Source organism: Poeciliopsis prolifica, unplaced genomic scaffold (assembly GCF_027474105.1).
Source record: "Poeciliopsis prolifica strain line A6 unplaced genomic scaffold, Auburn_PproV2 SCAFFOLD003, whole genome shotgun sequence".
Lineage (NCBI taxonomy): Eukaryota > Metazoa > Chordata > Actinopteri > Cyprinodontiformes > Poeciliidae > Poeciliopsis > Poeciliopsis prolifica.
Window position 1 is genome coordinate 19354190 of NW_026562378.1, and position 249976 is coordinate 19604165.

At 36.3% G+C, this 249976-nt stretch overlaps 5 protein-coding genes and 1 long non-coding RNA gene across 9 annotated transcripts; 4 read left to right on the plus strand and 2 right to left on the minus strand.

The window, feature by feature from the left end:
- The first annotated feature begins 23171 nt into the window (after positions 1–23171).
- Positions 23172–38128, plus strand: cttnbp2nla (CTTNBP2 N-terminal like a). Its single transcript, XM_055027673.1, has 7 exons — positions 23172–23261; positions 26738–26842; positions 33817–34050; positions 35721–35828; positions 35975–36163; positions 36235–36405; positions 36493–38128. The coding sequence occupies exons 1-7, from the start codon at positions 23223–23225 to the stop codon at positions 37402–37404; spliced, it is 1758 nt and encodes a 585-aa protein (XP_054883648.1). The 5' UTR covers positions 23172–23222; the 3' UTR covers positions 37405–38128.
- Positions 38129–42892: 4764 nt separating this feature from the next.
- Positions 42893–53241, plus strand: LOC129358549 (protein Wnt-2b-A-like). The gene is made up of 5 exons (XM_055027679.1): positions 42893–43426; positions 46787–47007; positions 47774–48051; positions 49675–49939; positions 51618–53241. Exons 1-5 carry the CDS (start codon positions 43266–43268, stop codon positions 51845–51847), a joined length of 1155 nt encoding a protein of 384 aa, XP_054883654.1. The 5' UTR covers positions 42893–43265; the 3' UTR covers positions 51848–53241.
- Positions 45297–69129, minus strand: st7l (suppression of tumorigenicity 7 like). Of its 2 annotated transcripts, none has more exons than XM_055027677.1 (15): positions 68955–69129; positions 68472–68554; positions 67303–67462; positions 67164–67218; positions 66898–67013; positions 66703–66781; positions 66196–66284; positions 65734–65834; positions 65362–65476; positions 65182–65254; positions 64984–65086; positions 58853–59003; positions 58615–58707; positions 58348–58487; positions 45297–45512 (listed from the first exon to the last, which is right to left on the minus strand). In XM_055027677.1, exons 1-15 carry the CDS (start codon positions 69121–69123, stop codon positions 45375–45377), a joined length of 1665 nt encoding a protein of 554 aa, XP_054883652.1. In that variant the 5' UTR covers positions 69124–69129; the 3' UTR covers positions 45297–45374. The 2 variants fall into 2 exon arrangements, with proteins under 2 accessions (XP_054883652.1, XP_054883653.1); XM_055027678.1 differs by lacking the exon at positions 45297–45512 and adding an exon at positions 55192–56493.
- A 17338-nt stretch (positions 69130–86467) lies between these two features.
- Positions 86468–203581, plus strand: tox2 (TOX high mobility group box family member 2). Of its 3 annotated transcripts, none has more exons than XM_055027675.1 (10): positions 86468–86550; positions 137446–137538; positions 155100–155159; positions 169136–169423; positions 188710–188976; positions 190746–190976; positions 196649–196729; positions 199559–199966; positions 200062–200210; positions 201604–203581. In XM_055027675.1, exons 2-10 carry the CDS (start codon positions 137497–137499, stop codon positions 201644–201646), a joined length of 1569 nt encoding a protein of 522 aa, XP_054883650.1. In that variant the 5' UTR covers positions 86468–86550; positions 137446–137496; the 3' UTR covers positions 201647–203581. The 3 variants fall into 3 exon arrangements, with proteins under 3 accessions (XP_054883650.1, XP_054883649.1, XP_054883651.1); XM_055027674.1 differs by lacking the exon at positions 86468–86550 and adding an exon at positions 102537–103090; XM_055027676.1 differs by lacking the exons at positions 86468–86550; positions 188710–188976 and adding an exon at positions 102537–103090.
- Positions 203582–215347: 11766 nt separating this feature from the next.
- Positions 215348–247656, minus strand: snta1 (syntrophin, alpha 1). Its single transcript, XM_055027479.1, has 8 exons — positions 247352–247656; positions 239499–239684; positions 220859–221054; positions 220389–220578; positions 218895–219025; positions 217775–217971; positions 217049–217236; positions 215348–216515 (listed from the first exon to the last, which is right to left on the minus strand). Exons 1-8 carry the CDS (start codon positions 247632–247634, stop codon positions 216423–216425), a joined length of 1464 nt encoding a protein of 487 aa, XP_054883454.1. The 5' UTR covers positions 247635–247656; the 3' UTR covers positions 215348–216422.
- On the plus strand, positions 223856–245874 carry LOC129358429 (uncharacterized). Its single transcript, XR_008605803.1, has 6 exons — positions 223856–223956; positions 229469–229534; positions 230335–230416; positions 235455–235616; positions 243243–243357; positions 245766–245874. It is a non-coding gene; the product is annotated as an uncharacterized LOC129358429 (long non-coding RNA).
- Positions 247657–249976: the final 2320 nt, after the last annotated feature.

The window sequence follows — 249976 nt, forward strand, 5'->3', positions numbered from 1 at the left end:
TTTTTCTTCATTCCTTTTTTTGACTGTATAACTCTAAAAAATAAATATTAATATAAGTGATTAATGTTGAAGCTCTATGCAAGTATCTTGTCTTTCCCAAGTTTAATATCTGCATTTTTTCCTGTACATCTACAAACACTGAAATACTTGAAAATGCTATGGATTCATTTATTTCCTTTTGCTTTGATGTTGTTTATCTGAAAAGTCAGAGGGGTTCTTGAGAGGTCTGTGAGATGATAGTTAACACTGGAAATCCTCTGCCACATCTGATCTGTGAGACTCACTTCAGGCAACACTTTGCAACCAGGAGTAAACAGGACCCTGGAAACAGATCGCTGTTTTATTCAGCTAGTTTAAATAATACATATGTATTTATAAAATATATATTTGTTTATAATTATTTGAGTACGTGTTTTTCATAATAAGTGGGATTCTCCTGCCAAGATGGAAGAGAATGACAAAGAGAATTTGTGGCATTCCAAATTCAAAAGGACAAAATGGTAATGGAAATCCAACCAAACATTGTGATCATTGATAAGCAGCAGAAGACAGCTGTTATGATCAATGTGGCCAATCCAAGAGATGGAAACATCAGGAGAAAGGCACATGAGACACTATAAAAATACCATGTAGTCAGATAAAGCCTAGAATGAACCTGGCAGGTAAAATCCACTGTAGTCCCAGAAAAGTGACAAGAGCAAGCTTACTTTAGTTTTTTCTTCTAGAAGTGCCTTTCAAAGCACTAAAGGCACTGTACAAATCAAGCAACCTAACAAAAAAGGCTAATTAATAATGGTAAGCATTAATAATAGCAAATGTATGTAGTTACAGTGAGTAAGCAATCTTAAAAAGATTGACTGGTTGGAACAGAGGTAGAGAATCAGTATAGCAAATGTTTGGAGGGAAAGAATTTGAAAGTTTGGGAACAAAGTGGAAAAGTTCTGCATCCCACAATACTAAGACAAACAGAAGCAATAGTGAAATGAAGAAAGGAGGAAGATCTAAGTCTGTGGGAGGAGGTAGAAATATGAAGAAGATCAGAAACGTAGGGAGGAGCAAGGTTACGAATAATCTTGGATGTAGAATTTGGAATTGTATTCTGAATTTGACAGGTAGCCAGTGGAGCTAGAGTAAGATTGGGGTGATGTGGTGAAAAGATGGTGTTTCAGTAATAATGCAAGCAGCTGAATTCTGTACCACCTGAAGCTTATGGAGGGATTTTTGAGGAAGACCAAAGAAAAGAGGGTTACTGTAGTTGATGCAGGAGGTGACAAGGTCATGGACAAGAAGACTGGATGTGGAGTGTGAGGAAAAGGGAAGGACGCAGAGCATTAATAATGCAGAGATAGAAAAAAGCAGAACGGCTAGTATTGTTGTGCGAGGTGAACAGTAGAGTGTTGTTGAGGATGACACATGATCTCCTAACCTCAGGTGCGGGAGAGAGTGTAGAGCCATCAAGTGAAAGAGAAACACCTTCAGCTTAGTTAATGCAGATTTGATTTCTACAAAGAGGATCTCAGTTTTGGTGTTACTCAATTAAAAGAAGTTGGAGGAAAACCCAGATTGTATTTCAGATACAATCTGAACACTTATCTAAGAAGAAAGGAAAGAAGGTGAGTGTGGGGAATTTGGTTTAAAAGAATGATACTGAAAAAGAATACTAGAAAATTTTTCCTAGAGGAAGAAGTTAAATTACAAAGAATAAGTTTCCAAGGACAGAGCCATGGGGCACTCTGGTTGCAACATGAGAAGAACGGGAACTAAAGAAGTTGAGATGAACAAACCAGCAATGTAAGAATGAAACCAGTCAAGGAGAGTATGAGTGATTCAAGCACAGATGATCAGTGGAAAAGGATGCAGTAAGACATTGCATCAAAGATGATTTTAATAATTTTTCTGAGGCCATTTTCAGTACTGGGGCAGTGGATGAAAACCAGACTAGAATTGTTCATCTGGTTATTGTGTGTTAAATTGGCATAAACTTAACAGGCAATTATCTTTTGAGTACTTTGAAGAGAAAAGGTAGATTAAATATAGTGCAAAGACTATTGTAATTGTTGAGATCTGAGTCAGGATTTTTCTAAATAGGAGTGATCAAAGCTTTTTTCTTTTTAAATAAAACTAGCTGCTAAATAACAATAGTACAAGCTAAATGCTATTAAACACAGAAAAAAGGATTTCTATATGTATTTTTTTTATACTTGGTACACAAATAATAAGTTTAGCTCTTCCTTTTGTTTCAGTCTATCTCTATTGTGAATGTAAAATTAAACTTCTTAATTTACTGTAAATTCAGTATTTGTACATTCAAATAGATAAAATAATAAGGAACACTTGAATACTACTGCTCTTCAAAATCTTTTTTTTTTTTTTTGATAGCTGCTCCTACAAAGGTAACATCAGCAGCCATGATGCAAGCTAATTACAAATTATGCTAATGTCAACAGGTATGTTACACACTTTCTAGAGTAGCTTAGGAATTGTTGACATGTTGGTATGGAAAATATGAAAATATGCTTTGGGTCCCAAAAAGATTTGAACTGGCACTGGGAGTGACATTATTTAAGAGTGGGAGTGGTTCCAGAAGTGAACAAAGAGTGAATGATGGCTCTTATGTAAAGATGAATAGCGTGAAAGCAGATTTTGACCAGGGCTGTTGGGATTGGATCAGGTATACAAGTGGAAGATTTATTATTATGAATGACGTCAGAGATATTAGAGACGCTTGGAAGCTGAACACTGGAAAATGGCTGACAAAGAGGGAAGATATCAAAGAAAAGCAAGGTGACATTTTAGGAAAATAAAATTATTAAATCTTGTGACTTTACTTATTAAAAGCCTGTATTTTAGTAATATAGGGATTTGTTGAAAAGTGCAGGATAAAGGCAACCTGAGAATGGAAAATATTGAACTCTGGAACAGAGGTCAGAATGTTAGTTAGGCAATCATTTTATTGAGATTAACCTTCAACCTGAGTGGCAGAAAATGTGGAATCAGAGAATTTAAGAAGAGATGATCCATATTGAAATCCTTAATTTTCTGAAATGACATATGTTGTGGAAACTTTATTAAGGCAAAACAAAGGAAATTTTTGAAGGAGATGAGGAAATTATCAATTATCTGAAGATCATCAGACGAATAGTTGCAGGGGGCGAGATCAGAGGAATAAATTAAATCCTGTGTATGACCTTTGATGGATGTGGGAAAGTCAGTGAATTGACCAAATCCAAAGGTTTCCAGACATGATAGGAACTCTCTGGTGAGAGGAAAGTTATTATTTTCCAGATGTAAATTGAAATCCCCCACGAGTATTGGTGTGAGAGAGAAAAGGTGAATATAAATAAATTCCAGAAACCCAACCATGCCATAAGTAACCTTGGGATATAAATGCTATGGTGGGATTTTAGAGGATGAAACTGAACCAACAAATGTGGATAACAGCATTTTATATGATTTTCCCCATAGGGCCCACTTGGACCTAAAAATTAAATTATAATTTAAAAACATATTTTTTTGTGTTTACTCAAGCTGTCTTTATGTGGCATTAAAATCCACATCTTTTAAAGTAATTTGAAACATTTTATTGTGACAATTAAACAAAAACAACAAAGCTTTGGCAGGCAAACACTATTTTACAGCATCATTCCCAATAGGATATAATTTTCTTTGATGTTTGTGTGCAAACCTACAGAGAGGAGCACATAAGTTTTGATTCCCTTCATTCTAGTTGTTGAAACTGTACAGTCCTACATGATATCAAATTAAATCTGGAGCATCAGAAGAAAATACATACAGAAAAAGAAGTGGAATGTCCTCGACTTACAATGAACTAAAACTGCATTTTTAAGGGAATGTTACTGTAGTTATTTGATCAATTCTATGAACCACAACCTTTTGGGTCATTAAATCGTAACTAAATAAACAGGAATATCTGTAGTATTTCTAGTTAGTTTTTTTTAAAAAGGAAATAGCATTGCAAACGATTTTAGATAAAAGAAAAAAATTGCACACACACCCAGGCGCACATAAAATTATATAAAATAATTATATAATATAAAATAAAAAAATATAAATTTTAATGGCCATTAATTTAAACAGTATTTTCAAGTGAGGCAAATTTTGTTCTGTGACTCTCTTCTCTCCAGGAAATGTCATGGAAGCAGCTTTTCTAAATGTCACACTCAAAGCTACATGTTTGTTTACTTTTTTGTGCACATGCTGGAGAAACACAAATTTGTATAAACAGGGACAATTATCAATACTTTAAAGTGATTGATGTTCCTGATAAAAGTTTGTTAAAAAAAAAAAAACTTTATGAAAAGTAATGTTTTACAGTTATAAAACAATCTGACATTGAAATATTTAAAAAGAAAGTCCACCTTTAATTAAGTTGGTTTATGCTTTATTTCTCATGTTAATAAAGATTTTTTTTTCTTTTACAAACACCTGTATGGCACAATTTGTAGCACACCTCAAATGTCCTATCGAGTTAATGTAACTCATCTCTTTTAGAAATTCAAAGAACTTTTAATTATTGACTCATGCTTGTGTGAATCATTGTGAAGTGATATGATATGTCCATTGTAACAACTTCTCGGCAAAATGTGCAGAGACTGTGCAAGGAAGATGTTTATTAGTTTTATTAAGGAATTGGAACAAACAAGGCCAAATGAGGAGCTCATTTGTAAGTGCAGGGCAAAAAAAATAAACGGCCTTCCTGGGAAAGAACTGGAACATACAGGAGAATCCTGGGGACAAATCATCGATAGCAGTAATAATTTATTACTGATATATATTTAGATTTAAATATTCATTTATATTTACAGAAATGTTGCTTGCATATATTTTTTTTTTAATGTACTAAGTTAATTCACTTTGCTTTCCATTGGATGTTGATTACCAGCAGCGTTTTTTTTTTACTACCAGTGCTTGTTGGATTATTTTTAATCACTAATCCTGTTTCATAGCATAATATTTTAACACAATCCCTGGAACAGCCATGAACACAGACTCATTCCCTGCAGATCACAACCATGAAAGGACAGCTGTTCCTGTTTGTGCACATTGCTTTGGCCGTGGCATGAGTTTTCTGCTAGACTTACTTCTAATTATGCCAGCTTCATGTAGGTGTCACTTAAAATGTGCTTAGACAATGCTGACAGATTTCAAGTACATAATTTGTTTTACAGCTGTTAATACAATCCCTCCCAGTTATTACTGACTTAAAAAATAGTTTCTCTAACTGCAGATTTTTTAAAATGTAAACAGCAAAACTGTTGCAATATTGTAAAAAAGAAGAAATGTAGTTGACACAACAGTTGTAAAAGAAATACATAGCTAGAATTTATCAAAAGGATTTGTTGACAGGGCAACCATTCGTCATGCATTCAAATCTCCTCTTCATATTAGAAGAGTGGCGAGACTAAAGTCTATACAAAAAGACAACCATAAAAAATCCTGTGCAGTTTGATACAAGTCATGTAGGGGACACAGCAAATTTGTGTTCTGTTCAACTAAAAGGAAACAAAAATCTAACAAATGCTATTTCTGGTGGAAAGTGAACACTACACACCACCTTAAAAATTCTAGCATCAAACAGCATTATGTGGCAGTATTATGCTGTGGGGAGGCAGGGAAGAAAAAGCTGGCAAGAGTTGATGTATGAGTGAATTTCACATTCAAATTCAGACCTAAATCTGGATATTTTGCCACATTTTTCAGGTTTTTATTTGTAAAAAACTAAAAATAAGACCATGCTTTCATTTTGGCATCACATTATTAAACTAATTTGTGTTAGCTTAGTTTATATAATACAATCCAGATAAAATAGACTCAATTTTAAGGTCAGCATAATAAAATGTGGAAGAAGTTCAAGGAATATAATTACCTTTACATAGTTCTGTAACAGAAAGAAGTTCAAATTAAGCTGTACCAGCTGTGAAGCATCAAAGTCTTTCTCTTCTTCGCAGTGCTGTGTGACCCCAAGGCATTGCAGTGCTTAGTGGTCATTTTATAAACTGATGAGAGATCTGGCTGAAAATATCTGACATTCTAAAGTTTCTTTTAAGCAGTTGCTGAAGCACGGCAGGGGTCCAAATGCAGTTTTTAACTTTTTTCCCTTTATAAGAAAAAAGCATAAGCTTTAACCAGAATTTAATATTCAATTCCTCATATAATTTCTAAAACAGGCCTTCATCGTGAGTCTTTGAACCAAGAGGAGAGTAGGAATCAAAGGAAACCCTGTAGAGCCCAGTCAGTAGCAAGGAAGATGCAATGAGCCTTCTTCAATCTCACACTTCAATCCCAGCCATGTCAGTGTATACAGAGGCACCTCAGGGGACCACTGTGGCTGGATGAGGAGGGTCTTTGAATGGAGGGCCTTGTGTGTGGCCAGCAGACGTGGGAGAAATAAAAGGGGAGATAAAGCGAGGCTGTGTGCCTTCAGTGTGCACACAGGCAAGGTATTGATGGACTTCAGTACATTCTAATGTTTGGATAAAGTTTTGGAACATTTTAATAAAATATGAATCAAATAAGTCTTTATTTAGGTTCTCCTTTCGCTAACTTTTTGTTTTTATTTTTGTACATGAAATCATTTCACGAAGTAGTTGAAAATTGTTAGGTATATTTCCCCCCTTTAAATCTGAGTCTTCTCTGCAGTGCAACGATTTGTTCTTTCATGAAAGAAGAAGTGTTTGTCGGTTGATGCATAAACCCACTCTGACACAATTTCATTAAAGCAGCAGTCATGACTCACAAATTCACACTTCCCCAACATTTATTCTTACATCACTGCCTGCCCTCCTTTCCATTGACACAAAGACAACGACAATTAGTGGATGCAGCCAAAAGCACGCTGAAACAACGAAGCGTGAAATTTTCATACTGTCGTCACCGGCTGCAACAGAACAACTCTTCTATGCTGTGATTTTTTTAAGCACTTCACCACAAAATGCTATAACTTTCTGTGTGTTACAGATATTTTTATACAGCTTTTGTGACAGAAAGGTTTCCAAACATTCAAAAGTGCATTACATTTTGAAAACTGAAACACTCTTGATGGAGAGGAATGAGAAGGTGAAAGTTATTTTATATGCATTTTTTTCCTTCATTTTTTAAACAACAAAGACAATAAAACAAAACCTCAATTCAGCTGAGAAAAAGATTTGAAAAGAAAACAAAAGGGGAAGAGGCAGAATATTCATACAAAATGAATTATTGATAAGCTCATGCACATATAAAATGTTACTTGATACAATTCTATACTAACATTTAAATAGGTGGAAGTATTTTCCCAGCTAGTCCATCATGTCCATCACTGAGTCAGAAATTTGGAAAATATATCCAGAGAAGACATCAGTTTTTATCTAATTTGTCAGACTTATTGATTGAAACAGTGGATCTTGTCATGAAAGCTGAGCGCTCATGAGCCACCTCAATGATATGGGACACCAGGAGAAAATAAAAAACTTACATAATTACTATGTTCATTTTCATAAATTAATACATTGGAATTTTTTTTTTTTATTATTTTTTTTGTCTTGCTTTGTTGTTTATCGCCTCAATTTATTCTGGTTTACTGAGAACTTAGCAAAAACAGAACAATTTTCAAAAGCTGTCAATTTTAGATGATGCAAACAGGTAATTCATTACCTGTTTAGACTTTAAACTGTACCCAAAGTTTTTAATACATTTTTCCAAGGATCTTTTTTATATTTTCTTCATAATATTAAACAATGTCAGGTTTCTGGAAAAAAAATCTAGCATATGAAAACAGAATGGACAAGCCTTTGAACACAACTGACATTTAATCCTTCAAAACAAACCACATTAGCAGATATGTGAACAGGAAAGCTGACAATTGTTTGATAAATTATGGCAGATGCAAATAATTCAATTGCATTCATAATTCACTCATGCAGACCCAGAAGGCTTTTTAGTCTTGGGAAATTAAATCTTATTTGCGTCAAGTCATATTGGGTTTAAAAGAAGCTTTATTTGGCATGACAAAATATGTACAGAAATCTGTTTCCAGATACTTTTTGAAAGAAAAGAATAACATAGATATCAAATTAGGTTACATAAACTTTCTTAAAATTATTTATCATCTGCAGCACTGAGTCAAAATGTGAGGGACTGTGGTGACATGCAGTTGGATTTTTTTTTCTCAAAGATCATTTATAGTCCTAAATCATTAAAACACAATCTTTGAAATATCAGTTATAGGAAAAAAATCACTTTAGAACAAGATACTACAAAACTTCACTTAGTATAAAAACATTCTATAAAAGGAGGCTGAAGAACTTGCATGAATTAAACTAATCAATCAGTAGCATCCATCTGTCCAAGTTAAAAATTTAATTTGGCATGAATTTAAATATTCTTATATTTGTGTGTCCTGTTACTGTTTGGCAAGTGGATGACACTTATTGTTTTACAGAAATCTATAAGAATATAAAATAACTTTCTATCACTGCACATCTGAAATTCAAAGTAATTAATTTTCTTTCCACTAGAATGTTTTAGATGATGAAGTTTGATTAGTGTATCAAAAACTTTCAGGGTTATTTCTTTGTCACCATCCCATATGTTTTCCATGGCTTTGTGAAGCAAAACTTTGTTCTCTACATTTCAATTACAGCATGAGGTCCTCTGAGAAAACAGAATATTTTCAAGGTTTTAAAGCAGAGAAGCCAGTTCATTATTAATGTGCAGCACAAAGAAGGTACAAGAGAAGCATAACTTCAACTGCTTTATCTGCAACTTAAACAATGACAAATTTATTTGACATGAATGAGCTTTTACTGCTTAATGTCATTCAGTGAGGGTCATTCAATTTTGTTTGTTCAGAATTTTAATTAATTTCTTGTAATTAAACCAGATATTTTTATGGTAGATTTTGAACCTGCCACAATGGAGAAAATATGTGCACTGAAGTCACTGAATACAACACACCATTTTACACAGATTAATTTAAAATACAATCTAGCCTGTTCCCAAAAACCCACCTGTTTATCATTAAAGGTATTAGGAATAAAAATTGTAGGCTTTTACAAGTTTCAGGTAAAATTTTCAGAAGAATGAATGGGCCATGATTATCTGCTCATATAGCTACAGTTTATGTAAATATAAACAGCATGTAGAAGCCCAGACATGACACCATTCAGAAAAGAACTTGGTTCTGTACTTCACCCATGAAAGTTTTTTTGGTGTTAGATGTGTGTATCATTACACATGGAGGAAAAAGCTTAAAGCCTAAAAATGTCATCCCAACTGTAAAATTCAAGCATGGATGCATTATGTTTTATGGGTGGTTTGCTGCAGGAGGAACTAATCCACTTCATAAAACAGATGGATATTTAAAGTGGCAGTAGGAAGTTCTGAGATAACCGTGGACTTACTCTGAAAATTTGAACACACACTTCTTTCAGGTCACCCTCCCTCTCTCTCCACAACTCCTTCTGCCTGCCATGATCATGAAAAGTTGGTGGTTTTCCTGTAAAATTAGGCTGTCTCTCTGCCATTAGTAGTTTAGTAGTAGTAATCTTGGGTTTGAATGATGGTGCATGCTGTGAGAAAGGAGGGATGTAAACACTATGTAGACTGGCAAGATTGACACTGCTAAGACACTCCTCCTGACTGGCGGTTTGACGAGAAGCGGTGCATTTCTCCAGATGGCAGTCGAACCACTGGGAATGTACAGGGGACCCCAAACCTAGTTCTCTAACTCCCACCACAAATGTTTACACAAAGACAGAGCGAAACAGCAATGAGTCAGTTAGCCAGCCAGGGGGAGGAGGCCTCAGCTCTGTAGGCGAGCGTCTAATGCAGGGCTTTCTTGAGTCCTGATTGGTTCCTTTCAAACACATTCTGTGGAGAAATAAAAACCAAAAGGGAAGGGAAAGAAAAACGCAAACAGTTTTTTTCTGCTATGACAACATATGAATGCTAAAAGTACTTCTTGATTAATTTAAAATTTGCAAGTTTTGCTTATGTGAGTCTTCATTACAACCTGGTCCATGACATTTAACAAGTTATATAATAATCCAAAAATAACGTATGTCTATGCAAAGACAGCACTTTTATATCATCCGTTTCTTTCGATTTGAGGAGAAAAAATATTAAACTTATCAAAGTGTGTGCTTTGAACTTAATCAATGTGATCTGAAGCAGAACTCAAAATAAACATCGTCTGACTTTTCAGGTGAGACAGGTAATTCTGGCTGTCATGTGAAATGGCAGGCTGTGACTACACATGTAGTGCAGTGTTTACCAGCTGTTTTGTGATTATCGCTGACCAGACATAGTGGTTCAACAGCACAATCAGACCAGTTCAAGTGGATTGTTTTTTATGTCTGCTTGGCATTAGGTGTTTTGGTAAAATGGCCGTTTTTAATCTTAGGAACAGACCACTGTTTTTCTGTTCAATGGATTTTGCTGGCCATTTCATGAAACTTTTTTTGAAAATACATCACAACTGATTCTGTGAAATGTTCGAAAACTTAAGAAAAGTTTTCCAAGCAGATTTGTTTCAAACACATATAAGTGTCCTATAATACCAGTGGGCCGTAAAAGAAATAAAAATGTCCGTAAGCATTCAGTTAACACATTTTACTCATATCATCACATTGCAAGCCTGGGAGAAAATTGGACTCGGCCAACAATGAATCCAGTCATTGAAATTTTTTTGTACTTAATCGTATTTCACACAAATCTAATTTAATTGGAAATTAAAGCTCCAGAATAAGGTTAGTGTCAGTGTTTTATGAAATAAAGTATATTAAAGGCCAGGAATAATGGAACGATTAACCCTGTGTAATGGTGCTGTGTAATATTAAAGGTGAAATGCATCTGAAAAAAGAGTTGTTCTGTAAGCAATACATAAATATATGAATTATATTCAAGATGTGTGATTAATTATTACATGTAAGATAAAACCTACCAGCATCAGATTTTTTTTCTTCATCTTATAGAAGTAAAGAGATTAAAACATATTTTGTGGAAGCAAATTTTCATGGTCTCACTTTTCCAGGGATGAGGAAACATAATTTGAAAAGATGTATTATTTCTTTAGTCTGTCTCTTCTTCTGTACCAGGAGATCTCCTTACACAACAAATAAACATTAGCTTTGAAAAAAAAAAACAGTCTGGCCCTATGGAGGGCATAAATTTTGTTTGCATTAGTTTTAAAAAGGGCTGCAATCGGGGCGCAGTTGGTAGCAGTCTTAAGTTACAGCAGGAAGATCTTAGGTTCAAACCCTGACCTGGAGTCTTTTTGCATGTTCTCCCTGTGCATGCATGGGTTTTTTCCGATTATTCTGGCTTCCTCTCACAGTCCAAAAACACGACGTTTGGGTTAATTGGTCTCTCTAAAGCCTCATTAGGTGTGAGTCTTTGTGTGCATGATTGTTTGTCCTGTTTGTCTCTGTGTTGCCCTGCAATTGACTGGCTGTTGACCACTGAAAATAGGCACCAACACCCCTTACACTCCTGTTGGATAATAAATGGATGTATAGTCAACAACAACAACAACAATAAAACAAAAACAATCAACATTCCAGCCCAACAACACTGTTTCTTTTCGTCAGAGCAATTGTCCTTCAATCAATTTTGGAGATTCAAGAGAAACTCATCTCCAGTTTTGCCAATGATAAAAGGTAACAATCAGTCTTGTCGGCACAACCCTATCAGAGTTGTGTCTTGAAAATGGAAACGCAGAAAATTCTAAAAATAACATAAGCTAAATCAGTAAGACAGAGTCTCATGCATGCTTGTAATATAGTTGTAAGCTCAGTATTGCATCATCCAAAGTCTTCAATAACAAAGACAAAGAGAAAGTAATAGAACAAAAACAAAATGAGAGTGTACATGTTAAAGCTAACTGAGATAGCTACATTCAAACAGAGAAAAAGGGCATAATTAATTTCCCCCCACCAAACATGTCTCACCACTTTAAAACTAAGATGAGCCACAGAAAGTTTTAGGGTTTTATTTTTGAGATCGCAAATCTACTGAAACTTCAAATCACTTAAACTTGATCTCTCAGTTGGACTAGAGTGACAATGTTCTTAGAGTCCATCAGGTTCAGAGAATGTAGGCAGCTATAAAGGTGAAATTAATTTTGTCTGTGAAAATATCACCTAAATGTCATCAAACCATAGCAAACCTCAAATCTCTTTGTGAGTGACACTGCCACTGACCCATGACTGACTGGCCACAGAAACAGAGTTCATGCTTTACCTTGTGTGTCCAGTTACTTTGATTTAGCATTCTTTTGTTTTCCTGCCTCTTCATTAGCTTTCCACTCAACTTTTTGGCATTCCAGTCATTCCATCAATAAGGTTGTCTTCTGATGAAAAGGTTAGAGTTAGTATGTTTTTTCTGTATAACTTTTCAGCCGTTTTGATTGCTTTTTGATAACTCAGGAATTATCACTGTAATCTGACCTAAAATATATTAAAAACATTCAAAAGAAATAACAGTACCTTTTTTTAAGTAGTTGTCCTTTTGAAATGAAGATTGTCTTGAAAAGCCTTGTGTTTTAAACAGCTGATTTTCCATGTTGCACCAACTTAATGTTGCCTCTATCACATAAAATCTGATGTCCTGTCATTGTGCCTCTGCACGTTTTTCTGTGTCAGATTATTATCTTTTTATATATACAAAACAATGTGTTTTTATGTCTGTGCATTTTCACAAAGGTATGCAGCACAGATTTACAAAGAGCCTGTTTGTAAGTGCTTGGTGAGGTGGCTTTGAGGTATGTCTGCTTGGGCAGACATACCCAAGCAGACATCACACAAGAACAAACACCATAAACATGCAATAATTTGTTTTTGGTGCATGAATGGATATTGGCAGTATTTAAAGCTCCCTTGATAAAATTTCAAAGTGAAGCAATAATTTAAAATGGCTGGTTTTGTGGCTTCTGTGAACAGCATTGAAGCATAATTTTAGAAATGCCTCATCTTCTGTTTTGTTTGTCTTGGAATTTTCAATGTAACTACAGAAAAACTGTGTGAGAAATATTTCAATTTCACCTTCTGCCCAAGGTCTATTGCTCACAATGCCACACATTTTCTCCTCTATTTTCAGACAGGAAAATACTTGTTTGTTTCTTTTGAATGTTGGCATTCAGGAAACATTGAAGTTCAGATACATAGATTTATTTTTGCTTTACGGACAAACATATTGTTGTCCTTATGACAGGACAAATTCTGTACTTAAAATAATTTCAAATATCTATGGTCACCATCAACAAATAATATTGACAGAGCTACTTTGGAGTGCATTAACATTACAGCTTTAATGTATAATTGCTTGCTTTCTGTTTCATACACCTGCGCTCTGGGGGTCCATTTAGAGTTCAAAAATTAGTTTTAAAGAAATTTGTTTTAAAGCCAAGTACAACTTTGTCTATGATAATTTCTTATTCCCTTGAATTCATTTAAATGTGTTCATCTGTGCTACTATGAGTTTCACACAGTAATTAATGTGTTGTGTGTAAATGTGTGTGTGTTCATGTTAATTTATTTGCTTTGCTATTTAAAGCCTGAGAGGTTCAAAATGATCTCTGTAAGTGCCTGGCTTTAACAAGTAGCTAGCTGCGCAACAAACAGTGTAATGATGTTAATATGCAGTAGACCCATTTTATTTCTCCTTTTTTAAAAAAAAATAAAAAATTATTCGTTCACAATAGTTTGGATTCATATGTTATTCTGTTTGTGTTTTGGATAATGAAAGCTGGGCATCTATCGTTTGTATATGTCTATGAAAGACCACTACTGAAGCGCAATCAATACTACAGGCTTTTATGTGAACTCATCAATGTGCTCCCACACTGTTTGTTTGGCTTTGTAGTTTGACACAGAATGATCTAAGCTACTTTCTGCCGTCAGGCTTCACTGTCAGCCATTTTACGTTATGAAGTCGCACACTGCACATAAATAACTTTCTATGATATTGTGCCTCTTAGAAACTATGCATCTCTACTGATGTATGTTCTGTTGTCTTTCGAAACTCACATGTTGTAAGTAGCAGGAAAATGAGTGATGGAATGTCAAAGTTTTTCCTTAGTAAAAATATTTCTGTTGGACCTACCAACATTAAAAATTCACCCCTGACATCAGTGACAACCAATGTTTCTGCACATACAAAGAAACCGCTCATGTGTGGTGCATGGATGACAGACAGAATGAGTATTTGCCACACAAAATGCATTAACTATTTAAGCATCTTCAAATCTTGAAGGTGCTGGGGAAGTCTTCTGTTCATGCTGATGTTTACATTTTTCAAGAATTTTTTCAGTTGGATTCCAGTCAGGCATGTGGGATGAGTTATTTTAGCAGCTTTATTTTTTTCCTCTGGAAATAAAAGAAAATTCCCATGGCTGTACGTTTGGTATCATTTATCTTAAAGCAAAGTCTTCTTTCACTTCATCTTTAGATTCTTAACACAAATTCTACATTCCTCTAGTCATCCTTCCTTTGGTTATAAGAAATTTGCCAAAGGCATATGTTGAAAAACAGCCCCACACCACAACGATAGTGTTTCTTTTTTATTATTCTCCAAAAAACAGCAACAATGTTTTAAGGTCATGTCTAATATGTATAAATATTTACTTTGACTTGTAAGCCTGCAATGACTGGGAAAAATAATGTACAGTGTAGGTGAAACCTTGTGTGTACCCAGAAAGAGATGTTTTTTTTTTTTATGAATTTGTGTTCTGTCACTCATGGACATGGTGTGTCATTGATAAGAATAAATGTAATTGATTTTAAAACTCTGTTTGGGAATGAAATTAATGAATTTATTTTGTAAGACAACAATGATTGTAAGACTGTGCTATTTCAAAAAACTTAATCAGATTGAATTCAATGTTTTTGTTCTAAAGCATGTGAAACTGTATTTGGATAAGCTGCTTCTCACTTTAAGAACACAAAAACCAAGGGATCTCCCTAGATAATTTTCTCATCATATTCTTGAGTTTCATTAAATTGTCACTGTTAACAAGTGGGAGCAACTATAAATCAGTTGTTTTCTTGAAGAGGAGGTGGCAAAGATATAAACATACATAGTTGTTCACCTGGACCAACATCTGGACTGTGAAAACCCACTGTGGTTCTTATGTAGAAACAAATAACTCATTATTCAGCTGCTCAGTCAGAAGCATAATTTTCCTTACAAACACAATTTTGGGAATAAAAAAAATGTTGGCTCTATAAGATCTACATAGAAACCTCTATTGTCAAAGGAGAATACTGGACAAGCTGAAGGGCAGTTTTCTTGTACTTGTTTACTTTGAGCTGCAAATTCCTTTCCATTTTGGTTTACAAAATAATTTTTCACTTTAATCTAATTTAACTATTCACTAAAAGCTCCTAACCTTTGCAAGGTTTTCTTAGCGTGCAATGGCAATTTTACACATCCAATTGTGCTCTACTAAACAGAATTACAAAGAATTTAAATCATCCCCCTGTTGCTGCTGTAAATTGCATATCTGCTTTTGCAAGAATAGAAGACTGACAGGCAGAACAGCAGTGATTAAGGGGGCTGAGCTTAGCAAATTGTCAATTACTGAGTTTTACAAGGAGGCTGAAGGAAAGCACATGAAGGTCAGTTTCGTAGAGGAGCATGTAACAAGTTTAAATTTAATGCCGGGCTCTGGCTTTCTATCATTCATAGTCCATCAATGAAAGCTTATGACTGTGACAAACATATTAACAATGTCCTAAACCTTCAGTGCTCCACCTACATTCAATGCACATTTTGTGTTTTACAGTTATATGAATCTGCTAATACAATCTTTAAATGTGAGAGTTGTTTTCATCTGTGTTTATATTGGTTCAAACACGTCAAGAGGTTTCATGTTTTTAATAAACAACTGCTCAGTGCCTCACAGCAACAAGGTGGGCTAAGGTCTTTCTGCCTGAGTTTGCATGTTTCCAGCACATCTATGGATTTAATTTCAAGGTTCTACAGCTTGTTTCACAGCACAGCAACATGTGAGTTAGCTTCAACTAACAATTTCAGATAAGCTTCATGTGTGAAGGCTCTTTTTAAGGACGGCTAAACCTTCCAGACTCTACAACTACAAATCATCTTGGGGAATAAACATGAGTCTGTGCAGGATTGAGCAAATGACTGAATTTGTGTTTATTTTTGTCCACTAAGGTGTGTAAAAACAATATATTCCAAGTTTGTTGTCGTACAGTCACTTTCAAAGCTTCCGGCTTTTTTCTTTAATAAATATCATTATATCTTTTTGACTATCTTGTTAGGTTCAGCAGATACACTTCAATAATCTGTGGGTGCAGAATGGCATAAAGGACCACTATTGATATCCAATAATTTTCCTATTATAAACACTAAGTAGATAATCAAATTCTTTCACTTAACAATGTTCATTAAAGTTGTGCAAATCCATGCTCTTTCGCCTTTTAATTATTATATTGAATCTGTTGAATATCATTTTCCACCAGTCATAAACACAGTTGTCTTAACTGGAACAAAACAATTGCACTGAAGCCCCCTTCATTAAAATTCATCCAGCATCCTTGTTAGAGAGGAGCAGACACAAGAAATTAGACTTTTGGAGAGCGTAAAAGCCATTATATGATTAAATTACCATTCATAATTTGGCTATCTGGTGTGTTTGGCCTGGATGGCTGCCTACATAAACACCCAGCATCTTCCAGCACAGAGATGCACAAGGCTTATGTTGATTTAAATATGGTTCTTGAGTATTAGTTGATATTCGGAATGAAACACATTTGTGGACTGCTACGGTAACTTACTCTATTTATGCTTTATATTTATGTTGTTGAAATGAGTGATTTAGCTGCCAGGATATTTTCAGCTGAAGAAATATTGTAAATATTTTCTGTTTTTGGTTGAGTGCATGCATTTTCAGAAGAAATATTTAAAATTAGAAAATAGATCATGTTTCCATGTTTATGAGTTGCTTGGTTGGAGGAGTAGTCATAAAACAGAGGAATGATTTATTTTTGTTTAAAAAAGAATAAACAAACCTTTAGCAACAAGCTAAGGTGTATATATCTCTGATTGGAAAATGATTCCTGCCCTGTGATTATTTAGTTTATTTTTAAGTCTTGATTTAAAAAATACACACTTTGTGGACATCAACATTAATGACACTGATTTGCCTAGAGAGAAACTATCCTGGTTTTGTCTGGTCCAAATGACTCAGGATGCTTGTAAATCACACCTACCATGATCGACTTGTTATTCCCTCTTCTTCTCAGGTAAGCCTGTTATTTGTGGCAGTTTTTTTTTTTTTTTTTGTCAGTTCTTTCACAAGAAGAAAGAAAAATCCTGACAAAGACATGGAATCATAGCTCGAGGGAAAATACTCAAGATATGATGCAAAATGTCTTCCTTTAAAAATGAGACTATTTTGCCCCCACACAATTATTCCAGGGGCGAAAAAGTTCAAGTTAAGAAATAATATGAACTTAGCCAACTGTGATGAAGGGGTACAGAATGAGCTTTGCAATAATCACTCCTCCAACAATCACACAATTTGAAATATGCAAATGATGACATGTTGCTTTCAGGTGTCTCTGAGCTGCAACATCTAGTTTATTGAATGGGAAACATGGCACCAACAAGATGACTTTCAGCTGAAATAAAGAAGTGTTTAGGATGTTTAGGATGGTGTAGTAACAATGAAGCATAGTCAATTTAAAAACAGAATGTTTTCTTCTGCCATTCTAAAAACAATGACCAGAGATGAGAATTGAATTTTAGATATTAAAAAACTCAGCTTACACCAAGCACAGCAAAGACCTGAAAGCCTGATTATATGAAAATTTAAACTATTTTCCAAAAGCTTCTGCTGATAAAAGACCCTGGGAGAATGAATGTGTTAATTACTTCTGTAGTACATGCACAGCTGGACGTTAAAAATGTAGGACACTTTTCCCATTAAAACAAAACAGATGACAAATTGACACAACATTCCCAGGATACTGTCTTTGTCTCAGATCAACTGACTTTTCACTTTATTGGGAAGAAAATAGAAAACAAATCTATGTGTTTTGAGTGATTATCTTGGAAATCTGACAAATAAAGAATATTGTTCTTATTACTTAATTTTATAGCTCAGTGAATTGAGGCTAAACGAGTACAAAGATTTACACATTTGATTTTGTCTAGAGTTCAGGTTTGTTCTCATAATTTATTCCTTTCATATACTTCCATATACGTTATCTCCAATATTTTGAACCCTTTAATTTATTTTAGAGATGTTTTTTTGGAGTACAGTTATAGTCTCACTGGCCATATTATTAGATACACATTAATAGTACCAGTTAGGACTTGTGTTTTGCCTCTCAACTGTTTCATTCCTCCACGTCATAGATTCAACAACATGCTAGAAATAATTATTATTAATATAAAAATATTAATAAGGAGTAAAAAGGACTGTATTCTTTTTACTGCACATCTACAATGTGGAAATGTGAGACTCATCTTCTGCTGCTGTATCCAATCTACTTTAAGGTTCAGTGTTCTGAGTTTTCAGAGATAGATGTATCTAATAAAGTTGCCAACACAATGTTTAACAGATCAAATATAGCATTTTGTAATATCTGTTTCTATTATGTATGAAACAACACATAACACATAAACTGTGATTGATTTAGTTTATTTTTCTCTCTCCAAGAGCTGGTTCAGGGACAGTGTTCTTGAAAAGCTGAGAGTATTTAAAGTTAATAAACAACATAAATGATAAAGCAATGTTGGGACAATAAACGTTCCATTCACCTGCTCCCACATGATAAAAAAAAACCTTTATAGGTAAAACTAGACAAATTTATCATGCTTCAGGACACAGAAACCCACTGGTCAGATGAAAATGATTAAACTTCAAGGTCAGACGCAAGTAATTTACATTTACTATTTTCCACAAATTGGCATAACTAATCAATGTTCAAACCTTTAATCTTTTCATGGAATCAGATCTGCTGAGCAAAGAAGACAAGTGTAACAGTGACTGACTGACTGACTCACTTAGGGGGTTTTGAGAGGCTACATCTACCCACACTTTTGAATACATCTTCTGTATGGGGAATCGCACGCAAAAAAAACTTGACAGATATGGAGCAATAGATGAATAACTAAACCTCCACTGAACTGGGTGCCAGGCAACAGATGCTGATAACTGCCTCAGATTAGGTTTGAGATTGTCGCCGGCTCCTGCCAGGACTCTGATGCTATATTTACAGCTCCCTCTTTCCATTCTTCTGTGTGATCGTGTCTGTGCCACAAAGGTGTGTCACATCCACACTTTGTGCCAGGTGAGAAATAGAGATGAAATATTCATTTGGCACACCACTTAAACAGGGAATAATACCGCACAAGTAAGACAGATTGAAGTTTTGTAGTTGACATCTGAGACTAGGGTCCCAGATGTTTGTGGTTAACTGAGATTGTTTGGGGTTTGGGAGAACTTTTTTTTTTATGTGTGTGCTCATGATGGAACCTGGAACTATCAGAGCTGATGAAATAATATCCCACAGGAAAGATTTTCTTTATGATTTAAGCCATGCTTTTTTTCCAACCTTAAATATCCTTTTATAGAATTCCCTGATGTGCTGAGCTTGGTGTGGCAATGTACTGATATTCTCTTTTGAACCGGATTCAGACACTCTCTGAAACCCAGGACAGCTTTGTGAAAAAGAAAAGCTGTGGCCTTCACAGTGAGAGATAACATTAAAAGAGATGAAGAAGACGTTTTGAGTGAACAAAAGTAATAGAAAACCTTAAGACAAACCATAGTAGAAAACAGTCTATAGATTTTTCTTCCCTGGAGGATTTGTAGATCTGTAGGAGTTTATGTGGGTCTTATGAATTGCTGTGAAAAATGTTTCCCCCTTACAAATTTCCTTGTTTTTTTTCTTTGTTGTCCTAAATGTTTCAGTTAATCAAAAAATACTGTAACTCTCACAAAGTTCAAGACTTTTATTTATCTTTTACAAGTTTGTGTGTTTAACTTTATGGTTGTTAAATAAGACAGAAATAACAAAACAACAACATTTGAGGGTTTGTATTTTAATACATAGATGTTTGTAAAAACTGATGTTTGTGCTACTTTTGCCAACAGTTTTTGATAAATGAACAAATAACTTTTTTTAAATTATGAAAGTCAGAAATGTTAGAAACTTTATCTTGCATGTAAACAAGGCAGACATAAATTTTGGGCATAATGAGCTGTCAATCTGCTTTGCTCAGACGGATTATGACTTTCTGCTCTATAGAAGCCACAACAACATTAGAAAATGTTGGGATGAAATTCAATTCCAAAGAAAGAAAAAAAATTACAATGTTTTCTTTTAAATTAGATTTTAGACTTTATATTTTTTGCGCACTTGTTGGTGAAGTCTGGGCATCTTAGTTGGATGAAGGACAATTGAGCTCAATGAAAAGAAAAGCTCTTTGATCTGCTCTCAGCTTTCTTGCTCATTTGCTTCACCTCAAACTCATGGTCAACAGATATGTATTATGGACAAAGGCTTTCTGAATTCATTCTTCTGGGAGAAGACATTGGCGCTGACCTTTGAACTCACTTATACTTCATATTCCCATTTGACCGAGAACACCTTGGGATCAGTAAGAGTGGATTTTATTAGATTTTTAATCTCAATTGAGTTTTCCTGCAGATATAAAGGTTAATAAATAAAGTGAGCTGGAGGACACGTGCAAAGGGATGCCTGGGTTTTCCCACTGAACGTGTTACCTTTGCATCAGATCAGCAGAAGAAAATGAATGGATGAGGTTTCATAATCAAACATAAGCTAGAATCACCATTTCAACACAGCTATCACCTGCTATCTTTCTAACTGCAGGAAGTTAGAAAAGTCCAGTTTAAAACTAGCACAAGTGTGACTCAAAAGGTGTGACTAGTAATCATTCCTTATCCAGCTGTTACAATCTGCCTATTCAAAAGCTAATTAAAAGGTATTCCACATACTACAATGTTCAAGTAATCAGATCTCCAATTCAAAAATCTGTTGGTTGCCTTATGACAAACCGGTGTTTTCATGATTGTAGAAGCAGAATTCAAGCACATTTCAAAGAGGGACACCAAAACTGCAATATTGAAGCAAATTACACTTTCATATCACTTCTTACAAAACCAATATTCAATTCTAAGAGATAGCCCTGCCATTTCCATTTTCCACACAGCCTTCCCAGCTCAATTATAAAGTCCAAATGAAGAAAAATTATTCTTGGTTCACATTTAAGCCACAAGATTTAACAATTATTTCAAACTGAACAAAACGGAAAACCTTGTTCAAACAGGTTCACAGTGGAACCTGTTTGAAAGGGAGACAAGGACATGTGACAGTGAATGTAAGGACACTGATTCTCCACAGCAGCCAGTCAGTAGGCTGAGCAGAGCTGCTTAATTGAGGAGCCTGAAATAGAGACTCTTATTAGTGCTGAAGAAGCGGCAAGCAGCAGCAGCCAATCAGGAGGGACAATGCTCTGACTTTGCTCTCTGCACACCCTCAAGATGAAAGAGAGGGTGTAAAAGGAGGACAAAATAATCAAAAAGCACAGAGGCCTCTTTGTGTAAAGGTCCAATATCCTGATAAAATGGCAAAGCTAAAATGCAACTGAGATTTCCTCTTACATCATTGTGCCTTGCTATTAAATCGTGCTTTAAAAAGTGGGTTTGTGGTCCAGGAAGACATTTGGACAGCAGTGGATGGATCCAGCTTTTGTCCCTCACTATCACTATATTTATTGTGTGTGTGCTGACAAAATAACTGTCAGCTATTGTACCAGCTAACTTATGTGAGCATTGCACTCTACTGGTTGTTGTTATGTATTGCAGAAAGAATACTGTGGGCAATTGACACAATACAGTGTATTTTTAAAGATAAAACACCTAGTGTGTTGTCCTTGGTAACTGCTTATGTTCCTACTCAGATATTATATGAAATATATATAATACATCTATAATAGATATATAAAATGTCTTTGAAAAAATGTGTTTTACAGAAATGAGGACTAATTTCTTTCTTTCTTTTAGATTCTTTAAGTCAGAAGAAAGGAGTGTATTTACAGGTTTGTTACATTCCTAACACTTTGTTGACATTATAAAACATTTCCAACACAATCTCTTAAACTTTATTGGCTGCTGCTAGAACTTCTGATAGTTTCAACTGGAGTGACATGCAATAATGTACAACCAAAATTCCAGTAATGCTTGAATGGGAAAAAAAAGCATTTTACAGTATTGTATTGCCATAAACAGTTAGTTAATTAACAACAATTGGTTTTTTGGGGTAATAGGAACATGATCAAGTAAGGTACTAACTTAATTTTCATATCTAAGCTTGAACTTCAGAGAAAAGTGAAAGCAGCATATTTTCTATGAGTTTAGCTGGAATGAGTCCTCAAATGAAAATCTTCCCTGGGCTTCATACACCCTTGGTCCACTCCTGGCTCAAATCATAAAAATCGGAGTTTATATTTTTCTTAAATGATGCCTTTATAATGAACAAGGTTTTTTGTGTTGCTCAGCACATTTGGTTGTCTAATTTTGCAGATACGCCCCAGAATCACACCCAATGTTGATTAGATTAGTAGGGAAAATCTTTCTTTCTCATCTTTTTAGGATGATCTAAAAAGATCAGTTTCATTTTTTTTTCATATAATGCTATGCTTCTACAGATTTTGGTATAATCTTTACAACTTTTTACTCCTTACACTGAGAGTACATTTGTGTTAAAACTGTTTTGCGCAAGCAAAATAAAACAACCAAATAACTACTGACATTAGTGAACACAGACATGAGACCGAGGCAACGATGTTATCTGTCACTTCAACATTTACCATTAATTGCGGGACCTAAAGTTTCTACTCTATAACATTCTGGCTCCCCAGTAAAACTTTTCTTCAGTCTTTAAAGCTATTTGCGAGTCTCTGGGAGACCCTTTTAGAGGCTGGCACTGCAACCTAAGAAAATCCAAACAAAGAAATTAGACCAAAACTCAAACAGGCGGAATTTATCTCGCTCCTCCTATATTCCCATCACCACATTTTTCATTGGCCAGATCTCGAGGCCGCTGCTTTCCTATTGGTTGGTTAAGCTGCTCTTCTGGAAGTCACTTGGCCTTCTAGTGTTCCGCTGCGTCGGGATCGGGGGACGCAAATCAAGGGAAACAAACCGTCTGGCAGAAGAAAAGTTCATGCTGGAGTTTAGAAACGTCTTTGAAAGACACATGAAGGTAAGAAGTGAAAATGACAAGTGGTTTCCGTGAGTACGTGAAGAAAACCTTCGACTTTTGATCGCGCTGGTTGTTTCACATGAGAGTAGAAAGACAAGAAGAAAAGATTCACTCGAGCCTACTGGCCAAATCGTTTGACAAAAAAGTATTCATTCGTTTTTCTTTGATTTTTTTCCCCCTTATGAGATGAGTTTTTATCTCATCAGTAAGATCGGCTGTTGATCTCCGTGGATGCGCTCAAAGATTTTACTTTGCAGCGACTTCAGTTGTTAAATAATCCTTAATTAACTGAGAAGCATCCACATTTACTTTGTTTGTCGTTTTTATTTTACGAGTAAAGCTGCGTTGAATTGGGTAGAAAGCGGAGTAAGGCAAGTCTGTGGCCTGTATAAAAATTGGGTTGGCAAATAAATCCAATTTAGTATCCAGACATGCTGCATCTGCTGGTGAGGGAAAAGGAAACGCAGCAGACCTCTCCTGCTCTGTTTCCCCTCAGCTGACCCCCCCATCTCACGGCTGCATGCTCTGAGGTATTTGTGCAAATGCTGTTTTTTTCTTCTTCTTCTGTCTGTTTCTTTTCAGAAAAGTCACTTGAAAAATAAGAAGAAAAATTTTTTGTGCACAAATGAACACTGTTAACCACTTTGCTATCTTGACTATTCTTAAAGAAAAAAATTGAGTGCATTCCAGATTGCTTAATGTATTGGCAGGAAGGCTTTTCCTGCCATTCAGCCTGAGCTTAAGAGCTTATAACCTCTTCTGAGACTAAAAAGGGGAATAGTTAATGGACTTTGATTAGATTAGGAGAAAGGATTTTCTTTCTTTGCCCTTATATTTTACAATCAGCAGCAGCTACACTCAAACCCAGAGTCTGCTTGGTCTTCATATATTTCACAGTGAAAGCTGCTTCATGTTTTACAAAGATATTTACTGCTTTACAGGTATCGCAAATGGGCTGTTGTCGTCCGGCGTGAAGCTTTGGAGGACATGTAGAAGTATTTGTATTTCCCATGCCATCATCTTTGTATATGTCATGGTTAACTGCTCCTCTCTCAGGGAAATAGTTGCGATGTGTTTAATAGTGACGCCAAGCACGATGGCGCATGCAGGCCTTGGCAAGCCCAGACACTTCTCACAAAACGTGCACAGCACAGACTTCTCTCAGTGATTATGGTGGCCTGTGAAATTAGCAAGCAGGCCTGTAAAGCAAAAACTAAAGGAGGGCATGTATATGCTGGAGTTTAATTAGCGTTTTACACTGGTGGTCTAGCCACAGAGTGCTGCTACAAAGGAGGACTAAAAACTTCTCGAGCATATGCTGCTTGTGGTTTTTCTTCTTCTAGCTTCTGCACACTGCTTTGCAGAAAAATGAGCTGGATACAGTTAGTTAAGGCATCTTGCAAAAGTATTCATAACGTATAGACCAATCTTATTGTATTTTTTGATGATGTTGTGGAGTAGAAAGCACGCATTTGGATATATTTTTCATGTACAAGGAAAAGGACACATTTGTTTCTTTGTAGTCAACTCTTATCTTTTTGAGTGCTACCCATAAATGAAACAAGACCTATGGTAACCCCAAAGGTGCTGCAGGGATCCACTGCTCAGGTGGACAACAATTATAGAAGAAAAACTAAATCCACCTCTTAAAGAAAGTTATGAGAAATTCATTTTGGAACTGATCACAATCCATAATGGGAAAACACCAAACGTAGAAGGATGCGCTCTGGTGGGAACACCATGGATTATTTGTCTTGTATTTAAAGTCATACCATCCCAGTATGGGAATGGTATGATTTTACTTTTCTTAAAAAAGACTCATTGGGAACAGATAATGTGCAGAGTTGATGGGACAATGGACAAAGCTAAATTAAGGGTGATCCTGTACGAAAACCTGTTGGAGGCTACCAAAGACTTGATACTAGTTTATAGGTTCATCTTCAAGAAGAACAACAACTCTAAGCAAAGAGTCAGAGCTGGAATGGAATGCTTTGAATGTACATTCATGTGTTTATAATGAGCCAGTTAATTTCCAGACCTAAATGCTGATGCAAATCTGTTACAGGACCTTCAAACTTAATGTTCACAGAAAGTCCCCATTCAATTTGGCTACACTCTATTTTACAGAGCACTAGGCAAACAAAGCTGGGACTAATTTACTCCAAACCTTCACTTGTTAAACCAAAAGGTGGTTCTGTATAGTATTGATTTAGTTAGGCTACAAACAAAAACACATCATGAATTTTATTCTGTCATTCTCCCTCCACTTGATCCTGATGTACTATTTTCTGTTGGTTTACCATATAAATGCAAGTAAAATATGCTTTTTGGTTGTAATGTGTCAAAAGGTGAAAATCTTCACAGAGTATAAATCCTTTGTAAGGGATTATGCTAAGAGGAGATCATTTTGAATGTATTTTGACTTTAAGTTCATCATGACTTCTTTTCTCATAAACCTGTGTTAAAACTCATCAACCTCTCCTTTTAGACTCCATAAAACTCAGTTATGGTTACCACAGATTGCTTTAAGCAGAATCCTAATCCATTCATGGATCACAGCCTTTAAGGAAACTAGGAGATTTTTCAGATGCTTCAGCCACTTAAATGGTATTTCTGTGATTCAAATAGCAGTGGATGTGTGTTATTACGTAGTCAGTCAGTCAGTGGGGTGGAGATCTAACCCATATGACGAGTCTCATAAGAAAATGATGTTTAGTGTAGTAACATGGACAGCTTTGATCTCGTTTCAAAGTGAGGCCCGCATGTTTTTACTTGGGCAGAGTGCGGCTGGATGCTGGAGATGTAGACACCGCGGGGCTTGTCAACAGAACCAACACAGCTGGGAGATTAAAGCACACAGACACTACAAAGGGGCTACTTCTCATTTCCAACTCTAAAATAACTGTCACAGCACCCATTAGGGTTTGAACTCTTGGAAAAACAAAAAGATATTTTAAAGTTTTGTGACTTCATCAGTTCGATGACTTTTGGACCTGAATGGGTAAATGAAAGTGGAAAAGTTTGAATATGATTTTTCTGCAGCCAGTACCGGTTGCAGACAGATCAGATTCCACTGGTGGTGTTTTAATTTGGCAGAGCTTAATTTAAGTCTTCTTTTAAACTAAACCCAAGATATTAAGGTTTTACTTCTCATTTATTAAATAAAATCTTCCTTGCTCTACTTTGGAAAAATACTTCATTCGAAGATAATAACCACATGTCCACTGAAGGCTCATAAATAAGTGGAAGAGATTAGATGTCTGCCTCAATGTCTGATTTATGGGAAGAGGAAAGTGACTTAATATAAAGAAAAAAAAACTGCATAACTGAAAAATTGTTGTAAAGTCACAATGAGAAAACTGATGAGAAAGGATTATGGGCTTTTCTGTGTTTCCTGTTTTAGACTTGTTTAATACTTTGCTCAACTAAAGAAATGCCTGATGTAGATCATTTTGTTCTGTCTTTTGTCTCAACAGACCAAAGTGAACATGGAGAGCCTGAGCAAGGCGGAGTTGCTGATGCTCTTTAGCATCCTGGAAGGAGAGCTGCAGGCTCGGGATGTTGTCATTGAAGCTCTAAAGGTAACAATAATCAAATAGTAAAATTCTTCACAGCTCATAATGGCTTTTTTCTTTAAATCGTTTCTCATAATGACAATCTCACCTAATTAGGTGCCCTGGATGGGAGAACTTAACATATTGACTAAGCATTCTTTGGATTTTTTTTGATAAGCTTTTTCAGAATACACAGAGCAGAGTGAGGTTTCCTCAACCATGACAGAGAGTAAAAAGACATTTTGGCAAAGTGAAATCTTGAAAGCTTGTGTCCTGCAGTGAGGAGATTCAGCGGCTCTGTAAAAGCCCTGGGGTAGCTTTTTACTTGTGGTGGTTTGACTCAAGTTTTCCTCTTTGAGGGAAGGAATCTGTAAATTACCATGACTGATCACATCCACCTGCTAGTTACCACCATATTCAACATGATAGCAGCTTCATTGCCCATGTCTGTAGTCCTCCTTGTCAGTTGCGGACAGAGGAGGTGATTGAATGATTAGCTGGGAGTGAAAGTCATTGTTCCACCGAGGAGGATTTGGACAACCATTAAGGAGTGTCAAATTGTCAAAAAGTTATTATCTGAAAAACTGAAAACCAGAATCTTGGCTTGTATTTGCCACAACAGAAAAGTGACAGAAAGTGCTATCATTTCCTGAAACGGGTTAAAAATGTAACTTTCATAACCGTCAAGATAAACTGTTGCATATCTTGATTATGCCTGGAGTCTTAGTTCTCATCATTAACATCCAGGTTTTGCAGCCATTAGAGCAGAGAAAGAGCTGCCGAATTTTTTGTATGTTTGTGTCTGCACCACAGTCCTTCTCCTATCTATATATATATATATATATATATATATATATATATATATATATATATATATATATATATATAGTTGCAGATGTTTTTATCAGCTTAAACTTATGGATGGAGTCTGACCTTGTATTAAAGGTAGGGCATGTAGGGGAAGGAATTTACTTTGGGTTATATTTGGTTTTATTTTAACACAAAAAAAGATAATTATCAGTTAAACATTGTCCAGTGACACAAATGTTCTCTGAAATGACTAAGCACTGAACCTTGTAGGTAGTGCGTGTTTTAATAATCACTTACTTGAGAAACTATAGATGCATTTTTATCAAGTGTAGATATACTATCGCTTCAGATGTGTGTTATTAATTTATCATATTATATAAAATTTTGAAAACTCCTGAATTTGTATGTTTCCAATTTCAAACTAAAAACCCAGTATGGGTACCATCAGCTGCAATCAGCCTTTGACTCTGTGGACAGAATAACAGCCTTCAGCTTGTCTTCAATGTGTGCTCTTGTGTCCCTTATCTTCCTGTTTTCTAACTTTATTGATCCTCAGTTTTTTTGGCCAGTGTCCTAGTGGAAAATGAATTCAGATCCATAAAGCATGTGAAACATGAATTTCTCTGCAATTTGCTGGTACTTGGCTGCTCAGACTTTGGTCTTGGTGAAACACAGATGATTAACACCAGCAGATTACATGGATACTCAAATCATTACTGACTGTGGAACATTCACTCTGAAATTCAAGTAACCTTGCTTATCTAATCTTTCTCCAAACTATGAGACTTTTATTTCCCATTGTAAAGCAAAATGTATAGTAAATGAAGGAAGAAACAGCTGATCCTGAGGCTGCAGGCCTTTTGAGAATTATCACAATGTTTTCTAATCAGAGGCTCTCACTGTTATTTGCGCACCATCTGTTCACCAAACTCTGCAATGATTTTCTTTGATGTAGCACTCTGTGAACAACCAACTTCTTACCTGTGTGGCTCACTCTACTAATGAAGCATATCAGTGACTGTCTGCTTCATGGCAAAGTCAGCGATGTTTCACATGACTGTTAGTCCATAACATGGTATTTCTATACATGTTTTTTAAATTGTCTTATGTCATATTCAAATTTTTTTATCATACTGAATTTTTGGATTGCATTAGCTTCAATCCATAAGTCATCATAATTAACATAATTAAAGGCAGGAAGTACATCCCTCAGAAATATATCCAGGGTGGGAGAACAAAACATATTTCTATTCTATTATATTCACAGAAAGTATCAATGATTTTGATAATCATTTCTGGTTTGAGCAAAATTCTCAGGTTCAAATTATAGTTTGTATATTAAATGATAATTGAAAATAAAATAAAATATTGAAAAGCATTACATTTAACTTCTTGTAGACTTATCAAAAGACAAACAACTGTATGAGAAGTTGGTCTAGGCATGCTTATCTGAGTCACTGTGGATGTGTCATATCCTTGTCAGTATCATATGAGAAATATTTAAAATAAACATAAATCACTATGGTAATAACACAGTGTAGGATAGATGTATTTTAGTGAACTTGTCATCAAACTTTTTTTTGCACATGTTTTCATTTACAGCCCTTTTCTATTTCTGGCTAAAAAATAAAACCTTTAAGTTTTTATCCACACATTGTTATCAGTGCTTTTCCCCATGGTGAAGTCTAGGATATGAGATATGAACCAATATGAGTTTTTCCTTTCTGCTTTTTTTTGTAGCTTTTTTTTTCTTTTTACGGATCTCTAAATTTAATTGTGCATAGCTATCAATGGCATTCGAACTAACTGCTGCATTTTTTCCTCCCCTTGTGACTCACTTCTACAGCTGCTTTACAAAGTGTGGCTTTCAAGAGGAAGGAAGTGCTTGGCAATGCTTATATTTGGCACTCAAAACTCTGTGGCGATCCAGCAGTCACTTTGGTTTTGGGAAAAAAATAACTCTTTAGGTCCAAATGGGACTCAAAAATGAAAATGAGCCTTTAATTAACCGTCAAATTCTCATGGTGTGGTTGACTGGAGTTTCCAAGCAGAGCTACTTCAAATGACTTTACCGTCTGCTTTGCTGAAAAGCCAGTGTTGAAGTAGAAAAATGAATTGTGTGTTTAGGTCTGAGATTCATCAGCTGATTAGATTGAGTGTCATCAATGAGAAATTAATTGCCTTTTTATCTAGAGTTGCTACTAGATAGCAGTTTGGCCTTTCTCCTGCAGAGAATACAAAATACAAACACTGTCACATGGAGCTTGAAAAAACAGCTACTGCAATATCTTGGACTGTAGACTAAAAATGCATCTCAGCCTCTCTTTTTGTTTTACACATCTTGTTCCCACCGTTGCACATCTGAAGGATTCCAGGCATGTGTCAGCAAAAGATAAGCTGGAAACGGTACAGCTGTGGCTTGCCATTCAGACATGCCGATGCTGCCAAGAATTGAAGCCAACAAACAAAGCATGAATAATGAGGCTAGACTGTGATGCGGAACTGAACGCGTATGGGTGTTTTACTGTGATGTAATAAAATTATAATCATGAGTGCTAAGTGTTAGGTGGCATTGGGGAAAGTTTCCCAAAACCAATGTTTTGTTTTTTTTTTCTTTTTTTTTTTTTTTTTGTGCCTGAGCACCACTTTCTGAAAGTGGAGCGTTTGTGTGAAGAAAATTCAGCATTTCTTTGTGTTGTTTAGCTGCACAGCTATCTTTGCACTAAAGGAGAACTGAGAAGGGTGACAAGGAGAAGCACAGTAGCGGGGTGCAAAGATATTTAAAAAATAGTTAGCTCTAACTGTGAAGTTACACATCAGACAGTCACTTCTGAGAACAGGGAGTAGCCTGTTGCCAGGTTACTTGACTTAAGGAATAACAATCCTGTATTAAACTTTCATCAGTGACATTGAACCATTTTTAGCCGATTTTTTTGTCTAAATTAACATTTTCATTTTAACATCTAGGAGTCCTGCGCTGAATAGGACATAATCCAGTTACTGAGGTTCTGAGTGGTCATGTGACTTTCTTTAATGCTCACATGTGAGAGGCATTTTTGAATACTCCTGGGTGCAGTGTGTTTTCCTGCTTCATCCCTCTCTGCCGTTTGATCCGCCTTCACACCATCCTTGACAGGCCAGTTCAAAAAACGGCAGCAAAGCCTCTGGGCTGTGCCCTGCTCTTCCTGTGCTGAATGAGCCAATACTGATGATGTAGGAAAAGACAAGCCTGAACCTTCTGATCTGTCTTGAACTTTGGTTCTATATCAGCGCTAATTCATCATCCCTCCTTGCACTTCCCATTAATCAGTAGAGCTCACATAGCTTCACTGAGTTTCTCGTTGTTCATTTTAATCTGATTTGACTGGACCTTTTAAGTTTCAAAGCAACAGTCAAAAAGCAGGGTTTTGGCTCAATTTTACATCTCATTTGATTTACGGAGCAGCAGCACCATACAGGGTTGTATGCTTGCTTTCACCAAAAGCTGCAGTCTCCAAGTTGAACCTCTGAATCTTCTCTGCTAAGCTCCTCCAGACTAGCGACAGCAGCAATTAGCAAACACCTGGTAGAACTGGCATCTGGTGAGCTTATTATACAAAGCACCTCTCAGTCACAATGCACACTCTAAATTTTTTTATAATTTAATGAAGGCACTGATACTAGTGGGTTTTGTTCTATAATGACACATTCACATTAAGTATAATTACTTTTTAGTGTCATTTTAATTCCTCGTCAAGTCCTGTCATAATTGTGCTTTCAGCTAATGAATTGCAGTGGAGTCTAGAGGATTGTGTAGATTGAGTCCACTGTAAACAATCCTTTATTGAAGAGAGAAAAAGTAGGTTGGTGGGTAAAAAAAACAAAACAAAAAACATTCAGTTAAAGAACTGAAAGGGTAAATATTTCCACGCAGAGATGTATCTAAATTCTTCTTGAACCCAGGTTAATTTCTAAGGTCAGCCTGGTATCATTCTTTTGGAACGTTGCAATTCCCTCTGCCAAGCAAGATATAGTGCTTTCTCTAATCTTCTGATCCTGCTTTGCTGAAATCTCACCAATATATAGCTCTTCTATTGGCCTAAACCATCTTTCTCTCCTCACTCACATACCAACCCCCCTCCCCCTTTTTTACAGTGGGCCTAAAGGCATCTGCTGAACTTGAAAAGTCTCGCCGCCATTATCTCTTTTTTTGTCATGAGTTAAACAGACAGCAGGTCTGCCTTGGACAAAGGCCAGTGCGGAGCAGCTGTCCTGCTAAAGATAGACAGACACACACCATCTGTTGCTCCTTCCTCCACTCAGCACCATTTCTCTTGTGTTTTTGAAGTGTTTCCTCTCTCTGTTCCTCCTCCATTATCTGCTGCTTTAGATCATGCTGTGCCGAATGCATAATTTCATTTCCTGCAACATACAAGCAAAGCAACAGCAGATTCTGCTAACTTCAAGTAATAACTGGATTTTTTTATTGTCAAATAAAATTCACTTGGAAGAGGTTAATAGGTATGTCATGCAATTTTTCAGTCTGAAGATTTAGATTTAACTGGCAACTACAAATTCATTTAGTAGCTTCTCAGACACTTTCAGTGTGATACATAATGTCAGCACTGAACAGATTCAGAAAGTTTGTGAATTCTTAGTCTAAAACAATTCTTATCAAAACAATCTGTTTTGATAAAACTGCTGAACACAGATTAGATATCAGTCACAGAAATTGCTAAAACTCAGTCTGAGATGAGGTAATTGAGACTTCCCAACTCTGAAAACAACCTGATTAAGCTATTTGCAGGTAATAAATGCATTAACAAGTTTTAATACATTCTCATGCTAAATGCAAATGCAGATTTGATTCTGACATAGCACAACTAATAAGTACTTGGCATCTGTCTGTGCTGACATATTTTGACAACATTGAAGTTATTAATTTTGCATGAAAAAGTCAGCTATGCATATTAGTATAGTTTACAGCAAAAAAAAAAAACATATCATAAACACTATTAGAAATTATTGAGCTATTTGTGTTATGGAGGCTGTATGAAAAATACATCATCAGATGAAACCCTTCATTAGATGTAACGGGGGAAAAAACTGCCATGCTGGTTGAATTTTGGAAAAAGCAAAGAGGTTTTACACAAGGAAGAATTTTCTCCCAGCAGCTATCAGACTTTCTATCACAGAACCTAATAAGTTGCTAAAATACCTGCATTATACTCTTGTAAATATTATGTTATTGCATCAAACACAATATGCCTGTTGTATTCTTTGTAATTATATTTTTCATGTGTACATTTCTTAGAATCTACATGTGATGTTTTCCCTGACTATAATTTTGATTTTTATCATATCACAGTTTGTCTTTGTGATTCATAATCTATTCAGGGAGGTGCTAATTTCTATTTTAATGAAATGTCTAAATTGTACTTAAAAATCATGCAGATGCTTTTTAAAATGCAGAATAAAACTTTAGAATTATACACAGACAACACCAGCAACTTGAACCAACTCTACTTGCCAACTACTCGCATAAACAACATACAAGTTTTTTTTTTTCTAATTTGGATTTAACTGCAGGCTGGTTTAATATTCTTGTAAAATACCATGTAATTATTTTACACTCACATGCACCACAATTATAATGACTCACTTAAAATGGTTAATTGTTCCACCATTTCTTTCTTTCTTTCTTTTTTATTTTGTACAATTATCAGCATCACGTTTGAACGTAGAAAAGTCATTCTGATGTGATTCCACCTGACAGATGTTCTTAAAAGTTTTGGAGGAACCTTCTACATGACCTGCAATTCTCTGTTACTTTAAACAAAGAAATCGTAAAACAGTTTTCCAATGAGTGTGGCTGAAGAGATGACAGCATTGACCTGACACAGAAATGGGTGCACATTACTCCCATTTCCTCAACTATAAAGGGATTTTTTTGTCTGTAAATATTTAGTGCCATCTGCTTTGTGAATCAAGTGCAGAGATTAAGTAAAGTGCGAGCAAAACATCTGCTAAAAAGGAAGAGATTGGAACGCTTTGTGAATTCCCTCCAGCATGTGTTTAAAAGTTTACATACAGTTTAACTCTTCCTTCTGGGTCTTGATTCACAAGAGCCTCAGAGTAGAATCAGACAGCATGACCGAGTTACTAAATCTATGCAAATAAAAGTCTGACTTCTCATTTTGTTTTTTCCTCAGGCCCAATGTAAAGAGCTGTTTATCCAGGAACGCTATGGTAGGTACAACCTCGGTGACCCCTTCCACGCCTTGCAGAGAGACAGTGAAATTGTTGGGGGCCCAAATAAGGAACCTGGTCGCTCTTCCCCCACCTCCAACCCTCTGGTGGTTCTCAAACTGGTGGTGAGCCACTGCAGGAAGATGCAAGAGAAGATGCTGGCCCAGCTGGCTGCAGCTGAGAGCAGGCACAGGAAGGTGAACCCCAATACTTGTACTTTAAGAGATTCAAACCAAATAACTGATGTGAAAACAAATAGATCACTGGTGCTTATTTTTATTTCAAACAAAAATCTGTGTGGAAGCACTGTGGTGCTTATGTGTGATGTGATGTGAAAAAGATTGATAAACCTGTTCATTTAGCTGCAATATTTTCACATTTATCAAATTAAGTCTCACTCCCATCACAGTCTGTTGGGTTTTTAGGAACATGATTAAATATACATTTATGTTTTCAGCGCACACACACATTCAAAAGATATTCGCTGAATGAAACAGAATAAAATATTCATTTTGGATTCAAAACCTAACTTGAATAAATGGCAGATATTTTTATTCAGTATCTCGGGCACTTGCACTTCATAATGTATACAGTGTTTTGAAACAAGATCAATTTTACCTTTTGATGCAGTCAACCAAACTCACTGGCAGGCATGGGCTAAAATGCTAAAACTTTCTGTCAAATCTTTGCTTTTAACCTTTTACTGCCTGAATTTATTTACAGTGGTATACAAAACATTATTTGTCTTTTTAACACCAAACTCATAAATTAAGCAGAGATTGTTAATGTGTACATTATACACGTTAACAATTCCTTCTCATTTTAAGTAGGAAAATGAGTTAAATTAAGTTTAATTGTGTATAACGCCAATCATTAGATGGCAGCACAGGGTTTCCAATCCACTCCTGGGTTCATATCTGTTAATATGAGACATATTAACAGATATGTTTGTGGGCTGTTTGTGGGGAATTTGTGACACTAATGTACCAGGTATTAATGAGAGACACAGATGGAGTGACCAGGAATATCTCAGGCTATGTGGAGCATGTCGGAGAGATGTGTCCCTACATGTCGCTGTGAACTTCCTGCCAGCCAGTTGACAAATTCAGACGTAAATGTTTCCAGCTGCAAAAAATAAAAGGAACTATGAAGCATTCCTCTTAAAGTTCTGCATTCTCTATAAGTTCTGCTATTTCAAGTTTACTGGTTTACTGACATGTCTGTTAAGCAGCAGACTGCAGGCTTGCTACCTCAGGAGATAGCCCAACTAATTAACCAGTGAAATTTAACTGAAGGTTTATAATTTTGTGTAATAAAACTTTCTCAGACGTCTTATTTTGGCAAATATTTACTCTCAGTTTAAAGTAATCCCTGGTGTCCAAATAAAAAATTATTTATAGCTTGATTAATAAATGGGTTAATTAGCAGTTGTAAAAATAATTGTACTCTTCCATACTTTATTTTTTGAAGTATGGAACAACAACAGGTATTGAGAAACAGGTATCATACCTTCATAATATTAAATTGCCCTATAACAGGGATCTATAACCTTTACAGTCCAGCTTCGTAAAACTCGTTTCGAGCCACAAATGTTACCTGACCTTTGAAGAAAGACAACTCATAATTTCTGATGTGTTTCTACAGTAGAACATTTCTGTCACTATTACTCAGTTATTATATAATAAAACAAAATTTAAAAAATCTGTAAAAAACTTGCATTTCTTATATCCCTATTTAAAAACATTAGTCCATAATATATCAATTTTATCCAAAGTTATTAAGAGCCGTTGTGACTGCAACTCTGGAGCCACAAGATGTAGATGCCTGGTTCAGGATGACCTTTTGTTCTATTTTGTGTTTGCTTTAGGTTATTGCAGACCTGGAGGAGGAAAAGAGGAGGCATGCTGAAGACACAGCAGAGGGAGATGATGTCACCTACATTCTAGAAAAGGAGAGGGAGCGCTTACAACAACAGGTGCTTTGTTTCAAAGATACTTGCCTCGGCCAGAAACTAAATGACTGACTCAATGTTTTACAATATGAACTGGGTTATAGACAGGAAACATAATGTCTTCCAACTAATGACAGTTTCTTGATGGCATGTCTTGTCTTTGCTTGCAGCTGGAATTTGAGCGGAGTCAGGTCCGCCGTCTGGAAAAGGAGCAGAGACGGATTACTGAGCAGCTCGAAGAAGAACGGGCTCAGCACAAGCAGCTCTCCTGTGCTCTGGCCAAAGAGTGCAAGTGGGCGAGTGCCAGGGCTCTGGAGGAGGGTCACCGCCTGACAGAACTGAACCGCAAACTTGACAAGGTCCTAACATTTTGAATCCAAGTTCCTCATCCTTTTGTTTCTATTATAAACAGTTGGCTTTATATAATTAGGAAAAAGATGCCTGTCAGACTCTGCGAAAGGAGCTGGAGGAAGAAAGGATGCGAGCCCTGAGGATGGAGGCGAGGGTGGAGGAGCAGCTTGCTGAGTTTGACACAGAACGAGAACAGCTTCGCTCGCGGCTGAAGAAGGAAGAAGCTCATTGCTCCGATCTCCAACAACAGGTGTGAACACTTTGACAAACTGCATCATGTGGTGGTGCCTTTTATTATATTACTTCATTTCATGCAATGAATTTCATTTATGATAAGGTGGAAGATCTGAAGAGGAAGCTGAAAGAAGTGCAAGAAGTCTTTGCCTCTTCAAATGAGGCAACAGGAAGAGATCGGGTTAGAAAAGTTCCTGCAGGGAGCTTATCAGTGGACAGTATTAAGGTCGAGGACATTGAAGAAGACCATGCATCTCGATCTTACTGTCCAGGGGAGGCCAATGGGTTTCATGTGTCAAGCATACATTCAGAGAAAACGTCCTATCAGAATGGAAATGAGACGCAAACATCGCTTTCTCACTCCAGTGCAGCGTTTCCGTCTCAGTCTCATTCCTCGCCTTGCACTTCGCCTGTTCTTGCCAAACGCACCACAGGCAGTGTGAGCCAGGGAGGATACCAGTCTCCATATCAGGCTGGGATCAACCAGCGTTTCCATGCTGCCTGGCACAAGTTCCAGAGTTCCTTTGAGCCAGATTCACAGATCCAACCTGCTCAACCTGTCCCCTTGCTCTCACCAAAAGAGCTCTCCCCTGTGACCAGCAGCTCGTCTCCTGAGCCCAGCCCAGTCAAGCAGATGGCCCGGAGCACAGTCACTCAGGTTCTGTCCCGGTTTACCTCCGTCCAGCAGAGCGGGTCAATGAAACAGGGCACACCAAATAACTCCCCATTTGGTACAGACTACCGTAGCCTTGCAGCACCCCTGTCTCCTGCCACTGGGAGGGCCACAGGGGCCGTTCCACAGGGGGTCCGATCACCAACCATCTCCAGGGTGGAAAGGGGAAACCCCCCGCCTATTCCTCCGAAGAAACCCGGTCTGGCCCAGGCTCCTCTTTCTCCAGCAGCCGTTCCAAAATCTGGCAATCATTTCTCAGAGAGCCCCCTGTCGGGTAGCTGTGGCCTCAGCTCAACCCAGGAGGGCGTCAAAGAACTCGACATGGTGGTCTCATCAAATTAACACATTGTTCAGCCTTCAGATACTTAATCAATCAGTCAATCAAATTTTATTTGTATAGCACATTTCAGCAGCAAGGCATTTCAAAGTGCTTTACATCATAACAAACACAAAAATTATAACTGAGATTTACACAAGTCAGGATTTAAAGCAGTTCTTTAACAAAAATCCCCCTCATGATGTTATATGTATTTATTAAATGTATTTTAAACATCAATAGAGGCACTATTTTAGGTGTCAATAAAGAACTTAAGTCTAACCTATTAAAAAAAGGACATTCACACTAATGAGCTCTTATTTGATCCCCATATGAGTCTGAAGTGTTTTGCTGGTTAATGTATAAAAAAAAAATCATCATTGAATACTACAAGTTTTACAGATGTTTATGTGCTACCAAGTCTTATTTTATTGTACAGTCTTAGTCTTAAAAGTTATGAATGTTTCAGAGTCTGTTAATCACACATTACATCTACATTGATTCTTTGATATTCTCTTTGTATAGTCATGTTTATCAAAGAGAATGATTACATGCAGTTACTGTTGGAAGAGATTTTAAAGTTGAATGTTATGCCTTTGTCATTAGCGGAATCCTGCATTACTTAACTATAAACCTTTGCTATAATTAGTATCAGGGTTCTTCTGCCATGTTGATTATTTCTGCCTTTATCACATGCTTTACATGCTGGTTGAAAAGTGACATATTTAATAAACTACTCTCAAAGTTAAAGTGTCTTTGTTTTAATTGACAACCTTATAAGGTTTGTGTATATTTCATAAAACAACAACAGTGATGTGGTAAACCATTATGGCCTCTTTTGTGTAGCGTTTATAAGTACTTTAATTCTTTACCTGGGCATTAGAGTTGTGATGGACTGATCATTGGTCCACTGAGTCTGTCTCTTGGGGAAGTTAGGAAACATTGAACAGGACAAAATGGGCAATAAAAATAAATTAACATGTTTATGTTAATTTACATGTTAAAGTGGAACAAGTTGGTTATCTGTTTAATGATTAATAACAATAGTTGTGCTGTCCTTGAAATTCCGCCAGAGGTCACTGTTTCATATGTTTTTGTTCGGTTGACTTTTTTTTATCATAATGCAACGCTACTCCTTTAGTTTTCTTAGAATTACATTTTACTTATATTTGACATATTTACATGACGTGTTATTTTACAAAGAATTCAGTATGTATACTGTCTTGATTCAATGAGTTTTATGCTTAACATAAGCTGGAGAATAATACATATTTGAGTTCAGTTGAATGTTTTAGTTTGTTTCAGCATGGCATGGTCAGCTGCCCATGAAGTAGTTTTTCCTGTTTGAAATGCTTCTTTTAGTGCAAACATCAAAAGCAGCTTTTTGTTTGCATGGAACAGTTGTGAAAATTTACGTGGACAGAAATGTTATTTTGTTTTATACCCGATGTTGCTTCAATCAGTAAACAGTGCTTGTGTGGTACGCTGTGAGAAGTGAAGCTACTTAAGAAAAGAAAATTAAGAGAAGATTAGTCAGCAATGTCAGACCACATATTGTTTCTGTGTCTCCTTCACACACACACACACACACATAGGCACTTGCTGACTTGGCTTTTCCGACACATTGAACCCCCCCTCCTGGCTCTTGGGGAAAAGGGTTAGCTGGTTAACGGAACGGGTCACCTCTCTTTCATTCAGCTCACCTAATTAACATTCCAGTGTAGGACAGAAAAGCTACATCCTAAATCCAGAACAGGCACGCCTCATCCTTATGTAAAGCCTCATCTTCTCAGCTTCTCTGGCCTCTCTAAACACAAGCTCACACTGATGAGGTGTAAGAACTGCTCTTTGAACATCTCAGAAAATATCTTTCACATGAAGTCTATTTGCATACAACAGCAAATGGACATTCATAAATGTTCGTTTACATATTTGTTAGGGTGCAATATCAGAGCACAAGTAGAGGCTTTTGTTCACAAAAGTAAAACACTGCAGACACGTGACACCCAATAGCAAGAATCCACAAGAAAATAATAAATAAAGAGGAGATATTCTGTGGTTAGTTTGAACATTCTAGAGTCAAAATATAATTAAAAGATACAAGCTTGTGATAAAACACTTTACAGTGAAGTCCAATAAAAGTTCGACAGAACTTAATGTTTAAGGTTTTCTCACATAACAACCTCAATATATTTAATAAAGATTTTATGACAGAGTAGCTGTCATATGATTTAAAATAGAGGAAAGGTAATAAATATTGATTCAAAATGTGAAAAATTTATCAGACCATCTACTTTGATACCGCTATATGATAATACTATATAACATATAGTGTAATTGCCTTCAAAAGTCCTATACTTATTAAATATTGTCCACCTGTGTGTAATTTTAGAGACCTTGACTGAACAAACAGCAGACAGACCAGAAGTCAAATTGTGAAGAAATTAAAAGCAGGTTTAGATTGTAAAGCAATGTTGTAAGCTTCACATGGAGCACTGCTTCAGCCGTCATTCAAAAATGGAATCCAAAGCAACCAATGAATCCAGTTCTGGAAGAACTCCAGTTATGAGCTACAAACACAAAGTCAGAAAATTCTGTTTACAAATATGACAAAGTGCAAGACATCTATATGAAAGGACATGTACGTGTAAATGAAATTGAAAAAGAAAACATTCATAAAGTATGATTTACTCTATGTCTCTCACATAAAATCCTAATAAAATACTTTGAGGTTTATGGTTATAACAGGAGAAAATATGACAAATTGAGGGGGCATGAATGAGTAGATCCATAAGTAAATGAAGTTGAACTTGAAAATGACTGCTGCAGACACATATTTGTTTAGTGTAGATTTCCCAAGTGCTGATTTGCTCTACAACATCAAGCTGACCACATATCTGCAGTTCCATGTTGTGAAAATGTGATTGTGAAACTGAGGTCAAGGAGGGAGCACATAACCTGTCAGGAGTTGAACCATAAATTTACAGCCTTCTTTTTAAAGACTTGCCTCAAGCAAGAACAGAATACCCTACAAATGTTTTCTCTATGAACTTGATGCTGTCGCTTCTCTTGACTTGTAGGAAAAGATAACTATTTGTCATCAATTTTCTTTCTTTTGTCTGTTTCAATCTAAATTTATCTCCAGGCATTTAATGGGCCCAGAATAGGAGCAAGGACCCCACACACGGCCCCTTAAAGACCACAGCTGGAGCTGGCTCAAAGCGAGTCACCAATAGAGTGAGCTGGATGATGAGTGGTATGACCACCATCACCTGCTGCCTGTAAAGCAATTTGTTATAGAGTTGTCACTGTAAAATCCATAGCTCGTCTCAGAGTAAAGAAAGCAGGGGTCAGATGTAATGAGGATCTCTTTTTGGCTCCAAATCTAGATCTGACTACCAAAGAAGGACAAACAGCTGGGCAACAGAGAGCATGCTTGGTGAGTGCGCTGCAAAGAATGCACGATGGGCCTTTGTTTTAAAATAAAGGAATTTTGGATCATATGGTAACATATTTCATAACTACATCCAAGCTTACAGATCAGCCTTATTGAAGTGGCTGTCTGAGCTGAAGTATTTTTAGGCAACTGCATTGTTATTGACCTTTACCTAGATCCAGCACTAACACCCGTGGATTTGCACTGATTAAAATGACCTCTCACACTTCGTCTGCACACACCAGGAACATCGTATCTCTTCTCTGGGCCTATCTCTACCTGTCACATATACTTAAGTGACTCACTGAAATTTCAGGGACATGAGCTGAAAATGTCCTTGAGATTGGTCAGATGTTTCCAGACAAACCTGTCTCTGGACTGAGACTGTTGATATGAGCTGAACTACAAACATGCACTCCGGTGGCATTACAAGAGAGGTTCAAGTGCTTGGAAATGAGGGGAGGATATTTTACTCCCCTCTCCCTGCAGCACATGGCATGGAGGCATCTTCATTGACTTATTAATCATTTTCTAACAGAGAGAGGCTATTATGGGCATAGGACCAAACATGGGAAAAACTGAACAAGATGAGAAAGGACAGAGATAAAGTGTGCCAAAAGACACCAAAAATGCCACATTTATGTTTTCGAACTGTCCATTTAAATAACCAATTTAGGTTTGACTTAAGTGAAAGATTCAAATTTTTATTTCTGTCAATTCTGCTCACTTGTAAAGTTTTTCTGTGGAAGGGCCAGAAAATTCTTAATTTTGGTTTAAGTATCCTTTCCTCTCGCTTCAGGAAAATATATTTAGGAGCTTTTAATTTTGTGAAAGAAATTAGCTTAAAATTAAGGCTTGGCACAAAGTCTGAGCAGTTATGCCATTAATGCAAAGAAATACTTCCATATGGGTGCAGTAGTATGAAACACAAGTTTTTAAGCAAAGTGATTGTTATAAATCAACTCCTGTGGAATTGCAGTCATGGTGAAAACAAAACATATCCTTTCTGAAATAACCTAAATTTAGTCTCACATGCACCAGGCAGATTCCCCAACACCACTATCTATGAAGGAAGGATTACACAGAATTGATCAGCTTGTAAAAAAACAGCAACCTCAAAACCCTAGATAAATATAAAACAGCTAAAGCTTTTTTGTTTTAATGATAATGGGTTATCTTATTTTCAGTTTCATTAGATCTTTAATTAATCATCTAAACATTAATTAGATGAAGAGGAACAGGTTTTGCCTCAAAACCCTTCAGTGTCTGCTGGAACAGTGAAGGTAAAGACATATTTCTTTCCTTGGATCAAAGTGGATCTAACATAGTATTGTTGTCACATGTACAACAAAGCCAGTACTTGGCAGAAAGTCCTGCAACTCCATTATTGTTGTCGGTATCTTTAGTGGCTGATCCACTAAAGAGCAACTGTCTCTTTGTTCATTTTGGAGAAACTTCTGGTTTGTTTTGTCCTATATTTCCTTATATAACTGATAACTGCTTTAGCTGTGCAGCATTATGCATAGGGCTGTATATTATTTTGACACTGTTTTCCTGATAAACACATTTGTACAATACAATGAGATGAATAATTCACAACAGCTTTTCATTGCCTGATTCTGATAATACAGATGTAGCCCAAAAGACAAAAAGTTAGGAAGGTGAAAAAACAAAACAGAACAAAACAAACAAACAAACAAAAACGAGGAGAAAAGAAAAGACAAAAAATATGCTTCATTCGTCAGTATTATGTTTCAGTTTTGGTCTTTTTTTTTTCAAAAAATGTATGTGTTTGCATTGTTGATGAAACGGCATATTTTAAATAATATTAAAAGTCTGGGAACAATTCAACCTCTGGAAGGATGCGTTAAAGTTTGTGTTGAAAACAGAATTTTGTTTGCAAAAGTTCCTCAAACTTTAAAGTGATTTTCAGCTCAAATCAAATTTACAACCGCTGTTTGTAATTTGTGAAGCAGAGCAAAGTGAGGGAAGAAGTGAGGGGTGGCGCACAGCTGACGCTCCAAAGCAGAACGCTGCGCCTCTCTGTGCGCATCTTCTTTCCAGACTGCTGGTGGAAAGGCGAGCACTGGATCTGTCCCAGTTTCAGATATTCCTCCCACTGGACTGTGTTATTAGTTGAGTCTGTCGATTTTGAGTCCCTCCAACTTTGCTGAACTTCATTTTGAGGCGCAACAGAGAAACTCAACCTAACGTTATCCCATATGCTGGCGACGGTGCGCTTAAATATCACACATTACGACCAATTTCCAGTGCCAATGAAGGTGGTAACAGATGTGCTGATCCGAACTTCGCTCTGATTATAGTCTTTGGAAAGCTAATGGAGACTGAAGCGTCTTTTTCCTCTTTGTGAAGTTCTTTTCATCCGCCGATGATGGACGGCGGACAGACGCCGGGGACTTTCACATCTGATTGTACGTCTTTTACCAACACATGAGAAGAAGAAATATGATTTCCCCGATGAACACCAGGAGCTTATCAGACAACAGCCGCGCGATGGCGATTAGAAATGGGTCAAAGAGGCAACATCATGCCAAGCCCATTTTTATTCTGCTCCTGCTCATTTTCACACCCAGAGTTGATTCATCGTGGTGGTGAGTGAGATCTTGAAGCATTATTTTTGAACTAATGGAACTGGACATGTAACATGCAGATTTAATGGAGCTGCAGCAAAAATATATCTGTTTTTACAAGTTAATTTACATTTTTATTGTAAATTAAAGTAAATATGAATGAGTTATTTTATTTTATTTTTTTCTAATTCAATTTCAAATTAAAACTCTCATGGCACACATATTTTAAATGTTTATTTACATGATCATGGCCTGCAGCTAATAAAAACCTAAAATTCAGTTTATCAAAAAAATAAATAAATATTGAATAAGGACAACAAAGGTCAAAGAAAATGTCTGGTCAATCAAGCACAGTGACACTGTGGTCATTACACCAGGAGTTGGAATGTTAGGCAGGATAAGGTGCCAAGTCCAAGTATTATCAAATATCCTTGTAGAGAGCTGCTCAGTGACAAGGTTCTGCTAGGACAAGCATGTATAGACTTAGATTTCCGAATGAAATGCAAAACAATCTTCAATAAGAAAATTGTTTTGTGACCATGGAACAGCAGCGTTGTCCTTTTTCTCCTCAGTTCATATATGGTGCTTTGGATGTTGTTTCAGTTCACGAATGACCTAACATGAGTGATACAGTTGTAGCCTACATCCTAACTCCTGAAGCCAGATTTCAGCTTTATCCTACACCTTGTGAATCTCTCTTGTGGTCTGGGATGGTTTTGTTTCACAATCCTCCAAAAGGTTTCTGTTACCCCAGTTGCTCATGCCATTCTCTATTATACAGTTTTTCTTCCACACAACTTTCCATCCATGTGCTTGGACACAGCCCTCTGTTAACAGTCAGCTTCTTCAGCAATGACCTTTTGAAGCTTACTCTCCTTGTGGACTGTCTTCTGGATAACTGTCAAGTCATCAGTCTTCCCCATGATTATATGGGTTGTATTATGGACAACCTCTATCTCCATGATACATATGTCCATTATGTCCATGTTAGAAAAAAATATGTATAAATGTTTTTTCTAACATACAATTGTGTCAGAAACATTTGTATGGTTTTATGTAAAAGCCAAATAACCTATAATATTATCAAATAAATACTTAATATATGTATATAACTTTGTTTGTGAAATTCCATTGATTAGCTATTAAAACTATTCCCGTTCATCTACATATATGCACTCTCCCATGTCTTTAAAAGATTATTGCCTTTGTATAGGAATGTCTTGATTGTGTTTATGTTATTCTTCTGCATGTCACTGCACACTGAGATATTCCCTGCAGCAGCATTCTAAAGATTAATGGTGTGAAGACAGGTTCCCCTATCCGCCGCTCATGCTCAGAGTATAGGTGGCAGGTGCAGGCAGTGGTGCATGAGTGAATGCCCCTTGAAGATTTCTCTTATGGATTTTAAATGCCCTCAAAAGAAGAAAAAAAAAAACCTGGAGAATAACCAGCACCTTTAATCCAATCTAACCTGAAGTCACACCTGCAAGAAGATGGAATTTGATGAGATTTTAGTTTTCCTGATCTCTTTTCTGTTATTTTAGTGATACTTCGAGATTCCTTTTTTGAATAGTGTTATTGCTAAAAATGCTGAATGATAATGTACAGGTACAAGAAACTGATCTGTTCTCAGTTTCATGCAAACAAACCAAAAGTATCTAGCATTTTTAGTCAGGTTTCTTTGCCAGGATCTGCTTTCTGTTGTTTTAACAACTATAGTAATTAAGACAATTACTTGCTATAGTTTCCCTATAGAAATAGCTCCTCATTTTCTTGTTCTCTATGTCCTCTTGGAAACATTCGGGGCTCTTTCTGTACATAACACAATATAAACACAATAAGCATAAGTCATGCCTCTGTTTCGTTTTATTGCTCTGGCAGATGGAAAAATACAGCCATAACAGGAGTGGAAACAGCCCGCTCGGTTTGTTTCTGTTTCAGTGGCCCGGCGACACAAATGGGGCTGCGATTAAGCATCAGGATGATATCCGGAAGGAGAACAGAGCTTAAAGGGGCCAAAACATGAAGAGAGAGGAGAAGGATGCCTAGTGTGGTCATATGGTTGAGCCGAGCTCTCACTTGCACTGGAGGTGGCTGCCCTCTTGTCCTGTTGATAAAAGAAGCCCACCAACAATGCCAATGCCATACACGTATGGGCAGCTGAAAATCTCAGGGATAATAAACAGAAAGCAAATTAATTAATAGGAAGTCAAACATTTTATGTAAATTTGTTTTTGGCTTTTTTTTTGCTGCTCTTCTTCAGTTGGAGTCTCTCATAGCTGCCTGAACATCTAATCATATCAAACAACAAACAAACTTAAACAATGAACATTTTTACTTTTTTTTTTTTATCTTGACACTCAAATTTGAATGTTCATAATTCAGTTTAAACTTTTGCTGAAATAAAATATAGCTGTATAAAGTCTAAAACTTTATGTAGCAAAGTGAATTGAGAACATAATTGGTGAAAAAATCTATTTTTTTCTTCTTCCAAACTTACTTCATCCTGTGAAGTGCATTATCTACATGCACAAATACAGTAAAATGTACACAAAAGCTAAAAATTGCTATAATAGAGACTCTGTAATCCTTGGATATAATTCTTCATTGTTCATCACGGCTTGAGTTGCTTTAAATATTTTAATAAAGAGATTAGAAAATTTAGGCTTGCTTCTTGTAGTCATTTCCAGATTTATATACATATATTTTCCTTGCTTGGTATATTTTCTAACCTTTCCCATTTTAAGTGTTGCTAAAACAAGTGAGACATCAATTCCTGGAATCAAATGATGAAAAACTTATTCTGACACCAGTGATTTTGTTTGAACAATTATTTCACAATGTTGGAATAATTTTCTCTATTAAATGAATGCATTTAAAGGTAATGTTTTTTGTTCTTTCAGTGTAAGATTACTCCAATGCAATGAAATATGAATTTATTATTATGTCTTTTATGTAGCTTTCCCAGGATTTCCAAAAATGTGGCAGGTGTTGTATTACATAAGACTACAAGCTTTATTGCTGGAAATTAAACCTGTTTGCTGAAGTTTGAAAACATTTGACCTGATCAAATTTATTCATAATGAGACTTCTGTGTTTTTACTTGGGATAGAAAACTTTGATATAAACAATAAATATTTCTGAAATATGAGCAATGTGTCCACCCACCCATCAGACATTTAAGTGACTCATAAGTTTGTTAGGTAGATTGCTTGCCATTTCAATTTTACATCATATAAAATATATGAATTGTTTTGTAACCCAACATCCAAACATTGTTGTCTTAGCCAAGTCAAAAAATGAAAAGGAGAAAGCAAAAGTTTATCTGCAGCAACAATCGCAACACTGCTCGCTTGTCATGTGCGGTGTCTGTGTCCGCAGGTACATCGGAGCACTAGGAGCTCGGGTGATCTGTGACAACATTCCCGGCCTGGTGAACAAGCAGCGGCAGCTCTGCCAGCGGCACCCGGACCTGATGCAGTCTATTAGCGAGGGGGCCAACGAGTGGATCAAAGAGTGCCAGCACCAGTTCAGATACCACCGCTGGAACTGCAGCACGCTGGACCGCGATCATACTGTGTTTGGCAGGGTGATGTTGCGAAGTGAGTCTGAGATTTTTCTCTTCCTGCTGTGTGTCAGCGATTGCTTATGTAGATGACGCTTGAGTTCCTTTTCCTCAGAAAAGCCGCATGAGTAAAGAATAAACTTTACATCAACTTTATCTTGGAATACAAACAGAAGGACAAAGTGTTGTGGGGCTATTTTACCATCTCTGGAATGAAGGAAGATTGGGAAAGTGAATGTTCTCTGAAAACAAGAAGCAGATTGAGAGATCCACACTGGTGATGTATAAACAGTAATAGAAGATGTAAATATTTGGGTAGATGTATCTGGCAGCCAGACAAAGCTTCACTCCCTGACGTATCGCCTGCGCTTTGCCTCATTGCGTGAGCAGGAATGAGAACAGGAGGAGGGCGGAACAGCCAGACCAAATAACCCCCAGAATCTCCTCTTGTCTGAAATGAAAACACAGTTCAGAGACCCAGAAAGCCCCCCTCTGTTCATATTGGAAAAAACAAAACAAAAAGAAAACAGAAAAAAAGTAAAAGAACAATTGTTTGGCATAACACGGTAGCCACAACTTTGTCTGGTCCATCTAGAACAAATGGACTGATAATGGCACTCCTACTTAAAATATACAGGGGAAAGGTTCCAGTATTTCAAAACTAAATACTAAGTAATTCAAATTCTAAAATAGAACAAAATGACTAAAGGTGACTTAGGGTAGTAAAAAGAACATTTAAAAGACAAGCAAATAAAATTAAAGTGCTGTTTTTCTCTAACGCTGACATTTGTTTCTCCATGCAGGCAGCAGAGAAGCAGCATTTGTTTACGCCATTTCTTCAGCTGGAGTGGTCTATGCCATTACAAGGGCCTGCAGTCAGGGCGAGCTTAAAATCTGCGACTGTGACAGTCTCAAGCGGGGCCAAGCAAGTGACGACAAGGGCTACTTTGACTGGGGGGGCTGTAGCGATAACATCAACTATGGCATCAAATTTGCCAAGGCCTTCGTGGATGCTAGAGAAAAGATGATGAAGGACGCACGAGCGCTGATGAACCTCCACAACAACCGATGCGGTCGGATGGTGAGCAGCAGCAGTTCTAACTTTAGAATTACAACTTTTGATGCAAGTCAAAAAAGAAATTATGCTTCCTAAGTGTGTTTAGAGACAAGTCAAAAACTTAAATTTTTTTTATAGGCTTCAGGTAAGACAAGTTTGTTCGTCAATCAAGCAAAATAACAACCTGTTCATTAAACCACTGCCAAAGGTACCATACCTCATCAGTGGGTGCAGGTGCCAAGTCTTTCTGGAAAATTTAATTAGCATCTCCATAAAGCTTGTCATCCAAAAGAAAACATGAAGCGCAATAAAATATGCAAGTAGATAGCTGTGTTAACTGTGGACTTCAAAGACAATGGACCAAAACCAGATGATAAAAGAATGGCAAATCATCAGTGTCTGTGGAAACTTTACACTGAACAGCAACGTGGATTCTCCAGACTCAGGGACCTTGATTTCAAAATGAAATTCACCTACATTTATCTGAAAAGAGGTCTTTCAACCACTTAGCAAATGTTCACTTCTTTTTCTCTTCAGTTCAGCTAGTATGAGGTGTCTGATTTATTCTCCAGTTGAGGAGCGGCTTGACATGAGAAATGAGACATCTGTTGCCCATGTCTGTTACCCAGAATGCATAAGGCCTGAATGTGCTGACTCCAGCCTCAATCCATTCCTTGTGAAGCTCTGTCTGCAATTATCTTTATTGCTGATGCACCTTTTTCTTCATAGCTTTGTGAACATCCAGTTTCTTTAGCAATTATTTTTTGTGTGGCTTATTCTCCTTGTTGAAGGTGTCAATGACTGTCTCCTGACAGGTTAGCAGTCTTCCCCATGACTGTATAACTTACTGACCTAGAAAGAGATCATTTAGGATTTTGTTGCTTTGAGTTTAACCTAATCAGCTAATTATTACCTAATTATTAGCTGATTAGGTTGTACCACCATGAATGTCAAATACTGGACTTTTCCACAATATTCAAATTATATGAGACTCCAAATTCTGAGTTTTCATGATATACAAGCCACAACAAACAAAAATACAATAAATAAAAGTTTGAAAATGTCCACGTAATGTGTGATGGATATATAAATTACCCTATTCACTTTAGAAAATTAGCATAAAAAACTGGACATGTACTTGTATATAAAAATAAAAATACGTGAAAGGAACAAAATAGTTCCTATTTAAAAGTTAGAGTTGTCAATGGTTTATTTTGTTTAATAGTTGCAAAATTCCTTCACATACTCTGTAGTCATTTTTCATAACACATTCCTGATTATGATTGACTATTAACATAAGTAACAATTTTGTCACATGGCTTGATTAAAATAGTTGAAATTATGTCCAAAATTACAAATATTCCTTAATCTAACTTCCATAATGAGAATGTAGGAAACACTGTGTGTATATATATATATATATATATATATATATATATATATATATATATATATATATATATATGTACGACAGCAGACTAAGAGGAAGATACAAAGTTTGTTGATCTTTTAAGATCCTAAATGTGATGTTAAAAGATCACATTTAGAATATAAATTCAATTCTAAATAGAGTTAACAGCAGAGCTGATTGCACCAGCCGGCAACATCAGCAGCTTAACACCCTGTCACCTCTGACCCATGCTCTAGGCAGTGAAGCGCTTTATGAAGCTGGAGTGCAAGTGTCACGGGGTCAGTGGTTCCTGTTCTCTGAGAACCTGTTGGCTGGCTATGTCTGACTTCAGGCGAACCGGGGACTACCTTCGGAAGAAGTACAACACGGCCATCGAAGTGACGATGAACCAGGATGGGACTGGCTTTATGGTGGCTGACAGGGACTTCCAGGGAACCACCAAGAATGAACTGGTGTATGTGGAGAACTCCCCAGATTACTGTGTCAGGGACCGAATGGCAGGTAAGTGAATGAGTTACAATTTATTGGAATTTGTTTTTGATGCACAGTTTTTGAAAAGGTTGGTTCAAAATGGCCAAATTGATTTAAAACAACTGTATTCTGTGATATTAAAGTCTCATACTTTGGGGATCATAAATTTATTTAAGAAATTCAATTAAAAAACTGAAACCCATATATTAATCAGAGTGATATATAAAATTGTCATTTTATATATCACTACATATATGGCTTGCAGCTTATGAAAACTAAAAAGCTTCACATGACTGTGGAGAATTTCTCAGAAAATCTGAATATTACAAAAAGCCAAGAAGAAAAATATGACTTTTTTGGAAATGTCTAGCCTACTGAAACATATATCCATTTATTGTGCAGTTTATGCATTGCAAAATGAAATGGAACATCCATTTGCAAAGAGGATGTTGAGGCTTGCAACAGTCTGGTTTCTTTTCTTCTTAGCCCAGAACACCTGTGAAGTGTCCTTACTCCAAGGAATGTGACATCCATTGCTCATATTCTAGTTATGTCTATTTATGCATATTATAAAAGCACCAACAATCTGAAAAGCCCTAAAAAAAGATTTCCCTGGACCTTTCATGTTTCTTAAAACATTGGGAAAGAAACAAAATCTAGATTTTGAAACACTGTTTTGAAAAATGACAAAGATATGGTGTATCATGCATTACTTAAAAAAAAAATGGGTATAAATCCATCCTCTCAAGTCTTGAATTCCTCCACAGTTTAAAGTTCAATAATTTGACCTCTCACATCTCCTTTAATTCCTGATGTTTGCTTTGCCTGGTTGTCAGGTCCATCCCCTTCACCAGACTGTGACGGAGTTCACTGTTCGCAGATTAGATGAGGTTAGCATGTGCAGGGGACATGATGGCACTGATCTCACAAATTCCTCCGCTCCTTCCAGCATTTAGCTTGGTTCCACTTTGACTCAAAGGGACAGGTGGTCTTACCTTGTAACAAAAAGTTAGCTTAATAGTGGTCTTTGACTTACCTTACCTATCTCATGCTAAGATTTTCCACTTTAGTATATGACCTCCATCTGAAACTATTCTGCTTGGAAGACTGAACCGTCTGCAATAATAAGGGCAAAGTGGTATTTTGGTTTGGCCAACTGGCAGGATTACTTGTTAAGTAGTTTTTAACATTTTATTTTGTGGAATGGCAACAATTCCATGATAAATAAATGGTGAAATCTATGCTGAGATATGTTACATTTAGTCATGGTTTTTGATGCGGTGATGTATGGATGGTAGCATTAGCTGAGTAGCCCAAGCACAGGTCTGTCAGTTGTGCCCTGACCAAATTAATATTGAATTAATTAAATTAATTTTGAGCATGTCCAGTCAAAAGGAAATTGTTGCAGAATGAACGCTTTGCAAAAAAATTTTGAAATGTGAACTCATGTATTTTCCTCAGACATAAGGAACAATCGAGTTTTCTTCAAATGGGGTTATAGTTATCTGTTCAATATCTCATATGCAGTTCTCAGCGGTCAGAAAGATCCCACTTTGAAGAGAATTGGAATACTATTGAGTGCTTTCTTCTGCAGAAAAACTAATGATCAGTGGAAACTATTTAATGTAACCTCTTTAAGTTTAATGTTTCTAAATTATTTGGTCATTATTCTAAATGAGGCATTTATTCTCTTCTCTTCACTTGACAGGCTCTTTGGGGACAGCTGGCAGAGTGTGCAACAAGTCCTCTCGAGGCACAGATGGCTGTGAGGTCATGTGCTGTGGACGAGGCTACGACACCATGCGCGTCAAACGTGTTACCAAGTGTGAGTGCAAGTTCAAGTGGTGCTGCGCAGTGGAATGCAAAGACTGTGAGGACGTAGTGGACATTCACACCTGCAAACCACACAAGAGGCCCGATTGGTTGGACATAACTTAGCAAAAACGGCAAGGCCAAAAACAGCCGCAGTAGGCTCAAGAACTTGCTCTAAAGATTTTCTATAAGTGGGATCTTGTGACTGCAAAGGCTTTGTCGTTTGATGCTTTGATCCTTCTTCATGCAAGAACTTCTTAAACCTTGAGAGGAGGAAAGAAACTGGAAAAGAAGTCCTATGAATAGTTTACAACAAAACCATTTATGAGACACTTTTTTTATTAAATGGTTGAATATATTACAAAACTTATATTTAGATCTTTGACACAATGCATTCTTATCTGAAGGTGGGACACATAGCCATAATGACAGAAATACCAGATCTAAAGTAAAAGAAAAAAAGTGCTGCTGACAATGACTCATTTATAATTGATGATAGACATGCATATTGTTTTTATTCTAGATACCTGAGAATTGGAAATGCATTGGTTGCCAAAATGCCTTACACGGGGGCAGTAATTTTATCTTAAAATAAGACTCATGGTTAGACAGTATTGCCTTTCAGAGACATTGTAATTAATTAACAATTCAGGCTCATATGTTGCCACAGCCTTATTCAATCCTGAGTAAGTAGTGGGAAGATGATTTTAGCGAGTGGCCAAAAAGTTTTTAGTTTTTTTTGTGGGAATTTCTTGTTAACAATTATCAGGGATGTTTAAGACAAGAGACTCTGAAAGACTATGCTTTTGGCAGAAAATAAAATTTCTTTTTTTTTTTCATCCAATTATTAAGACTCATTTGAGAGAACAATGGTGATCCCATCTTAGATGGTTTGTGACAAGCCTTATGAACTCACTACTTTACAAAGAATGGATTTGTCATCAGTGACTATTGCAGTTCCAAAGCTGAGAAAGTTTAAACAGTAGAGAATTTGGTGTCATGCATTTCAGACTGCCTTAAATGATGTCACAAAAATGTGAAACAATAGATTCTGGGATTAATAACTGCTGTTCAGGACAGTAGAATAGACTGAAAACAGGTCCGTTTTCACAACTGGAAAATACTTATAGTATTATTAGCAATTATATAACTGCTTACCATTAAACATTTTTGCAAGTAGCTCCCAACCAACTCAAATTGATCTGATACAGGCAAATTATAAGGGTACTACTGATATAATGTAGCACAAACCTTTCATGTTACCTCTTATGTAAACAGAATTCTGAAATAAATAAATTATAATATTTTTATCCATCCAACCATTGTCTTGTCTGAAATTGGGTTGCAGACGTAACAGATCAGAAGATGCATATCTCTCCATACCCTTCATCTTCTGATATGAGGCCACAATGTTACTCCCATGAGTGAAGGATCACATTTGTCCTCAGATGCAGGTACTGCTTTGGGAGTCTCCTTCAAGAGAAAAATGAACTGAAAACTTCAAAAAGGAGGTGCCCAGGAAGCTTTGCACTGAGACATCTGAATGACTTCTTTTCAAGTGAAGTAACAACCAACTGGTTTTCTTCCAGGATTGTTGTGCATTTAGTACCGTCCACCCTCAGCTTCCCTGGCATGCATGATCCTGCCAGCTTTACTGGTCTTTATGATACTGTTAGTTTTGTAATTTTAACAAAACTCTCACAATTGTATTTATACTGAGATAAAATGACACATGGGGGTATTCTATTTACTAATTAGCTAACTTCTGAAAGACAGTTTCACAGAAATTAGAGACGTCAGATTAAATTGAGCTCAATAGCTCAATTGAGCTAGTAAGCCAGACTTTTCAGATCTTTCAAGTTGTTGCAAATGAAACTTTTCAGGCTCACTATAATCTTGTGTATGCAACTGTGCTTTTAGCCCAGTGTACAAGCACTTAGTCTCAAACTGCTCCTTGACAACTTACAACTTTCAGGAAATGAGCCAAAACATTACAAAAACCATTGTAATGGCTCAAGATCTTAAATATGACAGCCTGACATCTGGTAAAGCAGCAGTGTTAGGCCTTCTCAGAGACAAGCCTTTAGAAGGGTTTATGGACCTAAATGAAGTTGACAACAAGCTACAAACATTAAAAATGAAGAAATTGTTTCAAGACCACGCAATGCGAACAACAGCCAAGAGAAAGTGCTTTAAACAAAGCCAAATGATACACCAAGTCAAAAGTCAATTACAAGTAAGAGAGTCTGTTTTCCATTTCTTTAGTAGTCTGAGGTGGGTTTGTTTTTCTTAAAGATTAGAAAGGTGAAAGTTGTAAGCAATAACTTCTGACTGATTAAAAACGCTCCTGGGTTTGCACTGATCTGTATTAAAAGTTCAGCTTTTCAATATCTTAATGAAGACATTTAGATATTTTGTCATTCAGCAAAATTAATTTTATCTGATGATGAAATTGTTCAGGTTGGACTGAGGCCAGATTCTTTTGTCCAAGTGAAGCTTTGGGCCAGGAGGAAATAGGGGAAAGGTCTTGAAGTATACCGGACAAGTCTGTATACTTCGTCTGGGTCTCTGTGAGTAGTGTAGCTGTCTTGTGATCAGAAGGTTGTAGATTCAATTCCAGCTTCCTACTGCCACATGTTAACATAGTACTGGGCAAGGCACTTAATCCCAAATTGCTGCATATCGGTGTATAAATGTGACTCCAGTGTAAACGCCTTAAGTGGTCACAGTGACTGGAAAATGCTATTTAAGTTCAGTCTGATTATCATTTTATATGCAATTTACATTTGTAAAGCTCATCCAAAAATATCTGACTGATTTTGTACTAAGTCACACTTATTTTATTACCAATAAAGACCTCATGGTATCCTTAAAGAAACAAAGCTCCTTTGATACTTTAGCTTTGTGACTGTGGCATTCAGAGGACAACATTAATTACATTCAATGCTTTGATTTATTGTTTAAATAGTTAAATCTTGCCAACAAAGAAACAATACTAAACTATTACTCATACTTAAAACAATTTGTGTGGTGCTTTGTCCTCCACATGTGATCCCAGTTGAAGTCTGTACATATAACAGGAGTGGCATCAAAGGAATTCTCCGCCAACAAAGTTATATCAAATCAGCATCTCAGTTTAACATCACAGAGCTAAAACTGTCCCAGGGGCACAGAGATTTATGTGGACTGTTTACTGTCAGAAGAAAGAATTGTCATTCATCCTGAAAAACCTTTACAACTCAACAATGTTTTCACTGAACCCCGTGCACTCAACATACAAATGTCCTCCTTGCTTGAGCTATTCTTGTTATTCAAATTAGGAATTAACTAGAAAAGACTTCGGTCTGAACAGATCATCTGTAAAGTGACATATTGAGGGGAAACATCATGTGGTAGGAGTTTTTCCATCAACAAGGATAGGGGAGCTGATTCCACTTCAGTATATATAGAAAAAAAAGAAACATCACACATGAGAGGGAAGAGACATTTATTGTAGGGTTTTGCTGTCAAACCCATTGAAAGGTAATTACAGTTGTGAACACATTCTCCTGTCCTCAGCATGCCTTGCTTTATTTCAGTAGTACAATACAGATATTTTATCAACTTTTAAAATGAAACATAGTCATCGGTTACCATACATTTGATCAATTTGTGTTCAGGGTTTACCTCACCAATGACCATTGGTAATAGGCCCCAGATCCTCACAACTCTTCACACATAAACTGGTGTAGCTAAAGGATGGACAATCAATTTGGAAAGGGCATACAAAGGATTAGTAAGCCATTCCAAAGTTCATCAGTTCATTAAACCCTTCAGCAACAGAATAATTTTTAGTTGTGTTTATATGTTTAAGGAATCATTTGTAATCAAACTAGATGTGTTCAGTGGCATAAAATACTAACAAAGGCACTTTCTTTCAGTAATGGTTCTTATGGAAATGCTCTCAAAGTGAAGATTTGTCAGTATAATTTACAACTGGACAAATTAGTTCTGACAATGTAATAATTACAATCTGAAAACAAATTCAATTTTTATTTTAAATGAAATTTAATTTAAAAGCCTTTGTGGATGAATAAGTCTTAGATTTCACCTCTCAGTAATTTAGAGTTGTATTTTCAGGAATACGTCTGTTTTTACATCAGTTACTGACTGCTTGACATGTATATTTTTAGCTTAAACAGGGAAAGTGACTTATCACTTTCCCTGTATGGCACATCTAAGAAGATGCATCATATTAGAAAGTACATAGTTTCCTTTATGACCTTTTATAAACACAAACTTAATGATTAATAGGCATTAGACATGCAGATGTCAATCATTTAATTTAACAGTAGCTTTCTGATGAAAACTAAAAATCCCTGAATTTACTAATACAAACAACATGACAGAATAATTAGTTGTAAGGGGTATTCACCAAATTAGTTCTTGGAAAACCTCTGTTAGCTGGAAGCATGTTGGAGAGCATCTTAGAAGTGTTTTTGCTGTGTTGATACAACCCTGGCCAATATAATCAGTAACAATGCAGCAAGTGGACAGTAATGCTGAAGACAGGAGAGCAAACACTTTTTGTCCAAGAATTTTGAGTGAGATTGGTGTTTATGTGTTTCCATTAAGTGTGTGTGTGTGTGTGTGCGTGTGTGTGTATATGTGAATGACTGAGTGAGACATAGATGAGGTCAAATCCGAGTCAGCTGGTGCCAAAAACTGGACGGCATGAAGTTTTCCATTTTGTCTGCAAAGAAGCCCAGCGGTGCAAAGAGTGTGCTGAAGAACTGAAAGTAAAGGAACAGCAACACCAAGCCTTAATTCATTGCGCCAAAAACTCCTCGGATTTTATGTCAAGGAATACCAAAATATACTGAAAATATTATGCATAGACAATCAGGCAAGAATTAGGCAAAAACAGCTCTATTTGTAATGACACTAATGGTCAGACTTCAGAACAGATGAAGTGACAACTACATCTTTATCAACCATTTAAATTTGTGCTTCCTGTTCTGTACTTTTTAATAAATAAGTAACAGAACCTAAGTGTTCTATAAATTTTTTAGTTCTGAAAAAAAGGCTGAATATGAACAGTTAAGGTTTAAGGTCCACTTTTTTTAATTAAAGGCAATAAAATACAAAAAAAAAAAAAAAAAAGAATCAAACATGTGGGGAGCATGTTTCATAATTCAGACCAGAAAAGGCAAGAAAGAAGACCTATATATCATGTTTTAATATCTTTCCTGAGGTATTGTTTTGACTCATTCATGCATGTTTGAAGAATCCTTGAATCTCCCGTGGCATCCATTTAGAGGTTCTTAAACACCTGCTCACACAATGTGCTACCTATTTCCACAGAACTACACCTTGGAGCTTCAGTCAGCAGCTGAGCTTCCACCACACAGAGCACCCCTCCCCAGCATCTCACCCAATGACTAGTGGCATCAGCAATTAGCAGACACCTGGTGAAACTGTGCGTCTGCTGATCTGAGAACGCTTGCAAAAGGTATTGTGGAAAAGCATTGTTGTGATCACGTGTTGAAGGTAGAGTGTCGGAATGCTCTTAAAGAGACAATTTCAAGGCTTCGGATACACCTATGTTGTGAAGTCAAATTTCTAATCATTTTCATAGCAGTTGAAGGTAACATATTTGCATGATCGTGCTAAAGAATGGAACTATGTGTATGGAAAATACATAATAATCCCCTTTAATTCAAAATCCATTCATACTTGTAAAGGGGATCTCTTTATATAAAAGCTGTTTTAGGTATAAAAATGAAAAAAAAAAGAGAAAAATAAAACCAAATCCATAAAAGGCTCTGGAAAAGCACTGAACATTTTCTCATAAAATTGCAGTATCTTGAAGAGTTGCTGATGGACATTGCATTCTTGATTAAGCTACCTAAGCAGATTAATCACATAAATTATTTATGTGTTTAACACATAAATAATTTAAATAAAACAGTAAATCACCTGGTAAAGCCAATCCAATTTAATAATATGAAATAATTCAACTTATTATGCATGACAGACACCCATAAATAATAAAACCTGCAGACTGTAAATACAACTCTGCAGTCATAGCAGCAGCTTTACTGAAATCTGTTTCTCCTCAGAAGGCAGAGCTAACCTCTGAATTCCTCAGTTTAACAGTTTCAGGCTTTCTAAAAGAACATTACTCAAACCAGGCACCCTGGGTGTTGAGTAAAACTCTGCCCTCGAGTTTTAACAAAACAAAGCAAAGAGCACGTCATGTTCTCTATGGCCTTGTTTCTGTGATGAAAGAAGGCCCGATGAGTCTCTGTAGTCAGACGCAATAAACAAGTCAACCATAAACAAAAGATTACCCCAGAGCACAGAGTGTGGTTAAACACAGTTAACATTTCTGTAACAAATAACTGTAATAGGAATCTATTCACTCATTTATAGCCTTTAAAGGTTAGGCTGCCGTGAAGCTTCTGATACTGGCAGACATTGAAAACAGAAGCTGAAAGTCATGTATTTTCCACAAAAAGCCCACAAATTATCAAAAGTGACTAACTTATAAAGTTAGTCACTTTAGTATAACTAATTTAAAACATTTAAAATCAGTATCAATAGCTGTTCATAATATGACAGAGTTATGCAGTGACAATACTTACTGCTTTGGCAAAAACACCCATGAGCTCAGGAAACTGATGCGTGAGCATGGCCAGCATGGCAGTGAAAGAGCAAAGACCTGCTGTGAAGAGTATGAAGAAGGGAAGCTCTTTCTTTGGGTATACAGACACCTCATGAAAAGCTGGAAGAAAAATAAGAGAAAAAGACACCCAGAAAATTGTTATGAAGGGAAAATAATAAATTGCCATAAATTGCTCGAAAAGGGAATATAAACCCTTCTCGTGTAGGTTGAAGCTGCTGAAACATACAGGGGAGCAGTTCTCTATCTGCTGTTTCTGTGCATCCTGGATAGGGGTAAAATAGGTGACCCTTTTCCAAGGGATATGGAATTATCCGGAAGGCTGAAATGAAATACAGTGGTTATAACAAACATTTATCCAAGACATTAAGAAAATATATTAAAAAAAAACACGTGACAAAGAAAAAAAGGACACATTTCATGGAATTAGATAGTAGTAAAGCAAGAATACAAAAAGTGATACTTACTGCCCTCCCAGGTGCAGTGTAACAGGTTTAAGGCTCCTTCTGCTCTCTTCCAGTGTTGCAGGTGGAAGAAAGCGTATGCTACTGCCTCACTGTCACCCCTCTTCAAGATGTGCTCTGGAGGCAGAATCAGGCTCTTCATCTCTAACAAGTACTATAAATGGGGAAATAAAAAAATGATGATAATGTTAAATGTTTATCTTGCATTGTCTCCAATTCATTTTGGTGTCTGAGCACAAGTCAGAGTCATATGGTGCTTTGCAAAAAGACAATACGTCTTGAACACTGTCACGTTTTGTCCAAAGCACCAATGTACCTTATTTGTATTTTATGACCAACAAAAAGTAATGTGAAGTGGAAGGAAAATTATACATAATTTTCAGACGTTTTACAAGTAAGGAGCTGAAAAGTGTGGCATATATACTTCTATTTAGCATTTTGTTTTGAGTGTTTCTAGGGAATATCTCTACAAAATTTTAACATGTTAAGACTTAAAACTTAATATGTACACATATTAAGACTTAATATGTCTTAATATGAATATGTAAGACTTACACTGTAAGTCTTACATATTAAGACTAACAATGTATACATTTTGAGAACTTTGTTTTGGTAAAACAGCTTAAAGTCAGTCAGATTGGATACATAATGTCTGTAAATATAAATTTTTAAGAATTGTGACAGATTCATAATTGGATTTAGATTTGTACTTTAACTAGGCTGTCTAAGCAAAAGAATATGCTTTGATCTATCAATAATATTGTAACTCTGGCCATACCTTTGATACAGCCTTACATTTTTTGCAGCTAACAAAAGATGTATTTTTTTTACCCATATGTCTATTTGCCAAATCCATCTTCTCACTAACTCTACCCATTTTTCCAGAGAAAAAGCCTTCCAACATAATGCCATAATCACCATACATAAAAAATAGACATTTGTTTCAAGAAAACAAAACTGATATAAAAAGGCAGGAGAAAGATAAAGCAGATGGGAACATTACCTACGTATTTTATGTGAACACAGGATGTGCATATTTCAACCCAATTGTAAATTAAAGTTGTACAATCTTGTTTTTAAATTGATGCATTAATTTATTTAATGTGGTGTAATGTTGTATATATTTAAAAAGTTCAAACATTTTATAAAACTGAAACACTTTTATGTAGTTTCAATAGTTTACTTTTATTCCACTAAGTTTCTCAGTCAGTACTTGACTGAATCAAATTGTGCAACTCGTCCTGCTAAACTCCCTGCAAACTGAAAATATATTTTCATCATGTGAGGTATTTTTGAGAGCCTTGTTTTGCAATTGTAGAAAGGGGGAGGGATGGGGTGTTCCTAAGCTTTCTGTTGTTATTGTTACAGTTCATTTTATGAAAATGTAACATGCCCAGATCAGCCTTCTACTCTTTACCAACTGTAAGTTTGTTCAGTGAATTAGTTTTGACCACTGAGTTGACAACAGCTGACTAAACAGGCACTCTGCCTGAAATAACAGATGACAAGCTTCTTGAAATACAACTAAAGATGTTTTATGTTTTTATGTATTTATTTATTAGTTGAATTATGCAACGTTAGGGAAATCACTATTAGCTGCATGATGATGAACCTGCCACTCTATAATTTACCTCTGTGGTGCCAAGTGTAGCAAGGGAGTCTGCAGAACAAAACCCCTGTGCAAGGCTGGGGGCCCCCTGGGCTGGATTCCCAGGCGGGCAGCATCACAGAGCTCTGGATCTCAGAATGACACTTTGGGAAGGTTGGCCCAGAGTTAATCCCGTCTAATCCCCTCCATGGTCAGAGGCTCAGCCAACCAGCCTGACCATGCTGCTTCACCCCTCGCCCCCTCAATCGCAGCCTGCCCAGCCAGACCAGGCTCATCCTCCTCTTTCTACAACTTCTCTTTTCAGTTCTCTCAGTTTGACAGTCACACAAGTTATACAGCCTCTCATGTTCTCTATGTTGTCTTAATATTTCACATGGATGTGAAAGAATCAATAAGAATGTGTAGCATGCACATAAGACAGTTTTCAAATATTGCTATGAAAAGTATTTTTTGCTGTCTCCGTTAAAGCACCGGAAACAAAGATGCTCTCCCTCTATTGTACATCTGTTTTGTGTTTAAATGGTAAAAAACATGGCTTTAAGTAATAATGTTCAAGCATTGCTTAGCATTTGACATGGCAAGCATACACAATTTGAATTACAGCAAAGCCAGACTGCCAAAAAACTATTTGGACTTGCCAAAATATTCCATGACATCAGCATAGAAACTATGCTAATGTCATAAATATCATACATGCCATAAAATCCCATAAATATCATTCATACAATGAGGGGGAAAAAATTACCCAAGTACCAAAATTTCACATTTTCCCCATTTATGACAAGACCTCATCCTATATGAATCTTGTGCAGGCATTCAGTCTGCACTGACTGTGCATGTTTCTCTGCATGCTGAACCCTTAAAGTAATGTCAACCTGGTTTACATTTTGATTAAATTAACTGATTGATCCTTTCTTCTAGATAATCAGCTGATCATTAAATATGAAAAAACTAAATCAACAAAAATAATCCCTTAAAAAGAAGCATACTTCTGGCAGTAGTGCAGTTTCCATCCCAGCATACAAGAACTATACAATCTTCAGTGGGAAGAAAGAGGTCTTACAATCCAAAAGGTGAGTTGTTTGTGTGGGTTTGTAAGTAGGATTGGGTGAATCTGGCTTAAATGTAAAGCACTTTGATCAACATGAACAGAAAAGTGTTGCCTACATTAAATCCATGTCATTTACAAACATAATACACATACTTAAAATATGAGAGACCCCATATAAGTCTTTTAATTTTCTGAAACTTTGACCCAAATAGCATGTTGTTTTAATTCATCAACAAACATGGTATGACAGCAAATTGTGTTTCAGCAGCTTTTGAAATCTTTTCAATGTGAGGAGTTGTCTTTCATAAAAATCCCCCATCATTAATGGAGGCTGCATTCATCCATTGACAAAAGGTCAAAAAGCATAAAGAAAAATTCATTTAAAAATAACAGATGAGTTACTAATAACTCATCTAAAAATCTATTTTGCATATTTGTTTCTTAAATAACCACTACAAAATACATTTTGAAACCCACAGATGGAAACAACTCTTTAGAGAAAGGAAGGAGAGGTCAGCAAATGCAAAATCTTTCTGTAACATAATCTACTTGAAAAAGTGAAGTAGCTTTTTTTCCCCCCAGCGTTACTTCTGTCTTTAACCATACTAAAGTGTTGTTGAAAACAAGCTGAGAGTAAACAGCAGACACACCGGCCTGCCTCTTCTGTGTTTTAAGATTAACCATTTAAAGAGCCGCTCAGCTGTTCTTCCTCACATACCATGGCATTAGACTTGGTGACACCTTAGTCACACACCCCACCACCACCACCCTGTTCTGAGGTCTGGCTCTTTACTCCTAGCCGCCTCTTTGATGAAGAGATTGAGTTTCATGTGTTCTCCTTTTATCCTGGGGCACTCATAAGCCCAGAACATAACCCATAAGCCTCCGTCTGATTTTCTTCTGTGGCTCTTTTTGCCTCTGACATACAAGCAACAATGACATCAGCTTTGTAGTTGCTGTATGATTGATGGGCATGCACTTTTGAAACTTGAAATTAAAAAAAAAAATAATAAAAATAAATAAAACCTAAAACTCATTAGTATACAGCTTTAGCCAATTTTACTACAGAAAGGGGAAATACAAGAAACCTTGCAGCATTGAGGTAAATCTGAAACGACATGGCAATTTCTATAGCTGCTCCATTTTTGCTGTGAAAATCAAACCTCATGCATCTTTTTTTCAAACTAACTTAATCCTGTTTCTGTCTCAATTTACAAACTGAATAGCCTATTTTGGTGGTAACATGAAAAGTCCATATTTCAAGCTCTGACAAGCAATCTAGATCAGAGAACATTGACCAAAATATGGTGTGATGAAAAACTGCTGTTGAAGTAAACTAGCAAAAAGAAAAAAAAAAAGGGTGGGGAATTGGATCACTCTGCAAGCTTAAAAATGAATGTGGATTGCCAAACAGGGTAGTAAATGTAAATGTAAAGGAGATCAAGGTAGAAGGGAATGTAGTTGGCTCTGCAACCATTTAGAAAACTATAGAGTTTCCAAAATACCAGTTCTTACATTGGCTAAATAGAATAGGCAGACAAATGGAAAAAAAAAAATGAAGATCAAAAGAAAACGACAAGAAGAGGAGGAGCACAAAATAAAAAAACGACGGAGACCTTGAGACAAGATAGAAAACCTGGGAAGAAAAAGTGAAAGCAGCTGTGCACAAGGACAATAGTGTTTAGCCACACACCAGATTGTGTGTGGCTAAAGATTATGTGTGTGGACTTTTTACTGGCTTTGAAAAGATAAAGAAAAGCCCCTCTAATTTGATTGCTTTATTTCACTGCAGCTCTGATATTTAAACCAGAACAAGTTATTAAGTCACCTGTGATGCATCCTAAAGCTTTGTAAGCAGTGTTTTCATGCAAATCTGATCTGAACAGTAACAGTCACACACAAATACACTTTGATCATAATAACAAATAATAAACTGAAATCATATAAGGCTTTTCTGCTCATGCAGTACACTTACTTTACATTAGGACCAGATTCATCTATTCACAAAGCAAATTATTTGACAACTTTGAGTTAAGTGTCTTGCACAGGGACACATCCAAACATCTGAATTCAAACCCATAATTTTCAGCTTGTGAGATGACTACCATCCCCTCTGAGCCACAGTTGCCACAACAAAAGGACCCAGTCTTTGGGAGATTAGGACTTTACTCCTACTGTCAATATCCATTTAGTTGTTAATATAGTTGTGTTAAGTCTAATATAAATATTTTTGGTGCATTATTTTACACAACAAATGTAATTATGGCAAAACAAATTTATTTACATTTTCGCATGAGTTTTTCAAGACTCATTGATGTTTAAACCCATTTCAAATTAGTTTTCTAGAAGTGACTAAAGTGTGATCAGAGTGTTTTGGATCAGAAGCTGAGAGGGGACTACACATCAGACAGAATAGTCACAAGGCATCTTTTGTAGCTCAAGAAATGAGAACATTTCTACAAAAGGCAGTTATGGGTGCACAAATTCATCGGATTCCAGCTCCAAACAACACCTTGTCCTCACTTTCAGTGTTTGCATTTTCATACCATATACTCTGATATGAGAGAAAGGGGGCATGTAGCAAAAATCCGGGTCAAAAAGTACATTTTGAACGCTTAAATATGTCATGATGAAAAGTGTGCTCAGTTTTGGATAAAGATGAGATAAGGGAAGATAGGAAAGCAAAACGAGGGTATGTGTTGAGGTTCCCACCATCTCTCCTCATCTTCCTTCCCAGGACTCTCACTTTAAAATGAAAATGATGTGGAACACAGGAAGAGTAGCCATTGTTACAAATAAACACAAAGCATGGATCCAAATGATCATTGTTGTCACTATTCATATGAACTAACTCGCTCTCTTCTCTTTAGAATACGAGGATGTGTGACTGTGTATATTTCTGTGATATTCAATCACAGACATATAACTGATGTAAGATTTAAAAGAGGCATTCAGGTACAATTTTGTGATCTTCGGTTCAATATAAAACCAGCAAAATTACTCTCTTCTGTTATGCTATGATATTTTTTAAACAGAACACTTAAAAGAAGAAAACCATGCATAGTTTCAAAGGACTGTTAAGCAAGCATGAAATAAAAAAAAAACATTAAGAACAGATATGTCAAAGAGTTCAACGAGGCTTGTCTGAACTGAGAATATGCTGAGATTTTAGGTACAATGACCCACACTGACATCTGCTGGTGAGTCAACAGTATGTCAACACTGGTGTCTGCAAACAGTGTTATTGATTGCTTCACTTATTGTTCCATCTGATGTAAAAAAAATAAATAAATATTATTATTAAAAATGTTTCAGGTATTTCAAAATATAAAATTGTCAGGGGGTACTTATTTTTATTTAGGGTTTATAAGTAGGATGAGTTACTAAATTATTATGTCCACCCCATTATTTTATAATTTTATATCGCATTTTACATTGATGTAAAGCTTTCATGAGCTTATACTTATTACTGACCTTTGGCACATGTGGATTGAACTCAACAGCTCTGTGTATCGCCTCCACAGCATTCATCTCTGCTGTACTCAGCCCTCGTCTAGATGCTGCTTCTGGAGAAAACCTGAAAAAAAGTCACAGAAAGTAAGTTTAAATGATATGGACAGTATATGATTTACAAGATTAGCAACTACTTAGTTCAGACAAACAGGGACATACTTATCTGAAACTGCCCGTGCTTTCAGCAGTGCAGATGTGTAGCAGATAGTGGCAGATTTTGGCAAACTAATATCTAAAATAAAAGCAGAAATACTTTTATGTATGTCTTACAATTATTGCAACATCTGAGCTGCTTTCTACGACTAATTGCAAAATTTTCAACATTCCGATTAGTCTTACCATCATATTTTGCAAGAACTGCTTGGACATCAGCGTACGCCTGAAGCTCCAATAGTGCCTCCAGGAGATTTTCATGTATATTTAGCATTCCCAACAACGGGAACTCTTTCATTAACTGAAATTAGATTTTAAATCACATTAACACTAAATATTCTGAAATTTATTTTGTAAATATATATATATATATGTGTGTGTGTATAGATGGATGGATGGATGGATGGATAGATAGGATAGATGATAGATGGATAGATAGATGATGATAGATGATAGATGATGATAGATGATAGATGATAGATGATAGATGGATGGATGGATGGATGGATGGATGGATAGATAGATAGATAGATATGTGTTTCTTTGAGAGAAACTCACATCTCTCATCATTTTTACAGCTTCTTTAATCCGTCCCAGTTTACGTGCACACATCGCCAGTCTGCGTTTAATGTAAACCAGTAGATTGATATCTTTCCCAGCTGTAGGTTGCAAAGAAGATATATGTAGTTTTAACGAAGTGTTATAAAATGTGATACATTTTTTCACACTTTGTAGGATTAAAATATGCATCAAGTAAACGGAACGAATATAGAACAAGCCGCTAATTAGCAGAGGTCTAAGTTACCGCAATATATCATGTCACAGCTCTTTACAGAAATAAAGAACCAACTGCAGACTAGAGTAAATCTGGTGTTGTAAAAGAGCATGCAGAATTTTACATTACACTTGACTACATCCATTACCATGAACAATTAATTTGCTGAGCATCTTCACCAACTTTGTGGACTTTCATTTTAATTTATCAGCTTTTAGATTTCAGGAATTTGTGCCCGTCCTTACCAAAACTCAGTGCTTTTCTAAAGAGGCGTTCAGCTTCTGTGATGGTTGTGGCTTCCTCTTCTGCTAGTAGCACGTATGCAGCAGCACATCTGCACATGCAAACATGCACAAAAATGAACAAAAAACACCTGAAATATCTCTTTTGAATTTAACATCTAGAGACTACTGTTTTTTGCAGATGTAATCAATGTAAAATGGCATAATTTATAAGAAGGGGGGAAAAAAAACAACATATATTCAAGACAATTCATCAGAGATGCAAACAAGCTCCTATGAGCACATCTGTGTGTCTTACAACAACCTTGTACTGTTATTAGTGACAGGTTATCACCAATCAAGTAATTAAAATGTACACATTTTCTCTTCAATAGCTTTGACAGGTGATTCACAGGTCAAATACTAATGTACATTCCTAAAAACTATGGATTTATGTTGTGATTTTTTTAAGTTTCAGTAGTATGGTCTGGGACATAAATGACAGCTGTGAAAAAGTAAAGCTGAACTTACTCATGGTTCATTTCTATGGCCTGGTAAGCAGCTCTGATCCTGGCCTGAGGATTTCTCTCTCTCCATGCCTTCTGCATCACTATGGGGATATAATGAGCTAAGGTTTATTCTCATGGCCCTGAGACCTGCTTTAGAATTATTATTCTTTATAATTTCAGCAGAGAGAGTCATTTAACAATGTAACATCGAACACACCTGCATCCTCTGGCCTTAACTGTTGAGTATCTCCTGTAAAAAAGGTCTGATGATCTTGAGCAGAAAGGTTCATATCATAGTAGGTCAAAGGTTCCTTCCCTGTCACCCAGGTGTACCTGTAGTATGTATATATTTCACCAGAAACTTAGCCAAAATAAGAACAAATTCTCACTCATAAATAATATATTTCATAAAGTGTTGTTTCTGTCATGAATTATGATGTTTTAGAAAAATTTAAAACAGCAGCTTGTTATTGTCATACATACCTGTTGTATTCTGCTCCTCTGAAAAGGTTTAAAGGATTCCTCCAGACCTTGCAATCTATCAAAAGAAGGACAATTTATCAGCACACGGAGTATTAAGATTTCTATTGCTTTTAAATACATGAGGTTCATATTTACTTACCAGAAACACTGGGTCTGGAATCTGCCTCTCCATTAACTGATGAGAAGAGACCAGTTGACGAGCTGCTCTCCACTCCACCCAGCAGAGGACGCAGGTGGCTCACAGACACTTGCTCAATAAATGACGTGCCATATTTGCGAAAATACCACCACTCAAAAATCTGTTTCAAGTAAAAAAAAACATTGATGTGAAACAATTACAAAGCAACAATTATATTTTTATGCCATTTGAACACTAACATTAGAGAGCATGTCAATAATTCTAAACCTTAATGTAAAACAATCAATTAAAAAAATACTTATGTTTAAATAAATTTAAAAAGACACAAATAGAAAATGGTATATGAAGGATTAAAGAGAAATAGCAATGTACCAATTTATGTGAAAAGAAATTGAACATTTGTGAGCCATTATGTTGAGCCAAAAACAAAACTTTTTCCCAAACTTCATTTTTGGCTTTTCTTAAATAGAGCTTTTAAAACAATTAGAAGATTGTTTAAAAAATATTGACAAGTGTTTAAAGAGTTAAATTCAGACAGAATGAAACACTTTTATAATTGTTTTGACTAGTTGAAACTATCATTAAGGGATCATGTTTTGAAATTGGAATTCCATTACAGACATGAAACCACAGTAGTTATTAAAAGTCTTGGTCAAATTACAAAAAGTCATAAAAATGTAAATGTGGTTCTGTAGATGTGCACACACTGGATATTTGGCTTTGTTCATAATTAACTATCACATTCAACACCTGTCAGGATGCACAAATTTACCATCATTCAAAGTGCTTATGGTCAACCCTAAATAAAATTCACCTACTCGGTTTGGCTTTTCTTGATATTTTCTTAAGTTGCATTTTAAAGTCAAAGTCAAGGTCCACTGGCAGCTCCCAAAGCACCACCAGAGTCAATTTGCCAAAAGGTGCCATTGATAAGATATGAACAAAATTATTTTCAAGCCATTAGCACTTTTCACCTGACAAAGGAAGGTAGGAAGACAGTGTGTTCCAGAAAAAAAATAAAATAAAAAGTCTTAATCTCTTTAAGAGGGTTGTTTCTTTTTATATTCACTAAAGATGTGCAGAACAAAAGCCTTTTGGATGGCGATGGTGAAAAGTTAGTACCGGGATAGCATAAATAAAAAGCTTTAATAATCGAGTTGGAAACTTACAAGGATAAGTCCAGAGATAAGGGAAGAAGTTCCGGTGAGAGCCACGTAGAATTTAGGAGTGAGAGTGTTCAGAAACACTGAAGCTGAAAAACAAACATATAGTAGAGCAGTGAGATTTGTGCAACCTAAAGCGCATAAATGTGTTGTTCCGTGCCGTTTCTCAATATGACAATCAATAAAAGTTCAAACAGAACTACTTTTTTGCATTTATATGACAATAAAATATTCGCTGTCGCTATTTGGCTAATTTAACCGACTAATGTAAAGAGCATAATTCTAAAATAATTAAATATCCATTAAGAATGGGAAACATGTCAAATATCACATGATATAATGTGACTAAAAAGACAAATTCCGCACAAAAGACCATCTTTGTTCGTGTACCCACCACACAAACAACGAGCTGTCAAAATAACGGCTGCTGAGATAAAAGCTACAAACCCGAAGGCTAACAGCAGCTAGCATCAAACTGCAATAATTTACCTGAAGTAAGAGTTTCCTGCAGTTTCAGCGGACTCCACACGACATATACCATAATCAACACCATGCCGAACCAAACGAAGCATACGTAAGTCCATGACCAGGAGAGCCAAGACTTCAATTTCTCTAAAAATCCGAGAGATGGGGGATTACTGCCAATGGTGTCCTCCATGTTTCTCCGGATGTCTATAAACAGTGGCGTCACGTGACCATCGAAGCCAAACTGCTTTTATTTTGTAGTTGCAAAGTCAATTTCCGGAAATAAAATCAAATTCTGTAAAACATTTTCAAATCAATGCCTCCTGTTGTGTGACGAATTTAATTGAAGAAGTTAAAGGCCGTCCACAATTTCGATGCACTTCTGGACGTAACATCCATGACTATCATGAATATAACATGCATGATCGCCATGCATGTTATATTCTTTTGGGGGGTTCTTTGTGTTTCTTTATTTTTTAAATGAGTTGGAATGATTTTAGAACAACCAACTTAAACAAATTCTAAAAAATAAGAAATTTGTGACAAAAGTTGGAAATTACTGTTGATTTTCTTTAATCCACATAATTAAATAACCCCTCTAATATCTGGATAAACTGCAGAGGAATCAATGCCTCTGTAGCCATCAACACAATTCTGGAATAATTCTGGATTGATATTTTACCAAGCCAGAATTAGGGCAGAATTTGAACGTTTTTTCTGTAATTTACTGATAGACAGTGAACCAAATGTTAATGAGTTTGATTGTATAATTTTACCCTTAGAGAAAACCAACTGCAATGTCTAATTGTCCTCACAATTCTTTATTTAGTTCATTGACATTGGTTATTGCATGATCATACCAACTCAAACAAGAGGATTTTTTTATTAAATGATTAATATACAAAAAAATAAAAATAAACTAGAAATGTTATCAAAACTATGGTTGGTTTCACAGATGACATTTACGTCATTAGCATAGTGTTTTTAGATAACTTTTTTTAACAACATGACGCAAAATAATATAACTAAAACAGTACCTTCTTTTAAACAACCATATACCACCTTTGGTAAAGCATGAATATATATTTATAGAAATTTATTTATATTAAACAGAGGAAGGAGTTTAGTTTTATTTTATAGAATAGTCTCATTTAAAAGCAGTTACTTTTTTTATAATAACTGACTTACAGTGTATATTAACATACAGTTTGATTTGTAATTCAACCTTATATCAATGCAATATTTAATCATTACACTTTAATGACTGTTTAAAAGCCAGAAGTTTTAAGAGTAATACTCAAACCTGACATTTGCTGGTTTGAGCAGGCCCCTAATACTTGTTGACATTCGTTCATTGTGACTTGCTATACAACTAAAGTCCACAAAGGGGAGCAATTGGACTGTGATACGTTTAACTGTGGCGTCTTCAACTGCCTGCAGGTGGAGACAATTCAGTGTTGAATCAATGTTGTTTTTATGCAAGTACTTTAGAAAATAATGTCTGCATAGGTGAAAGCTGATTTGTTAATTTTCTAAAATATCTAGAATGCAATTTGTAAGTTAGTCACAGAAAAAAGTTTACTGGAAACGCAGTCCTCATAAATTGATCTTTATTATAAGTCTGAAGCAGCTGTATTTTCTAGTTGCAGATTTTACATAATCAAACATGCATACATTCTTCAGACAAATTGCTACTCTCATTCAGAGATGTGTTTGTCAACATCACATAGTAGCAGTTCTCAACTTAAAGATAGATTTACTCACATCACCGAAACATTCAGGAATAAATGTGATTTGTAGGAGTGCATTCTAGTTGGAGGTTACAGTCAGTGAATGACAGAGAACCAGATTTGGTCCTGCTCACTCGTGCCCTTGGGTGTTTTCTGCCTGATGCTGATGGACAAGAACATGCGGGGTTAAAGGCCTGTCATATAAATCAGGTACAATCACTTTAGAGGTGAAAACATGCATGATGCTACTGACAGGGAAGGAATAGTGGGGCAGGAAAAAAAGACGATTCAGAGAGGAAAGGAAAAGGGAGCAAGACATGACTGCAAAAGTTATAGATTGCAATCTCTCAGTGAAAGTATTTTTATGTGAAATCATATTCCTAAATGACTTCTGCTTTGTAACCCAGTCCAGAAATGTAGCTTCAAATTGCATTATATTTTCAGATTTGCACTGCATCACTCATATTGATAAATATCAACACAGGTCCATTACCAGCACCATTTAGATGAATGCACATTGAGTTACAAAATTCCTCCCTGTAATTTGATCATACTGTACATAACCCTTGAAAAATGTTTATCCATAACCCTTTGTCAAATAGGCAGTTTAATTTATTTAACTATTAAATAAATAAAACTGCAAAAGTAATGCATAGTTAACATTGTTATAAACCTGCATACAAGAGCTCCTACCTTAGTATATACTGTGGTAGACCCTGTGCACAGTCAGCTAGTGTCCAGCCATGCAGAAGCAATATCCCTCATCATTCTGCACTCACCTGTATACTTAAGGTTCATTTACAATTTCACATCTGGTATCCATCCAGCCATTCTGGACTTCATGTTCTGTTTATGTAGTTTCTTTCTCTTCACTCTCAAAGCTTTTAAGAGTCCTCTAATCATTCATAATTAAACAGGGTTTTCACTTAAATGCACTGCATTTCTTTCTCTCATTATAACTTGAGAGGATGTTTTTTTCAAGACTTGAAAATATATGCTTTTCTCTGAATAAGACTGGCCACAAAAATATGTGTTTATGGAGATAGTGCTTATTTTTCAAACCAGGTTGGAGCAAAAATGTAGTTTAAAGTATTTAGGAATACTGGCAGTGCTTCACATTAGTTCTGCTAAATATCAGTGAAGTATTTTAATGTAACCTGAACAGAAATGTGGAAACAGTGTGGTTTAAGTGACTTGTAAAGTTCAGTTTGAGTTATCTGGTGCACTGAACAAGTGCATGATTTTTGACTGGCTGTTTGTCAACTGTGCATTTGGTGGTCTCTGCTGATGGAAAAAGTCAAACTTTATGAAACTGCTCCCTGTCTCCCACACTACTTTCTCTCGCTGGGTTTATATTACTTGTCTCCATTAAGGGACTCTCCCTCCACAAGTCATTTATCTCAAAACACTTCATTTTCAGAAAAGGCGTGTTCTTTTTTTGCATGCTGTTTGACCACATCAGAAAGCAAGCATGCCGCAGAAAAATGACTTCCTCTTTGACAGACTCGGAGGCCAATAAGTAGCAATTCAGCATTTTTCTTAATAAATCTTTGAGGACAAGCAGATCTCCAGCACGAAAACAGAAACTTAAAAATCACCAGGTATTACATGAAACCTCTTCTGCTTTGCTAAAGCATAAAGACTTTAAGGCATTTAGTAAAAAATGTAATATATTTCAGGCAAGACAATGTGGCAGATACCAAACACTGCACATCATCAGAAACACACTTTTCTGAACTTTCGACTTTTGCAGTATCCTGCTGTGAGGATGCTTCTCGCCAACAGCCCCTGGAAGGCTTATAAGGCAGGAAGGTCAAATGAATCCAGCAAAATATAGGTTTGACTATTACTACAGTATGCACAGCAGTTGTGAAGGCATAGAGTTCCAAACAGATCTGACTTAAATCTTATAATTTTTTTTCTTGGTTAAATTTTGTTTGGGGTCTAGATTAGTCATAACTGGAATCAAAGACTAGGATGTCTGACAAGTGATTTTTTTTGTAGCATTGTCAAAAAGGTCAAGGTACAAGGAAGTAAACTGAATTTAGCATTTTCTAAACCATAAAGACCAATGCACATTTCCAGAGAAAGTCAATTTTTATTTCTTCACTGGCTACAATGACTTTTAAATGATGCATTGAGTTGTGGTTCTCCTCTAATAGGATACATTTCTTTGTGAAGTTATAAACCTCACAACAGCCACACTAATTCCTGAATGTAGTGGTGTAGTGATGTGGTAACCCTCACTTTAAAACTACCAATATCTTAGTGAATGTATATTTCACAAAGTTTATTAAACTAAAAGGTGAAAGAAATCATTCAACACGACTGACTACAGATAGTGCCGTTGAGAATCACTCAACCTTTATGGGATGGTTTCAAAGATGTGTCACAATCAAACTAATTTTAGAGAGTGTGGAGCTCAAGCTCAACACTGATTATGACACGTGAGAAAAGGTGACACAAAAAAGCAGAGTCAACTGCTGTGCACAGTGATTGTCGGATGTTCAGTTTACATGGAAGAAAGAATAACCTTAAATTTAAATGCAAGTTGTGAAAATTTGGAAACTGTGACATGATTTGAACTATTGAGTTTTCATTGAATTTAAGACATGCAATTACTAAATGGTGTAAACTAAAATTAAAACCACTCTTTAAGAAGTGTTTATAACCACTCCAGACCACTCAGAAACCATGAGTGGTCTGGAGAGGGGGCACAACAACAATAGGTCTATAATCTATTATTTAGCTTCTCAAAATTCCGCCACGACATTATCCTTTAATCCTAGAAATGTTCTTCAGACAATAGATTGCGTTTATGTGTCTTTGAAGGTTCACTATATTATATTTCCTTAGGTCCAAATTGCTTCAGTTTATTTCCATGCAGGTTTTCTTCAAGCACCACTGTTTTCTTCTAAGCATCTGTTCAGTGTTTGGTTGAGTTCATAGTCACATGGTAACAATGTAGCTCTGTCTATCATCTGTGCCGCTATGGTTGCTAATTATAATATATATTATAACCTGAGCTTACGGTAACATGTAGATATTAAATAGAAGACTTCTTTCAGCTCTGATGAGAAGTTACCTATTGAAACAAAAACGTCCTTGTTCTCTAGGTAAGAATACAACCAGTTAAATATTGGACTAGACAGTCTGAGCCAGCTCCCCAGTCACTTCAATAATATGCCTTGGTCATCCATGTAAAATGCCCGAAGTAGGTGATAATGGATTTCTCCTTGATATTATCAGCACTCTGGATACAATATAAGACTGCTGCTTGATGCAGCTACAAAATAAAACATCACACTGGACCCAGCTAGTTTCACTGGTGAATTTGTGACCTTTAACAACAAAATGAAACTTGTTAATGTCACCTGAAGAAAACCCTGTTGATGAACATGACTGCTCCCCAGATCCTGACATCACTTTAAATCAACATTCGCTGGCCATTGGTATTTGTACTGGTCAAAAACTGAATCAGATTTTAGAGAGAAAAACACAAATTCAAATTGACTGCAGGAGTGAGGGAGAATAGTGCTCATAATTGTGGGAGTCTTCAAACATGAAACTAAAATCTGGGGCAACCCAAAGATCACGCTCTTCAAGACTTGAGATAAAATCTATGTGAAGAGACTCTGAGCTAATCGAGTTTTCCTTTGCTTGCTCTATTGAAATATTATTGCTATCTTTTCAAAGCCTCTTGCAAGATGATTTAAAATGTGAGCAGCATTTTGAAAAGTATCCCATTAAATGAGACTGCTTAGGATTTAATATAAATAACATTTTGTGTAAGAACTGCATATATAAATTTATATATACATGCACGACAACCACAACCCATCTTAGCAATAAAACATATGTTTTCTTCAAGCACCAAAACAGAGGCTATGCAAGGCTTTGCCAGTCATCTGTGCAGTAATGCATATCTTCCTCAAGCTGACCTTCCAAAAATCTAAAGATAATAAACAGCATGACTGTTCTGGAAGGCTTCAGGAACATGAAAACATATCATGAAACTGTGACCATGTGGTTTAAAGATTAATAACAATAATGATCTGCCCCATTTAAGCTGCACAAAGCTGTAGCCCATTAAAAAAGTGTTAGAGAGCAGAGCAGAGCATGAAAAAAAAAAAAAAACAGTAAAGAATATAAAGTCTTTGAAGTGGCTTTTTTTTCTTCTCCTGTGCACATTTTGAGAATCATAGTGGCTGCGCATTTCCAAATTCCTTGCCATCTGTGTAAATGTGATACCTCTTCTAAGTACAATGAACTGAAAATGGAAACTGTGTTTCATATAATCCCCAAATCCATCCAACTCTCACATCCTATCATGCAAATTTGGTGCAGTTTGAAGAGAATCCAGTCTCCCAACCATATGCCTGAGCCATGTAAAAGATACAACTATTTATTATGCATGCATTGCAGCAAGCTTATGGTAATGAGGTATTAAATTAGTGCTGGACATTATTGCTGTTCTATATCATTTTTGCTGAAAGAAATTTTGTACAAGTTACAAAAACTGAAAAGGGATCAGAATGTTTTCAATGATTTGTGGGTGAGCCGTACCTGTATTTCTCTTTGATTAGAATAACTTGCTTCTGCTATGGGATCTTTGTGTCACTAGTAGATTTGCAAATAGACTAGGAAATGTTCAAAAACAGTTATTTGCCACATTTTCCCAAAATTGTGGAAAAAAGACTCTCAACAACAGACTTCTAGAAGATCTGCAGTATTTTGGTGAAGGACCTAAGCTTCAACAAGATGTACAGCCTGTTTGTCCCTTCATGTATATGGCTTAGCTGTTGAGTCTCCAGTCCGATCTCTTGTCCAAGTGAACACCGAGGCATATTTGTGTTGCTCAAGCACTGCAGCTTCTTTTCCTGTGATGAAAATAGGTTTTGTCCTAACCCTGTTTCTTTTGAAATCTGCAATCATCTTGTTTATGTTGTTCATATTCAAGATAAGATGATTAATAACAACATCACAAAACAACACATTTGGGCTGAAGAAAGAAACATTTCTAGATTACACTTTTTTTATAAAGTAAGGCTTTTGAACCCAATACTTAGGCTAGGTATTATGTCAGAACAAAGAAGATACTTCTAGTGGTAGTATCTAATGTTTACATATTTACTTGACCTCCAAATGACTCGGCAGGCTCAGCAGGTAGAAAATAACATTAGAACAATGGATCTTGAATACAAACAAGAAATCTCTAACATAAATTGTAAGCTCAGCCTGTTTTGTACAGTTGTGGTTAACATGTGCCTGCTCTTCTACTCTAAACAAGTAAAAGCATTACTTCAAAATAACATTGATCAAGCAGAAGTAAAAAATCCAATGCAACTATTCTTGAAAGTATGTTTTAAAAATATATACTATATATACTCAAATGAATGTCAGTGGCTGACTTTAGCTACCTTCTACCCATATTTGGTAACTGAATATGAATTTGTCCATATAATTGGAAAGTGCTTGATTGATTTCTATTAACTGTTTAAATTTGTCTTGAAAGGTATTTTGATATTTTTGTTGTGAAATGGTTTTATACAATGAAACAAAATTATGCTGAGTAAAATAATAATGTGTTGTATAGAATTTTCTCCCTGGAAAGTTTTCTTACAATGTTGTGAATGGTTTAGTTTTCTTTCATTTCCTTCATTTCAACACTCACCAGACTTTTGTTTGAAAACCAGTTTGGTTGAAAATGAATCAGTCTGCTTTTCCACAAGCCTACAAAATCTAAACTTGAAATGTTTAGATTGAACAATGGAAGCCAGCAGAAAAGCAGACAATTTTTGGGCAGCTTTATGGTGTCGAACTGGGACTTTACATGTGTCGCAGTACAGTGGACATTTTAGAAGTCAGGCCTCAGGACAACATCCTCATACAGTTAGGGCCAGAAATATTTGGACAGTGACACAGGTTTTGTTATTTTAGCTGTTGACAAAAATATGTTCACAAATACAATTTATATATAATATGGGCTGAAAGTGCACACTCCCAGCTGCAATATGAGAGTTTCCACATCCAAATCGGAGAAAGGGTTTAGGAATCATAGCTCTGTAATGCAGAGCCTCCTCTTTTTCAAGGACCAAAAGTAATTGGACAATGGACTCCAAAGGCTGCAAGTAACTCAAAAGGCCTTTCCCTCGTTAACCTGTAATCAAGTAAGTAGTTAAAAGGTCTGGGGTTGTTTCCAGCTGTGTGGTTTTGCATTTGGAAGCTGTTGCTGTGACCAAACAACATGCGGTCAAAGGAGCTCTCAATTGAGGTGAAGCAGAACATCCTGAGGCTGAAAAAAAAGAAAAAATCTATCAGAGAGATAGCAGACATGTTTGGAGTAGCAAAATCAACAGTCGGGTACATTCTGAGGAAAAAGGAATTGACTGGTGAGCTTGGGAACTCAAAAAGGCCTGGGCGTCCACTGAAGACAACAGTGGGGATGATCACCGCATACTTTCTTTGGTGAAGAAGTACCAGTTCACAACATCAACTGAGGTCCAGAACACTCTCAGAGAAGTAGTGTATCTGTCTCTAAGTCAACAGTAAAGAGAAGACTCCATGAAAGCAAATACAAAAGGTTCACATGTAGATGCAAACCATTCATCAATTCCAAAAATAGACAGGCCAGAGTTAAATTTGCCCAAAAACACCTCAAGAAGCCAGCCCAGTTCTGGAAAAGTATTCTATGGACAGATGAGACAAAGATCAACCTGTACCAGAATGATGGGAAGAAAAAAGTTTGGAGAAGAAAGGGAACGGCACATGATCCAAGGCACACCACATCCTCTGTAAAACATGGGAGGCAACGTGATGGCATGGGCATGCAGGCTTTCAATGGCACTGGGTCACTTGTGTTTATTGATGACATAACAGCAGACAAGAGTAGCCGGATGAATTCTGAAGTGTACCGGGATATACTGTCAGCCCAGATTCAGCCAAATGCTGCAAAGTTGATTGGACGGCGCTTCACAGTACAGATGGATAATGACCCCAAGCATACAGCCAAAGCTACCCAGGAGTTCATGAGAGCAAAAAGGTGGAATATTCTGCAATGGCCAAGTCAATCACCAGATCTTAACCCAATTGAGCATGCATTTCACTTGCTCAAATCCAGACTTCAGACGGAAAGACCCACTAACAAGCAAGACCTGAAGGCTGCGGCTGTAAAGGCCTGGGAAAGCATTAAGAAGGAGGAAACCCAGCGTTTGGTGATGTCCATGGGTTCCAGACTTAAGGCAGTGATTGCCTCCAAAGGATTCGCAACAAAATATTGAGAAAAAAACTTTTTTGTTTGGGTTATGTTTATATGTCCAATTACTTTTGAGCTCCTAAAATGTGGAGTGTTTGTAAACAAATGTGGTACAATTCCTACATTTTCTATCAGATATTTTTGTTCAACCCTTTAAATTAAACGTTACAATCTGCACTTGAATTCTGTTGTAGAGGTTTCATTTCAAATCCAATGCGGTGGCATGCAGAGCCCAACTCACAAATATTGTGTTACTGTCCAAATATTTCTGGCCCTAACTGTATATTAGAACAAATGGCCTTCGATGTACAAAGAAAATAGTGTGAAACAATGGTCTGGTTTTTTACTAGGCGGGCAGTATCCATAAAGAAGCAAAAATCATACCTTTTCAAACTACAATACTCTAACAGGAAACATTTTTTTAATGCTTATGGAAGGCAGCATTTCTGTCTCACACTACCGTGAACATGCAAACCAATTTTCTTCTAAATATGCTTGTAGTGCATTTTCCTATATAGTAGGGGAAGCAGTAACAAACAGATCAACATATAAGAACAGTTTATGGGTAAAAACCACCAAACTTTTCTATCACAAAATCTGTTACCTTGTTAGACTGTTATGTGAAAAAAAAAACACTGACGTGTGATTTCTGCAAGTTTCATATTTCACCTCCACTTTTTTATGAGACATGCATGCCAAGGGTGTGTTCCTTGGAACAAAGCAAAAAAATGTTAGCTCTTTATTTTGTCAATAAGGAAATTGATAACAAAAATCTAAAGTTTTATTCTTGCCAAAATAAGATATTTAATTTGCAATGCTTTCATCTGCACTCACCTTTTTTGTGGCTAATTATTTAGCCAGATTTTGCTCAGTATGAGGCCACTCCTAGTGTTATTTTATTGCATGATTCTACAAAATGTGAGAAAACACCCACATGCTCTTTAGTGCCTGTAACACACTGCCCCCCCCCCCCTTATTTTTATCACCAGTGCAATCAACTACCTTGAAAGATGCAGTTTCCCACAAGGCTCACACAATGCAAATCAGAGCAAGGCATTGTTTTAATTACTAGTGCAATGCAGCAGAAGTATAAATGCTGTCACAGCTAATGCACTATAAGATTCTGGTGCAGATATTGTTGATGTTGTTTTGTTATTTCAAATTGTGGAAAGTATCATTTGAAGGCATTCATTTGTATATTTATATATGATTTGTGTGATTTTAGCTCATTAATAAGGAAAATAATATAAGGGTTACAGCTGCATTTGTGAGGAAGAATGATAAGGAAGGGTGTTTTCTAACTGTAATGTACAACGGTGTAAGCGGATATGACACAATGTAAGTGGTGACAGTCATTACTCCCTCCGCAGCCAAGATGATTAGGAATGCTACACATAACTAATTTGTCCCAGTGATCTCATTGTATTCTGTTAGATTAAATTGGAGACTAATAAACATTTTTATGACTAATTAATCGCTAACACCTCGCTAACTCCTCTTTTTCTGATTCTAATTGGTCAAAATAATCATGCAAAAGCTAATTAGCATAGTTAGATGTGCTGTAAAGCCACCACGGGCCTGTGACAAGATTCAAAAAGCTTTTGTTTTTGATTCAAACACAAAATTAGTCAAGGGGTGGTGAGCGCGAGATGCTGAAGCAAAGTGAAACACAATGCAAAGGAGTGTGTTCTTTTGTTATGGTATTTACAAGACTGACAGCCATATTCATTCAAAAAGCAAATGTGCACCGCAAGTGTATGAATGTAGTTGACTGTGGCTGCCAGACAGATTGGTGCAATGTCCTGAAGATATAAAGTAAAAATGCCATCCACCAACACCCAGAAAGATAATGGCACATGGAAAAACTTCTAAAGCAAATCTAGTTTTAGATTTACACAGACATACTGTATATTGTTTGAGATTTTCTCTTTGGATGCTTTTTGGTCAAGGTGAAAAATAAAAGTAACTTTTTTTTAGAAGTGTTATAAAAAATTATGAACATTTTTTCAGATGCCAATAGTAGTTCAGAAAGGAGGTGGAAAATATCAGTCTTTTCACAGATTGTGTCATAACATACACAACATGGTGACAGTTTCAACAAATGTAAAAGAAAAGGATATTTCATATAAAAGTTCTGTTCTCCATCTTTAAGAATCTTTATATTCTCACAAAAATATACTAACTAGATATTAAATTGCTTTAAAATTTTTAAGACAAAATTATGAGTTTCCATTTTTTTATCTAATCTCCAGAATTTTTCCTCACATAGTTCTTATCAAATCTGCTATTATCACCTAAGTAAGAAAGAAAAATATAATAATTCAGCAGATGTGTCAGCAAAAAAATTGGCTAATTTCGCTTCACAAGTTCAAGCTACAGATAACATAATTACAGTGAGTGGAACATCACCCTAATAATTTACTGAGTTTTCTACTATTGCTCATTTCAATGGCCACCTCTTGGGTCATGATCTCTAGGACTGACTTGTTTTTGGTTAGGCCCCTGATGTCTTGATTCTTTATGGGCTTTTGCGTGTCAGTGCAACAGCACTGGAGAGACCTGTTAGAAGGAAATGAAGCAACCACAAAGACGTGTAAGAGCGGATTGAAAACACTAACACTGTGGTTCGCTGACCTCAGAGGACGGAAAGTGACAAAGAGACCGAGTGGTAGATGCAGAAGCAAAGACAAAGAAAGAAAGTGACTGTTTTGTAGGTGGTCAAAGGGTCTAAATGTCAAAGGGTGGCAGTTTGGAGCATGAATGTCAAACTGGAGCTGAGAATGTAGTTTCTTGCACAAATACAGTTGTGTCTCTCATGCATGCCCAAAGTGCAACACTGAATGAGAAAACATTATAAAAACACTTGAAAACAGGTAAAATAATGTTAGACGGCTATGTGATGTGAGTCTAAACCTAACAGTATAAATCTAACAGCTGCTGCCAAAACATTTGATTCTAAGCAAATCAGATTAGTAGCTTTAAAACAGTTTTGGTAAATGGAGCTTTATCTGTGAGTCAGGGCCATTAGCAGCCCTAGTTTGAGTTGCCTTGGGCTCTGTAATTAACTTCGCTCAAGCGCAGCTAAACATTTTTGACATTTTTTCTTGTCCAGAATTAACTGTCACAGCAGAGGGAGAAAGTAACCATCTTGTCACATTGCGTTTGTTGGTGGGTTGTGGAACATCGTCCTCCTCAGTTTTGTTCTCTTTCTCATGCTCGCTGCTTTTCTGTCCCAGTAACACAAATGCAAACTCTCTCACAGCCTGGATCTTGTTTCAAGTAACATTTCATGACGAAGAAGATGATGGAAAATTTGAGTGTACATGTCAACAGCATTTTTTGGGTTTTGCCTTTCTGTATGCCATGAGGTCACAGCAGCGTATTTAATCTACAAATTGATAAAATCCGACCTTCATTATAAAACTACTTTTTTTTATTACTGGTGAAATACTCAATATAATCTGCAAAAGATTTTGTGTTAATTAAAAGATAAGTTATAGTTTCAAAATATAAAGTTACCTTTTTGAAGACATTTGGTGTTGGGGAATGGCATCATGATCTGTTTTATTTTGTAATGTTCTGCAAGTTCTATATAGACTTGAACTTGACATTGTTCAAAGTTCTTTGACTTGAATAATTGAAGGATATTCAATTCAAGTCATTGAGAGCTTTTGTTTCAACGTTTTAGTGTATCCGGTCTGCAGGACATCAGCGTCAATTGACTGCATTTCTATCAGGCTTATAGCAATTAGGGAATCGCATATGAGAGAATTAAGCCATTTGGTGCAGGTGTTTTTGGAGATGGGAAAGCGACTCTCAAATGTTGAACTTGGGTAACCCTGCTCTTAATTTTTCTTGCCCCCGTTTTTGTCCTCAGTGCCCATCGATATTTTGCCCCAGTTTGCTTAGTGTTGCTTCTATCCTGGTTGCATCCTTGCAGTATCCTCTACAAGCAAAAAACACATACAGTATATATGTATATATTCATTCAAAAAGTAGTGCAAACACACCTACAAACTTAAGTTTTACAAAGCAGCATATTTTTCTTTTTGTTTTAGCGAGAAAACTGAGAAATGAAAGGCTCAGGCTATGGTAAATATGTTGCCTGCAAAGTGTCAGCGTCCATGCCATCCAGAATTTGACTAGTTTACCTCAAACAATTATTTTTGCATCTGCATAAACACACACTTGCTATTTAATGTGCAATATGTCATGAAGAAGTAACTGCAGTTTCAAAATAAATTAGGCAGACGATTCCAAGAAAAAAATGTTAGAATGTGTACATTTATGGGCGGTAAACATAACAATAACATGAAGTGATAAGTTTTAACCCCAATAACAACCCATAGCCCATGTTTTAAAAATAAAAGATCAAAATATAAATCAAAATGAAGACTATATTAATTTTAACATGCATTGTGATTATCTTTATGATTTATGTGTGCTATCAGTTGTGATTCTATAAATTAGTTTTCCTTCATTAAAATTGTAGCTTGTGATATAGAGCATACATTTCTGAGAATGACAGTTAGCAATGTTACTTGCACATCTCTCTTGTTGAGTCTTTAAAGTCTGAAGTAGGACACAATAGAAAAAAAAAAATCTGTCACATCTCTTGTCAAGCAGATGGTGAAATGAAAGCAGCCAACAAACTGCAAAGGAAAAAGCAGTTTCTATTTAACCGGCTCAATTGTATAAGAAGGTTTCCAGACTGTTCATAAGCCCTTTAATGATGGCAGAGTTGAACTTAGACATCGCCCACACAAATTACTCATAATTGACTATTTCTGCTAAGTTTCATTTATTGGGAAGACCAGGTTTTCAGTCATTTCACTTTGTTGGATGGTCATAATGAGTCGGGAGGTTATGAAAACCACACAACTTAATGTCTGACAAGCACAACTGACATACCATCCAAGGAAAGTCACGTGTCGATAAAGTGCAAAATCCCCCATGATGAACATGTATCAAACCCATCTTCACATGTTAGCATTTCAGTCCTTCACAGGCCATTACTCGACTGCTGTAATTACACCATATATTCCATATATAACTTTTAATGAAAGAACGCCAATTATAGTCTTTCACTCTGCCTTTCTCTGTGTTAGCTGATGCCTTCATAAAAGTCTGTGATTAAATTAGTCAGGGGAAAGTGCTTAGATTTTATATGACAACGCCTGATGCATCGCTCAGCAACAAATTCCCCGACCAGCAGTAAATCTTCTAACAGGCTCTGACTGTGGATATGTGTGTCTAAATGGCTAAGAAAGACAGGAAGACAAGTCCAGTTCTAAAATGTATGCTCTAACACTTTGTCCATTCCTATTGATACAGAGCATTCTTCTCTCCACTCTCTGAAAGAGGCTTTAGGATGGTCTTTACTTTTTTTTTTTTTTTACATTTTTCTCTTTATTTTAAGTTGTCAAGTTTAAAGAAAAGCAAGACTTGACATGCTGAAACATAACTCCATCTTAATTTATGCCTGCAAAGCTTGCATTGCACATGAACACATCAGATTTGACATTTCATCTTATCTTTTTTCCTTTGTTTTCCAACAAAATATCTTTGCCAAAGCCTTTGTCAAGTCAATGTAACTTATTACTTCAAGATATGAAGGATTTTATTACCTTTTCATCTGTTTGTGTGGCCAATTTCTTCCACTTTTACAAAACTTTGTAAAAGGAGGAGAAAGCAACTCACAAAACGCAGAGAAAAGGCTCAATGCAATGTTAAAATGAATACAAAATTTCAATAAAAACATAAACATCATAATACCACATAACTCAAGCACACAGTTTAAAATGTGTTAAAATTATCATAAATCAAATTGTTAATCCTTAAATTTACACTTTGTTGACTTAAAATTTAATAAAGTACTGCTTGAAAAAGTGTGGGAATTGTCCTCAACAGTCACCAGGAGAAGGTCTAAATTTGCTACCTAGTGAAGCGTCACTTACAAGCCCTGATATCCCATCTGCACTGGAAAATTTGTCCAAATCCAGGGACTTCACAACTGGCATGAGGTGGGTTCCACTCAATTCTGTGCTCGTGCATGCTGCCTGCTGCCACACCAGTATTTCCCTCCTCTTTCCTCTCTCTTTCTGCTGCTTGGCTACTTATAAGTCCCTACACCACACCTGCCTATTAGCAGCTGATTGTTCCATCCACCCTGTGACTCTGTAACCAAATCAATTGCATTCAAAAACATCTTGGTATCCTACAGAGGGAAACAAAAACTAAAGAATTTCAAAATATGGTATAAACAAATTATGCAAAATAAAAGGATCAAGTACATAACATTCCAAGTGTAACATATACTCTACTTTGCTAAAATGTATTTTCTTTTAGAAATTCAGGAAATTTTGAAATAACCAAGTACTTGCATTAGGTCCCTGATGGGGGGCAGTGCAGCAATAGGAAGACAACCCCGCTTTGAACATCGCAGCATCAGTGCTATTATTTTGTACTTTATTTATCAGAAACTAAGCAGTTATACAGTGAACTTTAAGTACATATGTTCTGCACACAGAGTACATACCAAATTTTCTAATTCACTACTCCAGTTCCTGATGTGGAATCTGACCATAAAAAATAAAAACGGTATAACATTAGGAAAATTTTAGCAGTAAAGGACCAATATCACGTGAATAATTCAATGCACACCAGTGCATTTGTGTGAGCATGAAAAATCTGACTCCATTAAAAGAGGCATAAATGTAAAGGTGGGTAAAATCTTGCTTAATTATAGCCAATGCTTTAGAGGTAAAAGTTTCATGGTCTCTAATGAGTTTTAATTCTCTAGGCATATTTTGAATAATATGCCCAGTTCCTATGAGGGAGAATGTCGACTGTTTAAATGCAGTTTTGCAGTGGAATATTTTCTAGATTAAGTATTTAAAGAACAAAATAAACAGAAATCAGTTAACCTTTCAAAATTCAATTATATTATTTTCAGTCATGAAAAGGTCTTGGATAAATTGACTTCTTAACCACAATTTGAAAGACCTTGATCACACAATGGATACATATTTTATTTGAAAAGCATGTGCCCATACTGTTGGAAGAAATTAGATATGACTAAAAATTATAGAGATTTTATAAAGTGAAGCTGTTGTTGGAGGACGTAAATTCCTCTAACAACAAGTTACAGTTGAGGTTTATACATTTTTTTAACATTGTATAAACATTGTATTTAAATGTAAGTTCTGTCACTAGAAAAATTCCCAGAGTGTTTGTACAAATTTTAATATATGCTAACTTTTTTCATTGATGCTTACTAGCTTTCTTATTTCAAAATCATGTGGAGAAAGCCTTTTTAGAATTTGGAAACACGATGTGAAAGAGCCACGCTTACATATAACCCAGAAATGCAGACGGGGCAACATCAGCCCTCTTCAGTGTCTCAGTAACTGACAGATTGCAGATGAGCAGTTTCATGTCTGGCCAATAATGAAAAAATGAGGAACAAACAAACCACGTTTTGACGATTTTGAAATGTCTATATCATGTTTTAATTAGGTATGTAATAAGTAGATACGTATATATACACTTACATTGGTAGACAGAACATGTAGTTCTCTAATATGGAAATTAGGCATAAATTACTTAATTAAGAACTTCAAAGATGTTAATTTGGAAAAAAAGTTAGACAGAATCGAATCTGAAATAGCAGGCGTTCTTTTATAAAGGTAATAATGAAGACAGTTGCATCCAGAATACCACAAGGACAGGCCAGATGTTTTATGGTAAATGCTTAATAAATGTTAATTTGAAGTACAAAGATGTTTGTTTTGGTTTTATTTGAAATAGAGATGGCAAAACAGAAAGGAATATCATACAAAGTTCAAATTGACTTTTGAAGGATTGTTTAACTGATTTAATTATTAAGTTGTTAAAATAATTGGTATTTGAACCTTCATTAAATGTTGCTCAATCTGACTTCAAAACAAAGTGCTGTGCATGTGACTGTAGGGGCTCTCCAAAGAAAATCATAACTGAACAGAGCTGGTTCAAACTTTTTGTTTGAAGTAGTTTTGATACTCACCACCAGTATTCATTCTGTGCTGAATACAGTTAAAGGCTTAAAATAAATGTACAGTAAGCACACACTCTTGCATGTCTTACTAAGGCTGAAAATTCCCTCATTTAAGCTGAGTAACTGCTACAGACTGCACTGATGCAGACTGGACATGTTCTCGATGAAATAAGCCTTTTCAAGGCACAGAAATAGCAAAGTAAGAGCATAATACATTACTGATAGTTTATTTAGAAAATTTCTTCCACTTTTCATGAACAATAGACATTTTAGACAGCCGGTGTGAATTGTTGGGCTCTCGAAGTTTTACTTGTATTTCACAGCAGAAGGAATTCAGAAGTTGTTCAAGTCACGCTACAGTGTGAATGGTGAGTTCTGGGAAGAAAACGGTGAGACAGAAAGAGAGGTCCTTCTGACAAGGGTGGAAACCTTCACTTGTCAATCATGGCACTTCTCTTTCAATAACTGTTTAATCCTGTGCTGAAAGCTGCTAGACGCTGGATCCAGAAGTAGACGGGAGGCTAAAGGTTAGGTGAATGAAGAGACCTCCTCCTTGCTCCTAAAGACTTTTTCCATTACTGGTGCATATCAGGCTGAAAGGTAAGGTTTCTAATCATCTCATTGTTTTTTATGAAACCAGACATCTGAGCTTTTAATATCAAAGCTGTAGCTCAGCAAGTCACAGTGATACAGATGAAAGTGATACCGAAGGGGAAATGCAGACGACTGTTATCAACTTTTGCAGATGGCATAAAATGTCTCTGCCAGAGAGCAGATCCTTAATACCTTGCTAACCATTTTGAAAACAATACAATGCTTTCTGCAGTGCATGTCAGAAAAAGACAGGCAAAAAATCAATTTACGTTTAAACTATGTGGGTATAAACATGAAATTATGAAATGAGCACAAAGAAGACAATACACTTGTTTTGTACATAAAAAGATTTGAGCTTATGTAAGCCATCTCCATGACAACAGCTTTACTGGTAACATGGAGACAAGTTATTTGTGTACAGCCGCGACAGGATCTTCCAATTGAATTAGGCTGCACCTGTGCACATTATGGATAGGAATAATAGACTGAAAGCAACTGTTACAGTGAGCCTTTTGAAGGCGAGATATGAGCATGAGTTGGATTTTGAGTTGCTTTGTTCACCACTGAGAAAATGCTTTTGCTCATGAGAAGTGATTTTGGAATGTTTTGGGAGTGAAACTTTTATTTTATAAGCTATTTTTATATTGTTTATAAAGCTTTAGGGACCTAGACATTTGTTATAGTCACAGTTTAAAACTTTAAGTTATATACACTGGATGAAAAGGCATGGTCTGATATTAAATTAAACCAATCATGACCTATTTTAGGTCAAACAGGATTGACCGAAAATAGAAAATACTTAGCTCAAACTAAATTCAATAATGAAAAACTGAGTTATTACAAAAAACTGTTTTCAAATAATAATTTACTGATTAAGGGGAAAAAAGCTATTAAACTGTTTTGACCCTCTGAGAAAAGCAATTGCAATTATTATGGTTTGAGTTGTGCATGTCAATCCAAGAACACAGACAAAAGACAATTATGCCAATGGACTGAAATGCCTCTTAATTCTGGCTGAAACAGCAAAATTAAAATGTAAATTTATGACCCAATAATCACTTTACGGCAATATTAAGGATGCTTTGACTATCATGATGTCTCTATAAATAATCTCATGAGATTTTTCTGCTGTTTGTGGTTTGTTCAAGAGTGATTTAGTCATCTCAAATGAACGTTGGGCTCATTATGTATATCAGGGATTTTAAGCATGTGGGGACAGTGTTCCCCGAGGAGAAACAAGCACACAGTCTGTTCAATGTGATGACAATCAGAAAGTGAGGTTATGGAAAAACGGAGGGGAATCAAAAACACAGAAGAAAAAACAACGGCACTGGCCGTTGGGACAAACTATCACCATTGCTTCTTCCTCATCGGTCATGTTCATTTATTCTGAACTCATGTTTCATTATAAGATTTATTTGTTGACATCTGAATTGTTTTTGAGAGGAATCTGTTCACTCAGAAGCAAAGTGAAAATATAAGTTAAGTAAAATAATTCAGTCCTGAGAAGTGGGCCAAAAACTCCAAGAAAGTATTTCAAGAAGTTTGTGACACAACTCATACAGATTAAAAGGTAATTTTATCAAACAGTATGAAAACAAATGTAAAATTGTGCATTAAAAGTATTTTAAAAAAAACAAATAAATCTGTTTTTCATTCTAGTAATTATCTAGTCTGAATTATTTTGAAATCCTAAAGTATGCAAAGTATTAAAACTTTATATTAACATTTAGTTTTAACTGTTTGTCTGCTTATATTGTTTCCCAATCAGGAATATTTACACCACTTTACAAAAACTAGGCAAGGTCACAAGATTGCAAAACCTAAGACTTCAAAAACTTTCAAATTTCCATATGTGGGTTTTAAACGTAACCAAGGTCATTTAACATAAAATTATCAGAAGTTTTCAAAGTGAAATTCTAGTCTTTTCTTGTCCTATCCACCCACCCTTGTACTTCCCCTACAGCAAACAATGTGGTATCACAACACTTTCAAAACCAAATGCGATACTGACACAAACAGAACACCATCTATTGATTTCTCTCCAGAGACAGTTTTGTTATTTTTGGGTGGGGTGTCTATAAAAAAGGTGTTTGGTGAAACTGTCACAACAAAATGTTCTTGACACATTAAGCAAAAAAAAAAAAAAGAAAAAGTCAGACTTTGGAGATCAGAGAGATGTGGCAGTAAAAACACCACACCATAACTGAAAGGCTAAGGAGCGAAGCAAAAATCTGCTTCCAAACTGTTTTGTTTTAAAGTAGTTTATTTGAGACCATCTTGAGTTACCTTGTGTTTCTCATACCAGTCAGTCTTGTGAAATTTAAAGTAAGCAATCAACCTAAGAGTGACGCTTTTGGACTATGGGAGGAATTCAGGAAACTCAGGAGGAACTCATACGTGCACGGGAAGAAACTCCAAGCAAACTTCATGCATAAAGACTGAAACCCTGGATTTGAACCCAAGACTTTCTTGCTGCGTGGTGACAGTGCTACCACGCAGCAAGAAAATGTGCTGTTGATTTGATTCTGTTGTCTTTGGTTTCACTTTTCCATTATCTTTGATGAAAAAATTAAATGTCAGATACTGCACAGCAATACAAATGAAAATGAGGTTAAAACAAATTAGACATGCTTGTAAATACTGTAACAATAAAGGCGGACAAAACACTTTTGATTGTGAAGATGAGAAAAACATTTCCTTTTTGTAGATGCCAATCATGCTGAAGGAGGGAAATGAGATCCATGAATTTATGTGACTGAACTGAGTAAGATAAGAGCAAAACCATGTAATGCACGCTGGCAAAAGGCTCACATCAGGCCAGGGAAAAGAAATGGTAAAATTGTGCATCTAATAAAAAAAAGCCATGTTTTTTTGTCAAATATTAATGAGTCTATGAAAGGGTTTACTCAAAGCAGGCGCTACTCGGAATTTATAAGGGGCCGCAGTACCATAGAACTGTGATAAATAACTTCTGCCTCTCACAACCACACCCTCTGTAACCCTCTGTTTTTAATAGAAGGGAACACACCAAAAGCAGTGATGTCTGTGTCCCTCTTTTTTGCTCAGGGCATTGTATGTACGTGTCCCAATGCACATGCAAGCCTTGTGTTGGTGCAGCTCTGACTTATTTTTCACTTTTCCCTTTAACTTCCTGTGAGTCACCAGGGGTAAAGGGGAGTACTTTACAGCTGTACCTTTATTTTTATGTGAAAACACTGCTTAATGCACACAGAAAACAAAAGCAGGAATTTGGTACAATGTTTTGCTTCACTTGTAAATTCCTGTGCTCGTACCTAACTTGCTTTGCAACTCAATTGTAAAGTGCAGTTATAGAGCTGTTACATAACTTTGCTTATTTAAGTATGTCATGAGCCTAGAGTGGCTTATGTAACTTTACAAGATGGTATAAATCTGTGGATCCTCTCCGCTTTCCACTTATCTAAAATCCAAGATACATCTTATGTGCTGTTGGGAACTGCTTTCAGAAAATCAGTGAGAAAGTGCCCTTGATTATACTGCATGAGATTAGTATTGCTAAGGCGCTGGTTTCTCCACAATTAAAGTGATGTGCTGCAGTTGCAAATGCTTCCTGTCACAAGTGAGATACAGAGAGATGAAAATTAAGATTATTCAGGTTCTTCAAATGTTCATAATTAATGTTTTCAATTCCATAAAGGCAGCAAAAAAAGTATTTTAACTATAGAGAATCATTTTTGACTAATGGAACCGGAAGATGAGATTTAATGAACAGAACAAAAGTAACTTGTAAATGTGTCAAAAAACACATTAAAATTAAACTTCTGTATAACTCTTCCTCATAAAATTGACATTGGAGGGCTTGAGAAACGTTGATTGGAATGTGTGTGAATTCAATTTTTTCACAACTGGACTCATGTAAAAACTATTTTTGGATACTGGAGCAAATGTGGCTCAAGGTGTAGCATTAGATTTAATTTTACTCGTTGTACCACATAACATAGAAACAGCAAATACAATTTCTTCAAATTTCTTTGAGATTGTACTGTCATTAGAACAGACACAACTTCTCAAAAGTACCCCTTTCTTGTAAGGTTTAAATGTAATTCTCCAGTAATGGGAGTGATAGAGGAACACTTAATTTAGAATTGACACTTCTACTCCATCTCTGTGTCTTTTGTTTTATCCATAATTTAAACACATTATTTTGTGACAATTTTTCCCTTTCAAACTGTGTCTAATTTTTTACTTCCAAGAAGCTTTCAAATGCTGTTCGTCAAATCAGGACGCAGTACGCTATTTTAAATATCATGTTATATCAAACTGGCTCACTGCCTGAGTCACAGGTCGGCTAGGCAACAAATCTAAACTCTCCAGATGGCTGATTCATTTCTGAGCATGAGCTAACAAACCTTTCTGATTATCACTGAATACCAAATTAATTATCATTTGTAAAGTGTGTCTATTCTTTCTCCTACCCAGATCTTTCTTATCTTTTCAAATTCTTGGCAAAATTACATTTGAATCAAAGTCTGACAAATTAAAAATGGTAGACAATTGGATTATTTGCTTGTTGTAGAGAATTATAGAATCACACTACCTGCCCCAGAACATGATTTGTCCTTGACATATGAATATACCTCTAAAAAGCAATCATATCTGAAAGTTTTTATAACTCAAAGATGTTAGAAAATATGTAACACTGTTATATTGCGAAACCCACTTGAAACCAGTTGGTGGTTTAGTGATTAAATGTTGCTTAGCAAGTTTTGATGATGTGCAGGTGATTTATGTTAAAATAGTAACTATACTGTCATGAGAACAGACACAAAAAAGCACTTTTGCATCACCTAACTTCTGAAAAGTAGGCATTTGCTTTGAAAATCAGCTTTAACAGTATGAGCTGCTACTCATTAGCAACAATTTATAGTTTGTTATGTGAAGGATTTGACTGTTATTTATATTTTTGGGAAGCATTAGAACTTCTTGAAACGTTCTAACTATTTGCAAATATTCAAAAATAAGCTGCAAAATATTAATCTCTGCACTGACAAAAAATATCTAAATGCAGTCAATTTAACATTTGTAAAAAAAATATTTTCATTTACAGTGTAAGTTTAATCTGACCTTCAGTAACTGGGTCACAGCAGAAGGGGTTCCACAGAGTAACTGAAATGCTTTGATCTATTTTTGGAGCTATGCATTTATCATTTCCTTTCAGTAGACCATGCTCAGTATTTACAGCACCTTGCAAAATATTCACACACCATTACATTTTCACATTTTCTCAAAACGTATTATTTATTTTATCACATAAAACGTGTTGTAACTGTAAAATGAAAAGAACAAAATACATGATCTCAAAAGGTGAATAAAAGATTTTAATGTGTGGTAGGTAGGCATTTGCATTCTCTGATTCTATACTTTATCAAGCCACCTTGTATTTTGCAAAGCATTGTATGGTTGAGAACCTTTCCACATGAAATTAGCTGAAGTGTTATTCTGTGCCAATATATTGCGTCAATAATATTACCCATTTTATTACATTCAAAATGTACTATTCATTTGAAGTGATGGACATAAACCATAAGTCATGCTAAATTGCACAACTGACAGCATGCCTGTATTTACCCCAGAGTGTAAAGTGCATTTTTACTTTTCTCTCCCTCATTTGAACAAATTTTCTGGATTTGGATCGGAGCCCTTGTAGTGAAACCAGTGTTTATAAAACAGATGCTAAATCTAAATTAAGAAAAACTTAACTTGACTGATTTTACATCTAAATATAAATTTACTATGTGCTATCCATTTTAAATACTACATTGATGTAGTATTTACATTGATGAGGACACAGATGTCTCCCTCTTGTAAATGACTTTAATTCTGAGTGAAAAGGCATCTACAATCATAAAAAGGTGATAATTTTGTTTTGTTTTTTTACTGCTTGCATTCCAACATTGAATGAAGGGATTGGCAGTTAAATAGCCGACTCTCTTTTCAGAGGACGTGAATTATATGACAGAGCGTTAATTACAGTGAAAGGAAATCATTTTTATGGCCATTATTGCAGAGGTTGCATTTTACGGTTAACAAATAACCACAAATTATATTAAATTACAATATTTCTGACTCCAAAAGTGGAACAGATGTTAGCACAGGCATGCAAGAAGAGTGGGGGATTATTAAGGGTTTATGAAAATAGCCAGTCGACTGAACTGCAGTGTGGAGTGCAGATCTCAAATTCAAGAGCAGACAAGAAACATTGCTCAAGTGTGTTTCTCTGACTCCTGTTTTTGCCTTTTTCTCTTCACATTCAAATGACCTCTGAAGGAGACCATTGGGATTTGCCTGGTAGATATTACAGTATTTTGTCTGTGTCTGCTCAGTGCAAGACTCCACTGCTACCCTCCCCCACAATCTGAGCTGACCTTTCATATTTAATATACCGTGTTGAGGAAAGGTCACTACTGTTTTGGCTTCTCTCCGCTGGTTTTGTTTTGTGACTGGAAAACGCTCACAGGCTCAACGATATCTAAATATTTTCATGCTGCTGTCAGAAACCTGTAAAAAGGGCAAGTAATCACACTACATTTTCAGTGAGAAAATCCAGAGAATTTTGTCCTCACCAGGCTGATCAGGTTGCAACTGAATGTGCACAACTCTATAATTTTAGGTGACTGTGAACTCCCATGAATTTCCATGAATTCTGTTTCACTGCCATCATCTTTCTGTTCCTCCCACCTCGAGTTATAAGTAGGAAAAGCTTGAAATTGGCATAGGTCAAAAGGAAAATGTAATACTTTTTTCTTATCAGGAAGTGCATCACCTCTTCAAAGCATTAAATTGTCAAGTTATGAATATGAACAGAAGTGCTAAGATGGTAGATTTTCTTACATTTAATTTTTAAATCCAGTAATTTCATAAATGCCATGAGAGGAGCAGAAACACGTACAGCATTTTTGTGAAACCATATGCATCATTTGCCACAATGAATGAGTTATTTAATCACAAAAAAGGCATGTTGTATGGTGGTTCAAACATTACACTCTTCCTCTATGTTGAGAGTACTCTTGTGGCAATTTTCACCTTAAACATTTTTTACTCAACCACTAGAATTTTAGACTTTATTTCATCACTCTGTCTTTCATTCTGTCATCGTCTGTCTTTGCGCTGGTTCTGTTTTAAGTCTTTAGATTGTGAAAGGCTCCAGTTAAGTCGCCTTCCCCTCCCCTCCATTTTACAATGAGATGGAAACATTAATCAATTAGGTTGGCCCTTAAAGGATCTGAAGGAGATGAAGCTCCACTCTCTCTGAAAATGAAATGCCACAGACTTTTTAAATCCAGTCAAAGGGCATTTTTCCCCAATCTTGCTCTCTTCTCTTTTTCCCCTCCAACTCCCTTTCATTCCCCACTCTCTGTTTCATTCATCTTCAGTCCCATCCCCCCTCTTATTTCTCATGTGCAACATAAGTAGAAGGTCGGGGAATGAGAGGATGATAAAGAGGAGGGTTTATTCAAGAGAGGTATAGAAAAAAATGAAGGCATAATGGATTTGAAAATCATGAGTTAAAATTACCATTTCTGTAATTAAAAGTACTCTAAAACAGGAGAAGCTGGATTGTTTTGTAACAATAAAACAGAAAATGTCCACTACTTTATATATGGTTGTGTTAGACTGTTAGATTCAAATTACAAAGAGTGGGAATTTGTTGAAATACATGTCATTTAAGTAAAGTTACTCCATAAAACACGTTTATATTTAACAAGATTATTTATCATTGGCAACATATACTTTATGTTGCCAATGATAAGATGTAAAGCACTTTGAAATGCCATGCTACTGAAATGTTCTATACAAATACATTTTGATTTGATTTTTGAATTAGGAAAAATACATTGAAAATCCACAATAAATAATGAATTTAGTTGGTTTTCATTTAGGGAAAATTAACTTCAGCTCATCACAAATATGGAAAAGGGTCATGCAGAGGGTGGAACACAGTCCATGAATGACATTTGTTTCAATGGACGATTGTCCAAAGGAACAAGAGACAACATAGTCTCATTATTGAATGTCAGTTGCCAGAAAAGGTTAGCAAAGGTTCAACAGTAAAAAGCCCTTTGTGGTGTGCCTGCCACAGCCCCACAAACTCTTTCACACACAATTTATTCACACAAGGTTTGATACAAAACTAAACTGGGCTTTAATGAACAGAACTGCAAATTCTGCAAAGTGTTTTTAGCTACATAATTGTTGTTATTTTGGAACAACCGTACAGTTTATTTTTGCACCTGTCTGGTAACTCTCTTACTGTTAAGAAAGAGTTACTCATACAGTTCATAACAAAAGCATGCATACATCGAACTATCAACAGTACTGTCCTATTACATTTTGTTCCTGTCAGTGTAGACTATTGAAGCAACATGAAGTTCAAACAGTTTTTTTATGACTAATACAGGGCATAAGTTTGAATTTTGCTATAGATTTTCCCAAATCCCTCCACCCCCCAAAAGTTGCCCCTTAGATATCTGCTTTTGTAGCAAAATTTTTAGCCAGAGTTTGTTTAAATTAGTTTATTTTCTGGAAAGGATTCAGCTTTACCCATAGTCTATTCATTTTCAAAACTGTTTTGTGTCCTTGGGTTGTATCACTTCCAGTCATGCAGTAGATTTGAAGTGAAAGTGAAACTGAATCATGATCAGGAAGAGTTAGGTGTGTCCTTCACTGTTCCATCCACTTGTACAATAAATCCACCTCCGCCACTGACTCCCAAACAAACTCTCACCAGGATGCTACCACCACCTTGCGTGACAGCTAGTACAGTGTTCATAGATATAAAGCCTTTCCTTAAAACTGAAGTATATAACTTTTACAGAAAATATGTTTTTTACATTTTGTTTAAAACTGTTGACATGTTGAGACAATATGGCATGTGCCGGATAATCTGTTAAAAAAAGAAAAATATCAAGCTCCTTTGTTTCCTCTCTGTGGTCCTACTGTCGTCTGTCATTCTGTTTGGTCAGAACCAATTAGAGGAGGGTCTTAGCACTGTTGTTCATGCTTGTGTACACACTGTTCACACAGTACATATTTCAGACAAGCATCAAGAATGATTTTGAAGCAGTTTTTTTTTCTTGGTCAATACTAAAACTGCTTCACTGTTGACTGTGGTACTGCTGTTTCAGGATCTTGAAGACTATGACAGACTTGAGCCTTACAAGGTTGTTACTGCACACGGTTGTATATTCCAGCAACACAATGATTCCAAATCCACATCAAAGCTAGTTATGGAAGGTTTCATTAAAGCCACTCTGAGAGCCTTAACCTCAACCTCAAGAAAAAATGTGAATGATGGTCAAAGGCCAGATCTCTGCTTGGAAACCAACAAATAAACTCCACACATTCTAACAAGAAAATAGGCCATGTGTTCATTTAGAAGTGTGTGGTCAAGTTACAACTTTCTCAGCAACATTTATTTAAATGTTGAGGTAGTAGGATGTACATGTCTAAGCATATACAATTAATTTTGCTCATGTGTGGATTATACAAATTCATAATAAATGTTGTAATTGTTACTTCTGGAAGCAATCTATCAATAAACCCTGTGAAAAGAACCATTTTGATCCATTACTAGTAGACCCAATTTAATTCCTATCAATAATGAAAGCATGAACACATCTGACCAGAACTCAAACTGACTTTTGAAATGAAAATACATACATGTCACTTTGCACAACAGTCATTTAGTTTTATCGACGATGAAAAGCAAGAAAGATTGAAACAACACAAATGTATTGAGACGTAGGTGGTTGGATCTGGAGCAATAACACTATCTCACTAACCCCTCATGTCATCATTTGTGTTGTTTGTCTTGACAGTTGTGGCCTATTTAAATAATTTTTGCCATCCTTTGTTTATGATCGTACCTGCGTAGTTTGGAAAAGATAAACAGACATCATTTTACGTACATGGTTATGGAGAAAAAAAGCCAAATTACCGACCTGGATGGGCTTATATTCATGTTGCCGGAGCTGAGTGGAAATGTGAAAGTGGAAAATTAATCATCTCTGCACCACTCTGATGCAGCCTAAATTGGCATAAAGTGAAATTCATTGTATGAGAGGCAAAGTCAAAGACAAAGTCATCCATAGAGGCATTTAAAAAGCCTGTTCACAGGCTTCTCTTTAACAAAGTGATCCACCGAACACAAATGACAAATCAAAACAGGGTGAATCTTATTTTAGCATAAACTGTTTCCGAGTGCTTTATTATTGTTATTATTTTTCCTTCTAACAGGCTTCTTCTGTGTAACATGGAAAACACAGTGTGCTTTTTTTGTTTAAATTCAGGTCATTAATGACTCATCTCTCTGCTCAAGTGGACCTATTGAACTATTTCCTGTTTACCATCAGTTTTATGTTTGCAGTGCTCAGGACAGCCTTATATGGAATAACTATCTGTGGATCAAGGCAATGCAGTTGCATTACCAAAGAGAATGCTAAACAAAATAAAGGAATACGGCTTAAAATTTATATTCCAAAAGGTATTAAACAAGAATAGACAATACTGACCTTGTTTGAAAAGAGAGAAGTTGATTCATGAAAGTCCTGGTGGGATTTTCTAAAACTGAGCGCTTTGAGTTTTTTAAACATTAATATTTTATTTAAAGTGCTCAACAACAAACATCTTGTACTTTTGACAAAACCACACCTTGACAGCTTCACTCCCCATAACTACCAGGGAACTGATGCTCTTATTATAGTGACATTAAATAGCACTTGCATAACTCATTTGTTGCTTATTTGTTACAGATGAGAGAGTAACCTAATGTGCTTCTTCATACAGAGGAGGGCGAAATCAAAACCTCTGAAGTATGGATGAATTCATTTTATAGTAGAAAGCTTCACTGACATGGACGCATCTCTTTTTCTTTTTTGTATTTTTGATCATTTTGAAGAAGATTTTTTTTTCCTCTTTTCCGAAAGACTTCGAGTTACCAACTGTCCTAGCTGGTATGGATGCTGCACAGATGGTTCATCCAATCACCTGCCAAGAATTTTTCTAAAAATCTTTTCATTTTTTTAAGCTGTTTCTGTAGATGACTTCCCAGATGGTTTGGTGAGTCAAACGATCTGGTTTTTCAGGTTAGTTGCAATCCCAAAAACAGCACAACTATCAGAATGAGAGTATGTGGGCTAATGGCTCCACAGTACACTGAACCTGAACATTTGACTTTGCTTCCTGTTTTAAACAGATTGTAACTTTGTTTCCTTTTCGATTATTGTTCCAGTCCGTTTCCTGCAATTTTATTACTGGTGACAAATAGGTCCCCCTTTCCCTGTTAATGACTACTCCCAGACTAAGGTCTATTTGTTCCCTGAGATATTGTAGATCATAAATTAACCAAGGTTCTTTATGTTTGTAATTTTACTGAGTTTATATGGAAAATCAGTCATCACTGAGGTACGTGTTGCTGCATTAAAGGATGAGTGGTAATTTTGGGGGCTTTGTTGAAAATAAAAATTCAGATACATAGAAATAACTTAGTGAGTGAGACCAGAAAGGAGAGCTTGTTGGGTACTTTCATATTTTGCAAAGTCCCAACTTTAAACTTCAATGTAACTTATTGGGATATACTAATATTAATTTATTCTTACAAATAAAACCCTAAAATATCCAATGGATCTGACTCAGCTCCATGAGTCAATCCTTTGTAGAAGCTGCTTTAGTTGCCATTTAACCTGAAAGACTTTTTGGATGTCTTGTCCAGCTTTGCACATCTGGAGACAGAAATTCCCACGTCAGATTCTTATTTAGATTAAGTTCTGGATTTTAACAGGGGGATATATGAACATTTTTTTAACTTCCAAGTGGCCTTTATTGAGCAGTAATTGGACAGATACCAGTGAGGAGAGCGAAAGGGAAGACAAGTAGCATATGGCCCACGATCGGAATCAAGCCCTGGACAACAACTCAAGCACTGCAGCCTCTGTACATGATGCACACACTCGAGCCAACCAGCGCCTCATCTAACCTATTCTAACATATGCTGTAACTTAAGGGTCATTATTCTGTAGGAGAATTTCTCATTACATGGTTCCATATCTCTTTCTATTCCACTATCTACAGAAGAAACATATAGCATCTACCTAGCATGATGTAGCATGCTAGGTAGATGGTGATCATGTTTTTCAGTGGATTTTTTTAAATTTTTCACCACAGAATTTCTCATGTGAGCAGAAAACTTTGCAGTGTTCTCTCTATGGTTTGTGCCAAACTGTGAACATCACTTCTTGACACTTGACACTCATTCAATATTTTTCCTAATTTTTTTGCTACTCTTCCACACAGCTGCCAGATTTAGTATGGCCTCTTGGCTGCTTTTCTGATTATTGCTTCCAATCCCCATTTTAGATGGAGGCCATGGCTTGTTAGCTTTGCAATACTCTATTCATTTTTGGAATATGGATTAAGTAACATTCCCTGAGAAGTTCAAAGCTTGGGATCATTTTATGACCTAAATCTGCTTTGAACTTTGCCTCTGGCCCGTCTGTCTGATGTGTTTCTTGATCTTCGTAATACTTTTTGTTTCCTAATGTTTTCCAACAAATTGTTTGGGCATTCACAGAACCACCTAAATTACACAGTCGGACTCAATTTACTGATCGGCTAACTGGCAATTGTGGATTTTATTTAGAGGAATCAGAATAAAGGGGAATACCAATGCCACTTCTTTTCACTTCACAGTAATGCTAAACTTTGTGTTGTTTTATTCCAAAGAACCGAGCATTTGTGGTTGCATTAAGATGAAAAATGAAAACGTTCAAAGAAATATTTGAAAATAGATGCATGCCTTTGTATATTGATGATACCTTTCAAACTTAAATGTCAGGAGCTCCTCAAAGGCAATTCTGTGAAAATGGAAACAATCAAAAAACTCTGGTCAGAAGGATTTGTTTGCTCTAGTGCCAAATGGGATATTTCAAATAAAAACTTATAACTGAATATATATAGTTTAACAAGAAAGTTTTTTTTTTAAATAATCAAGTTGTTCAAGTTTTTATTGCTTTATTATCTGTGACAGATTTCTATTTCATATCCTTTTTACAACATACTTTCTGGCTTAAAAAAATAAGTCTGTGAGGGGAATATTTACACATTTGTGCTGTAATGACAGAACAGGAAGCAGATAAGCTTGTACTTGGTGTATGAGTAAGTGTAAATTTTGTTGAAGACACATTCTTGAACTCAAAGAGTGTGGCTTTTAAAAAAATAATTTGCTTTTGTAAAAATAAGTATGCTTTTATCTATTCTTACTCTGTGTGCAATTCCCCCAAAAATATAATTTCTCCATACATATGGAAATCATATTTTTAGGGCGAAAATAATATAAAGTTTCTTGTAAAGTCAGCTCTTGCTGGCATCATCAAATTAGTGGCAGGGTAATAACAGTTAACAGGAAATAATGCAGCATATTTTCCATTTCTTTTCTAATGACATAGCAGGGACGCTTTCCATAACAATGAAAACAGTTTTTCCTCTAATAACTTTGTACAAATGACAGTATTCATTGAGAGAACTCTAAATAACATAACTTGCATAAGACCATGGGAAATTTTCTATAGACTTACATGACCTTTCCTCTGCCAGTGTTATTCCTTCTATAGTCACGATAACTGCACTGTTGTCTAATAAGTCATTGCATCTGTGTATCATTTTCTTGCTGCTGATGGTGTCTTTTTCCCTGTAACTAAGGCTCTTTTCTTTGCAAGTTTTTGATCCACAATTTTCTTTCGACATGGCACAATTTCTTCTGTCACTGGCCACTGTTCAAAACTCCACAAAACTAAACACATTCCTTTCCAATGAAGCAACAAGTCTACATGTGCCAAATACCCCTGTGTACTGTATCTTCTGTAGTAACACAGAACGAGAAAGTGGAAAAGAGGGAGGTTGGTTGGGCAAGTGACACTGTGACAGAAAGTGACAGACAGGAGAGAATCACTCAAACAGCAAATCATAGACAAAGAAAGAGATAAGAAATCAGTGTCCTTGTGACGATTAACCTTATGAGCTTTGAGGTACGACAGCCTGAACTGGCAGCTGATGGTGGACCACAACAGCAAGCCCATGGTGCAACCCATCTGTGCTTTGCATTAAAGCAGGCTCACATCCCAAGGCCAAAGCCACCATGCCGTGTAATAGCAACATCCACCGAGGCTGAGTCCTGAGGGGGCCAACGAGTCGCCCACTGGGATGACAATGGCAGTTTGGTTAACACATACAGACTATCACACAAAACCAAAGCATGGACCAAAAGCAGAGGAAGGGAAAAACACACACACACAAGCACGCACGCACACGCCCACACATGCGCACACTCACACACACACCCATATTTTGTCAGGAGTGTGTAACTAACATGTAGCTCTGCTGTGCAAAAACACTTTAAAGACAAAAATGACTGAGTAAATAACACCAGCCTATTCTTAAACCCAGTGTGAGACACTTTTCTCTGGGAGTGAGGTTATATTTTTCCTTTCAATACCTTTCTGCAACTCTGGTTGGACATTGTTCTGTGTGCACTTCCTGTTGTGCTGGTCGCTGTGTGAGTGTGTTTTGTAATCATCCAGGTGTGTAAATGTGATTGTGTGCGCAAGGGTCAAAATTGAAGCAGAGTTGCAAAGCATATTATCTAAGATACCACGTCTCTTCTCAGCATGCATTCTGCTGCCTGCTGTCATACATACATACAACAAAAGAATAAGCATAAGGAACATTTACAAAATAGCTGTAAGGCAAAAATGTTTTAAACAATGTATCAAACAGCGCTTTGCAAAAGCCTTGTGTTCTCTATTTGTGGTACACAAATTTGAACATGTAACGTAATAGGAGATTTTGTTATGACTGCATAATACATTTTAATATTTTTGTTTGAAATTATACATAATGTTTTTCTATTGAGAAGACTTTTTCTATATTTAGGGTCATGCTTTTAATAAATATGTAATTTTATTATTATGAATGTCTATTTAAGCTTACCTCAGAAATATATATATATATATATATATATATATATATATATATATATATATTATATATATATATTATATATATATATATATAATATATATATATATATATATATATATATATATATATATATATATATATATATATATATATATATATATATATATATGCAAAAAACACATGATTGGGTCTTTTTGATTAATTTATATCATTATAAATTCTTGGCCTACAGCAAAAGACTGTCTTTTGCTGTAAACTAACACTGAACTTAATTCATCACACATCAGTATGGTGAAACATGGTAGTGGCAGTGGCATGGGAGGTGGGTACTTTTCTTCAGCAGGGAACATGGCCACAGATGATAGCAAAATTAGTTTCATGTAATGCAGAACTCTATGTTGGTATATTGCATAAGAACCTAATAAAATACACTGACGATTGGGTTTAAAAAGTCAGAGTGCAAAAGGGATGTGAATTCTTTTGCATGGCAAAAGAAAAACCAAGTAAAGCTATTGTAAGATTGTAATTTTTAAACTGCTGGATACTGGAAACACGTTAAAGTAGAAATACTCAGCTTCATAACATTAGCTTCATTTAAGCACATTTCCATTGTTTGCCTTTTAGATTTAAGTAATTATTGGAGTACAGGTGATAAAGACATTTTAGAGTCAATTATTCAGCATAAAAGAAGCTGAGTAAAAGTCTTTAAATCAGTCTGTTTAGACTGAGACCAGCTATAAATTAAATTAAGATAGCTTTTTCCAGGACTTAGCAAACATTGTCCCATCCTGGAAATTGCGAGCCAATTTTTTGTCCATCCTAAACATTCAATTAATACGCTCATGCTGATTATGTTTCTTCCCCTTTCTGACCGGTAGAGGTCGCAGCCGAGTAGCAGTTGAGTGGACGGGAACGCATGGATGCGTAAAGAGCTTTAGAGCGCTCCCACATGACGAAGCTTCAGAGCGTCTGGAAAGCTGGAAGGGAGAACGGGCGCTTTGGGAGCGACCGCTGACAATTTCATTCTTGCATCTTTACCTGCTGCACAGCCCGGCTCGGTTCGGCTCCAACAACTTCACTAACTGTTCTGGTTTTTAGTTTCTGAGACCACTGTGACGGCGACGCTCCCATCAATTCCTCCATCTCCCTGAGTGAACTTTATAGGGATGTTTGATATCGTGCAGCATCATTGTGCTGAATGTTCATATAGTGCTGAAGTAGGCTATCTGTAGAACGGATATAGAAACTGAACGTCTGGAGAGAATCCTTTTTCTTCCACTTGTCGTACTTTTTGTCCGGTTTGACACACAACACAGAAGGGTGAGAGACCGTTTGTGTGTGCGTGTGTGTGAGAGTGTGCAGGAGAGAGAGAGACATTGCACAGTTTTTTTTTCCTTTGGAGCTCCGCTTTCATGCCGTCAGTTTTGCGCTCTTTGAGATGGACGTAAGGTTTTATCCAGCTCCCCCTTCCAGCGTGGGTTCATGTACGTTACCAACTGACTCCGGGCTGGACTACTATCATTCCAACAAGGTAAACAATTCACTCTATTAAAGTCGACTGAGATGTGTCAGTTTCAAGTGCAAGCGCGCAAACGTGCATTGGTTACACATGGCTGTGTAATAAGGCACTGGGCATTGAGGTTGGGCATGCGCTGCACTTTTGTTTCCCTGGGGATAAACATGGCATGAATCCGCAGGCTGCAGCAAGCTTTTATTAAACTTTTTTTCCCCCCCCCATTTTGTATTTGCTGACATTGACACCTGCTCTGAGATCGAGCTCATGCATTTTTCTTCATCTGCAGTTTGTTTTAATGTCGTCTTTAGTATATCACTGTTGTGGAAGCAGAGTTGGAGCGCACCTCTCTCTTTCAGGCACCGTTTCTCTGATTAAACTGAACAAACCATTGGATGTGTGTGCGATTACGCTTTAACGGATATTATTCAGCTTGCAAACTTCCCTGAATGATTATAACTTATCTCATTCAGTTGCGTAAATTATACTCATATCTGTCACGAACGAGTTCGCAGATGGCAATGATTTGCGCACAGTAATAAACAGTTACCAACATTTCGAAACGTGGTATGTTTTGCATCTGAGCCGTATGAAAAAAAGTTACAGTTGTACAGCTTTTTAAAGCTGAAATCTGTTAGCACATTCTTGCATATGCTTATTAGAACTTTAGCAGAAAAACAAAAACAAACGCACAGTGGTTAATTTTTTAAAAGAAACGATCCAATTTAAGCGGCCAATACTGACATTTTTATATCAACATTTTCCTTTTAAATCAAGCGTCTGTATTTATATTGTCAATAAAATAAACAGGTTTTACACAAGATATTCAACTTAAGCTCAAGAATTATGATTTTTTCTTCTATAAAAGAGTTACATTAATTTTTCCTACATTCTTTTCTGATTGTATAGTTTGTGAAACTAAATAATTTGCTTAGTATTATCCATACAAAAAACGAAACATAGATGCACATCAAACCCAGAAGTAAAAGTCACTTTAAGGCTCCTTCAGTTTTGTGGTCAAGGTAAAACTTGTGTAAACAGCTATAAAAAGGTATTCTGGGGAGAGATATCCACAGCCATTCATAAGAATTTGCTTGCCTTAGGACCTGGGTGGAAGTCAGCAGGCCATTAACATTTGCTGATGACAAGGTGATACATGTGAAACATTATAGCATTGTGTAATATTTGGATTGTTAATCTCCCCTGTTCATACGCGGGGTCACCTGCCTGGATACATACAGTTGCATTCTATCATCCACACACAAACACTCATAGTGAAGAGGTTTTTGATTGCTTTACAAACTTTTGTGATTGGATTATTGACACTTCCTTACCATCTATAATGCCAACCCCAGTCATTAAACCCCTTCACCGTGATAAAACATCAAAAAAATAATTTTAATATGTCAAATGTTCACCTGAATGAACATTTGACTTATTTTTTTAATTTCAACATTCAGCCAGGTTTATCCGAGTAAGTGAGGAAGACAAGCTCTTAAAGTGGTCATACACAGTCTAGCAGTAGATATATAGTGTCTTGCAAAGTGTCAATACTTGGGGAACTTTTCTAGTTGCTATGTTTTGTGACATAGCAATTAGAAAAGTGTATTTTATTGGAATTGTATGTGATAGACCACCATATTATAGTCTACACTGGTGAGGGAATGAAAATCACATGTATAATTTTCTGTTTTTTATCAAAACCTCTGAAAAGTGTGGCCTGTTTTTTGTATTTACTTGGTGAAAATTAGTCTTCAAGCTTTGGCATAAATTCTGTTTTAGATTTGGATCTAGGCCAGGCTATTGAGGGACTGACCGCATGTTTAAGGTCATGGTCTTGCTCAAAGATAAAACTATGACCCACTCACAGGAAAACCTATATCAAATGACAGGTTTTCCTCCTGGATTGACTTTTACTTGGCTTTATTTACCTTTCCATCAACTCTCACTAGCTTTCTTGACCCTGCTGGAGAAAAGCACTGCAAAGTGTAATGCTGTCATCCAACTTTGTTAAGGGTGATATTCCATATATGTTGATCTTCAAAAACTGAGTTTTCCATATAAATAGAAAGTTTTTTGCTATATACAAATTCATTTGTATATAGCAGATTATTATTATTATTATTATTATTATTATTATTATTATTATTATTATTATTATTATTATTATTATTGTTGTTGTTGTTGTTGTTGTTTTTAGAAAATGCTTTGTTGGATACATTACATTTATCAAATTACAGAAGTGAAAAAGTTTGACTTCCATAATGGCTGAATTTGATAGATAATTGACCTGTGAACAAATTCTCCTTTCTGAGCTTCTTGGTCTCTCCAACTCCTCCTGAGTCACCATTGTCTGATTTTTGCTCTCCTTGCACTGCCTGCCAGTATAGGTTGTGATCTATGCTTTGATAGGTTTCAGCTATGTTTTACTCATTCCCTGTTTTGGTTTTGTAATTTTTAGAAGATCAAATCTTGGAATATTGTTTTATAATCCAAATGTCATTTCTATTTCCTGACATTTCTTATATGTCCACAAAATTTGGAAAACAATTTCCTTTCCAGTTTTTGGTCTAATGCAACAAAATCTTACTACAAAATACACTAAAGTTGTGTTTATAACTTGTGTAAAGTTATTAATAGGTGTTCATCATTTTACCAGATACTGTATTTATGTTTTCAGTGAAGCCTGGTGCTATGTAACAAGATTTGTGCTTTTAACATAGTGAACTGTCCTGGTTGTTTAATACAGCAAGAACAGAGCCCACAGAAAGACATATAGCACTGTCATGACTAAGTCAACACCTGTGACTAAGATGTAAAGTAGCACATTATTGCAACTGTATTCTTGTTCTTACACACAACTAGTAAAATGATGCAGGAACCTTTTCTTCACTTATGTGGTGAATTTATTTTTAGAGCTGTTCTCTTGTTAAGCATACCTCAGCACAAGCAGGCTTGTGATGGTTATAAAAATGTGCTTTTATTATATGTTTTTTTGCTACTTTACAACTATATGTTCAATGTAAAATCATATTTTACATCTTCATGGAAGGTGTGAAGACAAGTACTAGACCAGTATGGCAAGGCACAAATCAGGAAGTGTGCATTGTACTAACTGAAATAATCAGTGTATCAAAAGTCACTTCCTGTTTCTTTCTGTATAAAATCCTTTTGTGAAAGACTCGAGTTGTTTGCTAGATATAAATATATACATACATTAATGTACTGTTTTTGAGTGTTGAAGGAGTTAATAGGAAACTAATGTAAAGAAAGCTGAAACCAGTTTGAGCTGATTGGCCACATTCAAGCTGATGGTTGATTGATGTGTGCCAGGAGTATGGATCACTCTGACATAATGATTGAGCACCACAAATGCAAAATGTGCAGTGAATTTTGAATGAGGCTCTGCTCACAATTGGACATTAAACAACCACAAAAATGAAACCTACCATTAAAAAACACAACCATGCAATAAATTTTACTTCCATCAAAGGTATTATTTTGAGTCGCAATAAGTGGATTGTTCTTTCAGTTTGTTTCTTCAAATAAATAAGGATGGAGAAAATAGGAAACTATATTTTGTGGTAAAAATATTGAAACAGCAGATGGTTTTTAAGGATTTTTTGGCTGAGTTGCTTACAATATTAATAATAATATAAGAACTACAGCATAGAAAATAGAAAAAATGGTGCAGTTCCCTCACAGAGGTAGTAATTTTGAATTCAATAGAAAATTAAGGAATGCAATATGTTCCTCATTTATCCATCAAATTATTTATGTACCTAATCTTTATGCTCGTGGTTGATGTCATGCCATCAGGTGGTGACAGTTCTTTGCTTTGTTACCATTCAAATTAGTAAAATAGAACTTTTTAATGTTTCTTTATTAAGAAAAAAATGGCTTGTTTCACCTTTGTGCAATTAATTGGTGTATCTCTGATGTCAGTTAATTTTCTATTGGAAATTGTTGTAGGGAAATAATGTAATACTTTGTCAATATACAAGTATTTATATAAAAATAATATCATCATGGAGAGATCATGTCTTTTCTTTTCTCATACAAACAACCTATGCATTCATTGTTCAAAGCAATGCAAGGAAAGACACATGAGAAGAGCATCGATTTGTGTATGGTGAAGAGCCCAACGGCTCTGTTGCTCTTCTCAACTCTATCCTGCTCGCATTGTCCTGCACTTGCACAATCAACCATGAGTCATCTTTACTTTTCACCCAAGATTTCTCCTAATCTTTTTGAAGCCTCTCTGTATCTTTTCCCTCACTGAGTGGGAGGCTTGTTTGCTCAGCGCACACTCAGCTGTGTATACCAGCGCTGAAGGCCACTTCTTCGCAAATGCCTGTTTTTAGCGGGGGACTATTTGTCAAATGCATTATGACTTGTGCATACCCTCAGGCAGGATCACTCTGGTGAAATGAAGTTAGATAGATTGCTGTAGATGTTCCACTTTCTCCTCATCCCTCTCCACTCTAATTGCACAGTGCCCAAGAGAGAGCCTCTCATGTAATTACACTGTAGTTATTCTGTAGGTTTATAATCCAATGGGTTGCAGATGTTTTTTCTTTGCATAGCAGCCATCTGTTCCAACTTACTTTATGTTATTTATATACCTTTGCTTGAGTTTTTATTTGAAGGACCACATCAGTATGTTTATTTTCAGCACTGTACATCATTGCCGAAATGCAACAAATGAGTTTTAACTCTCATCTATAGATGTGACATTTTGCTTTTTCATCATAACAGAAACAATCTGCTGATGTGTGTCCATTCAAAAGCAGCGCACGTAAAACCCCTTCCAAAGTGGTTTGTTCCATTTCAAATGCTGTCCAAATCACTGTATTAGTCATGGGATACTTCAAAGTATGGTCAGGAAAAAAATAAGAAAAAAATCTTTGTTAAATTCTGAGAATGTGATTTTTTTTCTCTCTCTCAGAAACATGATCGTAATAGACACTGAAAAAAAAAGTTATTTCTGTAGTACCTCATTCTGTACACAGAGAGGAGTTAATTACATGGAGGCAAGCATTCTTGGGTCGACAGCATGGACTTTGGTTTTTTTTTCATTGTGCCCATTCATAACATTCTGCTGACTGGCCGGTCCGAGCTGCAGTATCCCTGCTGTTCTCACTCTGGAAATGTTAACCCATGCATGCCTCCACTGCACACCAAATGCAACCCAAGTGGCTGGAACTGGGGACTCTCTGAGTTTATTGTTCTTATCCAGTTCCAGACAGTTAACTCAGAACAAATAACCTGGAGTGGAGACATGAAATAGACATTTTCTCTTCATAAAAATAACTATACCAGTGTAACAATCATCTTATTTTTGTTCTCTTTCTGATTTTCTGTCATAACACTTTCTGGCACAACTCATAACCAAGTCTCCTCACTTCATCCCCTCTTAGTGTCTGACTTCTTTCTCTCATTTACCTTCCCAGCAGCAATGTCAAAAGGTTATGCAGGGAAGCTGGATCGCCCAGGGCTGATTGTGTCTCTGAGTTAATGATAAGTAGCTACAGTGCTGTTCTCTGGTGCAATGGGGCTTGTGGGGGTTTTGTTACAAACCATTACAGTAAAAGGAGAAGCGATAAAATTTTTTTTGTTGAAATTTATTTATAAATACATAATGAAGTTAAATATGTCAGAGATCATTGACTGAAATCATGCAAAACATATCTTTTAGCTTATATTTCTTAAACTACATTGTTACATGTAGAAATAATTCCAAATGTTGCCACATCTGTTTTCATTTTGCAGCTGCAACAAAGGGTAGGCCAGTTAGTAGTACATTAAAGTTTTTAAAAGTTGCAGTTTCATTATTGCTAAACTCTTCTGACATTCTTCCTTTATCATCGAGTCCTTCTAATGAGATTCTAGAGAAAGTGGAAGTTTTCTTTGGATGGATGGAACAGAGTGATTCAGACTTGTCCCTCCCCCACTTCTTGCTGCATACTGCTGGACAGCTGGCTAAAAAAGAGGCTAATAATACTCAGATTAATTTGCTGATTTTTCTGTGAAACTCCAAATTATTCATGGAAAATTTCATTATAAAGAGATTTGTTTTACCATTTACATAAAATGTTGCTTTGGAAGCTAAAATACGTTGGTACAGTGCTACCTGACACATTATTAGCTGGTGTTGCAAAAGAACCAACCCAGGAGTGCCACTTATCTTCCTCTGTGGTGAGTGGCTGTATGGCCAAGAGCGGAAATAAGGAGGATTGTTTGTATTTGCTTTACAGTAGTAGTAATATTAAGTTTTATTTGGTCTGTGAAATACCCTTATATATTAAAATTGGCAGTGATAATAATTTTTAGAGGTGGTCTCAAGGTTTCAACTATTTGCTGAAAACAATGTTCATAAATGCTTGTTAATACTTGCGTATAAATATAGACCAAATGTTGCTATTTCCATCTGAAGCTGTGACATTTTGCTGACAAATATCAGCTTAGAGAAAAAGTAGTGATTCACTATGCCATTAATTTTTGTTTATAACAAAAATTAATGGCAGTGAACTTGAGTTTACCAAGTGAAAGTAACAAGCTATGTTCTGCTGCAGTCCCATCACTTTGCGCTGCGCCTTACTATCGAGATCAGACACTCAGAGCTGGTAAAGGTGTTAGGAGGGTCATAAGTCACAAAATGACTCAAAATAGATTCTATTGGTTTGCAAGGAGGGTCTCTAAAGTCAGAGACAGTCTATTTTTGTTGATGTCTTGTTAAATGAGATACTAAGAATTAAATAATGATAATATATTTTAAACTGTTTCTAGCAAAGAGGGTGTGATGTATTGCAGCTGTGACAGTCATCTCTGTCATAACACTGTAATCTGTCACGTGACTGGTATTTACCAGAAATTGTCAGTCTTTTTTTAGACTGAAAATTATTGCAGGTTTCCAGGCTTTACAGAGAGCACAACAAACTGTAAGCCACTGTGGAATATCACTACATCACAAGGTGTCAGAGTAATTCCAAATTTGACGTTGATCAAGAGTTGAAGCAGTCCAACCTCGGCCCGGCTCGCACCCCTCATTAAATCACATTAACCCTAATTTTCATCACAGCTACTTGAAGCCCAAATGTTACTATCGGGTTTTGGCTCCTGGCTGCTCAGCTGGATGTTGGGTGTGTGTTTCACACACTTGTGATTTGTGTGAGGTCAAGTCCAGCGAGCCAAGGCTGTTTAAACTGTCCTCACCTCAGGAGGCCAGTGGTTCCTCAACAGCATTTGCCTTGACTTGCCGTCTTGTCTCTCCTGTCTGTCTGCCTTCTCCTCTACCACCTCCCTCATGCAGCCCAGTTTCCTTGTGCTGTTTTATATTCACTTCTTGATTGGTTGGGGGATGGGCGGGGGGAATAGTGTTTGAGAGGTTAGTTGGTTAGAGCTGAGAGGGGGAAGTAGATCTGGTGTGTGCATTAAGATAGCGAGAAAAAAAAGGCAAAGGGGGAGATGCCAGAGGGAAACTAAAAAAAAATAAAAAATTTAGGGGTACTTTATTTTTCATTCTGCCATTGAGTCTGTAATGTCATACAGCAATGTGGAAACCAAAATGAGCATTGCCACCAGATGTGTTCCAGTCCAGATAGCAACTTGAAAGACAGGCGTTTATTGTTTTAGTGCATTTGGTGTGGTTCAAACCCAAACTGCATGAAATGCTGATTGATGGATTTCACTGAAGAATGTGTGCGTATGTGTATGAGAGCAAAGGAGAGAAAAAAAGTGAGAGAGCAAGAGACGGAGAGAGAGAAATATCTGCTTTATCTGATTTATTTAACCATTTTTCTGCACTGCTCTGCACTGTGTCTGCTGATGAAAAGGGAATACTGACTGTATTTTTCTCACTGCTACAGTAGCTTTTCAGAGCAGATTCATATGCTTTCCATCACTACTGAAATATGAAAAAATACAAGCGTTGATTCACTTCTTGCCGACCTGATAGCTTGTCAGATAAACTAATATTTTGCTATGCACAGAGGGTTAATATTATTATTTCTACCAAGCATGTAAACAAAATAAAATAGTTCAGCATGCTTCTTATAAAATGAGCATGTTCAACGTGCAAATTATTGGTAATTGTCTCAGTTTTCACAAGGAGTCAATGTTGTTATTAATATTCAAACTACTTTTATGTTGTGCAGCGTTATGTATTGTTCTAGCTGACATTTAGCTGCATCCACATGCATGTGGTTTAGTCTGTAGGTCAGGAAGTGAGCACTTCACTCTTTTTGCAACAGTTTTAGAAGCCTAACTGTTAACTGTATGTTCCTAATCATCATCCAGTAACATTTTGTTGCTGCTGTTATTTTATAATTAAGTTATCAGCATGCCAACATGGAGGCAGCAAAGACAAACCATTTTCAGCTGCAGGTTCCCAAGCAAGAAAGAAAACTGATCTTCATCAGAATAATTGCTTGGTGTCATTCATAAACAAGTAGACCACAAAGAGATTGTGCTTGATGCTGGAGATTATGAATGCTGTTATTGGCCTTGGTAGATCTGTGTGTAAAGCCAGTTTTGCTACATAAATTAACAGAACCAGTGCATGAGAAAACTAAATTAACATTTCAAATAAGCTCAGATGGAGCTTATCTTTTTACATTTCAATAGTTTGTATTTGTGCAAAGAGGAAACACTTTATCCAACTTTTTTCTTTGGCTCATCTCCTTGAGAAATATACGAGTGATGTTTTATGTGTCTGTTTGTTATTTTTTAGTTTGTTATTTTTTGAGTAAAAGTTCAATCTAGAACAAGCTTTGGTGAAGAAAAGAATCAGAGTGGATGAGAGGAGTTTCTAAAAGGATTTTTGAAAATCTTGACAGGTCAGGTTGTTGACAGGTTGCGCTCTTGGGAAATTAGCTTTTGTAGGCATGTAAGAGAGGATTTGTGAGAACATAAGCAAGGTCTGGTTAAAGACTCAAATGTTTTGAAAATGACTTATAAATAATGATATACAAACAAACAATAGAACTGTAGAGTATACTCTCATTGCCTTAAAATGAGAGTATATTAATTTTTAATACACTTGGACCTTTTTTTGCCACAAACCTCCATGTATTTATTTAGGATTTTGCTCAATTTGACTGAATTAAAGATAAATAAGCAATAATTTAACACTTATCACAGAATCTAAAGTCTGAACTGAGTGGCATTTTTTTCTTATAAGACATTGTGAATTTGTTTTCACACAGTATATCCATATAGGTCAAAAGGCTTAAATTTATTTAATCTTCTGATCTTTGTAATTGTTACATTACAGCAAGTAGTGTCTTTGTTCAAATCCCACTTATTGATATTTCAGCTTGGAGTTTGCATCACTTGCATCACATCATCTGCACTTTACCGTAATTGAACCTGCTGCTTCTTCTTTGGTGTGGTTGAGTGCCTTTAGTTAATTTTAGTTGTATATATTATTATTATTGTGTGTTTGTTTATTTAATATTGTATATATTTGACTTTTTGCACGGGAGTTGCAATATAAATTTTGTTGAATCCTGTTCAATGACAATAAATGCTATTCTATTCTATTCTATCAGTGATATCTTTCCATGTAGTCTGCCTTACCTCCACAGTCCAAACACAACGTTATCTTCAGTTTGTGTCTGCGTAAGTTTGTCCAGCGACTCTCTATGTGACATGTCTAGCCTGCACCCCACCTGTTACCCGTTGACCACTGAAACCAGGCAGCAATATAGAAGGATTAAATGGGAGTAGAAAATTGATGGGTGATTGCACCGGATTTTATTTAGGGGTAAATGAGTAAAAAGGATTAACTCCATATACATGACAGTCTTTCAACACTTTTTGTCATGAACAAATGTGTCAACATTGTAGCTCTTTTCAGTTTGCAATTTTACATTCCCTTGTATTGGTCAATGAGCAAAAGTCCCCAAGAATGGGTCAAAGTTTGCGGTTGTAAAGTGACAACATGTGAAAAAACAGAGATATAGATACTTCTGCAAAGCAGTACTAGAGCTGCAACATTGCAACCTGTTAATTTGTGAGCACATTAATCCTTCTGTTAGGCATGCCGAAAAAGCTGTAATTTAAAACAGGTTGCAGAGGAAACATGTACAAAAGCAATGTTAAAGATTGCAGCTGTTGAGTGTATTATGAAAGGCCCACAAGCCAGGGCAAACATGAGCAGTTGTCTTAACTTCCTGAGGCATGTCCTGTGCAAACAGCACTAGAGACGGCTGGTTCAGATCCACATTCAAAGACTGCAGGACCACTGAGTTCATACTCTCCAATGCACATGCTCCCTCGCAGGTAGACACACACACCGTTTTGCATGCAGATGCAAACATGCCTGCACTACTTTACCATAAATAAACACAAGTGCACATGTGAGCACACAAACCGCAGAAATGTTATCATGTTGTGCACCAGCAACAGCACAGCCCACAGATTACTGTACCTTAAAGCATGATGTTCAGTAATTACCCTTTCATCGAAAGTGTAATTGATTAATTCTGAATCACTTTTGGGCTTAAAGGTTTTGTCAGACTGCTTTTAAGAAAAGAGAGCAGCTTTCTTCCGATTTATCTCCATTTTATGTTTTTTTTTTCTTTTTTGTGTAAGCTCTGCTTTTTCTCCACAGTTTTTTTTTCTTTTTTTTGTAAATATGCCATGACTGAGTTAGTTCAAGGTTGTAGTTTGCTGGTTGGGTCACCACGGATTGGTCCTCTGTTGTTTGTTTCTGTGCCCTTAGCAAAGTGCATGTTCACGTGTGTGTGTAAGTGTGTATGTAAGACTCCCTTTCCTATCACTACAAACCCACAGTCCCCTTAGGCCCCTCTTTGCCTCAGTCTTGTAAACTACCTCTAGCACAATTGGGCTTTGTTCGCAATATCCTCACTGTAGTTGAGTTTTACTTTCCAAGAATTTTTTTCCAATGCAAGTGATGACAAGAAGAGGTGCCTCTCAATATATGTGCATTTAACTGCACTTTGCTCTTTTTAATTTTTTTTACATTTATTTTTTTGCATATTATTGATATGCAAATATTCATACCACAGTAGCTGTCTTTCTAGACCTTTGGTATGTTGACTGGTATGTGATATGTGGGTGCAGCTGAATTTGAGCGGCTTCGCTGTACAAACACAGCATTGCTGGCACTCCTGGTTTCACTTAATCTTCCACACAAAGGCATTGGCATGTGGCACAGCTCTCAGACTGTTTCAGTGACAGTGAAGGAAAGCAGAGCTGAGCAGCAGACTGTGTAAGAGCATATGAACAGAGATAGATATTTACGTTTTAAGGCATTCTACATTTGTTATCTCCTAAACTGGATGTTGATTTGCCTTTTTAAAATTTTCTTCAGGCTTTGGAACATCAAAGATATTTATTAGTCCTCTGTGAGGCAAACATAAGATAATATAATAGATCTGAACTTTTGCTTGGAATTTTTGTTATGTCAGAACTTTCATTTTGGGCTGAACTGTAAACAGACATCCAAACATACTGCCAGTCATGGATAGGTAATTTATTTTCCCATCCATACCATAATTACCCAAGGGGTAAATGGGAGGACTCCTCTGAGATTACAAACTGTTTTTGCCTCAAAAAAAGAAAAAAGGTTGTAGAAAGCATCTTTTTATGTTTCATTTTGAACTGGGATAAACTGCATTTTGAAAAAATATTCAATAAAAATTTTAAATAGAATTATTTATGACTGTTTTTTTTTAATTAAATATTATGTGGAGTTATGTTTTCTTGGTAAATTTGAACCTTTTTTGTACCACAAACTTCTTTGCAAGGCTTCATATCTTTCAAGTGCAGATGCATTGCAGTTTGTTTGTGGTGAATTAATTAGTTTTTCTTTGCAGAAGGAAGAATGAATTTGAAGAATAAAGTGGTGACCTTTCAAACAGTTTTGCTCATTTTAGTGGTAGCTAATCAGTGTTGTTTGTTTTTTTTCAGAGAAAACTTGCCTTTCCAGGTACACATCATCTAATAATATTTTAATTGACTTTAGAGAAACTGAATCAAGATACGCTGATGAAGTTACAAACTGCCTTAAGCCTCTAACTCTGATTGCCAGATCTCCTTGTTCCTTTTTTTTGTTTTTGTACTTTCTGCTGCTCTGCATAATGACAAGGGTGGAAGAGTGGAAGATTCCAATTACTCAGAGAAAGTCAAGGGGGGCTGTTGAAGTTTGAGAAATACAAGAGGAGCTGGTTGCTGTGCGAAGATTGCGTACCCATTTGGAATGTAATTAAATTGCTTTGGCTGCTTGCCAGTTAAAAAAAGCATTTTTTCCCCCCCTCTCATCTCAAATGAAAATGTATAGTGTTTTGCTAAAAAATACCTGCGGGGAATAGTAGACTGTTGAATATTTGTAATACAGCTTGCATTGTGCAGCTGAAATGAGTTTTGAGATGAGTTATACGCTGTGGTTTCCCCTCTGACATTTCAAAGATATGTAGCTTTTGAACCATGGATTTACTGTAATCTATTTTTTCTATTATCGATGTGTGGTTGAGTTATAAACTGTAGATTGGCTTCTCTGTCATTTTGCTGGATTTGCCATATCACAAACTAAGAGACTGTGTAGGTGATGCTGACTGTATAATAATATTTATATGCAGTCACATCTAAACCTCCAGTTGTTCAACCCTTTTCGTGTATTAAAGTGCAGCAGGAGTTAGAGTCATCTTACAGAGTATATCTTTTTAAAACCTGCTTCGTTACATCTCACAGTAACCAGTTTATACGGGTAAAAAGAAAACATGTACCCAAGTATTGTCACCAAATTACATTCAACAAAAATTACAACCGAGGTTTAAATGAAACACACCAGATTAATTTAAGAATACTATTTGTTTTTCAACAAGGAATTTTATACCAATACAAACTTTTGACTAGTACTAATACTGCAAAAATATTTTTTCTTTACTTTGGTAAAACTCCTCTTAGTTATGTGGCTGTATGTGTTGGCAAATTGAAGAAAACGTGGATGTCTTAACACTAGAAAACTTGTTTTTTAGGTCACTGTTTTAAATAGTTTAAATGTATTGGAATAAATAATGTGAAATTTGTGCGTGGATTGTAGATGTTACTTTTGACTTACATTTTTTTTTCTGACATTCTAAGACTCAAATGGCGATGAAAGTTCAGCATTTCATAGGTGTCGCCAAGCAGTCAGACAATTATGAGCACATTTTTTCCAGAAAGTTGGTTATGCAGTTTGTCTCTTGTCTAGTTTGAAGTATCCGCTTTTTGAGGTGAGCAAGTCTTCGTCAGCACAAGCAGAGGATTTACATAGTGTTATATGAGGTTGAGTAATGGTATAGATGGGTTACTATTGCATCCAATCAGTTGTTGCATTGATTCCTTGGCAGATGAATGCATGCTGTATGAGATTTTTGGATATATGAAGAATATTCAAGAGCCTGGTTTATCTTTTGAAGGTTTCAAACAAAAGTCTTTTAGAACTTCTTAAAACTTAAAAAAAAAAAAACAGCCTGAAAAATCAAAGTATTTTGTTTAAGTTTCCACTTTTGTGGGTTTTGCCTAACTTATGTAAGTGAGTCTCAAACATAAAATAACAAGAGAGACCAAGGAATTGACAGATCTATAAAGCACCATAAATGTTACGTTTGTTTTGTGTTTCCTGGGTGGTATTAGACCAATCCAGCTGCCTCTATTCTATCATTCCTGGACCTTTAAATGGATCGAGCTGTCCAGCGGCACCATGCTTACTACAGTTAACCGGTGTTTTCTAGTGTCATAATAGGTTTTTCTTGTACGTGTCCTGTCAAATCAACTCTTATGGGGCTGTTTTAGGGGTACTCAGGCAATCGATATAAGAAACGGCAAATTTTGTGTTTCACCACTCTTCCTCCTAAGACTCAGTTGAAATATGCCTGCAAGTCCAGTCTCATAATGTTTGACTGTGTTATGACTCTTTAGGAAATCTTTGAAACCAGATTCATGAGGCGAGGCAGAGAGGTGCTGAGATGATGATGAGCTAATTAGTTGGGTCTTCAACTGCCATGCTAATGACTGTTTGTGGGTTTGCGGTCATTCCAGCATGCATGTGTGTTCTCATGTACAGATGACTGGTAGAGGCTTAATCCAGCATGCACATGACAAAGCCTGCTAAGTGAATGAAAAATTTATGAGCATAAACAAGTCTTCTTATTGGGCCTACATTGACAGAAGCAAGGATCACATAAATGTGCAGTGACACCGTAAGTTAATTAGTAAATGCAAATAAACATTCAATTTATAATGTCTTTAAATGTTGTTTTCCAGTTCACCATTTAGGTGTTAATCCATACTCAGGAGATTCATGGTTAAGCTTTCAAACAATGTGTGTTTTCAGTTGCAGCTCTGTTATGGTGCAAACAGCTACAAAAATGCAAGGGTGTCAAAAGGGAAGAGGAGGTGAAAAGATAGCGTGATAAATCTTTGTCAGAAAGAAAGACAGAAAGATAGAAATTGAGCAATTCTGCAAACCTTAAAGCAGAGATAAAAGCGTGGAATAAAGTTGATGTATACCACAATTTGCACATGTGGATAAACACCCTTCACAAGCATGCACGTGCTGTCATGATACCAGCTCTCACTTTCATTTGTAATCATGCACCTGCTGACAATTACTGTTACTGTCACTAGATTAAAGGGAACATTGTCCCGAAGTGACACCAAAGTTTATTTCTTGATCACACAATAAATAACATATTTCTTTTTGTCAAGATAGATCATTATGAAGCTCTTAGTCATCTAAGCTGGTTATGCAGTTAGGTGTATGCTATTGTCATTAAGAGATCTGCAACTGAAATAGTTTGTGTGCTTTACTGAATGCTCATATTAACAACCAGGCTGAAGTTTGGAGAAAGGAGGGAGGTCACCCGTGATTTATGCCTAAAAATAAAAGTCTTATATAACTACAGGGGGAACTAAACTAAAGATAGACACCAAAATAACTGGGTGGTAGCAAGAGGGAAGAGAAAGGTTGGATGATCACCAACAGTTTATAAACCAGAGTCAAATCACTGGACTCCAGCTAATTAATCAATAAAACTTGTGTTGTCATCAATTAAGACAAATTATTAAAAGTTTTCTACTCATGACAAACAATATTTGAAGGTAATATGTTTATTTCATTAAGCATTTCATATATAAAGTTTTTCTTGTTTCATATAGTCTTAATTGTTAAATGTATCAAAATTATCTGTTTATGAATAAGAAAAGGGTAAGAAACGTACGTTTAATTTCTTCATCATATCACCCTGTACAATATCATCATAACTACATTATTTTCTACAAATAAATGCGTTACAAAGATACTTTATAGAAGAGTAGCAAGAAGAAAGTTATTATGGAGGAATAAAAGGACAAAGTCTCATTTGTGAAGTAGAAACCAAAAGTGTAGAAGAAACGGCTCGGGACAGATGAGGCCAAAATGAAAACTTGTGTCCAACAGAATGTTAGGGGGACATCAACACTGCTCATCTTTAAATGCACTGCCCCCATGAAACCTGTTATTACAGCACCATGCTATGGGGAGGCTTATATTCAGTAGAGAGAAGTTGGGGTCAATGTGAGGACTGATGGAGCTAAATAAATGGCAAATATGTTCTCGGCAGTGAGACTTGAGTCTTGGGTGAAGAGACACCTTTCTGTTGAACATCTGCCCTAAGGAAACAGTCAGAGTCACAACTCTCTGCTTTGGCCCAGGAGATATCCATTTGTTGGAATGGGAGAGTAAAAGTTCAGGCGTATGTAATAAAATTTGTTTGCTGTTCACAGATACTTGCAATCCTGTCTGACTAAATTTGAGCTATTCTGCAACTATCATTGCCCAAAGCAAGTTGGTTTCTATATATGCAAAACTGGTAGAGGTATAAAGCACTTAAGCAAGACTTGGAGCTGCGTTTGTAGCCAACAATGTTTAACAAACTATTGACTCAAAACACATCTATCACTATACTTTTCTGATTTTAAAAAACAACTAAAAATAGCATTAAGTTGTTTATTATTTCATTGATTACATGTCAGTGTGTGTTGATACATTCAAGGTTTTGGTTGTAACATGAATTGTGAATGGTTTTGAAAGGAACTGTTCCTGTGAGAAACTCTGTGTATTTGACCTGATCAGTGGATAAAATCAGCAGCATCAAGCTCTGGCATGCAGTGGAGATCATTATAATTTACAGTTACACGTTGTTACATGCTTAATGTATACTGCACTCTGTTAAATGACCTAAAAATAGTCGATGTTTTGGATGACTCAGGATCGTCTTTATTAAAAGAGTGGTGTGGTTAAAATGTAGACTGGAGAACATAAACAGTAAACCATCGCTCTGCCCCATTTTAAAACATGTCCAGTTTTCCACACTTTATAGTTGTTGTTTTTTCCTTTCGTTTCGCTTTCTCTTACAGACTCCACTTCTTTCTGCTCTGGTTTACCACTTTATAAACTGAGTTTAAAATGTGGAGATGTTTGCACTTTAATTGCATTTTGCTGTACTTATTCTTGTTTCTTGAAATCCTGTATAATTAAATGAGATTTTCTGTAGTTACTCAGACTTGTTTTGTGTCCCTGACAACAGCCATCGCTAAGCTGTACAAACAAAGCAGAGCAACAAAGCAACACAAGGGGTAAGCAGGTCTCATGTATGACAGAGGTGATGGATGAGCTAATTGGGGATTAACTGTTATTAGCTGGAAGAGGGGAGACAAGTGCCAACCCCCCCCCCTCTTTCTCTGCCAAACATGGTGCAGTTATGTCTTCCTTCCTGCATCAGCTAAGCCATGTTTTTCACCTGGCATGCTTTTGTTTCCATCTCCATGGGTTCTCCTCCTCTCTGACTCGCTTTCCTTCTTTCCTCCCTTTCTCTGACACTTTTGCTCTCTCATTGTGATTCTCATCAGCTTGTATTAGTCGCAAATGCAGAACTAAGTAGCTGTGACAACATTCTCAGATGCTCCAGCTGCCTCAGATTTATTGAGTTATTAAAGTAATGTACTGTGATTAAAAATGCTAATTTTCCCTAAATCACATGCCAGCTTGCATTGTGTTTTTTCAATAGCTGATTTAATTACATGGAAAATGAAACAAGGGCTGATGATTCAATCTTTGCTGCCAAAAGCCTCTTGATACGAGAATGAATTACCTCCAGATACAGAATTATTGTTTGAGCTGCAAAAAGTCTTTCAGTATTGTGCAAGCTGTAGTGAATACAAAGGCTTAAATTTAGCCATCGTTTTTTTCATATCTGATTTCAGGTCACACATTCACAGATTGTGTGTTGGTGCATGCTCACGTGCGAGCTTGAAATGTCCTAAACAGAACAGGCAGGCAGATTTGCTTTTAAATTACTTCTGGCCATGATATAAAAGCAAGGCTTTGAGTTTAAAATCCCCATTTTCCCATTAAAGCATGCTTTCTTGGTGTAGAGTTGTTATGATTTTGCAGTCAAAGCAAGGATTTTATATTATAAAAAAAGGGAAAAAAAGTTTTTGTTCCAAATATTATTATGAGTTGTGTCCTCGTCTACTCTAAATAATTTCCTCTCCCTTGAGGGATTTGCTCAGTGTGTTTTGCTTGGCTCATTTTGGCCTCTGATTATGCATTCATTTATTCCTCATACAGTGTGCAAACCTGCAGCTACATTGGACACATCTCTAAGTCGCTTTTGACACCATCGTGCACAATATATAGCATTTCTTCTTTTATTTTGGTTTTTCTTCTTTTTCCTCAAGCAGTTGGTTTTTCCTACTTCAGTTATTTTGCCAAACATGCAGACTCTCCTTTTGAACATTGCAAGGCATGATTGTTTTTTGCAGCTACTTAGAAAGAAATTGTTCTTTAAACAATGAGATGAAACAATTTAATCTCAATAAAAATATCTTGCTACACATTTTGCTGCTGAGCTGATTCCTATCCTTTAAATTCTGCTCAAGATGACCAGAAGAGCTTTAGATATTGCTTGGATCATTTCCAAATTACTCACCGTGCACTGTAACAGATCCTCAGCAATATCAGTGCAACTTTACAGCCCTTTCCTCTAAATAGGATTTATAGGTGAGTGTGCGAAACATCCATGACCATGTCAGGTACTTTTTTCCTCCTCTCTGGATTTCAGCAGGCTGAGCTTCACTGGCCTTCCAGATGTCCTGGGCATAACGGTTGCATGTCAGCTCTATAGCTGGGCTCTAAATGGGTCACTCTACTCAATATCACACAGCTACTTCACAATGACACCACTGTTCTCTCGATATTATGGCACACCAGGTGGCTCACTATGAAAGTCCTAGTCCTGGCAAATATGGATTGCCTGTCATTGTGGGTACTGAACAAAAGCAAATAAACATTGGTCTGTTCTTTCAGATTTCTTGTTTGCCTCCAGTAAAAACATTGATCTGAAAATTACAAAAAAAAGGAAATTAAAAAAAAAGAAAAAATCTAATGAACTCCTGAATATTAAATGTTTCAATATTAATATTTATCCAGTAGGTAAATTGGTGCGACATCAGATCATGAAATGAGACAATACATAATATTGTCATCCCCAAAATGAAACAACTCAAAATTTTATGAAAGTGATTAAATGTTTCATGAATTATTATGTGTTTTAATCTGTAATTGGTGTGAGATATTCTAATCCAGGTGTGTCTAATAAACATTTTTTAGGTTTGACTCTTTGCTTTTTGTGAATTTGATTTAAATAAAATCCAAAGAAATACATCTAAATAAGTTGTTAGCTTATTTTGCTAACTGAGTTACTGTATATGGCTTTTAACATATCCCACTGGTTTTCTTACCAGCTACAAGAACATGTTTAAGTTGAGTATGATGCTATTTCCTGATCTATTTTTTAAATTTAAACATAGATATTCACTAACACTTTTTGGTTCCCTGTTATCTGCTTCAATTTAAACTTAGTCTTAAAATACTCTCCAATCATTTTTGAGTAGTTCCTGTTTAAAGTTAAACTCCTGTTTTGCTTAAGTTAATCCTTTGGCTTGTTTATGACATAGGCTTGTTGATCCTGTATCACAGTTATATATATATTTTTTCACTTGCCATGTACTTATTTAACATCAAATTTCTTCAAACTGTGTGTCAAAGCAATCCGAGTGTCAACAATTATAGTTTTTCCACAGTTTGAGAACCTTGTGTCTATAGAAATCTGTGTTGATGCGTCATGAAGGCTATTAGGGATAGTAAGGAATAAAAAAAGTGAACCAAAGGGAGAAATGGGTTGTAACTTCAGTGACTTATGATTTATGGTTTGATTACAGTTCTTGCATCCTGCTGATGTCTGGCTGCATCAGTCTGCATATTGTGAACTTTTTTTCTCTTCTTCATGGCTTTGGTCACATAGCAAGCTCCAACTCGATCTGCTTCTTGTCAAAATGAAGCCCACGTTTGCTCGTACAGGGACACACACGTCCGCAGGACGGCGTTCAGTCACACACTCACACAAGTACACTGATTGAGAGATAAAATGGAGAATAGCTCTTTTAGTCAACGGAGCACTCTCTCTCTTCCTGCAGCCTGGCAACTATTCGATGCAATTTACCCCCTACAGGAAAATAATATTGATATTCACAAATGTACTCAGTAATAGGACACACACAAAAAAAACTAAAGCAGTAAACTATGAAGTGTGAAGCAAGCGCAGGTGTCCATCGTCTCATATTCATGATATCTCACTCAGAAAAATGAAAATCAGCACATTTATTACTGGACGTATGAATGAGAATTCAACGTGTTTTCATCTTGAAAGTCAATATTACTTTTGTGAGTAACAGCCTTGGAAATTAGACAATGTACCTTTTTTTATCCTCTGTAGCAGCCTGAATGTTTTCTATTGAGAGCTGAACTCCATTCAAAGGAGAATTCAGACCTTGACGAGAAAGAAACTCTGTAGCTAAGTGTGTTCACTTTATGTGCCATTTGTGTCTTTACTGAGCATTGATCCATTTGTCTTTGACCATGTTGGAGTATGAATAGGATGAAAGCTTCTGTGAGAGCCTGTCACCGATATCATGTCTTCCTTTGCATTCTCTGAGCTTACATTTGTTCTTCTTTTCTAAATTCTCTGACTTCATTTTCTGAAATAACATAGATGGATCATGTGAGCTTATTTAGTCATTTAGGTTGCTTACAGTTTATTTGACTTGATTTTATAGCTTTCACAATCTGAATAAGCCTATAAAGATTGTGGTGATGCCAAATGTTAGAGTACCTTGTTAAGGGGTTCATACCTTTTGGAAACTTTCACATTTTGTCATCTTACAACCACAAACTATAGAGTATTGTAATGATGTTACATTGTGAAGCAAACTTAAATCAGCTGTCACCATTTTTGCCAACATGGATTTTATTTTCAGGCTTATAAAATATACAGTGAAAAAGTACAACTTTGGCTTCCGATGATCAGAAGAGCTTCTTCCACATTTGTTTGTTGTTTGTACTACGGGGTTGTTATTAATTGTAACATGGGCTTAATGGCTTTCTTCTTACTTTTCTTCACAAATGTTCTCTAACAAGCATCCAAAGCTTTCACAGAACACATTTTTACCACTGGAATAAATTACTCACAGGTTATCTTTAGGTAATTTCTGAAGATAATTTGTTGCACTTTTTGTGCTTAGGGTTTTGGGAGTAAATGTGGATAAAACCTCAACAGTTTTTCAGTTTAATAGACATAAAAACACTAAAAAAACTAATACTTTGAAGTTCAGGGAATAAACAAACTTTTCAAGGCAATGTTCTGTAGAATCAGAACCTTTAAAATAAAAAATAATCCAAAGCAAAGGGAAAGAGCTATGAAATATTAGTCTTCTGCATGAATCATCACATGCTTTAGTTGGTCTGACAGCAACAAAAAGAGTGGAACTGATTGTCTCTGGCAGCTCACATAGAGATCTGAAATTAACACCTTCTGAAAGCTGATGTAAAAAACCAGTGAACAGGATTTTTTCTTTAAAAAAAAAAAGCCCAACCCCAGTGATCTCAGCGCTCTCAGCAGCTCCGGTGTCGGCAGGTACATTTGAATATGAACGGTCCCCGACTGAAAGGTTATGACCCATAAAGAGGGGGGAACGATCTGAGCGAAGCGTGCAGAGGGGCGAAATGTCAGGCTGTGAATGGCAGGAAATATGTTAGTGACAAGGAAAAAGCTGCCCCTGGTATTCTAGAGCCCCAATGAGTAAAAATAGGGCATTGGGCAAGAAGGCAGGAAACCAGCAGAGCGAGGCCTCTAGTAGGAATTTCTTCTGGGGAGGAGAGATAAGGGACTTAACTCCGTCCTGTCTGGGCAACCGACTTCGACATGCGACATGTGATCACAGATCACTTATGCAGAGATGGACAGAGGAGGAGGAGATCGAAGAATTGAATAAATAATTGAAGCAATGAGTGATGCGAGCGCCGCTTGGTGTGTGTTTGTGTATGTGCAAGTTTTGCGATGACTTGTCAGTTATTTAGCATTGACGGGACATTTTAATTAGGTCAGGTCTCGTGACAAAATGCAGGGACCACAGCATGCACGAGGGCTTTGTCGCGCAGACACACATTTATGCACGCAGACACACACACGCACTTATGCACATGCTGAAGTAATGGCAAAGTAGTGGAAAGTACCGTGTCTGTGAGTGTGAGGTTCTTCAGGTTAGAGTGGAAGTTAGACAATAAACAGTGGCCTTATCAGGCTGGAGGCAGCGCTTCCAACATGATCGCTCTGACTCTTACAAAGAAATATGGCCCACTTACTCAAATGAATTAGCAAATTCTATAAACAGGACCCTCAGTAAAAAGTTAAAGTCGTAAGATTTAAGCCTGTACTTCCTCACTGTCACTTAAGCACACTGATCATGCTGGTCTATTGAATTTTCACACAGTTGCATGACAAATCACTGACACAACATTTATCAAAATTTTTTACAAATCAAATTTTCAGGCATGTAGTGGAACGTGAGATTGATGGCCTGAAGGAGGGAAGCTAACAAGATGATTATCATATCATTGATTACAGTAATTTGTACCTGGGGACGCAGTGGTTCATCAGATGTGGCATTCATTGTCAAGTACACAGTTGACAATGTGGCCACTTCTTATAAACTGTGGGCGAGAAGGGAGTTCCTGATGTGTAGGAGGAAAGTCAGCATTCACCAAACTTTTGCTCAAGAAGCTAAGAATAGAGCACGGCTAAATTAATGAAACAGCAGAAGAAAAAAAAAGAAAACATTTTTCTCACCTTTATAAGTATATAAAAAATAATTCCAGGTGGCAGAGGTAATGGATACACACTTAAACAGGGTTTTGTGTTCATGACTTTTCAGATCTGGACCAATCCTAAAACACATATGTTTTAGTAGAAATGATTAGACACTCATGTAGTGCTTTTTTAGTAATTAGTGAAAATGTCTATGTTACAAGTCACAGTGACCAATTCATACTTTTGTTCACACTTTGATTTCCCAATTCAAACTTCACTGTGTTCCCCAAGGACCAAAAAGTCATCTCTGTGGAGTTGTTTTCTTTTTTTATGAGTTAAAACAAAGGTAATTTTATTTTTACATTTGGATCAAGCAGTTATTATTTATGAACAAAACTATTAACCAGTAGAATGTGTTTCACGTGAAACATTCATGGCAGAACATTGCGTGTTAAACATCTCATGCAAAAACAATGCCTGTAAACTAAACATGGAATAGCTAAACCTACTCCTTCTGATAATGCATTTTACATGGCCCATTATTAATAATGGACCACAGACAAAAACAACACAGCCTTTTCAGTAAATAACCATCTAAAACAAATTTGATAATAGTTTATTATTAAATTTGCGCCGAGTTTATAAAATCAAAATTGTATAATATTAGCTCTTTTTTTAGCTTTCAGATTAACTCTGGAACAAGAACTCATCCGTTTCTCCAAATTGAACTTTATAACGTAAGTGTCACATTGACTATCAAAAATAACTAGCAGAGACCCCAATTGAGAAAAATCTGAACTATCGCTTTGAACTATGTGAACATTTAATTATTATTTTTTTATATATACTTAAAAAGATGCTTTACTTTAATCCCAGCTTTGGCAGGTAAAATCTTCAGGGAGAGCCTGAACTAAAACATTAGATAAAAGAAAATCTAAAGAAAGACTTTAAGAATTATATTTCTGTGTGGAATATGATCATTTAGAGTTAGAATTTGGATTTTAAAGGCAAACATCATGACAGAAAGTGTCCTTATATGTCCTTGTTGTGTCACTTTGCTTTCAAATTGAGGACACTGACTCCCTCCAGCATTACTGCTGTGGGAGACAATAACCTAAATACCTGTCAAATTTCTACCATTCTTCCTCTTTGCTTTTCCTTTCCTTTCTCTTTCTTGGTGATCTCATTTCATCCCTACTTTCTCACTCTTCTCCTTTTCTCCTATGTGCCCCTTTTACCCGCACTCCCCCATGGTCACTCTCTTAAGTGATTGCTACATTTCATCTCATGGTAAATCGGCCATCAGCCCAGTAAGCTATCATTATGCAAATGATGGGCAATTCAATTTCAGTTGGTCGGAGGGGGAATTTCTAATTAGGGTGAGCCACCGCTCTCAAGATTGAAAGAAATATGTAAAGGCAGAAGAAGAGAGACAGTAAGGTGGAGAGGGGCTGTGAATGGATAAGCAGAGGTAAACGAAGAAGAAGAAAAAGAGGCCGTGCGAGAAGCAGCTGGATGAGAAGTACTCATCCACAAAATCAACACCTGCATCACAATTTTACTCTTCAGCTGGTTTTGAGTCTCATATCTGCTTCTTTTCTTTCTGTTTTTGCTTATCCAGTTTATTTCAGGTATTGTCTGGATTTATTTTTATTTTTTTCAGCAATAGGAATATAAAAGATTTCTCAAGATTAAAGCAAGGCTTATAAAAATGTCTTATATTTCTCCATGGGATCCTGTGAACCTATATTAAAGATGAATATGATTTGTTCAGCATCACAGTTCACCAGATATTGTGGTGAGCAAAGTTCTAAAATTAACAGAAGAAATGCTTCATAGGGGAGAAAAGAGTGAGCTTAATATAAACTATAACTATGAGTCATCTGGCACTGATGTCACCATAGGTTTCTCATACTTTGTCATAAGTGTGACACACCTAAAATCAAAACCTGGGTCATTTTCTGTTACCTGATATAGGCCTATACTTGGACTTTCCATGTGGTGAAAGTCTCGAGTTCTGAGTTTGATTGAAGCATCAAGTTCCCTCTTGACATCTTTGAGACAAAACGCCCACTGATGGCTACTAATCAGCTAAATCTAAACTAGGAGTGATTTAAGGATTGCAGTCTAAAATACAGTATTTATAAATGCAGAAAACAGCCATAAGATACATTAAAGATGCTTAAAAAAATCAATTTGACTGAAAATCATCAAGATGATTATCATAACAACACTGATTGGTTTCTCTCAAGGCTGATTGAAGCAGTCTGAGGCTTGTGTTTAATTCTGTCTTAAATATTTTTCTCTTGTACTTCCACAGAGCGTAGACTGACCACTTTAACTGTATCAGTCTTCATGTCTTTAAGTTCCAAGTCTGAAAGAAAGCTGATAAGCGGAATGTAAGACCAGTTTTCCAAAGATACTTTATGTATTTCTTTTTTTCCTTCAATGTCTTGTTAGATTTAACTGCAAATGCATTTTTTTTCTAATTATGTACATTTATAATTAACCTGTATTTTAAAGTAATCATTACAAAGCCAGACAAAAGGCACATAAGTGTTTTTGTTTCATTAGTATTCAAGCCGGACCTATGTTTTCACTCTCATGAGCAATGCCATGAGTACCTGTTAAGTCTTGCCAGTGTACCGCTACCAATTTAAACTAAGTTTGAATAAAATAAAACAAATAATGATTAGTTCTCGTAACTACTGTTTCCTTTTTTCGGAGCATTTGCAGTTATTGAGAGGGCCAGGATAGTCAGAGACAACGTACAGGCATTCAGTGGAAAATGGACAAAGTTGAACAGCATATCTGATGGTTTCTAGATCTAGTTAAGCTTCAAACTGCAGTTGAAGCTAGTCTTTCTGTATAAGTCAAAAAAGAACATCAAGTTAGATAAATCACTTTGACTTCTAAATGTTTTATAATCATCTAAAAAAATTTATTTAAAATTATTTTCTACAATAATGTGTTATTCATGTTTGAATAGAGACCTGGGAGTTGGCCATTCTGGGTGCAAATGGCTTGGGGGAATTGCACAAAGGGGATCACCCAGATCACCATTATGTACCAAATGCCACTGCATAGCGTACATACCACATCCTGACTGCAGTCATTTTAAACTAGCAGTATATCAATAAAAACACACACAAAAAAGGGGAACATATCTGGCTCCAAAAATAAACTAAATAGTTATTTATTATGGACACATTACGAGTGATGTGTTTCATCATGTAGTTTTGAGTGGTGATATAGACAAATATGAAACTTTAAGACCTTTCAGGGTAAGATTTACTTTCCAGGGTGATTTCTTATCTAATCTCAAATCATAAATAACACCCAGGGGCCATTTAGCTCTGTGGCTGAGATTTCAAAAGTGGAATGATAATGAAGACCAGTAGCAAAATATTTTTTTATGGCCAATGACCATCATAAATTAGCACAAACCCACAAACAATCAAATGTAGTTTTCTGATTGGTGCAATTTACAAATGAGACACTTTTCTTACTTCATATTAGATGAGCATAGCAACACAAACTTACCTCTACATCATCTATGTGTATTGATCATAGATTGACTACTACTGCAGTTTCACAAGGCTAAAGAACAAAAACAGGTAAAGTGTTAATGAGTGTGGCCTCCTGATCTGATAATTTTATAATTCTTTTAGATTTTATGACAGTAAAATATCAGCAAACCAAATTTGTATTTCCTTATGTTTGGTTGCAGTATTTCATAAATATTTTAATAAGCGATTGCAAGACTGCTAAGATTTCTTCTGTTATTCAAGCATTACATAGCTGATGTCGTTGCCTGACTTTCAGAATAATAATTACTATCATCAGTTTCAAAGAACGCATGTCCAAATCTTCCAGGTGCCAAATTAAGTCTAATTATTTTTTACAATAATGACAAAACTTAAGGGCAGTTATTCACACCATTACATTTTCCTACATCTGTCTGTTCATAAAATCCTTCTAAAGGAAATAATATGCTCAGAACTATTCATCATATTTGTCTGCATGTAACAGGTTATAGGGTACGAAAGCACTGGACAAACATTCACTAAGTGCTTTTTAGAATCATGCATGATCACTTGAATAACAACACTGTGGGATTAAAAAAATGGATGTAGATACAGAGGCACAACAGTGCCATCAATGGCCAATGTTGGAATTACTATTTTAAATATTACTGTAGGCATGTATAATACATGTTATAAAGCTTTACAGTCCATTGCATTGTGCAGTTTTATTTTTGATAGTGTCTCTTTTCCTCCATTCACTGTAACGAAGCATTGGGCTTGTTTATTTGTTTTTTGTTGTTTATTTAGCATCCCACAGGGGTAACTTGTTTCCTACAGGGAGAGGAAAACAGACAAAACAGGAAAAACTGCTGGTCAAACTTTTCCATCATGATTTAGTGAACATGGTGTGAAAATCCTTCCTTACATACTCAGATAATTTGCATCTCTGTGTGAGTTAAACCTTAGCTGATAATTTTTTACATTACCATTTAATTTTCTTGTTGATTGGTTTTCTGTCATACATATGCATCTGGACATGTGCAGGTGGATGGATGTGTAAGCTATGAAGAGGCACACATGCACACAGTGAGAACAGAGGATTCGGCTGAGATCAGCAGCTCACCCTCGGCTGTCAAATATTCTGTCAGCACAACCCAAGAATCACAATTGGACTCTTTGGGAGGCATTAATTCAAAGCACTGTAACAATGCTCTCTGAAACCAAATCAACTGCCTGTAGTCAGCAGATCAACTCTCAACTCTTTCTCTTTATCTCTCTATCTTTTCCTCTTTTCTGGCCTCCTTCTCCTCCGTTCCACTCCCTTTCTTTAATGGTTTTTTAGGACTGTATTTCTCCATCTTTCTCAATATGTAGTTGAATCTTTAGTTTTGCCTCCGAAGGGGACTTGCTTTGTTTGCTGTAAAGATACTGATTATATCTGGAACCTGCTGTTTATGTTTATTAAAATAAGATGCATTTGCAATCAGAGAAACAACTGTTTCATAAAATTTGTCTTTATTAAGGAAGACCCTTTTTTTTTGGACTTAAAATGTCAAAGATAATTCTGTTTAAAGCAACACATTGGTTCCCCAGGTTACTCTCATTTGCATGTTTGTAAGAATAAATGTGAAAACATAATCATGGCGTTTCATGATAATAATAAATAAAAAATGCACCAATACAATTTGTCATGATTTTGAGAAAAATATTAAGATTTAGGAGTTATAATTATTATTTCAGCCATGTTTGCAATATGACATAAAATGTTGAGGTCTTGGATAGCCAATCAAAGGAATTGCAAGAATGAAAAGCAAACTGAAATATTTAACAATGACTTCATTAATGATAAATCCAAGACTATTTAACCTCTGCCTTTTGATAAAGGCTTGCACTACTTCCATCAAATCATCATTGTTATCCAAGATAAATTTATTCTGAGATGTATTTTCTCTTATCCTGCAATTAATTCAGCTTCTTTTCTCGGATCAATAATAGTAATGTTATAATAATTTTGTATTATTTTTATTATTATTACACTAACGCCCACAGATTTCCCCTTGCACAAAAACTTAACATCCGTTAGTTTCACTCTCCTCAATGACACTGATTAATTTAGGGGGGGAAAAATCTAGCTTATTTTTGTGTCCTTGGCCTTTCATGTATGGCTAATGAAATAAAAAAAGAAACACAAAGTCTTCTGTTTTTTTCTCTTAGTTAAGGCTTTTCTCAACCATCTACTTTCAGCTTGTAAGAGACTACATCTTGCCAGAATACAAGAGGAGCCTCTGCTTGTCAGCTGTTGGTACAAGTTGTATTGTTCTGCCATATTTGTTTGGTCTTCAGAAAACAAGCTTGTAAAGATGAGGGGTTTAAAAAGATAAAAGAAAACGAAAAGTTTCTTCTCCTTCTGTGTGTCGGGCAAAACAAGGGCACTGACTGTACCTTATTAATGCACTCCATCTTTCCTGGTTTTGCGTCAAACGTAATGCAAAGGGCAGGTGTGTGTCTGCAAAAGAGAGAAGGTGACTGAACAGAGAGAAAACACATTTTTACCATCAGGAGTTATTTTAATTCATATTATCCTTGCCAAAGGCTGGACTCTAGAGAAAGGTCTTTAGAGTTTTTCTCTTGTGTTCAGCTTTACTCATGTAGATGAAACCAATTTACTTTCTTTCTGATTTTAAATAATAAAAAAAAAAGTTGAATAAATTCCTGGCATTTATTCAGCACTTCTCTGTGGAGATGTAAAATATATCCCACTATCTGTGGACCGCATAATGTTTTGGTACATTTTAAAAAGCACTGTTGAATTTTCTATCACACCTGCTTTCCACCACATGCAGTCAAGCTTTGCATTGTTGTTCAGGAGATACCAAATCTGTCACCAAGCAGCGTGACTGGAGACATGAATCCAAGTCAGAAAAAAGTGTAAGAAAAATTCTTATGTATTATAAAAGTTTGAGAAAAACCACTCAGTCAAAAAGTAAGGACAGCAAATATAAAAAGATACAGTACTTTATGTTCAGTATACTCAACAGACTCCTTTTAGATAAAATCACTCTTTTTTTGTCATCAGATAAACTACTATTACTAAAATATCAATGTTTTGATGGTTGATTGAAGTGTGGACATTCTGCAGCTTTGCCTCCTGTCCCCCATAAACTGGGATCTGTGTTGACTAATGGAAGAGAAACTATTGGAGAAAAATAAACACAAGATACATCAACAAGAGGAAGGGTGGAGTTAGCGCAGAGGATCCGAAAATACAACCAAACAAAAGAAGACAAGAGAAAGGTTTATATAACAGCAGAGCAAAGTTGAATACAATTCAATTTAAGATGAAATGGTTATTATATAATTACTTTCACAAAAGGCATGCATGTGTATGTGTACTGACTTATTTGCAGGTGGATTAAAGTTGCTAGATCTTGCTATAAATAGAATGTATAATACTAATGTTTGTTGGATATTTCTAGCAGTATGACCAGTAGCTTACGTGTCAGTATTGGCCCGAGGCAGGTGGCCCCTGGCTTCATGTTCTGGTTACGCTCGAGCTGCTTTGGCCACAGTTGACATCTCTTTCACGCATAAAGAGATCTCTTTTCCACAGCGCAGCAGTTCTTTGAAGTAAAGCACTTCATTGAGTCTGAATGACAGACAATATACTTCATCATTTTCAATACATTTACAATTTACATACATGTCCAAAAAGTAGCTGTTGTGATCTTATACACGTTGCTTAAAAATCCGAGCATTTTTATATTTCTATGTTAGAAGCTTGAGTCATAATTTTTCAATATTTCATTTTTTGGCATAATTCAGAATTTCCCTTTGAAACAAGCAGCATTTTTGCACTTCACATTCTAGAGGCTCTAATCCACAGAGATTAGCAGAAATAGTGTAGGAAAATTAACATCAAACAGTGTGTGTAAATCCCCTTTAACACTGTATAAGGAAGAGTTGGTTACATGAAACACAGAAGCCTTACAAATATCAAAGGACGTTCTTCTAGGATTTAGGTGTAAATACAACCTTCTGAATCCTGATGTCTATACATCTTTTCTGCAATATAATTCTTCAGTCAGATGTAAATAGCCCAGATGCAAAGTATATTTGAACATCATGCATCACTTCGCGCCAGATTAAACTATATCACACTTATTACTAAATATGTAAGGAGAAGTGATTCATCAGAATGCAATATGTAAACCAATGGAGCAGTATGCATCTGCATCCCTTTGATTAAAGCAACTATAAGTTTGTATAGACCACTGAAAAAGTGATTCACAGTCTGTTATTGACTGTCTGACCACCACAGCTAGAATATCGACTGATGCATGTTTGTGATGCTGAGCTCATTACTTACTATCTGCAGATCTCTTAGCAAGAGGATGTTTACAAACAGTAACAAGTAAAATAACTTTTATTTCTATGTTACTATGCAGGCATTGTACAGTTCAGGTAGAAATACCATCCTTAGAATGTCTACGGTACATACATATTAGGTGTGCATTCACTGTGTGTCGATACATTGAGAACATCATATGCTAGTGATGAGTGCTATATGGTAGTCATAGTGTTTTCCTATAACTCTGTCTGGAACCTGCATTCCTCTCATTGCCAGCGTGTGATGAGTGCAGCCTTTCAGCTAATCTGGGAAGAATGTTGGCCTCAGTCGCACATGTGTTCCATTAAGAGCAGATCTGTGTAAATAATATAACATGCAACAGCTAGCATTACAGCAGGTAACTATAACCCCACAGCTGCGCCTTTTGGCTTTACAGCCCAGCATATAAAAAGGCAGAGCCCATCTTGATTTTTATTGAGAAAATGTATGGCACAACCCTATGTGCTTTTAGCAAGTAGTTGATTCAAGGAAATTTTGCTGTTAGAGTAATTATGGTTTGTTAGAGAAAAGAGCTTTTCTTTTTGGGTGGCCGTATAAAATAGTTTTTGTGGAAAGGTGATGGAATAAAAACATTTATCTAACTCTTATATGAAGATGGACTGATCAAAACCTTGGGTATAATTTTCAGTCTTCAGTTTTTGTAATGCTGAAGATTTACAAAAGCTGATGATACCAATTTGAGACAATTCCAATTTTCTATTAAGAACAATTACCTATGAACCTTGGTAGTGTTCTATAAACTATGTCTTCCTTTAAAATAGTTTAATCAATTTCTGTGTGTTTTCTCTGGCATCATTCTTAAACACTTCACGGAGAATTACATTTGCTAACTTTGAGTCATCCTTACTCAGTAAAGATTTCACACTAAATAGCGGAGTGTTTCCTGCAACTGTAGCTTTTTGGTTTGTTGAGTTCTCTGATGGACGAAAGAAAATGTTCACTTTCTGATAAGCTGAAATAAAATGATTGTAGTTATCAGCTGATTTCTCTGTACATGTCTGCATCTAACAAGTAAACATATGTTGCTTGGAAACTTAATATGAAGACAGTTTTACAGTAAAAGTAAAAAATAAATAAGTAGCTGAAAAACCTAAGGCAAACAAAGCCATTATTTACTACTTTATATTGATAGAGTAATGAAAACAGTATGTTTGAAATATGGCCAAACAAAATAAACTCTTGGATAAATAATTTATTTGCAATCTTTCATTTTTTTGCATAAACAAATGAAAGATTATATTTTTTTCCACAAAATTTAAATCTTTCATTCTTTCATTTTGATGAATTATTCTGTGGTGCATCAGAATAATTGCTGTCATGTAAACTTTTGTTAAACCATAAAATATTGTCACATGGCTGGGGTCTGGCAGCAATGTGTATCCCTCCCTCCATTGTTAACAGCCTCTGTGTTCAAACAACTCTGATTGGTTCCTTGTGTTTATTGTCTGATTGACTGGGCCTCCGCCGGGTCGGAGGACGATTGTTTGCTTTCACCTTCTGCCTGGGGAAGTCCCTCTTCGTCTCATACAGGCCCAGTTACAGTATGTAACACAAAGTTCAGAGGATGCCCGCACCTTCCTGGTGTGGTGCTGCATCTTCCTGTCACAGATCACTAATGCTTGTCAGAAAAGCAAGTCAGTTATTTATTCATGTGTAAATTTACTTTCACAGTTAGAGCAACAAGTGAACTCTCAGAGCTGCTCTACTTTGGTGAGAGCCATGCTGGGAGTGTGCTAGCCTAAGAAAAGAAAGAGGGGTTAGATGGCGCATGATGTTGAGTGAAGATGGCAAACGACTTGCTGTGGTTTGGCAGAATTATTACAGAAGCAAGAAAAAAGTCAGCCAAAAAAGTGAAAGAGAGGTGGCACGGGGCGAGAGCCAGTGAAGTGAGGCCTCAAAAACAAAAGAAAGCGTCAGAAAACAAGTGTTCCAAACAGTGCTTCTTGCACTTGTGAACTGTTGTGAGCCAGTGAGGAAATGTAAGGGAGTTTGGCCATTGCTGTTCTGGTTGCCAGGACTCCTAATGAGTCTGTCAGGGCCAGTTAGCACAGCCAGGCCTGCTTGTGTCTCCTCCAGGCCACAGACAGCTGTTATTAGCCCTGTAATGCAGCATGCCACAGGGCTAGATTAGGCTGGCACACTGGAAAAATATCAAACATTCACTCACTGTGGCCTCTGTTGATTAAAGTGGCTATTCTGTTTGGCCTTCATTTAGCCATTTCTGACCAGGTAACTAGCAAGGTTCCAAAAAGAAGCAGAGAACCTGAGAGATCAGCTACAATATATCTTGTTCAAAGCTCTAAACATGCATCAGATACTTTGAATTTTTTTAGTTTCAACATAAGACTAATAAAACATTCAGGGAAAAGAGCCATTAGTTCAAAAAACACTTTTACTACCTTTACTTAATTGCTTGTAGAAACCTTGCAGGGTTGTATTTAATAATGCTGTGTCATCATTATGCAACTCATATCAATGCTGCTTACTCATATGTTTTGCATTTCATAATGAACACAAGAAATCAAAATAGGGCACAATGCATGCTCTTTGTGTTATAAACTATGTAGAGCAATGCTGGAGTGGGCCAATAAAGTATTTATTTATTTTTTTTTAATTCAGCTAACATATAGTCGTCACTTAACAAAGGAACCATTACAAAAACATTTTTAGTGAAACACAATAAATAAATTCACAAATAAATAATTCAAATTAAATTAAAATTTAAAAAGGCTTGGTCCTAACTATTTCATAAATCTAAAAATATTTAGAAAAAAATGTATGCAACTTCTTTTAAACTGAAGTCAGTTCACTAATGTGCAGAGAATACTAAATTTGCATTATAAATTAGAATCTTACTTTCTGTGTTATGAACTTCTTTCATACATGGTATGTTACCCCTCCCTTTACTTACATTACTGTGTGGCTTTGTGGTAATCATTTTACATTAGACACTTTAGACACTATCTCTGTGGGTTTTTGTCATTTTACTTTAAAAGCTTTATCCTGTCATACTTTCTTTTTTACAGTAGAGGTGCTTAAGCGTGTGTCACATGATTGATCAGAAGTGAAAGGCTAGGTCAAAATAGCCAGCTCAAAGCTGTTTGCTGTTAAAAATATGTGAACATGTTTCATTTATTTGACATATGCAAATGTGTTCAGTTTCTTGTGGTGTTTGTGCCCAAACACTGGATGTGTTTTGTGAGGTGAGAAGGTGAATCTTTTAGAAAGGGGAGAGCAGAAGTGATGCATGTATGACTTAAAGTAAAAATTAAAACATTGTCCTAAATTACCTGTTTTTTGTTTACGCACATTATTTCGCATTTTGTTTTGGTCAGCAGCGGAAAACACCTTTTCAGTGTTTGTTTTAACCAAGCAGCAAACAGAAGCTAAAACTGTCCCCTGAGAGGAAAAGAAACATCTAATTTTTGTCAATTAACGTACAGAAAAGGACACTGCTGTACTGCAAATCAGGTGAAAGCAGTTGAAAAGGAGTGAAGAGCAATGATAATGTGAGAATAACAGAATATCAAGGAGTCTCAGAGGTGCAGTGAGGTGCTCATATTTGAGAGGGAAGTGAGGAGCGAGATAATGACAAAGAAACGTGATAAAGGAGGTGAGATTTGAAGTGATTCCTGGGAGGTGCTCATGCTGTGGCTGTGGTCCTTGCCGTCAATCCCGCTGAGCTAACCACATCTTTTCCTAGCAGGAAACATTGTTTTTTTTCTTTTTTTTTTTCAAAATCATTAGCTTTCCAACAAGTGAGGGCCTTTTGCCCCAATTCTTTAGGCTGAGTTTTATAGCAGAAACTCCACATGTGGAAGTGCAGGGAGGAGCCAAAAGAACTAAAACCCCCTTCACTCTAATTATGGGCTGTGCAATATATAGAAAATATAGTGGACCCTGCTACCAAAAACACAACAGCTTAGTGAAATTAGTGCCACAGCGTGGGCTGAATGTATGCGGTTATTATGCATGGTAGATCACCACGATCTGAGTGGATTTAGCATATAGCCAACATGGAGGCTTTTGGACTTGGTGAAAATCTAAGAAGCAAGTCTTCATTAACAAACTAATAGGATTGACCTGTGAGATTTCATCATACCTAGTTTAATTTAAAAAAACAAAAACAAAAAAAAAAAAAACGTTTGACTTTGTCAATAAAAATAGTTTAATAATGATTTTTGGATTCTGCTTAAAAATTCAGAAAAATTGACTAAATTTTTTCTTTCTCTGCTTCTACAGAACAGATACGCTGCTGCAGACAGAGGCGTGAGGCTCTACAGTTCCCTGCCCATGCGCCCAAACCCTGATGGCAAGAGGCTGCCCTCTACTGGGGTATGATTCATCTTTCTCACCCCAACCCGCCCCTCCACCACACCTCTGCGCCCTCACCACCCATTGGTCTCATGTTCACATAAATGTCACCTAATGCAGCACAATGGTCCTAGCAATTTAAAAGAGTGCGCTGGGTTTAAAAAGTGTGAATAAAAGTATTGAAAGTTTTTTATTTGGAAATCTTGATCTTAGATGCGGTAAAATGATAGATTTTATATTCATAAAGTTTTTGGCTACCCAGAGCCAATACTTTGTAGAACCACCTTTTGCTGCAATTATCGCGACAAGTCTTTACGTGTCTCTGACCTCCAGGCATATATAGAGACATACATTTTAGGCCATTCTTCTTTTCTGGATAGCGCCGTCTCACACAGACTAAACAAAAAGCATCTGTGAACATCAATTTTCAAGCATTGTCAAAGAAGGATTTTCTTTGCCAGAGACAAGAGAGCTGATCAGAGTTGATGAGAAGACTGAGTGAGCAAAATACATGGAAATCCTGTAGTAAAAATGTAAAGGCTAAAAACAGATGTTTGTGACAGGAGTAGGAATTAACAGGATAATTACCCTAAACATAAAACCAGAGCTACAACTGAATGATTTAGAACAAAGCCCATAAATGGCACAATCAAAACTTGAACATTGCTGTCTTCTGATGGGACCTATCCAGTCTTAGTACAGTTCAGTGTTGTTTCTTTTTTCTTTTGCACAAAATAATTGGTTAAAAAAATCAGTCTGGAGATTCTGGAAGAGACATACCCTAAAATGACAGCTGTAATTTAAGCAAAATGTGGTTTACAAAGTATTGACTGAGAAGAGCTGAAAATGAAATACATGCCATATTTCTTTCTGCATAAAAAACAATTACACAATTATGCACTACTTAGAGTTGGTTTCTCACTTACAGTCCCAAAAAGTTTGTGGTTGGTTAAAAATGTCTAATGGGAATGATTACTTCATGCTTTGGATACTTGGATATTCCTTATCTTGCAGCAGGGTAATCCCTGTTATGATCCTCACATTGCTCCTGAATGGTCTTCTCTGTGTCATGTTACCACTTCATAACTACAGTGTTTAATTAATTCCAATGAACTTGATAGTTTGCGTTGTAACATTTCAAAAAATAAATTTTTTGGTAGATGATGACTTGCTTTTAATTACCATCATTCACAGTGTAAAAGGATGGAAGAGCTTTTGAATAAAATTCTGTTACCCCAGACCTGTTTGTGGCACAAATTCTAAGGACAGGTGAATGTAGATAAAGCATAGCTATTTTTTTATAATTTCTGGTGTTTTGCAAAGTATTTGTGTTATAACAGCACTATTTGAACATCAATGTCTCATATTCAGTTACTCTAATACATAAGTGTTCACAAGGATACTATAAAAAATGATTAAGTTTATTGAAGTTGCTGCACTTGCAACTCTTTGACTTTGACAAAGTGCTGCAGTAGTCAGCCTATTTTGTTTGTGAAACCTCTCTTTCATTTTTTTTAAATATGTAAAAAAAAATCTTTTAGCGTTGTAAAAAAATCATAATTAGAATCTAGCTCGCCTTGCTTTTATGCATTTATGTAACAAAGGAGAGAAAATGAAAGAACAATAGAGCAAAAAGAGAGAATTTAATTTCCTCCATTTTTTCATGTTTCACTCCATGCAAGTGCTTTTTGAATTATCTCTTGGGTGCTCCAGGGCTCAGCAAGAGGAAGAGTGGGTGAGTCAAGGGGGGAGGGAGTGAGAGGGAGAGAGAGGGAGCCAGAGAAAGAGAGTGAGAAGACAGGCAAAGTTAAAATAAAGCAATATAATATTGTTGGTGTGTACCTTTAATTACAACCAAGATTATATTGATGTCTCTGGCCACATGTCCTAAATCATTTATCGAGAGAAAGAGAGAGATTGCTAACAAAGCATTTCTAAGAAAGCCACCCTCTCACAGGGGCTGGAATCATATGTTATCTAAAGTGAATATTGTTAATGCTTTTCAGTGAAGAGACCTACTTACAAATCATGGGAATGAGCTCCTTGTCAGAGCATGCGTGAGGCAGTGAAGATATAAATCTACCCTGGTCTGATACTCTCTTGTGCAAATTACACTGCATCTAAAACTGAATGTGGGAGCTGTTTGTGAAATGAACTTATTGGTTAAGAAAAACAAAAAACAAAAAAACATTTGTGCAATGCAACAAACACGTCTGTCTTTACAGTTCAGAACTTAAAGATTACATCTTTTGTGCAGATTTGCAGAAGGAGACAATGTGTGCTATTTTCCTCCTCACACCCCCCTTTGGTTATCTGTCATTTCCTTTTGTCTGTTATTACCTGTGTGTAAGAGTCTGTACAGTAGCACACTGTAGCTACAGGGCTGTATGGAGAGGAGGAGAATATAAACCACTTAACATGCAGGAGGAAACCAGACATTTTTCCATTGCACTTATCAGGTGCTGCGGTAAGAGCAAGAGTCAAGGTGCAGTAGGTCCCTGCCCCCCTTCACCTACTACCCCCTCCTCACCCTTCCTTTTCTCTTCCCCCCCTCCCCACTCCCCGCACACCCCTTTTATTTTCCCTGATTTCTATCTCTGTGCCCCCTCCCCTCACTTCATCTCCACCACTCACTACATTCAGTTCTGTTAAAAGTGGGCTTGGCACTTCCGCAGCAGCTAACTTCCCCCTCACCTCCCTCACCACCAACACCACTTCTTCTCTCTCTGTCAAACTAACCTCTAACTCCTGCTTTTCACCTCTGTGTTTCCTGTCAAGGTGCACTGCCCACCTCCATATAACCCAATCCCCCACCCCCCAACCTCCGGCTCTGCCCCCGCAACCTTTGCTTTCCTCTCTTTTAACATCTATTACAGCGCTAAGTGTCTATAGTTTACTTTCTAAAATGTTCAGCGTAGAGGTCATGATCTCCACAGCTCTGCTGTGATCCGTGCAGAAAGGGAGTTGTTCTGCTGTACGAGTGGCTTTGGATTAAATTCTTCATCAGAATAGAAACATTTCAAACTAATAGTGTGCAATACTTTAGACACAATGTTTACTAGCTATGGGTCAGTTACCAAGTATGGTGGTGTTCCAAGACTTTAAAAGTGAAGTTTCTGTCAAACTATTCCAGTTTAAATTTCTTTAAATGAGATCCCAGAGCAAGTGTCAAGGTGACTGACTGCCGGATCCAGGAGAGCAACCTTAGGCCTACCCTACCTGCTTCAGTGGCTTCTAAACCTGTATTTTGCTGATAAAAAAGATAAAATCCATTGTTTGGACTTATATACAGTTGCAAAAGAATAATTTTAAAACTACTGTTACCAAGTTACCAGCAGTTTGGCTAATAAGCAGTCAACTGTTTAACAAACTTGTCATAATAGTTTTATTCATTAACATCTACTACATTTAGTGATTTTAGCTCTTTAAACTTTTTCTTAGTCTATGAAATACCGGTATTATAATGTAAAAACCTGTAAGTCCAAGCACAACAGACAAACATTTTTTGAAATAATGACACAAATGTTTGCACATTCTTCTTTGCAAAGTAATTGAAGTTTGGGTGGCTTGAGTAGATTTGAATTTTTTTTTAGGCCACGTCAAATATTAAGACATGGACTTTTACTGAGTCATTTTAACAAATAAATCTGTGTGGATATAAATCCCCCCGTTGTATCTGTGGCTGTATGAATGGGACATTGTCCTGTTGGAAGTTCAACCACTTCAGCAATCTTAAGTCTTCTGTGGATCTCATTAATTTTGAATAGCTCATTTTGACTTTCCAGTAGAAGTGCATTCCCACAGTATGATGCTGCCTCTGCTATGTTGCACAGTGGAGATGGTGTGTTCAGGTTCTTAGGTTTTCTATAGTAAAAAAAAAAGTAAAAGACATATTGCATATTTTCCATTACAGCGTGTAATGGAAAATACTTTGAATTGTCATAGTAATTAAATAAATACATTGTGGAAAGTGGTTGCAATTTGTAAATACAGAGCACATTGATTTATATACAATAAAAACAATCTCCTCTTTAAAAGTAATTCAACTTTGCAGAGTAAGGAAGGTATCATAGCACCATATATAATATGTGCAAGTGTTTGGAATCTTTCTTAATCATAGAAACACAAGAGTCTTAAATGGAGAAATCTGAACACGAAGTTGGTTTAAACTCCAGATGATGCAATGGGGGTCTAAGGCGATGAAACTAATTATTACGCATGCTTGATGGGGGAGGGAGGGTTTTACATTACCTGATTGTGAATTCTTTGTAGGAAACAAAATTGTTTGAACATCTTCTCTAGCTATTCCTGTTGTTTAGTTCTCCAGCCTTAACTGTAGCACAGAAGGGTGAAGGTTCAAAATCTGCTGGAACACAAAGATGACAGCATCGTTTCAGAACAGTTTTTTTTTCACATCTCTCTCTCTCTCTCTCTCTCTCACTCTCTCTCCATGCTGCTTTGTCTCTCCACATGTCTTTTTCTCTTTTTCCAAGCTGATTTGGAGCCTTGCATAGTCAATTATGTAGGGAGTCAGAGTCGGAGAGGGGGCTTGAGCTTCCATATTTTGGTGTGATATTAATATTGTATGAGCGCTATTCTGTAACGATATCTAAGACAGTGCCTATTAAGGCGGCAGCAGGAGAAGAATGTGACAGACACAAACACACTCACAAAAAGAGCCTGCGAACAGGGGTGAATCAGTCAGGATCAGGCGCAGGTTGTTCTAATTAGTGTTTTCCTGATTTAATATGGAGGAGTATTAAGAGCAACTCATTTTCTTGTTTAATATGTCATGTTTGTTTATCCTAACATGACTCACGTCATTCTGTAGAGCTATTGTTTTTGATGTTACTGGGAATTGACTGATGTTCACTGCATCTGTGCTAAAACTGGAATATTTTAACCAGCCCACTGGAAAGAAATTTAAGAAGACAACTGTGCATTCTATAAAAATACTATTAATAATTGTAATATTACATGTTTCAGAGCAGGGAGGATCTGACAGCAGCCTATTTATTTTCAGCTGCTGGATGGGTATCAATGATGCATGCAGTATATGTCAACAGTGACAGGCTGAGAAGGACCATAGTGATGACTGAGATACTCAGCGTGGACACTTATTTCTTTTTGGCTGTTAAGTGGCAGTGACATGGTGCAGTTTTTGCAATGACATCTCATTTCATGCTACCAAAAGCTTATATAAGCATTTGAGTTTTCAGCTATGACGGATGTAAATTCTGCAGAGAAATCAGACTTTTAGAAAAGATTTATTTGGCTGCAGATTTTAAATACCGGTAATTACAGAAGATTTAAACTTTGTTTTTGAAAAGATATTTTGTCACATTGTTGAAAACACAGCTAACAATTCACCAGCAACATGTGAACTGTAATGGGATCTTTGCAGATATAACATTGTTTAATAAAACGTGTTTCATTTTTTGTCACAAGCCATTTGATCTCTAAATAAATCAAGCCAAGTATTGCCAGACATTATTATTATTATTATTATTATTATTATTATTATTATTATTATTATTATTATTATTATTATTATTACTACTGCTATCTAGGCAATAACCATCACACCAGGGATTTGTTTTGATGCAACCAACTTTAATAATGTACCAACTATCATATTTAAAATTTGGTAAACTCTTTTTTTCTAACTGAAAGCTTGGCTACATTAAAGTAACACTAATCTTTGCAAAGTGAGCGAAAAAGAGAAGCAAATTATGGAGTGTTAACAAAACAGCACATTGTCATGACAAAAGCACAAACTAAAGGCTCAAAGTGCTACTTTTAAAAAACACCATTTTGTGATCATGGGCATTGCTTTTATAGTAATTGCGCAATTGATCAGATTCACAGGTATCAGCAGAATTTCACAAAACTTTTTGGAGTTTAGTAAATTGAGCTAAAGCTCAGGGATTTGCCTTTATGCATAAATCATCATAACCTTTGAAAGTTTTTTGTTAGGTTGTCTTTTGTTTTCCAAATTATTTCATAGTTTTGTTCTGCACTCTGACGTTAGATGTTTGTAAGCTCTTTACTGAGCTACAATCTTCAGTTCCAGGTCTCTTTACACCTAAGTTTATGTTTTATTTTGAACATTCACTTTTACTTGAAGTCTTTGTTTTTCTTGTGCTCCTTTTTTTTGTGATTCTTTGTCACATTTTGAGTTGAATTTGAATTATTTCTTGTGTTACTGCTTTTCTGCTCCCTCAGTTTAACTTCATTGATTTGCCTTTCCTCACAGATGTCCCTTTACAGCTGGTTACTAATTAGTAGACATGCTCCTTGTTTACTAATCATTTCTTTATCCTAAACCTATCTCAGGTAGTGAGGTCTTGGCCACATTGGCCAAAACTAGTTGCCGCCGCCCAGCACCTGCTGGAGTTTAAAGAAGTATTTTTTTTTTAAATCACAGCTTCCACACCGTATTATACCAATGCCCATGCTGCAAAGTGTCTGGATTAAGACCTATACTTTCCTCTCTCTAAAATGTAACAATTATGTGTAAAACATCAGAGCCAAAGCTAATGTGGAGGAAACAGTGTGGGGCGCAGTGGTTGGTGCAGAGGGGCGACAAACAAGTGAGAAGGGAAGCCAGGGAAACTCAACATCTTAACACTTACCAGCACCCCTCCCTGCTTGATGTATGAGTGTAGTTGTCTTTCTCTGAAATTCAAATGGAAAAAGCAGATGAAAAACAAGAAGAAAAACCTTTGACTTTGGAATAGGACTGTGAGGCTGGAGGGTGGAGGGGCTGAGAAAAAGACCTGCCATCTATGTATTAGTGCTCTGTAAATATTACATGAGCTCCACATTCACTCAGTTGTTTGGCATTACTTCCACTGGATGGGTATATTATTTTAGAAACCATGCCTTGTTTATGGAGAGGTATGACCTACTTCCAGACACTCCTCTCTTTCTCTCTGGTATTTTTTTTCTTTTTTCTTGCTTCTTTCTCTCACTCTTTTTCTCTCTAACTCTCTTTTTCCAGTCTCAGTCTGCAAAAAATCTCAACTGCTTGTCCCTGCTGAACAATTACAAGGCAGAGAGACCCAAATGGAGATGTTTGTAGAAAACAACATGTGTATAATTAAGGTTTAATGAGCTCTTGTCAGGGTGGAATGTGCAATTAGATTGGTAATAGAAAATTCTGCCTGAACGCTAGTGGCAGAGGCTGGATGTGAAGTCAGCATGGCAGCAAATGAAAGAACAGCAAATTATTTCGAGGCCCACTGACAGACGAAGACAGCGCTTGGTTGCTGCATTTAGATTTAAATACATGTTGAGTTTTCAAATGCAGAAAGAGAAAAAAAAAATTTCTGTTCCTTCTGGTGAAGAATCGTGTTCTTTCAAATTACTGTACTTATGCTTACCAGGTTGGTTTTTTGTAGTGAAAACAGACCACGGAGGGTGAAAGCTTTCCTTTACTTCAGTAGGATGAACCAAGACAATGATTGAGATTTGAATCGATAAAATCAAGAATGCAATTTTGTGTGAAATGTTCTGTATTTCTTGAAAACGTTTTTCATGAACATTTCTTTGACAAACTTGCTTTTAAAACATTAAAGTGAACTTTATTTTGAATGAAAACAAAATGCTAAAGTGTCTGATCCTGACTATCGAACCAGTTCTATGACTTCTAAATATGCTTCCTATGAGCTTTGGCCTGTGTCCAATAGTGACTGTCAATCCAATTTTGAAAGAATTGGACAATTTGAATTAACCACAAGAAAAGACATTGGTGGATGTCTGGTGCTTGGGTGTTTTGGTGTTTTATTGCAAGAATAATTAAGGAAAATACTTTAGTTCTAATATATATATATATATATGTGTGTGTGTGTGTGTGGGTGTGTGCGTGTGTGTGTGTGTGTGTGTGTGTATGTAGTGTGTGTATAACACTCTAAATAGTCGAAGCAAAGTATCTCTCTATTTCCACCAATAATCTTCTGCTCTGTAAAATTACAAAATTGTAAGTATGCTGGAGTAGATACACACACTTACAGAAAAAATATAATGTTTGGCTATTTATGAATTAGTTTACTTGTCTGTGAAAGAGAGGCCTCTTTGTTGGCTTCCTCGGGGACTGCCCTTGAAAGGCTCCTATTGTGCACTATAAGCACTATGGTATAATGCAAGTGGATTTAATAGATTTAATGGAACGACCAGACAGAGTTCTCAGGCCCACATGTGATGAGAAGTGTGGTGGTTTAAGTAATCAGGAGGGACCACAACCTAAAGAAAAGTCAGGTACGGGACAGCTTTCATTTGCTTCTAACGATGAGCTTTATTTTAAATATTCTTAGATTTTTTTGTCCATGTTGATTTATTTAAAAAAAATGCTTCTCTGTCTTACTTGTCATATGTTATGTGTTCTTTGAATATCCATACCTAGGTTCCACCTGAGCTGCTCTGTAAGTCAAGGTTAGGCAGAGTGAGCAGAGTTGAATGTCAGCAATGTGTGAGCTTTGTTTTCATTGTGTTTACAGGGGCACAATGGTGCGATTATGTGGCCATCTGAAATCCTACACCTACCAAGAGCTTTGGGGGTCAGAGGTGGGGGAAGTGTGTGTGCCTTTAGCCCAAAGAACCATGCATTAAAAAAAGCAAAGTGATAGTCCAGCATCAAATCAAAACAACTCAGAATCACTGAGTCACTCACAGACACAATATTCTTTCAGTCTGCTGATATACATTTTTTAAATATATTTGCATGTTTTCCCTTTTACCGCTCACCCCTCGCTGCCATTGTTGCTTTGTAATCTGGCATGCATTATTTTAAGGTGCTGTTTGGAAGAGTGGTCTGCCTCTTAAAGTCCCTCAGCATGACTGACAGGACCATAAAGCTGACCAATAAACCCAAGATTAATGTTATATCTAGAACCTGATAGATGCAATTAAGCCCATCATAAGCCAGACTTCCTTTGGGACTCATTCCATTGTGTGGTTTAACATGACCTCAACTAAACACCTTAATTCATTTCTTCATATTGTGGATCTTAAAGTCAAGCACAAATTTAGCTTACACACACGCATACATACATACATACATACATACATATATATATATATATATATATATATATATATATATATATATATATATATATATATATATATATATATATATATATATTATATATATATATATATATATATATATATATATATATAAAATATAAATCTAGTTCTTTGTCTTCTATGCCCTTTCGTGTCTCTTTCATGTGTCACTATCGTTCTCTTTTTTTCCTTCCTCACTCCATTTTGGTACATTTGTCATGGCAATGCAAAAAGAAATCATAGCTGCTCCAATTCATTTTGTGCTCTTTCAGTCGAGAAAGAAGGGCAATTCTGTTTCCCCTCGCTAGTTTTTGTGTTGAGGTTTAAAGGTAATGAAGACCATATTTCATCTGCATGGAGTTATTTGACCGGGCGTGGCAGACTTGGTCTGTTATGGGAAAATAAATATTATGGAAGGTCTAACTTTGTTATCTTCATCACACTGGAATCAGTGCATTGTGTGCGTGTATGTGAGTGTTATTATTCAGAATGCATGACAGAGACACATTGGCCAGAATGAAATATGTACAAATCCAGATCCTTTAACATATTCTCAAGCTGTAGTTATGTAGTATGCAAACATGTATTCATATTAGCAACACATAAAGGGAGACTGCATATGCAGAAGCAAATTTATGCCCTCATGCAAAGCCTATCTGCTTTATTGCTAACCATCCCCCACTCTCTCTGTCCTTTGCTTCAGTCTGTTTGCGTGTGTGTATGTGTGTGTTTGTCTCTTTCTGTCTGTGTGCCTGTCTATGAGTCATTGAGTGCTCTAATGACCACAGTCCTGACACAGGTATTTTGACTGCTGCCTCTTTCCATCGCCACATTGACTGACATGCGATTAGTTATGGTGGGCTGAAAAAGCCGGGGAGGGGTGGGCTGCTACCATAAAAAAAAATTGAGGAAAAGGTTTAAGTCCTCCTCTCCACGCCTCTCCTGCCTCATCTTTCTTTAAATCTGAAACATCCCCAGCCGCAGCATGCAGCTCTTTGATTTGGTAGTCAGTTCATACAGCAAAAAACAGCTGGATTCACATGAACCTTATGAGAAAATCCTCTTCTCCAAATCAGTACTGTTAGCGGCACTACGACACAGAATGCAAAGCAAACTTGTGCTCTGCAAGATTATAGACATGGTGAAAAATGTATATGAATATGACTTTTCTGAGTCAATTAGGCATTAACCCAACCCATCCAATCTGCTCTAGATAGATGGCATATTCATCCAGGTCAGTTCCAACATTAAGCCTCCACAGATTAAGGAGGAGCAGTGATATTCAGTAAACACCAAGTACTTTCTTTTTCTTTTTATTGGTTCAAAAGATGCATGAAATAAGTTGCCTTTTTTGTACATAAATGACTTTATTTAGTTTCTTGATAAAATGACATGTTCATACAAAACAAATTTAGCATGCCAATAAAAACATTTCCAGTACAGTTTTATCTGATCAAATTAAGTGGAATTTAGTCAGCACATACACAGAGGTCCTTAAGCAAATTGTCATGGTACAACGTTTTAAGGAAGGAATGTTAAATAATCAAGACAGTCTGTGGGGGTTTAAAATGTTTTTGAGTTATGCTCCCATTTTATGTTTATGTCATGGGTTTTTGGATTTAATTGTTTTGGGATCCATTCCAAGCTCATAAATACAGGGAAAATATTTGATTTTGTAAAGTCAGTCCTTTGAACACACAATCACAAAAATGCAGAGAACACTTAGTACTCCACCAAAACGAAAAAAAAAAAAAGCCTAATTTACATGGTTAGTGTTGCTTCTCTTTAAAATTGCATATAATGCTCACCATTATAAGATAAAACTTCATTAGACTTAAAAATGGAAGCAAAGGAAGGCCGATTGAGCAAACAAGACAATATGTATCAGGGTAGTAAAAATATGCCAAAAGCAGTTAATCTCTATTTGAAGTTAGACATTGAAGATTACAATCGTTGGTCGGGGAGGATTGTGTTTTTTCTAAAAAATGTTCGACTGTAGAAGTTTAAAATCCACAGCACATGCTTTAGACATTATATAACGACACAAGTATTGCAACTGTGCTATGCACACCAATTATGACCTTATAAGAGGAAAGCCAATGCTGTCCAGAATGTACTTTTTTGGATAAATATGTGAGTACATGGACAAAATATTGTTTAGTGGACAAGAGTGTCACTCTAACAAAGTTTTGGTTTAATTTAAAAGTAGGTTAGAAATGAAAGGTAGCATTTGATTACAATAAGATTATTTCAATTAATAAACACAGTGGCGATTATATTGTGGTTTGGTTTGCTTCACTAATTCACCATCAATGAAATCCCCTTGTTCATATCCAGGTTTTAACATGAAGTACAGCGAAAGAAAAGATATTGTTCTCCTGATTCAATGTTGCAACAAACATTACGCACATCAACATAACTCAGACCAGACAACAAGGGTAAAAATGGAAGTTAAATATATTATTACGTTATCTAAAATAGTGACAGTATTATTGGCATAATTAGAAGAGCTAATATATAACAATGTATCATTTTTTTATTTTAAATATCGAACTATTGACATAAAAGATGCATGCTACACTTGTATATCCAGATGATGTACATTAGGAATTTAAACTGATTTCAAATGTTTCCTGTGCACTGAATAGAAAAAAATAAAAAATCACCCAGTAGAGCGTATTTTGAAAACAAAATGTAATTTCCAAAATATTTCTGAGATTGTTTTGAGTTAAAAAAGGCATAATAATTTGAAAGTGTGAGCTCTATATATCTGATATGATCTAGTCAACTGTTCTATAACCTCAGTGACTCTGTGTGCTTCCTGTATCAAACTGACATTGGTTTGGCTTGAGGAAAAGATATTTGTAGCAGTTCTTCGACTTCATTTTGTTGCTCCTGTTCTCCTTTTACTAAATTTCTTCCTCTCTCTATTTGGGCTTTTGCCACACTAAACCTGTCTGGTGTCAACTGCATCAGCTCCTCAGACCTTCTTTCCACCTTTTTGTTTCCAGGCTGCAATCTATTTCAAAACTCCTCACTGTCTTTCACTCTCCTTCATCTCACCCCTTCTCACCTCCTCTGCCTCCACGTCCACCAACCTTGCCCTCCCCCCATCTCTGTTCTCCTTTGCTCAATTGTTTTGCTGTAGATTTGACCATGATTAATGACCGCAAACCCTCAGGAAGGCAAACATGGAGAGATACAACATGCTTTCTTTTCTCTTATGAACCTTTCTTTTTAATGTCATAGGTCTGCCTGTATACTCACACTGAACACACTGTGACTTGGGGTGAAAGAGCTACATATTAACAGAAAATAGACTTTTAATTTTTTTACTCTTCTCCTGTTTTAACATTTTTTTCTTATTAATGCCCTAAATTCTCTTTCCATCACATATCTCTTTATAATTTAATTGTTTCCCGTGTTATTAAATGACCCCAACAGGTTTACTGAGAATTCTGGATCAGATGTTAGCAGTATCAGTAATAGACAAAACCATGTAGAAATTCAAGAAAAAATATGCCTTGGGAATGTGTACACTTCAATAAACTTAATTAATAAATATTACAAAGAATTCCAGTTTCTGCTTACATAGAATACAAAACTTTAGTGAAACTATTAATCAGCTTCTCTTATCGGTTGAGAAAAATAATAATTGTAAAGGAGCTGTTTTCTATGTTGGTTTATTTTCTAGCAGCTTGTTAGCTAACAGAGAAAGGGTAAAGTAATCAGATTGTGAATAAATAATCCTGAGCAAAAATCAAAATCCATATGTTTTATTTTTAATTTTTAAATGCATTCAAATACCTGTTTTTTTCCCCCAAAACATGGAAAAAAATCGTCATTCTGAAAAAAAAGGATGAACATGGAATAAATTATAATGTAGTATAAACAGACTGATGATTAAAGATTTATCTTTCCTGTGGATCACTGAGCTAGTCATTTCTGGATAACCACTCATTCTGAGAACTTCTTCACATCTGTTTTATATGAAGTTGACTAACTTGTTTTTCGTCCAAAATGATTAGACAATATTGCATGATTCTTCTGCTTCTCTTGCTTTTTTCTTACCCTTGTTTGTCTTATTCTGGATCAAAGACTGGGGATTTAACTGGCCAGTCTTCTTTGTTTGGAGCCAATATGCTGGTTGCTTACAGATGCATTTGGGGTCATTGTCATCATGGAAGACCCATTTCAGGGGCATTTCCTCTTCAGTATAAGGCAGCATGATATCTTCAGGTATGTTAATACATTAAAAGTATGCAATGATCACTTTATGTAGTAGACACAAGAGTTTAGCGAGAGAAATGTCGCCATACTATGATGTCATCATTCTTCACCGTGTACAGAGGATGGCAAATTGACACCTTTTTTGTCAGTGTTGTTATCTTCGTGTTGTTCACATACACATCTTCTAACTTGAAATGTTCTAACTTTTACTTCCATTTAACTGTAAATGTGCATTTTCTAACATCCTTTAAACTGGAGTTGGACAATTAGTCATCCTGCAGTACTAACAATAGCTTCTGCTGATTATGTTTACAGACCCTATTAGGATCGCTCAAGCTTGTTTTCTAATGTCAGTTTGATAAGGGCCAAAATCACAGGGGCCATTCAGCCGTCAATCGTCTATTGTTGGGTTGCAGACATGTGACCCGGATGACGTGTGAAATTCAGATGGAGGTCCGGAAGTGGATTTCTCTGGTTCAAACCTAAGCAAAATTTCTCACAAGTACGCTATTGCCCTAAATTTTGAAAAAATCCGCTTATATTTCGGATATGATCTGTATTATCTCGGTAAAAAAATACTTCTGATATAATCTTGAGGATTTACCCGGCATCGAGGCTATCGACATAACTAGCTATCTGGTGCTGCAGACCTCATATTAAACGACGAGCGAGAAGAAAGTTTTCAGAAGCCTGGAGAATGCAATCATTTAGTTTCAGGTTGGGTAAACCATTTAGGATCAAAAGAAGCATTAAATGGCTGAATACTTCTTTCTGCCTGCTGAGTTGTGCTATTTTAAGTAATTAGTCTACGATAGCAATGCTATCGCTAACAACAAACTAACTCTTGTTATTTCTATGAGCTTGGATCTCCTGGTAAATAATTTATGTGGCTTCTGTAAACCCAAGTTCATGCTGGGGTTTCATGTTAATGTTGAGTCGCTGTAGGATGCTGGATGCAGGTTGAATGCAGGTCAACCATTAGCGGTGATCTTTAGAAACCCCCATGTTTTGTCTGGCCACAAATATATTTGTGAACTATACTGAGTTCATGGCCAGGCATGGGGGAATAGTTACAGCTCACTGTGACTGTATGGCTAGTAGGTTATAATTTATTCTTTTTTTTTTGTTGTTTTAGCATGAAACTGAACAAACATATTTTCTGTCTGGGACTCGACACTGAGTTAGCTGCTGCTAACTACAACACTCTGAAGACAACCAAGCTGCTTAACTTACATATGAACGCTTGTCTTTCTAAACAACTGTCCAATAAAATATCTGAAAATACAATTTAAACGATGCAGTCGTTACCTGTTAGAAGGTGGTTTATGCAAGTTTTCAGACCGCCTGTTTTTAGCTGTACATTGTTGATCCACTTTTTTCCTCTTTTTTGTAAGTTTTTCTTAAAAAAATAAAAATAACTCGCTTGTGACCAACTACCTTTGAACCACAAAATAATGTTTGTCTTTCTCTATTAGAACAGTTACAGGACACAGATGTTAGGCATTTTGATGCAGGATCAACAGAAAAAAGTAGGCTGCATTTACTTCCTGCCCTCCATCTGCATTGGGTGACGTTGGTGCTATGTCATCTGAAACCCGCTATCCATCCAGGATAAGCGGGCCTGGACGATGAATGACCTTTGTGCTGCAAGGCAACAGTGGGAACAACTCTCCCACCTTGCAGCCTACAAGAAATAGTTGTTTACATTTCAAAGTATGATTGATGATTTCAATTTCATCACAATGTTAGTGACAATTACTTCTTCACTTGACAGTTCCAGTTATAAAAAAACAGTATACTGCATGTTTAATACATTTCTCTTTATGATTGATATGTATTGGTTATAAAGAATTGAAGAATCAAGGAGACTGAGGAGACAAGTCAGTCACTGGTATCACTGTGTCGGAATGGGGCACATCTAAAGCATACAGGACATTGGCCCTTAGGGACCAAAACTGCCCTCTACTGCCAAAACTGTACACTGTTAGAGATTTGTTGCCCCAAAAAATATGTACTGGATTCCAAGTACTTTTCATTGTCTCTTTTATTATAATTAAAGTAAATACCATAAAATATATTGTGATGACATTTTAAGGTTGGTGTTGGCTATCCCTAGCTCAGATCACCTTTTACATCCTCTTCACAGCATGTGCAAAGAACATTAAGATTAATTGAACCTTTTTTGAACCACATATAGGCAGAAAATAATCATTTTTACCTTTCCCCTTGATATAAAAGCTGTTTGTTATTCTAACTAGTCTGTCCTCTGTGACTCCCTCCCTTTGTGCTGCAGAAGCACTGCTGCAAACCAGCTTAAACTTTGATACCCTGTTTAATTGCTTCATACTTAGCCTATTTTGCCAATCGAGAGCTGGTTCACAGGTGTGAAAATGATTTTTTCTAAGACACTAACACATTTTTCACATTAGGACATTATGTAAAATCATTTGCCAGGAGTCATAAAGACAGTAATTTTCATTTCCATAGGAGAATACAATGATTGGTCCTTCTAGTAACTAATAGTGCTGTTAACAGAAATGGCTGCACTCAAAGTAACAGCTCCATCAGGGGTTGAATGACAGTGTTGTGCTTTCATTTTGAAAGTAATTGCCATTTTTACTGGAGCTGTTGGGATTGTGCCATTTTCAAAGTAGACATAACAATGCAAGACAAATTAAGAAATGAAGATAATGCAGAAAAAAAAAATTACCCATAAACATTTTTGCATGTTCATTTATTACATAAAGGTAACTTTACAAAAATTATTTTCTTCCTGTGTTTTCTGTCCATGTACAAAACTTGACAAATGTCTTCCCGAAGGCACATATCTATCCAGTTATTTTACCCTGCACTAGCACCATTCATCTCAGCCTCTACAAGCTGTCTTGAGGTGTGTTTTGTTTTCTCATAAAGGGCTACAACCAAACAGTATCAGCCAGAGAGGCAGGAAAGGTCTCCGAACGTGCGTGCGCGTGTGTGTGTGTTTAAATGGCTGTTTCTTTCAAGCTGCGGTCTCTGGCTCTGACCCCAGTGTTAATCACTCTACAGCTCGAACAACCACAGGCTCTATCGTCACTGCCGCTGTTACAGCCGTTTTCCTCCCCTCCTTGGTTTCTCTTATTCATGATCTCTGCTAACTCTATTATTTGTTCTCTCCCTCCTCATTCCCCCTTGTTCCTGCACTGTCTTTACCTAATTCACCTCCCACTTAAATAATAGTTCACCATTAAGAATATATTCTTGCCTTTCTCAGATTGTCATTTGCTATAGGATTCCTAAGTTTGGAATTGCTAAGATTTGAAATAGCATAACCTTCACACACATTTGCTGTTTTCCCTACTTGATTTGTGATATCTATGCATCAACTATAATTTACCATTTGCTAGCCTTCTATTGAGACCACATTTGTGTAGTGTACAACTAACATGCATTGGAATATTTTACTCATGTTTGGTTTAAATTTAATACATTTGAAGAACTGCGTTACAAATGTAGAATTATAGGAAAAAATAACCCGCACTCCTACTGTTCAGAGATTATTTTAAACATTTATCTAAAAGAAAAAAAAAAGGTCCTCAAAAGTTCTAGCAGACTGCCTGGTATCACAGACCGTCAGTATCTGGGTCAACAACCTGAGTGACCTTCTTGTCAAATGCCATTTACATACTTTATATAAGTGTTGCTCATAAGTCACTCTATGAGTCTGCAGAGTCTGCCACTAAGGTAGTTGCATATCCAGAAGCCCATATGGTAGCAATGGCGACGTACATATAATGCTAGATGAAAAAAGTACAATCTTTACTTTTCTTACTAGTTTAATTGTCAATAAACATGTAGGTATGCTTATAAACACACTATTTTTTTTAGGATTTAATATGGTTCTCCCTTAAAAGAATAGGTGAGTGATCGAGTTTCTGATTCACTGACTCAACATGCTATCGCAGTGAGCGCTGAGCTTTCACTGTTGTGATTATCACTCCACCAGCCCTTTGTTGCCTTGTGACACCCTGGGAATCACAGCAGTTAGGTGTGTGAGTTTTTATGCAAACACGCACACACTCAAGCTGTGGGCAAGCAGAGACGAAGAGTGTGAGTTACACAAGCGTTGGCAGGGCCTAATTATACATGGCTCTAATGAACTGTAATTACTGACATCCACCAGGGCATTGGGGTCTATAAGCTGAGGACTTGCAGACATTAGGCTGTGGTGTTTCAGTGTTTAGTATTTGCAGTGACTGACTGAAATTTATGTTCTTGAACAATTTTTTTTCTTTCTCTTTCAGTTTGATGGTGAAAACATGTACATGAATGAAAACAACCACGAGTTCCTCCCTCCAAACCACGTGAGTTTATATTACTCCTACTTAACCTGATGACTTTAACAAATTTCCTATTTTGGATCATCTTGTGGTTCATAAAAATAGTAAGGTGAAGTTTTTAGATAAATATTTAGGTACCTTTAAAAACATGGTGGAAAAAACACAATGTCAAGTAAAAGATGTTCCATCTTTACCAAATAGTAAGTAGGTGGGGAATAACTTTTATTTTCTGGTTCTCATATTTTAAACATGTAACTAATGCTCCTAAGAATTTTAACTTGTCATAGGTCAAATGAAGCAAGGAGTAGCCAAAATTTTGGCTGGAACATATGAATACATATGATTTTGAAGAATCTAACCATTTAGATGACTGCACATATTTTATTGCTTCATACTCATCACTGCTTTTGAAACACACACAGTGTTCACACAGTTCGTACAATTAAAAAATATAATACAAATTTAAATTCTCTTTTTTTTCTGTCTTTCAATTATTCTCACCCTATTTTTTACTTTGATTCACAAGCCAGCATGGAAATTGTTCTGGCCTCATTGCAAAATATTTAGTGAGTTGGAATGGAGGGAGAGTGCAACAGGACGTGGCAACATTTCCAGAAATACTGTAGCACAGCTGGTCATGAACAGCTGGGAGACCATATGGTTATGTTTGGACAGGAGGATTTGTGGAGTTTGGGAGTAAGCCCATCTGACAAACACAGGGAAGCAGAGAATTTGTCCCCGTCAATTGCAATTATTAGAAGCCAACCTGTAGACCACAGTGGTTGGATTTCTGTTGTGCTTCTTCGATTTTTGTGAGTGTCTGAATGCTTTTGTTTGGCTCGCAGCCCAGAGTGACATACAACAATGTTAATTCTGACTATAAATTCACTTTTATAACTTTAAGAACATGTGTCTTCTACAAATGATTTCCATTTATTTTTGGCCTTTTCCAAGTAGATGACTGACTTTTCTATGGAAGCATGAAAATGTTACCTCTTACCACCCATTGTATTTCAACTCATTAGATTCCTCATTACCTGATTAAAAGTAGCTTTTTATGAATAGGTATGTTTCAGTGTGGAATGGCTGAATAGAACATTTGGGGGAAAACTGACATTTAATGTTGGCAAGAGAGAAAAAGACAGAGAGTGAAACAACAGGAAAGGCTGTGATGGGATGAGAGATGATTTTGTTTTGGTCCGTGTTATACTTTGTTTACTCAAGATCTTCTCATATTTGACATGTGCCTTGCTCTTTTCTCTGCTTCACCAAGTTTAGCCTCTCCTTCCATCTGAAAGCTCAAATCAGGGAGGCCTTAAGGGTGGATGCACAATCTTTCACAACAAAACACAGGAAAATACAAAAATAATCACTGAGCTCCTCCTTTTTTTCTATAATGATGTTACCAAAGTAGTTTAAACTTTTCGAACAAAATAAAAGCCCTAGAAATGTTTATTTGCACACTGAAAGTGACAGAGAACTAAAAAATCCAAATTCCATTACTACCACTCAATGCTGTTATTCTGTAAATTTTGTTAAAAAGGTTGAAAAAAAATTATATATATGTAATATATAATTTGAATTTGAAAGTGACATAATAAATAAATCTTGTATTGTGGCCAGGGAATTATTTTAGAGACCTAAATAATTTTCAAAGCTTGCTTATGTCACTGGATAATCTGCTCTGTGTTTACTTCACCCCATTGCAAAGAATTTTGGAGATAATTATGTAAAAATAAAAAAATGTGGTCACCTTAAGTAATTCTTCAATAACAGTACAAAAGAATGTACTTGTATGTTGAACAGAATGCTTGATGATAAAGTTTCAGTTAGAGAAAAAAAAAGTCTCCACATTGTCTTCACTCACTACAATGCAAATTAAAATGCTTTCATATGGTATATTAAATGAAGGACAGGGCAGGCATATGACTGATGTGATTGGTGTCTGTATCTCTTAGTACAAACCTCTCAGTTGATTGAAAAGTATATTAGGTCAGATTATGATTTATAAATGCCTGGGGGTTTGCCAAATCAAAAATATATTAAGAAGTATATGCTCATATTTTTAGCTAGTTTTGAGATAAAATGTACTTTCGGTGTTGGAGACAAAGAGACACAAATGCTGCAGGGCTGATTTTTATTTCAAAGTGGATTTTTTTTTTTTTTTTTAACAAATCCACACTGTTGCCACATTATTCTCAATATATTCATTCTTGAATGAAAACAAATCATATTGCCTAAAGCTGAGTTTTCTCTGCTCACTGCTTTATTATCTCTCTTTACTTTTTTGTATTTTTTTTTCCATCATCATTTCTGACTCCCCCACTTTGGCTTCTTCCCTCTCTATATCTCCATTTCTTTCTCATATCGCCCATTGCATTTAAATGTATTTGGGTCAGTGGTTCTGCTCTGAAACTTTATGAAAGCGCTTGTCTGTATCTAGCTTAGGTTGCTACATATAATTGTTCTCTTTAATGTCATTCACCTGTTATAAAGCTCTTTATATAAAATGACTTGATATAGGTCATAAGCTTGGTGCTGTTGGGTGAATTTGCTGAAGAAACCACATGAAATAACACTTAGATGGGTATGATCTGCTGATGAGTAACAGGAAAATGGGGTCAGTGCTATTGTCATATCGATGTTCCCATGAGCATCGTTTTCTGACTCTGTAGTCCTCTGTATTGTTTCATTTTCTAACCTCCCCACCACCCCTGCCTTATTAGAGTGACAAAGTGTTACTGATTCAATGACAAGACCGGGAACCTTGTTCTTGGCATCAACAAGCTCTTTGTCTACCCCTGTGGTCACTGTCTAACCAGCCGAAGCGGCATTGCAAAGCTAGTAACCAGCAATTAGAAGGTCTAGTGCTGATTTCCTCTGAATTGATAAAATGAAAACAATAGAAAATACATCAACACCTTACAGATTCCTTATAATTTTACTCTTTTGAGCAAATTGTCAAGACATTTTTAGTAATAGACACTGACAATCTGAGTTAATGAAGCTGATTAAACTTTTCCTGTGCACACTTCACTGCCAGACCCGCAGAATGAAGAAGACACTATAGTCTCACAATGAATTTGTGGATTCATTGTGAGACTTTTTAAGAGTTAAAAGAGTTTTAAGAGTTATAGAAATAACATTTTGGGACACACAAATTACACCTACAGTTAAACGTGGTGATGGTAGTAGTGTGATGATGTGGGGCTGCTTTGCATTTTCATAACTGATGGAACCATAAATTTCACTCCAACAGAAAATTCAGCAGATATTGCTGAGCTTTTAGTCTGTGACCCTAAGTTCAGCACACTTGGATTGTGCAGCAATACAAACATCTAAAGCACACAAGTTCTCCTTTAAATAGCAACAAAAAGAAAAAATATATATTTACTCAGGTTATCTTTGTCTGATAATAAAACTTGTTTGATGATGTGAAACATTTAAGAGTGACGACAAGGCAAAGACATTTGTAAGGGAGCAAACACTTTTTGACAGCAATGTAAAATCCTGCTGCTGGTTTTAAGCAGAATAGCACACATCGCTACGATCAAAGATGTACACTGTGGAGATGTCTTCTCATACCTCCACAGTGCAGCTAAAGAAACTTCATCAGCACTTTACCTTGACAATGCTCTCTTTTGATGTCGTTCTCCCTGACTTATGAATTAATTTAGCAGAACTGCTGTTTGAGAGAAAAATGCCACAGAAAAAAGAGGGGGAAACGAATGGTGGAAACCAGGAGATGGGGTGGGGGGATGGTAGAGACGGAGAAACTGCACAGGGGAATAATTCGACTAATGGAGTGACTGTTTGGATATTCAGCAGAAGTAGAAACGAAGATTATGATCTCGCAATTAGCGTAACAAGGTTTTATTGATTGGCTGCTGCTTAGTGTCTTTGCTGCCAAGACGCTGCATGTGGTTTTAACATGCACAGTGTGTTTGTGGTGGGTGTGTGAGTGCGTGCAGCCCAGTCAATACAGTCATACTACAACACTTCCAGAGTCAAATCCAGCTCCGCAGGATCATTGGGCCGTGGCCATTTTATGATCATCAAAGCTGAAATATTATGGATTGCTCAGTTAAAGCAGCCCGCTGGATGAGAAGTGACAAAGTGTACATTTACATTTTTCTCTCACTTTTGAGATAATGCATTGCTCTTCAATCCCTTTGCATAATATGATAAAAGGTCTGTATCATAAGGCATTTTCTATGCCTCCTCTACCAATTTTAAAAACAATATTTTTCTTTGTCTAGACATTTTTTGGAAGTCGTTTGAGGAAAAGATTATGACACTTGTGAGTTGTGATTCCATCTGAGAAGGTAGAACAATTAGTCGAAAGTTTTGTTCTTTAAATGAAGCAAACACCTAATTATAATTAGATTTCTGACTCAAGCTGAAAGACTGGGCTATCGATGCTGGTTATTTCTGTTCATCTTGCCATACTTACAGATTTAGTAGTGTGAAACCTCTTGCCAGCAGGTTTGAACAGATATATCACATTGTTCATGTGCCCACCTTCTTGAAATTCTGTTTTTATGAATTTAATTATGTACTGCACTCCCTGGCATCGCTCATCTCTCATATGTTTTTGATGAGCTATTGTAGAACATGATGTGAGAGTCTTTTATGTTTAACCTTTTGACAAATCTATCACCTCCTCCCTCTGTGCTCTGAATTAAAGAGCCATTCCACCTTTCCTGATTGGATGAGTAATTTTCTCGTTTGGCCACGACCCAAAGTTCAGCTAGCAGGTCTGGGAGCTCGATGAAGCCTAATTGGTCAGGTTTAGTCGGGTGTGACTGACAGGAAGCCAGCTGATTGGAGGAGACAGTATCTTTTGACTGTTACACTGATTAAAGCAGAGGGCTGGCATTTTGTAAACTCCTGCCATTCGAGGGTCCCTGCGCTCACGCCATGGCCCTGCTGGTCTGAATTACAGCTTGGTCACATTAGTCTGATTTACAGCTTCCTTGTGGTGTTTTATATTATAGAAGGTACTGGAATGGTAAACTCCACCCCTATTCACTTCCTCTTGCCCTCTCTTCGTATTCGTCACTCCAAACTTTCAGTCATCCTCCATCCTTTCTTCCACAGCTCCCTTTAACCTCTGTTCTCAATCTTCCCCACTCACTTTAATCCTTCCATTTATTTTCCTACATGTTCCCCCAACCTCCATCAACATCCCTTTACCTTCCTCCTCCTTTACCTCGCTCCCCCCTCTTTCTGCCTTCTTTCACTCCCGCACTACATCTTTTGTGAAAATGAAAACAAAGAGCAGCGTGCCAGAATATTTCTATAGCCTGTTCGCTGACGAAGCATTGAGCAGAGACAAAGTAAAAAGATGTGCCGGCATATTTGTCGCAGCAGCAGAAAGATGGAAAGCTCTTTCCATAGTTGCATTTTAACAGCCGTTTGGAAACTCTTCACCTTCAATACTTCTACCCTGTTTAAAAGTGTCGTTATTGGAACACTCCCCCAATAGAGCAGTGTGTAAATAAATGTAGGTATGTATATTTGTGTAAGGTCAGCTTTGCCATGCTGTGTTTACCCCTTGTTGCCTGAGGTGAACAGATAAAACTAATGGCCCCTTAATGTGTTTGTGGAAGCTTTTTGACCCTTTCCATAAAATGACGAGAGTCCAACCTTTCACTCTTTTCCAGACTGAGTGCCAGAGTTTCATAAAAGAGATAAAATATACTGCACACCTTATATTGAGCCAATTCACTGCATCAGATGGTTTCAATTTCTTTGGAAAAGCAAGCTCTCTTAGCTTGTCTTGAATAGTTTTTCCCTAATTGCTGTGGAAAAAAACAACCTTGATGGTAGAGGGCATTACATTTGGCCACAAAATGTTTATTTACTTGTAGTGCTGTTTTTTTAAGGTGTGAAAACTATATGGACTTAACAATTCATGCTGATTTATTTCCTCAGTTTTGATCAAATTCAAATGAGGTTATATAAATTCCCCTAATAAAATAGTTGAACAGCATGAAGCAGAGGTGTTGGGGCTTGGAGCCAATGAATTGTACTGTTTTACGTTAAAAAAAATAGTTGGAACTTGGTATTAAAGCAGCCCACCATGTAGAGAAAATGAGGTGTGATGTACCTCATAGGAGTTAGACATCTATTTAATTCTACATCTTAGTAAAAGTACCACATGCTCGCATGTTTTCAAGGCAGCCAACATTGGCATGGGGGTTTTCTTTGAATGAGAGTGCTAACACCTTAATGATGACAGCAATGGTGTGCAGATTTTGAATTGAATTATTCATATCAAAATTTAATTAGTGTGAATACTATGAAAAGATAGAAAAATTAAATGCTGAAATATCAGAGTTAAACAATAACTGTCTTAGACTTGCTTCTAGCTTAAATGCAACAGGGCATGTAAGGCAAATCTTTTTGCAATTTCCAATTGCAAAAAGAGAAGTACATGTAGATAGCGCATTTTATATAGCTCCTATATGGTGGTAGAGAACCTTTGTTTAGTATCTGAACTCTGGATTGACAAAATATGAACACGTTCCTTCTCATGCATTGATATTAAAATGTTCAATAAAAATGCAATAAATCATCTAATATCGAAGAAATGTGTTAGTTCTGTCTGGTAAATTTATGTAGAGCAAAATTGTAAAAAAGATTTGATTTTTGTAGTATTTTTGTGCACACGGTTACAAGAATAAATACATTTTAAAAAAGGTGCAAAGTGATTTTGCAAGTTGGAAAAGTTTGTGATTGTTATTATGGAATTATTATACATTTCTGTACCTCTGTTTCAGTACTAAACCTTACTAAAACCAAAACAAAAATTATATTGGAAAAATGCCAGAGATCTTTAAAAAAATTTGTCAACATGAAATCCTAAATGACCTAATGAATGCCACTGTCAGAAAAAAACAAACAAAAAACAAACAAAAAAACCCCACCTTTATCCAGATATTTATTTTAGATGTTCCACATCTCTGTTCTGGGCTCAGTGTGGAACCTTTTCACTGACACATAAAGTGCAAGTTGCAGCACTGAACCAGTAAGAGACAGGGATGTTCATTGACACTCGAGAGCTGTCTCATGCGTTCCCCTCCTCTCACAATCAGCCTCTTATTAACAATGGCACCAGGAGTGCAAGGGTCCAGATGTTAGTCTCCTGCTCCCACCAGCTGTGCCAGCCACTGATACACAGCCTCATTGACTCTGAAGCAGGCACACAAGAAGAGCTGACATCACAGCCACACACACACCCAATACACGCAGATGCACAGATAGGATGCACTGTCTTAAAACTGGATTTTATTTGAGAAAACTAGGTCTGAGAATGAAAATTTTGAGAAGTAATTGCACAAAGACGCATTCACCATAAATGCACAGACTGGATCCACTTTCTCCATCCACACACTCTTTTAAACCCTTTTCTCCTGGGCTACAGTTATCAGCAGCATTATTTGAGGGTGACAGGATCCTAACAATTACCAGAATAATGCATGTTTGTTTGGATGACTGCACCATCAGCACTCCCTTTGTCATTTTGAACATTGTGACAGTCAGTCAGTACTCATCCACCACCCTTTATTCTGCTGTTTTTGTCCATTTACTTCTTCTTATAACAATAATTACTTTTGTCATTCACACACAGTGCCACAATTGTCCACACACTAATGGTAATTTCTAACGGGGGGCACGGACAGACGACAACTGTGCAGTCGAGCTTACCAGCTGCTGTTTGTTGGCCTTGTACTTCTGTCAACTCATAAATCAGCAATATCAGTAGCTGCTATTTAGCATTCCAGAAAAGGCAATGAGCAAGGTTTAAAAGGCTTTCCCCCTTTAGCAAGGCATGGCTGCTCCCAACAGGAAGAGACAGAGGAGAAATAATACTCAAGCAACACTGTAATTCTAGATTTGCCCTGTCAGGCAATAAGTTTGATTATGGTCCTCATTTGAAATGTTGGATATGTCTCTTACATCTTCCCCCACCCCTTATTTTCCTGCTCCCTCTTCTCCTCTCTGTCTCTGCTCCCCCCTTCCTCCCCCTCCAGCATCCTCAGCAGTGTCAGCATTGGCATCACTCTGACTCTGGATCACCATTGGGAAACCTGAGCACCCATCGTTTTACCTTTCTCCCCCAACCACATTGGAAGAGATCATGATTGTCACTGATATTGTTGGATCTGCATGTCCGCGCAACCACGACAATCTGAAATCTTGTCTGTTGAAGCACCGCCTGATTAAATATCCATACAAAATTTTACATCAGTTTGGTGGAGAGTCTAACCTTGCTCTAAAAATGTGTTATCAGTGCAGTTGTTGCAGCTGACAGAATTAAGTGCGACTGGCAACTGGAAGAGGCAAACAAAAAGACAAAGAGAGCCTATGACATATTTTCAATATACCCAAGTGGAGAAAAAAGAAAAAAATAGGAATAAAAGGAAGAGATTTGTCAGTGAAGGCAGGTAATATTTAGTCACTTGCATCAACTTGCAGATTTAGAGCGAAAGCATGTGTGAAGCAAGGAGTAAGAGGGAGGTTGTGTTTATTATTTGATAAAGCCTCCCTTATAACCTCGGCATGTTGTGCAACAGCTCTGGCTCTCCTTCAACTCTGCAGTGTGCCATTTCAAATTAGTCGCTCGTGGAGAGGGCCTGCCCCGTCTTTGCAAAATGCATTAGTACACCACTCAGAACCTCGTACAGCCTAGGGTTAAACACAAATTATATCATTTCTGTCATCCAATCAAATCACACTGACCCTTGGATCTGGGAGATGAGTCAAATGCATAATGAAATATGACATCGCACAAAAGCTCTGATTGTAATCTGTTCTGACACGCGATCAGATGGAGATGACCTCTTGACCCCGACTGACAAGTGAGACGAGGACTGGGAATAGGATACACAGCAAAGAACGAGGAAAGGAAACATGAAAGAAAAGGTGGGGTAGGGAGGTAAATGCAATTATAAAGGCTGGTTTTAGTCAATGATGATTAGTTAGTAATCAGCTGAGTATCTGGGGGTGAATGAGGCCATTTTCAGCTTTTGACAGCAATTATACACTCCATTCCCTCCATATTTTCACTCCTGCCGGGCTTTATGTTCTTGAATGAGTACATCTCACCAACATATCTCCCTTTTTGTTCCACCTTTCTCTCTCCCAATGCACATTTTCACAAGACATCCCTTTCACCAGTGCTCTTTTTTTCAAACAGCAAAATAGTGACAGATAAATAATATAATTTGGCTATTTGAGAGTGAGATTTGTTGACAGGAAGGTATGATGACAGTGGAGTAATCGGCATCAGGCTAGATGCTGTGCATGGACCAAAACTGGCTTGGGCTTAAAGGGGAAAAAACTAGCCAGTGTTAGACCAGCTGAGAGAAGAGGAAAAAATTGAGGTGTAGGATGGCTGCAACTGGATCCTCAGCATTCTCCCCCTCCCATTTGTTGGGCTCTATGGTGTGTTGATATCCTTTAACTTGGTATTGTAGTAGAGGAAGAGCTATGGCTTTAATTAAGCTTGAGATGATGGACAGAAGAGATGGATAGATAAGGAGAGAGATGATGAATAAAAGAAGTAACAAAAGCAAAGAGCATGCTGTTAAATTTGAAGATATTTGTAGTGAGACAACAACTATTTGTCTTGAAAACAAGATCTGTTGTAAAAAGGATAATTCACAAATGTAAGCTGTAGTCTTGCTTGAGAAGAATGAATGAAATGAATAAAAATGATGAAAGCTATTGTAAATCATTCCAAACATAAATCAACAGTTTTCTTTACAATCACTTGGGAAAAAGAGATAAGTATTTACTCTGAGTGCAGAGGGCTGCATAGTGGAAATGGAAAAGTGTTGGAACGAAGGGTGTTGAAGGTGATGGAAATGGTGGTGTTGTGTGAGGGATTTCAGGCATAAATCACCAGTGTGACAAAGCACTCCAATAGGCAGATAAGTGCACATTAGTTGTAAGACAGATATGTCATCATCTTCCTTCTAGTTGTCTTTTCTACCCCTGGGATGACTCTAAGCACTTTTTCTCTGTCGAAAATCAGAACCAGGTGTGAATATGGAGCTCTTAAACTCTCATTTTGCTGACTCATTTTCCATTATATAAAAACATTCAAAAACAGTGTTCCAACCTTGAGTTAAAATACATTGTGTTACAGAAGGATTCATACCGCTTAAACCTTGTCTACATTATGCCAAGTTTTGATATTTTAGTGCAATACAAAGTAATGCATTTTTTTTTCTTTTAAAAAAATATAAATATGAAAAAAGGGGTGTAGTTATTCTGATATCCATGAATAAATGTCTGTGCAGCTAATTCCCAGTCCATTCATTAAGGAATAGAGTTCACCTATGTGTTATCTGTTTTCAATATATATACACAGTTTCAGTATACCCCCCAAAAAGATTTTCAGGGAACATTAGTGAATAAACCATATCATGAAGTTTACACAACATAAAATCTCCAGACAGGCCACATCTGATGTTGTGGAAAATTTTAAGGCAGGGTTGGGTGATAAAGCAAGCTTTGGACATCTCAACAAATCACTTCTCAATCATTCACAAAATAATTCGAAGAGTCTGCCACAATTGCAAGGCTATCAAAACATTGGTGTCCACCTGAATCGACAGCCTAAATGAGAAGAGTATTACCACGGTATCGCTTGAGGAGTCGTGTTCAGGTGGGATGACATATTAACAGGAGAGCCAATTGTCTAAATTCCACTAATCTGGCCTTTATGAAAGAGTATAAAGAAGAGTGCCATTAATGGATGATACCCTCTTTTTTTTACAGTTTGCCATGAGTCACATAGATAACACAGCAAACATATGGAAGGAGGGCTCAGAAAAGGAACTCTGCTGATAAAATGAAAACCATGAAAAATGAGAAGTTTAAAAGCAACATGAGAAGTAATCTTTCATTCATCCTGTCACATCTGTTCTGCTTCAGAAATTATTTACTTTGAGCAGTGTTAAATTGCATTAATGTAACATAATGTGCCACTTAATTTGAAGAAGTTCTGAGTGCCCTAAGCATTTGTGGTTAGTGCACCCTAATGGCTAGCAACAACTATAGTCATTAACTACTTTTGCAAAGGTAAAAACCTTTTTCACTCATTGCAATATGTTTTACTGTACTACCTTGGCAAGTTATTTTTTATTATCAAAACCCTCCAAAAATGAAATAACAAAGTGATTTAAATAACTGATCATTTTGTCTTCCATCAGACTGATATATTACCTCATATTTACAGTTCACAATGCAACAACAGCAAACCAAGATTACGTTTACTTCCATGAAAAGGCATTTAGCTTTTTATCGTGCAAATGAATTATATTTGACAGCGTAACATTTCTATAATAGATATACAATTTAATATGAACTGGATGATGTCCTAAATCCTGATTTCTACAGGCACCACAACAATAATCTAATAATAAGAAGAATATAGAGATAATGAGCCATTAGCCACAGTCAATATCATCTCCAGAAGGCCTTGAGTACTCAGGCAGTGTTACAGAGGGAGTTGGAGATCTGTGCCAAGTAAAAGACAAGCTGGAAAGCTCCCTAATCAATGTTTTTTTTCCTCTCTCAGTCCCAGACCAACTGTCTATTCATCTGTTTCTCTCGAAATGAAAGGTGTGCTGGTATGCAACACTTACAGTCGAGAGATCTGTGTCTTAATTAAATCGTTGCAGATTGTGTTTCTCTCGCTGTGCAGACAGCATACTGTGCGTTGGAAACAATGTTCCCTATAGTGTCTTGCAAGGAGCAGATGAGGTTAATAAAAGATGTTTCTGTGTTGGATTAAAATCTGTGTAGTGACGCTTTTAGACAAAGTGTTTGCTTTATAATTAAACTCTGAGGAATATCAAAAGAAAGAAAAAACATTTGTTTCCAAAAACATGCCATGTGACACACTATTTGAATTGCCTTTGTGTGGATTTGACTTTTAAAGAAGACTAAAGTATACACAAACCAAGCTGTACATGTAGTTTTGTGCTTGCAATTTCATTCTGAACAGTGGCATAATGAATAATTTATCTTGCCACAATCCAACTGGGAATGTCCTTGGTATTTACATTTTATCATCAAGGGCACTAGATGAACCGTCACAGCAATGTAACACATGACACATCTCCACTCCTCGTCCTGTTTGCACAATCAAATGCAGCAGACAAGACACCCACTGAAAATATCGTTCCAGACCTCTGCCATTTATTGATAAAGGATGAGGGAAAAACAACAGTTTGATGAACATGCTTTGTGATGACTCAACATGATTTTCCTTTAGATTACCTGGTGCTCCCACACAGCGAACATATGAGTAAACGATGGCTAAAAGGGGGACACACACGAGGGAGTCAATTCACACAATATAAACAGTGTTTACAGCAGACAATTTAGTTTCCTTCCAACAATTATGAGGGGAATTGAATCTCAGGAAATGTTTGTTTTCTTGTCCATTAGGCCACACAATAACAGCATTCCCAAAGGCTTACAGACACATCTGTCTTTGAAGGACAGTTCAGTAAATTTATAGAAGCTTGCTTTCAGTCTATTTTAGGACAAAGTAAATCAGATTAAGGCGAGAACAATAAATTATTTATGTTTTTTTTTATTTGTGTGTGTTATGAAACATTTGGGTAAAAACAAAATTTGATCACTGGAATTAAATTATTGATTGCCTGCGATTCAAAGCACTCTCTGCAAAGCTGGCTTTAATTTCACAAACACTAAACTGAGACCTGTAGAATAGGGATAGGTAGTTGTAGGGAGAATTTTCCACTTAAAAATGTAGAATTTTAATTTTAAAACTGAACTTGCATTTACTCAGATTTTCTGAAAGTGTGTCATACTGCCAACTCAGAAAAAAAATACTTTGTCTTGGTACTGTACACAGAATGAATACCTAAATGCAAAATGCAAAATGAAAAAAAAAAAAAAAAAACAGGACAAATTAGAACTCAGTTTAGTTTTCATTTCTGGTATGCATCAATGTGTTTATATTTTACCCTTTCCTTATTCTAACCAGGAAGCATCTGCAAACTGCAAGTTTTATAAATTTTTTATGCTACTTGCCAAAATTTTTTTATTTTTTCCCCCCCCATTCATTGTGAAACAATATCGAGTGAAAGAAGAAAAAAAGTACCCTGTGTCCTCTCTCCTTTTCCTATCTCTTCATGGTCCTTATTTTCCAAAAGTATCTGTTTGAGAGATAAATGACCACTCTGCTGCCAAGGATGACAGCCTACACAAAGATGATATTGAATTGATTTCAGAAATGTTGCAGAACTGACTGTTTGATGTATACCGCTACACATGAATCATAAAAATTCTATTAAAAACCCCTTGAATGGCTGACACCAGAATATTATTTGTGATGATTAATTTGACTCAGTCATTACAATGGGAGTCAAGTTGGATCGTCTCAGACAAAATTGCTTTTCATTCCCCGTTGAATTTCCCTGCTATTTTTCTTTTCTTCCTGCTCTGTGCAGGACTCCAATCTGATTGGACTTATACTGTTTGAGCAGCAGCTAACACATGCATTGGTTTTCTTTATCACCAAGGTCAGGCACTCTGTGTTTGCATCTAAAATTAGATGTTTGGTTGAAAAGATTTGTGTTATTTATTTATTTTCAAAAAACAAAAAGTTTATTATGTAATTTATTTAATTTGCAAAATTAAATAAATTTGTAAATTAAAATAATTCAGTATTACTTAATGTATCACAATATAAGCGTTAAGAATATATGTGTATATTTGTTGTCTTTTCTTTCTTTGAAACAACTAGAACACCACATTTGGTTAAAAACCTATTCTCCACTTTTACCATGTGACATATTTTTCTCTCATAGGGATAGTCATCCAATGTCTCAGATAACTAGCTCTTGCTTTAGAACATTTTAAATCTTCTCTTAAGTTTCATGCGACTCTATTTGATCACATGATTGTTTTCTCCTTCTATTTCTCGCTATGTTTATCCATCCTATCAGAGCTACACAGGCCAGACGGGCAGCAGCGGGGGAGGAGGTGGAGGAGGCGGTACCTCAAGTGGAAACGGGACTGGGGATGAAGACTATGAGATCCCACCAATCACTCCACCCAACCATCCCGAGCCACCTCTTCTTCACCTGATGGAGCATGACTCTACGGGTTACCTCTGTCATTCGCTGCCACACAATGGGCTCATCAACCCATACTCATACACTGAGCTGCCAACGCTCATGATGTCGAACATGTTGGCACAGGACAGCCACCTTGTCTCCAGTCAAATGCCCTCGGTGAGTAAAACTACCTTGCTTTTGCATCCTGTAGTGGGCTTTGGTAGGATCCAATGCAAAGCTGGATAAGAGTATTACTTACAGATGTTTGAGCCTATTTAATAATAATAATAATAATTAAAACAACTCTAATTCTTAACTCCACTAGGTTTTATTTGTAACAAGCAAATTTACTTTAAAATAAAGTAAATTTAAAGTACATTTGCTTCATTCTTTGCAATCTGAAGTTCACAGAAAACCAGAACCTTCAACATTTAAAAACAAACAAAAACATGTGAAATTTTGTAATAACTAATGTTTGAATGATATTGATGTTGATGAATGATTTCTATAGTGAAACAGATCATGCTCCAAAAACGTTAATGTAATTTTCAAGACAAGTAGACGTAGGCCAAGGGGAGGGAACAGATGATTGTTCAGGGGCTGCCTTGTCAGCTGTAATGCATGGAGAAAAGGATTGTGGGTAAATCCATCAGCATCATATCTGCCTCGACGGCATGCATCGGTCAATCTGTCAAGCCTTCAAACATGAATACATGCTGATTACTCCCTCAGCTCCAAACACACACACACACAAAAAATGTTCGTCTGCAAATTAGCATCTCAAAACCGTAATTGCTTTTGTGGGAACTGCTGCAAGAAGCAGGTTTCTATCTGAGCAGTACAACAATCTGTAAAAGGTTTAAGTATGAAATGTAAACGCACATGCTGGTGTCTTTATTCCTATGCTGCAGATGCAGCATTAAATATGTGATTTATGCTTGAATTTGAAGGTGAATTCGAAGTTCAAGTTATTTAGATCATTCTTTTGTTTGTCATTGTGCAGCAAATATGTAAGAGTTTTACTAAAAATTATTCCTGCTAAGTTTGACAGTCAGATCTGAATGCATCCATTTGGAAGCAGAAGGCATTGCTGTTTCTTATTGATTGCAGCACTGAGAACGCAAACAAATTACATGGTAAACCATGTTAACATAAAAAAATATATTCCTCTCATGTGGAGGATTAAAGTAAAGGAATTCATGCCCTTGTAATTTACTGGATAATGACAGAGATATAATAAACTGGCACAAAAATGGTTTCTGCCAGCTGTGCCGTTTTTGTTATTTTTATAAATAATAGCTGTTTCTCATTGGTCTTTGTCATTACAATTATCATAGATTCCCAGAGTGTTTTGTAAGTTTATGAAGGAGATAAGAGCATCTGTTTTATACAGTATACTGTAGACATACACAGATGCATATCAAGGTCAAGTGTGATGTATCATGTTCATCACAAACAGAGGGGAGAGGGGTAAACAGCAGTTGAAATAGATCTTCATAAAGGTCTCAAATGCAAACATCTTATGCATTATATATATATTGCAGGAATATTCCCCTGATGTATTAGCTTCACTTGTCATCTATCTTTATATTCATTTCACATTTTGGTCATGACCTTTACTGTGGAGACATTGCTTGATTGGCCAGTCTTTCACTCCACCGTCAGTGTGTGTTTGTTTGTGCTAAAAAAAAAACACGCTTCGCTTTTAATGCCGCTGAATACAGTCGGCTGCACAATAAAAATGCATGAGATTCCAAATGTGCAGCGAGCACAACATATCGAACAGAAATTTGAACAAATAATCTCGAATTGCAAAGGTTATTTCTTGTGAGTACTGTTTTGATAACCCTGGATCATATAAAGATTATTTTTGGAGACAAGGCTGAATGCTTTGCCCAGTTTAAATTAGGTTCTGAAAGTGCCACGTTACTGTTCTAAACAGTGTGCATTTTTAGATTTGCAAGTGCGAGACTAAAGCAAAGCAGCACATACTGTTTTCTTTATTAAGATGAAAGAAAACAGTATATTTATATTTTCATTTGGCCCTTTCTAAGTTTATAAAAATCTGAAATTATATTAAATTTAACAATAGAGGAAGGCTCACAAATACAAAAAAAAGTGTGTATACTCCAGGTTTTTGTTTCTGTATTAATCTTCAGTCAATTTAATAGATGAATTCTGACCTTATAGCTTTTGAGTTCATGTTAGCAACAGAATTTGACACCTTTGTTTTTCACACACAGAAACTTCTGCCATCTACGTGCAGCCACGATACGCTTTGCCACCCGTTTGTTGAAACTGGGATGATATTAAATAAAATTTCTGGTTTGTCCATAAAACTACGCTTAGGTTAATAATCTAATGTCAGTCTATCCGCTCAGCTGTATAAATACACCTGCAACGTTCTTCCCTGTTGTTCGCTCCAAACACCAGCCACCAGGCAGCAGAAAAGACTCCCAAACTCCAGGCAAGGTGCCAGTCATTTTAAGGATGCTTATTGGTCCCCCGAAAAACAACAAAGACCCGGACATTATCACCAATCAATAAAACTTGAAAATTGGACCTTATGATGCTAACACTTAGCTTTCGTCAACAAGTTAGAAGGAAGTGAGAGCGCTGTGCAACGCAAGTAACAACCCGGCCGTAATATTGTGTGCTAAATACTAAAATATAATATAATGAAGCTTCAAGGCAGATACATTTTCCTCAAGGAATTTTAATAATTGAGGTACTCGAATCAGCCCTAAATTATTTGACAGAGATCCTGTATGTAATTTAATCACAGTATAGATGGAGCTGGTTTGCAAATTGCTCAGAGATTTGTGAACCAAGATTGGTAAAAAAAAGAAAAAAAAGAAAAGAAAACAAAAAATATCCTTAAAAAGCCTCAGAGTACATCTGTTCAGTTTGCCGTCTGAAATTTGGAAAGTATCTTACTTACAAACTACAGAAAAGTAACATATCACATATTATCCCCATGATGACACATAGAGCAGGCACCATTATTATGTGGGGAGGTTTCGACGCTCTCCATATATATATATAGATTATATATATATATATATATATATATATATATATATATATATAATATCTATATCTATATATATATCTATATATATAGATATATCTATCTATCTATCTATCTATCTATCTATCTATCTATCTATCTATCTATCTATCTATCTATCTATCTATCTATCTATCTATCTATCTATAGATAGATAGATAGATAGATAGATAGATAGATAGATAGATAGATAGATAGATAGATAGATAGATAGATAGATAGATAGATAGATAGATAGATAGATAGATAGATAGATAGATAGATAGATAGATATATCTATCTATCTATCTATCTATCTATATCTATATCTATCTATATATATATATATATATATATAGATAGATATAGATATAGATAGATAGATAGATATATATATATATAGACAGATAGATATAGATAGATAGATAGATAGATAGATAGATAGATAGATAGATAGATAGATAGATAGATAGATAGATAGATAGATAGATAGATAGATAGATAGATAGATAGATAGATAGATAGATAGATAGATAGATAGATAGATAGATAGATAGATAGATAGATAGATAGATAGATAGATAGATAGATGATAGATAGATAGATAGATAGATAGATAGATAGATTCATAAAGTAAACTTAAAAAAATCTTTTCATTTGAACTTTCTCTAAAAGAGGCATAGCGATCCTTTTAGTGCCCTGCTTCAACTTCACCCTGAAAAAAGGAGCATATAAAGCAAACTCTATCTAAATCAAATACTCTGTCTGGCAAAAACTGCCAAACCGTAGCGGAGTTTCATTTGTGCTGAGAACCGAGTGTCTATTAAATTGGTGCCTCACCTTGTCACACTCTGTTGAACAGAGTAATTAAGCAAACTCTGCAGTTCAAACATGAGATGGTATCATTATGAATTCCTCACTTGACATGGGCAGATAAATAGTGTTGGTTAATTCACTTTTTTTTTTGCCTGTTTAGGTTGCATAAAAGTACACCATGCAAAATATCTGCTTCTTATGTTGACATTGTACTTTTATGTGAGTGTCCAAGTATGTTTATTTATACATTTCTTTGCTTTCACTATAAACAATATATCTGCCGTTGAAATGGATCCACTACATCTGGAGGTCAGGCCTTACATTCAATCTTGAGCACATTGAAAAAAAAAATCCATTAGGGTTCATCTTTCCTGCATCAGCCATTCTATTGTGGTGCTGCAGTGAGATCTGTTTTCATCAAGCAGATTCAATACGTGAGCTGGGCAATGAAAAGAGTGCAATAGAGTTAGATGAGGAGAGGAGAGGTTGGGGGTGACACGGTAAGGTTGGGTGGGGGTGGTTGAGGTTGTGGATAGAAAAGCAAGTACAAATTGTAAAGAAGAATAAAAAAAAGGTAACTCTTATTCAAAATGAGCATATAGCTCCAATTTTCTGTACCTCCTGGACTTCATTATTTGATATTTCAGAGATAATTCAGTTGAGTGAAATGAGGTTATTCGATCTCAACGAAAAGCTGAAAGGTGTAGTGTTTTTCCAAATGTGGCTCCATTTCAATTGAAGTATGCAGATATTTGAAAGTACTCCAAAACAAGAGCAACAACATAAACATACAACAAATAACCTGATTGTATAACTCCAAGGATTCAGACAAAGTAGTATTTTGCAGTGGTTGATTATAGTCACAGGGCTTTTGGTAAGAATTGATAAGTGGCTTTGCTTAATTGGTTATTTTTCTGGGTGCTTTGTTACTGGCAGACTGATACAAAGACACAATTTATTCCCATTCGTTTTGATGCATTTACAAAAACATGGCAAAGATAAACCATATTGACAGAAGTAAAACAGGAATTTTAGATCTGAAATATGATTCTGAAACATTTCTAAGCTTGTCAAGGATGAATTGATGGATGATTCATTTTATAACATTATTTTAGGGACATTTTTATTTTACTCTGTGAGAACCACTGCTTAAAAAAAGACCTTGAAAACAGTTCAAAGAAAACAACTTAAGCTACACATCAAGTAGTCATTTACTGGGGAGCAAAATACTTTTTCTTAAGACATTTTTAGTCTTTTTTGCCTTACTTTCTTTTAAATTTTATTGTGTGGTTTGATTTAATATGTTAGTCCTGTTAAAATATTACTATATATGAGCTTAAATGTAGTAAGCTTAAAGAAAGTGAGGTACTATCAACGGCCATATTTGAGCCTTCTCTGATATAGAGGTTAATAATCGGTTTGGATACAAAAAGCTTCCCAAAGAAGAACTTAAAAGCAACAGTTTATTTTCTTTCAGATCACTCTGTTGGATTCTTCAAATTCACCCACACTGATGCTTTTGTCCACTTATTTGTGATTCACTATCTAGATAGTGGCAGACTGCACTGAAGCACCAACCAATCATCTGTTGCCCCCGGAAGCAAAGTCATTAGACAATAGCAGACAGAATCCCAGACAAGATTATGTCTGCTGAAGGGCTAATGGGGACGTTTAACTGAAATATGGTTTTACGTTGGTCTGCTTCAGATGTGTTGACATCAGTTCAGTTAAATTTGCAAAACACAATCATCAAAAAGAACACTATATGTTAAATAAATCAGGCCAGCGCTGAACTCAGTTAAATTTTGTAGGGTTAGACAAAGTACAATTATAATTTTAATTTTAATCGCCATGGTTTCCATAGAAAATGTCATGTTTTATATTAACATCAGCAAAAATAGGCTTGTAATTCCACCTGCAATGTAATATTTAATCAGGCAATTCCTCAGAGTTAGTTATTCATTTCTACAGTCATCACATACTTGCTCAGAAGAAGGAGTTACTGCTAATTTAAGAACTGAATGCAGTGTGATGGGTTTCCATCGCTCTGCAACTTTTTACCAAGCATTACAGGCATAAACTAAGCATTAGAGACTTGTTTTATAACTAAAATTATCTAATTATAGATTTTCAACCCATTCTCGCATTTGGAGGTTTGTTTTTTCATTTTTGATTAGCCTACCACTGTAGAGGCCTTAGCTAAAGATCCAACCTAAAAATGCATTATAGTGCAGGACAAATGGTTCTGCCACCCAAATTTTCTTTAATCATAAATCTTGTCTAATCCATATAGCTATGAATTGATTTTATTTCATCCATTCGTCTTCTGTATTTGCTTGATTTGATCCGATTCAGTTTTGCAGAGTGACTCAATTACCAGTCACACTTCATTTTAGAAACTAACAAGGCTAATAACCTTAGGGCTGAAAGTCGTCAATTAACCTAACATGTATGTTTTCAATTGTGGAATAAAGTAGTGGAGTACTTGCAGAAAATGCATGCATGAAAACATGCAAAAGTACAAAAAATGGAAAACTCCAACAATTGCAAAGAACTTGTGACACTTGACCCCAGAGTTCAAGTCAACATTAAATCCAATTCAGTAGAGAAGAAGAGAAAAAGAAGGCAGTTTATGGTACTGGTTTTTGAAGTAGTTGCTGTCAATCACTGATGTTCAACAGTTACTCAGATGCAATTTATTAAAATATTAAAAAAGGGAAAACCTGAAAATAGTTTAAAATATATCAGCAGCAATATCTGCATCAACATAAAATTAAAATTATTTATTTATTAATTTGTCTATGCTTCAAATTAATCCATCAAGTTTCTTCAAAACATGTTTATTTTTTTGTATTGTTGGTCACTTCTTTATAAGAACACTTTGGCTATTGTTATCTTTTAGTTAGTACACAAAACCATCAATTATCAGATCTATACAAATATTTGACACAATGTTTGCTAAACCGCTCCTCTTGTGCTTGTAGTGTTCTAGGAAAAAGATTTTCTTGGTTTAATCCACTCATTCATAGTGGAAGTTAATTGAAAATGTTTTTTTTTCTCTAGTCACAACATGAAAGACATAATTAACCACTTTCCTAATTTTGCAAGGAGTACACTTTCAATAGTCATTGTCATTTCTGCTAGTTATTGTGTTGTGGTCTGAAATTGCACCTGGACTAACTTGATATCTTTGACAGAGCCCTTTTTCTCTGATGCTCCACTGCACTTGGCAAAGCCTCTCTCTGCTTCTCTCCATTAATGCCCTGACTGTCATAGCATCTACAAGTTCCAAAACACATTAGAAATTTAATAGCCTTGCTCAGGTTGCATTGATCTTATCAATGCAGCCCCAGAACAGATACACATCTCTTGCTACCGGTGAATAATTTTTTGGGCTCACGAGCAAAGTGGCCACATTGTAGTCACTTTCCACTTTCAAATACACCTGAACTTGCTGAAAGCAAAGCTGTTTATTCATTGGCTGAAAAACTTTGTTCTATGTGAGCCTCACACCTGTGTGCCTAAAATATATTTAAGCTGAAAAGGCCTATATGGTGTTTTAAAATGCTAGCAGCTGGAATAAATTATCTTTGATGAAGTTTTTTGTGCTTCATTCAGAAGGAGCCATCATCAGACTTGCTTGAGTGTGATGTTTTGAATATGTAACAGATGATGAATGTATAATCAGGGAGGTAATGTCATGCATAACAGCAGAGTAAGAGGAGAAAGAGCTATATGCACAAACAACCCTAGCTCCATCAAAGGTATTATCTCATCATCATCTCAAGTTTTTCTTGAATATAAAATGTAAATTTGGCAGAATAGTGGTCAGTGTATTGCTAAAGAGCTGCAGGCTGCATTCATATTCAGATCTATTCTTCTAATTTCTTTTGTTACATTTTAGAAGAATAATTTCCAAACAAGCTCCTTATCTTCAGCTACTAAGGTTAATTATCAAGTAGTAATCCCACCACGACTGTCATGTTAACTTGGACGGAAGCCTGTGTTTTCGTCTCATGCTTTTGTTTTTCCTCACAAGGTATTAAGTGCTCCTGGCAGGTGCTCGCTCCCCAAGCCTGTGTGAATGAAATATGAGCTGCAATGTCAACTGAACTTGTCACAGACAAGCTGGGATGAATAAATGATAAGAGAGTAGAGGTGTGTTTTAATGTGTTCGCTCGCCGACGGAGGCTCCCAGCTAGGGTATTATCTCCGACTGTACACCTGCTGGTTTTCTGTGTAAACCTGGAACAAAAGGAGATACTTTGGTAAAGATGCTTTCAAGGAAGAAGAAAATCTCTGCAATTCTAACTTTGTATAAAATATGACATTTCAAACGTCCTGCCGTTAAATGTGTTTACAGTTCTCGCCAATATGAACTTTAAAATTGTCTTTTAAGACTTTCTGCTCTTTGGAGCTAATACTGTACCCCCCATTCAGATGAAGAAAACCTATTTCTCTTCTGAAAGACCTTCATTTTCAGGCATTTTTAAAAGGGATTACAGGGTCTGAAAAAAAAAAAAAGAAAATTGATGGAACGTCTGTCGCTTTTCACCACAGCTCAACAAGCCTAGTGATAGAATGGGACTTGTATTACTTATTCCAATGTTTATTCGGGCGTAGATGATTTTGAATGATCAATGCCTCTAGTGGAACAAAAATCCCTTTTGCTTGTTTGATGGCCTCTTGAAGTCATCAGCCAGGAGAGAGGATGGTTTCTTTTTAAACTGGTTTCCTTACGTTTTTTTCCCCCCCTCCACTTTTTGTGTGATTGTTTATTTTCAAATTGTCCCTCAGGTTAATGTTCCATTTTGGTATTTCACACCTCCCTCTCCCATAAAAGAACCATCAGCGCTATAAATCACTGGACAAACAGAGACTTGTGCAAATCCTGAAAGGTTCAAAGATTTATGTAACACATTCATGTTTTCCACTTTCTCATTTTAGTACTCCACGGGTAAAGCCGAGCTAATAAAAGGTCCTATTAATATTTCCTGTTGCTTGGCAACGGCAGGCAGCAAGTAATAGCATTCTGCAGAAAAATAGATGACCGATAAGGAAAAATTCAATTCTTTTCTCATCTCCTGGGAGAAAGTGCCTTATTTCTCTGGCAATGTGATATGAAACTGTAGTTGTATATTAAGAAATATTTTAAAAGAAGTAGAGGTTACTTTCCAATTTCACCATTTTAAAGGGATTTTTTTTTTTATTGCATGCTTGAATGACAACTCATCTATTTTCTCCACCTTGATAAGGTCAGTTAACATTAATATTGTCAAAGAATAAAGTGACTTAATTTCTGCCTATTAATAAAAAAAAATGAAAAAAAATATGATGTTATTTCTTTTCATTCACACTGGAGGTGTTTTTAAGAGAGCCGTTTTTTTGCAAATAAAATCTTTTATTATAGTCTCGCTTTTCACCATGATCAAAATACGAAGAGTAGCATCTCCCAAGTGGCACTTTGTAATCATATTTCTGAAGCAGAAGAGTGAAATATGAGCTATCATGTTTTTTTTTCCCCCTGACTTTATCCACGGTAGATGTAATCAACAGTGGTATTCAAGCAAAGAACAGAAGCTAAAGAAAACACAGCTTCAGTCACAGTAGATAGACAGTGTTATGAGAAGCTGATACAAAGATAAGGAATTTTATATTACACTTAGCCACGCACCCCCGCTGAGATTTATCACGGCATGAAATCATGTCCATATTGCACCGTGCCCCATCTCAGTCATCCATCAGGTTATTCTGCCTCTGGTGGCAGGAGTGTTCAGCCACAGAGGCGGGGGAGAGCTGTGTCGTCTCGCTCTGGGACGCCTCTCCCTCCTCGCCTCACCTCCTGCTGTGCCACCAGCCACCACTTCAAAACAACGCTGCCACTCTGGTTGGTTAACGTGCTCAGGAGTGGCTTGAGGCAGGGTGACTAAAGAGACACTTGGTTTATTTGCTTAGAATGCGGGCTGAATTTGGGGACCACAGATGTTTTATCACAGAAGAGCACAGAATGTAGTTTAAAGATGTCTTAAATATGACAAACTATGCCAACATTTTCATAAGATTAAAGAAGAAAGTTCCATTATGACTTCATGTCTTCTTTTTGTGTCATCATTAATTATTCTGAGACCTTAGAAAGTGATCTTAGTGTTCCCTGTTGCTATCACAGATGTGGAGAAAAAATAAATCAAGGGAAACCTATTAAACAAATCTGTGTTACAGGTTGGTACTTTTAATGGTCACAGTAATCAGTGGTTGTTTTATTTGGCATTTTGCTGCTATAATAGTTCAAATCTTGACGATAAGGTGAAAAAGGCCCCTGTCAGATGTGTGAAATTCTCGGTGTGTGTGTTTTTTTACATACACATTTTATTTTGACATGACCTTTAATTGCATGGCATATAGAATATGGTGTGCTTTTTCATAAATATGTGTGCTCTTTGTTGTTTTGTGTTCATTACTTCTGCATTTTTTCTGGTGCCCTGAGCACACACACACGCAGTGTGTTTGACACGGCAGTCAGGAGTCTCATTAGTGGCAGTGGAGGAGCCTTGCCTTCTGCTGTCATGAGTGTGTGTCCCCGCCGCTCCTCACAACCATCTCCTACATGTCATGTCAGCCAAGGCTCTGATTCTCTGACGCTGTGCTTTGTGAGGTGAGCTCAGAGACACACCCGGGCGGAGAGGGAGCAAGAAAGGGGGAGAAAAAGGGACCACAAGAGAGAAAAAGAGAGGGGGTGGAACTGTGGAAGAAGAAAGAAAACTAGGGGTGGTAGTGGAAGGGATTGGAGGGGGGATAAAAGTAAAGGAGGTTCTATCTCACATTATTGGTAATGAGGAACATGGAGGATGGTGCCAAGGGGGACATCATGACATTACTATCTGCAAATCAACCTCTGCTTTTTTCACTGCCAAAGATTCACTCTGAAAAATGTTTAAGGGGCTCACAGTTCTCGCAAAAAACACCAACTTCTTTCTTCAAATCATTCCTCCTGAGTTATTTTAACACTGTCTCCCATAATTTTGTTTTTAGATTCAATCCTGTGTTTAAACAGGTTAAAGTTTCTATCTGATCTATTTGAAATGGATCATTTTATTTTATTTTTGGGTCTGATATATCACTTTAGAATAAATCCTGAACAGTAACAATAACAGTTATTTAACCTGAATGGCTAAAAAAATGGAAGAAAAATATTAAATAAATCTAATTTATAAAATAGCTCTTAAGTTTATCTTTTGCAATATAGGAGTTTCCTTATCTTATATAGAGGGCAACATGTTTGACATCTTTTAATAAGGCCAAGTACTCCAAGTGCAAGTAAAATATTGGCAAAACTTAATAACATTGACTCACAGTTGGGATAATAATTCTGCTGTGGGGCACCAAACATGAAACAGGGATTTTAAAAAATCTACAGATGCCTGAATAGATTTAAAGATACTCACTAATAGCACATATTTGATATAACTGTTGTAATAAATATATATTAAAAAATTGTTCTAAAAAATACTGATTGATTTTGAGTTTTATATTTTGTCAATATGACCAGAGCTCAGTTAGTGATCTCATTTATTGGCAATACTTGTACTGAACAGTACTCAAGAGCTAGTGTACTCCCTGATGACATATCAGGATGTCTGAGGCAATTTTGTTTACTGACTTTGGAATCTTATTATTGTAATTATGATACCTGAATAATTTTGTTTTGTGTAGTTCTAACCTTTAAAAGTAAAATTTGCACATTTGTGATTTTTACAAATTATAAATCACAAATAATTTGTGATTTCTACAAACTACATGTTAACACTCCAGCTCTAATATATGATTTTTACGTGTCAAAGACATGTTTGAAACTTCTTCATAATAGATTATGACATCTATTCACCTGTTTATTATCTTTTACAGTAGCTTACATTTAAGTTGTTGATATTTTCCATGTAAACTTATTCTGTAATCTCAGCTGAGCAGAGAAAGTAGAGAAACATGTGGCTTAGAAATTTGGCTTGGAATATTATGTAGATTTGCTGCTGAAATGATCAAAGTAATTTGTTTTGACAACACAAAAGGAGCTCTGTTCAAATAAATACTGAACAATAATATTTTTCTGTGCTTTGCTTTAAAGATACACTTATTTTTCTGTTTGAAACATCAGGCATCCACTGTTCATCATATCTCTTTACTTAGCATCTGTCTGATGTCACAAGAAGGCCGACACAGCGCTTTGCCTTTGCTTTCATACATAAGCAGCGTATGATTCATGAATCCACTCTCTTATTAATTCTCTTCAGCTTGTGTAAATGACCCTCCAGGGCATCTATAAGCTTGATAAACCAAAGACACGCATGATAGGAGAGAGAAAGAGACACAGAAAGGAAGCAAGAAGGAGGAAGGAGGGAAGCAGAGGTGGGAGGCTTGAAGGCTCTTTGCGGTACAGAGTTGTTAGTGCTTTGCCCTCGGGGTAAATGAGAAGTAGCTTTGAGGGCTGTGAGGAGCCGGGTCTGTTCCCAACCTAAAGGCGTGTTTACCACCTTGTTGCGCGCCGGCTGTGCTTTTGAAGGATCAGTCTCGAACGCGCCTCTAATTAAAGCTGTCATGGCCGGGTGCCTGCAGGGATAATGTTCTATTATTATAGTCATTTGTTTCAATTAAACGCTGGCTGATTTTACAATAGCAGCCGTGAACCTGTGTGAGTGAGCCATCACTCCAAACAAGATGGCTCCAGTCGAGCAGTGAGTAGGAAAGGAAGTCTTTGGAGTCACAGAAGCATCGATCACTGTGCAGCTTGTTCAAACAGGGCAGGACGGGATGGGGAAACTTCTGATACTGCTGATTAAAAGAGTCAGTAGGTGATTTCTCTTTGAAAACCAAATTAGACAAATATCAAAGAACATCTAAGGACAAGATGCTTCATCATTGTTATAATTGTATTTATAACTTAAAATTCAAAGGTAAATTCTCTTTATATTTTTAAAGCACTCAATCATTTTTCTTATATCTATTGTATTAACATTTACAGAATCAATAGCATAATGGACTAGTTTTGTGATGATGCCAGTGAAATAAATTTTGCATACTTTTATCTGCATTGTCAGAGTTATGGTAAATGGTATAATAACATTAGCAGGTAAATCCTAGAGTTCAGTTGCTGCGCTCAACTGTGGAGCATAATTCTCCTTCTTTTCTTATAGCTGTGTATAGGACTTTCTTCTTTTCTTCTTACATCTCAGTGCTGGTGGTCAAATCCCTTTAGCTAAATCAAATGGTGCAGGCAATTGGATTGGCCATGAAACCATTTTGAAGGTAGGGTCAGAAGGAGCAGAGGGGGAACAATGCCTTTGTGATATTCCATCTCTCACACATTGTGCTACACATAATTGGAAAGCCTTTGTTATTTGACTCCCATTTGACTATGATGTACAAGATGTGAATACAAACATGACAGGCGTAACGAAGGCAGAGTAACGAGCTCACACCGAGTTTCCTGGCTTTACATCACATTTGGCTTTGCCTGGCTGCCTGTCACCAAAAGTAAAACCCAACTGTCCCATTTCTGACTTTGGAAAGGCATTTTTTTATAATATATATATATATATATATATATATATATATATATATATATATATATATATATATATATATATATATATATATATATATATATATATAATATATATATATATATATATATATAAAAATAAAAAAAATTGGATAAACATCAGAGGAAAGCCGTTGTGGTAGATGTAGCAATACCAAGTGATTGCAACATCAGGAAAAAGGAGCACGAGAAACTGGAGAAATACCAGGGCCTCAGGGAAGAACTGGAGAGGGCCTGGAAGGTGAAGACCACAGTGGTGCCTGTGGTCATCGGGGCCCTCGGGCAGTAACCCCCAAACTGGAGCAGTGGCTACAACAGATCCCAGGAACAACATCAGACATCTCAGTCCAGAAATGTGCAGTCAAGATACTGCGCAGAACCCTCAAGCTCCCAGGCCTTTGGTAGAGGACCCGAGCTCAGAGGATAAGAACCACCCGCGGTGGGTGAGAAGGGAATTTTTTTCATACCTTTTACCGTATTTCTAACACCCTTGTCCCTAATGGGTTCGGGAGGTGCTGGTTCCTATCTCTAGCTAACATTGTGGACGAGAGGCGGGGTGCAGGACCTGGACAGGTTGCCAGCCTGTTCCATGCTTTTCTCTACTTTAGGTTTTATATTTTTATTGTGTCTGATATTGGCCAGAAAAAATATCACATTCTTATTGATTCTGATAAATAATATTAAATGAAAATACATTACAATAAAGTGTTCTAAGAACAAGTATATCACAATCCTATGAAAAAAACAAAAGAATGCAGAGCCCACTAAATGATCAGATCAGTAAATCTAGGGTACAAAAACTATTTCTGTCTCATATACTAAGCAGAAATATTTTAAGTGTCGGTTAAAACACCATGGAGGCACCAGACAATTTTAATATCTTTCTTTACAGAAAAATGTAAACACAATTAGAAGAAATAAACTTAAGTATAAACACCTGCTTGTCTTATCTGGTTTTAAATATTTAAAACAACTCAAATTGAAAATAATTAAATCCACAACATGCAAGATCATATTTTCTAGTAATAAACGCATGCACTTTCCCACTAGACCACTAGAAAGTTTATATTGTTTCCAAATCACCCTTTTACCTAGAGTTATGGTATTTCTGGCTTCCGGCTGCTTGTCTCATCAATTATGACTTATCAGTCTGCCTCATGTACAGTAAGATGGATGTATACTGGGATTTTGTGAATGTCACATGTTTGCAATGACATCAGATATACCATATTATTGGGAATAAATACATTGCTTATCTTTATTTGCTAACATACGCAGCTGGCTGACTAGTAGCACTACTATCAGCTCTATAACACGAGGAAATACCAAACTCTGGTATATTAATAAAATTAAGTTTTTCCAAATCTTGAGTTACCTTAAAACCTTAAAACAACGTTGTCTGTCTGTCTTTACTTCTAGTGATCAGAATCCAGCATTTTGGATGTTGCCTAATCAAATAAGTATCTTTTTTTTTGGTTTGCTAAAAATGCTGCAATTTAGAAGTCACAGCTACCTTCCTGTTTTCGATGTAATGTTACCATCACTTAATAAAAAGAGCAAAGACCAATTAAATAGAGTTGTTCTTTGTGCACTTTTACCTTGCAATTTGAAAGACACCATTAGGAATTAGCATACAGTACCTATGGCAACCGGCAACCTTTATCAGATTCTTTCATAATATTTGCACAGCCGTCTGCAGCCGGTTTTATTTAGCCCCGGTTTGATGCCACTGTGTGATAACCTCTTGCTTTTTCTTCCTCATACAGGTGAAAGCACCAATTAAAGCACTCAGTTGCAAAAAGAACACTGGAATTATTGTAAGAAATAAATTATTATGGTGACAGTACTTTGAGCAAGAGGCAAGAATTCAGTAATATGACTAAAAGTTGTTTTCTGACACTATGATTTTAAATAGCTTTGCAGTTGTGTTGAAATAACTTGTTTACTTATTTTTTAGATTGCAATGACCTCATGAAATAGGAATCAAAACATGCAAATTTATCACAACAGCTGAAGCCACACACATAAAATCAGTGAAAAGTGATACTTAATGTAAAAGATGAAGTCTTTTATTTAGTGAAAATAATTTCTGATATTGCTTCCACAAGAGATAAATGACAGATTTTTGTCTATTGTGGCATTTATCTTTTATTATAGCTGTTTTTTTATATTTGTATCCAGATACTAAGTTTTTCAATATAAAGCATTGCTCTCCTTTTCCTGAACTGCTTTGCATGTCTCTTTCTTGTTTATATTAAACATGGTGTGACTGAGATTAAAGGGTGACAATTTTGCTAGGAGGCTGTTGCTATGGAAATGCATCTGCCACAGCAATGATAGGCCATTCTTGTTTGATTAATTGTTTTTTCTTCAGTACTTCTTGGGTAGGGAGAATCCTTCCAAGTCCATGGAAATGAAAAATTAATAGATTGTGTTCCTTCTTCTCCATCCATTTCTTTTTTTTCTCCTTGGTTTTTAGAACAACTTATTTTGCCATCACTATTTTCTCACATTTTCAGTAGTGTAGTAATGATGTTCTAAATTAGATTGGAAGTCTGAGATTTCCGTGGATGGGGGAGGTTACAGCTTGCTTATTTGAAATGCAAAAGGAATGTCTTTGTTCAGGGCTGGCTTTTGTGAGCAGCTGCTGAGGCAAATGCAGAATCTAATGTAGTGTGAATATTATGAGTTTTCAAAGCAGGCCAGAGAAGTGCAAAACATTACTTTGTAGTCCGTTTTTATTCCAGCAATCTTCTGGGACCAATTATGATTAGAGAATCAAGCCTTCATCTCTGAACGTCAGCGCGTGTTTATCAAGACCTCGTATGCTGAGGCCCTTTCAATTTGATCTTTTTAGCACTGCACTAATGTGTTATGTATTATTTAACTCATAAATGTTTAAAAGAACTAACAAATGCAAGCTCATCACTTTCTGATCTGTAAATTGCCAAATATTCCCATTTATGCTTGCATTAAAAGCATCCTTTGCAAGGTGCTCATGTTATGTCCGCAGGACTCTTGAAGAAGAGCTTTTGATCTGGTTATTATTGGAGATTAAAGATAGCGAAGACCAGAACTTTGTGAGAACCTGACACTGTAATTATTGCAGGGTGTTCTTCAAGCAGGGTTCTCTCTCCAGCTGTGAGCACCACTTTTGCTTCTATTTGTGATTCGAGTTATTGCGAAAAAGGTGTTGTTTGACGTGGCACTAAGTAATTTTTTCTTACTTCACTGCACACAGTGAGCATAATGTACCTACAGGGGGCTGATGGGGTTGTTGATCAATATCATTGGCTCAGTGATTGCTTCACCAGGTGCTGAAAGCTCTGGCTTCTCAAGAATTTGTTTTCAGCTGCAGGAACTGAAGTCCTTCTTCATAACCAATTAAGCCTGAGAACTGCTGCATTTATTCCCTCAAGAGGTCATCGGAAATAAGCAGAAATGAAAGTAAAAGAGAATATCTTCAAAAATTACATTTCATTTTAAGGGATTCGTCATCAAATAGAATAACATTCACATTCTGCATTAGGATACGGTTCACTGAGTGAATCATTGTGGTGAGAAAAGAAACAGAATAGCTGAAACTAGACATTAAAAGACTGGACATCTATATTTTAATATATGTTTCTATTTACTTCCAATTTTTGTATTTTCAGCATCATTATTTAACTTTTACTAAAATGTAAATTGTGCACCTGTCAGGTGTTTCAACCCAAGTGGTTACCAAAGCTGGTACTAGAGCCTGTTCTTTACTGATTACAAACTATTACATAATGGCTTTTATTTTCCACATCCAGAGATGTAGCTTAGAGCAGCACCATTACATCACTAAGAAAATTCTTTGGACTCTTGGTAGAAGATATATATATGGATATATATATATATGTATATATATATATATATATATATATATATATATATATATATATATATATATATAATATATATATATATATATATATTATATATGTGTGTGTGTGTGTGTGTTTGTGTGTGTGTGTGTGTGTGTGTGGGGGGGGGGGTGCGTGTGTGTGTGTGTGTGTGTGTGTGTGTGTGTGTGTGTGTGTGTGTGTGTGTGTGTGTGTGTGTGTGTAAATCATAATATTTATTATTAATATTGTCACTGCATAATCTGATCCTGATCTTGATTATCGACTATGACTAAGAAAAAAACAAAACAAACAAAGCTTATATTTTTTTCTTCATCACAATATCCCAGCAGTCCTTTTGAGCTTTAATATCTTGACCACAAAACAATGTATTTATATCCAGTGTGAGGATTGAGGGCAAGTGAAGTCTACCCAGCAGGTTAGAATATTATTTGCTGGACGAATTAGAATTCATGGCACTTAAAATATGCCCTACCAAATATTTCATCTGAGTAATTCATTGGGATTGAGAAATGGCATGCATTGTTATTGTGATATTTTTGCAGGTCTGCTTTTTATGTTTATTGAAGGCAGAGGTTTAAATGTTTTTTGTCATACATTTTACAAATAAAAAGCAAAAATGACTCATATTTAAAGACCGCATTAGTCTCCACAAGACCACCCTCTAAATTGTGCACCTATCTGAATGTCTATTGTGGCATATATCCTGTGGCATATATCCTGGGCAATTTAAAAATGTGTTTCTTTCCTGGACTGGTTTCAACTTAATACTAACATAGAACCAGTAAAACAGAGCCAGTGTTTACAGTAGCTGAAACAGAACTACTGCCAAGAAAGCACTATCGACAGGGAAGCTAAGTTTGGTGAAACAAAAACTGAGAGTAGCACTGAAATATTTTTGTTTAATGTTGAGAAATATTTTCAGTGATGGGATTTGGCCGTAATTATGTCAGTCAACAAGCTAAATATGCTAACTGCTCAGTTCTTGATCGGTTAAACTCTACAAAAACATCAATGATTCTTTCAATACATTCTTCTGACATATTCTAAAACATAATCATTAACTGGTTCACTTATATTCAAAAAGAGGAGGGAATTAGAATAAAGTTTAAAGGAATGTAAAGAAGCTCATTCCAAGGAAGATTGTAGTGGTTACCACTGTAAATCATGAACAAATTGCTGTGATATTAAGTGTAAGGAAGTCTTCTTTTGCACCACCATCACCACTAGCAGGATGCCCAATGTTTTCTTTACAAAGTGCTAGTTCAGCAGTGGTTCTGCCTCACCATTGGTCTGCCTGAAGTGAATTTCAACCTGTATAATTGTACAGTTTGGAATGGATTTCCTCATGGCTTTTGGCTTGACTTCCTAAGCTGACACAACCTGATTACTTATAAAAAAAGTTCTGACATCTTTCATTGAGTGTCATACAACTGAAATTAACAACATTCCTGTGTTAACTGGACCTAATATCAAATTAGATTAGACCCCTGGTTGACTGCTTTGATATGTTGATGCAAAACACCAAACTTTTGAAGATCAAATGTGGATGCCACAAAAACAGTAAGATAAAGCAAATCTGAGTGTGAGGAACCGAAAAAAATTAAAAACAGGCACAGAAACCAACAAGTCAAGTGTGAAATCAAAAATAAGTTATTTTTTCTGGTCTAGCAGGAAGCTTCAGCATTAATGGGTGTGTGTGACGCCGTTTCAGTAAGAATTTGTTTTATGTGTTTTTTGAAACATAAAAAAAAAAAAACTTGTTTCATAGAGGATAATAGTTACTTTAATACTTTGTAACTCATTAGTGCATTCCGTTTCATTCAACCCCCCATAGAAAATAACATTTCAGATCCTTGGGCAGTGCTGGATTATTTTGCCCCCCCAAAGAAAACATTTTAAAATTTTAGAACGTGCAAGTACCTATTAATGGGTTCAGGTCTACATTAGCTTCATGAGCGAATTTATTTATTTTTTTCCCCCCAAATATTATGCACTCTATGTCACATCAAAAATGTCATCTCCACCTAAAAATATTTGTACATTTGGCTAATTGGCAACATTTATTGCTCTGAGCAGAGAAGATAGTAAAGCTGGTGTTCTTCTCTCATCCCAGATGCAGGAGATGGCTTTGCACCACCACCAACAGCAACACCATCACCAGCACCCTGACGGCGCTCATTACGATCCTGCCCGTAACCACCCCATGATAAACAGGTCACCTCCGATACTGCCCAACCCCATGAGCGCACTGTCTCAGCTAAACCCTCAGGTCAGCCGGAGCGCACTGCTTCATGGTTCCCCCTCGCCTCCTGGAAGTAAATCAGCCACACCCTCTCCTTCAAGCTCCAATCAGGAGGAGGAGACAGATCCTCATTCAAAGGTACTGATGTGGCTTCTTTAGTAGAGGCAGGGGCTTGTCTGACATGGTTTAATGCCCAGCATAGTGAATGGTTTTGGATGAATTAAGAATTATTTTTGAGTTTTTGATAGTTTTGCTGGAGCTGGAGTTAAAAATATTACACTACTCTTATGTGTGTAATTGCTTGGTAGTTTAGCACTAAGTTCAGTGTCTTGCCACGTGTGGTTGGTTTTCTGAATGTTGAAAACACACTCTTTATTAATCAAAAAGGGAGCGCAAAAGTTTAACTTTCATAGGAGGTGTGCAACAAGGAAACGTTTGCCCTTTAAGAAAAACAAAACCAATTTAAAATTTGCCAGAAAAAAAAAAAAAAAAAAAAAAAAAAAAAACATCCAGTCAAGACTTTTGGAATCATGCTTTTTTGGCAAAAGTAATATAAAATCTAATTATCCAAACACCAGAACAAGTTACATGTTTTACGTAAACCAAACACAGCATGCCAGGAAAAGAAAGACACACAAACTGTAAGGCATAGAAGTGGCTACGTCATGGCTTGGGAACAGCAGGGTCTGGCGATCTCACCATCATGTTATTGTACTTTGCTCAAAGGCTGCTTGAGGAAAACTTAAAAACATTCTGTCACAAAATTCAAGCTGATGTAGAAGTCGAATAACAAGTCGAACGTATCTGAGTCAAAGCTGAGATCTTTAGAATAGCTATGAAATGGTAGGGTGTTCGAACTTTTTGGTGAGCTAGAAAATATTTTCTTCAAGAGTAACACAATGCACACTATGTTGATCATCTGTGAATATTTTTTTTTTCAGAGGTAAAATTGATTAGATTTCAAAACATAAACATTTCTCTATGAAGAACTGACTACTCAGTGAAGTTTCCTTTTTTTTTGTTTTGATACTTGAGTAATATTTATGTCCGAAAATCATACATATCAGATCTCTGGCACTTCTTTAGTCATGTTCAGGTTATATCTAAATTCTGCTTTTGTTGAAATGTTTTTTTTAACAAAAGCAGATTTCAGGCTAAACAAGATTTTTAGCCTGATGTTGTTTATGCACCGTAGCCACAATCCATTTTTACTGCTCAGTTTTCATCAGGAGGAATGCAGATGAGTATATAACTGACTTTGCCACCTCATCAATGTTTCAGATTCATCTCTTTTTAGCCGGCAGTTCGTAGTGATAGTGTATAAGTAAAGGGGGATGCTTTGGTTTAAAAAATATATTTCTAGGCCTATACATCTCTGCCGGGCTTCACAGGGCGCATGTGAATAAAAATGATTACCATCTCTTCTATCAGTAAGTAATTCCATTTGCTCTCTCCAATTCATTCTGAGACCACATCAAAGCCAGAGCAGATACATCAGACGATTTAAAATTCCCTTCAGCCCAGGCATGAAAAGTCTGAATTTATGACTTGCTGAGCAACTGCAAAATAAAGATTTGAAAAGGTCTGATAAATTCAACTAGCACATGATATTTCTGACAAAGTGCTCTAGGAGAGAAAAAAGACAATTTCTGTCAACTTGTGAAAGTGTTTCTGTCAGTGAAACATTGCTGCAATATCCAAATGTTGGTCATTGGACTGAGCAATCAAATTATAGAGTTAATTAAGTTTACATGCTTCACCAAAGCCCAGTGTTGCAGGCATTTATCACATTAACAAATATTCATTTGGTGAAGTTTATTTTTTTTTCTTTTCTTTGTACATGTAAATGCTAAAACCAACTTCAGTATCAATAAGCATATGTTTTGTGTGCACTGATTGTCTTCCAGATGACGGGTGAGAAACGGCCATCTTCAGAGATGATGAAGCCCAAACCCAAGCCCCAAAAGAAGAAGAAGAAGAAGGACCCTAATGAGCCGACCAAGCCGGTGTCAGCCTACGCTTTGTTCTTCAGAGACACCCAGGCAGCCATCAAAGGACAGAATCCAAACGCAACCTTTGGAGATGTTTCCAAGATAGTTGCCTCCATGTGGGACGGACTGGGAGAGGAGCAGAAACAGGTACGCAAAAACACGCATGTTCAATTTCATACTGTGGTTTGTTCTGGTCTCATGATGTTAACGATAGTTTTCCAACACACGCCATCACTCTTCATACACACATCTGGTCTTGGTAGGATTGCAGGAGCGCAATAAATTTTGTGGTTTTTGATCATTTTTAAAGCTGTTTGATCACTTCAGATTTTTCTCTGTGCAATAAATTTTAATACTTGTTTCATTTGCCTTTCATTTCAAAATTATAGCCTATTTTATCTTCTACATAAAATCTCACTGAACTATACAACAGCTTGTGGTTGTAAGTTGTAAACTGAAAATGTGAAAACTTCAAAGTGAACTTTTAGATATGGTGAAACAAAAACACTGGTTTATCTAGCAGATAAAATTTGATAAACATTACAGCTTGTTCCCACAAAATATACATTTTTTGCTTGTTAACCATTCACTGCTATCGCTGAATCAAAGAGAACTACAAAGCTTATGGTACACTTTCTTTTTTCTCCATAAGCATCCTTATTAGCATGTCTTTGAGCTTCTTATTTGTTTGCTTACAAAAGAAAATGTAGTTTTGAAGTAGTACAAACAAACAGCATTTGTACAGATTAAACAGATTTTATAGGCTTTGCATTAAAACAGCTTGGATGACAGGGAAACGTGACACATATATTTATTTACAGTCACGTTTGAAAAGCTTTTAGTTCTTGTTTCTTATGTTTACTTATGGATTACACATTGACAATCAGTACAGAATTAAATGTGTTTATTGAAGGAAGTGAAACATTGTTTTTAGCCATCAGCGGTGTAGATGTAATCAGCTAAATTTGGTTTTATTACACCCCGACCTGTGCGCATGAAACCGCCTTAACATTTACTGCAGTTATTGATTCCCACAATGGAGCACAGTTTCAATTTCATTCAAACATTCCAGACCAACAGAGCTGAATAGGTTTCTGTGTGTTTTGTGGTAACAAATGATAGTGTGAAATGAACGGAAAATGAGACAGTCTGATGATCGTGCGCAGACTCATATTTTTAGAATATCCAGTCAGAGGCACAGCCTATTGGGTGTCAAATAAAAGCACCTGTCTCCATGACAAAGTGGAGCCTATTCTCTGTAGCGCCCCTCTCCAGCATGTGTCTTTTTCTTTCCCGTCCGAACCTGCTTTATACGCTGGACTTTGGAGGCCGGCTGTCCCTTTTATTTGTAGTTAATTTTTGCCACCTTCACCGAGGCTCTTCACCATGAATCTTCATTTTGCTGCTGACACCCTTGAATGTGAATTCCTCATTTCCTGTCCTTTTATTTATATCTGTTGCCTGGTGATTTGATCATGCTGGGAATACAAGATTAGCAATTGCCTCGTCCTTGCTTTTCCCTCAAGGACATCTGCTCCAGAAATGTTATTGTTTGTGCTTCTTAACCCTTTGTCTTCTGGTGATTTTTTTCACTGGTTAAATTTTCTGTTTCCCTCTTACACATTTCACATGCATTTGTCCTTCACAGTGGGATCAGGAAAACAGGAACACAACTAACAAACTAGTAGTACAGCAGCAAAATTGCCCCATTGAGTGTGCTACTCCACAGCTAATTTCTTTATTTCTGAATCACGTGTTTAATCAGACGTGTCACCTCACAGGACACATAATTAACTTGAGTTAATGATTCATTATCGAATGAAATGTAGCACTCTGTCTGGGCAATAACCCCATGATTGCTTTAATTAATACAACAGACTACCACTGTCATTTATCTTGACAACTTCATGAAATAGCTCAACACAAAGCAGCATGTGATTCTGAAATGGATGGAAAATTATGCTTTCAATGTATTTTTACTTTAAATTTATTTTGAAATAAAAAGGTAGGAATTATGTTGAGCATGTTGTCAGCTCCAATGAGCTAAAATTGTTTAACAACTACATTTAATCACAACTGCAGCTATCCAAAATATCTCAACCTCAGCCAGATGTCTTGTTGCAATCTGCAAAATGAACTTTTTAGGCTTTTTTTTTTTTAACAATGGTTTTTTCGGCTTTTTCATAGTCAACATTTGTGGAAAGCAAAATTAACATATGCCCCATTGACAGATTCTCACACCTGAGCAGATGAACTCTGCAGCTCCTCCAGAGTTGCCATGGGTCTTGAGTGCTTCATTTCCGTCTTTAATGATTTCAATTCTAAAGAAAAGGATTTAGCCTGTCCCTTCCAATTTACAATATAACATTATTTTGTGTGCAACTAGCAAATGAATGCCAAATAATGTACAGAAGTTAATGGTACCAAAAAATCCCCCCAAAAACTTAATAAAGTCCTTAAAATGTCTTCTCAAAAGCCCATAACTATAAATAATATCTTCTTTACTGTAACTCTGGTAAATCGCATCTGTAAGGAAAGCTGTTCATGCCGATTTCTCATTCCTGAAAACATTTTAAACATACAGCTTCAATTTTATAGTTAACTCTTCCTGATCTGTTTACATACACACCACTATGCTTTTTCTTCCAACATGCAGTCGTCACATCATCACTGTTGAGGTGTATTCTTTAATGTCTCAGTCAGACCCTCTGGAGCCTTGCAGGAATACCAGAATGTAAACACAACCCTTCCCCTACACACAGGTTTGTTTTAACTAGATCAGAGCTCCTGTTTCCAATTATCTATAGCGCTCCTCAAACATACCATGCAGCAAAAATTCACATAAATGCAATAAAGGAAGCACATTTTCGACCTTTGCTTTGGACAAGATCAACACTTTTTCACTGTTATTTGTTATTTGTTTTTTGTGATCCTTTTTGTTGAGCTTGTTTCTTCTGTGTTATCCAAAGGTACAGCAGAACAAAGACATGTTTATGTTAATTTTTTTTTTTGCCTTTTCATTAGACTTTTTTCTAGTTATGCAGGTTCCAATGGCTTGTGCTTTAAAGTGTAAGATCAATGGGTTATTTGGGCTGCATTATTCCTCAAGGTGCCGACATGTTACAGTTGCCCCAGAAACATAAAAGAACACTTTCCTTGTTTTTGTTTTTTTGAGATTAAGATCAATTTTCAGTTTTTACAGCAATGAAAAGGGGGGTAACGATAATGGATTTGCGTCGGAGTGAGGGGAAACCTTAGCTTTATTTAATTGAGTCAGTGTTTTGGATATGTGTGCTTTTAAAAGGTCAGAGACCAAAAAAAAAAAAAAAAAAAAGCAAAAACAGACTGTATATTAATTTAAGCTGCATGTTTGGATATTAAACTCCTTGTTTAGGCTCAGATTTTGTACACTTTTATTATGTTTGTTTTTCTTTCCTCTTCCCTCTTTTCACCTCTAAGATTTCTCATCCATTTCTCCTTAGTATGTCTTTCATCTTATCCTCGGTTGCCACCAACCCCACCCTTACTTCTGTTTCTCACCGATCATTCGGTTTTACTTTCGCAGGGTAATCACTCCCATCGGTGTCAGCAGGGCGCAGGGTTATTGTCTCCTGTAATTAACTGGTTATCAAACAAGAACAATTCATTAGGATACAATTAGGGGGCTAATTCAGATGGGACACCTCTGTACTGGGATTACGTTGGAGGCATATGCTATCCCTCCTTGCAGCTTTGTTATTTTTAATTCATACTGACCTGCAGCCTTTGACGGCTTCAACCACTAATGAATCCACTCACTTTGGAATAATTAGACATCCTTAGGCATAGTAATTTGCTTGAATGTATCTGTCGTTGCATAGATCATTAGCTGTGTTAAATTAATTTGAAATTAAGGCTGCTGGAAGTAGTTTGAGTTAATAAGAGCAAAGACTTTGAGTCTATAAGATGCAAAGAGTGACTTGAGAAATGATTTCGGGAACTTTCCTATGAAGATTAACAATATTTTCCTATGCTTGCTGCATAATGTATGGACATTCATTGACTTGCAGAAGTGTTTTTTACATTGTGCTGCATTACAACTACACACTTTAATTTCTCGTATGAGGATTTTGCTTGATAAAACAGCACAAGTCAGTGCATAACCGTGAAGTGGAAGGAACATGATACCTGGTTTACAGAAAACTGAAGTGTGGTATGAGGTTCTCTCCCCTCCTGGCTCAATGCTGTGTAAAACTAGTGCAACATGTCTAAGTGAACCTTCACTAAACTCATTTCCTTTGGAGCCCATGGATGCGTTTCTTCTAAAAGTTTCCCTTTTTTATCTTCTAGCTCTTTTCCATTACCCTACCAGCTTAGAAGTTGGTAGGGGTAAAGACCTCAGACTGCTCATCAACATAATACTGCCACCACCGTGTTTATTATTTGATTAATTCTGATTGGCAGTGTTACTTTGCATGATTATTTTGCAGGTAGGCCAAAAGGTTCATCTTTGATCTCCCCTTAGCATCTTTGTTCATAGGTTTGCTATGGGTTCTACATGGCTCATTTGCATATGACAACTTTAAAAAGGAATACTTACAGCTTTCTTTCAGCCATGACTTCTTCTTACCACCAAGGCTACAATTGTGACAACAAAATATTTTCCCATCAACAGATTCTCTTACCTAAGCTGTGGATCCCTGCAATCCCTCCAGAGTTATCTAACGATTGACTCTTGGCTGTCTTTTCGATTAATGCCTATAGTTTATGCTGCATTTCCTTACAACTGAACTATTCTCTGGAAAGTGTTGGTGTAACATGACAAAATGTGAAAACAGGGGTATGAATACGTTTGGATGCTGCTCTATATCAAGGTAATAATGATAATATTGTAAATATGGATGAGTGAGAGGATAAACATCAGCTGTTTGAGCAAGAGATTGTATCCGGCTTCATCCCGCTTTGTTTGCTGTCTTGCTTGTTTGCTTGTTTGTTTATTGAGTGTGTGCGTCAGCGGCTGCCAGCCTATGCTCACTTGGCAACCCATGAATGCTTAATGGTTATTCTACCCCACCTCTGAGAAGAGATGACCCTGCCCATGTAGCCACTGACAGTATCTCATAGAGGATCAGTAATTACCCGCTGCATTCACTCACGCAAAGAAGAGTGCTCTCCTTCATATTCAAATGCTGAGATCTGAGTCTTCTCTATTGATTTGAGGGTGGACTTTCTGACACTTTTTTTACTGCATGAAAAAGGCAGCAGCAGCTGCACATAGGCCGTGAGTGACATGTGATGACATTAACTTGAATTCCCTGTCTCAACGCATCATTTGAGGTTCATTCAGACAGTTCAAGATTGCCTTTTTGCTAAAGCTGTTTTGAGTTCTTTTATTTTTTTTCTCTCTCTCTCTCCCGCTCCCTCTCACACACATCTGAGTGATTTGCTGCGACATCAGCTCTGATTAAGAGATGAGCAACAGCCTTAATAGAGAAGAACACTGAAAAAGAAGCACGCAGAGCGACAAACAGGCTTTCGCTCCTCATTTAACTTCTATTTTCATGTTATTGTGCAGAATCTTTCTTGACATTTCATTTTGAGCTGAATTGGATTTCCAAGAAGCAAATGGTTCAAATGCATCAGCATCATGCAGATGGGCAAAAATCTCATTGACCTGATAATTGTGCAGCAAATGCATGTGAAATGTTTTTTTTTTTTTTTCATCTCAGCCCTGACTCCCCGAATCTCACCTGCATCAGTCAGTGTGAAACGGAGGGTCATTGCAACCTTTAGTATCGGCTCGTAATCAAACATTGTTGTTGTTGTGTTTGTTCCTGCAGAGCTACAAGAGGAAAACAGAGGCTGCTAAGAAGGAGTACCTGAAAGCCCTGGCCGCCTACAGAGCCAGTCTGGTTTCCAAGGTAACAGTGGGGGTCACATGTTTGATATACATGGGTCAGCTGCAATATAAGGGATGATAAATTAGACAGAATTCCTCTCTCAGTCCAAAGAAAAGGTCAACTAACAGCAAAGATGGCTTAGTACGTCTTTATGTAGACATATAAATGCATTATTATAGAGTTGAATAACAATGCATGTTTCAATGTTATCATGTCAATATGTAAATGTATTTATGAGTGGAGGTAAACGAGAAAGGCTGTGCGTGTGCTCCAAAGAAAACAGGGAACATTAGGCCTGAAACACACCTCAATTTGTAACCTGGGGAGAAATAAAAAGTAATAGTGCACGTCTGCGTGCCTGCTCATCAGCGTGCATGTGTAAGAGCAGGAGTGGACATTACCTGTCATTTGCCGTCCTCCTGGTGCTTGGTTCCTCCCCGGTGGGCTGCTAATGTGCTGGCTGAGGTTTGCTCACATCCACTGCCCTCTCTTTGAAGCAGTTTAAGTCCATAGCATTACCATTTTTTGACTGATCATGTTTGTGTAAAAAGAGAGAGCTCATGTATGAAGCTTAAAAGCAGTTGTAGCACTGTTCCAACTTCATTTCATATCTATCCCCACATTGTTCTACATATTGAGCTCTAAATTACATTAGCATATGCCAAGCTCCTCCTCCTCGCCCTCTCTAGCCCTCCTCCCCCGAACGGGATGCCACACTTCCTCTCACGCTCATGTGCAGAAAACAAGCACCTTGATTAAGGCATGAATAGTTAATTCATCAGCCTCTTCACTGTGCCATACTTTCTACTCAAAAGACTATTCTCATCTCTTGTCTCTAGTGCGATTACACATTCAGGGTATCCTATGCAGAGGCTTGATTGATGCCATATGATGGTAGTTTGAGAGTCAAAAGAAAAAAAAAATCTGACAGACAAAAATAAACCTGCAAACCTTCGCTCTCTCATTCAGGAGGAGCCAATCTGAATGCAGGACTGAGCCTCATCCTTCAAAATGACTCTCTTATTTTCTTTTTTTTTTTAATTACAGATGAAGGAGTCTTTTCAGAGTGAATTGGGGTGGGTGGAATTGGAGGTAATTTGAGGATCATTTGAAGGATTTACATCCTGTGTGTGCACCTGTTGCCCTTTTGTTTTGTGACATTTGTCAGCTTATGTAAGAAGAAAAGAACAAAAAGTTTGATTGCACCTCTAAATACCGTTGGCCCTTCTCTTGTGTCGGAAAATTAAAATGTAAAAAAAAGTGAAAAAGATCAAATGTAAAGCATCTACTAAAGTTTAAGAGATAAGCTGTCTTTCCGCAAAAACCATCTCCACTCCATCTACTGTAATACATCCTCTTTGACTATCCACTTAAAAATGAGCTCCAACAAATCAAATCCATCATCTCACTCTTCCCCTTCTCCCTTCACCTCATTTCTTCCTTATTTCATTTTCCACTTGACCCCTGCAAATGTTCCTGTCCCCCTGCTTTATCTACGCCTTCATATCGTTCCATTGATTATTTGAGGGATTTGGCCGGCTGGATGGGAGCCATTACTAAATAACAGACCACCACATATCATTCTAGTAAGTCTGACAGTTAATGAGAAAGAATCCTTGTGCTTCATACATGCCTGTGCATCTTCTCCAGGGAAAGAACAGGAGACTGAGAGACCTGCTGAGTGAATGTTTATAGGTGTTGATGAATGCAGTGGTGGGCGGATGGGTGGGTGGAGTTGATGAATAAATAGAAGATGAAGAAATAAACAGAGTGGACACAAGTTAACATACTCTAAGCTCTTTAATTTAAGGTAAAAATGTCACGATGTGATTAATGAAGGACCCAAACGCAGGGACTGATGTTGACTGAAATAAGTAAGAGTTTTAATAATGAGGTAACAGAAGAACTTACAGCAGGGATCAAAGGCAGAGCAGGATAAGGAGCTTGGGCGGCATAACAAAATGAACCAGCAACAAGTAATGAAAATCAGCGAGCTTATGTATAATGAGGCAAGGAGAAGGGTATTGGATACAGGTGAGCTAATCGAGAAATTTGTAACAGCTATGGAGAGCAAAACACAAAGACCAAGGGAAGGTGAATAACACAGAGGTAACTGAACTAAACACAAAGGAAACTCAGTGTTATCTTCTGCTGTTCACGTGTTTATCTGCTTTGAATCTTATGAATAAACTAATATTAGGCCAATGTAATGCCCTTGAACGAAGGAATGCACCAATCACTAATGTGTGCCCAATTTTCCGTTTTATTTTTTATTAACTGCAAAATTAGAATTTTCTGAAACAGATTTTTGTCAGTTTTATATTCTCATTAAACACTTTCACGAAAAAGATTTAAGAAATCTATGTTTAAAAAAAGTGCTCATCTTTTCTTCTCTCTTTTCAAATAAATGATTAGCAGTTTAAATTATTTATGGCTTACAACACTCCTGTTTAAAGAAGTTGTGATGTAACACAGTGGCAAACATCTTTAAAGCCAGCTTGTCATAAAGGAAATCAAGGTTCCTCAGTTTTATTCACTAATATGTTTGAAGATTGGCACAAAGCTGAGCAAATTCTGTTTACATCACAGCTTTTTGGCATTCGTTCCTGCATCAGCTACACTCACACTAATAAACACATATAGTAGTTTTTGTATCTTAACTTAGATGCTGCTAAGTTACGATAACAGTTTGCAGACATAATGATAGCATCAAAATAAACTTTGTTGTTACACATTTGTAAAACAGTATCCACAGCAAATTATGTTTAATAAAATAAAGTCTGCTTAATCTGAGAAAAAATTTTTTACAGTGAGATTAATTACTGGTTTGTCCTGTTTTTTTGCTTTTAGACGTATAACGACCCTGGGGAGAATAAAAGTGTCCAAACGAGCCAGGCCTCTCCACATATGATGCCAACCAACTCGCTGTACAGTGTGCCACCTCCCCCACAGCCGTCATCGCCATACCTGGGACCTGGAGCCTTCCCTCTAACTGACCTGCAGAGCTATGCAGGCCACGCCCCACGCCACGCTCTGTCACAGACCCTCAGCCAATCCCCAATGCTGCCCAGCATTAGTGCCTCCCCACCTTCCTCCTTCCAGATCAGCCCGCCGCTTCACCCCCACCAGCAGCTCTCCCTGCACCAGAGCTCGCTTCTCAACCAGCCCATCCGCATGCAGCAGGTCCAGTCCCAGCCAATCATCTCTCATCAGATGGGGCTACAGGCCTCTCTTCACTCCCCACCTCCAGGGCAGCAGGTACAGAAATAAACTGAGACAAATCTGATGATAAGAATAAAATAAGGTTTCTGGTCAGCGGTTTTGCTAATTTTTTTGTGAATTATCTCCTTTAGGGTTTTTCTCACCTCCAGTCAGAGTACCAGAAGAGCATTGGGGGTTCCCAGTCACCAGGAGCTCCTGGCTCTGGGCCCGGTCCTGGAGTGGCTCAGACCCATGAGTGGGATGGAGAATACTGCAATCGGGAGTGCGGCAACCACTGCAGGTCAGTGTATACACAATAACTGATCAAAGTTACAGTCTTACAGTGATCCACTTCAGACATGTTTTATACTATGGCTTAGCATTGTTTATTAGAAATACTTAAGTTGATTTATGTTTGGTGTCAGATTATTGGACTATAGGACGAGTTGAAAAACAAGTCTTAAAAATATGTATCTTAAAAATATAGATACATTGCAACAAATAAGAAAACTATTGAAAAGGTAATACAATAATTCAACTCAAAAAGTTAAAACTTTCATATTATATAGACTGAAATATTTCTCTTAATTTTATAACTATTGCTTACAGCTTAATGAAAACATAAAGTTTAGTTATTCAGAAAATTAGAATGTTGCATAAAAGACCTCCAACACTTAGAGCTGTATCCGCCTCAAAAACCCAAATAAAATATTTGAGTAATTTGTGTATTGTAGAAGTAGTTATTGTGCTAATTCAGCCTCCAACAACTGATGACTGGAGTTGAACTACACATCCATGGAACTGACTTTACACTCTCCCCAAGGAGCATAAGGTAAAAAAGGTGAAAATCTCAAAGAACCTGGAACAACACAAAGGATGATGAAGAATGATTTTCATAGAAAGAAGGAAAACAATCAGAAGGAGGTGCAAACAATCAGGGCTAGCCCCAAGCTGTTTGAGGATTGTGAAGCAAGACGTTGGCTACAAGTGTGTCCAGTCTTGAAACCAAAGATCTACCCGGAAAAAAAAAAAGATCCTGCTTTTCTTTTCAAACAAGATTTATGGAGATGATTTAATTTTCCAACAACACTCCGCCTGTTCTCTAACAGCCAAAAGTGCTAGCACCTGTTGGCCTGTCTATCACTGGGTTTATTGATTCTAGCTATCAAACAGTGCATTAAGTTTAGCTCACAATTCAATTAGTTTAAAAAGTTTTCTCTCCAAGGAAACCCAGCAGATTGCAGTATAAGTGTGACGTGTTTCACTTTTTGAATTGAATTACTGAATTAAATTAATGATATTGTGTCTTATTAAATTTACATTAAGCATACAGTTTACAAACATGTTTGATGTTTGCCTCGGCTTTTATTGGATAAGGGCTGAGTTGTAAGACCAAGTGAAGATTTTAAGACAAAAGAAAAACTAAAAACTAATATAGAGATATTTATAACCTCAGCATAGACTGAAGCTTCGATTCTTCATTGCAAATTTAAAATCCGTACTTTTTAAGCTCATAAAAACAGATTTTTTATTTCATTTTAAAGCTTAAACTTCAGCTGAAAGTAGAACAACCAAGTCCGTGATAGCAAGACAAAAAGTATTTTTACATTCTTTTGATGTTTTATTTTTGTTAATAAAGTCAGCAATTTTTTTTGTTTGTTGAATTTATCTTTTTTTTTGTTCTTGTGTTACAGTGGAACCATGATAGGCAGGGACAAGCCCCTCTACCTCACCTGAAACTGAAGATTATCCTCTGCAGACAAATGACGACACCGAGGAGTCTATTCTCATCCCGCTCTGTTCTCCTCACCCAGCCCCGACCTCCTTCCTCTTACATCATGTGTACACTTTACATACAGCCACACACAAACACATTCAGATTCCTGAAACTGTTATCATCAACTTGTTTATTTTTCATTGTTAATGTAATTATTATTTCTTGCAGTTTCTAGAGTTTGTGACCAATTTTTTGACTAGATGACTACTGTCTGTACCACTTATTGTATTAACAGTCTTCTTGCTGTTTAAATTTGCCAAGCACTTATAAAATCCCTCCCTCCCTTTTCCTTCTCTCCTTCCTCCTCATCCTTCTCCTTCTTGTCCTTCTCCTCCCTCCATGCCTCCTCAGTTATATGTCTGAGCCCTCTCTGATCTGGGCTGTGGAGGGCTCCTCTTGTGTGTCACCATCAAAAAGACCCCTTAGGGATCCCATTCAGCTTTAAGTAGAAAAAAATAAGTGTTCCTCCTTTTTTCCACCCTATTTTTGTAGTTTTCCTTGCTTTTGTTGGTGTTTCTGTCTTATTTATTTCTTGCTGGCTATTTTGTTTCTCTCTTTTTTTTATTTTTTGTATTTTTATTTTTTTTTCTAGTAAGCCCTGTGTCATAGAGAAATATTAACTCCTAGTATGTTGAGCATAGGCCTTGATGTTATGGTAGCTGTGCTTACAGGCCAGAAGATTAAAGGCTTTTTGGGGAATGAGACAGAAAAACAAAGCAAATCTTTTTTATTATTAATAAAGACCTGTAGAGGTCTACTGAGCTGTCACAGTGTGATTGTAAATATCACTTTTGTGGAATCAAATTGGGAATTAAAAGTCCAAATAGATTTGTTCCTCTAAAAGTACATGTATGTTCATGTATGTGTGTGAGAACGTCAGGACGTTAGAATGTACCCCATTCATGGCGTGGTATGAGTGTGTGTGAGCAGAGGACTAGCAAGAGTGACTCTCTGTGTTTGAGTCTTTCCTGTGAATTTAACAATCCCGTGCAGCTGGATTTCGGAGGAGTATTTCACACTTTCACTCTCGCATTAAATCTGTGCTCACTCGTGTGTTGTTGTTCTATTCAGACAAAATTCAGTCTAAAACCGAATATACAATATATGTCCTGCAGACCATTAAACAGAAAGAGCAAGGAGAGAGACAGAGAGCACAGAGATGGAAAAGAAACGCTGTGAGATAAAATGAGATGTAAAGTTTCAGATAGGGGAGTCAGGGGTGGGATTAATGCCTCAAAACGCTCACTCCTCCCTTCTTTTGTTTAGCTATCTGACCAATATATCCATGTTGTCTCCTCACCACTCAGGAGGGGGAGACCTCCAACGTGAACATACACATCACAAGTAATTTTTATAAGTTTCTGGTTCGTGTTTGGTTGTGTTTTTAACTCTTGTGTGATTAACAGAAAATGCATTTTGCTGACAAAACATCTCGTTTTTATCTCTTTTTGTGTAGCAGAATTTCAGTTCTAGTTGCTGCAACACAATAACATTTTAAGTTGTGTAAAAAAAATACAAAAACAAAAAAACTGCCAACTGTAGTTATATTATTTGTAAAACAAGTAATGATAAATATTTGAAATGGTTATTCCTACATTGTTCCTTTTTTTGCTAGTTACCCATCAGCTGTTTGACAGGTTTTCTTATTTATAAAAGAAATGAGATCAATTTTGCTTCTTACAATGGAGGTGTATTTTTATTCTTATTTTATTATTCTCTGCTTTGGTTTGATAAATAATGATGATGACGATCACAAGGATGATTATTTAGTTATTTTTTTTATATATATTTTGGATGCTGCCTTCTTTTTCTTTTCTTGCCAGCAGCATCAATTTCTGTCATAATGCTTCTTTTATTTCAGACCTGCATAATAAAGAAAAAAGTTCAAAAAGTGAGCTTGACACATGTCATTTCATTTCCCAGTGGACATATTTTCATCTTCTGTCGTCTTCTCCAATTAGATGATCACACCTTTTGTTGAAGACTTTATAATAGCTATCATAAAGGCAGAGAAACACCCCCAACTCTCTCTTCTGCACTTTCTATCCACACTTTAGAGGGGTCACATGTTTTGTTTCCCATATTTATATTTAGTCCCAGCGGCATTAGCTAATTAACCAGGATGGATACAGTGAGCATCAGCCAGCATAGATATTGCCAGTAAACTATCTCAACGAACAGAGGAGCAGATGCAAGGAGACGTTTTGCTTTTGCTTGTGAAAGTAGTGCATCGTGGGCGTCTAGTGTGAGATAAAGAGTACAGGAAAAAAGAATCCAAAGCGCATACAAACTCAGGCAACCGTCCAAGTGCTGATTTTACCCCAATTGCAAACACATCTTCTTAGAGACTTCATGAAAGAAGTCTAGAAGAGATTGAAATGAAACTGTCACAATCCTCATATTCAATGTTTTATTCATTTAACGCCTGCCTGCCGTTTCTTCTACGGTGGCATTGAATTGGCAAATAGATCATTATTGGACAATTGGGAAACCTGCCACTTTGTGATATGACACACATTATATGAAAATCACAGTCATACATTCTTAATGCAGTGTCAGATAAAAGGGAGTTTGGGTGCAGCCACACTGGCTTGGCTCTGTGTCTTTTGTGTACATGAATGAATATCATCCTATTTGAATCTAAGTGCATGTTTTCTGTGCATAATCTCTGTTCCTGAACTTTGTGCTTACAAAAACAGTATTGTGACAATGAGAGCTCCCTTGTTTTACAAAAATATATATTGAGTGCACTCTACTGTTAGACCTTTATTGTCTATAGTAATTCTGTCACAAATACTGCAAGGGGACAGCATCACTTTGACACTCCTGCCAGCACCTTTTATCCGATTCCTCATCCCTGAGTTGAAGTCAGGAGGGCAACGGTAGTGAAAAAGGTTTTCCTTGTGATCCTGTCAAACTCTGACCATTTTAGTTTACATAACTTTATGTAGACTGATTTAATGGATTACAATAATAAAAAATGTTATCTGTCTAAAGATGTAATACTAAATCTCAAACACATGCAACACATTTCTATCCAAGTCCATATATTCTTTACACACTGGTTTGGATTCACTATCAAATTTATAAATGTGTTGAGCTGCATTAAAAGCCAAAAAACATTGTATTACTAGTCTTTAATTAATATTGATGGAAAATTTAAGAGTTCAGGGGTGCATAGCTAGTGGGTGGCACAAGCACTTAAAAGAAGTTAAATGTCATCAGCCCCAATTTTTCTAAACAGGTTTTCTATTCCTTTTTAACATATCTAGTCAGTGGGTAGTTAGTGCATACTGTGTTGTGCATATGCAAGTGTTGTAGGAAAATGATGACACACTTTAACGAGCTAGTGACACTAAAGTTTGTCTCTCAATTTCAGCTTCCAATTTGACAATAAAATAAAGAACTTTATCACTGTTTTTAAGGTATCTGCACTGCCATTAGTTGTCCCTAGTTTAAAATGTAAGATATCCACATTAAACCTGAACTGTGTGGTTCAGACTGCACTATGCAACATCTGTACATGGTGCAAAGGTTATTTAAAACAATTTGGGATTTATGGAAGCTTTTATTTCTATTTCTGAAAAGTGGAAGACTTGCAAAAAGGTCCACATTAGATCGAGTATGAGAAACACTTTATTTAGACTGGTCAAACCTGGACATTTCCATTACAAGTGTAGTTAATGTATGCAATATCTATCCACTGGGCAGTGAATTCAACCCCATATGGATTTATTTGTAATGTTTTTGACACACCTCAATATTGTAGATCATTTAAGAATTTTTTATATTTTATATGACAAGAGGAAAAAAAAATAGAACACATTTTTTTATTGCCCCTATGTAAAAACATCAGTGGCCATTTTATTGAAATGAAACTGTCACAATGATCTTGTTTTTGTACTGAGATCTTGTTGTAACTTTGTTGGCAATAACTGCAATCAAGCAAAAATACTTTCTGTTAGGAGTAGTATTTTTTATTATCTGTTTAGACTTTATAATTAGCACAGATAAATGTTGATTTTAGGTGATCAGTGTTCAACTACAACTACATGCTGTGAACTCTAAATGCACCAAAGCTGTCGCATTCACCCAAAACCTTCTAGTTGCAACTTTGTTGGCGCAACAGAGAAACAAACGGCAGGAAATGTGGGCGGTTTTGACAAGAAACGAGTTTCGCTTTGTCTTCAAAATCAGTTAAGGTTTCTTTTTTTCTGCTGACTGTACAGCACAAAATTTATCAATTTCTCATCAAATGATCCAGACGCATTCACTTTGATTACAATTAATACCTTTTTTGCATGGTATTAACAAAATTACCATAATCATTACAGGATTATGACATTACAAAAAAAAAAAAAAAAAAGTAATAATGACAATAAATTGGTGGAAACCCCCTTTTTAAAGAACAAACAATAATTATTTATTGGTGCACATGCACCAAATAATGTAGCAAACAAGGAGAACACAACAAAATATATCCTCAGGGCAGTGCCGTGAGGCAAGCAGCACTGTGGTTTCACACTTGTAGATATTGACGTAATCCAAGGTACCTGCGATGTAAATTTTGAAAACCATTATTTGCTGCATGCAGTGGCCAAACAATAGCAGTTTCCTGTTTTAGTGATAGAGCTAACAAATAACATACAGACTTGTTGCTGCACCTTCATACAACAGTCAGAACTTAGCTCTTTTTCTTCTCTGCTTATAATTCTTCATGTGAATCATTTTGAAACATCAGGTGATGGAGAATTTCTCTCTATGACTCCATTAAACCAAATTTAAATTTCTCAATATCAAACTATCAACAGTGCAAGATGAGTTTAGTGTGTGTTTAGAGTCAGGTTTCTGAGGCAACATGTGCAAAGATTTCTCAGTACAAAAATTGTTAGCCAAACACATCTGAGTTGGGCTTTTTTTGTGAGATATTTTATAGGATGTTTATATACTATAGTGTCAGTTTCCTCTCTAGGAAGACCAAGCCGTAAATAAATTCAAATGTTTTTGAATTTCTTGTTGATTTGCTAGGTTGTGGATCTGGATATTAAAACAATGGTGACACACAGATAAACTTCTTAATCAGAAGTGAAGCCCCTTCCCTCACATCACCCCTCATATTTGCCTGGCGGCTTGATGGGACATGTGTCCTCATCCCCACTGACAACCTTTTGACTAAGAGCTAAAATAAAGAAGCCACACTTTTCTCACACCTCAGCAGTTCTTAAATCTTGACTTGAAGTGCAGATGAGTCAAAAGGAGAACCACACTTAAAACCATTTTCTCATAACCCCCCTCTGTCGTCTGTGAAAGGCAGGTCTCGTTATGCACTGAATCACCTCAGAGTCGAGCCACAGAAACACGACCGGCCATACGTAGTCATTTTAGATGTTTGTTAAACACCACAGCTGCTCTGTTTGAGCAATATCGCCCACACACGCTGCACCTCAGATCCTCTGATAACTGCGTGATGGAGAGAGTTTGTGAAACAAACGGTTATGTTATTGAAATGAGGTTCTGCTCCAGATGTCTGGGATTTAAAAGTTTTTATGAGATAACATTGTAGTTACTTAGGAAGTTAGGTATTCGTCTCTGTCATGCATATGGCATGTAACAGTGTTTGAATTAGCCTGAAGATCAGATTGGGAACAGATTCAACTGAATGTAGTGCAGCATGTTGGCATGTTGTATAATAGACAGTCCTACCATTTGGCTGGCAAAAAAAGGTCCTTGTTCTTAAAAATCAGTTCCATAGCAACCAAGCTGTGGAACAAGCTTTGCCAATATACAGCAAACATAACATATCAGCCGCACTCACATTACTTTTAATTCAAGAGACACTATTTGAAACAGTGCTGATTAGATGTTCTTCAATATATTTTAAAACGATAAACAGTAAATTGTTATTGAAATTGTTTAATTCACCAGATGGATTTTTATATGATACACCAACATAACATAGCACATCATTCTGGCATATAATATACCAAGTTCCTGGTTTTAAAAGTGTTTTATGAATAGAAATCTGAAGTGTGTATGCATTTGTATTTGGCCTCTTTCACTCTAACATCCACAAATAAAATGTTCTCCCTTCTTCATTAATAGCCAAACCAGACACAACATGACTTCTACTATATGTATAGAAAACTTAGAAAAATGTGATTACTGTCCAGTGTGTGAAAGGTCCACTCTTTTGGAAAAATATATGAAAAAGAACTTGCAATTTGACAAAGTACCAAAATGACACACTTGAATAGCAATGAAAAATGATGTTGTCAAGTGTCTGCTGGGAAGAGCCTGACCTCACTTTTAAAAGGGAAAGTATCTGTCAATTGTTTGCGTGTAAAAAATATCTTTGTTTTCTCTTTTTTTTTTTACTCTCCTGAAAAACAGGGAAGATTGCCTTTGCTAAAAATGGCCAGAATGGAAAATCGAGGCCAGGACTGCTCCTAACTGGAAGAAGAAGCAACTTGAACGTACAATCAGGCTTTTGACCTCTTGGACTGTCTGCAACAATTTCTTGATTGCTGAAACTAAAAGACCATCTCCAGCAAATGAACAATATTGGTAAGTCAAACATTGAAGATTGTTTGACTTCAGTACAATCTGGGTAAAGCTTTTCCATACATGCTGAGTTAGAGATGAGAAAAACATGTTTCACACTCAGTTTACAGTTGGTAATTGAAAATCAGTTAGTGTTCCTTTTTATATTTATTTTCATGTAGTAAAACATATTATGCACATTAATCATAATGAGTTTTGCCACTGTTTAGAAAATGTGCCATAATAGATATGGAGACTAATTCTCATCTTTAGCCCCTTTTAGGTAAACAGCATAAAATAACAAATTTAAAAAATGAGAAAAAATAAAGCGTCATGTTTTATAAAATAAGAATGCAGTATCTAGGGAGAATAAACTAGATTGAACTACTGACAAGCCAACTCTGATAGACTCCAACCATATTTTTCTCTGAAAATTGTTTCATATTTTATTATTGCTTTGCAAAATATGACAAAAGTAAAATCTTTCATTTCTGATTTAGTTTTGAGCTCTCCCAAAGTTAAAGTGGAAACAAATAAGATTGTCTTGTTTGGTCATTGTGAGCTCCATTGTTTCTGACACATGGTATCTCATGCTCAAGTAGTTTTCTTTCCTCGTCAATTACAGTGTTTATGTACCTGCAGAATCCAGAATGCTTGGTGCATGATTGTAATTTTCATATTTCAAATCCAATAAATTGCTTCATCTTTAAAGCCCCTCATCTTCTATTTAGGTCTTCTTTTTTCCTCCCATGGGACATTTATTTTTGTCAGATGCATCTGCATTCATTAGAATCAAATCTACCTGAGTGTTTTCCCTCTCTTTGGTTTAGTTTTATCCCTGTCTGTGTCTCTTCTAAGTAATGATACTTTCTATCACTCCAAAGTGTTTTCAATCAGTCTCCCTGGTTTTAGAGAAATTGACTTCAAAGGCATGGAGCGAGTGAAAAATGAGGATTGAATTCTAACTTGGGATTAAATTTGAAAAAAAAAAAAAAATCATCCTGGTGAAAGTCATTCACGGAGAGCTCCAGGTGCCTCCATACAAATCCTGATGAAGGTTACACTGTGAAAAGTAGGTTGCAAGAGCGAATGTGATGAAAGTGTTTTACTTCTGTTTTGTCAATGTTGTAGTGGATCCCCTCAGAATGTGACAGGCTAGGCGATCATTTGCAGCAAGAGCAAATGAGAAGATGAATAAGATTTTTCTTGTTTTGTTTTTATTAAACATTTTTCATTCTCTTTTGGTTTGGCCAACATCTGAGAGAATTATTTTTGGACAATTTACAGTTTGCATTGTTTGTTTGAATTTTAACAAGAAACAAGTGTTTTTTTTTTATATATTTAAGTTGAGATGTAAAGCTTGAAGTTAAATCCAAGTCAACATGGATTCCTCTGAATGTAGTGTTTTATGGTATATAAAGTAGGTCTAAATACTGGTTGCATTTCTGCCAGTTATGAAAGCAAATAAAATCTTGGCTTTCTTTTTTCAAATTATTTGTGACACTGCTCTGATTTTTGATTTGCTTATACTGACATAGGCATTTGCTGAATTAAATTCTCAAACAATTTAATAAAATATTATCATTTAGGTTTTGCAGTTTTTAAACAAAACACAAAGTTCATTTTGAATACTCTTTTTATTACTACACAAATCTAATTTGAAAAAATACAGATAGAAATTATAGAAGAGACTACTGATTTCAGTCATAATAACAGATATTCTACTAATAAGTAATTACTATGGAACTGAGCTCACTTATCCATATGGACTGTTCTAATCTGAAACACTAATTCACATTACTGCTCCATTTTAAATCTTCATTAGTAAGTTTAATTACATTTGTTAATTATGAGCCATGTAATGACTTAAATCCCTTTTTCCCCAACATCCACATACATGCAGCCTGCGGCCTCTGCATTCTCTGCTTGTCAGCTTCAGATAAAAATACAGGAGAGTTTTCAGGGGGTGGGGTGGAAGCACATTTTTCATCTATTTCTTTTGAAAATGGATTATCAAATTAAAGGAAACTGCTCAATAACCGCTGCAGAGAGGAATGCTTCCCACTTAATTGAATTAGGGTTTTTCATTTCTGTGATTTCTGTGTTTGTTTTTTGGCAGCTGCCATCTGTTTGCCCGGGACCAGCTCTATTAATAAGCTATTCAGATTGAGAAAGGGGCTTTATTCCAGCAACTGTTTCTCACCTCCTCTCTCTCTCTTTTGCTCTCTGTCTCTCTCCCTTTCTCACTTGCTCACTCACTCAAACGATTGTCATGGAAATCATTAGAGGTGCCAAGCCGCAGACAAAAGAAAGAGCTTTGACACACACCTGAGCCAAAAAGAACAGAATTGTAGTCTAATTATGATGGGAACAATTAAGACTGCGCATATTTATTGACAGGGGACTTCACACAGTAGCATATGCTCATGAATACTAAAAAATAAAAAAAAAACAGTCAGGGAGGGGAAGGATGGCTGATGGTACTGAATCTGATTGCCTCTTAAAAACTGTATCAGCATTGCTACGGAATAAAGTAAATCTACATGTAAAACTAAACTACAGCTTGTTTACTTAGAACTGTGAAGAGAATTTGGCCAAACATAATTGTAGTAAATTGAAGAAAGAGGGAAAAAAATTAGGAATAGTTGTCATTAGCCAAAATAAACACAATTTCTTTCTTTCTTTCTTTCTCTCTTTATCCTCTCCTGTCTCCCTTTCGATGTTCCAAGAAGAAGAAAGTCCAATGTAGTCTTTGTTCTGTATTCTGATCACACGTCTCTCTCCCCAAGTAATACAAGTCTACTTTAAAATTCATAACTACATTTGGAAAGAATAAAAGGGTACCCTGATGGAATATTTCCAAGGAGCTTACTTGAGAGGAAATACTATTCGCTTTGGGATATTTAATAACCTTAACCTAGTCTTTAAGACATACAGCAGTAATAACATTTACAAAAATAGTGGTGACTGGAAAATAAATAAATAAATCAAACTATGGCTTAGCATGAAATGAGCAGCTATAATTCCTGCCTGCAGGCAGATGATGAGAGAAAAAGTGAGAACGAAAGTAGACAAAAGATGGTGAGAATCCTTGTCAAAGTTAGAGAGTCGGCTCAAGTCGACTCTCATTTTCTGCTTTGCTTTTCCTCTCCCTTCTTCTGCCTAGGAGGGAGTTTGAATTGAATCAAACAACCTAGATTGATTAAGCTTGGAAGAATGACTTTCCAATGACACAGGATTCAGCAGCAGCCTCAGCCCATCCCTTCTGTACAGATTTGACATGGTTCTATTGAGAAAGTGATACAGGAGTGATTGCAGTTTGTTCCTGTGGATTTTGTGTGAGCCTGAAATGTTTTCTCATTGTACTAAGTGTTGTCACTATTGTGCAGTTCCTTAAAGGTCCCATTTGACTCATGTTGAATCCTGCTTCGGCTCGAATGCCTCTCCGGAAAAGGAGCACAATGGATGAGTGTGAGAAAATAGATAACATGCTTCTCCAGTTTTAATATGAATTGCTCAGAGAGAGCCTCGGTATTAATCTCTTGTCCTCTTTCCTTTCTCTTGTTCTTTTGTGTTTGTGGAGAGGGTGTTGGGAAGGCGGGGTACAGTTAGGGATATTGTGGGATGTCCTGCTCGGGATTTGGACAGAACCAATCAACGCTGTAATGTTCTCAGTCTCTTTTCTCTTTTCAACACTACCACTGTCTTTCAAAATATTCATTGTGGAGACACAGAGACCCCTACTGGCTGTACAGCCTAGCAGCAGCACTTTTCCTCCCATACCTGATACTCTACTGCCACCTGCCAGCTGTCAATATAATGTGATGCACCAGTTCAGCCTATTGTTTAGTCATGATGATATAAAGATATGTAAAGTTTATATCAACTGAAGCATTTTAAGAATGAGTGCTTATTAAAAATCTATGCTAAACATGAATGTTTTTTCAATGTGAATTAGACGACTAAATGCTTACAAATTGTGTGTTTTTCTATCATAACAAAACAAAAGGCTTTGTTCCCATGATTTTATAGCTTGTAGAACTGCATTTATGGGGGCATAACTTAAGTTGTCGACTGCCTGAGATTACTCTGTGGATACATTTTATCCCACTCTTCTTAAAAAAAGTTTAAAAGCTGATGTTTGCAGTTGATCATTTATGCAGTGTTATGAACATCCTGCCTACACAAGTATTCTGTCTAGTTTTGTGAAATAGTCACATTCTTCTGTGCCATTGACAGATCTTTTTTGTTCAAGTCTTTCATATTTAAACAGTTGAAAACGGCTACACATTTATATTAATTATTAAAATTATTTCAAATACCAAAATAAGAAAAAAGTATGTGAAGGCATCTGAGAGATTCGTTTCACTTTATTTTAATTCAAGCTTTGGAAGCTTCTGATAGAAAACTTCATAACATTTGATTATAATGGAAGCACATTTGTGGATGTGTTTCCACACAGAAACTGCTGCCTTGTGTGACATCATGGAAAATTCTGGTAAGATGTCAGGAAAGCAATTGAGGATCTCCTAGGCCTGGATGATATGGTATTGATTAGTGTCAATAGATAATTATTGATTTTTTTCTATTTTAAATATCTGTGATCTTTTTGGTTTTATCCAGTTTTCATTCTATGTCGTTTATTTTTAAGCAGTTATGAGAAACGGCAGTGAAACCTTAATGTGCTGCGGTTGGTTGATGCCACTCTCCTCTCTTAGCTCATGTGAGCAACTAAAGCCTTTCCGCTGCTTACATCTAGCAGAATTCTGCATGGTTCTGGATCAGAGTTCAGTGAATATTCTAGATATTGAATATCAAATATTCCATCAGATTTCGTACCTACTGATGGTGATCATATGTCTATCACATTATATATCGTTATGGATTTATTGTCCAACCCTAGGATATGTGATTAATCCTTGGGAACAATCTTCAAATCGCTGAAGCTTCCACAATTATACCCGTCATACAGTTCTACATCCCAGAGACAAAACATGTTTTGATGTGAAATGTGTGCAATAAACCCAGAAGAAAAGCAGAAGATCTGCAAATACACCACATTGATCAGATTTTCTTGAGTTAATGAGATCAAAGACGTTTTGTTTATAAACATAATGCACATCATTTTATAATGAAATTGTCTAATCGCATCCTGGAAAAACAAAAGTGAATTTGAGAAGCATAATTATGAAAATAGACCATAAGTGTTGACAGCAGTCAGAATGTTATGAGAACTTTAAGACAGATTCTTTTTTCTGAGAACTAAAAACAGTTTCAGGTGTTGCCTCAGTCTCTTTCACAATAGAGTTCACTATATACTCTTATACTGTGTATTTTACACTTTATTTGCTGATTTATTTCTTGAGATTTTATTTAAATTTATTCACATTTTTGAATGTTTTGGTGTTTTTTTTAGAGTGATCTGTTTTACACGTTTATGTCTTTGTATCTGTTTGAAGATATGTTCAATTTAGGTTTAAGACATGGCAACTACATTCACTCATTCACCTTTCTGCACGTATATTTACATGCTGGTGGTGGCAAGCTACTGGAAAGCAAAGATTCTTATTGAATACATTTATAACATAATGAAGTTAATGAATATCAAATCTCAATGACAAAAGCATGAAAACAATATGTCACACTTTGAAACAATAAATGGGTTGAACAACAAGAGGCATTGCAAGGTCATAAAACACGTGAATGCGTTACATTATTGCTAAATATTGACATTATATTCAGCCTATGAACATATTTTTAAAAATTCTGTCTACATGTGAAGTTTTTTCATGCAGAGGTTTTATTTAAAGTCTGTCATTGTCAATTAGAAAATATATGTTACCTGTCTTATTTGGAAATATATTATTAGCTTTCCAGAAGGCAACAAAAAAGATCCCAGCGTTTGTGCAATTTTATGCAACATCTTTGCTCCTTCTCCCCCAATGAACATCATATTTTGCTATATTTTTCTTCCTTTCATCTCCGTCCAAAGTACCCTTCCACTCCTGTTAATCAAAATATATTCACTGTCTCCTCCTTTCATACCAAGTGAATCTGAGGGACTGATTGGCAATTTCAAGAGCAAAACCATAGTTCAGTGAAATAGAGATGGATGCCGTGAGGATGAGTGTGCCCTGCTGTTACTATGGCAACATTTCAACAAGAGGGTGGGGGAGAAATGACGATGGGACATGATCAAATATGAACACTGTATTCTGATTTGTTATCCAGTTTGTGCTGTTCTTACTAGACTACCCTGCTTGTATTTGCTGTTCTTGCACACACAAACGGAAAAAGGCGTTTTTTTTGTTTTTTTTTAAGTACATACAAAGGCTGACACAGCATCTGCTCCTTACTGATAACACTGCTTAATGGCAATAAAAAGCACACGAGAGCATAGTCTTTGTTTGCTCCTTTTTACACTGGCTAGCAGCAAGTCTGTTCCAGTTACCAACCCTGCTGACTTAAGCATCACATCATCAAATTCGTCATTGCGGTGCTCTGTTCATTCTACAGATCTGTCTGGACTTTAGTGAAATGAACAGAGCACCAACTGGGACTGTTAAATAAAAACAGCAGGCATCAAGATCTGCTACTCGAAGCACCACCGAAGAACCTGTTTGAAGCTGCAAAAGACTTGAGACTTCAGCGGAGAGTTACCTTCTGGCAAAGTAATGACCCTAAACATGAAGAACTGCAATGGAAAGGTTCGCAACAAGGCATCTTGACTGGTTGGAAAGGCCCAGTCATAGTCCAGACTTAAATCTAGGAAAACAGTTATAAGAACATTAGAAAATTGACATTCCTAGAAGGTCTCTATCCAATTTGATTAAGCTTTAGTTGCTTTGTAGAAAAAAATCTAGTAGAGTATAAGTCAGTTGTTGAAAGTTTTTGGAGACATAAACCCCCCCCCCCAAAAAAAAAAAACACTTTACACCACTTTTCTTCCACTTCACAGTTATGTGCTACTGTGGGGAGGTTCGATAAAATCCAAATAAAACACATTTGAAGATTGTGGATGTAATGTGACAAAATATGAGTCAGCAAGTAAGAATTATTTTGTAAGAATCTAAAAAAAGTAGAGGGGTTCTTTAAATTACAAACGCAAATGCATCAATAAATAAAAGTTAACAAAGTTTATTACATGTTTATATACAAACAATCTTGCAAGGCACACCGTTGTTTAAATAATATACAATACATTAATTTTCTTGAGCAAACAGTTTTTAGAACATATATTACTATATGCGGGTTTAGTGTTTAGATATTTGATATTAGAGAAGGCCCCAAATTACAAAAACGCTTAACATTGATGAATAAAATAATCACACACTTTAGGATGTAAACACATTTTTATATTTCTAATTCAAACTAATAAAATACATTTTGAATATTTGACATACAATCTGTCTTTCCTGAATATAAATAAAAGTTACTGTGGCATTAATACTAGCTTCTTTTTTATCACTGGGAGTAAAGGTTACAATCTCTTGTATTTAAAAAAAGTAATTCGATTTTCAGCTTGTAACATTGCAACGATATGCTTATTTCTTTTACTGTACCGCATTGCTAAAACAGAGAACTAAATCCAATAGGTTAATGGAAAAACTTTGAGCAACAGCATGTCGGTTTAGTTGTTCTCCATTCAGCACAGGCTATTGATCATGTTACAATCAGCCACGTCAATCTGTCACTCCTCTAATACTGAAAAATGTTTGTCCAACATCAATCAAGATGTTCATGAAGCAGAGATTGAAAGATGAAAAGATGTGTATGACAAAAGCCTGCAATGACTCATAAAATCAAACTAAAGAAAAAAATGGTTGCGACTGTAAGCTTAAAAACATTAAGAAACAGGCTGTCACATTCTTACAGTTTCTCATTATGAAGTGGCCTGACCTACTTAGACAGCTTTGACAGATAAAGACCCTTTAACTGATTGCTGACTTGAAGTATCTTTAAAAACATCTTTTATCTAACTACAAATAAAAAAAATGTCCATCAGTGTTCCAGTTTTCTCTTGATTTTTTTTTTTTTTTTTAAAGACGAGAGCTTGACCGAAAACGATAAGGCTTTAACGGCTGAAAAATGAGCCTATCAGCTTCTCTTCCCCGGCTCTTTTGTTGAAGGTCTTCTGGGGCTGGTGTGTGTTTCACTGAATATTCCTATTTTGATGTTATGGATAGTTGGCCTTTATCATGCCAGGAGGCCAAGTCGCTTGACCTTAGCAGAAAGGAAAGAGTGGATGATGAACACTAAGGTCTTTGGGCAGCAGCGAAGGTCCAGTTTCTAAGAGCAGAGAGAGACGAGAATAAATCAGGATGTTTGTGTATCGATAGTTTGTTGAGAGTTTGGATATAATTGGATATATTTGGATATATTTTATCTTCTTTACAATCTCTTCTGATTAATCCTTGTAAACAGTTTCAAACATTTAGTTGTTACTCTCACTGTAGATACTTTTAATCAAGTAACAATTTTCTTCTTACATACAAATCCTAAATGCTAGTGAATACAATAATTGGAGAACTTATATATTTTGAACTGACATATTGTTCTGAGTGATTATGATTAATTTCCAGATATATTTTATGAAAAAAAATCTCTCTTCTTGTATGTTTTTTTATTAACCTTGTTGCTTCCTTGCACACAAAAGGACAGTTCCTTTGACATGCACAACTTTTCCATGTCTGTTAATCAATTCAGCAGACTGTCCCCAAACACAGTCCTGCTTTCATGTTCGACACATTCAATATATCCTCCCACACACAGAAAAGTTTTTGTTAGTAATTATTTAATACAACCTATAAAGTGTTTCTTACAATTTCAGCCTCCGGGCCTCCAAAGTCGAGGAACATCATACGGACTCCATCATCTGAGGACATTCGGAGACGCTCGAAAGGCTGCTGGAGGAGAATATTTTTCCTGACACCCATTTCATCTGTGAATAGCGTGAAGCCGTCGTCAATGTGCACTCCCAGCATGCACTCTTTTCCATTCCAACTACAGGCTGCACACACAAAAAAGATAGTTTAAAATCTGACCAAGTCGAGGGAATGTTAATAATGGACCTTGGTACAGTATTACCAAGGTAGAGGACAGAGATTTAAATCTTTCCTGTAGTCTTCTTTGATTGTGACACCTTAATATGCTGACATGACAAAAGAAGCACTCACACTTTTTACTCCAATGAAATCAGAATTTCTCTAAATTTTACTTGATGTAAACATCCATGTACAGATTAATTCAAAGTCCATGTCTTAAGGCTTTCTGTACCACCCAATGTTACCACCAGATGGCAGTGTAATGATACTGCTCTATCTGGTGATGGAACGCAATGTGCTGAGTGTGCAGTGAGGATGCTTTATGAAACCTTAACAAAGTAAGAAATATAATTTAACTGTGATATGTCAATGCAAGAACCAAATCAATGAATTTCAAATACACAGCAGTGTTGTACTTTCACTTTAGAAGAGATAAGCGACTGCTCTTTACTTAGCAACTATAAAAACAGACATTGATATATGTGGTATTTTGGATCTTTTTACCTGCTGTGACCTCCTTGATGAGTTCTGCAGCATTGTGGCAACCCTCGACCAACAGATGAGTCCATGTGGACAGCTCCTTGGCAGTGTCCACTCTGAACACATGAGTCTCTACACCCTGCTTGGTGCCTGAACGCAAGCCGAATGACAACTCAGAGTCCAATAGAGAGGAACTTTTTCCAGGACCAGAGTGGACCAGCCTTTGAGGAGAAAGAAAAAAATATCACCAGAAAGATTGTAATTAGCAATTATAGGATAGACTGTGGCTAAAGATGAAACTGCTACCTATGTGGAAAACAAGGTGTGGAATCCACAGCAGAGAGAGTAACGGAAACATACATGACTCATAGCTCCTATGAGGATGAATGTTTTCCAACTAAAGCTATGGAAGTTTTGACACAAACTGTTCAGTGGTTCAGTTATGGAAAGTGTGAGCAGGAGCTCACAAACCAGTGGAGAAAAAACAAACTAATCAGACCGAGGCACAAAGCGTATGTGTGACAGTTACTTTGAAAAGTGAGCATCTGGTGTGTGCGATGTATGAAGAGACGAGAATTCTAAGGTTTCTACCACATGGGTGAAACTCAGCAAGTTGAGGGCACCAACTGGTCACAAAAAATTTATTTTTAAACACAAAATAATTTTTGTGAAGGCTTTATTCATTTGTATCAGCTCAATGTTAAACTTAACATACAACATAATAAAAAAAGAAGTTAGATTTTTGTTGAAAAGGGTTCAGTAAATTACTGAACATCTGAAACATAAAAAACCCAACTCTATTCTCTAAAATTGAATTGGATGTTGGTCTTGGCTCTGAAACCTCTGCTATACCCAATTAGTGTACCCAAGTCTGTTGTTGAGTGAAAGCTGCTGAATGTCTGCAGCTGCATTTACTATGTCGTTAAAATGAAAGACGTGGTTAATAAAAGACACTGCGATGGACCGAACATTTTCTATTTCAATATGTGCTTAAATAGAACTTAAATTTCACCTTATGAATTAAAAAGATGTCTCAATCTCCACCAAACATTTTTATAAGGGCACCAAATTTGAACCAAGAGTCCCCAGTAGCCTCCAGGATGCACTTGGGGCACCTCTGATGTAAAGAAATTAGAATTTTAACCTGGTTGTGATGAGGGTGTGACTCTTAGTGGGGTTCCTTAGGCTCTCTTTGCTCTCAGGAAAGGAGGAATACAGAAGCAGGTCCTTCTCTGTCAACACTGCAAAGAGAGGTTTCTCTGGACCCTGGGACATCTGCACACACAGACAATTATTTCAAACTGAAATTAAATGCCCATCACTCTTTCAGGGTACATACAACAATCCTTAAGTTAAACACCTTTTAAAACCACTTTTACTACCTTCTAATTTTTTTTAAACATTGCATATGTTGATCCGTGTGACCTTTCTAACTTATGAATCATTGTTTCTAAGTCACACCCAGAAAGGAAAGGTTGTGGAAACTAATGGCTGTATCCAATTTTAAATAAAAATATCTTCTGCTATTAATAGCAGTAAGAGTAGCAGGCTAATATTGGTTGCAGTAGTGGTATTACTACTAAATTACAAAAGTTAATTTTAAAACACATATTCTGGTGAATTGTGCAGGCAACCCAAAAGATATGCAACTCTGTAAAAAAAATGGTGCATCAAAATTACTTTGATGGCCCAAAGGGTTAAGTTCACACTACTCAGGGACACCAAGTTCTTTCCTATCGGATCTATTTTGATCAGCTGCAGGGGTGTGAGGTCCTGGAGGAGCTGTCGGTGAACCAACCGCCTCAGTAAACTCTTTAAATGGTAAATGATGCCATCAACAAGGTGTTTTTGAAGAACACTGCTATTCTGGTTATGTAACCAGTTTTGTCTTTACCACATGTGAATGGCGTTGCAGTATCGGAGCTGAGGAACATTTCATGATTTACATCACTTACATTAAGAAACTTAATTACTCTTAAAAGGCACTGTATTTATGTCATTTGATGAAAACATAAAGTTTTCGAAATGTTCAACCTTATCTTAAAGTTAGACTTACTGTAAGGATTTGGGTTTTTCTCTGTGTTGATTTGAGTTTTTCTGTGTTCATTTTGAGTTCCTGTGTCTCTGAGTCTCCATGTTGTCCTGTCTCCCCTTGATTGTCCACAGGTGTGTCTCGTTTTTGTGATTACCCTCTGTGTATTTAACCCCTCCTGTACTCTTTGTTCCTCATTGGGTCCTTGTCTAAGCTGTCGTTTTGTCAGTCCTGTCTGGCGTTTAGTCCTGGCTTCTGCTCAGCCAGGCTGCCTGGTTGTTGGATGTTTGTTGGGCTTATTTCATCATTAAACCATCATTTTTCATTTCAACCTGGGTCTCAAGCATCTGCCTCACCACCTCCTCACACCACTTTATGACACTTACTGAATCTTAAAATTTAAGACTTTAAGATAAGTCTTACTTTTTTTGTTTCCAATGTGGAGAATCTAAGAGTTTTCCACAACCAACAAGTATACTGAGAAAACTGAAACTAGAGAGTAAAAAGGATAACAGAGTACAAAAAAAAAAATACAATTAAAAGATTTAGAAAAGAAGAGCAAGTCCTTTCACTCTTTTCTCCATGTACCCCAATATCCTTCCATACCTGCTCTGTAAGCCAGCCCAAATGTTTGACATCCATGCCAGGTTGCATGCTCTTCATCTCCTCCTTCACTTGTGGTAGAAGGCTGGCGGCAGCAGCTTGGATGGCATTGTACCACGACTGAGCCATGGCTGGGTCTTTTGCCCGCAGGAACATTGAGTTCTTTCTGTTGGATGAAATCACCTCGAAATACCTGGCAAGTGTGATTAAAGGAGGCGGGGGAAGGAGGAAAGAAAATGGAAAAAAGGGTCTGTTAAAAAAACAAGAAAAACCTCAAAGACAGCAAAGCTTTAGGCTGAGGAGGAAGTTTCATATATTAAAGAGAATATCAAAGTAAGACAAAAAAAATCTCTTTTGCAATAATCTTTAAAAGTAATTTTTTAACTTGTCAGTCAGCCTTCAGCTTGGTTCTGAAAAATAGATTAACTGAATTAAATATGACATTTAACTGATAGATGTTTAACATGTAGTACCTGTTCTCTGTGTCTGGGGGGCACTCTTTCCGTGACACCTGGCACATCCTCAGTGGGATGACGCGAGGCTCTTTCACCTCAGTGGGGAAGACCTCATTGCTCCTCAGAGGTGTAGAGGGGGGAGAATCCCAAGGGAGGTTTGCTCCAGGGGAACCGGAGCTTTTAAAAAATGCAGACATTTCCTTGATGTATTTCACTGTAAAAGAGCCAGAGCAGAGAAGGGAGAATTGGGTAATGAGCAAGAAGAACTGCAAAAAGAAACTGTAAAGTTTTTTTTTCATCCAAAATGGATCCTTCAGGTTTGTTACAAACGAAAAAGTACCACACTTAGGAGCTATTTTAAATAGTCTTTAAACCCATTTTTGACAATTCATAACAGACTCATTGCAGCTTCTTTTGTAAAAACAACTTAAACATAATGAAAAGTAGATGATTTTATCTTAATTTTCTCATTCTTATAATTCTGGAAGGAGGACATTCCTTGAGCACCAGGTGGGTATGTAAAGGGTACGTAATTCACTTTTGTTGTACATCAGCACAATGCCATGGGTCACCAAGCACAGCTGGTTCTTTTGGGAAAGTCATGGACCATAGGGACAGGAGTAATAAAGAGGATCTCAACACTCTACATCCAAGATTATCCACTCCACTGAACAGATGCCAAAAGGCTGCAGTCACTTTACACCTTTTTAAGAGTCAGTTCAGCTAAAATCTATGTGGGAAAGCCAAAGCAGAGAAAACCATAGAAAGCATAGGGGGAAATACAGATCCATGTGCAGAATAGAGTGCTGACAGTAAAGCCTTTGATGAGTGATAAATGTCTTCTGTTTATTTTTGCATTTTATGGCCTCATTAAATGCTTTAAATCAGTGTATTCAACACCAATCCCCATGGACAACTTTTAGATGTGTCCCTGGTCCAATACACGTGAATTAAATGGTTTTACTAACTCCTCAGTATTCAGTCAAGTTCTAATTATTTAATTCAGGTGCGCTGAAGTAAAGACTGAGGTTGAATAATCCTGCTTTAGGTTGACAAACATAGATGTGGAGGAGGTTTTGCCCTACTGTCTCCATAGATTGTTTTCCAATAGCCACGTTAGAATAATCTCCCTCAGGACTTTCTGCTGGACATCCTGAAGCAGCAAAGCAGCCCAATACAGCCCAATGTTTTGCGACACACACCTTCCAAAAAAATCCACTGTTGCCTTTTGTATTTACTCAGGTTCTACTGGCCTATCTGCTGGGATATGTCAGTGAAAACAAAAAGATCCAACAAATTGAGAGTTGATTAAGTCATCCCTGTATTTGGGAATTTTTGTTAAGATTTCCTCAAGAAAGCAAAGCTGGGCAGTAAATGCAACCAAAACCACTTATTTGTTTGTCTTCCCAAGTGCAATAATGCTACTCAACTGTTGACCATTATTCAGATCAGAAGCTGTGCCTGTTGTTGGTTTGGAACTTTATGATTTTGTAACAATCCTTTTTATCACATATTGTGATCATTTCCAACCACCATCTGAAGCCAAAAGCAAATTTCCACATATGTGGACAATAAAGTTTATTATTATTGTCAATATTAAAATCTGTTTAAAGATATAGCATGCACATTTATGACAAAAAATAAGAAAACTGTATGCAGGGAAAATATTTTCTCACAAGACTATATACTTCACACTGTAGGTACCGCCATAGTAGAACACTTTTTAACACCCCACTGCTGGTTTGAGTTTATGTGATTTTATCTTCTTGCTTGTGTTCCACAGCTGAACAATCAATTATCCTTTGAGAACAGACACAGCCGTTCATTGACTTAATCTGATTTCATGAGCACGGACCACACCACAACAATGTGAGTCCACTGTTTCAATCAAAGAGAAGAGAGGACAAGAAAGGTCTGCTGAATACAAGTTAGACACAGTCAGCAAATGACATGGTGAACCCCTCGAGATGGTGCTGTGGAAGACAGAAAAGTACAAATTACAAAATAATGCACACAATGGATATTATAGGGAACAAGAGAAAACAATTGAAAGAACTGAGTGTTGTTAAAACAAATTTAATTGTCACTTGTGGTTTGGGTACAAGCAGCAGAAAAGATGCCGTAAAAGAAAGATGTGTAGAATGAATTGGATGAAAAGATTTGTAAAAATCAATAAATGAGATCGTTGAAATAAAACAGAGCTGTAAAACAGAGACGGTTTAGTGAGGAAGTAAGATGAATATGGATAAATAAGGAAGGTGGGATAAAGAACCCCAGTACAAAGTGTGATACATGAGTGAGCCAGCTGTAATCGCTTGCCAAGCGATTAGAGGGGCAGCGCAGGATGGTCTTGGTCCTCAACTTAAATCCCCTTTCAGGTCATCTTGACATTCTGATGATGCAAATAGATTTCACGAGACCACATATTTCAATCATGCCTTGTACCTAAAAGTTGTTATGGTTTTGTGACCACCTGATCAGAGGCAAATAATGATGAATCCCCTTCCCATGTGACCTTTTAGCTGATTAAAGATTTTCATTTCACTATAAGTCAGTCAATTGAGAGATCAATTGCTGGAGGCATGTTGTTTAGTCAATGTGAGTAAGTTAATTGCCATACTTACATAATATATGACAACACTCATGGGTCAGTTTTTGGATGATAACATACGGTAATTTTAAAAATGCTTCAAGAACCTTTAAAATTTTAATTCGTAGGTATTTTATGTTTCTCATGAGACTATATCTCATGATCATCAAAAATATAAACTGAATCCTTGTAATTTATATATTTTTTTATAATTAAGTACAAGCAAATTCAGTTTAGGAGCAATTCTATAGACACATTTTGTTACAATTAATTCAGCCACACACCCATACAGATACACCTACACACCACCACAGTGCAACTCTGGCTCAGCAGGCTGTGGTATGGGTTCAGCAATTGTAGCCTCTGCTTGAGTAAAAATAGCCCAAAGGACATGGCAAGTCAGGAGGCTGAAGGTAAGGCTCTGGTTTCACTGGGGAAGTGTGAAGTGCTCTTCATGCACAGTACAAGAGGCAAGCAGCCAGAGGGCAAGCAGAGGAGTAACAGGGCTGGACAAGAGCAGACAGAAGTATACTGTATCTTTTTTTGTTTGTTCTTTATCTCAAACTCAATTTTGTAATCAATTTTTAAAAAGGCCCATCTCTTTGACTAAGACGTTGTTATCTGGTTATGCTTGATATCACCCTAAATTTAGCTGTGATGTGTGGTGTTGGCAGATTTATGGAGTAACAAATTGCAAGTGTTACCATGTTACTTTTGGAATAAGTAGGTATTCAACATTAACGACCTGGATCTTTGGTGGGGACAAAAACATCAGGAAATCCTTACAAAATAATCAAACAAAAACATGATGAGGTTGCTGAAACCTCTTGGGATCACATCCTTAAATCAACAATGCAGGGGAAAAATGGCTCTTTGCATAATCCAAACAGCTTTCGTTTCACCTACTTTTGTATGTCAGCTAGCCTACCTCAGCAGTTTGGGAGGATAATTGTCTTCATTCTCGGTTTTAGACTTGCTTTCATGTAACTCATTGAAGGTATTCTTCCCACTGGCTGCTCAAACAATGTACTGCACAAATAAATGACTGTGAATTACAATGAGATGGAAAAACTGTGGGAAGAGTTGATCGGTGCAATTCAATAAGAATAGGCATGGCTTGTTTTTGCTTTAAGGTTTACTGATAAACTGATTACTTTTGTTTCATTGTGATGCAGTTGCTTATATTTCAGTTGCACAGCAAATGTATTTTTAGATCTGCTCTACGACTGAATGAATGAAATGATAATTCTAAATTATTTCATTTGTAACAGTTCGCATGAAGTAATAATATATTTTAGCAATTACCTTAAAATAAAGTTTGTAAATATATATTAATATTCAAGTCCAATCACATCAACTCATTCTGAATGAAGTGATATATCAACTTAACTACCATAACATGCCAAAAATGACTAAAAGTTTTCTAATCTTAAACTGACAAGTAAGAACTTATCCAAAAATCTTTTTAAAAATGATCATAGGAATTCAGAGACTGCAACTCATATCTGATGATATGAGGAATAGATTAAGGAGAAAAAAAACTGCCGCTGACAGTAACTCCTCCTCAGACAATGCTCAGTATAATTGAGTCTGTAACTCTTCTTTTGGAAATCTATTCTTCCTTAATAATAATGTTCTAGATGCTCATTCCGTCGCTGATCTTAGTTTCTGTCTACCCACTCACAACTGAGAATTATGTTATACAAAGGGAAGAAGAAAAAAGCATTACTGTCACTAAAATGCACAAATAATAATTGAAAAAGATTGCAGGTATTTCTTTTCCTCCTTTGGTTGTGGAATAATTTCGTGTTTCGCTGATTTTAAAGGATTTTTTTTTATCAGTGGTCCACCGAAAATCGTTCTTGCACCATAAAATTCATACAAAATTGTGATTTTTACATTTTGAAACTCCTCCTTTTAGTGTTTTGTTAAATAAATAGGTTTCTCCAAGAATAAAATAGTAAAAGTTTGCAAATTATACTTTAATATTCAGCATATTCGAAAAAAATAATGTGCATCTCTATATGAGTATTTTCCTTGTCATCACTTTTCAGTTAAATAATATTTGTTTTAATTATTATTTTCATTATATCAAATCCTTCTTAATTATTTACATGACTCAATAAAAATGAGCAAAATAAACATTTTAAACAGAAAAAGGCATCTCTAGACAAATTCCTACTAATTAGGCATGTGCAGACTGGGAGCATGTATCAAGCAGTCAGCAACTAATATCAACACTTTTTGAAGTAGCTGTCAACTTGCATATGTAATATTTCATGGAAATGAGCTTCTGTCCATTAGTTCTTGTGCCAGCACACTTATGTTTGTACCATGAGAGAGGCAACTGCTTCTTGTTTCTGCACTGACATCATTCAATATATATGTACTCAATCTCCTTGAACTAGGCAAAAATATGAAAATAAGAATTAAAAAAGAAATTGGATTGCTTAAATCTTTGCCTGAAGTTGAATATATCACAAAACATTATCATAATCATCACCAACTATCAGTTTGTGACAGTGTACTTCCATTGGTGACATCGATCCTGCATCCTCAGATCTGATTAAATGGAAATGGAACTTCTTTGGCCAATGAGCAGGGAGAGGTACACCTTGGACATTTTGTCTATTTATAGGAGGTTAACATAGGACAAACAATCACAACTAAATGGTTTTTTACAAATAAAAATTGAAAAAGCGTGCTCTGTATTTGTATTCATCTCCTGTGATCTCACCAAAAAAGGTCTTAAATTTGAAACTGGATTTTTCTATGTGGAATTTGCATCTTCCTCATATGCATGTATCTGTAAACTCTGTGCACTCACAGTCCAAAAACATAGTAACTCTCTACTATACTGACCTTTGGAATAAGTCTGAGCATGCAATGTTATTTGTCCTATTTGTATATTGATAGGGCTTCTGACTGTGGCCTGCCTCTGGCCAATAACAACTGCAGCAATATACAACATGGAGTGGAAAAACTAGATTTTCCATCATCACAGTCTCCAAATTTAATATAAGATTTGTTTTAAAATCTTAAAGAAGATTTTAACAAAAAGCTGCTAATGTGTTTTTGTTTTGAACATAATTAGCTCCTCAATAAACAACAGGCAGATTAGTTTCTTTGACAAATCTTCACCAAACCAAAAACAAAAAAACATGCTTCATGATGCTTTTTACAGTAAAGCATAAGATTGAAAAGTATTTCACAAGTCTCACATGCACACTTAGTTGTAAGAATTACAACTAGGTACAGCAACTTTTTGTTATGTTTAAAAAGTTAGCAAAATGCATTTACCACAGAGAAATACAAACAATGAAGAAGAATAAAAAACAGAAGAGAAAACTAACACAATAAAAGTTTCCAGAAACCTATGCATTCTAAAAAGAGCACAGACCAGATGCCATGAAAAGTGGTTTAGGAAAACACTCTCAAGAATTTGGGCAGACCAAGCCAGAGTCCAGCCTGTAGCCTAAAATAACAGCTTAGCTTTGGACCTAAAATAAAATAAACAAAAAAAAGAAGAAAAAAAATGTATTCTATGTGAAGAGATCATCAAACTATACCAAACTTTCAGGGTCAATTTTCAGAAGTACATTGCTAGCGTTTTAATTACCAACAGTGAGATGAAAGGTCTGCAAATATCTTAGTCATTGCTGCAAACACATGTAGAAAAATATTTTAGTATATTTTGAGTTGCTGCAAACCAGAGAAATTAACATAATTCAAGTAGTCTATAAACACCTTTGCTACAAAAACCTTTACCCAAAGTTTGCATCTTTATCCACTTGTTTTGATACGAGCTGCTTAAACAACTTTGTCAACCAAATTGAAATAACTTTTGACTCAGGTGAATCCCAATTTATAACACAAACAGTGTTTTCAATTCAGCCTCGTAGGAGGGAACAGTTTTCAAGTTTGTAAACTGTCCAGTTTTTGTATTAATGCATTAAGATACATTTGGTGTTTAAACAAGTAAATTAGGCCTGAATGGGCCTCAGGTATTTGGAGGCTTTAGCTATTCGTGGAAGGCTGTGGTCCCTAATTTCCACAAATACTGAGAGTTCACTGCATTGCAAAATTGCACAAATCTTTAAAAAAAACTTCAAATAACACATTTGAAGTGTGTTATTTGAATAGTTTAGGATAGAAACTGAGGATTCAGTAAATGTTCTCTGTAGCTACAACATTTTACAATGAGAGCTGCAACAAGCTTTAAGTGACAGTAGACTCAAGCATTCAGAGCAGTGAATATTTGCAGTGTGTCTTGACAGATAATGGTACACAGGTGCAGATTACCAAATTTCCATCAGGTAAGCTTGACTCTCGAGAGACCATTGCAAATTTGAGCTTAAACTGAGTCAGTGGACACTAAATGGTGTGTGTCACAGTTTTCTAAGTTGATGGTAAAAAAAACACAGCAGAAGAAACAAGTGAACACATCCAGTATTTGTAAAAGACTTAAGGTGACATGTATTGCTATCAAGTGTTTGGTATTGAACTAAAAAGAAATTTGTTGAATAATTAAAAAGAAATAATGAAATGGAATAATTCCAAAATTAAGGCAGTGTAATTCACCCAAAAAATTAAGACTGGAAATATATCTTTCCAGTCTCCATATATTCAGAATATGAAAACTAAGATGGAAAAAGCAGGCATGCAGAACACCCTGCCAAACTCAGCCAGAAATGTTGCAGTGAATACCAATGGTGACACATTAAATACAGAGCTAAAATTAGCTGAGATGGAACTGTTATTACTTAGCTTATCTGGCAGCCAACGAAACTACTTTTGTACTGTGTGAGAGTCAAGAAGTTTCTTGCCTTCCTATTCAAGGTATGTTAATAATCTTAACTGTAATTTACACTATTACAGTTAACATCAAAAACACAATAAAGATTTGTTTTAGCAATGTAAGTTTAAAAACAATTCACTAAAATACCAGATTTTTTTTGTAGCTTGGTTCATTTTAAAAATCTTTAGTCTGTTGAACATTCAAAAATAAATATCAAAATCCATGGTGATTTTTTTTAACTTGTCCCCAATCTGCAACACCAAGTACCAAACAAACTAAAACCACAGAAAACCTTGAGCTAAAATTCCTAAAACACGTGCATATTCAGTACTATTCTATGCAACATTTTGCAAACCAAAACAAATCTTGTTCAATCTCAAGGATGTGCTGTTCTTCATTGGCTGCATACTTTCTGCAGTCTTTAAACCTTCTGCTCTCTAACCCTAACAACATCAACTTGTTGGACTATTTTTATTTATTTTTTTACACATTTCTTATTTCGATGGTCAAAAAGAGGTGCTGGTTTCTCGTACAACAGTCAGTGCAATAAAGATGACCACCAGCCGCTCCTGCTCCCACCACTGGTTACTGTGGGAGTGGATGGAATTTCAAAGTCCAGCCAACTGTCTCAGAAGCATGTTGTTGGCTCTGTAATGTATGTCAGGAACAGAATGAGCCAATGTCACATCTCTAAGGCAAGATGTCTGGGGCCAAAACAAGAACATAAATAACTGTACAAAAAAAGAGAATACTTGTCAACTGATGTCAGTAGAAAAACAGCATCTATCTATTAGCTCTATAAGCCTAGCAATTATAAACATGTATTTTGATCGTTTTTGCTTTCTATTGGACAGATTGAAAGCCAATAACAAAAAACATTTATGTGTGTCAATATGAATGTTTGTTTGCTGAGAAAGTCTGATGCAACATGAATATTTAATTAATGACACCTTCAATATTAATCTTCTTTTGTTGTAGCTACTTTTAGAGTTCAAGCACCACACATCACCATTAAAACAAAGACATTATGGAATAAGGAGCAACAAAAAGCCATCTTCATTACTTAAAAACATTAGCCTGTAGTGATATATGACCATTTTAATCAGCAGAACAAATGCAAACAGACAGTAAATGCAAATAGATTCACCTTCATTAGCAATGCAAGAAATGAAACTATTACTGGTGCTTATTTGCACTGTGTTGAAACATCTATGTTGTGTTAAATCAACTTTTTTACCAGGTTTGCTGAATATTTGTGATGTGGCACTGCAAAACCAGGAACAAGTCACCAGAGCATAAATGGAGAGTAAGGATGAATACTGACTAACTTCTCAGAAAATAGTAATTGCTGTTTTTGTTTTTGAAAAATGCTAGTTATAAAGAAACCAACCCATGCTTTGAATGACATTTTCAGATATTTTAAAACAGTACATTTTTTATTTGAATTCAGCTTGGTTTTAGATTAAATCTGATCTGTTTCAGGAAGATGGGATAAACTTTCATTGTATTGTTTTTAAAACACAATTAGGACACATGTAGCACAGGCACACAAATCCCTGCACTGCTGTGGCTCTAATAATATGCTATGACATTGACCAGGTGGGTGAGCATCTGGTGACTGCAACACCAGACTATTTATATAATTATAAATAATTAATTAATTAATTAATTTTCTTTAACCTGGAAAACAAAGTTTAGATTATGGTATTTATAATTGTCTTGTGCTTATTGAGTCGGGTCGTATATTTATTTAGTCATGGTTTAATTCCACTAAAGTTTAGAGTCCATGATAAAGGTTCACAACACAGAAGCTCATACCGTTATTGGAAAATGGAACAAATGCTGAAACTTCTAAAAAATATATATATTTCTTAAACAAGACAAACCAGGCAAATAATTTATTTTATCTGCCAAATTCTCAATCATACCTGCTCACATTTAATAACAACATCAATGAACAGCCTTTGTTAACATCCCCAGAGAGCTCATCAGGCAAGGGGACAAACTTTGAGGATGGTTTTTTCACAAATCTTGTTTGCAGAATGTTAGCATTCAAATAATCATATCTTCTTCATCTTTGTTTTTCTATTTGTTTGGCATCATTAGAAAGCTTGGAATCCACACTTTCAGGATATGTTAATGCTGCTTATCGCTGAAGTTTGGGCGCTTGGGCATACGCCAGCTGAAGGTATACCCTTTGTTTTTCTTATGAATATATATCTCTTTTGGTGTATTTCTGCCAGTCATACAGTAGGAGATTTTCTCTTTTCTGTATGATTTAGATAAGAACATCATACAGCAATCCTGCAGTCAAACTAATTAGAATCAGGGATAAATACCAACCTTTGGGAGGGGAGGAGTTGGGGGGCATTGTGGAGGTGTGGTGTGAGAGAGAGAAAGAGGGCAGAGACCAGTGAATCAGACTTTTAGGCTAATTCATATAGTGCCAAAGCAGAGATTTGATTACTTTGCATAGTGTGTCAGGAGAGTTAATTATCCTAATTCAACAAAGTGAAAATGAAGGAAACTTGGACAGGATCTGGCAGAGGACAAGAACAGAGTGGAAAAAAAACAGCTTCAGACAGTTTCACTTGACTTTGCAGCATTCTCTTTCCATTTGGTTCCAAAAATGAAGAAAAAAAATTCTCCTTTTGTACATTTGTAAGTATTTTTCAGTGGGACCCAAAAGAAGTAATGCAGATTGCAAATTAGGAACATAATTTCCATATCAAATTTAAATTATATAGAAGAAAGGGAGAACAGTTAACCAGTTAAAAAGTAAAGTTTGAAAAAGTTACAGCAAAGGAAAGCTGCCTTCTATCTCCAGTGTATATGCACATGCTGCTGCAGAAAACAGAGACAGTTGAGTTGAATGTGAGTCAGAGTGGAAGTAAGCGTTGGCCACCAGTTTATCAGAGGCCCAGGATTGGAGCATAGGGGTTCAGTTGGGGCCTCATTAAGATAACTAACAGCCGGACACTGTAGAATAGCCTGAGGAGAAAATTGTGACTTAATAAGCTGTGGTATTTTATGGGTTAATCGCTCCACATGTGAGCACACTGAATTTATTGTTCTGCAAAAATAAAGAAACAAAGCTTTGTGTGCATAAGGTTGCAAATGTCACAGCAGGGATTCCAATAGTTATTGCTCTTGTCACATCAACCTATATGATAAATAAAAAACATACAAAATCATACAAAAAAGAGTAATAAACACTGTCACTATGCTTGAAACAGGTTTACCTATACAAAATTAAAGAGATCCATATACATTAGAAGACAACAATATATTCTGATGCCAAACATATTATAGTGAAAATGTGCAGCATCAAATAACCATCACAAGTTTTATATAACACAAGTTTTCCTAATGCTTTACAAAACTGATCATTTGCAGTTCCATCCTTTGTGGGTTTTGTTGGTCTTTCCATGCCCACATGGAATGAATTCATAAAAATGAATTCATTGAAACAATGAAAGCTCATTCAGTTGTTTAAATATAATCATGACAAGTATAGTGAACTTTAGATTGTTCAAAATCAATTCAAGTCAGTTGGTTCACTGGACTGATTTACAGGCACTTCTACAAAAAAAGACTACAATACAACTTGAATCACACACACACACAAAAAAACTTTAATCTCTCTCCTGTTATGTATGTCAGTCAAACAGTTGAAGAAGGAGAAAAGAGAAAATTATCCAACCATTAGAGGTTCTGAGGAGATGTTGAAGAGAGGCTTGAGGAAAGTTTTAAAGGTAATAATTATATTGTCACAAAAGGAAGAGCCAGAAAGACTAATTATCATATAAAATACATGCATGAATCTGGTTTTTCTTTTCCACAGGAAAGCAGTCATACTGTCATTTTAATGCAAAAGGCAGAGTTTACACAAAGAAATTATGTAGAAGGTCTTGTTTTCAGCACTGATTGGATTCATACATTACCATTTTTCTTCCTTATTCACAAAGGAAATAATTTAAAAAACATACAATACTCAGTTTTACTGCATTTGTTTACCAACTAGTCCTTTATGACTTTCTAAGGTCCAATCTTAACGGTAATGATTCTTGTTAAAATTTTCATAACTCTTGAACTTTTTCTAATGTATTCACTTTACAACCACAAACTTCAGTCTATTTCATTTGATGTTTGTGTAAGAGACCAATTTAGGCAAGTACAATATTATGAATAGGGAGCAAAACAATACATTTAAATGTTAAAAAAGAACAGTATGGCAGGTGTTTGTATTCAGCTGCATTTATTCTGATAATGTTAAATATCCAGTATTACCAAAAGCCTTTAAAGGTCACCCAACAGGTAAACATTCAACACCTGCACACCTCCTGCAGAGGTCAGTAATTAAGTTGTTAAAACATTTTCTGCATATTCTTTGCATTTGTAAATGCAAAGAATATGGCATCCTGGAAAATAACCTGTTACCAAATTTAGAAAGCTTGAGGCGCAGGTTCAACCAGACAAAACTCAATAACAGGCAGAACTACAAAAAAGGGTGTGGATCAAAATATATCCTTGGCTCATGCAAGGTCCAGATCTAAATCAAGTTGAAATCTGTGGCAAGAGTTAAAGGTAAAGCTCCACAGATGCTTTCCATTAATGTGACCTTGAGCCATTTTCAGCCATTTGAAGAAAAAAAGGGAAATAAATTTAATGTGCACAGCAGGCAAACTTGCACCGAAAGACTTTCTGCCATGAGTGCAGAAAAATTTGGATCTACAAAGTATTGATACAGTAAGTTTTCATGCATGCCATACTTTTAATAGTCCTTATTCATTATCAATCTAGAAAACCAAGCATCATCATCTTTTCACAAAGTGACAACGGTTGTAAAAAATCTGAATTTATATAAAATGAACTTTTGACAAAAATTAATACTGCAGACTTAGCTACCAGTATACTGTATGTGTCCCTGTCTGTAGCTTCAAACTCGGCTCGCTGAATTCATTATATTCCATAAATCCCTAATTTAACCATATTTGAATCAGTACAGGTAGATAGAGTGAGAATATATCTCTTTAAAAAGACTCTAACGTATGTATCTTCTTTTTAAGGGCTATATTCACACATGTCCTTGAAGAGCCTGATTTGTAGACAACAAATAGGAGTTCTGGTCCTAATCCAAACTCTGCCAGCACTATATTTAATTGATCTTCTCTTAACAGAAATAAAGGTTTCTTATTTAAATTTCTGTATTTTTAAATGCTTATTTTTATAGTTAATTTTAAAGTAGGTATAATGGAATCATCATACTCTTTTCTATTTTACTCTGCCAGGATAAACAATCCCTCCCTTGATAGAGAAGGCCTTCACTTTTATAAGATAAAAGATCACGAATCAATACCATTGTGCATTTATTCAGACCAACACAAGTGAAACCATTTAAATGCAATCTCACTACAGATGGGGAGCGGACATCATGGGCACCACAGAGCATATTTTCAATTAACTCACATCAACTGGTGCCTCTAACACACATTGGTCAAGTCAAGCTGAAATGCACCAAGCCAGGACATGATAGTAGATTCCAGCCTCAGAGAGGTTTTATAGAAGAGTGAACTCTTCTCAATGGAAGAGGTTAAAAACGATTGCTCAGTGCCTGATCTTGGTAAGTTGGATGCCATCCAGACAGATAGTGTTTTTTTGTTTGTTTCTTTTGACAGAAAACTAACGGGTTGTACATTTCTTAAAGTGTATCTGACAAAACGTGTGTTGTCCTTAAGGCTCCTGAATGGTGCTCTAACTTGTAAAAAGTGCTCATATTTGGTTGGTTTCAACACAATGTTACTAATCTAGGGATGATTGACAATTATATTTTATATGATATTAAATATAAATTTGCATATTTTATGTCAGGAGAGACTCCATGTTAAGAGATGCAATTTAATGATTCACAGTATCCAAATTGATCATGAGAGGTTAATTTAAATAGAACATCAGGTGACGTGATACAGGTTGACCTCAATACAAATCTATCATTTGGTTACTGGAATAATTGCTACAGTTGAATCTGTATGGCTAAAAATTGTCAACTGAAAAAAATAATCTTTAATATGTTGGCTGCATGTTAAAGACTGAGTATCCTTGAGATAAGAAACTAGCTTTAAGGCCCAGCTGACTTCAGGCTTGAAATTTGTATCTTACTTTTAGTCAGTGTGTTACAAAAAGTTACAGTCAATTCTGGAACAAACCCCTTTTAGCCAATTTTACTATTTAAAGGTGACATCGGGGACAATTGATGTGTCTCACAAATCACTCCCTCCCCAAATATGCTAAGCAAGAGGAACTTTGTGGCCAAAGAGTTTCCTTAGCTAAATCTAGCTAATCCTTGTGTGTGTATGTACCCTGAGCCTGAACACAAGGAATTTAATGAACATGACAGCATGTACCAGAAAAGTCCACAAAGGTCTTGTCTTTCTCACAGTTTACCAACTGCTCTATCTTGTGCAAACCTCATAGTTGTACATACACACGGTAAATTATGTTTCTCCAAAGATTTGTGTAAATTCTTTGGTAAAGAGCATTGAATTTAGGTTTATATCTGCACCATGTGCCAATATGATTCTAAAACCAGCAATAAAATCGAAGTTAATGTGTGATTTCTGATAAATGCTTTGACTTCTCTTGTACAAACTTGCAAATGATGCAAAATTTGTCTCTCTTTCAAGTTCATTTAATATTTTATCTGTGGGAGTGAACTTTTTTTTTTTAATTTCTTGCATTATATGTTGCAAGTTTCTGTGAGAGACTTGCAACATTAGCAAACACCACAAATGTTGCAATTAGAAAACACACATGAAGACCAGTATAAAGTTCAGGAGTCAAGTTGTTGAGAAGCTTAAGGAGGTAACAATAACCCAAACTTTAAATATCTAGAGGAGAACTGTTCAAGTTGTCTTATGAAAGTGGATGGAGTATTGGAGATTTGATTATTAACCTAAACATTCAGACCAGACAAGCAGAAAAACTAATCAGAGAAGCAGCCAAAAAGGCAATTTTGGGAGAACATGTTGGAATATCTCTAGTCTACACACTTGGACCTTGATAAATCTCATGTCTATGGAAGACTAGCAAGAAAAAATCCATAAAAATTCAGCAAAAGGTCATGTTTATAGTACACAAATAGAAATGTGAAAGAAGGTGTTCTGGTCAAATAAGACAAAAATGAACATTTTGTGTCAATTGGTTCTTTTTCCCCCCTTTCTGATTAGTTGCCTGTATTGGCAGAATGTTGCATGCAGTTGCAGCATTCTGCCTGCTGGCTCCGCTGTGGGAACTGGAGGTGGACCTCCTCCTGATTATCACTTCCTGTTTGAAGCCTCCAGCAGAAGAAGCTGGATCCTCAGCTGGTGTGTTGACCAATCCCAGAAGAGGTATTCTTAAATGCTTGATCTCTGACTTAGCAGCACACAGAAAATGCAATTATTACTTTTGTTTGAGCAGCTTGCCTCTTGCTTCGTGTCTTGATAGTTTTGACTTGGTGTTGTATTTTGCCATCTTTATTTGAGCTAAGTTCTGTTTTCTGTTGTTTTTTTTTTTGTTGTTTTTTTTGCTTTATTTCACATGTACTTCTCTAATATTCTGGATATGATTTTTGTTTATTATAAATTTTCACCATTGACTTGTAAAGAGCAGTAAACAAAAAACATCTTTACTGTTAAACACTGTTAAACCACTAATAATTACCATATTTGGGGAGGGAGTGATTTGTGAGACACATCAATTGTCCCCGATGTCACCTTTAAATAGTAAAATTGGCTAAAAGGGTGGAAAAATAATACTGATCATCACTAAATACATTTATGTATAAAAATTTAACACAATGCATTGAATTATCAATTATTCTCTACTTTGTATTGCAGTACACAAAGTGTGCAATTAAGTTCATTTTAACATGATAAAATTTCCAGTATTATGAATATTTTTTCAAGGTGCTATGATCAAACTTACAAAAACTCATTGTTTGTGCTGACTCAGTTCTGATGCTTTCTCGCCTTGATCTCTGACTTAGCAGCACAACAAGCATGGAAAAGGCCTGTGATTTAGAGGGGAAAATAAAATTTGGCATGAGTTGTCCCATTTTATTCCTGGCTGTCCTTTTAGATTTGTTATAATAACTAAGGTCACTTTACTAAGTAGGTGCCCTTCATTTTGTCCATTAATTTGGCAAGAGAATGCAAAATTATTAATGTGCTACAAATATAGAAGGTGGACTGATGGGACAAATGGACAACACAAACACAAATCAAATCAAACACAAACATTAAAGAGTTCATAGAAGAACTCAACTTGGACCCTAATATTTGCACTTACTACGGTCTTCCAGTCCTCTTTTTTTTAATTGTATATTTCCCTCCTGGGAATGTTCAGTGCCTGAGAGATACTGAAAACATATACTTTTCAATAACATTTTCTCTGATTTGCTTGGAGGTTTCTTTTGTCTTCATGTTGTAACAGCAGCTAGCAATACTGATTACTTACAGACACCAATGTCTTTATACTGCAATTACTTAAGACATACTTACTGCAATTAGGTTCTGTCTATTTCAGTAGTTGTGAAGATCCTAGCACAAATTTGCTAGATTTTTAAATCACTTTAAATAAGTGATTTTAAAAAGTGGTTTACAAATTATCACTGATTTGTAAAAGCAGAAAAAAGGGTAAAATATACAAGGAGGTGAATACTGTGCAACACGGATCCCAGAGCTCCCTTCTATGCATTTTATGCACACATGTGCACATGCACAGTTTTATTGCTCTGTTACTGTGGATTTAAGTGTATGCAGAAGACAAGCAAGTTTTGTCTTGGCTTGCAAACTGATTACATGAGCTTCTCAATATGTTAGATGAAAAACTGTGAGATGTGAAGCTATTCTTTATATAGTTTTTCACATTTTTATTCAACTGAAGAAAAAGTTTAATATAGACAAACGGTTTAACTAGAAGCGAAAGCACAAAAACAGCATAGACACAGAACATGTGTCCTCACAGTCACATATAACCATATACACACACGTGCACACACACATGCACAGAGTAGGGCAGTAAATATTGCTGGGCGGAAATGGAGGTTTTATGGTTTCATTTGGTCTGTTATATTTATCTGACCCTTCATGTCCCCTCTCTTACACACATATTGATTATTCCATCTCTATTTTGATAGAAGGTGTGACATTAAGGTCAAAAGGGATGCTGACTGTTTTCCTTTCGAACCAAAAACAAAATGTAAATGGTAAAAAAGTTCACAACATTTGCATTACACCTGAGAGCTGGTCAGTACTGCCCTTTCCCTGCTCTTCTGGCTGCTAAGCAACCACGAGGCACATTGAAATCACATGATTTAGAAAAACTCAATAGTGCACAATGGTTAAACTACTTCCAGCTGTGTCACATATGTGGAGTTGGGAAACCTGAAACCTCACAAAATATCTCCCTGCAATATTTCAAAGTAATGCAAAAAGACAGCATAGACCCTATGAATGTAACACAGTGACAGAATCAAACAGCTATTAGGAAAAGATCACAATTCACATAATATGAGAGAGACAGAGAGCTCAACTTCTTTCCACTGCATGAATTGCTGTAAAAGTTTAATTAATATATGTTTATTGCATTATTTGTCTCCTGGCAAACCATGGCAAGCCAGCCTAATTTATCTTCCTGAAAGCACTTATCAAATATGTTTAAGTGCTACTATTCACACCTCCCAGATGTTTTAAAGTGACTGAAGAAGTTTCACCTTCAACTCAGTCAAGGCCGTCTGTGTTCAGAATTTCACAGAACACTGACAATTGCCTTGAGGGTAGCAGTAGTAGTTGTTTGTTGCTGGACACATAAAACAGATCTGACCTTTAACACTGCAGCAGTGCCAAGAATGAGTTAGATTCAGAAAATCTTGATAAAATGCCAAAAAGCAAAGTAGAACACTGAATCTGAACTTTTTCTCATCGGTATTTATACATATTTTTGTGATTGTCTAGTAGAGATAAAATGGTAACCAAATCTTTAAAGTTGCACTTGGAAATGTTATAGGCCGGCAAGGTATAAAGCAAAGAATGTTATTTCTGTAATTCTTACACTATGCCAAAAAAAAAAAAAATCCACCCAAATCTCAGTTTACCGATAGGCATCAGATAAACCTGTCATCTCCAGGTCAGACAGACATGTCAAAACATCAAAAAAGAAGAAAAAATGAATCTGGGTTCAAACACTCCTACACAACACTGCCTCAGTTAGCCTCCAAGCTTCTTTTCTCTATTCGCTCCACTATCAGGTCTTCTGGGGGGAAGGGAAACCCATGAAATGATTCCTGACACTATGGATCAGAGCGCAGTGCCAGCTGAGACGTCTGATATCAACACTTTTCTGCCTGACTGTGAACATGTAACGTAGGAGAATTTCCACTGATTTCTGCTGCCAGAACTGTGTCTTGTCTGCACACTAATGCTGGCCCACATTAAAAGTCCACCTACTGAAAACACTGTGACATGGTAAACTGATAGCTCTCCATTCTTAGATACTGAATTGAACTAGATTGACATCACTACAGTGTATAAATCGCACATTTATTGCGATTATACATCACTGTATGAAATATGCACCTTCAACTGCTTGGACTGCAATAAATCTTAGCTAATCATTTAAGTACAGTCAGAATTCAGATTCTGATTGCTTCTAATATATTTCTGGACTTTTGTTGCAGAATCTTTAGAAGGTAAAGAGGTGGAGCTGGAAAATGCATTTGGAATGAGTAATAATGCTCCGGATAAGGGTTGGGACATTTTACATGCAGTGGAAAATCTCTTGTGGCCTTCATTTAGTATAAATCTAGATGACTTGACCCTGCAGGCTGAAGCTACAGACTATATAAGTTAGGCCAAGAAAAAGTAGACTTCTAGTGTTCTTATCATGTAGTCAATGCGTTTCATCAGTTAGTTATTCTGACCCTAAAACCTTTTTGAGATTAGAGGGGTTTAAGACCATACAAGTGTGCTTTGGCCTTTCAATAAAGTGAAGACATTTCTGGAAAGAATAATATGGGTATTTTTCTGAAAATTACAAAAAGAATTGTCTCTGAAAATTCAATTTTCTGAAGGACAAGGCTACTCAAAAATGTGTTGCAGTTGCTTCAGCGCACTCTTTTGTCTCTTCTCAGTATACTTCAAAGCAAATGAAGTGGAAAAGCAAAAGGAAGCAGAGTCAAAGACTTTTTTTTTTTTTTACGTTTTTCTGTCTGCAAATGAAAAATATGTTACCTTCAAGGATGACTTCTTTTCCAGTTTTTTTTAGCGCTTGCACAGCCTCGTCGTGCGTGGCCTCCCGTAAGTCAAAACCATTGACAGACAATATGGCATCCCCAACGTAAAGTGCCTCTGTCTGGTCAGCTGCAAGGCCTTTAAAAATTTTTGAAATGAGAATGGGCATTTTGTTTTCCTTTCCACCTGTGTGAGAAAAGAGAGAACATATTCTTACTTCATTTTGAAAATAATTCAGGAATACTTTCAGTAACAACCCATTAACCTTGGCACAGTACAACTCATAAAAATTTGAACAAAATCAATTATTAAACTCTTTCATATTACACAATCTAAATATACATATTTTAAAATGTCCTTAGCAATTAACAGTGAAGGTGACAAAATCTCAGAGGGCTTAGTTGTTAACTCACAAAACAAGGATCATGAGTGGCAAGTAAGAAGCTGAAATTCTAAATTAAGCCCCGTCCCACAACTGCTATTACTCTGACTGCTGTACTCCTCATATTTAAGCCTCTAAATTAAGGGTATGTACGTGAACTGCAGTTAAAAGCACACAAAGACAGACATTTAGTAGCAATTACTCCCAATGTACTAATTTCAGCAGCTTCCTATTGCGCTCTCTCCCTCTTTTTCGCTCTTTGTCGTTAAGCGAAGGTCAGGTAGTACGTCAGTGTATCTACTTGTTGCTGTAGGCTGCCACTCTTCACGAGAAATGTCACTATTAACGTGAGATGGCACTACAGCCTTCCAGCAAGTAAAAAAAATCTAAAAAGGGGATTAGATTCCATAAATTTTTTAATACATCTTGAAGAGGTTGTGTCTTCAGGGTTATTCCTTTCAATTTATTCCACAGACTGCAGTGCAAAAGTTTTAAATCATCCCTTCTCTCTATAGATTTTGCTTCAACAAAGACAAGCTTTCAAATACAGTAATGTGAAAAAATGTTTTGTATCAGAATTGTATTCATTCTGATACAAAAGGATACTAAATGAGCATGTTCAGCCATTGAGTCATGCTCACACATGAACACTTGGGTTTTTCAACAAAACAAAAGTCCAAAGAACACTAACTACCAAATCTGCCTCTGAATGGCTCACGGTAGCCAAAATAATGGTTTGATGTAGTCAAAGTCTGGATCTTAATCCAACCTTAAACTGGTCATTCAAACAGCTTTAGTGTTCCTGAATAAAACCAAACCTGCAAGAGTATAGCCAAGATTTCTCCATGTAAAAGACATGGAAAGATGTTATAACACATGCTCTACAGCAGTTACTGCCACCAACGGCACAACCAGTTATCAAGGCTAGGGGGCATTTACTTTTACCACCTCGGGCAAAGTTGGTTTGAATCACTTTTCTTTCTTTAAAAGTAACCTAATGATTTCAAAACTGCTTTTTATATTTAGTGAGGTTATCTTTGACTGATAATCATAACGTAATTGACCATCTTAAACTTGTGAAAACAAGCTAAAACAAAGCAAAATTGCAAAGGGAAAATATTCATCAAACTGTAATCTTAATAAGCCTCCTGCCAAATCACTTTATGTTTTCTTAATGTTTCTTTTTTCATCCTAGTACCTGACCCTTTGTTGTTGTTGTTATTGCTTTGTTCAACCACAGTACTCAGAGGAATGAAGCTGAAGCTAATGTAAATGAGTGGGCAGTTAACAGTTGAGGAAGGCACAGCTCCTTCACACAAGCTCAAAACCACAATGAATCAGAATTAAAATCAAAAGAGAAAATTCACGTTAAAATTAAATACTTCAATACATAAAAACTTTCACGCACATCAACAAAATTTCTTGTATTTTGTTTTGTCCTGGATTAAGCTTTGCCACAAAAACAGGGAGGCACAAACAAAAACCCAGGGACAACTAAAAAAGACCAACACTCATATCTACAGCTAGATTACGATTTGAGCATGTCATAGAACTGTGGTAGGAAACTGGGGCAAACAAAGAAGACTTGCTATTATGCATTCACATTCCCCCCAGAACAGTTCTTCCCTTTGACTGCCTCACCCATAAAGCAAAAGTATGAAACAATACTGTTGGACCAGATGGTCCATGTTTAAAAGAAGCACTTCACAGCTGCAGTGTGGGAACATTTTGGGCTAGTGCCAAATGAGAGGGGAGAGTTACACAGTCCTAAATCAACTAAAAATAAAGATAAATAAAAAAAAACTGTTTTTTTATACTGCTTAAAAGATATTTCATGGCTTGAAAGTGACTATCATCATACCACTTGAAAACTGAAATCAACTTGAAATTACCTATGACCCTTTTTCCACCACTGTCACCTAGACATAATTTGATAATTTCTCATATTTCCATTAGGCAACTGGTTAAATAAGAACAACACTCAACTGGAAAGGGTGTGCTGCAAAATTTGAAGAAAACAAAATACGTTTAAATTAACTATGCATGGATTTTGAACTTTTTATTATGTATCTATCTTTTTAATATATTTAACTATTAAAATTAGTAGGCATAGTTTTGATTTGGGGTTTTTTTCTGGTTCAAAATGTAAGTAAACCCAGATAAAATGACATCTAAGTATAAGTGCAAAAAGGGGGTACAAAAAGACTAAGGGGAAAACTGACTCAGAAACAGCAGGTGAACTCTGACATTTATTAAAGCTGACATTACTTTGGGTCATCTTATGTCACTAGAGTGCTAATCACAGCACTTTGCCAGCTGCACTTCTCCTTTCCTCTGGACAAGTAGGAAAACGGAGTCTTGCTCCTTTGAGTCAGCAAGAAGATAACAATGCAAGAAGTATCAGAGTGACAAGGGAGTGCCATTTGTGGCAAAATAATTTTACAACAGCTGTAAAATGAATGCAGGTTCAAATAAGACTGTAGCTGAGGTAAATAAATGCGAAAGGCAGCATGAGGTAAAGTCTTGTAAAGTATTCTCACAAATTTTACTATGTTTTGGTCAAAAGGTTTAGATTTTCAAAACAACTGTAATATCAAGAAACTGCAGAATGCAGATATCAAAAGTAAGTAATTGCCTCTAAATGTAATGACATGTGGTGCCACCCTTTGGCAGCAAATAATGGCAGCAATAATTATCCTTCTTAAGTTGTCAGTGTGCTTTTGGAGAAAATGTGTTAGGCGCACCCATCCTGGAAAGCTTCAGCAATTTTACATTATATTTTCAGCATTTTAGGCAAAGGCTCTTCCTGTTCTTTGCTGTAGTCCTAAAACTTTAAAAATGGCAGTGCACTCCTTCAAGCGTATGGAAATCCATTACTTTATTTGACATTAGTCCTCAAATTAAATCAAGCTATTATGAGTAATATGTCCATCCCCATATTTAAGGTGTAGGTGGCTACTGACATTTTACTCATCTATAACTGATTAACAAAATGTTGTTAACAAAATGTTGTTAATCAGTTATAGTTTTGATTTAAAAAGATGGTCAATTACTTTTTTGTTTAAGGTCAGTTGTGATAATTTTTTTCTATTCGTAAATTTTGTTTGTCTGAAACATACAAGTGTGCTAAATAAATCTGTAAAAATATGTTTGTTTTAATGGCACTGTTTACACTTTAACCTTTTCCTTGCTTTATCATTTGTGTCCTCTTGTCATGTACTTTGATGTTTTTTCTTTAGTCTTAAATATAATTTACTGAGATGACTGGTGAATAAATAGCTTTGACATATTTCAGTGAAAATAACCATTATTATGAGCACCACATTTATCAACGTTGTATGTTATTGCTTTCCTTTCTATAGCTTTTCATATCAAATACTGTACTTCAGCGCCTTCAGGCTGGCGACCTGTCAGTCAGCTGACAGGTGGGTAGCAGTTGTGAAGATAAGGTGGAGCTACTGGAGCTACTCATGACAGGTAATTGAACTGTATGACATGCACAGTACTGACATGGGCCTAATTAGGTAATTTTGTGCATGTTGGGAGAGAACTCCTGTCACAACCGTTGCATAGTCAGCACTTTCAACTTTATTGGACAAGTTTCTTACAGACTAATGAAAAGCAAAGCAAACATCAAACAATGGGTTTAAGACAATGCTTCCAAATATTATGAAGCAGCCATTGTTTCCTTCAAGGTCACTAAAACGATGACTAGGATAGTTTTTTTGTGTGATGTTTACGAGTTTGGCTTAGTTTTTAAGTTCTGTTGCATCTTATTTTGTTGGGAAACCCCTTGTCCTGAACATGCGAAGCTTACAACAACAGAAAAAATCCCTTAAAAGGTCAGCAGAAAAATTTTTTCTCACTAAGAAAAGTGCCCTGATCCAGAGACCAGAAGTCTAGCTTCCCAGCCTCCCCTCTTAAATTTAGACATGCGAGTAAAGGTTGCCTCAGTTCTCTTCTGCAAACTGGGGTGGGCTCCCTAAAATTAACACCAGTGGAGTACTCCACTCCCAGCCACATAGCTTTCATCTTAGGCCAATGACAACTGACTGCTGTGGACTGCTCCACTCAGCTGTTCACAATGTGGTGTCAGCTAACCCACAACAACTTCTTCCCTCTTTCATTTGCATTTCCCTGCTTCAGTCTGACACCTTTCCCAACGTTTTTCTTCCTTTCGTTCTTTCTCATTTCATTTCTTTGGCTTATTCCGTACCCCATCTAATCTGCAGCAGGCTCTTTGCGCAACTTTGCTGCACTTTTTCTTCTTTGCGTTGGCGCAGCCAGCATCACAACAATGTCAAGCCAACAGCCTGCCAGCTCTGACTTCATCTTAATAACATGCTGTCTCATTTTCATAACCACCCATTTCTGAAAAGACGGACATTGCATTTATGTCACTAGGGCCCAGATTTGTTTTGTTGTTGCTGACAAAAGTAGAGGGGACTAAACGAGCATTTTCACAACGATGAACCATTTCTGCAGCATGACAATAGCACAAGTTTACAACAATCCATCAAGCGGACCCTGTGCATCAGCCGACACTCAGCAGTCAAATGATTACCCATGAGAATAAAGTTTGCAAGAGGAAGAAGTAGTAGCTTACTCCAATGCAAGTTCAAACACATACTGCGTACAGTCAAGATAAAAGTAAAACATTTCTTATCACACATTTACTGCATTGTTAGACTACTGCACACACCACTACTTAAAGTTTCTTGGCACAAACAAATCACAGGCAAAGAAACTGAATATACTAAACTATTATTTAGTGGAAAATAACAGTTTTGTGCTAAATAGCACAAAGTTGCAATAAACTCGCAACAAAACACATATATTAAACTTCTGTCCCTTTTTTATTCTTATTGTTTTAGAGAGTGTTACAATTATAAGATGCTAACTTCTAGGAAAAACAATTCAAATTAGGTCGACCATAATAAGTGACAGACCATAAAATGGGGCAATTTATTGCTGAACATAAGTTGTGATAAATGATAACAATGTTGCATAGAGACCATTTTCAAGTAACAATGTTAATGGCATAATAATGCAAGAACAGATTAACAAAGATCAACAAACCTTAAAAACGAATGAATATTTCACACTGGAACAGGAAGACTTCTTAAATATCCAAAATAAATGGAAATTGTTGAGCACATTTTAATTTATCATGCTATTAATTGATTTATATTAGTCTGTTATTTTATCATTTATGTAGTCTTCCAAAGTTCACTCCTTCACTTCTTCTCTTCTTCTCATCTTGTCTCAAAGATAATGCAGATCGAAGAAAAAGGATGATTAAAAGGTTTTTATTGGCAGCACAGCACTACAAGAGAATGCTAGCTTTCCTATAGAGAGATCACTCTTACCTCAGAAAAGTTAAAGATGCAACATTGCAACACTGTGATGTGCATCAGTAGTCTGTGCAGCTGCTTCTATCTTTTTGTACATTTAAAATAAACAATAATCTGCAAAAGGCAAAGAATGGCTGTCCATTTATTGTGAAGATAGCTGTTTATATCATGTTGTTAACCAGAACTTAAAAAGGTGACACTTTTATATGTGACTGCTTTAACAATTTTCTACACAGTAAAGTGGTGCAAATGGGAAGAAAAGGGAAATCACTATGTTCTATTTACAAAAAATGAGAAAGTCTTTTTTGCATCTGTTGACTTGGAAATTAGTTCCATTTTTAGCATTTACAGCTAAATAAGAGAAGACTTTTAAAACATCAATGGCAAAAATAAAGGTGTGTTTTCATAGGTTTTTGCACTGGTTAAAAAAAAATAAAAAATCATATCTCCAGCATCCATTTTGTGGGAAGGGCCAAAATCTGGAATGCAGCTACCAACTTTCTGTTCTCCCTTATTTTTTTCTTTTGACAGAAGATTCGCTTGGACCAGAGATTCTATGTTTGACTTTGTCTCTTTTTGAACAAAGCTCTCAAAGAAGCTACTTCACCCAATAAATAAACATATTCTCTAAAGTTGAACGTATGTAAGTGTTTTTTTTAAGAAGAAACTTATAGTTTCTTCTTAACTTGTAATTGATGCACTAATTTGCCAACAAATTAGTGCACCAACTTTCTGTTTCCCATTGAAACTACTTCAGGACTAGTGCTTCTCTATCACAAATTAATTTATCTGAAAATGAGTTTGTAATTATGACTGAATTGTGAATTCTGTGTGCTTACTTGTCATAAAGACAGTGTTAACCACACACCTTTACAAATGCAAAGTGTAAAGAGCTTCCCAGCCTTTCCCTTAGTTTAATTTGACTTTTATTTATTTATTTATCTTGTTATGACATGTTACCCAAGACTGGCCCAAGGCACAAGTAAGCTTAGGAGCTGTTTAAGGCTCCTAAGCAGAGGACCCCTAAGAACACCACAGATATCACTGGGATCAGGTTTGCAAAAGGGTATCTCATCAGCACACACTCATTTAAAAATGTTCATCCTCTCTGCGAGTATAAAACATTCAGAAGACCTATTTTTTGTAAAAGCGACAAAAAAATATTTAAATTTTCTTAAACATATTAAAAAATATAATTCTCCTAAGTGTCATGAGTGAGTCTGAAAGCAGGAAATGTGAAATAACTTGTGAGTCTTTTGCAATTAAAGGTTCAGTATGAAGTCAAATAATTGATTTCTCTTTTGTTTACTTATTAGTGTATACTTTGCAGGGATCTGCGAGAACCACAGCGGCCCAGGAATAGCAATAATCCTTGAACATTTAAGAGGGCTTGTAGCTGCCTGTTTTTGTAGTTCAAATATTAAATACTTCAATATGCATAAATCAAATTTAGATTAGACTACCTTCAGCGTTTTACAAATTGCAGACATAAATGCAGGGGGAACACTGCTCAAGTACTTGGAAAAACTAGGCTTTTGAGTTAAAAAAAAAAAAAGAGTTCAATCAACTCATTCTGAAAATGCATTCTGAAAAAATATGGACATGGAAAGAAGTAGGCTTATAAGAAAAGAATGATGCTGAGAGGTGTGTTTTGATTTCATAGCTAATATCAGAAGAGCTAATATCAGCAGCTGATCTAACCTGCACATCCCTGCATTTGTTTTACCTCAAAGACTAAGTCTTTGTAAAATTAGGGCAAACATGTATTCTGTATAGATTGCAGATCCCTGATCCAGCCAGACGTTGCAGGAACTGCTACCATGTTACTCTGGGATATTGAAATGGTTCCTCTGTCTAGGTGAGTTATGGCTTAAAGAAAAATCGCTGTTGTCATATTTCTTCGCGCACGAATACTTGCAAATATAGCTTAACTTGTAATGCAAAGGAGTAGCTGTGCTTGAAAACTCCTAAAAAACGTGACTTGTGTTTGTCTTTAGGAGTTAAGCAGAGTTTGAAGCTCTGTTCTTCGTCGTTACTGAATGCTCTCAAACTCCAAGTCAAACTTACTGACAGTAATTCACCGCCTATTACCAAGTCTTCTCTTAAAATGATCCTACCTTTGATACTAATTCCAAGTCCTCCCACATCTTGTTTGGTCACACGCACGGTGCGCTTCACGTTGGTGATGGTTTCCGGGACCGGGGATGAACTGAGGTTCGGAGGGTCTCCGTTGACAGCACCTGCGGGATTCGGGTTGGGCTTCGCGGGCTCCTCGGCTCCCTCACCGGGGTTTACGGTGAGAGTGTCCTCGGTAAGCGTGGCCAGCACACGGATCCAGCGGTCCACGGTCAATCGAAGTTCCAGCAGTCCCGTTTTCTGCGCCTTCATCGCGGCAGCCATGTTCAACGCATTCCTGGAATAACTCTAGACGGGCTGGCAGTCCTGTAAAGAGGGGGTGGAGGGCTGGGGTAGGGGGCATGCAGACACGCACACACTATCGCAAAGAAACGCTGATTTCACCTCCTTCTCTATTAGTAAGGAGTTATCTCACAATTGCAAAAAAGAGTTAACAAAGTTCGAAGAGCTGTTTGGTTTGTTACCCTCAATTAAATGTGAATCCATTCTGTCGTTAATTTATTTGATCTATCTGCCCCCACCTCCTCCCTTTTCTTTTTACTGTTTTAGTTAAATGTGTGCCATTTGCGCGCCACGGTGTTGGATTCACATAAAGAGTTGTTGGCTTAAGGCTCACTACCCAGCAAAAAGCTGGATACAGCCAAGAGAGCGCCACAAGTCTTTGAAAAAGTCAATTGCGTAAACCGGTTTATTGCCTATTTGCATGTGCACCCCACTATGATGCCCAACTAGAAGCAACTTTGGTTTACAGCTGCATTGTAAAACAACACTAATTGTTGTTTTACAGTGCAGCTGGCTACTCACGCTGACGGTAATTTTTGATTTGAAAGTTTTAATTCAGAGCTCAATTAATTGTTGGTGTTTTATCATCACTAGTTTAAAAATCAAATGATATCAACTGATCAAACTTGAATTGGATTATTCTACATTGAACAGATGCTCTTTAACATACTGCCCCAGACTTACAGATTATTATTCCACCCAAAGGAGAATTTATTGGGATTTTATTCCATGGTCAGCAGTGTTTTCTGTTAGAAAAGCTCATATCATAAAAACAAAAGAATAATGAAAACATAGGAGTGAAGAGTTGTGTTTAGTTTCGTTTTAGATTAGTTATCCAAAAACAATATGTAATAAACAATAAAAAATAGGATTCATTTAGATACTAAAACACAGTCTTTAATAAGCCATTGCCAAGTCAATTGTCCTGGGTTCAAGAGTCCTCCTTCGCATTGATAAGTCTTGCACCATCACAGTGATTCAGCAGAGGCCCACTTAATTGTGCACAGTTGAAAACAAACATGAGTCACTGATACAAACTGATGAAGCGGCCCACCGTTTCAATACTCTTTTGCATCTGCAAGTGATCTCCTAGATTTTCAGCTGAGTTTGTGTACATGTGTGGCAGCCTGAGTTGCATCTGCTTCACAGCAGGTGAAAAAGCAATGAGGTTCCAGTAACTAATATTAGAAAGCACACTTCTGGGTGGGCCGGTTTGAAGTCAATTGCTCACTAAAAGAAAACAAGTTTGGCTCACTGACTGAAAATTGCTTTAAACATTTGCAGATGGTTTACAGGAGCCCATCTGTTAGAATGATACCTTCATAATCAGGTTGACCTTTACCATTTTTTATTTTATTTATTCAAACTGTACTGTCCCTTAAACATTTTTGAGACAGACCAGGCTGTACACATTTTTCTCAATCTTTTGTCTCCCTCTAGTGGTTAAAGGGCCATATTATGTTAACAAAAAAGTGCACTGAAGTGTTGGCTTGTGGTGCTTTGAATTGTTGGGTTTCATGATGGCCAAAAAAAAGAACAAAGGTAACATTAGTTAACAGAATGCTAAATTAATAGAATTTTTGTACAATCCAAGATTGTTGCAATACAACATAATTGTTACACTTAATGAAATCAACAAGAAGGACCTTACCAAAGAAAACACTTTTTGCTGAACATAGCTATTATTCAGAATAAAAGGGCTGCTATTCCCTCTAGTGGCCATATAACATTAAGTCAAATCAATTTATTGTTTACTGTTATTTATATACACCATTTAATTGTTTTTTTTTTCATATTTTTTCAACATTTGTATGTACCCCCACAAGCCTTAAACACACAATAAATAGTTCAGTATCAAAGAAAAAAAGGCATTGACACCAGTGCTTGACTTTAGCAGTGCATCTATTTAATAATGTTACCCATTGGGACAAATGGTTTTTTGTTATACATCTCTCAGTCTATTACTTTGTGATGTGAGTGGCAGGTGGCTTGGCTTGAAGTGCTTTAAAAACCTTTATGAGGATTTAAGAACATGTTGTGTATAGGGTCACCCTATCATTTGGTCATGCTGGAAAGTGTTTTTTTTTTTTTGTTTGTTTGTATTTTTGTTTGGTTTTTGTTTGCTAAAAATATTGGTGGTCCTCTCAAAAGAAAGCATGATCCTATTATTTTAGTTTTGCTAAACTTCACCTGCCTTGAGTCTAAGTATTGTGCAGGGATTTAGGCTTTAAGGGGTTTTCTTGAGGTGTTCGGCACTGGTACTGTAAGGTTATTAGATATACTCCTAAGTGCTTAAGTAGTCAACTGGAATTCTGTCTTGTTTC

Excerpts from the sequence above, each read along its gene's own strand:
- cttnbp2nla (XM_055027673.1), top strand. The coding sequence starts at position 23,223 with ATGCTGGAGTTTAGAAACGTCTTTGAAAGACACATGAAG. Across the intron at positions 34,051-35,720 it reads CTGAGAGCAGGCACAGGAAG|GTTATTGCAGACCTGGAGGA; the intron begins GTGAACCCCAAT and ends TGTTTGCTTTAG. Across the intron at positions 35,829-35,974 it reads GGGAGCGCTTACAACAACAG|CTGGAATTTGAGCGGAGTCA; the intron begins GTGCTTTGTTTC and ends CTTTGCTTGCAG.
- LOC129358549 (XM_055027679.1), top strand. The coding sequence starts at position 43,266 with ATGAGAAGAAGAAATATGATTTCCCCGATGAACACCAGGAGCTTATCA. Across the intron at positions 47,008-47,773 it reads TGGCAGGGTGATGTTGCGAA|GCAGCAGAGAAGCAGCATTT; the intron begins GTGAGTCTGAGA and ends TTCTCCATGCAG. Across the intron at positions 49,940-51,617 it reads TGTCAGGGACCGAATGGCAG|GCTCTTTGGGGACAGCTGGC; the intron begins GTAAGTGAATGA and ends TTCACTTGACAG.
- snta1 (XM_055027479.1), bottom strand. The coding sequence starts at position 247,634 with ATGGCTGCCGCGATGAAGGCGCAGAAAACGGGACTGCTGGAACTTCGA. Across the intron at positions 239,685-247,351 it reads ACTTGGAATTAGTATCAAAG|GTGGAAAGGAAAACAAAATG; the intron begins GTAGGATCATTT and ends TTTCTCACACAG. Across the intron at positions 219,026-220,388 it reads TGGGCTGGCTTACAGAGCAG|ATGTCCCAGGGTCCAGAGAA; the intron begins GTATGGAAGGAT and ends CTGTGTGTGCAG.
- tox2 (XM_055027674.1), top strand. The coding sequence starts at position 102,998 with ATGGACGTAAGGTTTTATCCAGCTCCCCCTTCCAGCGTGGGTTCATGT. Across the intron at positions 155,160-169,135 it reads AGTTCCTCCCTCCAAACCAC|AGCTACACAGGCCAGACGGG; the intron begins GTGAGTTTATAT and ends CCATCCTATCAG. Across the intron at positions 199,967-200,061 it reads CCCCACCTCCAGGGCAGCAG|GGTTTTTCTCACCTCCAGTC; the intron begins GTACAGAAATAA and ends TATCTCCTTTAG.
- st7l (XM_055027677.1), bottom strand. The coding sequence starts at position 69,123 with ATGGAGGACACCATTGGCAGTAATCCCCCATCTCTCGGATTTTTAGAG. Across the intron at positions 66,782-66,897 it reads GTTAAGGCCAGAGGATGCAG|TGATGCAGAAGGCATGGAGA; the intron begins GTGTGTTCGATG and ends ATATCCCCATAG. Across the intron at positions 66,285-66,702 it reads GCCATAGAAATGAACCATGA|ATGTGCTGCTGCATACGTGC; the intron begins GTAAGTTCAGCT and ends TTGCATGTGCAG.